At 41.4% G+C, this 288,358-nt stretch overlaps 1 protein-coding gene across 1 annotated transcript; it reads right to left on the reverse strand.

The window, feature by feature from the left end:
• Positions 1 to 62,732: 62,732 nt before the first annotated feature.
• On the reverse strand, positions 62,733 to 219,270 carry epha8 (eph receptor A8). The gene is made up of 20 exons (XM_083939932.1): positions 219,114 to 219,270; positions 193,871 to 193,935; positions 160,426 to 160,479; positions 157,131 to 157,274; positions 154,889 to 155,038; positions 151,416 to 151,731; positions 100,346 to 100,501; positions 99,743 to 100,162; positions 95,772 to 95,896; positions 92,023 to 92,185; positions 84,168 to 84,264; positions 81,588 to 81,655; positions 81,190 to 81,315; positions 76,073 to 76,258; positions 74,890 to 74,951; positions 74,184 to 74,393; positions 67,084 to 67,233; positions 66,807 to 66,997; positions 65,779 to 65,937; positions 62,733 to 63,280 (listed from the first exon to the last, which is right to left on the reverse strand). The coding sequence occupies exons 1-20, from the start codon at positions 219,199 to 219,201 to the stop codon at positions 63,166 to 63,168; spliced, it is 3,045 nt and encodes a 1,014-aa protein (XP_083796058.1). The 5' UTR covers positions 219,202 to 219,270; the 3' UTR covers positions 62,733 to 63,165.
• Positions 219,271 to 288,358: the final 69,088 nt, after the last annotated feature.

Genomic DNA, 288,358 nt, shown 5'->3' on the forward strand with positions numbered 1-288,358 from the left:
TAGCAGCTACAACACAGCTACAAATTTTATAGTTTATTAAACTAGTGATAGTATATATGAGTAACAGTGACAATAGCAGCAGGAAGCGTCATGTAGGACCACGGCAGCAAGCACCACCACGATCAGCAGAGACCTGCGAGACGACAAAGCACAAACAGCTCCGGGGAAGAAGCTGAATCAGTAACATGCATTGATGGGACATGAATGATTCAGACAGAGAGGAGAGAAGCTCAGAGTATCAGGAAAAGTATTATCCCCCGGCAGACTAGGCCTATAGCAGCATCATTAAGCAGAATAAAGTCTTATCGTAAGCCCTAGCTGTAAGCTTTATCAAAAAGGAAAGTTTTAAGTTTACTTTTAAATAAGGGGACAGTGTCTGCCTCCCGAATAACACTTGGGAGTTTGTTCCACAGGAGAGGAGCTTGGTAGCTGAAGGCTCTGCCTCCCATTCTACTTTTGGAGACTCTAGGAACGACGAGTAGCCCTGCATTCTCAGAGCGCAGAGATCTAGTTGGGTGATACGGTACTATGAGCTCTTTAAGATACGACGGAGCCTGACCAATAAGAGCTTTGTACGTAAGGAGAAGGATTTTAAATTGTATTCTAGATTTTACAGGTAGCCAGTGCAAAGAAGCTAATACAGGAGAAATATGTTCTCTTCTATTTGTTTTAGTTAGTACACGAGCTGCAGCATTTTGGACCAACTGGAGACTCTTAACAGACTTATTGGAGCAGCCTGATAATAAGGAATTGCAATAGTCCAGCCTAGAAGTAACAAATGCATGAACAAGTTTCTCTGCATCTTTCTGAGACACAATGTTCCTAATTTTTGCAATATTACGCAGGTGAAAATATGCAGTCCTTGTTGTTAGTTTTATGTGAGAATCGAAGGACATATCCTGATCAAAAATAACACCCAGATTCCTTACTGTGGTGCTGGAGGACAACACTACATCATCCAGAGTAACAATATCTTTAGCTATTGAATTTCGGAGGCCTTTGGGGCCAAGTACAATAATTTCAGTTTTGTCTGAGTTTAACATCAGGAAATTGCAGGTCATCCAGCTTTTTATTTCCTTAATGCACATTTGAAGTTTATCTAACTGATGGGTTTCTTCTGGTTTGATCGACAAATATAATTGTGTATCATCAGCATAACAATGAAAATTTATGGAGTGCTTCCTTATAATAATTCCTAAGGGAAGCATATATAAGGTGAATAGAATCGGTCCAAGGAAAGAACCCTGTGGGACTCCGTGACTAACTTTAGTGTGCATGGAGGATTTGTCATTAACATGTACAAACTGAGATCTATCTGATAAATATGACTTAAACCAGCTCAGTGCGGTTCCTTTAATGCCGATCAGATGCTCTAGTCTGTGTAGCAGGATGTGATGGTCAATAGTGTCGAAGGCAGCACTAAGATCTAGTAAGACAAGTACAGAGACAAGTCCTTTGTCTGAAGCTATTAGAAGGTCGTTAGTAATTTTCACCAGTGCTGTCTCAGTGCTATGATTTGCTCTAAATCCTGACTGGAAATCCTCAAATAACTCATTATTATGTAAAAAGTCACACAACTGATTGGCAACTAATTTCTCGAGGATCTTAGAGAGAAAAGGAAGGTTAGATATAGGTCTATAGTTGGCTAGTACCTCAGGATCAAGACTGGGCTTTTTAAGAAGAGGTTTAATTACAGCTACTTTAAAAGACTGTGGTACATAACCTGCTGACAAAGACATGTTAATCATATCTAATACAGGAGTGCTAATTAAAGGTAACACTTCTTTAAGTAACCTAGTTGGAATAGAGTCTAGAAGACAAGTAGAAGGTTTTGATGCTGAAATAGTAGAGGTTAATTTGTTAAGGTCGACTGTAGAAAAGCAGTCCAAGAATATTTCAGGTCGTACAGTTTGTAAGGTTCCTGGGTTTGATGAACAAATAGTGCCAAGCGAGTTGATTTTGTCTCTAATAGTTATAATTTTGTCATTAAAGAAGGTCATGAAGTCGTTACTACTGAGGGTTATAGGAATACATGGCTCAATAGAGCTGTGGCTCTCTGTCAGCCTGGCAAAAGTGCTAAAAAGAAATCTAGGATTGTTCTTATTCTCCTCTATTAAAGATGAGTAATAGGCTGCTCTGGCATTACGGAGGTCCTTCCTATAGGTTTTAAGACTTTCTTGCCAAACTAAGTGAGATTCCTCCAGTTTAGTGGAGCGCCATTTACTTTCCAACTTTCGCGATATTTGTTTTAATTCACGGGTTTGTGAGTTATACCACGGAGCTAACTTCCTCTGTTTTATTATCTTCTTTTTTAAAGGAGCAACAGAGTCAAGTGTTGTTCTTAGAGAGCCTGCAACACTTTCAACAAGGTGATCAATTTCAGAGAAACTAACGTTAGTGCAGGAGTCTTGAATATTAGGATAAGGCATTAAATTAAATGCAGATGGAATCGCTTCCTTAAATTTAGTTATAGCACTATCAGATAAACATCTGGTGTAGACACTTTTACCCAGTGGTGAGTAGTCCTGTAATATGAATTCAAAAGTTATTAAATAATGGTCTGATAAAATAGGATTCTATGGAAAGACTATTAAGTCATCAATTTCCACACCATAAACCAAAACAAGGTCGAGGGTGTGATTAAAACAGTGAGTAGGTCTATGTATACTCTGACTAAAACCAATTGAATCTAATAGAGAGATAAACGCGATACTGAGACTATTATTATCGCTGTCCACATGAATATTAAAATCACCTACAATGATTACTTTGTCGGATTTAAGGACTAAATTTGACAGAAACTCTGAGAATTCGGACAGAAATTCAGAGTAGGGACCGGGAGCACGGTACACTATAACAAATATAATTGACTGCACAGTATTCCAGGTTGAATGTGAAAGACTAAGAACAAGACTTTCAAATGAATTATAATTTAGTTTAGGTTTAGGGTTTATTAATAGGCCTGAATTATAAATAGCTGCAACGCCTCCTCCTCGACCACTGCTTCGAGGAATATGAGTATTAATATGACTGGGAGGAGTGGATTCATTTAGGCTAACATATTCTTCTGGACGCAGCCATGTTTCGGTCAGACAGAGTAAATCAATATGGTTATCTGATATCAGATCGTTTACTAATACAGCTTTAGATGACAGAGATCTAATGTTTAAAAGTCCACATTTTATTTTCTGATATTGTTGCATTGTCGCAGATTTTGCGTTGATTTGTATCAAGTTTTTCTTTATAGCTCCTCTTCTGTTCATTTTTGATCTGTTTAATTTAAATGATCGTGGGGCAGACAGTGTTTGTATACTAAACTGAGCTGGAAAATGCTCCACAGGGAGCGCAGAGAGGTGTGTAAGACTGCCACTCTGCTTCCTGGGCACCTGCGATAAGGGCAGCGCAGAGAGGTGTATTAAACTGCGACTCTGCTTCCTGATCCCAACACTGGGTTGTCATGGTTTTAGACCGCTAACAACTGCGTCCAGGTTCTTAGATATGAGAGCAGCACCCTCCAAAGTAGGACGAATACCATCTCTCCTAATAAGACCAGGTTTTCCCCAGAAAGACTGCCAATTATCTACGAAGCCCACATTATTTACCGGGCACCATCCAGACAGCCAGCGACGGAATGATGACATGCGGCTATACATGTCATCGCAAGTCAAGTTGGGCAGGGGACCAGAGAAAATTACGGAGTCCGACATAGTTTTTGCATAAGAACACACCGACTGCACATTAATTTTAGTGACCTCCGATTGACGTAATCGGGTGTCATTACCGCCGACGTGAATAACAATCCTACCATATTTACGTTTATCCCTAGCCAGAAGTTTCAAATAGGATTCAATGTCGCCCGCTCTGGCCCCTGGGATGCATTTTACTATTGTCCCTGGTGTCACTAAGTTCACGTTTCTCAAAATGGAGCTGCCAATAACCAGTGTTGTTTCCTCAGCAGGCGTGTCACTGAGTGGAGAAAACTTGTTTGAAACGTGAACGTGCGGATGGTTAACCATGGGCTTCGATTTAGAACTATGCTTTCCTCTCACAGTCACCCAGGAGGACCCTGGCTGCTCAGGGATTGCCGGGGGAGGGCTAGCAGGAGCTAACGCTACACTATGTGGCTTCGCACCGGCTAAAGTTGTAGGTGGCTGGCTAGCTACTGTAGCGTAAGACTGAGCTTCCATGGTGCGGAGCCGTGCCTCTAACTCACTGAGCCTTGCCTCCAGCGCTACAAATACACTACACCTATTACACTTACCATTATCACTAAAGGAGGCAGAGGAGTAGCTAAACATACGACACTCCGAGCAAGAGAGAGCAGGAGAGAGAGCGGGGGAAGCCATCACCAGCCGTGAAGCTAACTGCTAAGCTAAAGTGGCTAACAGCGTGTAACGATTAATTAGCCAGAAAGCGGCTGAAAGAAGGAGAGCTGTGAGTGCTTGAGTAGAACTAGTGGATGTTTAAATGTTAAGCGGTAGTTAGCCGCTGTGGTGAATATTATAGCAAAAACAGTCACTGCAAGGCTGCAGACACAACACCCTGAGGCATTCATGATCTCATCTCATCTCTGGGGACATTAATCATGCAACTTTGGAGTCTACTTTGGCTGTTTTTCACTAGGTTGTAGACTGTCCCACCAGAAACAACAGGACAATTGATCTCCTGTATGCTAATGTAAGGGGTATATACAGAGCGACTCCCCTCCCCCCACTGGGAAAGTCTGATCACAACCTGGTTCAACTACAGCCACTGTATACCACCCTGGTCCAAAAACAGCCAGTGACAACTCGCACCATGAGGAGGTGGTCCCCTGAGATGGAAAGTGCCCTGAGAGATGTTACAACACCACAGTCTGGGGTGTGCTGATCGACCGGTGAGGACATCAAGGGGATGACACATTGTCTGACGGAGTACCTAAACATCTGGGCAGACGTGGTCTCCCCTGTCAAGACTGTCAACCTAATAACAAGTCATGGGTAACACAGGAAGTTAAGGCTGTCCTTAACAAGAAGGCTGCCTTCAGGAGCAGGGACAGGGAGGCCATGAAGGCAGCACAGCAGGAGGTGAAACACTGTGTGAGGGAAGCTAAGGAAAGCTATAGGAGAAAGGTGGAGGAGAAGCCGAGGGAAAACAACATGAGGGAGGTCTGGGAAGGTGTGAGGACAATCACAGGTCACAACACAAAGATCAGAGCTACAGGGGGGACAATGAAGAGGGCGAACAAGATAAATTACTGCTTCAAAAGCCAGCTAATACTATAGTTCACACTATAATTACTTTTTCTCTTTCCCCCTTAAATCACCCAAATCTATACAACTTAATTGATATACTGTGTCTTCTAAGTGGCCATGCTCTGTGTTTTTTGGATACATTGCTCCACTTGGCATGTTCCCTCTCTTTGCTCTTTTCTCAGATAACAGCAAGGGTCCTGTCACACGCTGTGAACACAAACCATTGGCAAGATCTGTTGTTAAACTGGGACATTCCAGACACTGCCACGCTAGACAAACACGCAAACACACACACACACACGCACATCACAGAGACATGCTGATACACATTCAGACAACCATACGCCTACAAACTTACATGCAAGCTCGCACACATGACATGTCAAATGCTGATGCGACACATCCTTTACTCGCCACTTATGTTAAAGGTTTTTTTATGCTGTTTACCTGCCTCTATAAAGTAAATAAAACACACTTTATCTTTATACATCTTCATATTTTATGTGTATAAGTCTGTGTTCTGTTTTATACGCGTGTGCATACTGCTTTGTGTTTTCTGGTTTTAGCGCTCGCCCACATGAAAAAAACTTTAATTTTTAGTGGCAACATATACTGCTTTTATTTACGCCTTTTATTTTATTATTATCCTATTGTAGATACAGTACATCATATTAGCCACCGCACAAATTATTCCCCCATGTAATTTCACGTCTTTCAAAGCAATCATCTTCCAAGTCTTATTATAGGTAGAAGTATGGAAGTTAAAAAGCCATTATAATTGGAACCTCATTTTTCAATTTTTACTGAATACTTAATGCTGAAATTTAAATACCACATAATGTATATCAATAAAGTATTTTACTTTCAGAACCATTTAACCATTAATAAACCATTGATCTACAGTGTAATATCAAGGTTGGATTCCCATCTTTGATTTTTTTCAAGAATATATATATATACGATAGATTCACATATCTCAAGTTGTTTCTTTTTTAAATTATCGTATATGTATAGTCTCATAAATAAATATATACAGAGGAGGGGTGAATGGAGTTCTAGATACACACATGCACTTGCCAGGCACAAACACAAGATGCACAACATAGCAGCATATTACTTCAAAATAAAGCAGGATTGTTTTTATTACGAGGACTAATTTTAAATCTTCATATTACTCATTTATTCTTCAGCAGTCCAAACAATGACAAAAAAGTTGGGAACTGTTGACATAATAATATTAAAGTCTGATCAGTTTTGTTGAGAGTTGATTTGTTTTTGTTGGTCACCCAGGAGTTTAGATTAATCATCTTGAATACTGGTGTCTGAATTTCACCAATCCAAAATGTTTTTTTAAATCCAAAATGACCAATTGAAGTTGAGCAATTTAAGAATTTATCTGTGAAGCCTAAAAACAACAAACAAGAAAACTAACAACATTCAAGTTTTTTATTGTGCAACTTAAAATGACCCTCCCTGAAAAAAAAAATGTAATTCAAACCACATACATTAGACAAGTAAAGTATATCAATATCATAAATGAATCATAAAAGTATTCAGTAGTGTATAAATTGTTTCATTTGTTCTGGAAGATACATCTTACCCCTATCTCATAAAGCAGCAGCTTGAGATTGTGCCAACCAATCACAACCATATATCTCGTATTGGGCTTTTTTAAGATAATGACTGATAGCGTCACCATCCAGTCTGCAGGTCAGTGCTGCACAGTTTACTGGGCTCCCAAAACTCGGATTAACCTGTGAAACTTATCAGGGCTGATCAAATATGACTTTATATTCTTTAACTGTATCGACCATTTCTCCCATAAAATGTTTTCAGAAGGATATTTTAGTGTACTGTTTAGCTTTAGGCAAGGCAAGGCAAGGCAACTTTATTTTTATAGCACTTTTCATACACAAGGCAGACTCAAAGTGCTTCACAGCTCTCGGTGCTATGAAAAGGTCGAAATCCTGACTGGAGGTTGTTGTGGCAGCCAGTAGAAGCCAAGAAGTGATTTAGTTGTTGGAGTACAACTTTCTCAATTATTTTACTTATGAATGGTAGATTTGAAATTGGTCTGTAGTTGTTGATAATAGAGGCATCTAAGCTCCGCTTTTTTAGAAGAGGTTTAATGACTGCAGTTTTGAAGGCCTTTGGGAATTTGCCCGATTGAATAGAGTTATTAACTATTTGCAATACGTCTGTTGATAGGCAGTCAAAAACATTCTTAAAGAAGCTGCTAGGTAAAGCATCAAGACAGCAGGTGGATGGCTGTAGATCTTTCACTGTTTCCACTAGAGTTTTAGAGTCTATGGCATTAAAGCTGACATTATTTTGTCCTAAACGGGGTCATGATCCAACTTTTTTGTTTCAGATATTGATGGCACGTCTGATGCCTTCAATTTTATCAGTATAAAAGAATGCAAACTCATTGCATTTCTGTGTGGAATGGAGTCTGGCTGGTATTTGTGTTGGGGGGTTGGTCAGTCTGTCGACAGTTGCAAATAGGGTTTTGGCCTTATTAGTGTTGCTGTTTATGATATTGGAGAAGAATGTTTCTCTAGCACTTTTTAAGACTAAATTGTAGGCCTGGAGGCTCTCTTTATAGATGTCATGGTGAATATGAAGTTTTGTATTTCGCCAGATTCATTCAGCCTTCTGGCACTCTCTTCTCTGGGCTGTTACAACAGCAGCTTTTCTCCAGGGTGCCTTTTGCTTACCAGAAATCGTTTTAACTGTAACAGGTGCAATGACATCTATGATATTCACAATTTTGGAATTAAAGTGGTTTACAAGATCATCAGCTTGGCATGGGTTTAGAGGTGGTAGCGAGGAGATGGCATTTTTAAAGAGTACATGGGCATGTTTATTGATGTAGCGCTTTTTTGACATTCTTTGATTCTGTTTGTGTCTCCAGATTTAAAGAAATATTAAAGAAAACACAGAAGTGATCAGACAATGAAAGATCAGTCACAAGAACATCAGAAACATTGAGACCTTTTGTGATAATCAGGTCCAGAGTGTGTCCCTTACAATGAGTAGCCTCTTTCACATGTTGAGACAGTTCAAATGTATCTAAAATAGTAAAAAAGTTCCTTTGCATCCTTGTCATTCAAATCGTCAATATGAAAATTAAAGTCACCAGTTATAACTAGGCAGTCAAAGTCAGTGGAGATGCTAGACAATAATTCAGTAAAATCATCGAAAAAATTTGCTGAGTATTTAGGTGGCCTGTAAATAATTAACAGGATAATTTTGGGAGAGCATTTCAATACAGCACACAGGTATTCGAATGATGTAAAATCACCAAGTGACATCTGTTTCCGCTGAAATATGTTTTTAAATATAGCAGCAACCCCTCCCCCCCTTTTCCCATATCTACATACATCAATAAAGTTATAGTTAGGGGGTGCTGTCTCGATCAGAATGCTTGCACTGTTATTTTGCTCCAGCCATGTTTCAGTTAAAAACATAAAATCAAGTTTGGAAGTGGTAATAAAATCGTTGACTAAAAATGATTTGTTATTCAGAGACCTAACATTGAGCAGACCCATCCTGATGGTGTTATTGACAGGCTTCGATGTTGACTTTGATTTGGAGAGAATAGGAATGAGATTGTTTAGGTTAGCAGGGTGTCTACGTTTCCCAATGTTCACTCTCTTGGTAGTTACAACAGGAATGTAGAAGGTGCCATGTTTTGACGAAGGTAACCTTGGGCCCAGCTGATAATGTGGTCTACTGCTGAACCCTTTTCTGTGTCAGAGAGCTGGAATGAACTACTGAAGGTGGATGCTGAGGGTGTGGAGGGGGTTGACGTGAGAGGGGCGAAGAAGGGCTGAGGGTTTGTGAAGCACGCCTTCGTGGAGGGGGGGGGGTGAAAAAGGGGTGCCACTGAGATGACGCTGAGGGGGGGGATTGCTGAGGTCGGTCAAGGGGGGTAAAAATAGGAGTAGGGAGGGGGGTGGGTGGTGGTAGACCTGGATGGAGGCTTGGGTGGTGTGGGGGAGGGATTTTCACGCGTGTCAGCGCTCTCCTTTTGCAATGGCAGTCCTCCTTCAACGGTCATGATAAGCTGTGTTGTGTCATCCTTCTTCGTTGGTTCCTCTTGTCTCTTGTCCTTGGCAGTGATGATAGATGGATGACGCAGGAAGTAAGACATGTTGGTCATGAAAAGCTTTGCTCCCATCTTATCTAGACAAAGTCCGTCTGCCTTAAAAAGATGCCTGCGGTCCCAGAAAAAGCTAAAATTGTCAATAAAATGCATTGAACAAGCAAGAAAAGCGCTGGGAACCACTCATTCAGCGAATAAAGTCGACTGAATCTCTCAGCTCCTGTCCCGATCGGGGGTAGAGGACCACTGATAAACACCTCAGCATTCACAGCGCTGACTGTTTCAAAGAGTTTATTGAAGTGCTCGCTCAGCTCCCTTGATTGTTGTTTTTTAATGTCATTAAAACCAATGTGCAGAATTATTTATTATTTTTCACATTTGGGTGTGGAGCCAAAATTTCCAGGATTCTTTTTTCCAAGTCAGACACCCTATCCTTCGGAAAGCAGAGTACTTTGGTGTTATTATTGCTTTTCATATCTTTTACAGAAAAGTAACCCACAATCAGATTTTCAGGCCCTCTTGTTAGCTTTCTCTGTGGTTTTAAGTTAGCAGGTCCTACCCTGCTGCGTGGTGATGGTGGGTTATTTAGGCAATCAGAAGAGATCCATTGTCCAGCAACAGTGGAGCAAACCTGTTCTTTAGTTGAACACTTGCTTGCTGGGGAGGTTTCTTGGTACAACCCATCAGATCAGAGATATCGGGGTGCTGGGTCCTGGCAGTTATCCGTTCTCCCTTGTCGCAGGGAGGTGGTCTTCTCTTTGGCTTTGCACCAAGTGTGTCCCAGGGAGGATTATCGCTGGGAGATTTATTACCCTGTACAGGCACCTCCCGTTTCCTCGTAGCTTCATCATTGCTAGTTTGCTGGGTTCTGGCATGCCCCTGTCCACTGTTTTCAGTTAGTGCTAGAGTGGTGTTGTTTTCACAATATCCATTCACTTCTATATATACTTCTAACCGATTAATTTTTGTTTCCAGCAGCAAAATCTTCTGTAGTAGTTTGTGGTAATCTTCCGTAGAGAAGGGAGGCATCTTCTGCTGATTACCTTTAGCACTGTAGCACAGGCACAGGCTTATCTTGAATAGTAGGCCTCCCTGCCTAGCATTGAGGAAGTCGTAAAAATATTGAAAAATGCCTCTGTTTTCTAAAAGAAAATATAATCCCACTGGTTTTGTAAAATTTTCAGGAGCTGTTGCTCTTTGTTTCTTATTGAGGAGAAGCAAATAGTAGCAGATAGTAGCAAAAAATGCAAGCAAAGGCGCGAGCAAGCAGAAAAGCGTCCGCACTGTAGCAACCCTTTAATTTGAGAAAGTTTGTGACCTGGCTACCATTGTTTTCGACGGACCAAACACTACCATTTATTCGCTCTGACTACTTGCAGGTCTAAACAATTGAGAGGCATCTTGCTCTGCACCTTTGATAACACCACTTGGTAATCCAAAATGAATTGAGAGGTTTCAGACTAATTTACATTTGTGCTGAGTCTGGTGATGCCAGGTTACCTACCCAAACCCAACATGCATAAATTATTTATCCAAATAGTACAGTCAGACCTGATTCTAACAGACCTGGTCAATGTACAAACAGCCCCAACAAAAAACAGAACACTTAACAGTTAACCAGCAACTATGGTGGAAAAGAGCAGCAATACATGTTCTTTTCTCCTGCACAGTTCTCAAAAAAAAAAAAAAAAAATGCTGTGGAGATTATGATTCTACATGTGTTCAGAGCTGATAGAGAGAGCTCTCGGTTCCATTCAGGTATTAGACCTATAAAGAGCAATAGGATCTTACCTAGTGCCAGTGTTGTAGTGCTATTTTTTTTTACTGGCGGAGCGCACCCATGTTGTTACACCTTGTGTAACCTACTGTGACAGGTCTACATAGACCTAATATGAATCAAAAGCCTTTACACAGCTATTAAGCTATTTTTCCTGATCAAGGTTGATTTTACAGGGCTTCTGAGAAAGACATTAAACAAACAGGTTGTTTTTTTCACTAAACAACAACACAGAGGTCTGCTGCTGGACCTCATTCATCTATGGATCAGATGGAAAACAATTTTACCTTCAACCACAACTAAGGCAGCGCAGCTTCACTTCTTCTGTTCTTAATCATAAATATATCACACAGTACCTCAGTTTTAGCTTTTCGTGCTTCAGCTTCCTGACTCTGTTCAGAAATCACAGGAGACACTTTTATTTTGTCTCCTGGCCGAAGTCTCCAGTGCTAACCTCTGTCTCACTGAGCAGCAGAAACAAGACACAGCACAACACCTGATCTGCTGTAAATATATTAAAACCTTTTATGTTGCACACGCTGCCGGTGTGAATAGTGCCACTGTCTTAAAGTCTTTTCCTGCTCTATGACAGCCACTGTAAATTTTAAGCTGGAGTGTTTTTTGTCGTGTTAGTTCATGAGTTGAGGTTGTGAATTAATCAAGCCACCTTAAATGTCGAAATGACAACAACTATTCTGTTTTTCTCAAAAACAAAAAATAGTGCACCCCTGCCGAGTCCTGAATCCGAGGCAAATTCTCATGCACCTTTAACATATGCCTACATGCATACATTTAGGAGGTTGTGTTGAAAGAGCTTTGAGGCACCTCCCTGTGACAAAATGTGTTTATTACATCTTTGAAGTTTATATATATATTATATTGTTGAAATCGTATGCTCTCTTTTAAGACAGCTTTTGTTTTTCATTTTTACACACACACATCCAAGTCTTTGGTTGATCTGCAGCTCTCGTACACTACATTACAAATCAGCTTGTTTTTCTGTACTCTCAGTGCTAAAAATGAAACATGCCATACATTTCAATTGTGACCTAGAAATCCTCACAAACTCATCTTCGTATTCATTAGCCGTGCACATTCTTGCTGATATCTTGTTTTTTTGCATTTGCATTCACTTCTCCTTCCCTGAACTCTTGCTCTAGCCCCACCCCCAAACTGGAAAGAGTTGGTTTAGTCAGGGTGACATGCCTTTGGCACTGCTTGAAAATCAGGTTTCCCATTAAGCCTTGGAAAGTTGAATCTCGGGGCAGGATGTGTGTGTGTATGTGTGGCGGTGGACTTTTTTGGGAGTTTCTTGGCAGAGAGAACCAGTTTAGCGCCAGTAGGCTTTGAGCAGCTGTTTAACATATTTGCTCCTAGTCAAACATGAAGTACTCATGTCAAGTTGACTTAAATGTATAATATAGGAACAAAAACATCTTTACTGTTTTTAATGTCTTTGTATGGCTATATTTGTCACAAAGTGCTGTGAAGAAGTGTATCATCAAGAACATAAAAACACATCTCTTGAATAGATTGCATGCTCCACACATTGGGCCTTATTTTTCAATCTTGCGTGAAAACGGGCGCAGATCCGAGCGCAGAATTGGTTGTACGACAGGACACACTTGTGATTTATGAAACATTCGTATCTGTCCAATCTCAGCGTACGAATAAGCAGGCCTTGATAAATGCGGCGGCTGAATTCGATCGCCATTAACATGTTACGACCTCAAATATTCCTGGTTCGGAGGCCTCGCCCACTGAGGTCAAACATGTAGAGGAGAAACGCTGGTACAAAAAGAAACTTTTCCGACACAGAGATCGGCATCCTGACATCCGACATGGAGCAAAATAAAGATGTGCTTTTTGGCAGTCTTAAGAGTGGAATAAAAGGGGCCCATAAAAACGCTGTATGGAAAAGAATAACGGAGGCAGTCAACCCAAAGCAGCGCTCCACTGTGACCCGCATGCGTGTGTGCGCTCCTGCTCTGTAGCGGGGTTTGCCAGTGGGGTTATTAGGTATTCTATTGTCACCTAGAAGAACCATACAAAAATGTTAATCATCTGATACCTTGTTTGATTTAATGCAATTTATCGAGGGTAGCCACTAACCGAGGAGATGAAATTGGCTCTGCAGTGCGCTTTCCTTTTCATTCATTCATCTTCAACCGCTTGTCCCTGTCGGGGTCGCGGGGAGCTGGAGCCGAGCTGTTTTGAAATATAAAAGAATCGTGTGTCCCACCTGGCCACCACGTTAAAAAGCGATAGCTTGGCATCACAAATCACCTGTACATTTATCGAGTGGCAGTTTTTGTGATTGAGGAATGCGTAATCATTCATGGATGATGCGTTCAGACGCACATGAGTATAATCAATTGCTCCAACCACAATATATTTTTTTTTAATTTGTTTTAAGAATCCGTTTTGATCTGTTCTTAATATGTGACTGCTTATGCTTAATGACAGCTGAGGTTTGTTAATTATTTTCAGCCAGATTTTGCTGTGCTGCACCGCAAATCCACAGGCTGAAATTTGCGTACACGATCTCAGACCAGACGTGAGATTTGATCGTAGCTCCCGCTCACGTCCAAATTGATAAATGGCGGAGTTTGCCAGGAAATGGTCGTACGCATGTTTTTCTGCCGTACGTTCGTTTGATAAATGAGGGCCAATGTTCCTAATTTTCGCAATATTACGCAGGTGAAAATATGCATTCCTTGTTGTTAGTTTTATGTGAGAATCGAAGGACATATCCTGATCAAAAATAACACCCAGATTCCTTACTGTGGGTCTGGAGGACAACACAACATCATCCAGAGTAACAATGTCTTTAGCTATTGAGTTTCGGAGGCCTTCAGAGCCAAGTACAATGACTTCAGTTTTATCTGAGTTTAACATCAGAAAATTGCAGGTCATCCAGCTTTTTATTTCCTTAATGCACATTTGAAGTTTATCTAACTGATCGGTTTCGTCTGGTTTGATCGACAAATATAATTGTGTATCATCAGCATAACAATGAAAGTTTATGGAGTGCTTGATTGGAGGGAAGCATATATGAGGTGAAGAGAATCGGTCCAAGGACAGAACCCTCCGTGACTAACTTTAGTGTGAATGGAGGATTTGTCATTAACATGTACAAACTGAGATCTATCTGATAAATATGACTTAAACCAGCTCAGTGCGGTTCCTTTAATGCCAATTAGATGCTCCAGTCTCTGTTGCAGGATGTGATGGTCAATAGTGTCGAATGCAGCACTAAGATCTAGTAAAACAAGATTGAGACGAGACAAGATTGGCAACTCATTTCTCGAGGATCTTAGGGCGTACTCACACTGGGCCTCATTTATCAAACTTGCGTGGAAACGGGTGCAGATCTGAGCGCATAATTGGTTGTACAACAGGACACACGTGTGATTTATGAAACATTCGTATCTGACCAATCTTGGCGTACGAATGAGCGGGCCTTGATAAATGCGGCGGCTGAATTTGATCGTCATTAACATGTTACACCCTTAAATATTCCTGGATCGGAGGCCTCGCCCACTGAGTTCAAACATGGAGACAAGGAAGACTGGGAAGAAGAAAAACTTTTCCGACACAGAGATCGGCATCCTGACATCCGAGGTGGCTCAAAATAAGGACGTGCTTTTTGGCAGTCTAAAGAGCGGAATAAAAGGGGCCCATAAAAACGCTGTATGGAAAAAAATAACGAAGGCAGTCAACAGCGTTGCCGTAGAGGAACGGACTCCGGCTGGGGTTTGAATACAATTCTCAATAACTTAACCTATGTCTAATGACTTAAATGAATGTTTTCAGCCTAAAAGCCTAAAAGCTTATGCCTGCTAATTGATCAAGAAAATTCTTTACATTTAGGTCAAGAAAAAATGGTCTGATTTAAAGCTGGCCACCAAAAAACGTGTTGCTGCGCTGAAGCGCAGCACCAAGCAGACTGGAGGCGGCCAACCAGACCCCTGCTTGACCCTGATGGGGACAGAAGAGAAAATTGCCTCATTAATTGGGTCCGAGTCGATCTCTGGCATAAGTGGTGGAGGTGACACAGACGCACTCGCGTCAACCCCCTTTTGCGCGCATTGGAAAAATCAAACTCCGACTGTACACCATTTCTTACAAATAATTCGGCTTACACATGTTACATGGGTGACATTTTTATTGTCCTTTTAAATGTTTCAGAGCCAGGCACCAGCATGATGTCTGCCAGGTCTCATCCCCAGATTGGTCCCACTGCTGCTGAGAGTGAGCGCGTGCCCTCTGCCCCCCGCGCTGCGCCAAGACCAAACATCATCACGGCAGAGGTCCTGGAAAGACAAGTAGAGATGTGCAGATTATTGACCTCAGTTGTCGGCGCACTTGAGGCAATAAATGATACACTTGAAGAAATAAATGAAACTCTAAAAAAGCCGTAATAAAATGTTATCCTGGACTGGTTTTTTGTCTAGGAAGACGTTTCACCTCTCATCCAAGAGGCTTCATCAGTTCATGTACGCATCTGACCAGGCTGGGACTGGTCCAACTAACTGGTGTGGAGATCCAGGTATTTAACCTCTCACAAGGCCGATGATGTCACTGACACCCTTTGTGCTCCAAGTGCCCACGCCCGTCGTTAGAGTGACAGTCGTTGGTGGGCAGTTGGTTTCGACTTCGTTAGTGCTCTATTGAGTCTGAACGCCAGTCGTTGGGGTCACCCGGGCCATGTGTGAACAGTTGTCCTTTGAGGTTAGATTGTTGAATCTCCTGGGAAGGGATGAAAGGGCGGCATTGTAAATTGGTGATAAGTGGTGTCTCAGACCCCCTCCTCTGTTTAGCGATGGTTTCTCCACTTTTTACATAGATGGCTTCTTTTACTCCTCTTTCAAACCATCTGTCCTCTCTGTCCAAGATTTGGACATTGCTGTCATCAAAGGAGTGGGCTTGCTCCTTGAGGTGTAAGTGGACAGCCGAGTCCAGGCCTGAGGAGTTAGCTCTCCTGTGTTGGGCCATGCGTTTATGCAGTGGTTGTTTTGTTTCTCCAATGTAAAGATCTTTGCATTCCTCGTTGCATTGGACAGCATAAACCAGATTGCTTTTGTGGTGGTGTGGTGTTCTGTCCTTCGGATGTACTAGTCTCTGTCTGAGTGTGTTACCGGGTTTGAAATACACAGGGATGCAGTGTTTGTTGAAAATCCTCCTGAGTTTCTCCGATACCCCAGCCACATATGGGATGACTGTTGTTTCTCCTGTTATCTTTTTCTTTCTCAACCACTTTGGTTTTCTTTCTGGAGGCAGCTGCCGTTTTAACAAAGGTCCAGCTGGGGTAGCCACAAGTTGTGAGGGCGCCTCTCAGGTGCTTGCGTTCTTCCCCTTGAGCCTGTGAGCTAGTGGGTACGTTATCAGCTCTGTGCTGCAGTGTTCTGATAACGCCAAGCTTGTGTTCCAAAGGGTGGTGAGAGTCGAAAAGTAGATATTGATCCGTGTGAGTGGGTTTTCTGTATACCCCTATGTGGAGGCTCCTGTCATTCTCCATATGGACGTCACAGTCCAAGAAGGGCAAGCTGTTGCCCTTAACTTCCTCTCTGGTGAACTTGATGTTTCTGTCCACTGAGTTGATATGTTCAGTAAAAGTTTGCACCTCTTTGGATTTGATCTTAACCCATGTGTCGTCCACATATCTGAACCAATGGCTTGGGGTTACTCCTTTAAAGGAGTTCAACGCCTTGCCCTCTACCTCCTCCATGTACAGATTTGCCACAATAGGGGATACTGGTGAACCCATGGCACAGCCGTGTTTCTGTCTGTAAAAAATGCCATTAAACTGGAAATATGTGGTATTCAGGCACAAATCCAGAAGTTGGCAAATGTGGTCTGGTTTGAGATTTGTTCGGTTTTGTAAGGAAACGCCTGTGTGAGCCGCTCTCTTACCGTGGCCAAGGCCTCCATGGTTGGAATACAGGTGAACAAGGAAGTCACATCGTAGGACACCATGGTTTCATCTGGATCCATTTTTAGGTCTCGGACTTTGTTCACAAAGTCCATGGAGTTTTGGATGTGGCGTGGGGTGTTTCCCACCAGTGGTGCCAGAATATTGGCAACATGCTTGGCAATGTTATAAGTGACCGAGTTTATGCTGCTGACAATGGGCCTGAGCGGGGCCCCTTCTTTATGGATTTTTGGGAGTCCATATAAGCAGGGGGTTGAGTCCTGGGGGTAAAGCCTGTAATACTGTGGTTTGCTAATGACTCCTTCTTTTTGTAGTTGCTGTAGACATTCTATCACCTTCTTCTTGTAACCGCTGGTAGGGTCTCGTTTCAGAGTTTCATAAGTGTTAGAGTCACTGAGTAATGCAGAGATCTTTGCCTGATAATCAGTTGTATTGAGAACAACTGTGCATCTACCTCTTGGATGAGAGGTGAAACGTCTTCCTAGACAAATAACCAGTCCAGTTGTTTTTGACTGAAATTGCTTTGAAGATAACGATGACCTGGACGAATGAGAACATTCACAGGCTTATTGCACAAGAATTTGGGTCGGAAACCCTGAAAACGGTGCGGGAACATGAAAGGTTGGCTCGGAAAATTGCAGATTACAGAAACCACCTACGGTTCAGTCTGAGATGCAAACAACAAAGGCTTACACCAACTAGCCTATGTTTGAATTCCACTATGAGAGGGCATAGAGTGGAGAAAATCATAGAAAAGGCTCAAAACCAACTCCTCGGTGAGCGAATAAGGCCGGTCAATTTCACCATTGAAGGGCTTAAAGAGAAAGCGGACCTCTCACTCCAGAAACTCACATCAGTCCTACCTGTCTCTATCATGGAAAGAGTTGTGGATTTCACCCAGAAAGCCCAACTATCTCAGAACAACAAGAGCAAAGAGAGACAAACCAAGAAATTTCACAATTTGCAATCCCGGGACACTGGCAAAAACACAGAAATACTCACTTGGAGGCACAAAAATGACTTTCCAGCAAAGGAAGAAACACAAAACAGATGGGTTAAGAATTTGTCGGACAGAGATCTTTCCCACCAAGAGAAGGAGGTCTTAGCCAAGGGCTTGAACTTTGCCATGACACCAAAAGAGGTACCCGTTGTGGAGTTGATTACGGCTACGGAATCAGCTATAAAGAAAAACAACCTTAATGGAACTGAGGCTGAACAGCTAAGGTTGAAAGTGTCAGCAGCGTTTTCCCAGGCTAAGGTCCCCCCATCCAACCTCACCATTGAGGAGAGAAAAGCAGTAACGGCACTGAGCAAAGACCACAGCATCACTATCCTTCCAGCAGACAAGGGTAGATGCACAGTTGTTCTCAATACAACTGATTATCAGGCAAAGATCTCTGCATTACTCAGTGACTCTAACACTTATGAAACTCTGAAACGAGACCCTACCAGCGGTTACAAGAAGAAGGTGATAGAATGTCTACAGCAACTACAAAAAGAAGGAGTCATTAGCAAACCACAGTATTACAGGCTTTACCCCCAGGACTCAACCCCCTGCTTATATGGACTCCCAAAAATCCATAAAGAAGGGGCCCCGCTCAGGCCCATTGTCAGCAGCATAAACTCGGTCACTTATAACATTGCCAAGCATGTTGCCAATATTCTGGCACCACTGGTGGGAAACACCCCACGCCACATCCAAAACTCCATGGACTTTGTGAACAAAGTCCGAGACCTAAAAATGGATCCAGATGAAACCATGGTGTCCTACGATGTGACTTCCTTGTTCACCTGTATTCCAACCATGGAGGCCTTGGCCACGGTAAGAGAGCGGCTCACACAGGCGTTTCCTTACAAAACCGAACAAATCTCAAACCAGACCACATTTGCCAACTTCTGGATTTGTGCCTGAATACCACATATTTCCAGTTTAATGGCATTTTTTACAGACAGAAACACGGCTGTGCAATGGGTTCACCAGTATCCCCTATTGTGGCAAATCTGTACATGGAGGAGGTAGAGGGCAAGGCGTTGAACTCCTTTAAAGGAGTAACCCCAAGCCATTGGTTCAGATATGTGGACGACACATGGGTTAAGATCAAATCCAAAGAGGTGCAAACTTTTACTGAACATATCAACTCAGTGGACAGAAACATCAAGTTCACCAGAGAGGAAGTTAAGGGCAACAGCTTGCCCTTCTTGGACTGTGACGTCCATATGGAGAATGACAGGAGCCTCCACATAGGGGTATACAGAAAACCCACTCACACGGATCAATATCTACTTTTCGACTCTCACCACCCTTTGGAACACAAGCTTGGCGTTATCAGAACACTGCAGCACAGAGCTGATAACGTACCCACTAGCTCACAGGCTCAAGGGGAAGAACGCAAGCACCTGAGAGGCGCCCTCACAACTTGTGGCTACCCCAGCTGGACCTTTGTTAAAACGGCAGCTGCCTCCAGAAAGAAAACCAAAGTGGTTGAGAAAGAAAAAGATAACAGGAGAAACAACAGTCATCCCATATGTGGCTGGGGTATCGGAGAAACTCAGGAGGATTTTCAACAAACACTGCATCCCTGTGTATTTCAAACCCGGTAACACACTCAGACAGAGACTAGTACATCCGAAGGACAGAACACCACACCACCACAAAAGCAATCTGGTTTATGCTGTCCAATGCAACGAGGAATGCAAAGATCTTTACATTGGAGAAACAAAACAACCACTGCATAAACGCATGGCCCAACACAGGAGAGCTAACTCCTCAGGCCTGGACTCGGCTGTCCACTTACACCTCAAGGAGCAAGCCCACTCCTTTGATGACAGCAATGTCCAAATCTTGGACAGAGAGGACAGATGGTTTGAAAGAGGAGTAAAAGAAGCCATCTATGTAAAAAGTGGAGAAACCATCGCTAAACAGAGGAGGGGGTCTGAGACACCACTTATCACCAATTTACAATGCCGCCCTTTCATCCCTTCCCAGGAGATTCAACAATCTAACCTCAAAGGACAACTGTTCACACATGGCCCGGGTGACCCCAACGACTGTCGTTCAGACTCAATAGAGCACTAACGAAGTCGAAACCAACTGCCCACCAACGACTGTCACTCTAACGACGGGCGTGGGCACTTGGAGCACAAAGGGTGTCAGTGACATCATCGGCCTTGTGAGAGGTTAAATACCTGGATCTCCACACCAGTTAGTTGGACCAGTCCCAGCCTGGTCAGATGCGTACATGAACTGATGAAGCCTCTTGGATGAGAGGTGAAACGTCTTCCTAGACAAAAAACCAGTCCAGTTGTTTTTGACTGAAATTGCTTTGAGGATAACGATGACCTGGACGAATGAGAACATTCACAGGCGTAATAAAATGTTGAAATGACTAAATGTTCAGTGTCTGTGTTTAGTATGCCTTTAGCGAATTTCACCAGCAATACTTCACATTACTGATTAAATACTGCAGAGCACTTGCAAGAGTTCAATGTAGGCCATACTTAACGTTTTAAAAGCGGTAAATGAGTCCTGTCTCCTCCGTATTGCCCCAAGTGGAGGCTGTGCTGGCCACGGCTCCACAGGCATGTGCTCATCTGGCTGCGCCGACACATCAAAAGGCACTCCATTGACCAGTGCAATGTTGTGCAAAACTGAACAGGCCAAAATTATATTGCAGACTTTCTCCGGCGTGTACAGCAGCGTTCCCCCTGCTGGTCCGAGACAGAGCCACCTGCCCTTAAGCAACCCGAAGCAGCGCTCCACTGTGACCCGCGTGAGTTTGTGTGCACTGTTGAACCTGCGCTCCTGCTCTGTAGCGGGGTTTGCCAGCGGGGTTATAAGGTATTCCGTTAGAGGATAACCCTTGTCACCTAGAAGAACCTTACCGAAATGTTAATCATCTGATACCTTGTTTGATTTAATGAAATTTATCGAGGAAGGAGATGACTTTGGCTCTGCAGTGCGCCTTCCTGCAGCCGCGCGCCAACACAGCTGTTCTGGAATATAAAAGAATCGTGTGTCCCCTGGCCACCTGGTTTAAAAGCGACAGCTTGGCATCACAAATCACCTGCACATTTATGGAGTGGTAGTTTTTGCGATTGATAAATGCGTAATCATTTGTGGATGGTGCCTTCAGACGCACATGAGTACAATCAATTGCCCCAACCACATTTGGAAACCCAGCAATCTCATAAAATTGCCTTTTAATCACAGATTGCTGGGCATTATTGTATGGGAATTGAATGTACTTTCGGGAGAGGGATTTTATCGCAGCCAACACTGCTGGCATCGTCCTGCTGATGGTTGGCTGGGAGACCCCAGCCATATCCCCTATCTCCCGCTGAAAGGTCCCGATGGCCAAAAACCCCAGCGTGGCGAGTACCTGAACTGGAACAGGTAAGGCATTTGACCGCCTGGTTTCCCTCCTCAAACTAGCATCTAAATTGTTGCATAAATCAATGAGCACATGCCTTGGGAGCCGAAAGCGACTTATCAGCCAAGCATCACTCTCCATGAAGAGATCCCTGCGGTCTCTGAAAAAACGCTCACGTCTGACGTGCGCGTATTGTTCCTCCAAAACAAGCAGGTCTGCCATCGTTAAGATTTGATAACTGTCAAAGCATCTGTTTAAATAGGGGAATGAGTAAACATCTGGCCAACCACAGTGGAACGATGGTTATCTCAACAGGTGCTTTCAATTTTTGTTTCAGCTGTGTCACACCCATCGAGAAAAAAACAATTACACAATTTTGCCATGTGTTAATTTGCAAGCAAACATTTCTGCTTGTATTCATGATCATTTTAAATTTTAACGTGTAATAATTAGTTGTCATCTTAGGCTATTTAGCCCATCATAATGTTAAACTTCTTAAAAAGTGGTATCAGTAAAAATGTGGGCTTTTTTAAAAATGTTTATATTTTTAATTTGTTTTAAGAATCCGTTTTTAACTGTTCCTAATATGTGACTGCTTATGCTTAATGACTGAGGTTTGTTCATTATTTTCAGCCAGATTTTGCTGTGCTGCACCGCAAATACACAGGCTGAAATGTGCGTACACGACCTCAGACCAGACGTGAGATTTGATCGTAGCTCCGGCTCACGTTCAAATTGATAAATGCCAACGTTTGCCAGGAAATGGTCGTACGCTCATTTAATAAATGAGGCCCACTGTCCTTCTGTACCGCGACCCGGGCTTTAGGGTACTTGTACCCTAAACGTTTTTAAGAAGAGGTTTAATTACAGCTACTTAAAAAGACTGTGGTACATAACCTGCTGATAAAGACATGTTAATCATATCTAATACAGGAGGGCTAACTAAAGGTAACACTTATTTAAGTAACCTAGTTGGAATAGAGTCTAGGAGACAAGTAGAGGGCTTTGATGCCGAAATAGTAGAGGTTAATTTGTTAAGTATATATAATCGTCATAATCGTAGGTTTTGTGTTGATTTGTATCAAGTTTTTCTGTATAGCTCCTCTTCTGTTCATTTTTGATCTGGTTAATTTAAATAATCGTGGGGCACACAGCGTTTGTATGCTATACTGAGCTGGAAAGGCTCCACAGGGAGCTCATAGAGGTGTGTTAGACTGCCACTCTGCTTCCTGGGCACCTGCGATAAGGGCAGTGCAGAGTGGTGTATTAAACTGTGACTCTGCTTCCTGATCCCAACACTGGGTTGGCATGGTTTTAGACCGCTAACGAATGCATCCAGGTTCTTAGATATGAGAGCAGCACCCTCCAAAGTAGGATGAATACCATCTCTCCTAATAAGACGAGTTCCCAAGAAAGACTGCCAATTATCTAAGAAGCCCACATTATTTACCGGGCACCATCTAGACAGCCAGTGACGGAATGATGACATGCGGCTATACATGTCATCGCAAGTCAACTTGGGCAGGGGACCAGAGAAAATTACGGAGTCCGACATAGTTTTTGCATATGCAAACATCGACTCCACATTACTTTTAGTGACCTCCGATTGAAGTAATCGGGTGTCATTACCGCCGACGTGAATAACAATCTTGTCATATTTACGTTCATCCTTATCCAGCAGTTTCAAATAGGATTCAAAGTCGCCCACTCTGGCCCCTGAGAGGCATTTTACTATGGTCCCTGGTGTCGCTAAGTTCACGTTTCTCAGAATGGAGCTGCCAATAACCAGTGTTGTTTCCTCAGCAGGGGTCCGTTTCACAAAGCAGGTTTAGTGAAAACTCTGAGTCTGTTAACCCTGAAATGAGGGAAACTCTGAGTTTTCCGTTTCACAAAGGGAGGTAACTCAAACCAGAGAAAGAGGGGTAACTCTAGCCTGTTTCACAGAGAGAGGTAACTTAAGCTCTCGGTCAGTTACCATGGTAACATGCTCTCTGAACCTAACTTGGTCGGGACCAGGTTTTTCTCAGCAAACCTTGAGTATCTCTCTTTCTCCGCCCTCTTTCAGCCACACACGGTGTTTGATTTCCTCATTCATTCAGTTAGCAGGCGAGTTTTGGCGTAGTATAGTTCTGTCGTCTGTTTTTTCAGAAAATCATTGCAAAAATCAGTCATTATAAGTTATATTAGGTGGTGACTATTTCCACTACCATTGCATGTCCTTTTGATAATGATCCCATGGATGAAGGTGCAGGACTACTGCGCAGAGAATTAAATATTCGTCGGGAGATGATTATCAAACTATTGATTATAGATGTTCTTGCATTACTATATATATATATATATAGTAACGGTACTGAGTCTAACTGATGGAAATCCATTGTGGCAACTGAGAAGTTTAATCCCTGGAATTTCATGTAAATCTGATACATTTTGTCATATAAGTCTGATTTACTGTTGCCAGCAGGGGGCGCTGTGTCTGTTAGATGATATTGGCATGTAGTCCAAACATCTCTGGGAAATGTGATGCAGTTTGGACGATTAATGCTAATGTTAGAGCAACTTCTTGTTTATGGCGAAGGATGGTCACCACGACAACAGAATTTGATGAAAAGCCAAAAGCTACATGATCAAGCATCACGAAGGTCTTAAGTATGTGCTGACAGGATTTGAGGTGGATGTGTTCAACCGGCTAGGAATAGACATCAAAATAACAATTTTTATTGACTTACTGTTGTAATGACATCACAATTCTCAGTTATAAAATAAATAGCATTCAAATATTCATATGTAACTGAAATAACAACAGTATCAAAATATTCTGTGCTACCCAAATATTCTGTGCTCTTTATATAGTAATAAGCACACAAACAACATCAGCCACTAAGAAAGAAAAATATCTAATGTACACAGTTGGTAAATTGTGGCTAAATGTGCTTAAAGTTCACAGATAAAGTTCTAAACACACACATGCAGCTCAGTGTGCACAAAAAACAAGACAATAGAAAATGAACGTCTTTAAAATGTCAGATCAATGCTTCAGCATTATCTGTTGAGTCTGCCCTGATGCTAATGAGCACCAGGAGCTAGCACTCCGACGTTTCACTAGCATAAGCGATTTAGAATTTCAAACCGGTTGCTCACCGATGCGTTTTTCCTCCTAAGTGGCTCCTCCAACTGCGCTTACACAGGTCCAGGTTGTCCGGGGGATTTCTCCAACAGTTTTCTCTGAGATTTATCCACGTTTTATTTTATTGTTTCGCGGTCCAAAGTGTGTGTATCGTGACTCGTGTTCAATGTGGCTTCTCTCTCTCTCTCTCTCCCTTTCTCTCCTAGCAGCTTCAGAGGAAGTGAACCTGGTCCGATTTCCCTTTGCTAGTCGATGGCGCTGTGTCTGTTAGTCGATATTGGCATGTAGTTGTCCTCAGGCCTTGACTCTTACAATCTCTGGGAAATTTAGTGCAGTTTGGGCAATTCATGCTAAAGTTAGAGCGACTTCCTGTTTATGGCGGGCGGTACAAGATGCCTGCCATGCCATTACCCAATATGCATTATGTTACCCTACACCAAGTGTAGAACCCACAATATAACTTTCAACCACTTCTTGTTTCACAGCGAAGGATCGTCGCCACAACAACAGAATTTGATGAAAAGCCAAAAGCTACATGATCAAGCATCATGAAGGTCTTATGTATGTGCTGACAGGATTTGAGGTGGATGTGATCAACCAGCTAGGAAAAGAACATCAAAATATATAAAAATCTAACTTCCTGTCGCTAGTAGGGGGCACTTTGACAATCATTCAAAATTGTCCTACTTACGTGTTTAGGGCGGGTCTCTTATCAAACACTGGAAGTTTTTAAAAGATCTGAACACCTGGTATGCAACTGGTGTTTCAGTGATGTCTCTTGTCATGGCATTTCATCAAAATTCGCCGTGCCACCACAGCTCTGATGTCAAACGACATCATCCCATGTTCTTCACCTCATCATTTATTTGAGGAGGATGTGATGAACCAGTTAGGACGAGGACATCAAAGTATAAAACATGTCACCAGTAGGCGGCGCAATGGCATCAGTAAATTTTCATCCATCTGTCTTTAGCCGCATGTCCCTATCGGGGTAGCGCGTGGGGCTGGAGCCGATCCCAGCTGACATTGGGCGTGAGGCGTGGTGCACCCTGGACAGGATGCCAGTCTATCACAGGGCACATAGAGACAAATAGAGACAGACAACCATTCACATTCACACCTACGGGCATATATATATATATATATATATATATACATGGTATATTACAAGAATATTGCATCATTTGGATTACATACATCCATTTGTAAATACTCACACTACATCAAACCCCAACACAAACATAAGCTTACAAACATAAAAGTCATAGTCACAACATTATTTGCATCGCACAACCAACACAAGTTTAAAATATGTGTAATACATATCACAGCTCAACATCATCCTCTGTATCTATAAATTGAAAAGCCAGAAAATAAAGCATAAATAGCATAAAGTCCCTTTCGAAACTTTAAGATTATTATAAACTTACAAAACTTACGTTCAATAAATAAATATAGCTGAAACATTTTCCATTTTAAAAATTTTCATGATCATTAAAAAACGTATGCAATCTTATGCACTACAAATAAACAAAACTTAACTGCTATTGCAGTTAAATATAGCTTGGTCCGATTATTTTGCTTGCTTGGGCGGTTTGGATATTTGTTGTTTCCCCAATGCGTTCTCCTTATGGAATCACACAGGTGCCATAAGAGGTAGGGCCTATACTATTAATTCCTATCCTGTTCCTATGCCATCTGGAATTCATCCTAATCCTGATCCCCCAGTTACATGTAGCACGCCATCAGATTGGCTGGTCTGCATATCATACATTTAAACGCTCGCAGTCTGTTTTCTAACCTGAAAATGGATTTGCTGAAAATTTAGGTTGCGTCGACCGGTGCAGATGTAATTGTCATTTCTGAGACCTGGCTCTCTAAATCTGTTTTGGACAAGGATGTAGCAATTCAGGGTTTTAATATTTTCCGTTCTGATCGTCCTAATAAGGCCGGTGGGGTGGCAATATATGTCAGATCCAGTCTTGCTGCACAAATCTTGCTTGCCAAATCTATTTGTAAACAGTTTGAAATCTTAGCTTTAAGTATTGCTTTGTCTGGTGGTCAACACCTAACTATTGTTGGTTGCTACAGGCCCCCCTCTGCCACTGCAGAGGCATTATCCTCTTTAATGCAGCTGTTATCTGATCTGAAATTCAAAGAAATTGTTCTGGTAGGTGATTTTAATTGGGACTGGTGTTCACCAGTGTCTGATCCTTTTAAGGCCCAGTGTTTAGCTTTTAACCTTACTCAATCATTAAAAGTCCCACGCGTCTTAACCCCAAATGCCCAACCAAATCTTCTCTTATTAATCTTTTAGTTACCAACATGCCACATAAATATTCTGCTACAGAAGTTTTTGCCAATTATATGAGTGACCATTGTCTGATCGGTGCTGTTAGGGACATTAAAATCCCGCGCACTAAGCCTCTTATTGTTTTTAAAAGAAGTCTGAAGAACTTTGTTGAACAAGCTTTTCTTCATGATCTTTATCATTTTAACTGGGATCGTATTTTACTAATTGATGATTTAAATCTTGCATGGGAATATTTTTATGGCAGTTTTAGTTCTTTTATGGACAAACATGCTCCTCTTCGTCGGTTCAGGGTGAAGGGATGAGAGAGCCCCTGGTTCACTGCTGTACTTACAGGTCTCTTACACAAGAGAAATCAGCTCTGGGCCAATGCAAGGAAGTCAGGGCTTGAGGCGGACTGGCTACTTTTTCGGCAAGCACGTAACAGCTGCACCAGCGCTATTAGGGTAGCCAAACGAGAGTACTATTTATCACAGACCACAGACAACTTAAACGACCCCAGGAAATTTTGGCATACCATAAAATCTCTTTCAGCCAATACCTGCTCTTCAGATCTGCCTTCCACTATTGTTGTTGATTCCATCCCTATATCTGACAAATCGGAGATGCTAAACTGTTTTAACAAACATTTCATAGCCTCCAGCTCCTTGTTTGATTCCTCTCGTGATGTTAACTCACCTACTCAGTCCCTCGCCAGCCCTGCTTCAGGTAGCCAGGATTTCTCTTTCCCCCCCTTCTCTGTTAAAGAGGTCCTTATGGCCTTAAAGGACCTAGACCCTCAAAAATCAGCAGGTCCAGATAACCTTCCCCCTTACTTCTTACGTTCGTCTGTGCACATTATAGCTCTCACATTTTTAATCTTTCTATCCAGAGCAACATTATTCCTGAAGTGTGGAAAACCTCCCATGTGCTTCCTCTCCTGAAAGGGGGTGACCGCACTTTATTGGATGATTACAGACCCAGCTCTAAGCTCTCTATTTTAGCAAAAGTGCTTGAAAGGCTGGTAAATGACCAGGTCAAGGATTACCTGATCAATATTTTATCCTTTTCAATCTGGCTTTAGTGAGCAGCATAGTACTGCAACTGCTGCCATTAAGGTGACTAATGATATGTTGGTAGCCTTGGATGCCAAGAAAATTGTGCAGCTCTTTTTATCGATCTTTCAAAGGCATTTGATACAGTCCATCACAGGATTTTGAGTCATCGACTGACCACCATTGGATTTTCCGAGCATGCAGTTGGCTGGTTTTCTAACTACCTTTCCAACCGTAAACAGTGTGTGCAGTCCGATGGTCTTTGCTCCTAGTTCCTAAACACTGTAAACTGCCACTTTCTTGCCACTACTGGATTATGGGGATGTTGTATATATAAATGCCTCTGCTCACTCCCTGCAACTGCTGGATGCGACATATCACGGGGCCTTGGGACTCATAACTGGCTGTAAACCCCTCACACATCACTGTACATTGTACTCTCTCACAAACTGGTCTTCACTTTCCATGCCCAGAACCCCTCATTGGTATCTATTTATCTATAAATCCATTATCGGACTGCTCCCCTCTTATTTGTCAATGTATCTGGCACGGAAACAGTCCAATCGCAGCCTCCGGTCCCTGGACTTCATCTCGTTTGCCATTCCGTCAGTCCGTACTGAACTTTGCGAGAAAGCATTTTCCTACGCTGCGCCTTCAACCTGGAACAAGCTCCAGCAGAGGCCTAAGCTGTCCAGCTTTATTTCTTTAGGGGACTTCAAACTACTTGTAGGAAGGCTGTTGAGACAGTCTGTGGGGGTCGACACTTGTACATAACTTAACTTGTTCTTTGCCCTTTGCAGTTTGTACTGTATTATTTTACTGTTTTACTGTTTGTGTTCTGTGTTGTGTCTCCTGTATGTTCAGTTAGTCTGTAACTTTGTGTTTTGCTGCTGCCTACCTGAACAGGGGCCTGTTTCACAAAGCAGGTTCAAAAAACTCTGAGTTTAACCCTGAACTCTGAGTTGATCTACTCTGAGATAGGAAACTCAGAGTTTTCAGTTCCAGAACAGCAGATTTGCGTTAGGTTGATCAACTCAGAGTAGTTTGACCTGGAGTTAAGCGCGTGCACCACAAGTAAAGAAAGACAGCATCAATGGAGCCCTGATTCGACGAGTCACCATGGCAACGGGGAAGCGAAGGGCCACGCTACCACTGCAACTGTAAATATGAATGCGCTCATACAGTGAGTTTGAGCAGGTTTACACCGCTGCAGCGGCAAAAGAGAGGGAGACGGTGCAGGAGAACATTGCTGCTCGGGTCAGTGCGTAAGTTTAAATGTAGTCCTGTTGCAATCACAGTAATATCACAGGGGAAACTGCTTGAGTGGGAGCCTATTAGTTTATTTCATTTAAGTGCAACCCCGCGGGGGAGAAGCGCAGCTTAAGATGAAACATAAAAACATTGTTCAAACAGGTAAAACCTCAGCACAATCTCATGGTGACGCCTCATTTTGAGCATGTTTTACATCGTAAAGTAAATATTACCCTAAGTGGCTGTTTTTTATACATCATATAAATGTTGTAGAAAAAACTCCCATATGCAAAAAAAACGCAGCGCAACACACAATATCTGCTGTGATATGAGAGCATTACTGGTTGTTAATGTTGGAAATGTAAGGAGGGATGAGATGGACTGTGACATGAAACGGTGTTGTGCCGTATTCAGCCCCCTCGCATTATAGGTGATATTCTGGATCAGAAGGCTATATAGGAGTATTTTATATACCGGTAACCCAACTAGAAGCACACACTTTTGAACCTATGAATTGCAAGAAAAGCTGGAATTATATTTAGGAAACGCTAAGTCAAATACATTCAACTTGCTCAAAAGATCCATTTAATTCATTTTGTAATTATGGCTGCAGTATATTAAGGACGTCTATGCGCGGTCTGATAATCATCTCCCGACGAATATTTAATTCTCTTTGCGGCAATGCGTCACCTTTATCCACGGGGTCGTTATCAAAAGGACATGCCATGGTAGTGTAAATATTCACCACTTAATATAACTTCTAATGTAGGCCTACTGAATGATTTTTATACGTTGTATACAAAAACTCCCGTTTGCAAAAAAACGCAGCGCAACACAGAATATCTGCTGTGATATGAAACGGTACCGCTCAAAAAGAGAATTGCCTGGAAATGCAAGAACATCTATAATCAATAGTCTGATAATCATCTCCCGACGAATATTTAATTATCTGCGCAGTAATGCTGCAGCTTCATCCACAGGATCATTATCAAAAGGACATGCCATGGTAGTGGAAATAGTCACCACTTAATATAACTTCTAATGTCTGATTTTTGCAGGGATTTTCTGAAAAAACTGACAGAACTATACTACGCCAAAACTCGCCCGCTGACTGAATGAATGAGGAAATCAAACACCGTGTGTGGCTGAAAGAGGGCGGAGACAGAGAGAAACTCGAGGTTTTCTGAGAAAAACCTGGTCCCGACCAGGTTAGTTTCAGAGAGCATGTTACCATGGTAACTGACCGAGGGGTTAAGTTACCTCTCTTTGTGAAACAGGCTAGAGTTACCCCTCTGTCTCTGGTTTGAGTTACCTCCCTTTGTGAAACGGAAAACTCAGAGTTTCCCTCATTTCAGGGTTAACAGACTCAGAGTTTTCACTAAACCTGCTTTGTGAAACAGGCCCCAGGTCTGTCTTGCAAATGAGACCCTGGATCTCAATGAGATTTTACTTGTAAAAATAAAGGTTAATAAAAAAATATCAAGTTCATTATAAAATAATCTCTATTAGTGTTCTAAACCATTTATTATTTACATAATTACAGTTGTTGAACTTTTACAAATCATATCTTCAGGTCACTATAAATAAATGTAATCTTATATCGCTTTATACTATTTCATATGTTTAAAAAAGTAATTATGTTAGCTTTTATGAAAACATATTTTCTCACTTTCTGATCAATCAAAAACTTAGTAATGGATTCCATGCCACCATAAGTCGACAATGTACTGACCTCTGTATTAAACTAGTTCCAACACGAGGCAACACAAGTCTTCGCTGACTGTCAGGTGGAGCACTAGTGTTTATTCAAAACAATAAATGAACAGTTTTTCTGTAAAGTATTCTTAGAGTTTTTTGTTATAAAACAATGCTCGATCTCATTAAACAATGTTTCTACCATAATTGACTTCTACTGTAGCATGCCTTTCACACTAACCAAAATGTTAATTACTGTACTGTATTATTATTATTTCATGTGATAACAGGAGATAAGGCGGGGAGACGATAGTCTGAGCAAGCTCACAGCACAGCTCGTGACTAACGCTTCCTGCTGACCTGCTCCCCTCTGCTTCTCTCTTTGGCCAACAAAGAACATTCAGTTACAGATTAGTAAAAACATAGATAGCAGCAGCAGCTCAGCTGGAGAAGTATGGAGACACTGAAACATGAGGATGTTAAAGTGAAATACTGAGAAGAATAGTAAAAAAAAAAAAGATAACTAATATTCATAAATGGCAATGTCTTGACCTGATTTTAAGGTGACTGATCTTCCTGGACGAAACACTCTGGCCTCAATCCTAAAACAGGGCGAGAAGGAGGGTTTTAAAGCCATGGGAGATTTTGAGGGCTGTTTAGGCACCGACTTCAGTGTGACCCCACTAGCCTGCCACTTATTATGGATTTGCAGACTGGTATCAGGTAATATAGAAAATTAAATAATTAAATGAGAATGGTCGAATCATCTTAAAATTTATGATATTGAGTTTCTAAATATTCTAGATAGAGTAATGTACAGAGGGTAATTTATGATATAATATATATAAATATATAATTGGCTGGGAACCGGAGGGTCGCTGGTTCAAGTCCCTGTGTGGACCATGAATGGAGCGTGGACTGGTGGCTTGACAGGTGCCAGTTCATCTCCTGGCGAGGTGCTGTTGAGCAAGGCACCAAAACCCCAACTGCTCGGGGCGCTGGTCACTGGCAGCCCCCTCGCTCTAACATCTCTCCATTAGTTGCATGTATATAGGTCCTGTCTGTGCATGTGTGTGTATTTCGGGCCTGTGTGTATGTAAAATGAAAAAAATAGTGTGAAAAATTTAATTTAATTTAATTTATATCAAATCAGATATTATTATTATTATTATTATTATTATTACTTCAATATTATAAAAAAAATAACTAATTAATAATAATTTCTTATTAGGTCAAATGAAGTTGTATCATCTACAGGAATGACAGATTTGAGCAAACCAATAACGCTGCATATGTCATTAAGATAAATTTACTAGCACAAGAAGTTTCAATTTGAGACAGTTAACTCAAACTGAAAAAAACTCTTTAATTTAGGTGAGGGAAAAAAACATAGGCAGGGACAGAAAGGACATCTTATCCATGCCTGTGAGTGCCTCCAAAACTTGCAGCTTTCGAATTTGCCCTGACAATGAAACGTTTTACTCCGATCGAAGAGAATAGAGTTTTGCAGCAGAATATCAACTTGAAGAAAAACAATACCACTCTTCATGCAACGGAAAGATGAAGAAAGTGTTCAAGAGATAACAAGTCACCTCACCCGAGAAACAACTTTGCAATGAACTGGAAGCAGACATTTCCTGCGCGGCAAATGATACCTGCATCATGCAACCTAATTGTCAACAGACCCACAAGACAACAAAGAACTGCTCGAAGAATGACACTTTGTTTCAAGGCCACCTGCTTTTTCACTGCAATGATAATAGACAATGGGCTAGAAAAACACCCTGAAAAAAGGACAGGAGGATATCCGAAAAAGTGTACACCAAGGCAGCAACACATGAGGGGAAACAAATTATGCATTGATTTGGAAACACCACAGCGTGATGGGTTTACACTTCGTATGGTAAATGCACAAAACACCAATTCTATTCAAAAACAACTACTGATCATTTAGATAAACAAGCCTTATCATTGAATAGGCACATAAAGTAAACACAATCAGCCTTATCATCTAAAGACATATCTGATCAAACGATATTTGGGACTTTTTCTTTGCTCCGCATCGACGTAGCTTGCCGTCAAAGTTAGGCCTTTTGCCAAAGTTAAGAAACAGTAAGTAGCTGTAATTTCAGCATACATTGTCCAATCTGCACCAAATTTCTCATGCATGACAAAAGTCATGTCCTGAACACACCTACATCTCAATATTAACTCACACTACTAGCGCCCCCTATGGCAGGATGAAAAATTACACAGATTTACATGAAATTTCCATTGTGGATTCTGCACATGTTTTGTGCATGTTGGGTAATGGCATGGTGGCCATTTTGGGCTTTTTGCCATGAAACAGGAAGTCGCTCTAACTTAAATATACATTTTCCAAACTGCATCAAATTTCCTATAACTGATCCGAGTCCAGACCTCAAGACAAACACATGCCAATATTTACCAACAGCAACAGCGCCACCTACTGGCAAGAGGAAGTCAGACTGATAGGAAAAAAATTTGATGAATAGCAACACAAAGCGTGTTTGGTATGCACTCACAGGGGGGATCCAGGAAGCGCTGCAAGAATGTCGATTGATATCCCACGTAAAGCCATGACCGCCCCTGTCAGGGTCTGGCAGGCTCCCCCGACATGCAGCGGGTGCGAGGGCCCGTTCTTCGCCGCTTGCGGCTTTAATTATTATTATTATTATATTACCAAATCCCCAAAATTTGCGAACTTGTTAAGTCTGGTGTAAATTTAGTTATTTTATGACTCTCATGCATGGGCATGGCAAAATGCCTTAGTAGCGCCCCCTAGAAAGTTGCTAAAACACAGCGCATATTTGGCCTTTTGATGGTGCTGTACTTTAACCAACTTGTCCTAGATATTTAACCCGATCATCTTAAAAATTGGCCTGTACCACCTCACGACCTTTGTGATCAAAGTTACCTCATCTTGTAACCTAATTTTGCTGACTAATTTTGCTGAGTTAGCCTAATATGACATCTTCCTCCAATTTACATCAAATTTTCAATGTGTGTTCTTTGTTTGATATAAAACAAGGCAAAGCATGTTTGGAAAGTGCTCTCTAGTGCCACACGGTGGACGCAGAAAGTGGGGTTTCCATAGATTGCCTGCAGACCCACGCCCTTCATGCCTTGTTTGATGTTAGCTGAGACACGCAACAGCCTTGGCCGGAGACCAGCCAATTTCCCCAACATGCACCATGTGCGAGGGCCCGTTCATCGCTGCTTGCAACTTTAATAATGTATTGTGTTTCTCTCCAGGTTGCTAATTGTATTTATTATTCATTCATTCATCTTCAACCGCTTATCCCGGGGTCGGGGTCGCGGGGGGTTACAGGTTATTTAGAGATACAAAGCCTGAGTTATGTTTATTGTATATCTGTGCTGACAAGACGCAAGGACAGAAATCTTTTTTTTTTGTCTTAGAAGAGAGAGGATATGTTATGACTTAATAATATACTAGTGAGGAAACGTCCTTTTTTTGGAATGTGGATCTTTCGGATACATTTGAAAACGGTTTTACAAATAGTAGATGTGCAATACAACTTGGCCTGGAAAAAAAATTTAGTCAGAAGACTTTTTTTTTCTTTAATCCCTGCATTCAGTTATCCTTCCACTTCCTGTCCTTGCTCCTGAACTTTTTCTGTCCTCTCTCTTTCTCTGTGAATGTGCTTCAACCACATTCGCCACTTCCCCCCTCTCTGATGCAGCACTGCCCCTTTGGCTGTGTCGCAGGAAGACGGGTTTATCACAATCATTATCACCATGCTAATTCCAGAGCCTTATCTTCCTAAATAAAGTGTGTGCTTTTATCTCTTTGTGCTGACATCCTTAGGCTGCATTTGAATGTAGCTTATTACTATCTTGCTCCACTTAGCATTGAAATGAACCGTTTTTTGGGGACTAGCACTAGCGTAGCTTGCATCAGCTTCATGCAAGCTAATAGGGGTATCAGCATTTGCCTGCATCTGAGAACATCAAAGTGAGTAATTCCCTCTGAACACAGAATCTGAGTGCACACAGCGGGCATGCATGCACAAAAAACATTCTCGGGCATGCGCATACACACACACACACACACACATAAACACACACGCACACACACACAGACTTGTGCACAGACGAGTGCAAACAGCGGGCATCAGGGAAGGGGTGGGTTCTTGTTTTCACACAGTATTTCCATATATGTTAATAGCATTCTTGTTATTCTGGGGAAACAGCCGGTGGTGTGATGACGTGATGAGCTATTCTGGCTGCAGGGAAAGGACAGGATAAGAAAACACTACAGTCCTTTTTTTTCTATTTTTCAGGTGTTGATTTTGCTCCAAAACACGTGCACACACACGCACACGCACACACACACACACACACACACACACACACAGAATAACATACACGCACAAACACACACACACACACAAACACACACACACAGAATAACATACACACACAAACACACACACACACACACACACACACACACACACTGTACATATACACACAGAATAACATACACACAATTGATTTCCAGCCATTTTCCGTGTTAGTGCTGATATGAGTGATGTCTTTGATGTGGAGTATGTTGAGGCGAATCATTGATGTTTCTGCTAACACCACATGATTACACTGTGAAAAGCTTCATTTGATACCACTTCTGAAAACCTGCATGGGAACTGGGTCATGAAAGCACAGCTTTTGACCGAGCAACTGATGTATTATCATGTGTGACTGGAGCAATCACTGCTACTTTGTCTGTACACCGCCGCAACAAACAACACATTAAGGCAAATCAAAGTACTTTAATCATATTTGCTGAAGGAACTTTTTTTTTTGCCCATTTGTTGTATAATTTGATTTGCTTGGTGAGTAGCCATGGAGTGCTGCTCATTATCATCTGAATAATTCATAATGATTTATGTTTGTAATTTCTGCTTGCTTATCAAATATCATTGATGTCATGAAACAAATGTATTGAACAGAGAGGTTAATATCTTTTAAACATATATTTATTTTTCTGTGAGAAGTTATATAGGCTCATCATTATTTTATCATAAAGAATTTAAATCAGGGTTGTCCAAATTTTAAAATTGATATAAAATAACTACAAATACCTCCTGCACATAAAAGGACAAATATGCTTTTCCTAACCCTAACCAAGTGGTCTTGTCACCTAAACCTAACCTAGTTTTGTGTGTATTCACAAGGTTACCCACACGGTCCTGTGTTTATAACAGCGACTGTAGTAGAGCATGACAGTTTGCTGCCAGGACCACCCAATGCGTTAACAAGTGACGCCAAGCGGTCCTCACAAAATGGCTGTGATGAGTTGCAATGAGGATGGGTTGACTATGGCCAGTTGCTGAAACTTTGATTCAATGTGGATTTTGTCCTGGTCCAACAATTGTGGCTTCTCCTTGGGCTGTAGTCAAGACCAATACCAGGTCCAGTCAATTCAGAGTCAAGACCAAGTCCGAAGGCAGCTGAGACCAAGTCAAGACAGAGTCCAGTCTTCTCAGGACCATAATAGGCAATATTGTCTTTCCAATGCTAATATAGAGGTTAAGGAGTTAGGATGGATCTGTAAACAAGAATAATCTATTGTCCAACATCACACTAACGTCACACGTCACACATGGAATTAAGGCACCGTTTTTACAACTGATTCTGAATCAGCAGCCAGGAACAATCTGACCAGTTTTCAATATCCGAGTCAAACAAGGTATGAGTCCAAGACAAGTGCAAGTATTGCAGCCCTGTTACTGAAGGGGTTAATTGAAGTTGACCATCCAGTCTACATTGTTTTTTTGGAATTGTGGGCTTGATTATCAATTAGATTTTAGCATGATGACTGATTGGACCAAGTTGGCCCAAGTTTGTTCCAGTCTGGGCCATTTGGTCCTGACAGTTGTTAGAGAAAATGTGGTGTAAAAGAATTCTAATGTTTTGTCTTCCGATCCAGTCTCTGCATGTTGTACATACAAGTTTTTGAACGTGTTTGGTATTGTGTTGTTGTAATCATGTGTGTGAGTGGAAATATAGTGATAAATACAAACCGCTCATCCAAACAACTTCACCCTCAACTTTGCACTTTCTTGGATCCTAAGCGATACATTGGCCATAACATAATTGGGTCCCCTAGCAATGCTAGAGTGTAACAGGTAACTGTTGAGGTTTCCTTCCAAATGTAACATCAACAGGCAAATGTAAAGTTGATTATTGGACATGGTTCCAACTAGTATATGACTGCTTGGTATACGTGTGGTTAAATCATAAGAACACCACTGCTAGTTAAGCGCAACACACCGAGGCTAACACTTTAATTTAGTGGGTACTGTAATGCAGGAAATGCTGAGATATTTTATCAGTGTAAAACCAATGGACAGATGTCGACCCCAAACATTTGAAATTCAGGCCAAAATATCTGCGTTACACACCTAACATGAATCTGGCAATAATGATGAGGATGCTAGAAGCTCTAGCTAAGCTAGTCTTGGCCAGCACACTAGCAGGCTTTGATCTATCTTGGCTGACAGAGAGTAAATAATAATAATATATTGTAATATTGTTTCCCTAGGTTTACAGCTTGTGGGGGAATGGGTTGACAACATATTTTTTGATGAACGCTCTCTGCCAGCTGGTGTGAGTATGCTCACCTGTTTTTTGCGAATGTGTGTGTGTGTGTGTGTGTGTGTGTGTGTGTTTGTGTGTGTGTGTGTGTGTGTGTGTGTGTGTGTGTGTGTGTGTGTGTGTGTGTGTGTGTGTGTGTGTGTGTGTGTGTGTGTGTGTGTACGCCGGGATCATCCCTATGTTCCCCGGTTCCTATATTTTTCCCAGGTCCTATGATCCCCCGTTGCAATTTCATACTGGGGAACATAGGATGCAAATATAATGGTGGGGAAACACTGTTGTCACTAACTTTCATCAGTTCCCTGCTTCTCCAAGTGAGAGACTATTGAGTTTTGCTCACATAGGACTGAGAGGTAGATTTATGCAGTGACTGAAGTCAATGTATTGTGATGATCTTCCAAATACTTTGAGATTATGAATTGTTTTTAATTTGTTTGTTTGTTTTTCAATATATTTTCAGGGGGAAAAAGTTATTGTGTAACTGTTGCTCTTTCTGAGTTGGTTTGGGCATCAGATCAAAATTTCACTAAGATGTCCAGGCTAGCAGGATTAGGCATATTATCTGACATGGGAACACATCAGGATCCCCCACGAAGAGTTGGAGGCTGTGACTGGGGATGTGTCTGGATTACACTGATTAGTCTGCTGTGACTGTGACCTGAATACATGCATTGATGGATGGATGGATGAGTGGGTAGAAGGTGGCTGGATAAGTTAGTAAGTAGCTCTTTAGCTACACTATGTTCACCTGCTAGTTGCTAACTTTGTCAGTCTGCTGTTAGGTGCTTGGCAGGTAGGCAAGGCAAGGCAAGGCAAGGCAACTTTTCAACAGTCTTACATCTTTAGGAAGTTTATTCCAGCTGTTTGTTGCGTAATGACTGAAAGATGCTTTCCCTTGATTTGAGTTTACTCTGCGAACCACTAACAGATTGGCCTCAGAGGATCTTAGTGATCTAGAAGGCTTATGTAGTGGGAGCATATCAGTGATATACTTCGGCCCTAGACCATGTAGTGATTTATATGTGAGCAGGATGATTTTGAAATCAATTCTCTGATGTACAGGAAGCCAGTGTAATGATTTAAAAATTGGTGTAATGTGTTCACATTTTTTGGTCGAAATGTAAATCAGAATCCATAATAACCCCAAGATTTCTGGCTTTATTTGAGGTTCTCAGGGACAGTGATTGAAGGTGTTGGATGACTTTAAACCTTTCTTTCTTAGCACCAAAAACAATTATCTCAGTTTTATCCTCATTTAGTTATAGGAAATTTTGGCACATCCAGTATTTGACTTGCTCAATGCACTGTCAAAGAAGATCTATGGGGCGATAGTCATTTGGTGATAGCACTACATAGATTTGGGTGTCATCGGCATAGCAATGGTGGTCAATGTTAATATTTTTGCATGATTTGTCCTAGTGGGCATCTTAAATAAAGTCGGCCCCAAGATTGAACCTTGGGGCACTACACATAGTTTGGTTTGTTCTGATACAAAGTCTGATACAAAGTCTCCAATGGATACAAAATAGTTCCTATCTTGTATATATGACTTGAACCAGTTTAGGACTGTGCCTGAGAGCCCCACCCAGTTTTCCAACCTGTCCAAAAGTATTGAGTGGTCGACATTGTCAAATGCAGCACTGAGGTCCAATAGCATTAATACTGACGTTTTGCCAGAGTCTGTGTTAAGACGGATGTCATTTATAACTTTAATACGGGCCGTCTCGGTGCTATGAAAAGGTCGAAATCCTGACTGGAGGTTGTTGTGGCAGCCAGTAGAAGCCAAGAAGTGATTTAGTTGTTGGAGTACAACTTTCCCAATTATTTTACTTATGAATGGTAGATTTGAAATTGGTCTGTAGTTGTTGATAATAGAGGCATCTAAGCTCCGCTTTTTTAGAAGAGGATTAATGACTGCAGTTTTGAAGGCCTTTGGGAAATTGCCCGATTGAATAGAGTTATTAAGTATTTGCAATACGTCTGTTGATAGGCAGTCAAAAACATTCTTAAAGAAGTTGGCAGGTAAAGCATCAAGACAGCAGGTGGTTGGATTTAGATCTGTCACTGTTTCCACTAGAGTTTTAGAATCTATGGCATTAAAGCTTGCCATCATTGCTGTGTTATTTTGGCCTAAACAGGGTCATGATCCAACTTTTTTGTTTCAGATATTGATGGCACGTCTGATGCCTTCAATTTTATCAGTATAAAAGAATGCAAACTCATTGCATTTCTGTGTGGAATGGAGTTCGGCTGGTATTTGTGTCGGGGGGTTGGTCAGTCTGTTGACAGTTGCAAATAGGGTTTTGGCCTTATTAGTGTTGCTGTTTATGATATTGGAGAAGAATGTTTCTCTAGCACTTTTTAAGACTAAATTGTAGGCCTGGAGGCTCTCTTTATAGATGTCATGGTGAATATGAAGTTTTGTATTTCGGCAGATTCGTTCAGCCTTCCTGCACTTTCTTCTCTGGGCTGTTACAACAGCAGCTTTTCTCCAGGGTGCCTTTTGCTTACCAGAAATCGTTTTAACTGTAACAGGTGCAATGACATCTATGATATTCACAATTTTGGAATTAAAGTTGTTTACAAGAACATCATCATGGCATGGGTTTAGAGGTGGTAGCGAGGAGATGGCATTTTTAAAGAGTACATTAGCATGTTCATTGATGTAGCGCTTTTTGACATTCTTTGATTCTGTTTGTGTCTCCGTAATTAAAGAAATATTAAAGAAAACACAGAAGTGATAGCATCCACACTTTTTTGTTTTCGTTTAAAAAACGCATATATGTTGCTACATTTAAGCCTTACGTCCACACCACTATGATGCAGACACCTACGTTAGTCAGTCTTATCAGTTAGGTAGGCCAACAGATCTTTTGTGATTTCATCCTTCTTGCGTGGTTGTTCCTGTCCCTTTGTCATGGCTTCCTCTGATGATCGGTAATGCTCCTGGTAACGCTCTATGTATTTCCTTTGTAACTACACACAAATTGTCTTTTCCACCGCAGTTACCGCCCTATACTTGTCTTACTTTTAGTAACCACCTCATCATCGGTCCAAGATAATAAATCTCTGGTTTTACTTTTCACCATCGTTGTTCTTTCTCCAAAGTATTTTGCATATTTTCCATCTATACTTTGATTATTTTCAACCACTGAGTAACGTTAGACAATCTGCTTCATGGTTAAACTGGCACGCACATGCCCAGATCATGTGATCTGTGCTTACAGACTTGTTAATATGGACAGGGATGTTACGGAGGTAGGATGATCGTGCTGAAGATTGTTTTTGTTTTGAGCCCCATTTTAGAATGAAAACGTAATCATGTGGATTAACAGTAAAGTTACAAGCTGTAAAACCAAAACAATGAAGCTGATGACTGTAAGTTCGGGTGATAATTCTCTGTGAGTTCATCAACACAAGCGACCCCCCTTTCATGACACAGCCATATGATCCATTGATAATATACAGTTTTCTATGAATGCAGCTTTGTTTTTTGCATTAAATAAGCTTATGTTTGTGGATATATCACTGAAACTACCCCAATCAAGTTTGCTAAAGCTAAAGAGTACGGATCATCACATCATTACTGCTACAAGACATGAGTGCAACCCAAACAACTCAGCAGGCTTCTCTCTCGCTTTTTTTTTTTTTTTCTGATTTAGAAATTGGGCTAGTATCTCTGGGACTGTCAAGAGTTTATATCTAAGTTAAGTATTCTGTTTTCTTGTTTTATTTATTATCTACATTGACTGGTGTGTATCAAAGCTCAATTCAATGCTCATAAAAAGCAACATTAATACTGTATTAATACTGCTTGATGATAATGTAATGGATGGACAGATATTTTCAGAGAAAATTGTTTGAAGTGAAGAAATTTTCAAACATTAAGTTACGCCTCGTCTGACGTGTGATGACAATTTTGACGTCAACTTAATGACTTAATGATTCACTCACTAAAAGGCACCATAGTAACTGAATTATGTTTCAGACTGAGACTGCCAGGCCAACATGCAGTGTTTATTTAGTGAGAGAAAAACTGTGCAGCAGATGTATGATTAAAATCTTTATTTCAATATAATGACTTAATGTGATTCATTGTGTGTAAACACATGAATAATCGGACTTGTTGCAATATGGCAGACATGTACACAGTGATTGTGATTCATTTGTCTGCAAACATTTATATGCTTGTGTAGACACTCAGAGCTGTACAAAGCTGGTCTTCAGTGTGAGGAACAGCTGCTGTGGCTTTGAACAATGTTTACATCCTTTTGTCTCTCTGTGTGGAATTAACCCCAGGACCTGACACCATCTACATACAACAATAAGTACTGTCCAGTCTTAACTTTTTCTCTGAATCTTTTCAATTCACACATTTACATTTGTTTTATCAGTGCTTGTGTACCTTATGAATTATATATGACCTATTTAAATGAAAGTAACCATTAAGTCATGACTATATAGATAATATAATAATGTTTGTGCATTGAAAACAGAGAGTTGGATTTACTGTGACAATCACCCAGCTGCTAGTGTCACTTGGTGGAAGTTAAAAAATAAATAAAAAACTGCTCGCTTTACTGTGTGTGGACCAAGATGTCCGAGGTTGTTACGGGAATCTGCTGTAACCACTCCTCCAGCTTGGGGGTCACTGCCCGTAGTGCTCCGATCACCACAGGCACTACTGTCACCTTTACCTTCCAGGCTCTCTCCAGCTCCTCTCTGAGCCCTTGGTATCTTTCAAGTTTCTTGTCTTCCTTTTTGCGGATGTTCCCATCGCTTTATATTGCCACTTCCACCACCATGGCTTTCCTTTGTCCTTTATCCACCACCACGGTATCTGGTTGGTTTGCCATTACCATCCTGTCAGTCAGTATCTGGAAGTCCCACGGGATCTTCGCTCGCTAATTCTCCACCACCTTTGGAGGAGTTTCCCGTTTGGATCTTGGGGTTTCCAGTCCATACTCTGCACAGATGTTTCTGAACACTATGTCAGCCTCTTGGTTATGCCGTTCCATGTATGCTTTCCCTGCCAGCATCTTGCACCCTGCAGTTATGTGTTGGATCGTTTCAGGTGCCTCTTTGCACAACCTACGCCTTGGGTCTTGTCTGGTGTAGTATATCTGGGCCTCTATCGCTCTGGTGCACAGGGCCTGCTCGTGTGCAGCCATTTTGAGTGCTGTCCTGTAGGCCAGCCCTCTCTAGCCATTGGTAGGACTTCTTGAGATCAGCCATTTCAGTGATGTTCTGGTGGTACATGCCATGTAGGGGCTTGTCCTCCCATGTTGGCTCCTCCTCCAGCACCTCCTCATTTGCTTGCCATTTTCTGAGACATTCACCGAGTACGTCAGCGATGGGGGCCTTATCCTTGATGTATTCATGGAGCTTGGATGTTTCATCCTGGATAGTGGCTCTCACGCTCACTAGTCCATGGTCTCCTTCCTTATAGCTTGCGTACTGTCTCAGTCTCATGCAATGCATGGTGAGGAGCTTCCGGGTGTTAACATCTGTGGTCTGTATCTCGTCCTTTGGCCACCTGATTATTCCCGCAGGGTATCTGATCACTGGCAGGGCATAGCTGTTTATTGCCCGAGACTTGTTCTTGCCATTGAGCTGGCTTCTTAGGACTTGTCTTCCTCACTGGAGGTATTTGGGAGTTGCTGCTTTCGTCGTTGCCTGTTCGATATATATATAATAGTATTGGAATTCTTTTGATAACTTTAAGTCAGGACTCTGAGAGCTTGTCTCTCAAACCTAACGCCATGGAAGCCGTGGAAACCTACACCCGTGATGTTGTTCTTCGGTGTTCGCAGTTGTTTTCAGTTTAACCGGTTGAACTAAAGACACTCCAAACAGTCTGCTGTTCAGTTTATCCGGTAAGTAACGTTACATATTATGTTAAGCCTTATCTCTGGCTATCTAAACTTAGCATGTCAGCTAATATCACAGTTAACATGGATGCACGTTGTTCACCAAACAAACGCTAATGTTAACCTGATATTAGCTTTGTCATTTATGTGCTAATAGCTGCTTGTTGTCGGTAACTCTTGCATAGTCTTGCTATTTCTCTTTGAGTATGCACTGTTGTTAGTGTTTTGCAAATTAAAATGAGCCTGTATAGCTGAATCTGTCACATTGACTATATGATGTGTTCAAGTGCTTAAATAAGTTCAATTTAATAGCAGATGCATTTTGCAGATGTAGTGAGTTGTTAGGTTATACAGTTTATTTACACATCATTTTGTGATATGCAGCTGTCATAAACAATCCTGATATTCATTGCAGATGCATATCACAGATGTGGTCACATGTTAGTGGTAAAACCTAATTTGAATATATACGTTATACTATAATGTAGAGTCTGAAAGCACAACAGTAAACAGTGTTAAAATACATCTACTGATGCCTCTGGTCACATCCTCAGTGATGTTCCTGGAGTCATTGGAGGTTTCGGGTCTTTCAACATCATACCCCTCATCCAGGTGACCCAGCCGGGGTTGATCAGTCCCCGGCTTGGGACCAGATGGCAAACTAGCTACCATGCCTCTATTGTTCTCCTCTCTTGAGCCATAGCCATCTTGAGGCTCTCTCTGCCGCTTCAGTGGCTCTGCGGATGGCTCTCTTCCTTCTCTCTCCTTCGATGCCTAGAATGCTGAAGGCTCTGGTAAGAGAACGGGCCGCAAAACCTCTGCACCCCACCTCTATTGGGAGGCACCTAGTCTTCCATCCTGCCTGCTGGCAGTCACTGACCAGTCCTGTATATTTAGAAAGCTTCCGCTCAAAGGCATCTTCCAGGCGGTCTTCCCACGGGACTGTCAGCTCCAGCAGCACGACCTGCTTTGTGGACTCGGACATCAGAACCATGTCTGTTCGTAGTGTGGTGGCAGTGATGTGGCTGGGAAACTTCAGCTGCTGCTCAAGATCCACGAGCAGTTGCCAGTCCCTTGCGGAAGTCAGGATGCCTGCGGGAGATCTTCCAGCTTTGGTCACTCGCTCCCCACCTCTGACAAAGGCAATCATTTCCCTGGAGGGACGGAACTGCTTAGCCCACTCTAGTCCATTGCTGATGGCTTCAGCGATGGCCTTAAGGACCTGGTCATGCCTAGCATCCTTGTCCAAGTGCAACAGTGCAGCAGCTGAGGATGTGTTCAAGGGTTCCTCGCTTCAAACACATTGGGCAAGCTGGTGAGTCTGTTAGGCCCCATGTGTGCAAGTTAGATGGGCTTGGGAGCACATCATAGACTGCTTGGATAAGTAATTTAATGCGCAGAGGCTTAGCTCTCCAGATCTCAGCCCAGGTCACCTTCCTCTCAGCGGCATTCTCCCACCTTCTCAGAGCCCCCTGTTGTTTCATCCCAACAGCCTTAATGGTTCTTGTCTCCTCCACTGCAGCTCTCACCTCCTCTTGAACCTGCTGTCTTCTCGTTCTCCCACTGGTGTTCAGCTGTGGGGATGGAAAAGATCCCAGCCCTGCACGTCCTCGAGTGACCATTCCCACAAGGTTCCTGTGTTGCACCCTTGCCTCTGCCTCTTGGACAGCATCCACCGCCCTCCACTTTATGCCAGTCCTAGCTTGGATCCCTGCTTGGGCCACCAAGTGGGTCACTTGAGTCCCTATACTGCACCACCTCTCTAGCTCTTGATACCTTGAACTCCTCCTCCAAGGATTTAAAGGGCAGCTGCAGTTTGTTCCTGCGCCCATAGAGGGCAATGCTACTAAGGCTCTTTGGTAGTCCTAGCCATCTCCGAAGGTGGCTGCTGACCTTCCTCTCCGAGCACTCAACTGTAGAGATTGGGACGGCATAAACCAGGAGGGGCCACAGGATCCTGGGAAGAATGCCGTGTTGGTATATCCAGGCTCTGAATTGAATGTCCACAGCTTTCAGCCAGCCATCCAACTCTGTGCATGTTTCCTGGATCAAAGTTGTTTATCTCAGAGAGCTGTCGAAAACCTTGCCCAAGCTCTTGACTGGCTTCTCTGAGATTGATGGAATAGCTGTGCCTGCGATGTAAAACCGGAATTTGTCCTCCACCTTTCTTTTCCTCAGCACCATGGATCTTGATTTGGCAGGTTTAAATCGCATCCGGGCCCACTCAACCAGCTTTTCAAGGCCTTTCAGAATCCACCGGCAGCCTGGTACTGATTTGGTGGTGACCGTGAGGTCATCCATAAATGCCCTGATAGGTGGCTGGCGTTGCTCGGAATTCATACGAGGTCCTCTACACTCTGGAGTGTGTCAGAGATGGTGCAGCCTGTGATGATGCCAATCTCCACCTTGTGCCAGCATGATGATGCTGCTCCTGATGAGACCATCATCCTGAAGTTGCTGTAATAGTCAGCGATGATGGAGCCAAATGCGTTGACCAGGTCAAGCCAGAGCACTGCCAGGTTGCCATTGTTCAACTGTGTCACCACAGCTGTATGTTCCAAACAGCCCGGCATTCCAGAAATGTCCCCCCTTATGAAATGCACGTTTTTTTCAAACAGATTTTCATCACGTGATGATGGCAGGCTGATGCAGTGGTTGGTGAACATGAGGAGACAACTGGACCCATCAGACAAGTCAGGTCTGTGCAGTACACACACTGAGGAGGATCAGTTTTTCTGTCAAGAAGGTAGGCCGATGCATTATGTTGTCTTTTTACTGAATCTGTAAAGGGTCTCCACACAGAGAAAAGTGAGTGATTGGTGCCAACAGAAGAAAGAGCTCATCTGTGGAGGGGCATATTTGGTGTCAGTAATTCAGTTGTGGAGAAGGGCGACTGCATGGACAACATTTTTAGTTCTCAGATGTGTGGTGATGATGAATAGATGGTAATTTATACAGATTTATATGTGATTCTATGACACAGGGTTGCACAATGAAGTGCAAGTTGTATTCACCTTATGCTTCACAAGACCAAAAAAATATTTTTATTGTGAAGGAGGATCATCAACAAATCACTTAAGCTCACCAGGTTCTGTTAATGTTGTGAGCTCTTTAAATCACCCACTGCAGTTCTTGCAATTTATTTATTATTCTCTCCTTAATGTGCATAATACTTTTATTCATATCCAGTTATTGTAATTGAAAAATGTAATAAATGATGATCCTAGTTTTCTGTTTTCCTGCTGTGATTTTACAGTACTGAGTGTATTAACAACTACAGAATGCTCTTGCTTAGTTATTCACAAGACACATTTCTATAATGTTGATAACCGCTGATATACTGTATAAAGAGCATTGTAACTGATTACAAGTTGTGGCAAAAACTTTTGTCAATGTGTTCTTGTCTGATTACAATACCGTACATGTTGCTAATGTTAAAATTCATACCAGATCTGCAGCATAAAAAACAACAACAAACTTTTGGCAAGAGCTTAATAAGAACTTTTATTGCACATTAAAATCTGAATTAATTTCAATAACTATAGTATCCATTTAACCCCGTAAAGATACTTACATGTGTACAGATGTAATAGATAAGAATTAATTCAGTGCCAAATTTCCATTCAAATGTATCGATGTAAAAATGCACACAGTAAATACAAAATGCAGTATGTCAGCTCTGTCAGCCTATCACTGGACATAGTCTCCAATAATCCACACACTGGCTGGATGGACAGAAAACATTATAATTGTGAGAAATGGATCACATTGTAGGCTGTAGAGGAAAAGCCTTAGTGATAAAAATAAAATGTCTACTGTACTGTTTTACATTAAATAACAATAGAAAAGTAACTTATTACTCACATAGAGCGGATTTACATGCCACTGTGACTGTCACACTTTTTATTCCTGAAACAAAAGATTAATATCAATGGCTTCATAGTTAAATATTTTGCAGTTGAAAGGACCTGTAATAAAAAGTCTAGAAATGTTAATTCTTAACCCACATAATACTGAGCTGTACTCAGACAGTATTCTGTGGTGTAAACTATATAAATTAGCTACTTTCATCTGCTGATATCCTGAGTCTTGAACGAACAGCATGTCATTATCAAACCAAAGGTAATTATTATAATAATGTAATATAACCGCTATGGCTCCATTATTCACGTCATCTAGCGTCAAGTAATGACAGTGACAGCTTACACAGTGTAACTTCAGCTACGATAACAACACAAGGTTAACGGTTATTTTTCGAACGTAGTACTACTACAGTAATGTAGGTTGAGTTATCTGTACAGCTTACCTCCGATTATCCGCGCTAACGTTGTTAGCAGCAGCAGTGGCTCAGAAACGTCAAGTTGATAGAGGCTCATAGAAGTGGGCAGGTACATGGACCCCTCATGAGGTACCACCCAGGATCCAATCGATGCACCCTCGTCCCCCCCAAGCTCCTCCCTTTCCTGTCCATGGTTGCAAAACTTAAAGATGGCAGTGCCCCGTGGACAAAAAACAAGATGGCAGCATAGGGGGCAGTTTCTTTTCAGAGGTTGGCAAATCTATGAGTGACGTCACCGTAGCTCTGTCCATTCATTATACAGTCTATGGTCTGTCATCATGGCCAAAATGTGGCCCTGGAGACTCCTACTGTGGCAGGAACTACAACAGAGGAGGCTGTGAATTTTTTTTCCAGGTGTCTATGTGTTTCTGTCTACAGGCAGATTTTGTCACAGCAACAGCATCGGAACTGTGCAAGACGGTGCTGGAAATAAGGTAGAGAAGGGATCATTTCCCTGGCATTTTATTTTGATTGAAATAATATAGTAATTTGAACACAAGTTGTGTTCTTTGATGGAAATGTGTGCTTTTGTTGCCTGTGTTAAGTGTTATGTAAGTGTTTTGCAAACAAAATGTGTAATTTTGTCCAGAAAACTTTAGTTTAGCTCTGTTTGACCTGTAATTAAAATGCAACTGAGTGGACAAATGTGTTCAAGTAATCAGAATTTGTTGTGTAATTTGCACACATTTTTCCAAAACATTGAGAGATCATTTGGGTTTTGTTTTGGGAAAAGTCCCCACGGAGCATAATGAGAAAATAAAGAACAAAAGTAAAAGTACCAATAGTGGCAGGCAGAGTGAAGTGAGGCAGTCCCCAGTGACTGCTTCTCTCTCAGCTCTCACCGATTGTTTACTTGATGAAATATTCTGGTGGGATTGCAACCCTTCAAGCTCCACACATGCATTGTTCCAAGGTCGTTCTCAAAGACTTTATTATGACTGTGCAGAGATTTACACAGATTTGAAAGCTTGTTAATGAATTTGTATTGTTGCAACAGAAGCAAACTTAACAATTACTGCTTGAGCGTTTAAATCCATCTGCATTGTGCACCACTCCCTCACGATGTGGACCTGCTGTGAGGCGATAAGAAACGCCAAAGCCACTCTTGTCGTGATCAGCTTTGTGATCCGTTTGCAGTCAACCGCAGAACATCCGGGGGACGCCAGGACACGGACGCAGCCGTGGCTCAGAGTGTGCCTTGTTGCAGATACAAAGTGCTATCACCGCCGCTTTCAGGGAAGTCAATCAGGGGACACTGTAGATGGCTGTTAACAATGGGCGGGACTAGCCGTCGTCATGGGGGCGAGGCTGCGGCTGATAATTGGCCGTGGGACTCGGTGGCAACAAAGCAACACGGCCATAGTAATGAGATTAATTATGTTGTGTTAGGTCTTGTTTCACCAAGGAGAGGATTATCTCCTAACAGCCCTCTTAAGGTGAAGGAAAGGACAATTACACAGACACAGATTTATCAGGCCAATCTCCATTCAGCCTGAGCTCCAAATGATGTTTCAGAGCTGGATCAGGGCTCATTCCTACAGGAAAAAAGCAATTTACTCCAAAACTCGGCAATGACCATTATGAAAGTCAAAGGCAATTGTTTTCAACCTAAGTGTTGCAGAGTGAGAGTTACAGGGCTGCAAAGTTCAGATGAGCTCCTGATCAAACACCTCAGGCTGAATATAAATATGCTTATTGTATGTGACCAAGCAGACTGATCATACTGGTTGTTGGTCCGAGTCCTAGATGAATTTTCCTGAGCTCTGCCCTCTGTGAACATAGGAAAAGGCTGTGTTCAGGATCACACGCTGATGTCTTTCATGTTTGTCAAGATGGATCCATAAAAAGCATGGAGGAAGAGTTTACCGGAGGTGAATGCAGTTTATTTAAGGCACTTAACTAGCTTTATAAATAAACAGACATTTTTTATTCACAGATGACTACTGGATATAGTTGCAGTCTTAGCTCTGAACAAAACAGTCTTTGGAAAAGAAACAATATTGCAGTTTTGTATCAATATTCTGAAACTTTTTTCAAATAATCTAACCCCTTTGAAAAATATTCAAAAGGGGTTACACTATGAACCACCCCCTGAACAGCGAAAACATTTTTTTGGTAAAAAAAAAAAAAAAAAGCCTAAATATGTACAATACAGTGTCAGTCAAATCAGGAAGTAGTGTATTACTCTGAACTAGTTTCTCTGATTAGCACACAACTTGGAGGTTATTTCCCGTGCCGCACTGAGGGTCTGTGCAAAATCTGACATCAATCGGCCAAAACTTGGTATTCTAGTTTCCTATCTCTTACTAAGGCCTTCTACAACCGACCACTAGGTGGCGGTGTTATGAATTCATCATATCTTGGCAATTATAAATCAGATTTACAAGAAACTGAGAACATTAGTTTCTGATGCTTGTCTGATCAATCATCCAGGAGGTGGCGCTGTTTTAAGAATCACTCATACTGGAGCATTAACTTGTACAAGTTATGGAAACAAAACTTTCAGGGCAAAAGCTTTTTAGCCTATAACTTTCAAATCGTATATTGTAAATATAAATTTCTTACATCCGCGTGTTTTCGGAAAGGTGCTGAATCTTGGGATTTATACCTGTCCACCTAGTATTTTTACACAAAATTGCAAAAAATGAAAAACCTAATTTTTTTAACTCCTCTTAGGCTAATTGCTGATCACCACAAACCTTTTCAGAAATGATCCTTTAATCATCTTAATGAAAAGTTATCAAAAAAATTGAAATAGTCCAAAACATGTGTATTTTATGAAGAAACAACCTACTTTATTTTGAACTAATAACAAGAAGTATTGTATATCTTCACAAAAAAAAGTCTGAATAACATCAGACCCGGACTGATAGTTCTCGATAGAAATTTCAGACGCTGTGCAAAATTTGTTGTCAATTGGACATTATCTGGCGCTGTTAACCAAAATTGAAAAATACAGAGACCATGAGAAAAATATTCAAGTTTTGAATATTTTCTCATGGTCTGTATTTTTCACTTTTGAAAACTCGTCTGAGGCCAAGAATCTAATCAGCACGAAATTTTGCACACATAATCTTTCTAACGCGGCAATTAAAAGTTATCAAAAGAATTTTCATAATACAAACAATCTGAAAGTAATAGAGGAAAGACTTGGTACACGGGGCTGGGGCTACGTGATGCAAGCAGCAGCGTGGCTCCCAGTACCAGTGGTGCTGGGAACCCTATTGTTTTCACAGAGATTTTTAGTTTATTAGGGCCCAATCGTCGAGGACCCTATTGTAATTGGAATAATAATAATAATTATTATTATTATTAGGGCCCGAGCACCGACGAAGTCCGTCGAGGACCCTATTGTAATTGGAATGATTATTATTATTATTATTATTATTATTATTGTTATTATTATTATTATTATTATTTTCCTCCTCTTAAATTGCAATTATGAGGGCCTAAACATGTATAACTTTTTGTGAAACTTTGCACACTGATCAGGAGTTGTGAAAAACTTGATATTTTATGGGTCTCATTATTGAGCATAGCAAATTACCTCGATAGCGCCCCCTTGAATATTGCCAAAGCCCAGCCCCTCAATACGCTTTCACCTACATGTATGAAAATTGGTAGGCATGTAAGGAATGCAGAGACACACAAAATATCCTCTTGGAGGTATTCCCTTAACACAACAGGAAGTCCGCCATTTTGAAGATGTGTTCAATTAAAACACATCTTCAGTGTTTTAATTAAAGCACTGAAGATGTTTTAATTAAAAACACTGAAATTTCACAGTAAAAAAATCAACTCATGAAATATAATGTTTTGCTTATGATTGAAAAACAGATGTTCGCTTAAAAAACTGCAATAAAATAAGCTATTTAGAGTTTTAATTTGAAAGAGCTGTGTTGGAGATTTTTCTTCATCCAATCGAAGAGAAGCTCCCGCCCATTGACCTTATCGGACCAGGTTCACTTCCTCTGAAGCTGCTAGGAGACAAAGGGAGAGAGAGAGCGAGAGAGAGTAGTCGCATTGAACACGAGTTATGATACACACACTTTGGGACTGGGAAACAATAAAATAAATTGTGGATAAAACTCAGAGAAAACTTTTGGAGAAATCCCCCGGACGACCTGGACCTGTGTGAGCACAGTTGGAGGAGCCGCTTGGGAGGAAAAACGCATCGGTGAGCAACCGGTTTGAAATGCTAAATCGCTTATGCTAATAGTGAAACGTCGGAGCACTAGCTCCTGGTGCTAACTACCATTAGGGCAGACTCAACAGATAATGCTGAAGCATTAATCTGACATTTTAAAGACGTTCATTTTCTATTGTGTTGTTTTTTTGTGCACACTGAGCTGCATGTGTGTGTTTAGAACTTTATCTGTGAACTTTAAGCACATTTAGCCACAATTTACCAACTGTGTACATTAGATATTTTTCTTTCTTAGTGGCTGATGTTGTTTTTGTGCTTATTACTATATAAAGAGCACAAAATATTTTGAAAGCACATAATATTTTGATACTGTTGATTTTCAGAAGTTATTTCAATAACATATGATTATTTGAATGCTGTTTATTACTGAGAATCGTGATGTACAACAGTAATTTAGTAAACCTAGTTATTCTCTATTGAAATAGTTTGTTTAGATTTAACATGATTTATGATTTACTGAGAGCTGAATAATTAAAATGAATGGCTTATCGTAGGTCAGGTTATCGTCGTTGGACCGTATTGAGATTTTGACCACCTGGATGTTGGAGCCAGTCAAAGTTTGATCCCGAGCCGAACCCCGGAGGATACTTAGAGATACGACGCAGTGGAACCTGAATCCTTTTACAAAGTTACACATACACACCAGCCACACACAAATGAGGTAGGACTGATTTTCCACCTATATGGTGCTGAATGAACTGAAATTTAGAATAAAAGCAGCTGCAAACTTTATTTTATTTTATTTTTTATATATACTTACCTGGGAAAGAGTTGCAATTGTGTTGTCTTCCCCATACTGTAATAAATGTAAGCATAGTTGTTCTTAAAGAATACACTGTGTTTGTGTCTTTCTTGTGCTATCATTTGATCAACCCTGGGCTCCGTAGTCGATCTTAAAGCTTCTGATATCCCTGGCCAATGAACCTAGTTACTATTCTTCTTTCTTCAAAGGGTAATGTGCTACATAATGATTCAGATTTAAATTAAATTCTCAATATCTAAAGCACACCACTCCCCTGACATGCACCGGGTGCGAGGGCCCGTTGTTTGCAGCTTTAATTATTATTATTATTATTATTATTATTTTTCCTCCTCTTAAATAGCATTTCAGAGGACCTAAACATGTATAACATTTTGTTAAACTTTGCACACTGATCAGAAGTGGTGAACAATTTGATATTTCAGTCTTGGGCGTGGCAAATTAGCTTGATGGCACCCCTTGAATATTGCCAAAGTCGAGCCCCTCAATGCGCTTTCACCTACATGTATGAAAATTGGTAGGCATGTGAAAAGAAACACAAAATATCCTCTTGGAGGTATGCCCTAAACACAACAGGAAGTCCGACATTTTGATTTAAACGTGTCATTTTTGGAAGTTTTTTTCAAAAACCTTGCTCTGTCCTTAACAAACTCGTCCTAGAGATTTCAATGCAATTAGTTCAAAGTTGGTCTGTACACCTTCAAGACATGGTCGACACTAAATATAGGATACGCATACTTGTCTTCAACAATCAGCCTGGCCGTGGCGGGGCCTCAAATTTCGCCCCCACGCTATTAACCAGGAAGTGGTCTTTAACATGACCATACATTGTCCAATCTGTCACAAACTTCTCAGGCATGATTGGACTCTCGGCCTGAACACATCTATGTGACAATATTTACGTATAGTCATAGCTCCCCTTGCTGGTGACAGGAACGTACATGTTTTATACTTTGATGTCCTCGGCCTGACTGGTTCATCACATCTTCCTCAAAAGTGGTCATGAGAGCCTTAAGACGTGAAGGATGCTTAACTTTGAACATGGGACGATGTGCAATGGCACAGCCGTGGCGGCATAGCCAATTTCGATGGAACGCCATGACAAAAGACACTGCTGAAACTGCAGGTGTTCAGATCTTTTCCAAACTTCACATGTTTGATGAGACACCTACCCTAAACACGTATTTAGGACAATTTTTAATTATTGTCATGGTGCCCCACTGTTCACTTTTTGGATAGATATGGGACACATTTACCAAAATCAGCTGACATTGTGTGGCCAGATTATTAAAGTCCGTTTTGTTGTCACTAACTTACTATTTTTTTTTTAATATTAGTTTTGAATTAGTTTTTCTGGCCTTTATTGGATAGGACAGACAGGAAATGGGGTGAGAGAGGGGGGAGCAGCAAAGGGCAGCAGGTCGGAGTCGAACCCGCAGCCGCTGCCTCGAGGACAATCTAAAGCTATCAAAATAGTTTTCATAATTATAACAATGCAGAAGTTATAGAGGAAAGACTTCCTGCACATTTTAGTCAAAACAGGAAATGGTGCGTTACTATTTAATCATTTCTTCAATGAACACAAAACTTGGAAAAGTCATTTCCCGTGCGCCACTGAGGGTCCGTGCAAATGTGATGTCAATCGGTTTTAAGCTGAGGCTGTTATGCAAAACTGAGTAATGCATGCATTATGTGAACAACTGCAAAACGTGCTTTTTCTTATACCAGCAATTTCTTTTTCAAACTACTATTCATGCTGTGCTCAAGCTGCGACTTGCGTCGTGCTCATGGACCTGCAGGTCAGAATTGCATCACCTCTGCAGGTCACTGAGCCTAAGCTGCCCAAGGGCTTGGACCCTGTTGATACCTGCTTGCCTTTTTTTTTTTTTTACATCTCTTTTTGCTAGTAATATGTACTGCAGCTTCCCTGTACTGTTGCATCCAGTATGTAGACAATTGAGAGATCCTAATTATTTAAAACATTACTACTTGAACTTTGACCCTCTGTCATGGACTCTACAGGAACTTCCTGCTGCTCTTACTCCTCTGTACTTAATACTGTCTGTTTGCCTTTGTTCTTTGCCAGATCTGAGTTTGGTTAGATGCACAGTTGTTCTCAATACAACTGATTACCAGGCAACGATCTCTGCACTACTCAGTGACTCTAAAACTTCCGAAACTCTGAAACGAGACCCTACCAGTGGTAAACTCGGTCATTTACAACATTGCCAAGCACATAACCAATATCCCGGCACCACTGGTGGGCAACAGCCCACACCACATCCAAAACTCCATAGACTTTGTGAACAAAGTCTGAGATTTAAAAATAGATCCAGATGAAACCATGGTATCCTACGACGTGACCTCCCTTTTCACCTTTATTCCAACCATGGAGGCTCTGGCCACAGTAAGAGAGCAGCTTACACAGGACAACTCCTTACACAACTGAACAAATCTCAAACCAGACCACGTTTGCTAACTTCTGGATTATGCCTGAACACCGCATATTTCCAGTTTAATGGAAAATTTTACAGACAAAGACATGGCTGTGCCATGGGTTCACCAGTAACCGCTATTGTCGCAAATATATAAATGGAAGAGGTAGATGACAAGGCTTTGAACTCCTTCAAAGGAATAACACTGAGCCATTGTTGCAGATATGTGGAAGACACATGGGTTAAAATCAAATCCAAGGAGGTGCAAACTTTTACCGCACATATAAACTCAGTTGAAAGTAACATCAAGTTCACCAGAGAAGAAGTCAAGGAAAAGAGTTTACCTTTCTTAGATTGTGACGTCCATATGGAGAATGAGAGGAGCCTCCACATTTTATAGAAAACCCACTCACACAGAAGTGGATGAACGCAAGCACCTGAGAGGCGCCCTCACAACTTGTGGTTACCCCAGCTGGACCTTTGTGAAGATGGCAGCTGCTTCCAGATAGAAAACCAAAGTGGCTGCGAAAGAAAAACAAAACAAGAAAAACAACATAGTCATCCCATATGAGGCTAACCAATCTGGTTTATGCTGTCCAATGCAATGAGGAATGCAAAGATCTCTATATTGGAGAATCAAAACAACCACTGCATAAACGCATGGCACAACACAGGAGAGCTAACTCCTCAAGCCTGGACTCTGCTGTCCACTTACATCTCAAGGAGAAAGCCCACTCATTTGATGACAACAATGTCCACATCCTGGACAGAGAGGACAGATGGTTTGAGGAGGCGTAAAAGAAGCCATCTATTTAAAAGTAGAGAAACCATCCCTACACAGAGGAGGAGGTCTAAGACACCACTTATCTCCAATTTACAATGTTGCCCTTTCTTCCCTTCCCAGGAGATTCAACAATATAACCTCAAAGAACAACTGTTCCCAAAGGGCCTCTAGTGACTCCAATGACTGTCGCTATAACCCAGTAGAGCTCTAATGAAGTCGAAACCAACTTCCCGCCAAGGACTGTCACTCCAACGACTGTCATTGGTACTTGGAGCACTAAGGGTTCCAGTGACATCATCGGCCTTGTGCACGCACTCACTAGAGATTAAATAACTGTATCTCCACAACAGACATTTGGACCAGTCCCAGTCTGGTCAGATGCGTAAATTAACTGATGAAGCCTCTTGGATGAAAGGGGGAAATGTCTTCCTAGACAAATAACCAAGTCCAGTTGCTTTTGACTTAAATTTATTTGGGGATAACAATGACCTGGACAAATGAGAACATTCACAGGCTGACCATAGACTATATAAAAAATGGACGTAGCCTCTCCCTCGGGATCTGTCCTCTCAACTTGATCCAATCATACTCGCCTCCGGGAGTCGCCATCTTGTCAGACTATTAGTCTGCCTCATTTCCTCTTACCAAAAAGGGGAATTGATTTGACGTTGGGGGGAGGGGATATGTCTGTCTGGATGACGTTTACAGAATTAGCAACGTTAGCTCCACCACCAGGAGCTAATCTAACAAAACAAGCTGCTAGATAAACGTGAGTGGGAGTCAATGTTGTGATTTTTTTCTGGACCAGGAGGGAATGGGAATCATTTTTTAAAATTGTGTAAGAGGAACATGATTTTTTAGAGGGTAGAGACTGACACGGCGCTCTGTGTTTCTAGCAAAGATCATACCTGCTCGGCGAGTCAAGTGCAGGCACTCCTGTGTCAGTCTAGTGGAAAACACACCAGCTCTAGGAGTAAAGTGCAGGCAGCCAGCATTCATGATATATGATTTAAACCGATATTCAACATAGTACCATGCCCATAGACTGTAAAACACGGCCCAAATCCTTCCTGTGCTCCAGATTAGCATCTAGTGAATGTGCCATCAATAGTAGGCTGTATAGCAAGTCATGGTGCAAGTGCTGCTATTTAATTAGCATAACAAAGCTAATGTTAACACGGTGTGTTCCTAAACCATCTGGTAGTACAGTTGATCAAAGAGCAAACCATCTTGTTACTTAAAGTAACACCACTACACAAATGACCGCAGTCCAGCTCGAGATGACGGAATTAGCATGCAAATCTTGACAACTAGCCTCTGAGACAAATTGAGGGCCAGGGGCCCGCTGTCACTCAAGAGGCCATGCCCCTAATTATTCATAAACTTTAACCTCAATAAAATAAAAACTAGCTTGGTACAAAATAATTCACCCCCCTACGTGTGGTCATGGAGATATGAACTAAACGTACAGACTAGAATGGTTTTTCATACCAGGCCTTAAATAGGTTTAATTATGCTGTGAAAAAGGCCTGATTAACATGAGTTAACTGCTCTATTGTGCAAACTACTCCTAGTGCGCTATCGGAAAACTGCAGTTTTTAAGCACTTTCTTATTGGATCAACCAGGAAGTCAATGTGGTGATGGTTTGCATGTGACACACTCATGCCCCCAGGAAGTACGCCTGGCTTTGAAGCCAATTTGACATAATGGCTAAATGGTGGATTTAAAACTTTTGTCTGAAGTCATGTGATGCCATTGGGCCAAAAATACTTTTTCAACAGGCTTACATAGCGAAAGAAATGTCTGTAAATATGATCATCTATGAATTTTTAGCACGGTAGTAACTCTTTTGGCCTCCTGTACCACTTTTATAGGAATGAACAGTGTTGTATCCAGTTTTATTTATACTGTTCATCCATGGACATACAGTCTGGGTATTGTGACTAAATATATGTATGTCAAAAATACCAGGAGGTCCTACTCCATCTGCCATCTTCATCTGGCTATTCTGACCCACAATCCTTTGCAAAGCTTATATGAGCAAGACAGACAAAGTTTAATTCTATGCAGTAGAATGTCTCAGTTGTCTGCACATTGCTTGTAACAGTATGTGCTTTGTAAGGACAGCTGCTGTACATACTAAAAGTAAAAATAAAAACTATGTGATCTGGAACACAGCTAAGAGACAAACAGTAAGCTCACAAAATAACAACTTGTCACATATTGTCACCTTGCAAAGTTGTTAGCAAGCAATTCTTCTCTTGTTTATCCAGGAGATAGAGAGCAACATTAGCATTCATCTGGAGTCATGTTTCTGTCCACCTCCACAGATATTCACTCTTCTTTTGGAAAAATGCCCTGCTTTGTTTGCTTTATGAGCCTTTCTGTCACTTTTTCTGAAATCAGCTGCATGCAGTGATGCTGAAAATGTGTTTTGTGGACCAGACAGTGAGCTAAATGAAACACTAAATGACTCCATCCAGCTGTAAGGAACTTCTGAGTTGGATGATAATTCTCACAATTATTTGTAACAATGAACAAAGCCTTTCACATTAAATGTACTTAATCTAATTGACAACTATTAGTTAGTGCAGCTGTAAACCAACTGAATTCAACAACTACAGCTCCCATGAGGTTTGGAGTGTGCAAACATTAAGACCCATGAGCAAGTGAAATTAAATAAGCGCTCTGTTGTATTAGAAATAGTCGGAAAATCACTGTTGCAGTCACACACAGACAAACGTTCCTTTATTGTGTATTTATGGACAGTTTGCACATTTATGGTTCATCATTAGCAACAAGAATGATTCATCAACTGTAATTAAACCTCTCAGAGTTGTATTATTTGAAAAACAAATGAGCATGAATAAATAATGGCGTGAATAAGTCTGGTTGCTTTCTTTTTTTTTTTCTTCCTTCCAGTGACTGAACTTGCTGTATACATTATAAATCAATACATCTGGCAAAAACATATCTTAACTTTATAAAATATGGGGTTCAGTTAAAGTCCAGTGTCTTCAAAAGCATCCTAAAGAGAAAAAAAATTATTTTAAAACCAGTAGTGAAATGCCACTATAATACATTTTCAAGAAATATCATCAGGTTCTTCTCTAATAAAAACTGACATCAATCCTCTAGAAGAAAGCCTACCAAGTGCACAAGAAAAATACATTCTCTTGATGGCACAGGGGGTATAAATTAGGGCTGATTATGTACTTTTAAAAGCGTTTAGATATAAACATTCTACCTACATGTCCTTCAACTTCTCATCAACATTGAGGCAAATCAGAAGTATCACTTTATTTTACAGTCTGTGTAGCTTATGTGTACTATGTCCCCAGCATTCACGCAATAAATGTGTTCAGATATGTACTCTGGGGTAGAATTATTGCACTGAATAGTAGTAGTGCTGATGTTGATTCCAAAATATCCACTCAATTATTAGAGTTTCTCTACCATTTTGTCCATAAACACGAAGAAAATAAGAGGGCTTTTAGCCCTCCCAGCAAAATATGACTGTTCAAACGACTACTTGGGTATAGTGGACCATCCACCCTAATAAGTCAAATTTACAGTATATTTATATATAATGAATTTTGAAGATGAACATTTAAGGGACGTTTCAAAGAAAAAAAACAGTTCAGATATTTTAAAGTGTGTTTGTATGAAGTACCCACAGTCAGTGTGTTACCTACAGTAGATGATGATTAATCAGCCCCCAGTTTGGAGAAGCAGGCAGGAGTACAGACAGAGAAGCAAAGCAATGTAAATCTGTGGACGGGGGCAACAGCTAAACTTATTTTCGTTATCTAAAAAAGAAGTGTATGCTATATTAAGAATATTTGCACTGCTTTACCTTGCCATCAGACAGCTCTTTCCTTTGGCTCTAGGTTTTCTCAACCATATAACTTCTGTATTGCACTGTATTAAAGCAAGCAGACACGCTGTTGAGGTCAGATTTCAGCTGTTTATGGAAAAAACCAAAGATTCTCTATACAAGAGATACCGTATTTCAGGCAGCGCCAATGGAAGACAATGATATATACTTCTGCCTCCGAAGTGGGCATGGCCTCATTTGAAAGCATATTGAACATCATGTGGATGGAAAACAGTAATTGGTGCATCATTTTAATTTATTTATATTTTCTTTTGCTAACATTAGATATGTACACAGCTAGCAGTCATATTTAGCCTTGCAAAATGTATTTATTGGAGGTGTTAACAAACATTGATTGACGTTAGCTCAGCTGTGTTCCCAGAGTGGTGTACTACGAAGCGCACTGAACATACCTGGGCTTTCTTTGGATAATGCATATCACGTGGGAGACGAACCTTGCACGCAGAATGTCAAGTTCGATATGCCGCCTCCACTCTACCACTGTCTCACAGAGCCGGAAGTTTTCTTTTGACTGAAACACTATAAAATCCTTCCTTGACAGATTAAGTGGGCAAAAAGTGCGGAAACATCACAAACATATTGAGCGCTGCTTCAACCCTGCTGATAGCACACCACACCGTATTTTTGCTCAAATTCTTCCTCATCACCAACTGAATGCATGATAATTTGTACCCATGGCAAAGAATCACAGTGAAACACAGACACTGCACAACAATAAGTGCATGGCTTCTTTGTGTAGGATTACCAACATAAGGTCCAACAAGGACGATCAAATATATACATACAGAAGAAGAACTTATGCAGGACACTTAACGTCATAGGACAATGATGTTCTATGGTTGAGAAGAAATGCCAAAGGAAAACGCTGCCTGACAGTATGGTAAAAGGGTGAAAACGTTCGAAATATAGCTCAGACTCCAACAGATATTGTGTTTTTTAGATGGCATCCACATCCACAGCAGTACACTGCTTAGCTACCATGTTGGAACGCATTTGCTTCTCCAAACTGGCAGCATGCCGACCATTCTCTATTGTACTGTTGGTAACACTGACTATAATTACAAATCTCATTCAACTATGCCTTAAACAACTGTTGAACAACTGATTAAGCCAACATTAGGTGCATAATGGGACACTGGCAGCCAAGTTGTAGGCCTTCAACAATCACTCTTAGCATTGAAACAGAACTCAGAAGACACATCTTTTGTGCTTCCTTCTTCTACCGATAATTAATTCACAAACACGTCTGACTGATTATATATATATATATATATATATATATATATATATTCAATATTATACCAGCAGTTAGATAACAAATCAATATGTGCTAAGCTAGTTAGCACTCTTCCATTTTACTCCTAGCTTACACACTGGATAATGTAGATGCTAGAGTTAGCATCTACTGTAATAGTCAGTTAGAATTAAAACCAGCTGCTTTGCTTTAATGAAGTTTCTGTCCTGCTACTTGGCTAACAAACAAAGAAAGCTCATGTCAAGTGATGTTAATTGTGGCCATCATATATTTATAATACATTGTCAATATATGGTATCTTCCAAATGGATTTCAAAAAAGCCTTTATACTTCGTGAAAATGTATGTCTGTATCTGAAAGGAAAAAAAGCATGAATAAACTTCCCCACTTAAAACTGAAATAGGTTTTCAATACTTGAAGTGCATTTAAAATACATTTGCTAAACCTTATTTAAATGCATTTTAAATAGCAGTGCATTTGGATTCAATTTGAAAAAGAGGTATAACAAGAAATCCCCAAATATACTAAAATGCAACTAAGATGCAGTATTTATCATAGCATCTGAAATGGCCAATATTATTTTGTATGCATATTTCAACAAATATTGCATATGATTTAAATATATCTTCTCTTCAGTTTACTGTCACAGTGAAGAAAGTTTGGAAATAAATCTCCAGAGTGAGCAACTTATTATACTGTTACATGATAGATATATATTTTTCTTCTTGGGTTTTATACTGTATAGTTTGTCATTATTTATGGAATATTTTCAAACAGCTAATTCTTCAACAGACCAACATCGCAATTCCAGTTGTGGCTGAGAGGAGATTTGTGACACAACTGCAAAGCCTCTACAACACAGAGAGATTGTAGAATAAAGTGCACTGTAACTGAATCATACACCCCTTCCAAGTACAGTAGTTGTGTGCCACACAGCTTCAAACTGATGAGAGGGCTCTAGGGCTCTCGTGGGGTCATTCAACAAGGCTAGACTACGGAAAAATGTGCCTGTTGTTGATATTAATAGCCTCGGGTGAAATAGGTCTTCTCCGCTGTGGAGACTAGGGGTGCAACGGATCAAAAAACTCACGGTTCAGATCGTTTCTCGGATCAGTAAAAAAAAAAAGACAATACAAATGGAAGTGGAAGTAGGAAACCACCTTACTGATCCTCCATCCACAACTTTTTTGCTGAAGTGGGTGAACAACGGGATGTCATAACATGGTTTAAGCACTTTCAGCAGGTGTTTAAAGCCCTCGTGATAAGCGGCTGAGCAGCCTTTGTTTTCCCTCGGTCAGTGAAACACCAGGTGATGTTGCTTCAAATGTGTAGCAATGCTTGATGTGTTTCCACTGTCATATGGCTTTATTGTGACTACTCACTGGTATACTTGACAGGGAAGCCAAAAAGCTCCCATACAGGGGATTTAAATGACGCGGGGCGTTCAAGCTCCTCCGTTCCTACGCTCGCCATGACCACGCTGCTCTTAACAAGTGTGTGGACTGAACATGCACACAACTTTTTTTCTTTCAATCCGCGGATCATGTGTGTGCCAAATCGAAGACACTGATCCAAAGGGATCATGGATCAGTGATGATCCGTTGCACCACTAGTGTAGACGATCTAGCAACTCAGGTGAGCACTACTTCACTGTTCTCCACTTTTTATAGCTCGAGGTGCATTCTGAGCCTCAGCCTGTCATCAAAAACATATCTCATCCCCACCCTCTACATCACTCCATGTATTCTTTCTATTGTATGATAAACTGCCAGGTTCACTTAATGACATTTCTCTGATAAATTCATGATCGATAAATTATCTTCTCTTTGTAGACGATGAAATTAAAATAATTTGTGGTAATTAAGGCAGTCTTTCCATTAATAAACAACACATTTAAAATCAGAAAATACAATTGGACAGGAAAAAAAAAAGAAAGGTCAGACGTGTCCCAAAGAAGTCATGTTTACTTGTTCCATAGATAAAACCTTTCACATTTTGTTCTTCTTAATGAAATAGTCTTCCTGCACAACTTCTCCCGTTTATCAGTTCATCTTAAATTCCACAGAGTCCCTCTAGACCTTATAGAACCCTAGGTTTCTAGATTCCAGCAGAGAGAAACCTCAGCGTTGGAGTTATACGTGCACAGATGGCACACTCTTGTTGAGGACCTGCACCCTCATGAGCTGGACGCTGGTCATGATCTTCTTCTGGTGGCCCATCAGTGTCACCCCGAGCCTCTGGATGTCCCTGCACAACACACACACACATACACACACATACACACACACACACACACACACACACACACACACACACACACACACACACACACACACACACACACACACACACACAAACCAAAAACACTCTGAGTTGTAGTGGTCAAACGTGGTGTTAATTTTCAGATAGTCTCCAGGGTTTCGTGTACGGCTGAGAGTACAAGCCCTTTGCTCAGAGCGGGTAAAAATGAATGATAAAATAATGTTGCTGCATAACTTCTGGAAGTTTGCCATCAAGTTGTCAAAAAAACCCTTTTATTACAGATTCAATCAGTTTACAGTGTACATATAGACATGAAGTGACGTGAGAGAGAAAAGGGAAGGACAACTAACAAACAACTGAAATGGGTACCAAGACAGCTATGTTTAGGCAACAAAAGGTGAAGGTTAAGTTTAGGCACTGAAACTACCATTATGCGATTGGCCCATCATCTGCCCTTGTCAATGAGGGTAGACGGCAGACCGTCCATGTGCAGCCCAAAAAACGTGACTGTGTAGACTGTATGCATCGCAAGGGCACCTATTGCACATATCTCCAGTCCAGGTGGCATAGGCAACGTTATGCACTTCTAGCTGGTTTGCCAAGCAGAAGAATAAGGAGGAGACAAAGACGGAAAAGAAGAAAAAGAAGAAAAGAAAAAGTAGTACGAGGACGGTAAAGGCAAAACTTTCTAAAGTTCAAAAGACTTAAAATAGGAATATAAAGACTACGGCACTCACTGCAACCATCTGGAATACTTGGGGAAATGCACATGCGTGGAACATCAGACCAAGTTGACCTCAATTAGGTTTAATAGAACCGTGTGTACGTCACATGAACAGTACAAGTCCACGCCCACCACCCCGACCCTCCTCTGATTTCCTTCTTTGCTCTGGATGTTATTTCTGCAGTGATAAATACGTGGATTATATACAAATTACAGTGCATTACTTTTCCTAGGTATATGTACAAACAGTGAATGAGGACAGCCTAACCATGGATTTTACCATCACATGGTTTGTGTCCTAATCATCAGGCCACTGGACACCTCTGCTGTATTTCACAATAAAAGCTTTCAAGATACAACCCTTATCTGATTGCCATTTTTATGTGAAATACATAACTGCAGGAACTGTTGAACTGCACTGACAGCTTGACATTGATTAAAAAAAATAGAGCGTGACTTTTCCATTAGGTGGGGCAATGACCGTATGGTAGGTGCTGAATTTTTGGGCTTTTTTGTGTTTTTAAACATCAGTATTTGGAAAGTATTTCTCATGTCATAGAAGCCACGGAGAGTGGTTCTTCTGTTTTGGATGTTACTATCACACTGTGGATGATGTGTTTTTTTTCTGCAGTGCAGAATCTGCACAGTTCTCACACTTGTCCACCTGGCTCTCTGAAGCTCTGTTTCTTGGCAAAGGTGGTGGTCTCGCGGTATGGATGTCCCTCTGGACCCCCGCCACACAATAACCTTACATTTAAAGATTCATTAATTGTGTACAAATTGTAGGATCTTACTAAAACCTTTCTGTTCTTATGTCTCAGCCTGTAGCAGTATTTGCTGTTGTTACTGCTGCTCTGACTGTGACCAGAACCTGACCGAGTCTGGTCAAGTAGCCTTCTAGCTACTGCAGTGTTGCCAGATTGGTTCAAAAACTTCATAATTATACAGAAAAGAACATGAATATTGAAATCTTAAGAAAGATATCTGCATTTTGACCAATCTGGACAAAATTTTATTAACTCACCCAAGCTAATATTTTCATTACAGCACAAATCATCCTAAAATTGAGGCAAAAAATCACCCAATTTGACAACATTTCTGGGTGGGGGGTAAATATTTCTGCCCCTGTATCAACCAATCAGGGGCCACCAGGAAAGGAACATTTTGCACACTCGAGCGGTGGAAAGTAGACCCTAGTTGACACAGACTCATTAGTTATTACACCTTTCTGTAATAATGTATGATTTATGTTATTTATATAAAAAAAATGAAAAATCTGTATTTCACAAGCGGAACTGCAGGAAGGGCGGCGTCCCAGCACCCTTAATTGATCACACGCCACTGGCAAGCACAAATGATCATATTATTTGACAGTATTTGATATTTGGATATCACCTTTTTATTTGAGACACACCTCAGGATTTGCTGCAAGAGGATCAAAGTAATGGGCAAAGGACAAACTTGGGTAGGCTGATTTAAATAGACACTGGCTAAGATGCTGACCCTGGGCTCAGATGTAAACACTCTGTAGGAGGGTTTATTGTACTTGGGACTGAGCTCAATGGAAGAAGCTCTTTGGATGGGACTGTGAAAATGAGCGGTGTGAAAACACAACACGCGTCAAACATATTTTCAGAGATTTACTCAGAGGAGTTTATAATGTTCAGCGGCGCCAACTTTAATAATAGTCAAACCGTTTAAGCCGTGTAGTGTAGTGATTACAGCTCACCATCACCTCAGAATCATGGTCAGTACTTACCCCTGGTTCATGTTTATGACGTGTCCCAGAGTTTGGTACCCTCCTGCTGCAAAGTGGTCCTTGTAGCGGCCCATCTTTATGGTGTCCAGCCACTCGTTTACTGAGTTACAGCTACTGAAGTCGGGGATAGCTCTCTCCATCAGCGGAGGATTGTTTAAACTGCGGCCAAAAGAGAGAGAGCAGGATGGCCATAGACAGAGAGAAAGAGGAAAATGAATGAGAAGACAAAAAGATTAATTGGAGTGAGTCTGAAAATGAGGAAAGAGGCAAAAAGTGAGCAAGAGGCAAAGAAACCGGGGGAACTGGGGGCTTTGAAATGTGCTAGTAACCAAGGCAGAAAATCAATAGCAGTTAAAATGATAGGGAAGAGCTGGCAGCTGTGATCGCAGGATGGCTGCTTTGGTTAGATTAATACAGAGAGAATTCCTTAACAGCCCTCCACACACACACACACACACACACACACATAGATGCACAGTGGCATGGGCCACTGACTCTGTAGGACCTGGGATCTGTACTGAGCAATTTACACAGGTCCAGCTTCTGCCCGGGTATCCTCTCAAACCTGCTCCTTGATTCACTGTGGATCAATGTCAATATCACAGCCAGGCTTTTACTTAACACACAGCGTGTCCATCAGAAATGAGCTTATTGGAAAACGGACGCGACCGCGGGCTTCATTTGCCAGAGAACTTTGAGGGAAACTTTAGGCTGCAACTTTATCCCACAGCACTGATGTTTGATAGCTGCGGGATAAGACTGAATTTACTCTGCCTCCCACACCAGGACAGTTACTTAGTAGCCTAACAGCCTGTCACCATATATTGTCCAGGAGATCATTTTCTTAGCCCCTCACAGATGATGTCTTGCTTTGATTTGCAGCTTAATCCGCTAATCACATGAACCAATATTTGATTAAATGTTGCCGAACAGTCTGGCCAAATTAAATCAAAAGACTCCTCGGCATGTGACACAATGCACCCATGTTGCTTCACTGCAAACATGGATCTTTTCAGTGGCCCACCCACCTGCAGAGCGTGTCCATAGACTTCAGGTTCTCCGGGTTGCGGATTAGCTTGTCAAGAACGGTGACTATCTGGCAAAAGCGTGGCCTCTCGCTGCGATCCTTTTGCCAGCAGTCCAGCATGAGAGTGTGTAGAGGACCAGGGCAGCCCATAGGAGCAGGCAGCCTGTAGCCCTCTTCCACAGATTTGATCACCTGCACATATACAGCAGAATAGAGATAAGACTACAGTCTGCTATTAGAATACATTAAAGGTTAGCTGGTAAACAAATAGTGCTCACATCTCTATTGCTGAGGTTCCAGTATGGTCGCTCTCCATAGGACATCACCTCCCACATGACCACTCCATAGCTCCATACATCACTAGAGGAGGAGAACTTCCTGTAGGCGATGGCCTCTGGGGCCGTCCAGCGAATTGGAATTTTCCCACCCTGTCAGGAGTGTAAAAAGGTTCAACCAAGGTGTATCAGACTTATTGAGGTCATAGAATCAAACTAATGATCACAGCTTAAAGGGTTACTCAAGCTATATTCTATATTGTTATTGTTATTGTCAAAAATCCCACAAAACAATAAAAACAAAAAATGTATACAACTTAATCGTAGTCTTTGTATTCAAAGCCTGATATTTTGTATTTCTCTGTGCCATTGAGCATCATTGTTGTCCAGATACTTAAAAAACACATCAGTGAGTCACTGTTGCCTTTGGTAACAAGTTCCTTCATTACACACTGTAGTTTATTTTCACTTATTCCAACATACATGTAAATACTCACAAGATTATTGAGATAAATAGTCCCAGACAGCTATTTTCTCCCATTTGAGTAAAGTCTGCCTTAAAAATTACAGGAAAAAAGGACTGAGCATTTAAAAAAAGAGTGTCAATATACTTTGAACCCTTTGTTGCTCAGAGAGTCATCTAGTGGCCACAGAACATAAAGGAAATGCTTTATATAACTTCATGAAGCTTAATTTGGCTATCATTAGTTTCACATGTAAATGCCACTAAAGATATCCAATACAAGAGGTACAAACATATTATCAGTAGAATGTAGTAAGTAAGCAAAAGTAGTCATGTAGAAAGTCCCCATTCATTCGAAAGTCCTCATTCCTATTGCCTTAATGTGTATTTTCCATTTAAACGTTGTGAAAATGCTCATTTTAACTGCTGTAAATCAACCAAGTTAACAGAATAAACTGTACGTTTCTGACACAGATACTGTTTATTGAAAGTCAATGTTCCTGATCCGCTGCAACCCGTTCTCCTTCCCTACTCCTCATATACTGACACATTTTGACGCATTTGCTGTCGCAGTTTTAGAAAAAGTAATTTAGTTTAACTTTCATATAGGACCCAAGTGGGACACAAGCCACGGTCTCCTGGTGAAAGTCTAGTGTGCATTCGACCTCCTCCCTAAACAGTTTGGGGCTTGTTATACTACATTACATGACTTCTGGACAACTTTTGAGGTGACTGGGCTGCTTATATACTGCTGAGTAGTTGAGTGATCATAATAATGCATCATAATATAAGCTGACGTTATATTTGTGTGTAGAATCGTAAAATAAATTCAGTGGAGTAATACAAGTACAGGTATAGCATTACCCTCTGAAGTGTTTTGACAGAAGTAGAAAGTAGCATAAAAGTGAGATTAATAAAGTAGTGTTACTGTCCTAAAGTTCATATTTAGGTACAGTACTTTTTTACCATGGAGTAAATGAGGAGCTCTTTTCCAAAACGCTATAAATCCATTTTAATAGTTTTCAGGAAAATTAAATTTTTTTACCTAGACCCACACATTTGGTAAATATTCAATGTATCTTGTCAAAATGGTTTATGGCTCAGTCTGAACATGTTGAACGGACGGACGAAACAAAAAACTCTCCCGCTTCAGAGCGCCGCCATGTTGGATCGCCTAGACCGCTCACTGAATTCTGATTGGTCGAGAGGACGTTTCGCATTTAGGCTAAAAATAGGTTTGGCGCTGGTTGTGGTTTGGAAAGGAACTGCAACTTGCGGACCATTTTAAACAAGGAAATATAGCGATTTGGCATGAAACACTGATGAAGCAGTGAAAAGGTTTTGTATGCAGCAAAGTGGCATGACAAACTCATTTTTTTTTAAATTTGGCTTTTATCTCGTTTTGAAAAAGAGCTCTTCAAATGTACATGAACGTATAAAGTTAAATGACAGTGTGTGTGTGTGTGTGTGTGTGTGTGCGCGCGCATGTTCTGCAGGCCGAGACAAGAATAGACTTGCAAATGTCAGCAGGTATTCGGACTACTTCCTCTACTTTTGATTTAAAACTGACACTTAATTAGTTTGAAGAATGGATACATCACTACTGAAACAAAAAAGCCCTACCTGTGGGTTAGTTGAACCATTTGAAGGTTACTCTCAAAACGTAGCCCATTAGAGACCCTCAAAGTTCTGCTGAACCTTAAAACCAGCAGCATGACTGGACTTCTACAACCTTAACTCATGATCTCAATACGTACAGGTTCTTCAAAGTGACTTTGCTGCCAGATTCAACAGAACTGGCAGCTTCATTCACTTTACTCAGGCAGTAACATGCACATTAATCTTCAGCCATAATCAACCATTAGTCGGAGATGTGCTGTAATGATGGTATAGTATCATTTTCCCCTTCAGAATGTCTCTGAGTGATGCTGCACATAATCACCTTGCTTTCTCTAATTTGACTGCAGTGCTTTAACAGATTTTAACAGACAAATGTGTTAATGGCTGATTTCCATCTGTGACCTGATAGCATCAGACTCTGGAAGGAGCTTCTTTTTTTTTTTGTTAAGACTTAATCCGTGCAGGTTTAATATTGGATTGCTCTCTACTGGAGCACTTACAAAGATGATTTTACTTTGCTCTCGTTTTCATGGAATTTAATGTATTTGTATTGCTTTCGTACAGTTGTATTTGTCTCCAACTTTTGTGTTTGTCTCGATGCTACTTTCTTTGCAAGATTTATAAAATGTGAGGATATATTTGATTAATGTAATGTAATGGCTGCAAAGACATTCTGCCCAGATTGGAGTCCTGTTTTTTTTTGGCATTGCACTTTGGCATGATCTTAAAGGATTTGTTGGGTCTGAAGTTCCCAATTTGAAACACTTGCTGCTAAAGGCTGCCAGTATGCCTTGTGCAGCTTTAAAGTTTGAACGGAATTCAAACATAAAGGGCAAAGTACTTATCATCAGGAGCACTACTCAGTTGATTAATGTCTTCTGTGGGTTTTGAAGAAGTTATTTTGTTTGTACATCCTAGATACCACGTCGCCAAGAAAGACAAATGACAGACTACAAATAAACCTTAAGGAGATGAACAAAAAAAATAGCATGGAAATAAAATAACAAAATACACCAAATCTTAAGATGATGTACTAGACATAAGTCTATGATGTATGGTAGACAAACCTTTCTCATTATTTACATGTTCCAGAGATTGTATTAAAATCAAATCTATCAAAACAATTTTTTAAACAGGGATGACACATTTGTGTTTATGGAGTTTTACCAAGCAGGATTAAGAGACTCAAAAATTAAATTAATTAATGTTGCTTTCGAAATAAACAATAACATGTTTAAGGATGCACTCACACTTGGCCCAGATGATCTATGCAGGGCTTTAGTGTGATCTCATATTAAAATTATGTCATATGTTAAACAAAGTCTGTGAGAAAATGAGGACTGAATCATATCATTAATAAGAATGTCATCAACCTTTATTGGTTATTTCATTGAAACGTTGGATAATCAAAGCCGCAGAAGGCATTAAACAAATGTCTTCACAGGCCGAGAATACCAATCATAACTAGTTACTAGGGGTGGAACGGTTTTGAAAAAAAAACTGTCCCGTTCGGTAGCTTGACACGGTTCGGTACACGTGTGTACCATTCGGTTTATGAGGTGCAACGTAGCGTAAGCCTTCATGACCGCTGTCCTTTCATCTCAGCGCTACGTCTCAGCGCGTCTAATCCTGGCGCGCTGGGAGACTTGCTCCATGCAAGCTCCCGCTATGCTCTTCTTCGTGGGTTTCTGAATCCCCTTGGCAACAGCTCGCTAAGCTCTGCTCCGTTGTTGTTCTCAATCGTTTCAGTCTGGTTAAATTCAGTTCACCAGAGAATGGACAGAGAAGTTTTTGTTTCTGTCTCTGAGAAGCCTGAATTTACTCTGCAGCAATATCGGTGTGTAAAGGGTATAAGTTGATCAGGCATTTTCAGAAAAATCATGCTACTCTGCATTTATGTTACGTTCATTTGTGTCAGTCCATTTTTTTATTAATAAACTAATGTTTCATATGTATTTGTCAGCCTGTTAAAGTAACTAGCAACTGAGGTAATCAGATAAATGTAGTGCAGTAAAAAGTAGAATATTTCCACTGATTTGTAGTGGAGCAGAAGAATAAAGGAGCATGTAAATAAAATACTGAAGTAAAGGAGAAGAGCCTCGAACTTTACTTAAGTCCAATAATTGAGTGAAAACCTTTGGTTTACAGGTTTGTTCATTTAACAAGGATTGTTTTTGACAAGCTTGTTGCACTTTGAGGCCTATGACTACTATTTACATTGATAAAATAAAGACAATATATGTACTATATTGGATTATGTACAATATTCATTAATGTGATGCTCATATTTTTACAGCCCCTCATTTTGGATCATTTCCGTCAACCGGCCCAAATTCCAAATGAACTGAATAACCCTGAATTAGCCTATTTCAGTTAGTTCAGTGATTGCTGTTTGTGCGTATTTTAGTGAAAGAAAACCTATTTTCTTCATTTTTTCTAAGATTTGATAATATAAAAGTGTTTATATTCTTACCTAGAAGGCAAACAATTGTTTACCTTTTTGCCAACTAAATATATAAACGCGTAAATGCAGCAATGTGTCTCCTACTGCTTCAAAATCTCACTTCACTTTCATTTAAGATTACAGGTTACATTAATCCCTAAACAAACTGCCTCATTATTCCAGTTTTTGCATGATTGCATGACATGTCCTTAAGAATATCTGATTTAAAAAATTGATCTGATACATGGTATTTTTACAACCACACCAAACTGAAAACCGTGATATGAACCGAACAGTGGATTTTGTGAACCCTTCCAACCCTACTAGTTACTCTAACTGAACTGCATGTATAAAATGGTGAAAAGTGAAAAGAAAGCACAATATCAGGCGGGTATTATGTTTAAGTATCCAAACCAATATGTAAAGAGAAAAGTCAGATCTGTGCATTATTTGTGTTCTATTGGTTGTATTATGAGAAATGTAGGATCCAGGATTTTGGAGCTTTCACACATACAAGGGGCTTGAAGTCAGAATATTAGCATCTGCTGCTTCATTTAAATTTTTTTTAAAAATGAATAATTTCTAAAAAAATCTAAATCACTTGAGCGTGCCTTAAAACTCTGTAAAAGGTTTCCTCGCTGTATGGAGCTCATTGTGATTTCTTATTGTTATGTGGAGTAGTTTAAATTGTGTAGTGCATATTTCTCTCCAAGTACATGTGATAGCCGCTCCCTGACACTAACCATTCTCTCATAAATGGGTTCATATGATATCTTACGAAAATCTATGAACAACAATTCGTTTAATATCTTACGAAATATGACATTCCATTTTAGGCTATAAAGTAACCAGTACATGAACCTCAAAGTTAAGTTTAGGCACAAAAACGACTTGGTTAAGATTAGAAACTAGAATTACCACATTGTGGTTTTTTGCCTCCTCCAACCAGTCATGGTCTAGTTTACATCCAAATGTCCAGACATTCATAATATATTAAGTGAGGACTTTGAAGGCATTTAAAACAAGTTTATTTTTGGTGAAATATGGATGCTTCAAAGAAGCATTGTATCTATTCAATCAAAGCCACAAATTCAGTATCTGACCAAATGTCTCTACTTCTGTTCCTAATGTAAGGTGTTGAATAATGGACAGAAACATTATGATGCCCCAGTGAAGTTGACATTTGACCTTTTGAATATGAAATGTCATCACTTTATAATTTTACTCTAGACATTTGTGTGACATAATTAGTGTTGGAATTCTTGAGTTTTGGACAAAAATGGGTTTGTGAGGTCACAGTATCCTTGACCTTTGACCTCTAAAATCTAATCAGTTGATGCTTGTGTCAAAGATGACATTTGTGCCAAAATTGAGGAAAATAGACTGAAACGTACAGATGAAGAACCCGAAAACGTAAACCCTCCGACCACAGCTGTCACCAGCACTGAGGCATAAAAAGGTGGTGATTTGGTTTAGTTCTTCCAAGACATGAACAGCAGGGAAAGTCCTGTGTTTTGTGACGCATCCACCACTCTGTGGATTTTGGCACTCTTACCCTGCATTCACACCAAAAGCAATGGAGGTGATTAAATAGTATCACAGTAGGAGTATCGCGTCGCTTGCTCACATTTTTGATCATCACTTCATTGCTTCCATCGCAGGTAGCAGCCGAGGCAGCCAACTAACTGAAGCTAACCCATGGCTCAGCCTACACTGCTGTTGTGCTAAATGGAAAGTTAGGCTAGTGCTAAAAGGGATCTGAATGCTTTTAAAAGAACAGAAATGAGCTCTCAGATGAAGAGTGTGGCTCTTAAAAGAGCCGTTATGTTGCAGTGACATCAGGCCGTCAGTGATTTAACCTCCGAAGCTGTACAGGCTGCAGCCCACTCTCCGGTAGATCAGACCTTCATTCTGCACTCACGGCTTTCTTCTTCTTCTCCTTCTTCTGCATATCCAGCAGACTAGATGCCTAAAGGCACGCCATCCATAGTTCATAGTTACATCCATTATATTATATCCATAGGAATAGTCTGGTTTCCCCCAAGGACTGCAACAATAGTGGCTTTGATGATCCCCTGGATGTTTCACGGAGAACTTTGATGACGCTACCACAACCTCAACGCTTATTGGCTGCGTCTCGTGATGTCGCTTGAAAGTTAAAACTTTTTAACTTCAAGCGGCACACGCGATGGGGCAATGGAAGCGAAGGAAGATTCATTCGCACTACACTAAGCGCTCCATTCGCGCCACTGCTGCCTAAATCGCGTATCATCGCGGCATTTACATTGATTGTCAATGAAGGGTTGCCGCTCAATTTGTGTCTGGCGTGTTTGGTGTTAACGCCCCTACTTTATACCGCACTACGTTTCATACTCTATACTACTTCCCATGATTTCCTTCTTTGCTCCGGAAGTCATTTCTATAGTCATAAATACATGGCTTACATAGGAATTACAGTGCATTGCTTTTATATGTCATGTAAAACAAATCAGTATGTACAAACAGTGAATTAGGATTCATTCAAGAAATGTGTGTGTCTGAATGTGTATTAATGCTTGCCTCAATGTGAAAACTCACACTGGTTGTGTATGCTGCATCAGGGTCATCCTCCAGTACTCGGGACAGGCCAAAGTCGGACACCTTACACACCAGGTTGCTGTTGACCAAGATGTTGCGGGCGGCCAGGTCTCTGTGGATGTAGCCCAGGTCAGACAGGTAGGTCATACCGGCCGCAATGCCGCGCAGCAACCCCACCAGCTGGATGATGGTGAACTGGCCATCGTGTCTCTACAGGAAGGGGAAAAGAAAAGAGAAAGATCGGTAAGAAGAGTTTTAATGGCAGATCAAAAACCTTGATGGCATAGCAGCAGAAAAGATAGTGATAATAGAAAAGATTTTAATCAAGATAGAGAAGAGAGCAAAGACAAGAGAAAATGACATGACAGGGATTTGCTTTTAAGTCATAATCCACAGTATTTTCATATAAGCAAACACTAGAGGTGTTTGACATTGTTGATGTAACATAGCTTATGTCTTGTGAAAGGAAACTTTCACTCCAACACACTGGTGCCTTTCTCCTGACACAATTCTCTGAGAAATAGGAAGTGATGTGAAGTAAAGGGATGAAGTTAACATTTTGGTGATATTTTGTTTTCACTGGACAATGAGCCATAGCTGAAAGAAAAGATCACCATGTACTCATTGACAGAGATTAGACAAAATTAAAAGTAAACAGGAACATTGCTGCCTCAATACTGTGCAACCTAAAGCTTTTAATACCAACCCTGAGGAAAGAGTCCAGAGAGCCATTCTCCATGTACTCTGTGATGATCATCGCCGGTTTACCTGAAGGAACAAACAGGAACCTTCAGGACTCTTTCTAAGCTGAACTGCATATCTATATGATATACACTGTGTACTTACTGGATTTACATGCATGTTCAACACTTCAAGTTGCATTGATTGATTGATTGATTGATTGATTTCACTTTAATAATCCCCAGGGGAAAATGTATTTGCCACCACCCCACACAACAACATACATCAACAGGGCTGGCAAGACAAGGCACAGAACAAGACATGGTACAAAACACACTACAACAACAAATAAATAAATAAATAGGTAAGCACCAGAATTAGGCTCTGAAAGGACACAATGATCAAAGCAATATCACCAGCATAAGTCACAAGAAACCAACATCACAAATCACAACAAGAGCATAAGTAACAAAATATCAACAGCTATTGTTAAAAAAGTCTGATCGATGTGGGAACAAAGGACCATCTAAATCTCTCAGTGGAGCATCTGGGTAGGAGAAGCCTTTTGCTCCTTCTGCTCTTATTGAAGATGTTGAGCAGGGGGTGGACCTCCCCCATGACAACACACTCCTCATCTTCCTCATCACCCTCTTTTTTAAAGTTTTGCATTTTTGCGTTCACTCTGCGAATCGTTTCAGCTGCTGGGCATCACCAGGGAGGCAAAAAGGAAGGCCATCAAATCTGCGGCTGAAGGTGGCTTTGGATCAAGAGGGCAGATCCGTGGGTGAATGCTACGGGGAGGCACGCTGGGATCTGATCAACCCTGGCCTGGTCGCTTGGGCGAGGGCATCTGATGTTGAAAGACCCTTAACACCGGATGACCCCAAGTTCCATAACTAATGATGCATCCCAGCACATCTTCAGGATGTATTTTTCATCTGGGCTTACTTCAACAAAATGTGAATGGATATCCAAAGTTTAGGACAAACTAAAAGTACCAAGTTTTAACTAAGGAGGAAAAGAAGCCTACATGACATCACACATACAATAGATGAGGCTTGTGAAGCTTATGTATCTAACGTATCAATATATTTTTACTATTAAATATCACAGTCAGACACAGACATTACTCTCATAACTATAACTATTAGTCAGTGAATAATCCTGAAAACATCTTTACACTTATATAGAGTTTAACAGTAGCATACTCTGGGTTACCACTCCCTCCAGGCGGATGACGTTGGGGTGGTCGAACTGGGCCATGATAGACGCCTCAGCAAGGAAGTCCCTCTTCTGCTTCTCTGTGTAACCTGCCTTCAGGGTCTTCAGGGCCACTGGGATGTCTCTTTTCCCCGGGAGTCTCATACGTCCATAACACACCTCCCCAAACTCCCCTAAACACACACACAATAATGATCCCAGATGAGCACAACATATATATATATATATATATATATATATATATATATATATACTGTATATATCCAATCAAAAACAATTTGGATAAGCTGGATGTTTCAGCTTCAATGTGCAAAATGATGAATGTGTAGTTTGACACGAGACGTCTGTTGTCATATTTATCTGCTGAAAGTAGAAGTTTCTCTGTGCTAATTGAAAATCATATTTTAAGGGGTGGGCCTACCAGCATGACATCACAACTAGTTTGAAAGTCAGTCCTGGTCCAATATGACTTACAAGTATGATGTGGAAACTTGATAACTCTCGCCAGATGCATTTCATTCTGCCTTGCTTCTGTATAGTTCCACTCATCCATCTGGGATCGCTCCGTAGGAGGGGTGTTTCAGAAGGCTGGGCCTTAAATCCTTGCATACGATTGGATAAACCACTTATCCGTCATCTTTATTGAAGTCATATTGAAACCAACCCGTGATGCTACCACTACAAGTGGAGCCATTTGGTAGATCAAGCTTTTGCCAAACCCTGTTGGGAGAAGGGTGGAAACTAGTTGTATATACCCTTGTTAAATGATTCACTCTTCTTACTGATATCCACAACTACTTAATTCTCTCAGCAAAGTTACCGTATAAAGAATACCATGAAAACTGTAGCAAAATAAAACATTTTAAAAACATTATTTTCATAGATTAGTTTCTTATACATGGGTTCACAAGTTTCAATATTCAGAATAATTATCGTGTACACCTGCTTAGCCAGTAGTAGACATTCCTCTCTTGTCTCTTTTCCTCTCTCCCTCTTTTCGTCTTGTCTCTCTTTTCCTCAATGACGGCTAACGTCTAACATAACTTGGACAGGAAGTGACCTCTCAAAGAATTTTAATTGAAACATTTCAATGAATTTTGAAAGCGGAACTATAAATTAAACTACATTTAGGTTTCATCATGAATGTATGCAAAGATAATAAAATAACAATTAGAAATTAAATATGATAACTTCACTCTAACCTTAAGTGTTGCCACAGTAACACATTGTAGTATTTTGGCAGTAGCTACACTAGTGATGTCCAAATGAAGCTTCATGAACCATTTTAATTATTTTAGTCCACTAGATGGAGACCTATGTTAAATAAAGGGTTGAAATTACACTGAATTACCATTCATTGACCCCTTTTCTTTAAACCAAGAGCCCCCTCAATACAACCCATTAGTTGTATTTTAATCAACAAATGCAACTAATGGGTCATGAGACTTCATTTGGACATCACTAGCGAAAACATTGTTTCCACCGACAAAAGCCATCAGAGTCGTTCTCTGATGTTCTTTGGAAGAAAACAGATAGTTGCTAGGTTGAACAACCCGAATGAAATAGAAGCATCAATGTTAACGCCTGCTTCCTGGTTGCGAGCCACCAATGTTGTCTGAATCGAAACAGTTGCTTCTCCGCTACATCACATATATAAAAATCACGCCTGGTGGTCCTGATGGGCTAAACCATTTTTCAGTGGTCCCGAAATGCCTCAGATCCAAGATGGATGAGTGGAGCTAGTCAAGGCGTAATGAAATTCATCTGGTGAGAGTCAGGCTCAAAACTTGAAGCTACAAGTGCACACGTCCAGCGGGAAAACTTTACTTTTTATATTCATAAATTCTGGAATTTTTAATAAGGTAGAAGAAGTAGCCTTTTGTAAGGATTTTAATGTGGAAATTATACTTTTTTGTGGAAAAAAAACATGTCAAGCACATATTAAATTTTAATTAGGATAGGGTAGCAAACTACTTTCAAGGGTAGGGTACTAATTGAATTATATAGTACTTTTTCACTGTCAGTGTCAAATGTGGGTACGTGAGAATGCGTAAGGGAATGTTTTTTTGTCTTCTCTTTATGTTTGACAGAAGGCGGGGCTCAGCTCCGACACAAGAGCACCAGCAGTGGAGACAAAGCCGCAGCGGACTCAAGTGTAGTTTTCTTTTCAAAACTTCATGTAGACAACACTCACTCTAATATACTATAATATAATATAATATAATGGTGATGTTGAGGTGTTGGTACTCTTTCTCTGAGACACGCACAACAGTGTTTTGTATGCCTTGGTGACAGACTGACAGGCGGCTGTAGGGACAGGTTTGGGACAAGGAGACAGAGGTAGGGAGGGGTTTAATTTTGGGCGCTGTGAAAAATATTCTAAATTGAAAGACTATGGAACAACGAGGAAGAGGAAGAGGAAGAGAGACCCTGCCAAGATGGAGGGCTCGCCCAGACGGAGGGCTCTGGTGGCCGGGTTTGCCATGGAGCCCGGCCGGGTACAGCCCAAAAAAGTGACATGGCACCTCCCCCCTCTTCAACCTTTGGGCCCACCACTCGCAGGAGGAACCACTGAGGTCGGGTGCACTGCTGCACGGGTGGCAGTGAAGGTGAGGGGCCTCAACGGACCAGACACGGGCAGCAGAGGCTGACTCTGGGGACGTGGAATGTCACCTCTCTGTGGGGGAAGGAGCCAGAGCTTGTGCGGGACGTGGAGCGCTACCAGTTAGATCTGGTGGGGCTTACCTCCATGCACAGTCTTGGTCCTGGAACCTTACTCCTGGATAGGGGTTGGACCCTATTCTTCTCTAGAGTTGCCCAGGGTGTGAGGCACCGGGCGGGTGTGCCGATACTCACAAACCTCCGGCTGAGCACTCGGTGTGGAGTTTACCCCAGTGGATGAGAGGTTCGCCTCCTTACACCTGCAGGTGGTAGAAGTCCTGCATTGGGCTCGAGTAGGGGACTCCATAGTTCTCCTGGGACTTCAATGACCAAGTGGGCAATGATGGAGACACCTGGAGAGCCGTGATTGGGACGAACAGCCTCCCTGATCTAAATCCGAGCAGTCGTCTGTTATTAGACTTCTATGCTAGTCACGGATTGCCTATAACAAACACCATGTTGAAACATAAGGATGCTCATAAGTGTGCGTGGTACCAGAGCACCCTAGGCCAAAGGTCGATGATCAATTTTGATCATATCCACTGATGGGGCTGTATGTTTTGGACACTCGAGTGAAGAGAGGGGCAGAGATGTCAACTGATCACCATCTGGTGATGAGTTGGGTCAGAGGATAGGGGAAGATTCTGGACATACCAGGTAAGCCCAAACAAGTAGTGCGGGTGAACTGGGAACGTCTGGAGGAGGCCCCTGTCCGAGAGATCTTCAACTTACACCTTCGGCGGAGCTTTTCTTGCATCCCTGTGGAGGTTGGGGGCATTGAATCGCAGTGGGCAATGTTCAAAGCTTCCATTGCTGAAGCTGCAGCGGTGAGCTATGGCCTCAAGGTCTTAGGTGCTTCAAGGGGCGGTAACCCTCGAACACTGTGGTGGACACCGGTGGTCAGGGAAGCTGTCAGACTGAAGGAGGAGACCTTCCGGGATCTGTTATCCCAGGAGACTCCGGAGGCAGTTGCAAGGTACTGACGGGCCAGAGGGCCTGCAGCCTCTGCTGTGTCAGAGGCAAAGCAGCGAGTGTGGGAGAAGTTCGGAGAAGTCATGAAAATGGACTTTTGGGTGGCACCAAGGTGCTTCTGGAAAACCATTTGAAACCTCAGGAGGGGAAAACGGGGAACCGTCCAAGCTGTTTACAGGAAAACGGGACTCTGGTGACCTCAGCTGATGAGGTAATCGGACGGTGGAAGGAGCACTTTGAGGAACTCCTAAATCCAACTAACACGCCCTCTTTTGTAGAGGCAGAGTTGGAGGCTGATTGGAAATCATTGTCAATATCTCTGGCGGAAGTCACTGAGGTAGTCAAATAACTTCAAGAGGCAGTCGACCAGGCTGAGTCCCGCCTGCGGCACAATGAGCTGGTAGGAACAGTGGCATCCGGACGGGCAGGACTCGGGAGCAACCCAAGACCTTCCTACAAAAAGGCCCAGGGGAAAGAAAGGCGTCAGCTGATCCAGGATGAGGTCCGGGCAGGGGTGGAGGAAGCCCGCTGCAGTAGGACAGTAGGGATGCGGCAGCAGGGGGCGTGGACCAGATGGGAGGAGGCAGCTGACCAGAAGATTTCATGGACAGAGCTATGGCGATCTCATCCAGTCGGTCTACGATGTCCTCCCAAGCCCGTCCAACCTCCACCGCTGGGGCTTGGCTGAGAACCCACTGTGCCCTCTCTACCAGAGGGCTGGATCGCTAGAGCATATCCTTAGCTGCTGCCCGAGAGCACTAGGAGAGGGGCGTTACCTCTGGCGCCATGACCAAGTGCTACTGGTCATTGCGGAGGCAATCAGCACAGGGATTTCCACTAGCAAACACCAACAACCAGCAAGGCAGTCCATCGCCTTTGTTAGGGCTGGGGAGAAGCCACAGCAGCTCAGGAGTCATGCAGGGGGTCTGCTGGCAAAAGCCCGAGACTGGAAGCTGAAGGTCGACCTAGGGAGACAGCTCAAGTTCCCGGAGAACATTGCAGTGACCAACAAGGCAAGTGGTCCTGCTGGAGTTGACTGTTCAATGGGAAGACCGGATGGAGGAGGCCTTTGAGAGGAAGAGAGCCAAGAAGACACAAGCCGGGACTTCATCACCCCGGCTGGGTCCCCTGGGCGAGTGTGTCTGTTGTGAGACCCGAAACACCCGATGAACCCAGCTGTTATTTGTCTTCCTTAATTCTATACTTGATATTTCTCTTCATGTCTGCAGGAGTCATATCTAGCACAGTGTATTGTGGAGCTGACACAGTTAGTATTCCCTGCCCGTCTGAGTAGCTTTGATTGACAGACCAACGCAACGCTCTGATTCCACTCTGCCATCCTCCTCTCTGCTGCACACCACAGCCTTTACACTGGCCAATGATTTTAAGTTAGCACAGCCAATGATTCTCGCTGTGTGTGTGTGTGTGTGTGTGTGTGTGTGTGTGTACGCGCACAAGTTCTTGGTTTTACCTGAGCCAATGATTTTCTCTATTTTGATCCTGGAAGCTTCAATTTCTCGGGCAAACTCATGGACTGCCTGGCAGGGGTCCTCATATGTGTGTGGGTCGATATAGAACCTTGCGTCAGGGAATGACACTAAGATAAACAACAGCATTTTGTCACATATTGGAGAATGAGAGCAACATCACATCTGAGCCCCATTCACTGGTGTGTGGAGGGAAAACTTAATGAAAGAAAAGAAATGATTCACACAAAGCAAAAGAGAGGGGGGGGGGGTAAGGCATGTGTGCTCCTGTAATCACTCAGTGTTTTATAAAATTAGTTTGTTTTAAGGATGAACTTAATTACATGGAGGTGAAATCCAATTGATACATATTGGTTATAATTGAGGAATGGGCCACACATACCGTGACCGTTCTGGTAATGCATCTTCTCCTCATCAGAGTCCTGGAAGGCTTTGCTGTAGCCACAGTGTCTATAACAAACACACACACACACACACACACACACACACACACACACAAACACGCGCGCACACACACAGGAAAACACATCAACATACAGTGTGATGAATACAGGACAACAGAAACATGTGTATTATCAAACTCTAACCAAAGCTCATAATTAATTAATCAATGATTGTTCATAATGAATCATTCACTTCAACAGAGCTATTTAGTTATTTATAAGGAATCAACCTATTCTCCCTGTTAATTAGGTTTTCACAGGCAACGAGGAGGAACCAATCCGTCAATATATTTGATCATAAAGTACCCTTTTAAATTAAAAAAACTGTTTCTATGCTTCTGTGTTTTCAAGTTCACATGATTAACATCAATATTAAGAAGGCAAATAAACACATGTCAGGAAGACATTGAAGAGAGGCCAGGCAGAACATCTCGTTCATGTGTGGGCAGTGTTGGGGAAACTGTAGCTAGTAAAGCCAAAAGCTCTTCTTCTTCTCTTCAGTGGAAACAGTCAGAAATACATGTGTGCTACATTTGTTTCAAAGTAGCAAACTACACTACAAGATAGTGAAAAAGTAGCTTCACACACTCAAGCTTTTTCAAATATGTTGCTACATGTAGCGTCCCTGCTCCCCAACACTATATAACCCTATAGGTTTAGATTGTGTAGACTAAGGAAAGGTGTAAAAACACTAATGGCCAAAGGCTTTCCCATGTCTGTGCTGTGGGGCACTTTTTGGTGGTTGGTGACAACACACATATTAAGGTAAAATTTAGGTTCTGTATCCTGTCTCTCGGTAACTTAACTCTGTGTGTCAGTTACCATTTACCATTGCTATTGTCTTTCATGTCCTTACTGATATTTGAATATGTTTAAAATTCAGGTCTAAACGGCACATTTTCTTTCTGTCTATATAGTAAGTCTTATAGTAAAGCCTTACAATGCTGGTGACTGACAGTCCTCTACTCAAATAATTGAATTGTTTCAGCTACTAGAGATGGGAGTGGAAGCTAACAATAAAGAAAGAACCGAGCACTTCTGATGACATAAGTGCTTCTAAAAAAAGTTTTGGCAAATTGAGCCGTTTTCAGATCCCTTTCACACATGTAGCACACAACAGTATACTGTCCGTGTCTGATGATTTCCGACTTAAGGCTCCATTATACTACCAATGGATGTGCACACAGAAATCTGCGGACACCCCGGACGCAGCGTACTTCTGTTTATGCTATCCACTAGGAGGATACACATGTGCAGTAAATCATTATGATACCACTTACAGTATAGCACAACAAATTGGTAGTGCACAGACATCTGCAGAGAGCCTACACAAACACCCTCTGATAAGGACATTTATGTCATGCAGACCCCAGAACGACCTCATGCACATTTCAGTTTTACTGATTTAGGTGAGCGGTGGTGCCTTTGTAGAGCTTGTGTCCAATCCAAGTGATCGGACATCAGACAGAGGTCAGGTTTCAGGTTTGCAGCGTATGTGTGAAAGGAGGTTATAAAGGGATGAGAAAGAGACATAAAAGTCCATCCATAAGTCTGTGACCTCTTGATGATAAATGGGCACTAGCATTAGCCACAGGGCTGCATTTTATTCATAAAGATTCCAAAGTATTTTAATCATTAAGGCAAAATAATTTAAGGTGATCACCCATTAATTCATACAGTGCTATGCGGTATTTTTCATTATGATTAAGGTTTACTTCCTGTGTAAACAGTAAAACTGTCAGAAGAATGATAAATTGGCCAGTTGCCCCATGAATTTTATTCATTAAAAAGTAACATTTGAAATGCTAAACTCCACCATCAGTGAAGACTTTCTTTTTTTTTATCTTCCATCTTAGTAGCATTGAATATATACAGGATACTGGACTTTGCAGTCATAACAACATGATTTAGCCTGCATAACATCTTTAAATCCTCCAACATCCCCCCACCCCACCCCCAAACAAAATGGAAATGAAAACGTTAACATGCATTAAAATATGAATTCATTAAGTGAAGTTAATTATTTCATGCAGTACTGCAGAGATGTATGTTGGAGACATCAAAAGGGAGGGAGTGGGGGATGATGGGATGAGTGGAGACGTTTGGCTTGCAAGCTACTAGACATGAATCAACATAATTAAATCCACAATGAGGTGGAAATTACAAGTTAGGAAATTAGCTAACCAAGACAGTGAGAAGACAGAAAGGGTTGGGTAGATGAGGGAAGTAGAGTATTTGTGAGCTCTGACTTTTTTAAGTTTCAACACGCCAAGGGAAGCTTAAACACAGACTTAAATGAGATATGTCCCTATTTTTGGACAGTAACCCTTTACTCAGATTAAAACCTTGCTTTCATTTCACTCGCAGCCAATACAACATGTGGAAAAAGCTGGGAGAAATACAGTGCACACAGGGCTTTGATCTCAAGCAACATTACACAAAGAGAAACACGGTAGAGTAGTGTAAGAAAGTGTTCCACACACAGCAGCGATGGGTAGTGTGGTAAAGTGTAGCCTTGCCGTTTCCTGCAGATGATGATGGCCAGAAAGGTGACCAGTGCGGACACCATGGCCAAGCAGATCCAGATGATGGTCATGGTGTTGTAGCGCAGAGGAGCTGTAAACACACACCAACAGTGTTAGTGTTAGTGTCAGTGTTAGCTGCTGAGGAAAAGGTGCCACCAACAGTGGACAGTTTGCACACACGCACACACGCACGCACACACACACACACACACACACACACACACACACACACACACACATTGGCAAACACAGGCGGCAGGTTGAGTGTTCTTGGTTAAACAAGATAAACAAGAATTTGGAGCTTGATTAAAGAGCTCTGCATTTTCTAATTACCTCCTGTTTGCATTATAGGCAGGGAATATTCAGTTAGCCTTGTAAGCTATTAAGCCTCTACCTTAAATATACTGTTATACTTGGATATGTAAGATGTACTGTGTGATCAAAACAGTAGGAGTGAGTGATGGGGACGACCAGACTTCTGAAATGAAAACTGGGGACATTTCCAGTATGGATGTCAATATATTATTAAAATATTCAATATTATAGTCTATGAAATAAAAAAAAGGGGGAGAAAAGAGACAAAATGCCACGCCACCGTAACACTGATCAGCTGATCAGTCAATCGAAATCCCATTGATATGTCACCTCTGGAATATCATAAATCTCTATGGGGCCTTTTTTCAGTAATGGGGAAATCGGTGAGTGAACAGCCATTTGAGAGGGCGTGGCCTGAAACTTTCAGAGCGGACACATTTTACGTTAATGGAAACACACCTTATTCCAGTTTCATGTATTTTGACCATGGAAACAAGAACAACAGGATTGATTTGGTGCTTGGATGTAGATGCATTTCACTGGAAAGTGGCCTACTGGTGGCTGTAGAGCAAAGGTCAGAGGATCACAAAAAACAGTAGGTTTCATCCTCTGGGGACTATGAAGACTTGTACAAAATGTCATTGCAATCCATTAAAGAGATATTTCAGTTTGGACCAAAGTCGTGGACCGAGGGAAAGACAGTCCAGGTTAGCATGACAGCAGGTTACTGTTGTTACCCAGTTTGGACCAAAGATTCGCAACGCAACGAGTTTGCAACATTCTGAAACCTGCCCTTTCAGACCAATGCAACAAGACGAGACAGCTCTCTGTACTTCTGTTCTAACCTTCGTCTTTTCAGGCTTTTTTTCGTAGCTGGATATAATTTGTAGCATTATAAAATATAAATGAGAACAGAGGTAGTGAGATACTTGCTACAACTGCATTTATATAGAGATGAAACAGAGAAAATACCGTTTTATTTCTCTGATTCACTGCTTTGTTCTGGATTACTGCGCTCGCTCTCCTTATTCATTGTGTTGCTCGCTCGACCCTCTCTCTCTCTCTTTCTCTCTTTTTCTCTATCTCTCTCTCTCACACACGCTCATTGAGCCTCCGTTCATAACGGCCATTTCAACCAGCTGACAGTCTCTAAGTGACTTGACCAGCGGACTTTGCTAAGACTTGATTGGCTGTTGAAACAGGTCACATGTGCTACGTTCTAAACCAGCTGCCTGCGATTTGACGAAGTTGAATCGCTGGCGAGGACATCAGCCAGCTAGATTCGCAACGAGACTTGCCAGTTCACACTGCTGCAACATTCACCTGTGACGTTCGAAAACAGTTGTGTTGCGTTGCAAATCTTTAGTCTGAACTGGGCTTTACATCTACACAAGTTTTGGTACTACTCAACTACACGGAACAACGAAAAAGGGTTTCTGATCAGTCTGGTTTACATCAACTTTAGGAAGTATTGATTTCTCCATGTAGTGTAGTGGGATGTGGGACAACTCTGACTCACCGCCACCTACTGTATTTGTCTGTATTGGTATTGGTCTGTATCGCTCTGTATTGTATCACATTGTATTGCATTGCATTGTACTGTTTACGTCATCTATGCATACGCATGCGCAGCGTCGCTTGATTTCACCGGGTTTCCCGCCACTTCGGCTCCGGAAAATATAAAATATTGTTTTTAACTTAGTTTATCGATTCCATATTTGGAATCACTCGTGCCCAGCTTTTATTGTATTTATTTCTTCAAACGATCACCGAAGCATTTAACGATTGGGCCTGTGGTTGCCTCTGATCACTACAAAGAAGTAAAACACGGAAGTCGTGACACTGAATCGCACTAGCGAGGCGCCAATTTAAAACATTTCTTCAACTCAGCGGGATCTAAAAACAACTGCTGCAGTGGGCTGCCTGCCCAGGAGTGAAGAAGGATCTCCCGGGACATTCCGCTCCAGGGCCGGAATTTAATTTAATTTAACTCACCTCCCTGTGACGGTTCTATGTCCGGGGGTGACGGATCCCCAGCACAGGCTGCGATATGATGGCTGTGTGCTAGTCCTGTCTCACCAGGCTCTCAAAGCTGAGGGAGAACGTCTCTGGCCTGAAGGTTGACCTCAAGGAGAAAAACAAAATCCTCCTGGAATTTTCCACCGTTGCCTCAACTCAGGTGAAGTTCCTCGCACATCTTAAGGCTTCCGGTGCTGGTGACCGTACCATGACGGCCGCCGACAACACCACCCTGCCATGGACTGGCTCCATCACCACCGGATCTCCGGCACCAGGACTCACCGAGTCCCGCTGGCACCACCAGGGAGCCAAGCCCAAGTCATCGGCACCCTCCCATCCTGCCTTCTCGCCGCAGAGTGGCAGTGTTCCACCAGGGAGAACGGAGCGGTGGCTCCGGTTCTGGTGAGCTCAACTCCACTCAAGCCGAGTGAACCCTGGTCAGTGGTGAACAGGGACACTGTGGCTCGCCGATCTCTCCCTCCTCCGCCTCCGGATCTACCACTGGATAACAGGTTTGACGTTCTAAGCCTGCAGGATTTCCCCCCGATCGGTGGGCACTCCAGCTCATCCCGGGATCCGCCCATACAGCCGGTCGTGGCTCTCGCCGACCCAGGAGCCGGGGTCCACTCGCCCAAACCAACCCCCCCGGGGTTAGGAGCAGCTGTGAGGCGGCGCATTCCCTCCGTGCTGGTTGTCAGAACCTCGATGGTCAGGCACGTGAGGGTGCGCTGCGCCCAGACATTCTGCCACCCTGGAGCCCGCGTCAGGGATGTTGAGTGCTCCGCCCTCTAGCTGTGTTCACAACACAGGTCGCCCTCCACGCTGCCCCTGCAAGCTGGCACCAACGACTTAAAGAAACACCAGTCCGAGGTCCTCAAGCAGGACTTCAGGTCCATGGTGGACCGCCTGCTAAACACAGGGAAGCGTCTGATTATCTCCGGCCCGCTTACCCCGCCGCGTTTTGGTGATGTCATGTACAGCCGCCTCCACCAGCTGCACCTGTGGCTTAGGGATACTGCCTGGGGAAGAGTATTCCATTTGTGGACAACTTCACAGCCTTTTTTTACAGACCCAGGCTTTTCAGACACGACGGCCTGCACCCTAACCAGGAGGGGTCAAGACTTTTATCTGCAAACATTGACCTGACTATCGAGTCCTGCACCACCACCACCTCCTGACAAAAACGAAGTGTTGGGATCAGGATTCAGAGTCACAGTTTAACACACCTCTCTGGGCTGCCCTTACCACAGACGCAGAGCAAGCATAGCTGCATTCTTACATACGTCTCCGCACTCCCTGCGGATACCTTTACAGCTCGGTATCCTATACAAACGCTGTGTGCCTCACGATCATCTACATTAATTAAATAAAAAATGAACAGAAGATGAGCTACAGAGAAAAACTTGATACAAATCAACACCAAATCTGTGATAATGCAACAGAATCAGAAAATAAAATGTGGACTTTTAAACATCAGATCTCTGTCATCTAAAGCTGTATTAATACATGATTTGATATCAGATAACCATATTGGTTTACTCTGTCTGACTGAAACCTGGTTGTGTCATGAAGAATATGTTAGCCTAAATTAATCCACTCCTCCCAGTCATATTAATACTCATATTCCTCGAGGCAGTGGCTGGGGAGGAGGTGTTGCAGCTATTTATGACTGAGGCCTATAAATAAACCTTAAACCTAAACTAAATTATAATTCATTTGAAAGTCTTGTTCTTTATCTTTCACATTCAACCTTGAAAACTGTGCTGCCAATTATACTTGTTATAGTGTACCGGGCTCCTGGTCCGTATTCTGAATTTCTATCTGAATTCTCAGAGTTTCTGTCAAATTTAGTCCTTAAATCTGATAAAGTTATCATTTTAGGAGATTTTAATATTCACACAGACGTTGATAATAATAGTTTTAGTATTGCATTTATCTCTCTATAAGATTTGATTGGTTTTAGTTAGGGTGTACATAAACCTACTCACTGTTTTAATCACACCCTCGACCTTGTTTTCCTTATGGTGTGGAAATCAATGACTTAATAGTCTTTCCACACAATCCTATTTTATCAGACCATTATTTAATAACTTTTGAATTTATATTACAGGACTACTCACTTCTGGGGAAAAGTTTCTACACTAGATGTTCATCTGATAGTGCTGTAGCTAAATTTAAGGAATCGATTCCATCTGCATTTAATTGAATGCCTTATCCTAATATTCCAGATTCCTGCAACGTTTGTCTCTCCGAAATTGATCACCTTGTTGACAATGTTGCAGGCTCAATACAAACGACACTTGACTCGGTTGCTCCGTTAAAAAAGGAGATAATGAAACAGAGGAAGTTAGCTCCGTGGTATAACTCACAAACCCGTGAACTAAAACAAATATCGCGGAAATTGGAAAGTAAGTGGCGCTCTACTAAATTGGAGTAATCTCGCTTAGTTTGGCATGAAAGTCTAAAAACATACAGAAATGCCCTCCGTAATGCCAGAGCAGCATATTAATCATCTTTAATAGAGGAGAATAAGAACAATCCTAGATTTCTTTTCAGCACTGTAGCCAGGCTGACAGAGAGCCACAGCTCTATTGAGCCTATTACCCTCAGTAGTAACGACTTCATGACCATCTTTAATGACAAAATTATAACTATTAGAGACAAAATCAACTCGCTTGGCACCAATTTTTCTTCAAACCCAGGAACCTTAGAAACAACTGTAAGACCTGATATATTCTTGGACTGCTTTTCTACAATTGACCTTAACAAATTAACCTCTACTATTTACGCATCAAAGCCCCCTACTTGTCTCCTATTCCAACTAGGTAACTTAAAGAAGTGTTACCTTTAGTTAGCAGTCCTGTATTAGATATGATTAACATGTCTTTATCAGCAGGTTATGTACCACAGTCTTTTAAAATAGCTGTTATTAAACCTCTTCTTAAAAAGCCCAGTCTTGATCCAGAGGTACTAGCTAACTATGGACCTATATCTAACCTTCCTTTTCTCTCTAAGATCCTCCAGAAATTAGTCGCCAATCAGCTGTGTGACTTTTTTACATAATAATGAGTTATTTGAGGACTTCCAGTCAGGATTTAGAGTGAATCATAGCACTGAGACAGCAATGGTAAAAATTACTAACGACCTTCTAATAGCTTCAGACAAAGGACTTGTCTCTGTACTTGTTCTACTAGATCTATCTAGAGACTGGAGCATCTAATTGGCATTAAAGGAACCGCATTAAGCTGGTTTAAGTCTTATTTATCAGATAGATTTCAGTTTGTACATGTTAACGACAAATCCTCCATGCACACTAAAGTCACTCACGGAGTCCCACAGGGTTCTGTCCTTGGACCGATTCTATTCACCTTATATATGCTTCCCTTAGGAAATATTATAAGGAAGCACTCCATACATTTTCATTGTTATGCTGATGATACACAATTATATTTATCGATCAAACCAGAAGAAACCGATCAGTTAGATAAACTTCAAAGGTGCATTAAGGAAATTAAAAGCTGGATGACCTGCAATTTTCTGATGTTAAACTCAGAAGTTATTGTAAACTCAATAGCTAAAGACATTGTTACTCTGGATGATGTTGTGTTGTCCTCCAGCACCACAGTAAGGAATCTGGGTGTTATTTTTGACCAGGATATGTCCTTCAATTCTCACATAAAATTAACAACAAGGAATGCATATTTTCACCTCCGTAATATTGCGAAAATTAGGAACATTGTGTCTCAGAAAAATGCAGAAAAGCTAGTCCATGCATTTGTTACTTCTAGGCTGGACTATTGCAACTCCTTATTATCAGGCTGCTCCAATAAGTCTGTTAAGAATCCCCAGTTGGTCCAAAATGCTGCAGCTCATGTAACTAAAACAAATCGAAGAGAACATGTTTCTCCCGTATTAGCTTCTTTGCAATGGCTACCTGTAAAATCTAGAATAGAAATCCTTCTTCTTACCTATAAAGCTCTTATTGGCTCTGTTGTATCTTAAAGAGCTCATAGTACCGTATTACCCAACTAGATCGCTACGCTCTGAGAATGCAGGGCTACTTGTCGTTCCTAGAGTCTTCAAAAATAGAATGGGAGGCAGAGCCTTCAGCTACCAAGCTTCTGTGGAACCAACTCCCAAGTGTTATTCGGGAGGCAGACGGGAGCCTGCATGACGCTTCCTGCTACTTCTATAACTATTAGTCATATATACTGTCACTAGTCTTATAAATTATAAAATTTGTAGCCATAAAACCACCATCAGTGGTATGTCTAGCTGTATCGTAGCTGCTATTGCCGCTACTCATCATTGATCATGTTTGTCATAATTATTATCATTTTCATATTCTATCACCTTAGATGTGCTTGTTCCTACTATTCTGCTGTATTAACTGCCATAACATATAAGTCATATTCACATTACTATAGATATTGTTATAGGGTTAGGGTTACTCTTTGGTTGCTTGCATCTCTGGAAGTGTGTCTGTCTCTCTGTCTTTTGTCTGTCTTTGTCTTTCTATCTTTCTCTCTCCTTTTCTTCCTCCCCAACCGGTCAAGACAGATGGCTGTCCTCCACAGAGCTGGGTCTGTCCGACGTTCCTGCCTGTTATAGGCAAGGTTTTCGTTGCCACCACCTCTACGGGGGAATTGTTTGGTCTATGTAAATCCTAAATAAGTCATAGAGTGTGGTCTATGCCTACTCTGTAAAGTGTCCTAAGATAACTTTTGTTATGATTTGGCACTATAAATAAAAGTTAATTGAAATTGAATTGAATTGAATTGATGTGAACAGTTTTTTTTCCACTCTGAAAATTAATCAGTATGAAGAGGAGAGTCTTGTGAGTCTAGTGAGAAGCAGAAAGAAGGAAGATTATTAGTCAATGAAACAGCACTGGGACTCCAACCAGGCAGGAGTTTCAGCTTTGCAGACCTAGACTCTGCTCTGCCCGTTATCTGCCAAATGTCCCTATTAGGAAAGAAAAATGTTCCAATGAAGGAATTTTTCAGATATTCCTAACTTTCATTGTTGTACTAGCCTCAGGTGGACATAATCATGAAGACTTGTAGCCCACCCATCACTGTGTACAGCTGCTTGTAGCTAGGATAGGCTGCAGTTTTGCTGACAGGGGCGACCCTCTAAAGAAGTGCAGATCAATATAACAGAGGGATGTACAGAGGCAGTTATGAGCCTCGCTGACACTTTAGCCATGGACCATGCTGTGTAGTCTGGCCTGGCCTCTGTGCCAAGTTTTTCAACATAACAAATTGTTTCCTTACTGGACCTTTTTTCCACTGTTGAACCACATACAACTGCCAAAGGGTCCCTGTGGCTCAGGGCAGTCAGCAGGTTTCAGGGTTACAGTATTTTTTTCTGTTTCTGTGTTTTATACAAACCATCAAACACACACACACACACACACACACACACACACACACACACACACACACACACACACACACACACACACACACACACACACACACACACACACACACACACACACACACACACACACCTGCTTTCCCTGTCTGGATCTCAACATTCTGGCTGAAGCGTCCACAGCCTGCTGATGTTCTGGCTCGGACCTGGAAGATGTACTTGGTGCCCGCCTTCAGCCCTGACACTCGGGCACTGGTATTTCTAGACTTCAGAGTGGAGTAACTGTGTGCTTCATTATCCTGGAAGAAAAACAGACATATGTTGTTCAGCTTATGAGCTTCCCCATGAAAACATAGGGGATGTTGCTCCATCTTAAAGTTGTACTCCATAAGATTTGAGATACCTCGTTTTTAGCAGCCTGATCTTTCAGAGCCTCCATCTTGTCACGTTCATGGTCACTATGTGTGGTGACTTTTTGATTTTTTTTCTCTTTTGTCAACATTATTTAAACCCATTCACATTCTGGTCCATCCCCTATATGTTCCCCTCTTACACGCACACACACATGTTCCTATTACACTTCTGCCCTTACTACAAGCCTGACTCAGAACTTGAAAGTTCCCCATTTCTTATTACAAGTGAATGCAGCAAAACTGTTAGTGAAGATCTGGGCCATCAGAACAACCGCCGTCAGCAGCGTCACTAACATGGCGGCTTATTTACATCTAGCCCAAGGATGTCGCCACAGACACAGATATTGAAATACTCAGCACTAAGGCACTGGGTCATATGATCAATCACAATTGTTTTAACTTACTCTTTGATGGATAGGAACTTAAAAGACAGTTATATAGATGAAAATCGCTACAGATTATGATAAAATATGTAATGGGCTACGGTGACCACTTCACAACTCAAGCTGAGACCTCAATACATCTGAGATGTAAGTGTGTTGTTGGTTACCTTTAAACCTGCTGCCATGACAGATTTTTGGTGGAGTAATTGTCTTTGTAATGTCAGGGGAGAATACGGAGAGTTTTCAGTATATCTGCAAATACGTGTGTATTATTGTCAATATTACACAATATTAATTCAATTCCATTTTCTCACTTCCCATGATATCTGGCCAGGTACATATTTATGATTCAATTTATCCATTCTCCAAATCCATATCCACCCTTCAGACAAGGACTTTGTCAGGCATTTGATTCTCCAGAAAGAGACAGATATCCCCATCTTATTGTTCTATCCATAACAGGGCTGAAACCAAAACACTTATGTTCATTTTAACTTAATCTGATTATGTTCTAGATTGATTGTTTGGTTTATAAGCATGTCAGAAAATATTCAAAAAAAGTCCAAGGTGATGTCTTTAGATATCTTGCTTTGTCTTGCCCCCCCCACCAAAAAAAACCCCACATTAAACCCACAGTTTAACATGATTTAACAGGAAAAACAGGAAAAAAATATGAGGGTGCAGCAAGTCATTATTTTCTTATTATTGAGGAAACAGCAGTGGCTTCCTCAAAGTCATTTAAACAACAGTTTTATTGTGGAGCAAATGATCAACTGGGGAACATGAATGTAAATTAGTATTTACTTTTTATGATCTTAACTAGATTTCCATTCTTGTCATTCATAAATACAACTTTGTCTGCCAGTCAAATTAAATTGACAGGAACATTTCTTTAGATTACATCTTTTGATCTGCTGCTATCAGCCCCAACAAAATGGCTGGTACTTTGAGGAGTGTTTGCTTTATTTTCATGTTTCCGTTCAGATAATGGTTTAATTTTCAAATTTGAATTATCAAGCTTTTTGCGCCTCTCTTCCATGCAAGGTTTGATTTTTGTATGTACACTTCCATTAAAAGGGGGATGCCTTTATTGTTTTTGAAGGAATATATTCTAGTCTTTGGAAGTTCATCATCATCATCAGTGCTATCCTCACCTTCTTTTCATCTGCCTGCTGCAGCATCTTTGCGAACTTAATTAAGTGATACTTTATAAGTGTGGAGGTAAAATGAGTTCAGCAATAAGAAGAGGTGCAAAGTGCATCAAAACAGCTGAAAAAGTGAATCATAATTAAGAGCCTAATTATGAAGAAGTGCTTGGTGTACAAATAAGAGCATTTTTTTTCTTTATCGTCCCCAGCTAGTGTGCTGCTGCAGCACCACCCTCACTGTGACTCATTGTTGTTGAGTTGTATAGAAACCTAAAGGAAGCACATTGCTGACTTCTTCATTTGAAAACCCCCTAAGTGAGGCCAGATTAAGACACCAGCGCGACAGACAAGCTTATCCTTCATCACTCCACGCACCATCCTGCGGCTATGAGACTGCCTGTTTCCAGGCTGCTCCCTCTGCAATTAGCTGATTCCTATCGTCACACACACATACTGTACATCTACTCACTTAAAAACACATTGCATGTACACATTCACACACTCGCAGCAATTAGCTCTAAGCGGGGCTTATGCGCCCGCCAGCCGCTTGCTGTCACTGTCACTTTCGCTAAGTTGGAATCCACACCGTCTCATCCTCCTTCTTGCTCTCCTGCTCTCGACCCCCATTTCCTTTCAATTAGGTGAGCTGCCAGCAGGATCTTTTTCTGGGATTACGTTATCCATATTCTATCCAACCACTCCACTGCATTCTCCTTGGCTCTGTTTAGTTGCAGCACTTTGAAGACAATGAGCTCATGTTCTCCAGGTATAATAGAGACTGTTGTCCCTCTCATAAATTGCCTGAATGGTTCCATGTTAGCTGTTTTTGGAAAATAAGCAGAATATGTTGACACAACCCTTAAACAAATGACTGCAGTATTTGTGATTCTCTGTTGTATAAAAAAACAAAGCTAAGCACAAATTTATGAAGAGTTGGAGCTGGTGTACCAACAACAAGTCTCCAGGCTCCTGAATCCTGAGAACAATTCCATTGTTTTCACTCAAATAGAAAGTTTGATTATTATTTTTGCGAAAATAATTAAGCACATTTTGTCCCCCTGGAAAACACTAGCCTTCAGAACACTACACACTGATTACCTCTTGGCAAAACACCTCAGCTGAATTCTGCTGTGTTGGGGATAATGGAGTATCATGGAGAACTTCAGTCAGCTAAAAAACCTACTATATTATAGTGACAAATTCATGTTTACTTTACCTGTTTGTGCACTGATCTCATCATTACACCCCCAGAAAGACAGTCTAAACATGTTCTTTACTGTAGTATTTTTACTTCTCAGTGCAGTTACTGTGAGTTTTGCCAAAATAGGTAACAACTTAGTATTCTTAGAACTCTAACGTTGTTGCATCAACTATACATTTACAGTCTGGCTCTGAGAAGCAGGTAGTACGTTTCGCCCAATTAGAGCTCACTGGATAGACAAATTTATTTAAATTTATAACCATTGTGTCAATACAATAGTTACAGTATATGATTTATCTACAGTATTGTATTATATAAGTCTTTATACTGTACAGCTTTGAGCTTTGTACCACTAAATTATCACCTGGGACCGCCCCAAAAAACAACTTGTAAAACTGTAAAAAAAAAAAAAAAAAAAGGAGAAGAAGGAAACTATTTCTACACATTTGAAAATGTATCATGGCCTCACATAGTCTGTAGGCCTATACACATTATTTTCATGGTAGTTTATTAAAATTATCTCACCAGTGCCCTGTAAGAGACATCCATATGATAGCTTTGTGTAGGGTTTTGCTATTTTCCTATAAGTACAGTGATTAATTTTGCAAGAGATGGTAGTTAACGCTTTTAAGTTTTGTGTGTAGAGTTTTGAGAAATTAAGCTTTAGTTTCAGGAAACATGTTGGGAAAAATAGTAAGTGCAGTTCTTGAGTGGCACAAATGCAGCAGTCAGTTGAGTACCTTCTCATAGTATTTGATGTCGTATTCCAGGATTACTCCGTTGGGCTGGTTGGGTTGATGCCACAGCAGAGTCACGCTGTTCTGGCTGGTGTTCTCCTGGCGGATTGCTAACACTTCAGAGGGGGCTGCACAGGAAACAGCAGGGATTACTGCTTTGTCAGTTCAAAATGTGCTGCATTTCATGAAATACATTCAGGCGGGGTGATGAATCATTAATAGTATAGTAATGTGGCCTTGACAGCTACATGAGTTGTTGCAGACATTATAAAGTATTTGCCAAGTCCAAATCATTCAGACAGATATGACTGCCATGTGGCCTGCAGTCCAAACTGGTGGTCGACTGGTGGTAGACAAGACCAAGCAATGTCATCATTTAAATGTGCTCCATGACAGTTTAACATAGTCATTTAAGGAATTTAAACAAATGGTCAGTATGTCGTTTTTCTAAAGACAGTTTCTTTAGTGTTGTTCCATGTGACCTGTTCCATGTTCCATTCACTCTGGAACTCTAGTTTGAACATTAAATACACTACAGCATCGTGAAAACAGGAAAACAGGTAATCGGGCGGTGGAAGGAGCACGTTGAGGAACTCCTTAAGGTGCTGCGGGAGTATGGGGTGAGGGGGTCACTTTTGTGGGCCATCCAATCTCTGTACGCCCAAAGCAAGAGCTGTGTCTGGATCCTCGGCAGTAAGTCGGATTCGTTCCCGGTGAGGGTTGGCCTCCGCCAAGGGTGCGCTTTGTCACCAATCCTGTTTGTGATTTTCATGGACAAGATATCGAGGCGTAGTCATGGTGGGGAGGGGTTGCAGTTCAGTGAGCTGAGGATCTCGTCTTTGCTTTTCGCAGATGATGTGGTCCTGATGGCATCGTCGGTCAGTGACCTTCAACACTCACTGGATCGATTCGCAGCCGAGTGTGAAACGGCTGGGATGAGGATCAGCACCTCTAAATCTGAGGCCATGGCTCTCAGCAGGAAACTGCTGGATTACTTTCTCCAGGTAGGGAATGAGTCCTTACCCCAAGTGAAAGAGTTCAAGTACCTCGGGATCATGTTCACGAGTGAGGGGACGATGGAGCATGAGTTTGGCCGGAGAATCGGAGCAGCGGGGGCGGTGTTGCAGTCGCTCTTCCGCACCGTTGTGATGAAAAGAGAGCTTAGCCGGAAGACCTATGGTCATGAAAGCTGGGTCATGACCAAAAGAGCGAGGTCGCGGGTACAAGCGGCCTAAATGGGTTTTCTCAGGAGGGTGGCTGGAGTCTCCCTTAGAGAAAGGGTGAGAAGTTCAGCCATCTGTGAGGAACTCGGAGTAGAGCCGCTGCTCCTTTGGGTTGAAAGGAACCAGTTGAGGTGGTTCGGGCATCTAGTAAGGATTCCCCCTGGGCGCCTCCCTAGGGAGGTGTTCCAGGCACGTCCAGCTGGGAGGAGGCCTCGGGGAAGACCCAGGACTAGGTGGAGAGATTACATCTCCACACTGACCTGGGAACGCCTCGGGATCCCCCAGTTAGAGCTGGTTAATGTGGCCCGGGAAAGGGAAGTTTGGGGTCCCCTGCTAAAGCTGCTGACCCCGCGACCCGACCCCGGATAAGCGGATGAAGATGAGATGAGAGATCGTGAAAACACAATGAAAATACAGAAAAGCACAAAAGAAAAGGGTTCAGCACTTTGCATAGTATAGTCACATGGTTCCCTACACAACACTTTTTTTAACACCAAATGTATTTTCATGATCCTGAAGCCATCTTTAAAGCAAAACTAATTTTGCAATCCAATACCTCCAGAGACTGTGGCAGCTCAATATTCAAACAGTTCAAAGTGGTGAATAAAATTCTACCTGACACCCATGTTAACTCAAACAGGTTTAAAGACAAATTAATTAAGAAAATGAATTAGAGATAGATATTATCAGGAAGAGCGAGTCGCTCTCTTCCTGTTTGCCGTAACAACAAGCAACGTACAAAACGCCACTGACACATTTCCTCAAACAAAACTATAAAGACTAGGTAGGTAACATTATGTTAAACATTCATGAAAAACTAAACCTAGAGACATTCACGAGGACAGCTAACGTTACACATTCTCCTACTGTTTATCTGTCACTACGGCAACCGCCCTCCTTAAACCTGAACAGCATAACTCGGTGAAGCGGTGTTAACAACGGGCTGCTTTCAGCTCAGACGCTGAATCATTGATGTGCTGTTGTGGTAGAACAGTTCTATTTAACAGTGGACACATTGCACCATTTTGGCTTCTTTTTTAAGTGTGAAATGATCCTCCGCCTTTTCCTGATGTAGTGGGGTGCATCTGCAAAACGACCCGTGTGGAACAATGATCCCTGTGCTGAACAGGCCGCATAACGCGCAAGAAAGGAATGACACATATCATCAAGGCAGAGATTTTGCCTCTATGCATTTTTGTAATCGTTTAACTTGAGTAACTCAATTAATTGTTTCAACTGTTTTCACACTGTGCCAGTGTATTCTACCTGCTGGGAACCTGGCTTCAGGAAGGGCAGATACAAGCTCCTCATGACCTTTATCAACTTTTAAAAGTTGTTAAAAAATAGTAATTACTGCAACCTCAATCTCAGTGTTAATAAAGTAAGTGTTAATTGTTGCGTTTATAGAGTCAGTATGGAGCACAGAAGTGTCAGAGTTGGCTTGCTGACAGTGGCAGCTAATCCAACGAGTCCTTATGGAAACAAAGTGCATGTGCCACAATCTGTTTTTCATTATCAGCACAAAATGTCATTGAGAAAGCACATTTCTTCCAAAGATTGTTACTTTTGCACTTTTGCTAAATTTGACAGCAAGAGGAGAAGAGAAAGATGTGTTATGAAGGGCCAAGGCTGGATTCAAACTCAAAATGATGGGGCTGCAACTGAGCCACCAACATGCCCATGGGCAAACTTTTATTTTTGTCATTTTTTGTGCCATTTCTCTTCTGTTGGAGCATTAACAGTGAGTGATTCAAGGTCAGATTTAAACCCAGGTCATCACAGTTACATGAAATTAACTTGGCCCCGCAGAATCACATAATTTACCGTACAACTTGTATCCTGTCTAAAGTCTTTAGACACCTTCACATGCTTTGGTTCTACCTCTTGTACAATCCACATGTTGCCATTCTTTTGGAGTCATGTTTCTGGCCACCTGGTGAATGTAAGTCAAATATTCACCCTCTTTTAGCTCTGTTTTTGGTCTCCACCCACTCCAGAGCTGCTAAATACTCCATTATGTTCAGAAGCTAGTCCCTCACTGTGTTTGTCTGCATTTTGTTGTTGAGCAAGTAGTGTACAGTGGGTTTTTAGAGCCAGGAAAGTGGAAACACATTAACCCCTTAGAGGGGTGAGGGGGGAGAGAGCAGGTCAACAGTAGATGCAACAAAGAAATGGGGTACATCATCTGAAAGTAGGGGACCTGAAGATTATGTAAAATGAAGCTCAGCACTGTGTGTCAAGGTTTCCCACTACTGTATTCATGTGTGATGATGTTAGTTCTCATAGTAGCCATTTCACTGTAGTGAGAGCTGTTGGGACCTCTAGGATAATCACAGCCTCATGAAACTTTACACCCACAAACTAAAGACCTAGAGCATTCAAAGGATGGATGGCTTTCCGACGTATGCTGACAATAAGGAGGTTTCTGAGCAGTTTCTATAACTGAAGTGCTAGCCTTCCAAACGCCTAAATATGCAATTATTGCAGAATTTGAGACATAATCAGAATAAGAATCGGAATCAGAAAACCTTTAATGTCCCGCAGACGGGGAAATTCTTTTGTCACAGCAGCAACAGAATATGACAAAATAAGATAAAAATAGCAAAAATAAGCAATAAAGTTAAATTTAAAAAAGGAAGAAATGGAAATAGACATATATACATATTCACATGATATAGAGCATAAGCTATTATGTCTCATACGTGGTTCACCTTCATAAAGAAAACTGTATGCCATTGTTCTGAACCCTACCTGCCTGGTTCGTTGTGATGTTGACCAAGGCATAAGGAGATGGCTCGTTGCTCAGGTGCGTCACTGCATTCATGGCCAGGAGACGAAAGGAGTAGTTGGTGTGAGCCACCAGGTTGAGCACCGTCACCCAGGGCTCTGTCAACCCAGTCTGGCGGGGAACAAATCGAACTGCTGCATTGCCTAAACGCTCCACCATTCCTCCAACCCCGATACTCGCCCCTCCGCTTGCCTTCCCTCCATTAGTGCCTCCTGGGGAGGATGCACAATCCTCACAGGGCCCTCCTTCCCCTGAGCATTTCCGACACATCACGCTGTACTTCAAGTCGCTGCGACCTCCATTATCCAGGGGGCGATCCCACTCTAAATTCACGGATGTCCCATTGACTGAGGAGATGACGTTTACCGGAGCAGAGGGAGGGCCTGGAGAGCAGAAAGATGTTTCAGTTAATTCACAGGTTGCGCTCTCTAAAAAAAAATCCACTGGATTTTTGAGGCATAGATACGTTATTTCATATTTTGTCTGTGTTGTGGGTGTGTGCATATGTATTTACAATACTTGCTTGTGGGATTAGGTAATCTTTTGTACCGTGTGTTTGTGCTTACGGGAGCATGGAGCTGCTGGTCGGTCATCTGTTGCTCGATAGTAGTTGGAGTCGCAAGGGCAGGAGAGGGCGGCTCTGGTCTCTGAGTGGCTGTGTTGGGGACATTTTCCACACAGACCATCGCCCGCCACTGGCTTATAGAAACCCACCTCACAGGCTGCAGAGAGCAAGAGAGACACAGTGATCTAGTCAGAAGACTAAAAAGAACAAATAAAGTAAATATACAGGGAAGACCTTGTATGCCGATAATCACTCAGACCATGATATAACTGAGAGAGTGCAACCAGAAAGGTGTGACTCACACAAGCTGTGCATATCAAGGCTGCTTAAACTTTTTCAAAACTGTGTCATCCCCTCCTAAGCATTCATTTTAGGACATATCCCCCCACCCCACCCCCCTCCAAATCTATGTATAATTACAAGCCTGGTGACCGTAGAGACCATGGAACAGGGGAGATGAAAGTCAGACTTGTTTCTGCTCAGATTTGGGCTAAAAAGGCTCTGCACTGTTGATACTCCCAGTGAGACCTTCAGAATCCAGACCGTGTTTCAACCTTATTCAGCTCCTCTGATACATATTCACTTTTAACTCTGCACTGATTAATAATAAAGGGGGCTCTGATAAATATATTCTCTTTCCAGGCGGTTAATAGGCTTCTACTATGGTAAATGGGACAGGGGTAAAACCTTGCATACACTCAGAAAGTAGCAGCAGACACCAGCATATTCGTAATTTATAGTTGGTAGTTTCCCCACAATGCTGACTGTTAGTTTACAGCTGCAGTGTTAAATTATAACAAATGAAATAGGTCAAATGCATTCTGGATTAGTGATATTTTTAGATACATTTGAAAAAGAAATGAAACCTTCTCATGCTTATACCTGAAAAATACACATGCAAACACAGACACAGACCTTGGATGTGCAATTCAACCATGTGATTAGATTTTTAATGATCCTGCATGATGGTGTTTAATTTGATGAGATGAGTTTTTCCCAGCCATTTTATTTTCACCTAATTGTTCATTGGAACACACTTTTGTTATTACCCTAAGAAAGGGTGTTTTTTATTCAAAATGTGACTGTAAAGTGTCTGGAGGTTCACATTATTTGTGAAAGATCTAATTTCCCTGAACGGAGAGGCTGCTACTCCATCCACCTGGACATGCTCCCTCACTAGCCTCCCACCTGCAAACACCAGCAGTTGTGTTTACTGGAGTGTGCAGCCAAGGGTACCACTGCCAGCAGTCAGACTCTGGTGTTTGTTGCAGTGGGAAGCCCTCCCACAATATGCATGGTTTCGACTTGACAGACATACAAAATTGAAATAGAAATGAAAATGGAAAAAAACATTCTTTACCTCCAAAATAAAATAAATAAAGCAAAAATGAATTTATTTCCAAGTTTCAGTAGGAAACTTTTTGATACGATGCTGTGGGGAAAAGCAAAATGATCATTTTCTAGTCTTCAGTGCAAATGAGGCGAACCAAATAGAAAATATCCGTAGTACAAAAAGGCGACACTGAAATTTTATCATTCTAAATTGATTACTTATGATTTGATATGATACAAATGCTCTGACTTTGACATTTTCTTTTGCATGCAGTCAGGTTTACAGTTTTTACATAAACTGGGACAACAGAAAAGCTCTCTAGACCTCTATGAGCGTGATCCTTAATGAATAAAGACTTTAAAAAATATCTCAAATGTTTTGGCACCTTTTGTCTTACACTTCTCCTGACTTCCTGTGGTCAAACTATGGCTATCAACGAAAATTCAGAATTTTAATATATATTTCAATTGTAAAAAACAAAACAACAACAGAAATTCAAATGTGAAAATATATCCAATTGTGACATTTAAAAAAAAATCAGCACTACCGCTGCTGTCTGCCTCAAGCATTGCTCCTGAAACAACTCTAAACATTTAGCATCACTCTCTGTGATGTCTGACGTGTAGGTGTTTTGAAGATGTTTCATAATGTATCATCATTACGGTATATAGGACATTAGTGTATTTTGTAATGTATGTTGATCTTTTAAAATAAATGTTTATGTTGAAATAAATATACATAAAGATGCATAGTTATATCTCCCATCGGTTTACCCTCTTTTGGACATAATACCCCAAAATAAATATTCTATTGTGTTTTTTTGTTTTTTTTAAGGAATATTCAAATGTAATTTTGGCAGTCAGTCGAAATTCCCTGTCACAGCTTTTCTTTGGGATATGACACATCGAGAAACCACCACGTGCTTACAAATGCAAAAGCACACCAGCAGGTTGAGATGCGCTACGATACCATCAATCATTTGTTTTAAATGACATGGCATATCTGAAAGGAAAATAATGTTCCTCATTTGAGAGATCAGCGGGTCGATCCCCGGCTCCTCCAGGTCGCATGTCAAAGTGTCCTTGGGCAAGACACTAATTGTAATGTAGGTTTCCACTTCCATCAGTGTGAATGTCTGTTTGAATGGGTGAATGCAACAAGTAGTGTGAAAGTGCCTTGAGTAGTCAGAATACTAGAAAGGCTATTTAACATTTAATGTCTATTTCACATTTACAACCCTTCAGTTGTTCAGGTTCCATTTCACTGCATCTTCTTACACTGTTAAAGTTGATTTCCATTTAGAAATGTATTTTTCTTATGAAAAACCCAGTGAAGTGACTTGATAATATAGGTAGTTTGGATAGTTTTCACATTCCTCTAGACCAATGGTGTCGAACATATGCCAGAACCAGCCTGCCAAAGGGTCCAATCAGACCCACTTGATGACTTTACAAAGTGTGAAAATTGCAGAGAATGAATTAATTCCAGTCAAATCACTTCTGTCCCCTGGTGGTAGAGCTTTCTCAATAAGAGAAGCAGGCCCTGCTGTCACAGATCCCACGTGATGCGTTATGCACAGTCTAAGCAACACAACACTGTCAAGTGTACAGTAGGATGCTGCAGGAGAAAAGGAGAAAAAAGGAGAAAAGTGGACACAGAAAAAACTGACCAGTTCCTATTCACAGAGGTATATATTAAGCCAGTATGCTGGGTATGTTTACTGCACCTTTCAGTGCCACTGTTATAGTCATGGAGAAATATACAAGAATTTGGATAGACAACTGAAAACAAAAAAGAGAAATACATTGCTTGGAGAAAGGACACACACACACACACACACACACACACACACACACACACACACACACACACACACACATCATCATATCAATATTTATTTTATATAGATAGATAGAGAAAAGTATAAAAGAAGGTTTACTAATTGTGCATCTTTGTATTAATTCACTTACACATCTATTCTTTGTTTTAATACTCAAAAAGGAGTTTCCTATATCAAGCTCTGGTTCAGAGTAATCAGTATTTTAATATGGAATGGGAAAAAAACAATAAGACAGCTACAGGAGGAAGCTGGAGCACAAACTCCAGCAGAACAATTTAAAGGACGTGTGCGGCATGAGGAGCATCACTGGCTACAAACCATCTGGTAGCCAGACAGTAGGAGGTGGTACTGAATGTGCCAATGAGCTGAATCTGTTCTTCAACAGATTTGACGAAAGGGCTCTGGAGCAACCCCCCACGGCTCCTCCACAACCATCAACCTCCAAACCTCCAGCCCTGCTGATACCCCCCCCCTCCCCCTCAATTCCTTCCTGATTTTGCCCTACCCGTCCCCTCCCCCCGCCATCACCTCTCTCCACCCCCACCAACACACACAGCAGACAGACCTTCACTGCAGAGCAGGTGAGGAAGGAGCTGTGCAGACTCCGCCCAGGCAAGGCAGCAGGTCCCGACGGTGTCAACCCGAGGGTCTTCAAAGCATGTGCGACCCAGCTGTGTGGAGTCCTGCAGTACATCTTCAACCTCAGCCTGAGTCTTGAGAAGGTCCAGTACCAAAGAAGGTGCGTCCCAGCACCTCCGAAGACTACAGACTGGTGGCGCTGACGTCGCACCTGATGGTCCTGTCACTTCTTCGGCCCCTGGTCAGCTCATCACTGGACCCTCTACAGTTTGCCTACCAGCCGAGACTAGGTGTGGAGGACGCTATCATCCTCCTGCTCAACCGTGCCTGCGCCCACCTGGACAGACCGGGAACCACAGTGAGAATCTTGTTCATGGACTTCTCCAGTGCGTTCAATACAATCTGGCCTGCTCTGCTGGGACGAAAGCTGACGGCTATGCAGGTGGACCCTCCCCCGGTTTCCTGGATTACGGACTACTTGACGGGTCGACCACAGTATGTCAGACTGCAGGACGGAGTGTCTGACACTGTGGTCAGCAGCACTGGAGCTCCACAGGGTACTGTTCTTTCCCCATTTCTGTTCACCCTGTACACCTCAGACTTCCAGCTCCTCTCTGAGTTCTGCCACCTGCAGAAGTTTGCTGACGATTCTGCAATTGATGGCTGTGTCAGTGAGGGAAAGGAGGAGGAATACAGGGGCGTTGTGGACTCCTTCGTCGACTGGTGTGCAGCTAATCACCTGATTCTAAACGCCACCAAGACTAAGGAGCTAGTGGTGGATTTCCGCAGGAGTAAATCTGCCCCCACACCCATCTCCATCAACGGCGTGACTGTGGATGTTGTCCAGCATTACAAATACCTTGGAGTATACCTGGACAACAAACTGGACTGGTCCAAGAACACTGAGGCTGTTTACAAGAAGGGCCAGAGTCGTCTCTATTTCCTGAGGAGGCTCCGGTCATTCATGTTGTGTGCTGGGGCAGCAGACTGAGGGCACCAGACACAAAGAGAATCAGTAAGATCATCAGGAAGGCTGGCTCCGTCCTGGGGGTCAAACTGGAATCTTTGGTGGCAGTGTCTGAGAGGCGGATGCTGTCTAAACTGCCCAGCATCCTGGACAACAACTCTCACCCTCTCCACCATCTGCTGACCTCCAGCAGAAGTACCTTCAGCCACAGACTCATTCTCCCCTGGTGTAACACTGAACGCCGGAGGAAGTCTTTTCTTCCGGTGGCCATCAAACTTTATAATTCATCTACAGATCAGGTAAGGAACAGTGGAGACACTGTATCCTGAGAAAATGTCACTTTGTCACTTTATATCATCACTGCACCACTTTATTCAGTTGTACTGTCACTTACTTCAGTAAGAAATGCTGCTATACTTTATACTGTCACTTTATATCACCACTAAATCACTTTATTAAGTGGTACTGTAACTTACTGCTGCTACACTTCACTGTGCTTTACTGTAACTTAGTTCTGTAGGAAATGCTGCTACATTTTTAACACTGTTATCACTTATCGCTCCTTCTCACTTATTTAGTTTGTACTTATTTTATTTCAATCTGCTGCTAAACTGCACGGTGCATATTGTTGTATATTGTATATAGCTACGCTTAACCACAATGTCTGTTGCACTCTGTCACACTTAGTTATTGTTTGATTTATTTTACATTAGCTTTATTTTGATTTGATTGTGTCACTCTGATCCTTTCCAACCTTTGTATTGAAAACTGTTGCACGATAATTTCCCTCGAGATAAATAAAGCTTCTTGATCCTTGAATCTTGAATCTTGAAAGCTCTGGTACAGAGTAATCAGTATTTTGATATGGCATGGGAAAAAAAAACAAAAAAAAATGGTTATTACCCAGGAAGTTGGTTTTTAAAAAAAATCTCAAATAAGGTGCAAGAGGGGTCTCTGAAATTATTGCACAGATGTTATCCTGTTAATTCTCTTATTGTAAGATACGGTGTGTGTGTTAAATGTTGATCCTCTCTGCTCCTTTTGTCACATCACAGATGAAACAACACATCTTTTTTGGGAATGCTCTGTTAGTCAAACTCTGTGGCATGAAATTACCCTTTGGTATTTTTTAAAATATATTTCCTGTCAAAAAGTTGTATGTTATTCATCTTTTCTTATTATTAGCTAAATTCTATATACACACGGCCAAATTTGCAAACCAGAAACCTCATTTTATTGTTTTAATTTCTTACTTTAACTCCTACCTGAACACGTATTGCAACTGCAAAACTGTGAAAACCAAATCCATTTGTAAAGAATTTGATCTGTATGATTTATGTACATCAATGTTTTGTTTTATTCATAACATATACACTACCTCAAGGGATATTCTTAATGTTACTATTGTTTTATTGTTTGGAGAAGGAACAGTAATCACTGTTTTAAGTCTATTTGTGTAAATAAAGTTTAAAAAAAATGGTCAGACAAAAAAGAAAGAGAAAAGTCAAATAGTGTTTATGCAGGTAGAAGAACAATACTTGGGGGTCGGGGTCGCGGGGGTGCTGGAGCCGATCCCAGCTGACATTGGGCGTGAGGCAGGGTACACCTTGGACAGGACGCCAGTCTATCGCAGGGCACAGAGAGACGAACATAGACAGACAACCATTCACACCTACGGGCAATTTTTAGAGTCATCAATGAACCTAACACCTGCACGTCTTTGGACTGTGGGAGGAAACCGGAGGACCCGGAGAAAACCCACGCAGACACGGGGAGAACATGCAAACTCCACACAGAAATGCCCAGGCCGGGACGCGAACCTGGAACCTTCTTGCTGTGAAGCGACAGTTCTAACCACTACACCATTTTAATGCTTTATTCAAGGAAACATATATCATAACATATAGAATTTAGAGATCCAGCGTTTCCATTTTTTTCTTCCATTTTAAACATATCACACTAAAAAAGACAGAAATAAACCGTAAAAAACCCCACTCAGGAGAAAAAAACCCCAAAAAGATAACATATAAGTCATATTCACATCACTATAGATATTATCATAGTTACTGTTACTTTTGTGGTTGCTTGCATCTCTTGGACTGTCTCTATGTCTCTCTTTGTCTCTCTCTGTCCATCTGTCTGTCTTTTCTCTCTTTCTCTCTCCTTTTCCTCCTCTTCAACCGGTGAAGACAGATGGATTCGTTGCCACTGTGTACTCAAGGGGGAATTGTTGAGTCTATGTAAATCCCAAATAAGTCATAGAGTGTGGTCTGTACCTACTCCTAATGTAAAGTGTCCTGAGATAACTTTTGTTGTGAATTGGCACTGTACATATGATATAATATAATAATATAAGAAACGACGGTCTGTTTTAGATTAGCGATGCAGCTGTCAAGCTAGCTACCTTATTGCTAACAAAATAGCATCAGCACCAAAACCAAACTCTGCTAGTGGGCTTGTGAAGACATGCCGAAGGCTGAAGAGCTCATGTGCACAGACAAGTCGAGAGAGCTTTGCCAACATCAGCCTAATGACAAACTCTGCAGCAGATACTTGAGTGGTTTTACTGGTCACTTGAGATCAAATTGGGTTGCCTGTGGCCAAGGAACTAAATTGTGTGTGACACCACTGACAGGGGAGAACGTTTACAGTAATTAACTGACATTGGAGTTAATAGCCAGTCAGTTCGAACATGGTCAAGTATTACTTGTTATCTTTAATGATGAGTAAGACTTTCATGTAGTAGTGCACAACATGGCCTCCCCTCATTGGCTCTATTTCAGAATTCAATATCCATCACTTGACATTGATTTGTGCTTTCATTAAGAGTGACAGAGTAACATGCAGATGTGGACAAAGAAAGAGAGATAGAGAGACACTGCTCCTTGTTATGTTTGTCATATGAATGATTTCAATCCGTTGCTTTTACTCAGTTTTGTTGCAGACAGGGTTAGGTTTAGGAAACAAAACTACTTAGTTAGGTTTGGGATGATTCTTTAACCACAACTGACACAGTTTGTGCTCAAAATCATAGAAATTCTTGCATTAGCAAATATTATTTAATCAGTTTATTATTTCAGAAACCATCTAAACCAGGATAATGAAATTCTGGTAATCCAGTTTGTACAAAGGTGATTTCTGAACATGCAGACATGAAACACACAGTTTGTACAAATTATACAGATTTTCTCTTGGCTGTGTTAAGTGATCAGGATTTACAGTAACTGAAGACTCAGTAGTGGGATGGGGATCCCATTTATCTCCTATTTGCATTTCCATATATAGGTTTTGTAATTCTCAAACACCCGCTAAGGGACAAGGAGTTTTCAGATTTTTGATTCAAACCTATTGTGGAAAAATATTTGATGCATATTATTTCTATTTGTCTGGTAGGCAAATGTCCCTTTTTATTATGCTAGATTAGATTAAGTATTTTATCCTGTAATCTGCAGTGCCACATGCTGAAGATGTATCTGCTCTTACCAACACACCGTGAAATAGTGTAAATGGCTTATTCTTTGAGTGACATTAAGTACGGGGATATTGAGTCTTTAATTGATTTGCATTCCAATACTGTAGCATTTAAATTATAACTGATAATTAATTACACCTTTCTAAATGTGTAACACACACGCACACACACACACACACACACACACACACACACACACACACACACACACACACACACACACACACACACACACACACACACACACACACACACTACAGTACTGTATGTGTATCAAAAAAGACTGGGGGAGATGGGGCTCTTCTCTTGTACTGTCAGGACCCCCACAGCAGCAAGAAACTATTTGCAATATTTATCCCAGACGGTTTCTCTTCTTCCTTTTTATACCGTTAATCTCTCCCTCCCTTGATGTTTTTTGTGAAGCCCCTGAGTTGAAAAGTAGGTCACGATAAACATCGAAACAGCTCGTTCATCAAGGAGAGAGGCACGAGTGCTTTTAAGTCTCTGACAGATTCTCACTCACACATATACAGTATAAACACAAACTTGCAATGGTTAGGATAATGAAAAACACACACAAACATACACAGGGTGTGTCTGATGTCACAGGTGAATATGCATAAGACAGCAGAGAGAAGGTAGTCAGTGTCAAGACCTGCTGTGATAACCTTTCACTTCACTTCTGATGTCATTTGGTACTCTGGAGGAAGAATCAAATTTAAAGGTAAAATCATCGTCATCATCATCATCATCATCATCACCATCACCATCACCATCACCTTTTCCTTTTCACCATCAGAAGAAGAAGAAAAGGAAGAAGATGAGTAAAGAAACCAACAACTGCAAGAAGCAAAGTGATCAATGGATGACAAAGAAACTAATTCTGGCCTAAAAAGCTATAATAATCTTTCATCATAGTGTAATTCAAGTGTTGCTGCAAGAGAACTTGACTTCTGCCCTCCTCTTGACTCTGTTTTTAGGCTTTAGAAAATCTAGCCTGTGACAGGAGACTGGGACCAATCACAGGTCATTTCATACAGAGAGAGCGCTCCTATTAGCTGTTCTACAATCCCAGATGCACATGCACATCCTTCAGATGGTTATAGTTCTGCTAACCGTAGCCAAAGGCTCATGGCTGTAGTGAATTCAAGGTTACACTATTAGAGAAGAGACTTTATTGTCATCCCTCTATACACAGTGGGGTACAGCACATAGAAGGATGAAACTGTGTAAAAATGTAGTCCGGTGAAACAGTCCGGAGAACTGGTCTGCTGGGATTAGGCTTTTAGCCTAGCAGTCTATATTGTTTTCCATGTACATGTTCTAGCATTAGCCGGCTATGAGGACCAGAAGCTGAAGCCACGGCACCACCTACTGCTGCCATCCAAATGAGGAGTTTTGGAAGCCGTTTGATAGAAAACATTACCATAGCAGATGAACCAGTCAGCATTCATGGTAGGCTAAAGGCTAACCCCAGCTGCAAAGATTTTCCTTGAGAGCTGCCTCAAGAATGTTTGAAAGCTGGTTCCTAAATTCCAGTAATGTCTGACAGCTGTAGCTGTATTAAAATCAACATTTAACATGTGTTTATCAGACCAGAGTGGCCACTGCTTCCATGAGGACCACTTGTAAACTTGTAGGCTAGACTATTAGCAACATTTTCTCTCCATCTCTGAAATGCTTTTGCTGGTATTAACAGTAATTAACACATTTATTGTCCGAATTAAAAAGAGAGACAAACACATTGAAACAAGTGACAATATCGGCAAAGCATCTCAGAGATGAAAAAATGTTTCTAATAGTTTCACCTTCTGCTAGCACTTATGCACTTAAGACCGCAGCTCACGGCTGCAACTAATTCAAGTTCATGCTTCTGTAGAGCTTTGAATCACAGTCTAAATCATATGAAAGTTCATCCATCAAGTTTGCAAAGAAAACATCATGGAAATGCTAATGAATGAGTAGTCCTCGTACAGGCTACTGTGGTGGGAGGGGTTCAGTAAAGAGAGGGGAGAGGGAAAACTACAAGACTGTCTCTACTTCAAATTCTGACTTTTTTTTGGGGGGGGGGGGTGGGGGGCTTTTTACCTACCATAGCATTAAATGTTTACAATACAATGTTTATTGCATTTAATATTAATATATTTTATCATCATTGGGGACCTTTGGTTTTCTTACTTTCTATTTCATTCCTTCTCTGAATGTACAATGTCGAATAATGCTGCTGCACGAGCAAATCAATAGGTACTAGTTTTAACTGATGCTCTCCACATCGACATCAGTTTAGTTAGAAATGCATAAAGTGGCTTTGTATGTATTTTTATTTTACTGAAATAGTTAAAGGTTGGATATGGAGTATGAGCAGAACACCTCCATCTAGTGTCTCGAGATCGTAGTCGCAACAACAAAAAAATAATTCCAGCAGTCAGGGTTGCCAGGTTTGTTTCCGAGTGTGTCAAGCAATCAGCCTGCACCATGTCAACTCAAAATGATTCCTTGTTTCTGTAGCCTAAAAATGTAAAAATGGTACAATGTAAACAGAACGTGGCAGAAAGTCATTGTCAAACCCGTCCAAATTTTAATTTTTTTTTAAGTCAGATGAAACATGTAATTTTTATGGAAAAGCAATACTTTTATTATGTACCCCTCAAAATGCCCCGTGGGTGTATTATTCAAAAATATATATAGCTTTTAATAAAAATTATACATATTCAAACCTTTAAGTGCCGAAATCTTTTCAGACAAGATATAGAAATAGATGTGGAGTGAAGAGACATGCCTCTCTGCTCAGTTGCACTCCTTTTCAGTAAAGTGTTAACAGAATCTGTAAGTTGGTATGTGATGTGTGTGTGTGTGTGTGTGTGTGTGTGTGTGTGTGTGTGTGTGTCTTTGTGTGTGTTCATGTGTGTCAGTTTGCATGTTACCCGGTGTGTCAGTACCTGTCAATGTAGTGCGCTTGCTACAGGAGAATTTGCATTACAATGAATCTTAATAGCCGTTTGCGGCATTGTGTGCTGACCTTGATTTATTCCCTGTATAAGTGGGTAAATAAATACATTGGAAAAAAGGGGGAGTCTGAGAAAGCACATCATCATTTCAACACAGGAGGAGACTTGGTAGGAGTGGTGTGGAGCGGAGGGGAGCATGGTCTTAAGTGGTGGGTTGGCTGGTGAAAGCTCACATGTAGTGCACAGTGCTGGCTCTGAGCCCGCTCTGCTTCAGGGATACATTTTAGTAAATCTAGAGTTACAATAGAAATGAAAACAATAAATGCATTTCTTCATTTAGAAAAAAAAAAATCTGTGGTTGTCCCCTATAATGGTAAAATACATTAAATAGAATTACTCTTGCCAAAATGAAGGCTTATAGTTGAAATTCATTAGCCTCTCCTGATGGTCGTATGCCCATCAATTTACTGTACTCTGCTGTTTTGACTCCATTTATTGTTTTTTAACGGCTTTCCAGTGGAGGTTGTGTATTTTGGTCCATTTACTTTTGCTCAACTCAAGGCTGACTAAAAACAAGTCAGTTACCTCTCAGTGTAGTTTTAATGCTCTTCAGTTGTAAACAAAGGACCTAATTGGAAAGTTTCTTGCTCTTCTGTTGAATTTTTGGGATTGAATTTTTGTTGAGGCGTTTCGACAATGCTGGTCACAGAAGTCATTTGTAGCCGGAACTGTAGTAAAGACTAGACCACAAGTTCAAGCCCAAGCAATTCAAATCAATTCAGTTCAATTCTATTTTATTTATATTGCCAAATCATAACAAAAGTTAGCTCAGGACACTTTACAGAGTAGTTAAGACCACACTCTATGACTTATTTATGATTTACATAGACCCAACAATTCCTCCATAGAGTACGGTGGCAACGAAAACCTTCCCTATAACAGGCAGGAACATCGGACAGACCCAGCTCTATGGAGGACGGACATCTGTCTTCACCGGTTGGGGAGAAAGAAAAGAAGAGAGAAAGAAAGAAAAGAGACAGATGGACAGAGAGACAAAGACAGACAGAAAGACAGACAGCTGTCATGATTCTGTTCATAGCAGCCCTCCATTCTCCTTTTTGTTGTGTTGTTTATCATTGCCTGTCTGTTTATTCCTTGTGTGTCTCTCCCCATTCTGTCTGTGTGAGTGTGGTGGGGGCGGGTTTCTTGTTCCCAGGCGGCACCAGGTTCAGCTCGTTGGTCATCAGGATCTCTACTACAAAGACTTCTCTCTGCCTCACCTCGCCGCCAGATCGTTTCACCAGCTCGTGTGTATCAACTATTGGCTCCTCTGTGATTTCTGTCCGTGTTGTTTTAGCTTGTGTAGCCAACCCGTTTTCTGGTCTGGTTTGCTCCAGATCACCCTTCATGTTTTTCTCCTCACCAGTGCATTTTTTGGACACCACACTGGGATCACAAACACTGCCACTTGAATCCTCACAATGCCCCCCTTCTTCTGTAACTCTGGCTCATGAAAGGATCCTCTTGTCTTCACAGTGAACGGCATTTGGCTGCTGCTGTTATAAACACTCATTTTTAGCATTCACTTTAACTGAGATAGATTCTTTTTCCGGGGTTTAAGATAACTAAAGTATGTTTTGATGAGGTAACACAACTATGGAGAAGCTGTGACACAACTATAATTACTCATGTATGTCATGTACTATGTATTTTGAATAAATGTTTAAAATGTGTGTTGACAGTGATGATGATGCAATGATATTTGTAGATCTTGTGTTGATTGCAAAAATGAAATACATATAGAAATGCTTTGTATTTCACTTTGTATGGTTTGTTTTTTATTCAGACATTTTAAATCTGCCATACTAAAACTATTGCTTAAGGTTAAGAAAAGATCATGGTCACAGTGGTCACAATAAAGCAGTGTACAGAAATTGCATTTTTATGTTGGGACACAAAAAACGTCTGGTATGCTGCTCGCCCACCCACTACTCCAAAATCCCCTCTTCCAGGCTACGGGAACAGGACAGGCTCACTATGTCCTGCATTGGCACTGAAAGCTGACATTTAATCCTAAATCTTGAGGTGCTGAATCGTTCAAGATGCACATATACAGACATAAATTCTATGGATACTGGCCTGAAATGATTGTGCAGAACAGGCCATGTAATATTAAAGATTGTTTGCCTCTCTGTGCGGAACTGACAGTAAAGCAGCCTCTCCAGTTTGTTATGAAAGCAGCCAGCAATATTGGGCAGGAAAGGCAACAATAAACAAAGATAAGTGAGACCAGTGGTCAAGTATGAGGTAATTGAATGTCTTGAGAAAGCCCTGCTGGTTAAACACAATATAGTCATGATGTTTAAATATTCTTTGTCTGTTCATGGTGGTTTTTGCAGCTTATGCTATGTAATCAGTTAATTCACATCCTATGTGACACAGTTTCTTCATCCAAAAACCTACTAAACAGTGGGTTTTAGAACAGCAAATGGCACAAATCTTTACTTTACAATGCTTTAAAAAACATTTTAGATATGCTCTTCAACCAGTGCAGATCTAAAACTTCTTCACCAACATATCAAGTCCTGATGTCCTAGACCTAGTGCACCATTGACTTTGTAAGCAATCAAGCACACTCCAAAATTCTGTGACAAACTTAGCCATGGGCTCTTCAGCTGTTTCCCTGGGGAGTACATGAAGCCACTAACGAGCCACTGAAGCTGTCTGGGTAATGGATGGACGTGTCGGTGAGATTGTCTGTGGAAATGGGACACTTACCATCCACATTGTCCCTCCTCTTGCGTAGCAAGTCCAGATACTAACAGCTGGATTGCCGCTCTGCCTCAACAGCTGTACACTTTCAACAACAGAGTGGCCTTCCAATTTGAGGTGAGTCAGATTTACTCAGTCTATCTAGGTGTGTAGTTTGTCTCAGTGCATGGTGAGTGATGACCTTTGGGATAGAATGGATGGGGCTGTTGTAGGATCCTTTAAGGAGGATAGATGGTTTCCACTTGTTTGTGTTGGAGTTAGAGGACAACACACAGTCACTGCAACCATCATTAGGGAAAAATAACTTTTTTGCATGTCCTTTCCATATAAAAGTGTCTTGTGGTATTCTGGAAACATCCAGACAAAGGCACAGTGATATTAACATCCACACCACTAAAGTTGAACTGTATTTTCACTGTTGTGTTTAAATACAATTGAAACACACTTTTTTGCAATTCCCATGAAATAAAAAGAGATTCCTATTCAGCGCTCCCCTATTCATTATTAAAATGTACCCAAGATTCAACTGTATTATAATTAATGTATTATATTGTACAGTATATATATATATATATATATAGAGAGAGAGAGAAAGAGAGATGATAAAGAGAATGAATTGATGCAGTGGTTGTAACATGAGACAAGACTATGAGACTATACTCGATAGAAATGTGACAATGGATATAGGATTATTTTTTGTAATTACAAAACACTGGGAACATGTCACCAGAGAACACACACAGTCATTTATTGGACTGTAAAGTGGGGACCTGACCAAACACTGCAATAAAACATAAAGCCACAGTTGACCACCATCGACGAAGTCCAAATCAAAATTGAAAAAAAAAAACTCCCCTGGAGAAAAATGATACATTTGAAACTGTCCAAGTGAAACGGCTTTTGTTTGTCCTACTGGGTACCTGGGTTTCCTCTGGTGATATGATCACAGCACATATTTAAAGTCATCTGTCGTATAATTAGCTAGAAAATATGAGAAAATATGTGTGAACAGAGAGAAAAATAGACTGTTGACTATAGACCTGAAGTCGAGCTGAAATCAGCAATGTTATATGTTGTTATAGTCAAATGTTATTGTGTAAATGTTAATTAACATTTTGAATTAAGGGTCAATCAATGTCTGTCATTTAGTGTCACTTATAGGCCAAGGGCATCATTTGTTACAGTAATGATTTTTTTTCTGGGTCACAGAAAACAATCTAATGTGACCCTCTTCTGTTTATTTACTCTGTGTTAAATGTTTTTAGATAATTTAATATTCTGGTGTCACTTTTATAAAGACCACATCTATAGTGCATTATGAAGGCATTTGTAATTAATTATATACTCACCTACACACACTTCAACAGTTAGTTGTAAGGACTCACAGTATGTTATAGTAGTCAATGCAGTATCAAGAGTTATTATTGTATGTGTTAATGAAGTGAGGTGCATACTGATGCATACAATAATGCATGTTTTAGCATAACATTGCATTGTTGGTGGTTAGTAACGTGAAATGCATTTGGAGATTTGAGGGAGAGTCTCACTTTGTCCCACAGCAACATTAAAATAGTGTTTGTGTATACTGTTTTTGTTAATAATTTATTGTATTAGGTGTCCATTTCATTATAATATTCTTTATCATAAATAATTCAACATGTACATGTATTTTAAGTTCCATTAAAGAGGGGTGCAGGTGGGGTCCAAATTCTCTGACACAATTGAGCATTTAAAAATGTACTTGAGAGTAAAGCAATTGTTACTTTCCATAGTAACTAGTTACTTTTATAATGTATGACTCAGTAACTAATTCAGCTACTTTTTTGAAGAAGTAACTGGTACATTTAACTAATTACTTTTTTAAAGTAACATGCCCAACCCTGTTCTTAAATAGCTTTTATCATTATTTGTGACATGATGAGAGAAACAGGGCAAACTAACAATTTAGTGTTACATTAACCCGCTGCTCCAGGAATATCCAGTGGAAGTAGCTGAAGATGGTTTGGGCAATGGGTCGGAACTCCTCATGACTGACAAGGATGACAATGTTGACTCTTCACTGGTACTGTTGGTCTGGGTTGCAACACAACACAACAACCCTCAATGGCTGGTCTGGTGGGTGATGGAGACTCGTCTTCTGCCACATTGGACTTGAACTTGCAGTGTGTACAACTGCATGCTAAGCTCAAGGTAAACTGGCCTATAGTTCTAGCTGAGGTGATGATTATTGTTATGATGGGAAAAAGTTGCCCATAGTGAAGAAAACAAGAAAACAATTTTCCCAAAATGAATGAGGGACATTGCTGTCTTGAGGCACAACAAACCACAATGGTACATTGGTTCCAGTCAACGCCGGCTGGCAGGACTGTATGTAATTGTAATAGGAGCTTCTGCTGAGGTCAAGTTCTAGGAATCCAATGTGAGACACTCTCAAGGTTTTACTGCCTGGAATCTAACAATTTTTTGGACTCTCACCACTCTCAACAGCACCAGGCAGCTGTTTTCAGCAAAAAGTTTGAATTGCCCACTGCACTCTACCATGTCATACAACGTTAGTGGTTAGCTTGTGAACATGGTGGAGCATTTAGCAGCTAAAGAGCTCAATATTTCCCTCAAGAGTTGTTGGACAGAAAAAAGAGTAAATATTGGATTGCAGTCATCAGGTGGACTGACACACAACTTCAAATGAAAGCTTATTGTTCTCTGTCTGCTAGATGTATGAATAAGCAAATGTTTAAGAACGTGTTAGCCATGATATCTGTAGAAAGTGATAATGTATCAGTGGTGTGTTCGATAGTATGCACTTCAACCATGTGGCCAAAAAAATAAATAATGCAGAGTTCATGCAAATAAATTTAAAATAAATAACTTATTTTAAATTTCTCTGTGTACGACAAAAGAGAAACCAAATAAATAAGAAAAATATATAAAGATTAAAATTCTCCCTTCTGGTTATTTATACTGTGAGAATTAATCAGTTCAGGTGAGTATGCTATAGAAGAACAAAAACTTTTCTATCTACACATGCACATGTGAATAGTATTCTTTTGTTTGTATGTTATAGCTACAGAAATGGTTAATATGTTGTAGGATCATTCATGGCGCAGATTCTACCAATTGATTTATTTTGTCTGTTGATCTGATTGGTGGATTTGGCCCGCATGTTGGTGATAGACAGATGGTTTTTCCAATCAGCAACCAGTATTTTCACCCCTTCCAAAAACATCTTTAAACAAGAGTTCCCAGATGGATATGCTGAGCAAATGAGAATCAATCCATCAAACCAACATTAAACACCATTTTAAGTTTATTTAAACTAAATCATGCATGCCACTTGCACCGGGAGTCTTTTTTTAATCTCATCTCATCTCATCTTCATCCGCTTATCCGGGGTCGGGTCGCAGGGGCAGCAGCTTTAGCAGGGGACCCCAAACTTCCCTTTCCCGGGCCACATTAACCAGCTCTAACTGGGGGATCCCGAGGCGTTCCCAGGCCAATGTGGAGATATTATCTCTCCACCTAGTCCTGGGTCTTCCCCGAGGCCTCCTCCCAGCTGGACGTGCCTGGAACACCTCCCTAGGGAGGCGCCCAGGGGGCATCCTTACTAGATGCCCGAACCACCTCAACTGGCTCCTTTCAACGCTAAGGAGCAGCGGCTCTACTCCGAGTTCCTCACGGATGGCTGAACTTCTCACCCTATCTCTAAGGGAGACTCCAGCCACCCTCCTGAGAAAACCCATTTCGGCCGCTTGTACCTGCGACCTCGTTCTTTTGGTCATGACCCAGCTTTCATGACCATAGGTGAGGGTAGAAACGTAGATTGACCGGTAGATCGAGAGCTTTGCCTTCCGGCTCAGCTCTCTTTTCGGTGCGGTAAAGCGACTGCAACACCGCCCCCGCTGCTCCGATTCTCCGGCCAAACTCACGCTCAATCGTCCCCTCACTCGTGAACATGATCCCGAGGTACTTGAACTCCTTCACTTGGGGTAAGGACTCATTCCCTACCTGGAGTAAGCAATCCATGGCCTCAGATTTAGAGATGCTGATCCTCATCCCAGCCGTTTCACACTCGGCTGCAAACCGATCCAGTGAGTGCTGAAGGTCACTGACCGACGATGCCATCAGGACCACATCATCTGCGAAAAGCAGAGACGAGATCCTCAGCCCACCGAACTGCAACCCCTCCCCACCACGACTACACCTTGATATCCTGTCCATGAAAATCACGAACAGGATTGGTGACAAAGCACACCCCTGGCGGAGGCCAACCCCCACCGGAAACGAATCCGACTTACTCCCGAGGATCTGGACACAGCTCTCGCTTTGGGTGTACAGAGATTGGATGGCCCGCAGAAGTGACCCCCTCACCCCATACTCCTGCAGCACCTCCCACAGTATCTCCTGAGGAACCCAGTCATATGCCTTCTCCAGATCCACAAAACACATGTAGACTGGATGAGCATACTCCCAGGCCCCCTCCAGGATCCTTGCGAGAATGAAGAGCTGGTCCGTTGTTCCACGTCCAGGACGGAATCCACATTGTTCGACTATAGGACGAACCCTCCTTTCCAGCACCTTGGAGTAGACTTTACCAGGGAGGCTGAGTAGTGTGATACCCCTGTATTTGGCACACACCCTCTGGTCCCCCTTTTTAAAAAGAGGAACCACCACCCCGGTCTGCCACTCCCTTGGCACTGTCCCAGACTTCCACGCAATGTTGAAGAGGCGTGTCAACCAAGACAGCCCCTCCCAACCCAAAGCTTTCAGCATTTCTGGACGAATCTCATCAACCCCTGGGGCTTTGCCACCGTGGAGTTGTTTGACTACCTCAGTGACTTCCGCCAGGGATATTGACAATGATTCCCCATCAGCCTCCAGCTCTGCCTCTACAAAAGAGGGCGTGTAAGTCGGATTAAGGAGTTCCTCAAAGTGCTCCTTCCACCGCCCGATTACCTCATCGGCTGAGGTCACCAGCGTCCCGTCTTTACTGTAAACAGCTTGGACGGTTCCCCGTTTCCCCCTCCTGAGATGTCAAATGGTTTTCCAGAAGCACCTTGGTGCCGCCCGAAAGTCCTTCTCCATGGCTTCTCCGAACTCCTCCCACACCCGCTGCTTTGCCTCTGACACAGCAGAGGCTGCAGCCCTTCTGGCCTGTCGGTACCTTGCAACTGCCTCCGGAGACTTCTGGGATAGCATATCCCGGAAGGCCTCCTTCTTCAGTCGGACAGCTTCCCTGACCACCGGTGTCCACCACGGTGTTCGAGGGTTACCGCCCCTTGAGGCACCTAAGACCTTGAGGCCATAGCTCACCGCTGCAGCTTCAGCAATGGAAGCTTTGAACATTGCCCACTGCGATTCAATGCCCCCAACCTCCACAGGGATGCCAGAAAAGCTCCGCCGGAGGTGTGAGTTGAAGATCTCTCGGACAGGGGCCTCCTCCAGACGTTCCCAGTTCACCCGCACTACTCGTTTGGGTTTACCTGGTCCGTCCAGAATCTTCCCCCATCCTCTGATCCAACTCGTCACCAGATGGTGATCAGTTGACACATCTGCCCCTCTCTTCACCCGAGTGTCCAAAACATACGGCCTCAGATCAGATGATACGATCACAAAATTGATCATCGACCTTTGGCCTAGGGTGCTCTGGTACCACGTACACTTATGAGCATCCTTATGTTCGAACATGGTGTTAGTTATAGATAATCCGTGACTAGCACAGAAGTCTAATAACTGACGACCACTCGGATTTAGATCAGGGAGGTCGTTCCTCCCAATCACGCCTCTCCAGGTGTCTCCATCATTGCCCACGTGGGCGTTGAAGTCTCCCAGCAGAACTATGGAGTCCCCTACCGGAGCCCCATGCAGGACTCCATTCAGGGTCTCCAAGAAGGCAGAATACTCTGAACTGCTGTTTGGTGCATATGCACAAACCACAATCAGAGTTTTCCCACCTACCACCCGCAGGAGTAAGGAGGCGACCCTCTCGTCCACCGGGGTGAACTCCAATACCGCGGCGCTCAGCCGGGGGTTTGTGAGTATCCCCACACCCGCCCGGCGCCTCACACCCTGGGCAACTCCAGAGAAGAATAGGGTCCAACCCCTATCCAGGAGTACGGTTCCAGAACCGAGACTGTGTGTGGAGGTAAGCCCCACCAGATCTAACTGGTAGCGCTTCAGCTCCCGCACAAGCTCCGGCTCCTTCCCCGACAGAGAGGTGACATTCCACGTCCCAAGAGCCAGCGCACCCGACCCAAGTGGTTCCTCCTGCGAGTGGTGGGCCCACAGGATGGAGAGGAGGGAGGTGCCACGTCACTTCTTTTTTTAATTACTTTTTTTTTAAACTCCCAACAGGAGTATGTTATGAGAGACTGAGACAAATAACTATGGCTTCAATATCTTAAATCCATATGTATTCCTGCCTCTCCTTGCCTCCCTGCTGGGTTCAAATCAATTCCACCAATGAAGCCATCACATAGGAAACATTACTGCTGTGTTTTCCTGTGAAAAATGCCTGGTAATTACAAACCAAACGAGACAAATACATCCCAGTTAATGAGCGTGAAACGGATGTTAATTATCCGATTGAATGGCTGTCACCATTAAACTGTGTCTGATGGGGGGAGTGGGAGGAAGAGGAGAAAGAGAGGAGGGTTGAGGGGAAGGGTAGCGGAAAAAAGATGAGCATTCTGAAAGGCATATTAGCAACAGATTGAGAAGATCCGACAGTGTGAAGCATGTGTGTCGGAAAGGGAAAGGCGTGGGTAGAGTCAGCAGGTGAGGGATGCTAAAGTTTTCTCTCTGGCATTAGCAATTGCTGCGATGTATCAGAGGGGAAATTAATCGCCCCTTTATGATTATTATTATTATTATTATTTATCTGAAAAGAACAAAGTGTGCGAGGAGAGTGCCGCACAGAGGCAGACATCACACTGCGCTAATACGGACAAGGCTGGTCCTCCAGGCAGGCTCCATACATTATACATCTGCTAAAATACACTGTTCACACACTTACCATTCAAAACAAGGTACAAGTCCTCTCTGATTCATTAAGCAGCTCACATAACATAACAAGGAGGGAGTCTGTATTTGGATTAGGCTGGACGGACAGAACACTTTTGGAAACTCGTGTTTTGGGATGAATATCTATGTATAATTGAGCAGAGGTTTGGTCAAATAATAATTCCTCTCAGGACTGAAAGATGCAGATCAACTAGACAACGTGAACAGATGAAATGAACACACTTACACTGAACACAGTCTAGACCAAAAGGAGCTCAATCTAAACTGTTCAACAACATAAGATAAACTGCACTCTACTGTTACCATTTTTTAATAATGTTTTTTTTCCTTTACATTCTCACCCCCTGTATAAGTTCAGAGACAGACAGTTTATGTCCTGAAATATCATATTGTTACTTAAATTTGAATAATACATTTATAAGCTGGTCCTAGATTCTGTTTAAAATTGCCATTTAAAGATTACAGGAGAAAGTATTTAGAAAAGGATTTCATTGATTAATAAAAGAAAAATAGTAACATACTGCACACCATTCATAAAATCCTATCAAACTAGGAATTCCTTAAAATGCTAAAAAAAAAAAAAAAAGAAGAAATGAATCATATCAGAGGCGATATAATTTCATCTAAGCTGACAAATGTTTCTACATTGTCCTTGTAACATTAAAATTGATTACCAAATGTCCCCACAGCCCCAGACCCTGATTAGTTTCTGGCCAAAATGATATATTTGTTTACAAAATGCTCTAACACTCACAAAACATTGAACACATCCAACAAAAGCACAAATGTATATCAAACAACACAACACAATCAATATGGACAACGAAATACAAACTACAGCACTCAATACGATTCTGTTCAACCTTAATTTGAGCATGATGCATGTGTTTGTTAATACCTTACATTGTTATACTTTGTGAGCCTGTGAATGTTCTCATTTGTCCAGGTCATCGTTATCCCGAAAAAGCAATTTCAGTCAAAAGCAACTGGACTTGGTTATTTGTCTAGGAAGACGTTTCACCTCTCATCCAAGAGTCTTCATCAGTTCATGTACGCAAGTGACCAGGCTTGCATAGTTTGTGCTGCAAGATGGCAAGTAAACAGATCACAGCATGTATTCTGATGATTCTGATGATTGCAGAGAAAACCAACCCTGCTGCACTCTGCACATGCACTTTTTTTTAACAATACCATGTTGAAAGCCTGTTAAATAAAATAAAATAAAAATAAGTAGGTCTTTCTGTGCACATAAACTGCTGTCTCGATGTCAGACCTACAGTACATAGATTAGACACATTCATTCATAAAAGTACAACTTTTGTACTGAATCCTTTCTTCACCAAACAACCAAAGAATTTTCAACTTAATCCAAAGAAGAAAAAAAGAGGATACTCAGAAACTTTGCACTGCTTTAGATTGTTCATTCTTGTTGTCTTGACCACAACAGAGCGGAGCAGACACCCGGAGCGACGCCCATGTCATGTCCGTCTGTATATTTAGAGTTTCATTCAATATATTCAAGGTTCATTCAATATATTCAGAGTTTCATTCAATATATTCAGAGTTTCATTAAATATATTCAGAGTTTCATTCAATATATTCAAGGTTCATTCAATATATTCAAGGTTCATTCAATATATTTAAGGTTCATTCCATATATTTAAGGTTCATTCAATATATTCAAGGTTCATTCAATATATTTAAGGTTCATTCCATATATTAAAGGTTAATTCAATATATTCAAGGTTCATTCAATATATTAAAGGTTAATTCAATATATTCAAGGTTCATTCAATATATTCAAGGTTCATTCCATATATTCAAGGTTCATTCCATATATTCAAGGTTCATTCCATATATTCAAGGTTCATTCCATATATTCAAGGTTCATTCCATATATCCAAGGTTCATTCCATATATTCAATGTTCATTCCATATATCCAAGGTTCATTCCATATATTAAAGGTTAATTCAATATATTCAAGGTTCATTCAATATATTCAAGGTTCATTCCATATATTCAAGGTTCATTCCATATATTCAAGGTTCATTCCATATATCCAAGGTTCATTCCATATATTCAATGTTCATTCCATATATCCAAGGTTCATTCCATATATTCAAGGTTCATTCCATATATCCAAGGTTCATTCCATATATTCAATGTTCATTCCATATATCCAAGGTTCATTCCATACATCCAAGGTTCATTCCATATATTCAATGTTCATTCCATATATTCAATGTTCATTCCATATATACAAAGTTTCATTCCATATATTCAATGTTCATTCCATATATTCAAGGTTCATTCCATATATTCAAGGTTCATTCCATATATTCAATGTTCATTCCATATATCCAAGGTTCATTCCATATATTAAAGGTTCATTCCATATATTCAATGTTCATTCCATATATACAAAGTTTCATTCCATATATTCAATGTTCATTCCATATATTCAAGGTTCATTCCATATATTCAAGGTTCATTCCATATATTCAAGGTTCATTCCATATATTCAAAGTTTAATTCATATATTCAAGGTTCATTCCATATATATATATATATATATATATATATATATATATATATATATATATAAACCCGTACAAATTCTGTTCCCTTCGGTGGAGGCCTTGAAGAGGGAGAAGTACATGACAGCGCCCTGTGTGCACATCAATTTAACTAAACAAGAAGTCAGGGCAGAAAATCATTTGAAGAAGTCCCGCAGTCACTTCAGACGGAGGCTGCCAGCTTCTCAGTGATCTGCTATCATGTTGCTTGTCTCTTTACTGTCAGCACTAATAGCTCTTAGACACTGGACTGGGACATGGGTGGTTACTGCAGGCCAAGGGTGGCACACACTCAATCAATAATTTATCTAGCAGCTCTCAGCCTTTTGTGTGTGTGTGTTTACATTGCTGAATTAAGCATTCTTATGGGCTGCACATAAGAGGATTTGTTCGTGAGATGGTCTTTGTGTAGCAGGTAACATGGGTATGCCGGCGTGTACACGTGTGCATGTGCGTGTGTGTGTGTAGGTGTTTGTGTGTGCGCGTGTGTTTGTGTGTGTGTGTGTGTGTGTAGGTGTTTGTGTGTGTGTGTGTGTGTGTGTGTGTGTGTGTGTGTGTGTGTGTGTGTGTGTGAGAATGTGTGTTTGTGTGTGTGTGAGAATGTGTCAGTGAAGTTGCTTCGTGTACTGATGTATAGCCCTTTGCACCTGTTGTGGAGATAGGGCTTCGGCCAATCACAACAAAGATTGGAGGGAAGTTTGAGTGACACAACAGTGCTGTGTCTGGCTAAGATATGATTCATTCTTATTATCGCTCGTTCTCCCTCCACACACTAACACACACATACACACACACACACACACACACACACACACACACACACACACACACACACACACACACACACACACACACACACACACACACACACACACACACACACATGATGGCTTAACAGCATTAAAATGTTTAATAATACCATCTCTATCATCTGTTTCTTTCCCTTTATCCCTTCCTCCTCTCCTATTTTCCTTTCCTTTTCTCTTCACCTCTCTGTAATCCCTCCCTCTTCTCTTGTGTATTTATCTTTACTTCCCTCCCTTTTCTCCTTTCCTCAGCTTTTTTATTACATCCTTTCTACCTTTGCGCTCGTGTCCTCTTTCCTCTTTTTCTTTCCTCTCCTCTCTTCTTCCTCTCCACACTGACCAATCAAAATTATTGGTCATCCACCAACGACGACGAGGCAGACACACCAAAAGACTATTTAGTCTTGGCACAGCAACACAAACTCCCTCAGCATTGATACTCACACACTCAAACAAACAGATATACACTGTTTACACATTTGGACACACACACTTGCGCAATAACACTATTTCCAACGCCTCCATTCTCAACACACAGCTTGAGGCCGCAGCAGCTGTGATAGCTGTTGTTTTATGCTTTTGTAGTTTTTGTTTAGCCATATCAGTACAGTTGACATCGTTCTGTGGTGATAACTGCATTGTGTTTGTTTGTCTCTGCACATTATGAACATGATAACCTTACAGTGAAGTTGAATATCCTAATTTACAGTAGCTTAATGAGATGTTTCAATTAGCCGCTTGTAATGCTATGAGGCTGCATTCCCACCAAAGCAGGGTTGTGTGTCAGGAGCGTGAGGACCAGATTACTTCTTAATTCTTAATTATTCTTTTTTTTTTTTGCTAAAACAGCCACCAAGCTAATTTGGTTTAGTTTAGTTTATTTATTTTCACAAAGGGACATGGTATATGATGAACATTTAAAAAGATAAAAATACAAATGTAAGGACTATAGCCAAAGGCTCATTTCCATCCTTAATCCCTGACAGGAGGATGGTCCCTAAAAGTGAATTTTTAAAAAAGTACAATACAATAAAACAAATAAAACATTATAATAGACATAATAGATAATAACACACTACAATAGATCAACAGCAGTTGACAAATGATCAAAACTAGTGACAACAGGTTTGATTTTCCAGAAGCCATATTTTAAGAAGTTTGGAAATCTAAGAGTCGATAGGTTGCGTATTGCACTAGGTGTAGAGTTCCAGGTATTGGTTGCTCTGTAGGAAAAAAAATTGCTTGGCCAAAAGCACTTCTCCTAAAAGGGAACCTTTATTTTTAGTATGGTAGTTTTGACCAAGAGTAATAGTGCTGGGCTGCCCCATGATTGAATTTGACACATACCATTAGTTACGGTGGATGGGCAGATTATTCCTCTCATTGTAAATTAGCAAGTAAGCTAGCTAATGCACCCAACCACACCTATGCATCTCCCTGTTAATGTTAGTTAGTTAGCTAGCTAGCTAGCTAATTGGCCCTTGCTTTACACTGGTTACAGAAAATGCGCCGAACAGAGTTATCACTTATCAGGAGATCAATGTGCTTTCTTATGCAGTGACAAGAGTTTGTGGATGAAATAGGCGGTTACATTTAACTCATTTATCAAACTGCCAGCGCAGGGTTTTTTTTGCTGTGCTGAATCTAACTTACTAACTTACTATTACTTACTTAACTTACTACTAACTTAATGTTCCTATGTCCCCCGGGTCATCTACCAACACAAACAGAATCTAATTCAGAGGGAAACACTGCGGCTATTTCATTATAAGAAAATGAGTGAATAAATACTATGCAACTAAACGTAACATGGAGGAAACTCATACAATATCTTGTTTCTGAACATTGATAACTTGTCAAGACATAATTCAAAACTTATCTTATCTCTTAATTAAATTAGTTTTTTGCCAGTATTGGATTGCTCTCATTTAAAGTGAGTACTCAAATATGGAAATTACTTGAAATACCAATCCCTAGCAGCAGTGTGTCGGTTACAATAAATAGCCCAAAACTGTGTCTCCAATGTGTTCCCCCCTTCACTGTGTTTTGTCAGACAACAAGATTGGATTTGTGACATTTCTACTTAAACTATTCACCACTGCATTTTCTTTTGCATTTCCCGCACTCCCAAATGCCACACCCTAAATGCAGTTCTCACATTCAAATTAATGGGAGGACTGATGTGGTGTGAATGCAGCCTTATACTCACTGTGCTATTTTTTTGTCTGATGTATGAAAAGGACATTCCATTTTATTAAAACTTGAGTTGTATTTTCATAGTTCTTGCCATTACTTCTATCACATATGACAACATAGTATTAAACAAAATAATTGCTGACAATCTGGGAACACGCCAACATTACTTTAATACAGCCAGACAGGGTGAACTTCCATTATTGTTACGTGGTCGAGAGCGCTCTAATCAAGATGAGAACATTTGTTTTCGCAGTCCACAAATTGTTTGTCCAACAGAAGGAAAAACAAGTTTGAGCTCATCACATTTTCTCACTCATCACTTTTCCATTACACTCACTGTATCATATACGGTTAAATTTTTCCTATGTATAGATATTTATTACTTCGTATTATACATTTACTACATACTTGGTTATATTCTGTTTACACATCTACAAATACATAAATGTACATATAATTTAAATGTATTTATTTATATTATATTATGTTTATATTTAGCCCTACATTTAAACTGGACTTTTATGTCTAAGATTCTTATTTGCTTTTACTTGTGTGATTTTCTTTTTTTAATACATATTTAATTAGCCTTGTTGGAGGTAACCTGAGATGCAGGATTTCAACAACTGCTTTTAAAAATAGGTTGCTATAAGGTAATTAGCTTGGTAACTAGTGAGGTGACATCACCTTTAGAAACAGAACTCACCTTCCTCAGAGTTCAAATTATGTTCATAGAAATATCTGGTGAAATGGTGTTAGAGGATATAAATGTGAGTGTATATGAGTTTGTGTCAGTCAGTGTAAAGTCATATGTGTGTGTGTGTGTGTGTGTGTGTTATTGCAGTCTCTGTGTCATTAGCCTGCAAACAGTAACAATGTTGTTGATCAGCAGTTGTTTACAAACCGCCAGGAGGATGGAACTAATTTGATCACTTCATATTCCCCGGTCCCTCCCTCTCGGGAGACTGCTTCAGCTCCTTATATGTTCTCGATAGCAGGCTGCCACAAGTTGATTCTGACAGCAATTATGAATATCGTGTTCCACTCAAGTGGTCGTGGGCCGGGGAATAATGAAGTTCTCACCATCATCTGTTCCCCAAACCACTTAAGTACATCTTCATTAAGAACTTTGCAACCAGGAGGAAATCATAGTGGGATTCGGCTCTTAGGCTGCATTCGCCCCAAATCAGGCATAGTGGAGATTGGCACAGTGTGGGAATGTCATTTAAATGACCCATTTGTGTCTCCATTGTTCCCTATGTTGCTAGCATTAACCCTCTGAGGTTGACGCCCCCGCCGGCTTGTCCTAGTGATGTTTTTCACAATCTTAGCGATTATACAGCGTACAAACGTGATCTATATATTGTCAGAGACGGCAGAGTCTCATCTTCCGCATTCTTTTCACAGCAAGCTCATAGGTCACTCACACGGCCAATTAGAAGACAGGAAAGACAGGAAATAGCACTTGTGAATGGCATAATTTGCTTCACAGTGGTTGGTGGACAGTGGTGTCCGTCATAGTTTTCTGTGAAATTAACCAATAGACAGAAAATCACTAAAAACCCACTCACTACCATCAGAAAGTTAATCTGATCCTTTTACTGCATCCAGACGCATGACATACACAAGTGCCGTTCTGGAACTGATTTGGCCGTGATGAGGATTACGGTGCTTCTGTGCCAATGGGTGGATTCCTCCAACAGAGTGAAACAATAGAGGTCCATTTGAAGACGAGTAAGTGTTTTTACTTCACAAAAAACGATGCGTAATTGTGACCAGATTGGCCAAAGTGTGCTACTGTGCTTCTGTGAGCAATGAGTATTAACAGTAATGAACTGTGTTTGACTGTCCATTAGTAACGTATTAGCCATCACAACCTCACCAGCACACAGCACAGCTGAATATATGAAGCATAAAAACATGCACATTATGTAAATATTGTAAATTGTGTATTTTTGTATATAATAAATATTTGGTTTGGAAGAGAAACAGTTGTAATACTATTTTTCTTCATTTGCACACATCCCATGAAGCTAGATATGTAGTATGAAGCCCCATTTCATCCCATACTGAAAATAGAGTAAATAAAATAAAAATAAATAAAATAATTTAAAAAAAATTAAATTGAGTGAGAGACAACACTTTTTCTCTAAAAGCGATATTGACAAAATTCCATTTCAGACATTCATTTTACATGTATCTACTATTTTATTCATATATAACACTACTTTTTATGAACCTAAGACTTTGGTAAACTAATTTCAAGCACACAAACAGTTCGTCCACATGAGTATGAAGTATATTTTCATTTTATCAGAGATATAAATCATTTTTCAAATTTTCATTTTCACCATTTGGGCCAAATAATCTCTTTACACATTGCTCTAGGACAAATATGGGCCTCACTAAACATTAAGCTGAGTTTGTTCTGAACAATCCCATATAACACACTTGGGTATTATTTTATATGCAAGTACTTTTAAAAGGGGAATTTACAAAAGTGTGCAAAGTCGAGAAAATAGCCTTAGACCTCAGAGGGTTAAGCAATACTGATAGTATGCCAGGGTCTACGAATGATTGTCTGTCAGCATTGTCAGATTAAAAAAACACATTTACTTTCATAACCAACAAGGATGCGAGGCCTATCATCATAACAGTGAGTTTTAAACTGGTGTAAAAGGGCTAAATTGAGTGAGTACACATGAAATGTAACGTACACCAGTCGTAAGCTACTAGGGGTGGAACGGTTTATTAAAAAAATCGGTCCTGTTCGGTATGCTCGTCACTGTTCGGTACACGTGTGTACTGTTCGGTTTATGAGGTGCAACGTAGGGGAAGCCTTCATGACCGCTGTCCACAACACTACGCACGCTCCTGCTATGCTCCCGCTCCGCTCCAGCTCCGCTCTTCTTCGTGGTTTTTTTTAATCCTCTTGGCAACAGCTCGCTAAGCTCCGCTCTGTTTGTTCGTTTCTGTCTGGTTAAATCCGTGGTTAAATCACCACATCAACGTCTCTTTCTACTCTGAAAAAAAGAAATGTTGACACAGAAAACCGTCAGTTCACCAGAGAATGAACAGAGAAGTTTTTGTTTCTGTCTCTGTGAAGCCTGTGTTTACTCTGCAGCAATATCTGCGTGTAAAGAGGAGAAGTTGATAAAAATCATGCTACTCTGCATTTATGTTACGTTCATTTGTGTCAGTCCAGTTTTTTATTAATAAACTAATGTTTCATATGTATTTGTCAGCCTGTTAAAGTAACTAGTAACTGAAGTAATCAGATAAATGTAGTGCAGTAAAAAGTAGAATATTTCCACTGATTTGTAGTGGAGCAGAAGAATAAAGGAGCATGTAAATAAAATACTGAAGTAAAGGAGAAGAGCCTCAAACTTGGACTTGTTCGTGCGTATTTTAGTGAAAGAAAACCTATTTTCTTCATTTTTTCTAAGATTTGATAATATAAAAGTGTTTATATTCTTACCTAGAAGGCAAACAATTGTTTACCTTTTTGCCAACTAAATATATAAACGCGTAAATGCAGCAATGTGTCTCCTACTGCTTCAAAATCTTTCACTTTCATTTAAGATTGTAACAGTAATCCCTAAGCAAGCTGCCTTATTATTTCAGTTTTTGCATGATTGTATGACGTGTCCTTAAGAATATCTGATTCATTTTTTTTAAATTATTAGGCTACAGATCTGATACATGGTATTTTCAGAATCTAAAAGAAATGGAAAAAACAACCGAACCGAACCGAAAAACCGTGTGTGTGTGTGTGAGATAAAATTGATATATAATAGAGGAATATTAAATCCTTCACGTCACCTGCTGTCCTCCTGATATTTCTCTACGGTGCCACGTTGACAGATAATGCCTTTTCTCTTCTGGTGCCTCACCTCTCTCATTTGACTTTGTTTCATAATCTCTGTCTATGTTTTTATTCTTTCATTTACTTCTCTTTTCTCTTCACCTCTCCCTTTATTCATTCTGCTTCTCTTTCTCTCTCACAGCCCTTTCTTTCACTATTTAAGCCTCCCTCCACCTCTCTGTGACTGATGGGGAAGAGAGTTTGCTTTCAGGAGAGTCAAAAAGGCTCTGAGCAATCACACAATCCCTCAGTGACTGGAAAAGCCAATCATATTGTCTGCTTAAGAGGGAGAAGTGATGAATTACAAGACCTGCCAGGATGACACACTCATGCCCATAGAGTTTAAAAACATACATCGTTACAAGAAATATTATCCTATCAAATAGTATCATCCCAAAACATTGTAAGGATCATCTATGGACTTGGCTTAAGTTATTAAGAAAATGTTGATGCATTAATCTGTTTTGATTTTTCAAGCCAATCCATTGTTACCAAAGTAGGTAATTTTCAGAAATTTGCCATAACTCATGAATGCGATATCAACCTGAATATGAGATACATGTTCAGATTTGTTCAGTAGGCTTAAGTTTTAAAGCACAATGCACTTCACCTCTGGGGGGAAGGCCCACATGTGCATAGGTGCTGACTTGGGTTAACAGTGTAGATACATATATATATATGGTTAGATGAAATCATATTGCGAAGAGACTGCATGTTCTAACCTTGTTGGGCTGCTCTCTCTAGGTCCACATGGCTACTTAATATTTACGTGAAGTGATGGTGTCATGAATATTAATTGTGGACCCAGCTGAAGAAATGACAAGAAATGTCATGTTGTCCGTGTGTGACAACTAAAGGAAACATTGCCCCATATGCTGTAATCAAAAGAATAGGGACACATTTTGCGATGATGCCCCTAGATGCCAGTCTGATCAGAAATCCCTGATACCTAATCAGACATCTCATCTCTCTCTCTGCTTGGCCTGCCTTTGCCCTATCTCTGTTCCTTTGCCCAGCTACAAACTGCTTCTCCACTCTCAGGACCTTTTGACCTTTTGGAGGAATCCCAAACTCATTGGCGAGTGAACGAAATGACGTCAAGGTCATAAAATGAAGAACCATGTAAGACTAATTTATGTGAGACAAACAGGCACAGTCAAAATGTGAAATTTATCTGTTAACTGATGGGGAAAGACTTCAGTCCCATCCCCCCACCCCTTAATTCAAGAAACCTGTGACACTTTTAATGACTCTGAGCAAGCCACAGAACTCATTATCTGATCTAATAAGAAGACAGACTCACCCTTTAATATATTCCTAAAGAAAACTATTATAGGAGGTATAAACTGTTACAATGTGTATTTTATTCATCCGTAAAGAAATTAGTGTTGTTTTGAACGACTCTGCTCGTTCTAAGATCAAGATAAACAAAGTTACAGAAATGTGGTGATATTAAACCTGAGCATGTAAGTATTGACATTAAGGATCCACCAAGGATTATATTTTAAGTTTGTCCCAGTCTGTATGCATGTGTCATTCAATCATACCGTATATTATCATTGAGGATTTTATTTTAACACATTATCAAAATACATTTAGACTACACAACGCAACTGTTTCTGAACATTGACTGTTTCTGAACGTCACAGGTAAAAGTTGCAGCAGTGTGAACTGACCAGTGTCGTTGCGAATCTAGCCGGCTGATGTCATCGCCAGTGATTTAACTTGTCAAATTGCAGGCAGCTGGTTTAGAATGTATCACATGTCACCTGTTTCAACAGCCAATCAAGTCTGCTGGTCAAGTCACTGTCAGCTGGTTGAAAAGGCCATTATGAACGGAGGCTCAACGGGTGTGTGTGAGAGAGAGATAGAGAAAAAGAGATAAAGAGAGAAAGAGAGGGTCGAGCGAGCAAGACAATGAATAAGTAGAGCAAGCACAGTAATCCAGAACAAAGCAGTGAATCAGGGAAATAAAATAGTATTTTCTCTGTTTCATCTCTATAGAAATGCAGCTGTAGCAAGTATCTCACTGTCTCTGTCCTCATTTATATTTCATAATGCTACAATCTACACTTTATTAGGTGCACCTGTCCAACTGCTCGTTAACGCAAATTTCGAATCAGCCAATCACATGGCAGCAACTCAATGCATTTAGGCATGTAGACATGGTCGAGACGATCTGCTGCAGTTCAAACCGAGCATCCGAATGGGGAAGAAGGGTGATTGAAGTGACTTTGAAAGTGGCGTGGTTGTTGATGCCAGACGGGCTGCTCTGAGTATTTCAGAAACTGCTGATCTACTGGGATTTTCACGCACAACCATCTCTAGGGTTTACAGAGAATGGTCCCAAAAAGAGAAAAGATCCAGTGAGCGGCAGTTCTGTGGGTGCAAATGCCTTGTTGATGCCAGAGGTCGGTGGACAATGGCCAGACTGGTTGGAGCTGATAGAAAGGCAACAGTAACTCAAATATCCACTGGTTCCAACAGAGGAATGCAGGAGAGCATCTGTGAAAACACAACACCACCTACTTTCTAGCAGATAGGGAACAGCAGCAGAAGACCCCACTGACACTTTATTAAGCACCAGGTACGCCTAATATAGTTGCTGGTGAATGTATATCCCGCTACGAAAAAAAAGCCTGTTAAAAAGTCAGAGGTTAGAACGGAAGTACAGAGAGGCGTTGCTATAGAGATGATACACCGTCTTGTCTCATCGCATTGGTCTGAACGGGCAGGTTTCAGAACGTTGCAAACCTGCCAATGCAAGTAGTTGCAAATTTCAACTCGTGTTGCGAATCTTTCTTCTGAACTCAGCTTTAGTCTTGTCTATTGTACAGTCTTTTATTTTGTAACATCTATCTAGTTTATTTTTGTCTTTATTTTTACAAGTAACTTCAACAAAGTTCAGTGTTTTATTTGATTAATAACATTTTATGAATCAGTGAAACCTTGTTTTAAGTCAGTGCTCATGTTTTTGAGAACAAGATAAAATAAGCTTGTGAGAAATTAGGCTTTAGTCAACAGCGTGAAGTTACCCTTTAAAGTTTATTTCAGAGTCCAGTGTTCACCAGGAGCTTGAAAGTGGCCAACTGACTCTCTCATCCCCCTAACTCTGAGCTGCCGAAGCTGAAGGATCCACAAAGACTCTTTTTGGCTTAAAGCTGAAGATTTAGGGCTCACAACGAAAGTGACCCTTGACGCTGAACATTTGTTGCCACGGTGACGCGTCCCCTATCGAGAGGCTGTTACATGCCGCCCTATTGGACAGCCCGTCCACTCCATGGCCTCTGACGAATCCTCTGACGACCCGTTTCTGCCAGCCTTGCACCTCGGGAGAGACTTGGTGTTCTGCACATCTGGAACACTGCTCTGGAGCTGTGAATACACCTTCTACAAAGCTGAGTTTGGTGAGATGACGTCGTTGGTACTTTAATGAGCAGATCTGGTGACCACTGGCTATTTGATATTAAACTTTACTTTCCATAAAGGTATGATTAGAAATTGCATTTCCATATCATAGCTTTAACCATGCCCATTCGTTTTCTTTGTTTTTCTCACGTGTGTCATTTCATGTTATAATCTATCATGTATACTATGTATAGAAATATATTCATATTTCTGTAGTAAAACTCCCAAACCCCAGCTGTTGTCTGTGAGCCTTCATTTTGTTTTGCAAAGTTTCGAGGTCACTGTTTTACGAGAACAAACATTTTCAGATTGACATGGATATAAATTAATGGATACAATTAATTGATAAGAGAAACTGATAGAAAAGCATCATTTTATTATTTCTTGCAGGTGACTAGGTTTCCTTAGGGCTTAGTCCACATTACCTGTCTATACGTTGGTGTGGCCCTTTTTAATGAGGAATAATTAATTAGTCTAATTAATACTTAATATGGTAATTAATTTATTTATTTTAAACAGTGTTGTGAATCCGCTCTCAGCTGAGCCAACCAGTGCTGCACAAAATAAAACCATGCAACACCTCAAGCTTTTCATCAGCTATTTAGATGATGAGAGACTGCCAAATTCTTTGATTTTTGACATGAGCAGATGTTGACTGTGTGGACAAAATAAGAATACCGCTCACTGATCACACATCATGAACGCCAATGTCTGTGCCACACAAATGCACACACACACCACGGTGAAGTGAACATGACAACTAACGTTATAGCCTATAAGTGCAATTAAACCTAAATGACATGATAAGGTATAGGCTTGTTACTAACATTATACTGGCGTTCCTCCTAGTCACTATGTGCTGCAATGCTGGTGAACTTTAATCGATGCGTACCATGTGGCATCAGCTGTGTAACACGTAGACGCACTAGCTGTAATGTATATACAATGTCCAGGTATGTACATTTATTTTACAAATGGCATTTATGGCGGTACATAATATAAATGTTTGCGCTACTTGCAGATCATGGTCACACCATTGGACCTGAATGTGAATATTAATTAGCCATGTAGACTGCTGGCATAGCAGCCTGGTCTCACCAAAAGGCGTGTGAATGACACGCTATTTCTCTCAAGCCATCTCGCGTATAATTACAACGCATGTCATGATTTTTGCGTGTCATTTCAAGCCATGTAGTCTCAATTGACTTGTATAGTGCAGAGATGGCGTTGTCATTTCACGCACAAATGTCATTGAGGGAAAACCCAAGTGGTGGAGCTTTCTGTCAGAGGGTTGTTTTTAAATCAATGTTTCATGTGAAGGATGGCTGAAATAACGGGCGTGAAATGCCCTAACCCTAACCCTAACCCTGGGGAACTACGGGCGTTAAATGACATGCGAAAATCTTAATATGCGTAGACATGCACGCGAAAAGTCATGAAAGTCATGAAAAGTGGCATGCTATTTATACGCCCTCCCATGAGACCACGTAGGGCATAGAGAAAAGTCCAATGAGGTTGGAACATGCAGTCTCTTTGCAATATGATTCCATCCGACCTTATATCTTAACTGTTTAACCCAAGTCAGCACCTATGCACAGTCCCAATATGTTTCTACAGACATTTGTAGTTAATAAGGTAAAAAACATGCATTTGGCTGAACGTTGTAAGCATTTTTCACATTTGATCTCATTGTCTCAATTTGTGAAAAGGTGTGTGGAAAACATGTCTCCCGAGTGGTGCAGTCACTAACTTGCCTCTTCTAGGGATACAGGTTGATGAAAGGTTGAATCTCAATGTGGCCAAGTCCTTTTTGCCAACAATGTGACAACTCCTTCATGTGGTATATTTTCATGTACTGAGTTCAAGCTGCTTGGACCCTGATTATTGCCTCTTACAACTATACATTTTTTTTAATCTTATCTTTTATCTTAAATTAACGTTTCCCAGGAAATTATAATTAAGGTTTCAAAATAAAATGGTATAGCAATATGGATCATATCAGAACACTGCATTGCACATCAGTGTGATCATTATATATGAGTTTGCCTTTCCTTGCCATTTCATGAAAAAGCTATATTGGAAAAATATTCCTACTAATGTTGTAGTAGTTTTCAGCCCTGATGCAGTGCCATCCAAAAATGCCAGCACCCTGCATTTTGAAAAATATGCTCCTACAGTCAAAAGCGTAACATAATCCTGCCAGATTCAAATGTTATCAGACAGTAAAAAAGAAAATTGGCTCCAACTGACATTCCGGTTTCTAACATCTCATGATTTTATCATTACAAAGGATTCAAACAAATCTGAAAGCTATAATAATCCATGATGTGGAACATGTGGAACTGTCAAATTATTATTAGTCATGCTTTTGTAGGCATAATAAAATGGGAAAAAAACAACCTGTGTAGTACATTGAATTAAACTATTCAATCAAATCAGCCTTGCAAAATGACTTATTAGAAACAAAATGAAGAAAACTAGCAATAAGCATATTAGCTCTACATTGAAATAGTATGAATATTAGTTTTGTGTGATACCTTTTTGGTTTATCAAAATTCTTTAGTTGGGATATTGATCATAATAAAAACATAAACCTTTATAGTTAGGTTTATATTGTTGATACGACTAATGATGTGTTAGTTTCACATTTTACATTTAAAATAAGGAAATCAATTTAAAAATACAAAATTTGCTCATCCGTCTGTATTCCCGCTAGTCATTACAAACTCATGCTGTGCAGCCAATAGGGCTGGGACTTTTGCCCAAGAATCATATTCTAAGCTAGTTTTTTAACATTAATACTCAAATATATATGAATATTTCTTAATATTGTGATCATTAAATTTCTTCAGTAAGACCTTTGTATCAAAATAAGTTGTATATGTGCTTCTGTCCACCAGAGGGCAGTGTATCAATGTCAATGGCAATTATGTTTTTTATAGTCTATGAGAAAAACACAGTCACGACTGTTTTTAATTAAAAATACAGGCCTCTCAAGTGTCACACGTGAGCGTGACACTCACTCTTTTTTGTCTTTGGTCATCCACTCCCGCCACACATTGTATTTCTCAAGCCGAAAAACAATGTACAATATGCTACAGCTCCCAAAAAGCCCCAAGCCGCAGTGCAGCAACGCCGCTATCTTTGCTCTCACTATGGAACCGACAGGATTCAAGAGCTACCACTTACCAGTGGCCTGCCAATCAAAAAAATTAAAAAGAATAGGGTTACACAAGAGCTATTAACAAAGGTAGCACAATTGTATCTGGGTAAGATTTAACACAACAACCAATGAAAAAAGACATAGTTAGCCTGATGTTATTCACGTGATCTTGGAGCTCTGAGCATCACTTTGAGCAGAGTAAGTCATCTCCTGTTTATTAATGTGACATTACAACAAATTCACAACTTGACTGCTGTTAGCATTGAAAAACTGATGCTATTTATCTGGGCAACATTCTCTGAGTTAAACACTCCCATTCCTGACTGACGCTAATGTCAGGAGCCCAGATGGACAATAATAGCCTTGCTCAATCTGAATTGAAAAAAAAACGTTTACAAGCAAACACATTTACAAAAAATAATGTCCACAAGAGATTCCAATATTAAGGGCTGCCTAATATTCGTTTGAATATAATTATTTTTTTAATATTCAAATTTGAATATCGAAGTTTGGAGTCAAAGCCTGTGCAGCCAAGCATTGTTTCAATACATTTTAACTTCATTTTTTCTGTAAACTTCTTATTCTGAGTGAAAGTGTCTTACATGGACACAAAATGTTCTATCAAAGTTACAACACTTTGAGTTATTTTCTGTATTAAGTGTTTTACCTGAGCTTCTCCAACCCATTATCATTCCCTGGGTTTAAAATATGGCTGTTTTGTCACAGCCCTCCCCATTTGATACTGACGCACAAGGCATTGTTCTGTAAGCCCATCCATGGTATAATTAGACACTCAGAGCAAGTGCTCCGGAATTAAGTGTGTGTAAGGAGGAGATCGGGTGGTGGATAGGTCAAACAAACACAGGAATAATAAATAAAATATTTCCTAAATAATTGCAACTGCAGCATTAACTTGGGTTATGGCATTTGTCCGTTCTGAATTCCCAGGTAGGGGTTGTTGAAATAATGTCAGGAGCTGGGTTTGCACAGCTTTGGTTTTTTTCACAGCAACAGTGATAGTAACACCTGGACGGTGCCTTTTCAAATGATAGTGCATGTTCATTATTAACCTGTGTGTCCCAGAATTGGGATTTGAATGACAATGGGACTTTTGCAAGCTCCGGTTTAATGTTGTTGTTCGGCACGCAGTTTGCTCTCTGTTCGCTAGACATCCATCCACACAGATGGGCTGCACGGGGGTGCAGGGTGCGGGGCATCCTGTGCAAGGGCCTGCCAGCTGCTGCCTGCTGCCTGCTACTGACTCTCACCGGCTCTCACTCGCTGGCTGCTACTCCTACCTACCTATGGGAACTGTGACTTCAAGTTTTAAGTTCTGCACCGCAAAACAAGACTGTACGTTCGCCATAATAATGCTATGTACGCCACATTTACGGACCTCAGTCCACCTCTGTACCCGTCAAGAAGTACCTGTACTGTGAAGGTTTGGTAGGAGTACATGTATGTGTCGTTACACCACTACCACCCACTCACCCATCCCACGTGTTCCCTGTGTTGAAAACAGCGACTGTGAAGTGTGGTTATACAGGGCTAACAAGTGCATTGACAAGTCCTGACACAGCGGCAGGCCACAGTCAAGCAAGTCTGTTAATTTCTCTGTGATTCATTCACAGAAGTCAGGTTTTTTTTGTTGTTTTTTTAAGTTACAATCAGTGTAATGCTCATAAAGCTTCACTGAAGACGTTATACAGAAGAAGGGATCCTATCAGACTTCAGGGGGAGACTGTGTTAAGGGTTAACTGTTGTTGTTTTGAAGTAATAGTTCCAGTAAGTGTGTGGATTTCTATTCCAGTAGCTGGATTATGTTATTTCCTATAAAGATCACAAGCATAAATCACATGAAAGTATTAGAGGCAGAGTGCAGTTCACAGACTAGGAGGACAGGATGCGGTCCATTGACTGAGCAGAGGAGTGAACTAACCCACATGCGTGAGTATACACACTAACTCCTCTCTCCTCTGTGTGTGTAGGTGTGAGTGTGTCAGGCTTGGGTGGGCCGGCTGAGCTGAGTAATTGTGACCAGCCTAAGTGTGTGTGTCTCATATCAGTGTGTCCTCGATCGCTCTCACTGTATGGGGCACTTTAGTCCATTCTTCACTGGCACCGGGAGGCATGCCTACACACACACACACACACACACACACACACACACACACACACACACACACACACACATACACACATACATACATACATACATACATACACACACACACACACACACAGACTCAGTGTTTTGATGTAAACTCAAGTGGACGAGGGGTCCAGTCAACCACTCCACCAGTCTTTCTCCCTCTACCCTTCTCTTTTTTCCTTCATCTTTCATTGCTTCCCTCCCTGTGACACTTTTAACGGCATGTCACGCAACCCTGTGCTGTACGCACACGCACACACACACACACACACACACAGACACACACACACACACACACACCATGTCGTGCTCTCAGCCAAAGCTCTGCACCTTTGTCAGGGGAAAACCACTTAAGCATGCTCATATACACACATATTCATGCACTATCATGTCTCATTTTTTCCCTCTCTCTCTGCACACACACATACAAGCCTCCACCACTTAAGCCGTCTACCTTTCACCATCTCGTGCCCTTCCCTCCTGTGTGTCTTGTCTGGTCTCGTGTGTGCGTGACTGTGGCTTGCTTTGGCGAGGGTGAATTAGCACAACGACCCAGTTTGGTGCCAGAAGAGACAAGACACCCCCCCCCCCCCACACACACACACACACACACACACACACACACACACATCTCCTTTACACTACAAATCCACTGTCTGCTCCAGCTGAAGTGATGTAATGATAAATGAAATACTTAGACTGGGTAAAAATGTACTCACCTACTGAGGATTATTATAATGCAAATTATTTCTATTTTAAGACAGTTTAATGTGCTCTTCCCCAAAAAGATCGTTTATATGTTTATTAACTCAGATAACATCAGTATGTTCTCACCAACGGGTTTGTATGATATCTTACAAAATATGACATTCAATTTAACGCTGTGAAATGCTGACTGGTAGTTGACTGTCACAGTTAAGTTTCAGCAATAAAACTACTTGATTAAGATTAGAAAAAAAGGTTGTGGTTTGGTTAAGTCCCCTGGTGGAAGGTCCTGTGTTGTAGGACCCAACCTACACCCGACCCTACTTCCTACACAAATTCTAGTGTTCTTATTCTACGTCACCTTATTTCCTTCTTTGCTCCTTTCGATTTCTATTTTAATGCATACATGAATTGCATACAAATTGCAGTGCATTACTTTTCATATGTACAAACAGTGAATGAGGACAGCCTGGCTTTATCAGTGTGTTACATTAAAATCAGCCTTAAAAAGTAGATAAAATCAGTTACATGAAAGAAATGGGACTCAAGGGGATTTTCACTTCCCACCTTTGCTCTGCTTTTGGGCTCCGATTGGTAAAACATAGCAGAAATTTGTGAGAGATGGTGTTAGCCTGTGTGCATGTGAGTGTGTTGGGGTTTGGAGGAGGAGGAGGAGAGGGAGGAGGTGGGATTTATGCGAACCGTTGTTGCATGTCTTGTTCAGCTCGTTTAGCTGACAAACTGCTTTTAGCGTTTAATTATCCATTGCACTGTGATTAATAGGTTTTAATTACTTTAACCAATGGCAACCTGGAATATACACAGGTCTCCACATGAAGTCAAGCTATCAAAACCGCATGAAAAATCAAAAAAGACAAAAACAAACAGAGTGCGGCTTCAAAAAGAAAAACGAGAGCATCAAGATCTCAAACGTCTCCCTTGTCATTCACCGTCAGCTCACACAGACACAGACACTATTTACCTACTGTGAGAAAAGTGTTCGACCTCAGAAAAGCTTGTGACCAGACTTTGAACTTTTTACAGCAACCAAAGCCAAAACTTCAAACAGACTTTTTGATTCACTAGAAAAGTGAAAAACCTTTCCAAATCCATGTGTTGCTTGGGAGGCTTTTTACATTCTAGAGACAGTTCTGCTGCTCTGAGCTCAGAAGAAACTTCCCCATCATTCAATAAATGTGAAGCTTTGATGCTAACTGATGCTGATTTTGTTGAGAAAACAATTTTTCTGAGTAAAATAGCAGGTGGAAGAGTTAATAAAAATTAAAAATTGAGCCAAAAGGAAGCAGTTTTTACGGCATCCTCAGCATAATGTCTTGGAATTCGGTTCCCTTGGTCTCGCCAGAAAAACGATTCTTCTGTACTGGTGAGTGTTCACACCTGCTTTTACTTAATAACCGAGAGGTGTAAATATGAAGTCATATGGTGACAGGTCACTCACTCACTGGGCAGTTTTGCTGCAGTCCAGCTCTCTCAGGCCGTACAGTATTTTCATTGAAGGTTTTAATGGTGCATAGGGAATGCATAGCTCTAAACAGATGCAGTGATTTCCAGCCTTTTAGTTAACAGTGACAAAAGCTTTTATATAGACCCAGTTTAGAATTATTCTCCTTTCCTTCAGAGGTGGGGTTTGCAAACAAATCATATTTCATAATTTGATAATTTTGAAAAATCCTTCAATCCAACAAGCATCATTCATGCGGAAAACGCAACAGACAAAGCATTTTTTGACAATTTCTGGTAAAAACCTTGTCATATTCTGGCATAATCCCTATACAATACAAAAACAGCTATTTTTATGGCATGAACAGATAAATATAGTAGACCTCAATATATAAAACAATATTTTAGCAATGCCAATCAGCAGTTTTTGATCTTTGGTCTTTGATGACAGCATGTCATATAGCCTAATGCATTAATTTGTTCTTTCTGATAGGTGATAGCTGAAGTGTTACCAAGATGGGGCGACACATTACAGCTATGAGCTGATAATGAATATGATTTGGGCATTAAAACTCAGACAAAGTAGGACCAGGTCTTTTCAAGTCTGGTTCAGTTGGTGCTGAAGGGGATTATGTTGGGATTATTATAGCTTTATTGGAGAGTGGACAGCAGATAGATGGGGGAATGTTCTTGTTGATGGTCAGCTTGGGCGTGAGGCGGGGTACTGTGAGAAATAACCAAAGATGACCTACCTTATTCATCTATGATTGTAAATCCTTGATTAGCATAACAGTCAAGCTGAGAATGACTGCTGGGGGGATTGTGGATAGGAGTCACATGAGATTGCAAATGGTGACAAAAGGGGGGTCGTAAATACTGATAACTTCCACAGGGGCCATAAACATGGGGTAGTGTGTTTGTGTTAATTCTAATGTCATTGTGTTTGTAAGAGGCTTTGATCTGACTTGTATATCTGCTGAAGAAATTTGGAGACAGGCAGAGATGGTAGGACACCCGGGGTTGGTAGGACCACTCTCCTGTCTGCAGCAGTATTTAGTAAAGATATGATTTGAAGAAACACTGAGGACTCCAGAGAATTTCTTTCACATTTGGCGACGAGGATGGGATGGACGTTCTGCTGATCAGGCCTGAGTCCTGACTGAAGGTTAAACCGGTAAGGAAAAATTCCGCTCCACCAAAGGAGGACAGGATTCCGCCTGATGTCAGGAACGGGTGCTGGACAGCAGACGCTCCATCCATTTTAAACGTGAGTACAGTGTTTTTTAGATCATATCTCGTGTGTAATTTTGAAGACAAGCTTCATTTACTTGTGGGTTTTTTGAAGCTCAGAAGAAGGTGTGTGTAAACCTAGGCGACAGTTCGAGAACCTGTGTGTGGTCTGCTGTCAAGATATTCTGTAATTCCTGTGAGTTTGAATATAAGGTCTGACGAGTCTATTTGTAGAGGTCGGATCGTCTTCATGTCCTTTGTGATTTTGAAGACTAGTTTCATTTTCTGTGTGATTTTGAGGCTCTGAGAAGGCGAGGTATCCTAGGTGACAGTTCGAGACAATGTGGTCTGCTGTCTGATATTCTATAAATCCTGTAGGGTTGAATATCGAGGTCCAATGAGTCCCGTTTGGAGATTGGACCGTCTTCATATTTTCTGTGTAATTTTATTTTGTAGACTAGTTTAAAAAAAAATATATATGCACTTAAAGCTATAAAAGTGATGTCTTGAATAGACATAAATGAATATAATGTGTTGTGAGAGGTTGGTGCAACCTAACAAATGAGAGAAAATACATAAGCATTTAGGGAGAAAAATGAATGATTTATGAATCAATTATTTAAAGGAGTAGAAATTTTTGAAATGCAAATATAATTTGCATGAGTGTAGGGATTCCCAACTACAATAAAATGGGCGTATGAATGTGGTAAGAAAAATAAACTTTGGGGTAACTAATTTCAGTGTCTAAATATCCGGTTTGGATATTAAAAGGGTGCGTTGCTCTGAACGAATGTGTTTTATAAACCACCTGGCTGAAAGATTATCCAAAGTTAGTGTATGTGTGATAAGATCTAACCATGTTCGGATGGAAAGATCAGCATGTGTGAAATGGTCTGAGTGAACAATAAGCCCATTGAAAGTAAAAGCACATCCCAGTGGGTTAACAGAAAAATGGGAAACAAAATGGGAAATTTTTACAGATCCTGCTAAATTTATAGCAGATAAATGGGTTAATGTGGTTGAGAGCTTCCATTTTGGCATTACTAGACTAAGAGTTTTTTTTTTGTTTGTTTGTTTTTTTCGTCTTTTATTAGGCACATATTTAGGTACATATATAGTGAAGAGGGTAAAGTGATGAGAGAGAAAGGGACAGGAGGAAAGCAAACTCAGTTATAGAAAGACAAGAAAGTTATTAGGGATAAAAGACAGGGCCTCCTCATGCTGTCTCCAGGCCATGCAGCCCTCCATCAAGCCCATATGCATATTCCCAGAAGGACTCTGACAATGAGGGGGAGGGGAGACTGAACCTGCATCTGATGTGTCAGTTGTCACAAAACCAGTGACTGAGGAAAACAGACTGAAACAAAGAAAAAGATAACTTTGCTTCTCCAGAAAGTTCTCTCTCCAAACAGCAACTTCTTTTGACTACTGGCCTGGAGAAAAGGAAACGGATGTCCACGGCACCAGATGTTCAGTTGAATTGAACACTGAAGAGCTTGTGTTCAGGACGTGGCAGCCAGAGGAACTAAAAGATTGCAAGGAGGGGGAGCGAGAGAGGTGTGAACTCCAATGGGGCAACATTCGACCAGCCATTTGGTTCACTATACAAGCAGAATGAGGCACAGAATCCTGGACAAAGATTGCCTCATCAAGACAATAGCAGAAGAAGAGAAAGAAGGAGACTGGGACAATGGCTCAATGCTGAAGATCCAGAGAAGTCCTGGTTGCGTGTTTTTTCATCGTTCCCCAATGAACAGGCCATACAGACAGCGGAGGAAGGTCAGAGCATTTGAAAATCACAAATTAGAAATTAAAGATAAAACATCCACACTAGATGACACGTTAGTTGAACTTAGAATGAACAGGATGTTAATGTTCAACACATACATACACTTGCATATACATATAGGAACATTTATTAAGAATAAGTATTGGTGTCAATAGGGAAGGTTAGGGTTTTGCAGTGAGAGTTGATCATTAGACAAACAGAAAGTTAAGGTTTTGATTGCTATGCTCAGACAAAATCTTTTTTAGCTCACATAAGAAAAAAAAAAATCAAGTTATTGAAAGCAACACTGATTATTCCTTATAAAACAAACATGCCATTGTGGAATATCTCAAATATAACTCCCATTTTACCTGAAGAGGCATCATAGATGTCACAGGTTTGAGTTTCTGGGGATTGATTTTAGAAAATGCAATATTGATGCATCACTGTAAATCCTGACTCATTATTCTGGGTTTTTTTGCTTTCACTCTCAATGGTATTTTAATTTTTGGAATTTAATGGTACAGTTTTCTGGGAAAACCTGGTTTAAAAAACTGCCATAGTGATGGTGAAGTTTTCAGAAACATACGTCTTGTTTTTGCAAATTTGAAGCATTAGATATAACAATAATAATAAGGATAATATTATTAATAATGATAATAAGTGGGTCCTGACTGCATCCATAGGAACTGGATGGGTTGTTAAAAAATAAATAAATAAATAGATTAAATTCTATTGCCACTTATGGATAATTTTATGTATTTGTGGAGATCTCCCAAACCCTGTTTAAAGAAACTTGGCCAATGACTGACTTTTTAGACTGTGACTGCTGAGGCAAACAGCCTGTACCGACTTAAAATGACCTAACTGATCGAGCTCTGATTGTTTCTTTTTAATTTTCGCATGATAATTGTATGTCAGTGTTTGTTAATCGACATAAAACTACTAACATCTGACCCTATTGTATTTTCAAAGTGTGCACGTTCTGCATGATACTCATTGTCACACTAATGTTTAATGTCAGCCTGAAGCGCTGTACTGTCTTAATTTTTGAGCTTTTGATCCAACAGCTAAAGATGAAGAACCATTCTTGAATGGAAATGTTTAACAGTGGATCAAAACCATGGAAACCATTGTTTGATACATAGTGTCTCACGATAATTCTGTTTTTCTTCATAGATGGTTCTGCGAGGAGTCCATCTAACTGCTCTTTCTGTGTTTGTTGCTTTAGCAGACGAGTTATTTGGCAGTTTAGTTCAAAGGCAGAGTTATTTGTATTAATCTGTACTTTTCTTTCTAGGGGCAACAGATGATACAGTGTCAGAGTCACAATATGCTTTAATATTGTCCCTAACTTTCACACTCTGGAAAAAACTGTGGCATTCTCACTCCTACAGGAAAACCTTTTGTTCTTAACCTTTTGTCTCTAACACTTTTACCTGTTCACAGTTAAAAGAGTTCACGCTGACTATAACAACTCAGTTTTCACAGGGCAACGCCATTGCAGATGATGGTGCTAAAGAAGAACATGGGACAGTGGTAAAGACTGTTTCCGACGGTGTGTTAAGTGCTGGTAACCTCTGACACCAGGACATGGAAGAGAGAAGAAAATGGCATCCATGGCCTCGAATGAGGCAAAATAAAGCAAAGAAACCTATATAGTGGTTCAGATGAAGAAACGGTGTGAATAGAATTGTGTTTGTTATAATGTTTTTCGTTGTTTTTATTTTTCCTTGTCATATTCGGAGAGTTAAGAGTGAATCTCTACTAATGTTTGTAGTGTGTAGTCAAAGAAAGAGTTAGTTGATGATATTGTGTTATTTCCAAAAAATTATTTGACACTTTGTGTCAAAAGGGGGGAATGTGAGAAATAACCAAAGATGACCTACCTTATTTATCTATGATGTAAATCCTTGATTAGCATAACAGTCAAGCTGAGAATGACTGCTGGGGGGATTGTGGATAGGAGTCACATGAGATTGCAAATGGTGACAAAAGGGGGGTCGTAAATACTGATAACTTCCACAGGGGCCATAAACATGGGGTAGTGTGTTTGTGTTAATTCTAATGTCATTGTGTTTGTAAGAGGCTTTGATCTGACTTGTATATCTGCTGAAGAAATTTGGAGACAGGCAGAGATGGTAGGACACCCGGGGTTGGTAGGACCACTCTCCTGTCTGCAGAAGTATTTAGTAAAGATATGATTTGAAGAAACACTGAGGACTCCAGAGAATTTCTTTCACAGTACACATAGAGACGAACATAGACAGACAATCATTCACACCTATGGGCAATTTTAGAGTCATCAATTAACCTAACACGTGCATGTCTTTGGATTGTGGGAGGAAACCGGGGTACCCGGAGAAAACCCACGCAGACACAGGGAGAACATGCAAACTCCACACAGAAAGGGCCAGGCCGGGATGCGAACCTGGAACCTTCTTGCTGTGAGGCGACAGTGCTAACCACTACACCACCGTGTAGCCTTATTCCGGGCAAATAGAGAATATTATATGCCCCCATTTTATAGACATATCCTTTGGTACTGATATTTATTGGGTGGTTTGAAACTTCAAGAACATTCTTTAGTATTTTTTGGACAATTTTAAGCAAAGACTTTTTATTTTTTCTTATATGAGGTCTAATATGTGAGTGGATGTATATTGTGTTCTTCTGTATTTTGTTGTGTCTCTTGTATCTATCTTGATAATATAGCATTGTTAAATGTTTTATGAGATGAGTTTATCCTAGTGTAACTCTCGTTTATCCATCCATCATCTCATCCTTATTCAGCGTTTTTCTTTTGTTTTTTGCTATTTTGCTTTAGAGATTATGGCTACACACACGCACACATACACACACACATACACACACACACACACACACACACACACACACACACACACACACACACACACACACACACACACACACACACACACACACACACACACGCGGTAATGATGCAAGGTTTGTTACAAATGCCACACATGTATTTATGATACCAGTTACTTGGTTAAATTAAAATGTGGGTTTCATACCAAAATAATTTAGCTTGTGTAGACAGTAATAGTAAGCGACTTTAAGCCTTAATATAATTTAAATGAATGAGTTAAGCGGCATATACACTGTACGATTGGAGCCTGACCCGATTTTTAAGCCGCACGACTCATTCTGTCGTTGGACCGAATTTTACCATTTGCCGTGCACTGTACAGGGAGGGGCAAGGCATTGTAGGTGCAACCAGCACCCCAAAGATGATTGTTCATTTCTGGATTAACGTGAACTTTCAGTTTGATTATGAGAAGGCCTCGGCCTGCACAGGCAAAAGGAATGACTAGGCCCAAAGCCTGGCAGCCTTTGTCTCTGAGGGCATGGTCACAAACAAAGGCCTGCCATGCACTCTCCCCCACAGGTCACACCCAGGTATGAATCCTCCAAGGGACCCCCAAACTGTTAGTTCAGTGGCTGACCTGACCTCTGGTCATGACATCATTAGTGTCTATAAAAGTGTAGGACACCCCTCCCTCTTCCTTCGAATCTCCATACTCAACCCAACAACCCTGCCGGATCCAGGGACCAGCTTCCCGCTGTCCCTCTGCCCTGAAAAAGGCCTGTATGGTGTAGGATCACTAGCAAAGGTTAACCAACCGGTTATCCACTCAACTGAGCAGAACAAAGAGCAATCTGAGTCCTCTTTTGTCTAAGAGCAACAAACAAGACAAGAACCTTTCTTCAACCAGCTTCAAGGACCAGCCACTGGCATCAAGCAACGCAAAACATCTCCTATCTCATTGACTGGTAATTAATCACCAACTGAGCATTACTACGTGTTATAGGACTGTATGAACGGCTAGATAGAACTGTAACTTTGTTATAACCTGATTATAACTTCTGAGGTCTTCAGCCTGCTGGCTTTTGTGTAACTTAAATGTTCACACCATCCCTGCAGGGGTCCAAGCTCCCCACATCTCCTCTTTGTTTCACACACACACACACACACACACACACACACACGCACACACAAACACATTTGCTTTTAGCTTTAGTTAGTTATTGTGTTTTGTTTGTTGCATTTATTAATTTGTTAAAAATGTTTGTGTTTACCATATGTCTGTTTATTTAATATTACACAAAGATGAATGAGCCAGCTTCTACTAAGAAAATAACTTTTAAATCATTTAACTGAGTAAACTATTACATTTATCGGTGTTCAACCCTTAATTAGTAGTTTAATATATTTAATGAGACTTTTATATTATTTACTTGATTAACGATAAGTTTATTGAAAATATTCAATCTCATAATCTGAATGTGAGTCAAGGCCCTACATCTAATTGGTTCTCCGTGTGAAGTTTTTAATAAATTAAAGTGATTATTTTTAAGTAATTTTTTTAATTAATTTTCTTTTTCAAATATTTCATTTGATAGTCATACATTTGATCCAATTAACCTAAATTACCTACAGCATGATCTTGGCCCGACCAACTGCTCCCTACCGGTTATTGGATTTTCGGATGAATATCTGACATGTCAGAAATTTTGGTTGCCCGTTGTCAGGCTCACACACAATTAAAGCAGAGCTACAAGTCGATTCCCCAAAGTCAGTGCCTTTCCTCACTGCACCTGTACAAAGTGGCTAACAGCGTCTGAAAGTGCCAGGGTTAAATGTTACAGATCTTCATATATATGTACGTAAAGCCTACTGTATAGACCTCCTCCACTGCCACAGGCAAACTGCTACCTACCACAGAGCATTCAAACAAATCTTTACTAATAATTGTCAACTGTAAAAACAGTCCACAGGGGCTGACAGGTCAATTTATTTCTCACTAGTGATCGGACAATACAGTATGAGCAAATAAATCCAGAGCTTTGCCTTTACATCACAGATGAACTACTAGTACAGTATCAGGTGGAATTAAACAACAAGTTACCAAAATGAAGGCTGTTTATTAAAAATGAATTCATACAGGTTGGGGACCCCTACTACAGTGGTCTGGGTTAAGCCCTAATATACAGGTATATACTGTATATGCAGTGTTGGGAGGGTTACTTTTAAAATGTATTCCCCTACAGATTACTGATGTGTCCTTAAAATTCAATCTGTTATGTATTCCCTTGGATTAATCAAGTAAAGTAATGTATTCTAAAAACTTTTGGATTGATTTTAACTTACTTCAAAATCAGCTATCTGTCTGTTTTTCTCTTTCTGATATTTGGCATCCTGCAGTCAAACACATTACAGGTGACGGACCAGCAGCTACTACTCATTACAATTATCAATAACATTTCAATATCTTCAAATCTATCTATTTATCTATATCTATCTAGCCTTCCCTCCATCCATCCATTCATCATCTATCTATCTATCCATCCAAGCCTTCAGGGTTGACGGGGTGTAACAACCGTCCCTGGGCCATCAGCCATGTTTTGACCTCATGTGGCCTAGCTTAACTGCTACTTTGGCAGATGTTAGACATTTATTATTTCTATCTTACAAAACAGTGATTCTAAAAATATATGCTTCGATTTTTATTTTTTTATTTATAAATATTTTTTTTTTTATTTCCTATTTTGAAAGGGCGTTACGTCACGTCTTAACAGCCGAATAGGAGGTGTTCCGTTTTTATTAGCAGTAGCTTTAAACATCCTGAGCCATCAGAAAAGACTCATGTCTTGTCCCACCTTACTTGCGCCTTGTTCAATACTTCTTTTTGAAAAACACTTTTATATCCATGATAGCAAGCCCTGTCTGCACTCTCTCCTTCTGTCTCTCACGCTCATACAAATGGTTTTGAGGGTCGCGCGCTAGGTAGAGATGAGGACCAAACCGTTACTTCTAAATACAGGAGGGTGTACAGAGGTTAGAAATAGTTACTTTTTGTCAGAAAACAGTGAAATAAACTGTTAATTTCATTTATTTTACTCTAAATAAAATGATTTATTAATCGAAATTTTCTGATTAAGGATGAAAGGTTCACTTAACACAATTTACACATGTTTTAATATTTAAGGGCCCCTGTCAGTCACGGGCCTTAGAATTGTCCTAACCTTTCCACCCATTACGGCGCCCCTGCACACCACCACCGTAGCGGCTCGCTTCCACAGTCCCACCAGTGTGTTGCAGTAAAGTAATCTGCAATGTCATCTTTTCTAAGAAAGTAACTATGTTATGAATACACCAATTTAAACAGTTACTATTACAGAACTCGTTACTCGTATTTTAAATACATAACGCGGTTACGCGTAATCCGTTACTCCCTAACCCTGTGTATATGATATGTATACATGTTTCGCTCTGCTGCTGTGGAATCACATCCCACGATGCTGCAATAAAGGCGGGCTGCATTACCACTGACCTTCTAAATAGTTCCGTCAATGACTTTGCCTTTGTTATTTCCAGATCAATGAAAGTTCAGCTGGGCTGCAGACCAGGAAATGAAATACAGCATATGACTTTGCTTGATACTATTATGCTACATATAGGGAGGATATGCTCATACTTGCCTTTTCAATGAAAGCAAATGCCTGCCTACAGATTTATGTTTGTAGGGTGATAGGACCGTCTTGTCACTACGTTTCTTTTACTTTTTTATGACTGACTAACTGCACGGAGTAAGACACAAGCACAACACACATCGGTTTAACTCCTTTTCACTTACAATAAATCAGGAGAAATCCCCTTGACCGTGGTTGTTAAATCATCTTGCAAGATGACCTACTGTATATGTTTTATATAGTTTACCACTTAGAATATCCTTCCTTGACAGTTTCCACAATCAGCACAAGGTTTATAGCTTTTAACTTACCCACACAGGAGTCTCTGTGTTCTTCGAATCCGGCGGAGCACACGCATCTCCCGATGGGCACTAGCCACTCTCCCTCAGCGCTGCAGTACATCTTGGGCGTGTCCCTCTCCTCTGCGTGATCCACACACTGACCCCTGACCTCCACCAGAGAGGATGAGTCAGCACCCGTCACCACATCGGTGAACACGGCCAGGTTACGGCTCACACCCACGCAGCGTTTGTAGTACACACGCACCGAGGTGAGGGCAATGCAGGCGCCGATGTCCTGGAAGGCAAGGTAGAAGCCACGTCTAGTCAGAGGGCCCACGCCTCGCACCTGGGAGAAGAGGAGGGGTTTTTATGCTTCTATCACACACACTTTAGGTAAGCATGAGAGTGTAATGTGGTTTTGACAATGACAACGATTGCAAAATAGGATATATCATGAACAAGAGTGTGTGTGTTTTTTTGTCTGTGTGCTTGTCTCTCCTTGTTTTGGGTTACACACTTTTTACTGAAGCTGGATGTGGTAGCAAGGTGGCCAAAGAGCACAAAACAGTCTTTTTAACAACAATAATTAAATAAACCACTAAAGGCCCTACTAGCATACTAGTAATATCTTGGCTGTATCAGATTCTATTTGCAGTTTGACCTATGCAGAGTAATTCTGTAACTACAAATTGCATGTACGCTCAGCTGAAGGAAAACGGTTCCCAAAAGCCTATTCCTAATATACTATAACACTGTCAGGCTCACATCACAATGGACACTATTTGAGTATCCTCATCCATGCTGCAGAACCAGAGATATCGTCTTTTTATTCAAGACGACTTCTTCCTTGTCAAAATCTGGTGCCTATATTACCAACAATGCACTTCTACCACCTACAGCTAAGGCTATGTTCAGAATCGGATACTAACATTCAGCCTACTACACACTCAGCTTAGTATGTACGCTAAAAATAAGTATGCCATTACCAACAGACTTTTCACAGTGAAGTATACCCAAGGAGGACAGTCATGTTAATGCAACACCTGTCACACATGCACATAGTAAGAAGATGATTGAAAATAAGTTTTCAGGGACTGATTAATTGATGTGTTTGTTGTGAAATGCTTGATAGATTTACCTTTTGTAACATCTAAAAATGATTTAATGTGTTTTATGGTGAAACAGCATACAATCTATGACAAGAAAACGCTTCGTTTTGAGGTGTTGTAATGCACATAAGTAACTACTGCCCTGGGCACACTCACACGGTCCGCCCATACCGTGTCCCGGGCTTTAGGGTACTTGTCCCCCCCTCCCTCTCCCCCGCTGGCAAGCCCGTTTGTACACACACTGCCTGGGCCTCCATGCGTCATCACGCCGTAACACGTCACACGCATTGATTGACGTCATCGTGATGCGTCGCTTTGTTTACAAATCTTTCCATAGACCTCAGAGTTTTTGTGCGTCTTGTCCGACTGTTTTTAAATATTTTCATCCGACCAAATCTGCAGTAAACACTCCACCTCCGCATCACACCAACGTGAACCTTTTGCCGCCATTGTTGTTGTTGTAAAAATGTCCGCGCATGGTCCGTCTTTTTTTTTATCATTTCCGAACAGGCAAACATAAAATGACGTCAGAGCCGCCATAGGCCTCGTGCTCGTGCTGGTACACGTGCGCACGCTGGTGCTCGTACATGTGTAAACGCGCGTACAAAAAGCTCACCTCTCCCAAACGGTCCGTGGCCGGCAAGCTGGCTGCAGCTAGGCGCAGTGCGGTTGTACTCACACTGGTCAAGCGCACCAGGCTTTACCCGTGGAACCTGTTTGGGCACGGTGCGGATGGACAGTGTGAGTGTGCCCTTAGATCCGCCAGCTGCTAGTGTGGCTGTAAAGCATTTCCAGCTGTCTGTCCAGCCGAGATGGGGACTCGAGATTTGTTGTGCACATGGAAGTGCACAATCTTTCTATTACTGTACTCTTTTGGAGCATTAACATCAGGAGCAGAAAGTCATTCCATCCCACAGAGATGAGTGAGCGGCCACACTCCGCAGATGACACCATAAGAAGCCAGCTCTGACTCAACTCCTGTGCCAGATAATTCAGTCTCATTGGTAGAGCGTGTCGCCAGCGTTCTCTGCGTCCTGGTAACACTTTAATATTTGAAGAGAATTTTGCCCTGACCCATTTTTTGTCCTCATCAGCTCGGTGCCTCGCCGCCCTGCCTTCCACGCGCTCGCCTCAAGCCTCCGGCCGTCAGCCAACGCGGACACCTTGTGTTAATCTCTTTGGACACCTTCTGTTAATCTTTTTGAACTTTTGTTAATAAACACCTGTGTTCATTCGCTCAGTCTTCCACTTTTGGGTCCTCCTCCTTGACACTCCGTAACAAAATGTTTTCCATCATTGACATGATTTTTTTTTAACAATGATGTAAAAGTCTCAAGGCCGTCTGTCATTTTAACAGATTGGAACACTGAGGGTGATCTACTGTAACTTTAATTCACATCCTGTCAAGTTAAGCTGAGTGTGTGCTCCGTACAGCAGCAGAGCAGCAGGAGTCAGGAGAGTTCACGATTGCTGAGGATTTGGTAGCAAAACAAAAAGCAAAAACACCTATTTGGCAATACTTCAGACTTAAACGCAATCCTAACAGGCCAACTGATAATGTTAATGAGACAATCTGTAAACTGTAAACTCTGTCGGCCAGATCGCAGCCAGAACGTGGTTCAGCTGCTCCTGTTGAATTGATGTTTTCTGTGTCAACCCTTTGTTTTGTCAAGGTAAAAGACATTGTGGTGGTGATTTAACCATGGATTTAACCAGACTGAAACGATTGCAAGAAAAATAGGCACAGGAATTTGACGCGCTGAGACTGTTGCAAGAGAGGGCAGTCAACATCAGCCACTACGGCCATGAATTACTTTTTCACATAGGCTTCTACTCAAAGGGACAGTAAATATTCCCTTGGGGACTGGATCCGCAGGCATTGTGTGGTTACATCAATGCTGCTCAGCCGCTTACACGGTAGAGTCAAAATCCATACCCTAGCATGGTCAGAATGAAAACAAAACAGACAACAGTTCATGTGTCTGAAAGCTAACTAAGCATTCATGTGTAGTCAATGGAAAGAAAGTGTACAATGAATTATACCATGTTTTTAAGATTGTCATCTTTGTAAAAATGTCACTTTACACTTCACTATCCAGTATCAAATTTGAAGCTGTTATCAATATCAAAGTATATCCCATGATACTGAGCTGTTTGTTTTATTCTACAGATTTGCAGAACCGAGCACAAAACTGCTTGAGTAACAAGACTGGAAGAGGCTCCCTGGGGCTGTGGATGTTTCCAACTTGTCTTGAACTCATGCGGAGGTATACGTGCTGAGACTTAGAATGAACTTACAACCTAAGGTGAGACATTGCTTCAAAGAGCCTGAACTGTCATTTACCTGTTGTATCAATCAGTATTTCTTCTGTTATTGAGTGATGTTGCTCATACCTCAGTGTTGAGTTTAAGTCTGCGGACTCCCAGGTCCACCCCTGTAAAGCTCTCGTCAGCAGCAATGGTGTCAATCTTAATGAACTGGTTCTCCCGTACAGCAGAGCCTACTGCTCTGTCAGACTCGTAGTAGTACAGGTTGAAGGTCTCCTGTTGAATAAACAGGGTATTATGAATAATGTACATGTTAAGTGTGTTACAACATCACTAATAATTGACTCTTTATACAAGTAATATAAAACCAAATGTAAATGCAACCAAGAAACTTAGATGGAACAAAACCACCTCTGGAGAGGGTGTAAACGAAAATGTTTTTTTTTCTTATTTTCCCAAAAATGTATGCCAGGTTCTCATTTTAAGGGCTGAAGTGCTTGCACGCCCCAGAGCTACAGTACAGGGATGTAGTACTTGAGTCCGGACTCAGTCTTGCCTTGTTGGACTTGGAGAATTGTCTTGGACTCGCATTTAGATTTGTTCAGGTTGTTCCTGGTTGCTGATTCAGGATCAGTTGTACAGAATGTAGCATTAATTGTATGCATTGATCAGATTGTTGTTAAAAGATAGACCAATCTTGTTTCTAGATCCATCCTGACTCCTTAATCACTGGAAACACATGATTGCCTATTATCGTCTTGAACAGGCTCTGGACTTGGTCTTGACTTGGATTCAGCTGGACCTGGTCTAGTACTCCACTTAGAAATGATGAAACTGGTCTTGAATACAGCCCTGCTACAAGGGTGACCAGATGAGAATGGGTGAAATCTGGGACAGGGGACTTGGCCAAAGTGAGCTTGGCCTCCAGTACATTACATTCAGTGTCAACAAACAGTAACAGTACACTGCAATTACCTAGTTGTGGTTGTCTGCCTCTGCCAACCAGTCAAGATCCAGTTCACATCCAAACTGTCCAGACTTAATTAATGTATGAAGTGAGGACTTTGAAGGAATTTCAATAAAGATATTAGGTGTATTTGGTGGTGAAACGTGGATGCTTCACACACATCTTCAGATCTCTACAATCAGCACAGTTTCAACATTACTGTCACCAATTCAGTATCTGACCAAATGTTGCCCCTTCTATTCCTGAGGTAAGGCGTTTAATAATGAACAGAAACATTATGATGTCCCATTAAAGTTGACCTTTGACCATTTGGACATTAAATGTCTTCACTTCATCATTTCATTCTGGTTGAAATTTGTGTGAAATGTTTTTGAAAGGTGCTATATAAAAAAAAGTTATTGTAATTAGTGTAGGGATTCTTGAGTTATGGCCAAAACTGCATTTTGTGATGTCACAGTAACTTTGACCTTCAACCTCCAAAATCCAACCTTGAGTCCAAGACGACATATGTGCCAAAGTTGAAGAAAATCCCACCAGGGGATCCTAAGAAATCATGTTCAAAATGATGGGATGGACAGACGCCCCAAAAAATTATGCCTAGGGCGAAGGCATAAACATGTGAAGGTCACATCTCAACACTGAAATGTATACATTTTGGTCATGGACATGGCATCAATTGTCATTTTTAAAAAGAAACACTGTTTTATGTGTAACAGTGTCGTCTGCCTCCCCTCCATTTGCCAAATTCTTTCCTGTAGACAGTGCAGTGCTGATCCATGGGTAATTCCCTCCCCACTTCTCCCAATCCCTGAAGGAAAGTCTTTGCTTTTTGGATGGATGTTCACCAGATTCCAGCACAGCGTGATCCATGTCAACGATGGATGGTTTCCCTACATAATATTTTAATTCAACATCAAAGCTGCTATGTGTAGTTATGCATAGTTGTTTATCAATGTTCAGCACTGTACACGGCTAATAAACTGCAACTGCCATAATTCATGTAGGCTATGTTTTTTTTTATCAAGCTATAACTAATCAAAACTCAGGTTTAGTCTAATTTTGGGGATTGAGGACAGCTGCTTGTAATCTGGGATTGTCCTGAATTTCCACCCTATATTATCTACAAGACAATGATTATTTGGTACCATTGCTCTTTTCAAATATCGGGTACAGCCAGGATGTCAAAACTCTCTGAAAGGTCTTGAAAGTAATAATAATAGTTTCCTAACTATGTTTAAAGACCACTGTGAGTCTTTTAATCATACCCAAATATAATATGAGTTACATTATATTCACGTAAGACCTATATTACAGCTTTGTCTCCATCTCTCACAAATGTCCATCCTTCTCTCCTTCCCGTAGCTTTCCCACCCTCCTCTTCCCTCCCTGTCTGAGTATTACCTTGCAGGTGCCCAGTACTCCAGGCATGCTGTTGCAGTCTCTCAGGGTGAACTTGACCTCGATGTAGATCCTCCTCGCTCCGTCTCGAGGGAGCCAACTCGTCCTCAGCCAGTTGTTCTGGCTGGGGCTCATCACATTACACACCTGATTCAGAGTAAGTGTTATTAACAGTGACTCTTGCAGCAACATACATTATGAGTAAACGCAAACATTATAGTCTTTAAAGGAGCTATCTGTGATGGCATTTTCCCACACTCCTGTGTGGTGCTCTATCCTTTTTGAGGAGCAGAACAGCTGTTAGTAGCTCTTCACAACAGCTAATATGTATTCAGGTGAGGAAGCCTGAGCTGACATGAAGACGAACCTGCACTCAGATGGTAGGAGAAATGTGATAATCACAAATTAGTGTGTTTCCTGCTTTGTGCCGTAAAAATAATTGCATACATTTTTTGACCAAACTCAACCCAGTCATACATAATGTAAAATGCAGTGTAGGTGGTAGACACTGACACTTATTTGAGTGACTACTTGGTTTATTGAAATCATGGTTATATCATTGTACTGCCCTCACAGTGTGTGTGCTTATGCAAAGCTAGACAGTCAGATAATGAATAGAAGTTCCTCAAAAAACCACAAGGCTTGACTTTTCTGAAACTGAAATTATTACAGAGAAAGAAACACAATTTAATCAACCACTGTACAAGTGGCATTGTATGAGGACATTTCAATTAGCATCCATGAATCCACAAAATTAAAAGAGTTAGCATCTACTGAAAGCTAGCAGAGTATATTCACCGTAAACATAACTAATTAGGTCTTCATCACAAAAATATGCAATCATGTAACACTGTCCACATATAATACTTACAGATAAATATTCTCCAAGGAAAAAAGCGTAGGAAAACTCCAACAATATGATTTCTTGACTGACACCAGGGGCTCTGGTGTCAGTCAAGAAAAAAAAAAAGCCATGAACTGAGGGCACGGATTGCTAAACCGTGCGCACAGTTGACTAAACTGAGGGCACGGATTATTAAACTCGGCAACCTGCGCCTACGGATATGATGTCAGCTACTTCAATGTTAATGAAAGATGCGTTTGACGTGACAATAAATGCAACGTTACAAAAGCAGTCAATGTACAGTGCTAAACACAATATAGCATCAACTGTAAGGCTACTCGTAAATGTTGATACATTGACTTACCTGTGAGGTGCGGTGTGTTTTTTTTCTTCTTTATTTGCATATTTTCACAAATATCATAATACAAACATTTGTATAAATTATTTTTGTGTCCATCCAATGTATTAATTATAAGAAATATTTTAAATACCGCTGATTACAATTATTCATCCTTTATCTATCGTTTTTTTCTCTGCATTTTTAGTTTTTATGTACTATCTCTACATCATTATAATTTAAGATTGTAACGTTCATTGAAATGAGAAATTACTTCCTTATGTTTATTTATTTTTCTCTTTTGAATATGATAAAGAAAAAATAAAGGATAAGAAAATCACACCGCACCTCACAGGTAAATCAATGTGTCAACATTTACGAGTAGCATTTATTGTGGTTGTCACGTCAAACGCACCTTTCATTAACGTTCAAGCAGCTGACATCACATCCATAGGCGCTGGCCAAGTTTAATTATAATCTCTGCCCTCAATTTAGTACATGGCTTTTTTTTTCTTGACTGACACCAGGGGGGCTCCGTAGATTTCAACAGACTGTTAAACTCACTTTTCTCACCTGAGCATGAGTACTGAGAATGCAACGGAAAAACACAGCATAGCTGGACTTGATGAGCCGAGCGCTCACTCCGAGGCAGTTTCTCTGAACCAAAGAACATATACTTTTTAGACCTGCTTCATTATTAACTTATGAACTTTAACTTAACATTTTAACTTTTTAACTCTTAAAGGCAGTACATTCATCCTATGTGGAAGTTACTTGCTAATGGTAGATTGTTCCATATCCATCTCTGACAGTGGTTTGGCATTTTAGAAATATACAAGTAACACGCCTGTGGATGGCTGCATGTTGAGAATATTGACTACACTTTAGTCATGTCATCAGTCTATTGTTTCTGGTGGATTTTATGATTTGGGTTTTTTTGTGACTAAAAGCCTTTAAAGGCTCAGTAGGTAGGAAAAACGGTAATTGTTGAGTCTACACGCGTCTCATTGCCACACCTCTGACCATCGACTGTATAAAAAATGGACGTAGGCTTTGGGGCCCGTTTTCTCAACTTGATCCAATCATATTCGCCTCTGGGAGCCGCCATGTTGTCAGATTTTGACTCCGCCTCATTTCCTTTTACCAAAAAAGGGCATTGATGTGACATTGGGTTAATGGGAATATTTCCCCATTCTTCCTGCAAAACTGTTCAGTCAACTGAGTTTAGTCATATTCTGTGGTGAGCGGTGATGGACACTCTTCAAGTCCATCCACAGATGTTTTGTAGGATTGAGGTCAGGGCTCTGACTCGGCCACTCTAGGACATTCCCCTTCCTGTCCTTAAGCCACTGTGTTGTTTTTATGGAGGTGTGTTTTGGGTCGTTGTCATGCTTGAAGGTGAACCACCTGCCCATTTTCAAGTGTCTAACAGAGGGCTGCAGGTTTTCCTCAAAAGTTTGGGTGGGCATGGCAGCATCCATTTTCCCTTCAGTCCTGACCAACTGCCCAGTCCCTGCTGAAGAGAAACAAGCCTACAACATAATGCTGCCACCACCATGCTTCACTGTAGGGATGGTGTGTTTTGGGTGGTGTGCTGTGTTTGGTTTCCATCAAACATAGCACTTGGAGTTCAGCCCAAAAAGTTACATTTTGGTCTCATCTGACCATTAAACCTTTGGCCATATGGCATCAGAATCTCCAATATGTTGTTTTTTTGTCAAAGGTATTACATTTACTACTCTAAGAAAACAAAATATGAACTTTTTGGTTTGCTAAAACTACGGAATTCGTGGTAGTTCTGCGATATATACAGTATATTTATTTTTCCATATTTAATCAAAATTGTTGCTGCTTATTTTTTACGTCTACAGACTTTTCTTAATCAACTTATCATTTTAGCTCTAATTTAACATTGAACACCAGATAAACACTCATCAGAGACTTTATTTTGTGTGCCCGGTCAGTGACTGGTGATTAATTATCACAGTTTGTGTTTTAAAATAAAGCTTAATTTACGTTGAGAAAAAAAAAACAGTTTCCCTGACATCAAAGTGATATATTTCACTTGAAGTTCTTGGAATAATTAAGTCTAATAAAAGACTGAGAACATAACACACCTGGTACGTGTGGATAGGGCTGAAGTATTCGTCCATCTCATTAATGGCGTCCCACTGTGCAGAGAGAAAGGAAGAGAGAGGGAAACATTGAGTCAGTCACGTTTTTCAGATTCATATGAAGCAAATCATTCAGCTGCTGTCTATATTTCCCACAAGAGCGTCTGTGCCTATGTGTCTCACTAACCGCATCTGAAGATTATTGGCTTTGACTTCAATCATGTGATGACTCCTGTCACCTTTGAATGAGGTTAAAATCCATCTTCTCTTTCACTCTTTTTAAAAAAATCTTAATTTGAAAATCTTAATAAACACTGCTTAACCGGAATTATTGCTGGTTTTAAATATGCTGATTTATTGAGTCGGAAATAGGTCCAAATCAGTATGAAGACAAATTGGACACATCCATACTACATCTTGTTCGCAACTCTCTAAATGCTCTTGATTTAAAATGAAAGATGAAAAGTGAAGCTAAACCAACCAACATAAGTTTTTAGCCATGCTAGCTGTTTGGCCTTGGGGATAGCAATGTCAGTCTGTTTCAAGGTGGAAACACCTCAACAGCTATTGGATGGACTACCATGAAATGTTGAACATGCCCAGACTCTTAATGACTGTGGTGATCCCCTGACTTTTCTTCAAACACCACTATGAGGTCATCTACTTTGGATTAATTGCCATGACATGTTATACGCATGTTCATGTTCCCCCTCAGGATGGATTGTATCTTTGGAGTGTAAAGAGCGGGATAGGCAATGGCCCCTTCCTTACTTTCTACCCCCTTATTTTTATCTAGACTTAACACCTGTGACGTTTCTTGACTGTATCTTTTACTGTTACAACACCATCATGCTGCTAAAATCTAGCCACAGACAGACAGACAGAATTAAAAACAGCTGGCAAATACTCAAATCGGTCTCAGCGGTGGTTCCTGCTAGAGTAGGTGTCTGCAGGACCACATTTTGCCATGATCAAACACACAAACTTACAAGCTGTCGCGGCTGGTATTAACTTTGTAATGTCCTGTTTAACACATGTTGCAATCCAACCTGGTGAAGTTGCTTGCTTTACTTCTGAACATTTCACTGACGCACAGAAACACTTTAAACCTTCTACTTTCATTGTATGTGTAAATCAAGTTGATCAGTTATGGTACATTTCATTTTCAGGGGAAAAATATAATCCTTTTGTGCTCCTGTATTAGAAGTAACCCACTACAGCTTAGTCATAGAGGAAATAGAGATGTTCTGTTCTGTTTATCCATGGTAACATGTCAGTTGCAGGGTGCCAGAAGTTCATGCAAACAGCTTAACCCAAACTCAAGGGGAAAGGGACCGTGAGAGCAGCTCTCTTCCTTCTCTACACCTGTTTGAGTGGCATAGGTTAATGCATAGAAAGAAAAATTGTGCTGATAAGCTTAGCAAAATAGCCAATAAGTCTAAGTTCACTTTAATGTTAGCAAACACTGCAGTTTTTACTTTTTATCATATAGCATAAAGGTAATTTTATCTTCACCTCATTCGTAGATTAGGGTTTTTTCTTTTGTTTGAGAGAAAGAAAGTTTTCAAGATGGTGAGCCAAGCCCACAAGATAAAGAACCTGTTGCCTGCAACAAGACAGCTGTGAAGCTGTGAATTATAGAGCACCTACGTCAAGTGCAGTAGGATCGAACTGTACCCCACATATACAGCTCTGGAGGCAGACAACAAAACTTTCTTAATATCGGCCCCACCCTGGAGTGACTGAGTGACTCTTATGAAGACATGGAAAAAATACCTGCTCATTTTTACCACATACAAACTAATGCAATTGAACTAACTATGATGCTGGTCGTTTCAAATCACATTTGAATGGATAACAGTCAGTGCGTTTACATGCCAATCAATAACCCAAAAATGGCCTTACCCAGGTTAAGGAAATGATCAGATTATTGAAGTTCCCCTAGTATTCATGAGCAGGGGTTGGACATAGGGGTTGAATGGTAAAATGACGGACTAACTCGACTTCCAGTACAGTAGTCGGCACTCTGCGAACATCTGGACTGAACATAGCTTTTTTCCAGTTCCCCTTTGTCAAAATCACAAACGGCCTGACTTTTGGACAGAATTACGACCGAAACGGGTCTTCTTGCTAGTGATGTTACTTGACATTGTGAAGTCCTCCCTTGGTTTAAAGGAAACGCTCTATTATTATTGTTTTTTTCGGCACCGTTGCTTCCTAGATTATTGTATTTCCAAGTCAAAAGCCACTGTCGCGGAGTGGGGAGTATGCACTGACAGAAACCCAATAATAATCCAAGAACGCTGTTTACGTTACCCGGGGTATGGTGTTTACCTGGGGAAACCCGGTATGCCCTTAACCCGAATATAACCAGGTTTTTAAACAGCATGTAAACACACTGCAGGATGAGCAATATGATTTCCACACAACAGTAGTCAAGAATGATTATTAAATAACTTCTACATTAACTTAATTACTTTACTGATTACGTCCACCATAAAGTAATTCTACTCTGGTAATGTGCCCATAGCTTTCATTTCAGTCTTGTTTTCTCTCTCCAGTGTGTAGGGATGGGTAGATAACATTAGGCTTGTATTGATATTTTGATTGATTGATTGATTGATTAATCCTTATCTGCTTTGGTTCTGCATCAAGAATACATGTTCTGCATCAAGAATACACAGCATTTTACCTAGGGCCCCAAAAACACTAACCGTGCATTCACACCAAAAGCGATGGAGGCGATGAAAGCGTCAAACTGCCATTCAAAATCAATGTAAATGATGCAATGACACGCGATAAGCGATAAGAGCAATACCATGAAGCGATGATGCATCCATCGCCTCAAGCGACATCGCGTGAAGCTGTGCCACAACAGCCAATCAGCCTTGAGAACGCGGTAAGCATCATGGAAGTTCTCTGTGAAACATCCAGGGGCTCACCAAAGCCACAATTGTTGCAGTCCTTGGGGGACTTGGCTGCTACATGCGATAGATGTGATAAAGCGATGATCAAAATTGTGACAAATATGAGTAAGCGACGCGATACTCACGTTAAGGGCGATTTATTCGCCTCCATCGCTTTTGGTGTGAATGCACGGTATGACCAGCCCTGTGTATTTATGTAAAGCAATGCTGGTTCAGGAAAAGAGGACAGCACTTATTTCTGATTTAAAAAAAAACAATAATGAAAAAGAAATGTCTCAGTGGGTGAAAGCAGAACCAGTGACTCACTCAGTGCCAAACTATATGACTACATCCTCCTCTACCTAGAGAAACCCAATTCTCCCAATCTCCCTCCTTCAGATGAGCTAAAGCAAGGATTACAGGCGAAGGTGTTCTGGGTATTGAAACTTGGTTATCATCCAGAACCGCCTCTCTTTTTAATCATAGACACAATAAATATGAACCTTCGACAATATGCTGAATTGATTATTTTGTTTAAGTGTAAACATGGCAAATTTGTATGAGTGTAAAGATGAAGACACGCTTGTGTGTTTAACCCTGGTGTTACCAATTATCCTCCTGGGCTGCAGATCCTTGTGCGAGTGGCAGCGTAATTGAAAGGGAAAGTGTCAACCCTGGGAAGCTCTGGGCCAGGCCCAGCTGAACTTGGCTTTGGATAAGATGACTGGGCTTTGCATAGAAGCCAACACACACACACACACTCACACACTTCCTCCACACACACACATATTCCCAAGGCGCCGCCAGCCAAAAACCACATAATTAAGATGTAGGAAGTCTCACCCATCCCACCCTTCCCTCCCTTCCTCATCCTCTCATGTTTATCAGCTAAATTGAAATCGTCCTTGAACTTGTTAAGACCTTGGCTAATTAGCGAGGTGTATAACCTCTCTATCGCACTCATTATTCCCATCCTGCCATCACTGCACTATCATCCTCTTCTTTTTTTTGGGGGGGGGGGGGGGGGGGTCTTGTAATTTTCCTGAAAAATCATAGCAGCCGAAGGTAGATTGTCAGGATGTTGGGAGCTGTACGGCAAGCAGGGAAGGGATGAGTTTCGTTGTTGTTTAGTCTTGTAAATATTTCCTGCTCATCCTCAGCAGTCAGCCAGGGAGCAGAGGAAGAAGAGAAGTCGGAGAGATTCAGCAGGGCATGTTTATCTTGTGAGAGTGCGATAAGAGAGTTCTCTATAGTGGCGACAACAGAAACTCCCACTGCGGCCCACTCACAATGCAGTGTGGGTGCGTGTGGAAACATATGTCAGAGAAAGAGAAATGGATTGGGTGTAAATTGCACATCTTTTTCCTGCCAGTCAGCTCAGCGGATCTCTCATCAGGAGAAATCCAATATGGCAGACAGACGTCAGACGTTCTCCAACATACCACACTTTATTCCCCAAACATTACCAAGAGGCGGAACACATCGGCCAAAATGCAATTGGGGATCCCAATCGGATATTTTCTGATGCTGATTTAGCTTTCATTAGCTTTTTGTTATTATCCGCCTGTATTTATATGCAATTGCCTGTTTATAGAGACATCAGATCATCCAATCACCTGCTAGGTATGTTTTCAAAGTGTCTGCCCTTTTCTAACCAGTTTCCAATGAGGCCCTCTCAAATGGTTCTGTGAAACAAACCAGCTGATGAGTCTGGTTACAAAGGCCAAACATTAGGACCTTATTGCTGGGTTCGACATTAACACCTGCCAACCTGCCAAATGCAGGTTAAAATTCATTATGACGGGTGTTATTAATAACTTACCAGCCAGTAAATGTACTGTACAATATGAGGCATCACATGCATGATACAAGCCTCTGTTCTCAGTCATTCATCCCCCTGACAATACTTCTTACATTTCCCATGAACACTGTGCCTTAATGCTACCTGATGACGTTTCATAAGCCTGTTGTCTGTGCGCAGGTGGCAGTAAAACAAGTGCGAGAAACCATGGAAATGAAATGAGAGTCCAACAGAAAACACAAGGGAGAGGACGAACGAACAGAGCGGAAGCAGGAAAAAAAGACTGCAGGAGGAGCGAGTTAGCTAGCATTAGTAAAGTAAAGTCAAAAATTCAGATTTAACTAAATGACTAAAGAGGAGGGAGTTAGCTAACTTTAGTAAAGTAAAGTCAAAAATTCAGATTTAACTAAATGACTAAAGAGGAGGGAGTTAGCTAACTTTAGTAAAGTAAAGTCAAAAGTTCAGATTAAACTAAATGACTAAAGAGGAGGGGGTTAGCTAACGTTAGTAAAGTCAAAAATTCAGATTAAACTAAATGACTAAAGAGGAGGGAGTTAGCTAACTTTAGTAAAGTAAAGTCAAAAGTTCAGATTAAACTAAATGACTAAAGAGGAGGGAGTTAGCTAATGTTAGTAAAGTCAAAAATTCAGATTAAGCTAAATAACTAAAGAGGAGGGAGTTAACTAACGTTATTGAAGTCAAAAGTTCAGATTAAACTAAATGACTAAAGAGGAGGGAGTTAGCTAACGTTACTAAAGTCAAAAGTTCAGATTAAACCATATGACTAAATAGGAGGGAGTTAGTTTAACGTTAGTAAAGTAAAGGCAAAAGTTCAGATTAAACTAAATGACTATAGTGGAGGGAGTTAGCTAACGTTAGTAAAGTAAAGTCAAAAGTTCAGATTAAACTAAATGCGGCTGTGGTTGGACAGACTTCTTGGGGCAAGAAGAGGAAAGAGACAGGTGATTAGGATATCAACAGAGAAACGAAGAAAAGAAAATTGAATGCCAAATGGCTGATGGGTTGTGGATCGCTTTTGTTTGATCACGAATATGTCGTCATGTTTTGCCAGGATTGCTGCATGTGTTTTCACTTCACTGGCTTATTAAACCTCTGCTCAGGCGGAAATGTAACATCACCAAACTACATGTACCAATAAGAATGATAAAGGTGTCTCATGCTCAAAGTTGTTGTTAAGCAGAATAAAAGTGTTTCTTATGCAGTCGCCTCTAAATCTTGGGGTCTGATCTTGTACGAGACCGAGGCCCGTGGCATAAAATCTATTTCAGTATCTACACAACATGATATCAAAGACAGTGGATGCCAAGACAGATAAAAGGAAGAAATAAAATGGGGTGGCAGTAGCTCAGTCCATAGGTGAGTTGGCTGGGAACCGTAGGGTTGCTGGTTCAAGTCCCTGTGTGGACCATGTATGGAGTGTGGACTGGTAAATAACTGATAAATAAAGAAATTCTTCTAAATTCTTCTTCTTCTCAAAGACTGATTAACAAATAAAGAGAGAAAATTCTGTTTCTGAGGCAGCTGAAGGTATAAACACATTCAGGAGTCTGGCGTGCTGATGGGAAATATTTCCTGCTCAACTTCCCAACCCATACACATTACATCTCTGACAAGATTCGCCCTAAGGCATTTCAGACCACGTAAACAAACACATTATTGTTGCATTTACAGACTTTTTAATAAAAAATATAAGAAATGGACAAAAATTACCTTCAAGTTACACTGTGCTTGTTATTATAAAGAACCTTCACTCTCCTTATTTGTCCTCTAGCCTTAGTCTGACATCAATCATTTACAAAGAATTTTAATAATGTTTAGTTACAAAACTCATTCAATGTTGATAAATCTGACCTTTACCTTTAAGATTGCCTGTGCATACTCACACTGTATGAACATCTAAATTAAAAGAGTAATATTCAATCATGTATGATTGGCAGGGCCAGGGTGAAGATTGTATGCTATGTGGCAGCTGTGTCCTAACGAAAACAAAGAGGTTTGAGCACATCACTCCTATTTTATCATCTCTTTATTGGCCCCAGGTTAAACAAAGAATTGATTTTAAAATACTTCTTATTGTTTTTAAATGTTGTAATTGCTTTGCTCCTTCTTACGTTGTTGACATGCTCACTAAATACACACCAGTGAGATCCCTTAGATCATCAGCTAAAGAGCTCCTCACTATACCCAGAATCAACTCCAAATCAGCTCATGGCACTTTCAGCCACTAAAGTCCTACTCTCTGGAATCCTCTTCCACATGAACTACGGTCTGCTACAACAGTGTCTTATTTTAAAAGTAAACTAAAAACGTTTCGTTTTTTTTGCAAGCTTTTAGTTGTGTTTTATTTCTGTCCTGTTTGTTTGCTTTAAGAATTTTTATTATCATTATTATTACGATCTTGTTTTAAAATGATGATAATGATACATTCTTGTATGATTGTATATTGTCCTAAATGTTTTGTTTTAATGTTTATGTTTATTTATTTTTATCCTATATGCTATTTTATGTTATGTGTGAAGCACATTGAGTTCACGCTTGCCGTATGACATGTGCTATATAAATACATTTGACATGACTTATTAATTTAAACGCATAAAAGGTCATTTTTAAAACATAAAAGATTGTTACAGTTACAGGTGTTACAGTGCAGTTTACAGAAAAGCAGCGGCAGATAGAAAAGTCTTCAGTCTTGATTTAAAAGAACTAAGAGTTGCAGGAGGCCTGCAGTTTTCTGGAAGATTGTTCCACATATGTCGTGCATGAAAACTGAACGCTGCCTCTCCATGTTTAGTCCTGACTCTGGGGACACAAAGCAGACCTGTCCCATGTTTAGTTCTGACTCTGGGGACACAGAGCAGACCTTTCCCATGTTTAATCCTGACTTTGGGGACACAGAGAAGACCTGTCCCATGTTTAGTCCTGACTCTGGGGACACAGAGCAGACCTTTCCCATGTTTAGTCCTGACTCTGGGGACACAGAGCAGACCTGTCCCATGTTTAGTCCTGACTCAGGAGACACAGAGCAGACCTGTCACATGTTTAGTCCTGACTCTGGGGACACAGAGCAGACCTGTCCCATAAGTAGTCCTAACTCTGGGGACACTGAGTAGACCTGTCCCATGTTTAGTCCTGACTCTGAGGACATAGAGCAGACCTTTCCCATGTTTAGTCCTGACTCTGGGGACACAGAGCAGACCTGTCCCATGTTTAGTCCTGACTCTGGGGACACAGAGCAGACCTGTCCCATGTTTAGTTCTGACTTTGGGGACACAGAGCAGACCTGTCCCATGTTTAGTTCTAACTCTGGGGACACGGAGAAGACCTGTCCCATGTTTAGTCCTGACTCTGGGGACACAGAGCAGACCTGTCCCATGTTTAGTCCTGACTCTGGGGACACAGAGCAGACCTGTCCCATGTTTAGTCCTGACTCTGGGGACACAGAGCAGACCTGTCCCATGTTTAGTTCTGACTCTGGGGAGACGGAGCAGACCTGTCCCATGTTTAGTCCTGACTTTGGGGACACAGAGGAGACCTGTCCCATGTTTAGTCCTGACTCTGGGGACACAGAGCAGACCTGTCCCATGTTTAGTCCTGACTCTGGGGACACAGAGCAGACCTGTCCCATGTTTAGTTCTGACTCTGGGGACACAGAGCAGACCTGTCCCATGTTTAGTCCTGACTCTGGGGACACAGAGCAGACCTGTCCCATGTTTAGTCCTGACTTTGGGGACACAGAGGAGACCTGTCCCATGTTTAGTCCTGACTCTGGGGACACAGAGCAGACCTGTCCCTTGTTTAGTCCTGACTCTGGGGACACAGAGCAGACCTGTCCCATGTTTAGTTCTGACTCTGGGGACACGGAGCAGACCTGTCCCAGAGGATCTGAGAGGTCTGGATGGTTCTTAGCTGAGCAGAAGATCTGAAATGTATTTGGGTCCTAAACCATTCAGTGCTTTGTAAACCAACAGAAGCACTTTGAAATCAGTTCTTCAACGGACAGGAAGCCAGTGTGATCAACTTTTCTGGTCTTAGTGAGGACTCGAGCAGCAGCGTTCTGAATTAACTGCAGCTGTCTGATGGACTTGTTAGGGAGACCTGTAAAGACACTATAACCCAATTGTTAGACTAGTAGTCTTAAACTATACAACACATCCCTTGGAGAGTCTCTCACCCCCTCTCTGTTATACGGACTTAGTAATAAACAATCTGATCTTTGCACATTTTTACGGTACTTTGCACATTATTACAGTACTTTTGTACATAATACTATTGTAAATTTGATATTTAATATATATATATATATATATATATATATATATATATATATATATATATATATATATATATAGTTATAAGTAATATATATATATATTGTTATATATTTCTGTTTTTCCAAATATATAGTATATTGTATGTATATATTTTGTTTTTGTTAATATGTTGTTTGTATAGCTGGAGTTTGCAATGATAATAATTCAATAATAATTTATTCTGATTCTGAACCCTCTAAGCTGGTGCGTTATTAAAAATATGAATGTTTACAAAAGGAATTAACCCCAAAGCAGTTATATTAATGTACTTTTTATTTACATAAACACACTACAGCTGTTAACACAATAAATTGCAACTGTATAGTCAGGGAGTACTGGCTCGAGGGACCCCTATAAAAGGGCCATGTAGCCTAACTTCAGAGCGTTATTTTCCTAAAAGCTAATATGACAAGGACGGTATCAATGGATTGCTTTGGCCTTCTAGTTTCCTTTTTCTTTTTATGAATCCATATAATTCAAATAATGTTTGAAACCCAGTCTTAGTTTCAACCAGTAGAGGGGCAGTTGCTATGCATATTTATGAATGCGCTAAAGACATACTGTCAATAATAGTGTCCCCATTATGTTGAATAGAAACTGAATCATGTGGGGTATGAAACATGCGCAGTGGAACTGGAGCTGCGCTGTTCTTTTTCTATGATAGTACAGACCAGATTGTACTATGCATGTGTCAGACCCCCAAAGCCACAGCCATCTTTGATTGGTGCCTTAGCCTCTTCCTACTAGTCTTCAAGATTCAATTTTCAAGATTGAAGAAGCTTTATTTATCCTGAGGGAAATTATTGTGCAACAGTTTTAATACAAAGGTGGGAAAGGATCAGAGTAACAATAAGCTAACATAATCAAATCAAAATAAAGCTAACATCAAATAAATCAAACAATAACTAAGTGTGGCAGAGTGCAACAGAAATTGTGGTTAAACATAGGTATATACAATATACAACAATACGCACTGTGCAGTTTAGCAGCAGATAGATAAAATAAGTACAAACTAAATAAGTGGTAAGGAGCGATTAGTGATAACAGTGTTAAAAATGTAGCAGCATTTCCCACAGAACTAAGTTACAGTAAAGTACAGTGAAGTGTAGCAGCATTTCTTACTGAAGTAAGTTTACAATACAACTAAATAAAGTGATGCAGTGGTGTTATAAAGTGACGAAGGGATAAAGTGACATTTTCTCAGGATACAGTGTCTCCACTGTTCCTTACCTGACCGGGAGAAGATGAATTATACAGTTAGATGGCCACCGGAAGAAAACACTTCCTCCGGCGTTCAGTGTTACACCGTGGGAGAATGAGTCTGTGGCTGAAGGTTCTTTTGCTGGAGGTCAGCAGATGGTGGAGAGGGTGAGAGAATAGCAAGTCCCCCACCTTTCCTCTTGCCACTCTTGCGGTAACTCCTGTCCGCCCGAACAGTCTGAAAGCCGTCCACAGTTACATTAGAGTCTGGGATGTCCTCGTGGAGCCACGTCTCTGTGAAACACAGCACACTGCTCACACGATACATCCACTGAGTCCTCACCAGGCCCGCCAGCTTGTCCATCTTATTAGCCAGCGACCTCACGTTCCCCATGGTGATGGAAGGGAGAGATGGCTTATATCTCCTCTTCTTTTCCCGACGTTTACGTCCAGCCTTACATCCCCTGTACTTTCTCCTCAGTTCTGTGGGGATTTCAGGCCTCTCCCGCATTAGCGCTGTTGGTGTTAGCGACAACAGCTGTTCACAAGTGTAAACAATGGAGCTGCCGCATTGTTGCGTCCAGACGGAGACGCGGTTGGCAAAAATAGTCCCAAGAATGAGACAAACGCACAAAAAACATGTAAGAAAGTTCACAAACATAGTTGGCTATGGTTAGCACGACGACTTAGGAAAAAAGCACAAAAAAAGACTACCGTATTTTTCGGACTATAAGTCGCAGTTTTTTTCATAGTTTGGCCGGGGGTGCGACTTATACTCTGGAGCGACTTATGTGTGAAATTATTAACACATTACCGTAAAATATCAAATAATATTCGGGCTATTATTTATCTCAGTCACGTAAGAGACTAGGCGTATATCAGCAATCGTCACACACACACGTCAACCAGTCAAAATTCGGCGGGGGCGGGTCATGGCAGAAGTGCATTGTGAAATAAAGACGCTACCCGTGGTGTATCTGATCGAGCACTCGGTGCTCGACTGTTCATGACTGTGTCACTCGGTGTGTCCGGTGATTGATTGTTCCTGTCTGTGTTATGAAGTTGTGCGGCTACTAAAAGAGCACATGTTACAGCCTCGCCTCCGTGTGTGATATTTATCATAGACACTCACAATGCGCACTACAATAGTCACGCAATAACATAAAACCACAACACTACCTGCTAATGCTTGAGCAAAGCGGCGCATTGTCTACCTTTGGAGTTGGCGGAGTTGTTCAGAAGTGACACCGAGGAAGAAGAGTTCAGTGGAGTTAGTGATTAGCAGTGACAGAGTGTTTGGTAAACGTAGAGCATGTTCTATATGTTTTAGTTATTTGAATAACTCTTACCGTAATATGTTACGTTGACATACCAGGCACGTTCTCAGTTCGTTGTTTATGCGTCTTATAATGTACACTTATTCAGCCTGTTGTGCTCTATTCTATTTGTATTTTAAATTGCCTTTCAAGATGAAATGTCTATTCTTGGTGTTGGATTTTATCAAATAAATTTCCCCAAAAAATGCGACTTATACTCGAGTGCGACTTATATATGTTTTTTTCCTTCTTTATTCTGCATTTTCGGCTGGTGCGACTTAAACTCCGGAGCGACTTATAATCCGAAAAATACGGTAAATAAGATAAAATAGCTAAAAAGTGCGGAAAAGAGAGAGAGCAACTGTTGCTGGCTGCCGCTCGACACAGCGCCGGAACCGGGATCTTGAAGCACACACAGGGCTCCAGACTGACCAGATGTCTCGCCATATTAGAAGAAGATAGTGCCGTCAGCACCGTAACACAAACACATAACACGTGAGGCATGTAAAGAAAATACTGACATTTTAAAATAGTGTTATATTCTTTAGAACTCAGAGAATGAGAGAGACGGAGGGATAGAAAGAGGATGATGAAGATAGAGTTGGTGGGCTGTGATGGCTGTGTAAAACTAGCATTTCCAGGCTTAATGCTGTGCTTTATATGAAGTAACAGGTATGCATATTAACTCAGTGGAAATATCAGGCTCTGCCCAACACCTTTTTGCCTCTCATACTATAAACCACACAACCAGAGCAGACTTAATAACTCTGCTTCTATGTGTGTGTGTGTGTGTGTGTGTGTGTGTGTATGTGAATGTGGGCTCTTTGACAGCGATAACCTTTCTGGAATCTGAGTGTTAATTGCACTGGTCTGGGATCAGTGGGGAGATGGTGTAATTGCTATCTATTTTGAGATGCAATTTTTACAGGACAGTGTGTGTGTGTGTGTGTGTGTGTGTGTGTTATGCTGTGCAAAGAGATGCCAAATATCCACTGTTGCAGCATTTACAACAGCAACATCATGGTCTGTTCATGGCCTCCCTTCACCTCTCCTGGCAGCACTGTCGGCTGGGAAGGTTTGGGGAATGTCAATTTAATTTAAGGCTCAAATAATTGGATTTTTTTTCACAATAGTCATCCAGACTCTCACTGATCTGACTGATAAATCAACATAAGTAAGCTTGCCATTTTCAAACTATACTTTAGCAGCTAATGTTACAAAGCAAATAGCCTAATGCCAGATATACAGTATATAGCATAGCTGCAGCTAGCTGGCTGCTGGCTAACTGGTCAACCATATGGCTATTTCATTAGAATGGCATGATATGAAAAAAAAATGAAAAATGTAATGTGAATACATCATCCTTGAACATTTTTTTTTTTTTTAGATTTTCATTGCAATGTTGGTTGAAAACAAAGTCTACACAGCAAAGCTACATATTGTAACTTTAAGCGTTTAAACCAACTTTCAATATCATCAGCCATAAGAGCAATTACCCTGGCTTTCAACAACTGTGAGCTGGGACAGGCTCCAGCCAACCACAACCTTGCAATTCTATGGTGCATAGCTTTTCTTTTTAATATAGCTGAACCGCCAATCTACATTCAAACTAGAAGAGAACATACCTAAGTAACCAAAAGTCGAATCTCATATTGTTAATGAAAGTTAAACAAAATTTGCTACCTCATGATTTGGATTTGCTCCAAAATGTAATGGGTTCTTCCTTGGCCCATGCAACACTCTTTCCCCCAGATTCATGAAAATTGGGCCAGTAGTCTTTCCATATTCCTGCTGACAAGCAAACAGTACAAAAAACATCACCTCCTTAGAAAAGATAACAAAACTACATGTGAACCTACACATACTGTGGCTAGACACAGGACTCTACAAGCCTTTAAAGCCTCATTCCCGTCAAGCAGACTGGTTAGGTTCAGTTTGTTACTCATTAGAACAGTTAGTTTTGTGTTTCCATTGTCAAAAGTTGTGGATGGTACCAATAGAACGGCTCCATTCCAAGTACCTATAGCACACTGATTTGATTTTTTAAGGGGGAGCTATAGACACTCCATAAGCATACAGTCTGTTGATTTGTGAAGGAAGATTGATCTGTTGAAAAGGAAATACAGTGAGGGCTGGATGGAGCAGTGAGCAACGAAAATATTTGCACACCTGAGCAGTGCAGGAGGAAATGAAATAACTAAAAACAAGGCGCTACTTTCGTGATTGACGTTGCTCTTAGCATTCGGAACAGCCGCGTCTACATTTAAGAGCACTGTCTGTGGTCGAAACACAAAAAAGATCTAGTGTTTCAGTACGTGTCCATACTGGTTACAGTAAGTATGGTTCTAAAGGTACTATTCCCAAAAAGTTTCATGGAAACGTAGCTCAAGAGGCTACAAAGGAGGAATATGACTCCACACTTGAGGCCCATTTCAGATAATTTCATTCGAAGCAGATCATCCCTGCTGTGCTTGGTAAAGCCGCCAGCAGAAGAGAGCTGTCTGTCAAACCCCAATGGGGCTGATATTGACTGTCTGCCTTAAAATCTCTCATTCAAAAACCTGGGCAGTTTTTCCTCTGACGACTGAAGTGGTCATCAGAAAATTCAAACCTAGATCGTGTGTGCTTCAGCTTCCTTTCATGATAGCCCATCTACCAACCTACTTGCATACGCACACACTCTGCTGGTCTTAAGGACAACAAGACCCTCCAGTGATCCAGCACCTGCAGCACATCTTTGTCTTCACTAGGGGTGGGTTTTAAGTGAGAGTTCCACAGAGCAGCTGCACAGGTGCATTAGCTCCACCATCAGCCAGCAGCAGCTGTGCTCTGTTGGCCAACGCCACTGTCTCATAGGAGCTTGTACAGCCAATTACACCACAGCGGACGGTCAACAGGAGAGCAACAGCAGTTCAGAGACAAGCTGAAGGTGTGTTAAGGAAGTGTTTGATCCGGCTTGGAAGATAGTTCTGCTGACAGCAGAAATGCACCGGAAAAAGTTATTTCAACATAATGTCATCACTCGGGAATTAAAAATAGTAAATATGAGGTTTTTAGGTTTTTAGTAGTAGAGTGAATACTCCGACCCAGAGAAAACATCTGAAGCAACTCATTTATCATGTAAGCTGACAGATAATTACTACAATAAAAATAAAAAAAATAAAAAATCTAACATAGGGTATGATAGTGAGATTTCGCCCCAGTATCATCTTGGGCGCACTCACACTGTCCATTCGAACCCTGCCCAGTGCTTTAGAGTAATTATCCCCCCTCCCTCTTCCCCCACGGCCCAGGCCCGTTTGTACTCACATTACTTGAAATGATTATGGCCGCAGCTCCAATGTGTCTTGCACATACGTCATCACCTCTCGGAGATGTAGTTTTTTCTGACTGTTTTTGAATGTTTCATCTGTCCAAATCTGTAGCAAACACTTCACCTCCGCATCAAACGACCACAAACCGTTGGGTGGCATCTTTTTAAATGTCCGTAGCATATAAACAGACATCAGGACCGCCGTCAATGCTCGCGCTAGTACATGTATGCATGCTCGTGCCCGTAAATGTGCATCCCTGCTTTACTAAAGTCCACCTCTCTCAACCGGGCTGCGGCCTGGGCATGGTACAGTTGTACTCACATTGGTCAAACGAAATAGACTTTTGCCATGAAGCGGGCTTGGGCACGGTACGAATGGACAGTGTAGCTGTGTTCAAAATCGTTCCCTCATTCACTCACTCTATTCCCTATATAGTGTTTATTAAATAGTGCACTATATAGGGAATGATAAAACGAGATTTCGGACACTACACTGGGATTTTCTAACAAATTGTTGCATCTGTCCATGCGCCAGATATATGTGTGACGGAAGCAGGTGTGTCCAGCATCATGTAAACAAACAGAGTTGTAAACTAATTTTCAGTCTGTTTATGATACAAACCTTTACCCGGGAGGACGGTAAAATCTTGTATTTATGTTAACGTGTGGTTTTGTTAACAACGGTTGTGTGGCCTGGTTGCCAGCTGTAATAGCCCACTGTTAATTTATTTCACGAGCGAGTAACAGCAGTAAGCTTGTGAGAAACTAGTCAGCTCATGAGTAACGTTTTTTCTTAACAGTTCCTAACTGCAGTTAGCTCTCTGGCTACCATTCTGCTTCTTCTTCTCCTCCGGTAAAACACGACCGCATTGCATTGTGGTATGCAGGAGTACAATGTAGTGTAAATCATATATACACTTAAATTAGCATTGTGGGTATTTTATAGTGGACTATATAGTGAATGAAATTAACCATGGAGGATTCGTACACCACTACAAAATGGCGTACACACTATATAGTGCACTACTTATATGATAGGGAACAATTTGGAACACAGCTTGTGAGTCTGCCCTTATATTGCCAAAAGGTGAGCAAGAACTAGTTCATGTCATGTGACATAATTTAGGGAATAACTTGCTGTAAATGTAACAGTGATAATTAAATAATCCAGCTCTAGCTCACCTGCATGATGCCTGCAGGTCCTGCTTTTCGCCATTAGATAAAACTTATCTTAAAGAACCAGCAATGGTAGACACTGTGAGGGGCTACAGCTACACATATGATGTAATGAAAAGGTGTGTGTGTGTGTGTGTGTGTGTGTGTGTGTGTGTGTGTGTGTGTGTGTGTGTGTGTGTGTGTGTGTGTGTGTGTGTGTGTGTGTGTGTGTGTGTGTGTGTGTGTGTGTGTGTGTGTGTGTGTGTGTGTGTGTGTGTGTGTGTGTGTGTGTGTGTGTGTGTGTGTGTGTTTACTTGCGCGCCTACGTAACACAGTGGACCTACGGCAAATAGTGGACATTTTTTAAGTCCCCTGTTGGTCATGCTTTAAATCGAGCTAAGATCATGTCTAATAACCTCTGGTGAATTTTTTCCAACTTTTGCCAAGTGGCGACTTCCATGTGTGTGAGTGTGTAAATCCATAATCTGTACTACCTCTACTGCTGGAGCAGGGATTTTAACAGTTCAGTCATACACGTCATTTTTCACACACCTCTATTGTGTGAATGGCTGCTGCCCCAGGGAGTCTTCCAGACTGTAGAGGGGCTATGAAACAGGCTACTCACTGTAGAAACCTGTCTGTTGAGACATGATTTGTCATTATATTTTTGTATCAAAATGTAAAGGCTTTAGTAGATGTCTTATGTTTCAGACTCACACTTTCCAGAAAGCAGGAGAGCAATAAGTATTTTGGACTAGAATAAAGGAAGAAAATAGAGAAACAATGAGGATAAAATTAGAAATGAAATAGTCAGTTGCAAGATCCTTACTTTTCAGTGTTAATTAATTGCTAACAACATTTGATTTGATTTGTTAAAAGTCTTATATCAGACATTTACAGTTTTAGTGGATGGCTTAACCATTTTCAAGCTACAATTAGCTAAAAAATGACTGAAATCAAGGGCTTCCCAGACGGCAGTACTTTATAAAAGCAAAAATTAGAAGGGATACAATTAGCACAAAATGTAAGTAATGTAAGATCCTTTGCAATAATTTGTCATAAGTGTCGTGAGATAACTTTTGTTATGATTTGGCACTATGAATAAAAAATTGAAATTGAAAATTGAATTGAATTTTAGACCTACAGACAATGCAACGATGATCAAAAAACAAAATACACAAAATGAATAATTTATGACAAAATAATTGATGTTTTGACTGAATCTGATGGAGAGCTGAGCCTAGACTTACTTCCCTTGGGAATCTCCTACAGTAACAGCGGCAGGTATAGTTCAGTGGATCCTGCAGGGAAATACTTTAATAGTTTAAAGTAACAGATTGTTTCTTTAAAAATGTGACTAAATACTTGATTACTTGAATTGTAAACCTAATGCTTTACATTACTCTTTACAACTAAAAAGTAATCTGAGCACTGTAATATGTTTGAATCATCCCGTGATCATTACACAAGAAACTTCAGTTACTAAAAGAAACGATAGGGGTCCACTGTTTGCTGGTAATTTTTGATACAAATGCCCTGCTAGATATCTTGGGGCAATATACACACTCTGCTGTCTGCAGTGTGTAGGATGGTTGCCTGGTGCTAATGATCATCGTTAGGTCATTACACACTGTGTTTCTTATTTAATTGAAAAAATTGAAATAGCCATTATGAGATGAATAAAAAGGTTGAGGGCATGTGAAAGATCTTTGCAACATTTTGGCCATGATACGTGTATGGAGGGATATTCAACTCTAGCATGGAATAATTTATATTTGTAGAAATGCATTTTATTTGTGGATTCGCATTCCAGAAAAAATGTCCACTATGAAATAAATTACCTAAGTCACTGATGGCTGCTAATTCATGATACAAGTTCCCTGTTAGATACATTCATTCATTCATCTTCAACCGCTTATCCCGGGGTCGGGGTCGCAGGGGTGCTGGAGCCGATCCCAGCTGACATCGGGCGTAAGGCGGGGTACACCCTGGACAGGACGCCAGTCTATCACAGGGCACATAGAGACGTACAGAGACAGACAACCATTCACACCTACGGGCAATTTTAGACTCATCAATTAACCTAACACATGCATGTCTTTGGACTGTGGGAGGAAACCGGAGTACCCGGAGAAAACCCACGCACACACGGGGAGAACATGCAAACTCCACACAGAAAGGCCAAGGTCGGGATGCGAACCTGTGACCTTCTTGCTGTGAGGCGACAGTGCTAACCACTACACCACCGTGTAGCTCCCTGTTAGATAGCATTCATAAAATAAAATAAACATATATTCCAAACCTGATCTAATCTGTAGTGTTTAGTGTAGTGTTGTTACCCTTTTGGGTTTATGTAGTCCTTGTCTGCAGTGTGGGGAGGATATCCTGGTGCTAACAATAGTCATTAGGCCATTACATATTGGCCTTCAGAGTTGCTAATTTATCTTAGCCAATATGTTATGTCAAACATATTGAATTTGAACTTTCAAATTCAATGTTGAGAAACTGTCCATTTCCCTAACCTAGGCTAATTATTGACTTGTATATGGTAAATGGACTTGTACTTATATAGAAACTTTCTAGTCTTCTGACTACTCAAGGCACTTTTACACTACTTGTCACAGGCACCTATTCACATATTCACACTAATTACAGAGGCTACCTGCCCATCATCGAGTGTTCTTTCAAATGGAGAATGACCCGATCTAACGCTGAGACACAGCTGCATGTGAACCACATGTGCACCAGCAATGTTGTCATTCGAGCATTTTGAAATCTGTGATAGAGATCATGTTCTCTGTCTTTGCAGAGAAAAATAAATTGCCAACTTTACTTTAGTTTTATTGAATTGATTACTTATATGCAGGAATCTTGAGGTAAAGTCCTGTCCATTTTTCCAAACTCAATGTAGAAAGGCATGCAGTGTGGTAGCACTACAACCATTTTCTCCGCTTAAACAGAAAAGATGTCGCCGCTTGCAGCACCACAGCAGCACCACAGCAGCAATGCTGTCTGTGTGGACACATATGTGTGTGAGCCGCAGCACTTTCAACAAGGTTGCTTTCACACAGTGCTCATGTAGGATGTGTCCCAAGCCTTACAGGTATTCATATCCTAATACTGACACGTGAAATGAGAACAATCTCACTGCTAAGTGTAGAATGCAAGATCTTCTTTTCTGTACTGGCTAAGAGGATGTCCTCATACATGACAGAGAATGGATATATCAACACCTCTATCCAGAAAGGTGTGATCCCAGGCTTCTCTCGATGTCTGGAACACACTGGAGTTCTCAGTCAGATGGTCCGGGAGGCCAAAGCCAGCAATGGCAACCTGACCATTGTTTGGCTGGACTTGGATAATGCCTACGGATCAATCCCTCACGCCCTCATCCATGCAGCACTAGACCATTACCTCATCCCTCAGCACATCAAGGGAATGATCATCAGTTACTTTGGCGGAATCCAGCTACGATTCAAGTCAGCCCACTTTACCATCCAGTGGCAAAACCTGGAAAAAGGGATCGTAACTGGCTGCACAATCTCCCCCATCCTCTTCATCATGGGAATGAACCTCATTATAACAGCTGCTGGGAAGGAAGCCAGAGGCCCAAAAAATGCAATTGGGCATCCGACAACCCCCAATAAGAGGTTACATGGACAAGCTTACTGTGACGGCCACAACCCACGTGGAGGCGAGGTGGGTGCTTACTGTTCTAGACCGCATGGCAACGTGGGCCAGAATGAAGTCCAAGCCAAAGAAATTCAGGTGCATGGTGATCAGGAAAGGTAAACCGACGAACATTGTCACGCTGCATGTGCAAGGGGAAGTGATTCCATCGATAAAGGAAAATCCAATCAAGTGCCTCAGGTAGTGGTTTGACGACTCAGTTATCGACAGGAACAACATCAGCAGTACAGAGAAACAGACAGAGGAATGGCTGAGGGGGATCGAAAAATCAGGGCTCCCGGGGAAGTTTAAAACATGGCTTTACCAACATGGGTTGCTGCCAAGACTCATGTGGCTTTTAACGGTGTATGAAGTTCCGATGACAAGCATTGAAGGAGTGGAGAGGAAGATCAACAAGCACCTCCGAAGATGGCTGGGAATCCCTCCAAGCTTCACTTCATTAGGCCTCTACATAGGATCAGGGCAGCTCCAACTTCCTCTGTCATCTGTGGTGGAGGAATTTAAGGTAGCAAAGTGCAGAGCGATATAAACATACAGAAACTCCAAGGATGAACAAGTCAGGCATGCAGGCATCCTCACAAGATCAGGACGCAAGTGGGCAGCTGACTCATCTGTTGCACAAGCTGAAAGCATGTTGAAGCTATGTGACATCATTGGAACGCCATGCACAGGAAGACAGGGTCTTGGAACTTCCCATGTCCAGCAATGGTGGAAGGCAGGATCCAAGGACAAAAGGGCCATGATCCAGGAGGAGGTACGGAACCTGGAGGAGGAAGGGCGAAGGGCAAGGGCAGTGGAGCTAGCGTCCCAGGGAGCATGGACCAAGTGGGACCTACCCAAGAGGAAGATCACATGGGGAGATCTGTGGAGATTGGAGCCTTTCCGCATCTCATTCATGCTAAGGTTGGTGTATGACACACTCCCGACTCCGACAAACTTGCACAAATGGGGCTTGAGGGAGGACCCATTGTGCAAGCTTTGCGGGGAGAGGGGTACCATGGCACACATCCTGTCAGGGTGTAAAACAGCACTTTCCCAAGGAAGATACAGGTGGCGCCATGACAAGGTGCTCATGACACTTGCTAACAGCCTGGAGAAAGAGAGACGCAAGAAACGGCAACCACATGGGAGAGCAACACTATCAATTAAGTTTGTAAGAGCAGGTCAAAAGCCACCAACCACAGTAACAACAAGAACAAATCTGTTGCAAAAAGCCCAATCATGGGAAATGAAGGTAGACCTGGGGAGAAGACTGCAATTCCCCCCGTTTGTCCGGACAACCCTGAGGCCAAACGCAGTACTGTGGTCTGAAGAGGCAAAGAAGATCATCCTCATCGAACTTATTGTCCCATGGGAAGAGGGTTGTGAGCAACCGTTTGAGAGAAAAAGTGCCAAATACCAGGATCTCTTGCATGACTGCAGGGGGAAAGGTTGGCAGGCATGGCTCTCCCCAGTCTAGGTCGACTGTAGAGGATTCCCCGCCCAGTCAGTGTGGAGGATGCTCACAGCCATTGGGGTGACGGGGAGGAAGAGAAAGGCTGCATACCGCCTGATGACATCAACTCTTCCTGGCCAAGGCTACATTCCCCAAAAAGTGAATTAAGGAGAAGAATCTCTGGATGTAATTGTAATCAAGTTAGATAAAAATCATGTTAAAGATACCTGAACAGTTACAACAAAGTATAGTTGAAACATTATTCAAAATCTGACTAAGAATGAGAATTTTTTTTCCCTGACTCTCAATTAAGATATTAAGAGCAAATGCGTGTCCTTAAGCACATACATAAGAATATGAATTCCCCTCAGAGAAAATAAAAACAAGTGTAATTAGTCTTTAAAATGTAACTTAAAAATATATTTTATATCATTCAAGCCTAGATAAAGCTCCTTTGATAATAGTGCATGAAGCCAAGTTACATCTGACTTACTCTCAATTAAAGAGGCAAATATTTTTGTGGTAATATTTGTATGACAGAGAAATGTTTAAATATGGATGACATTAATGTTAAAGTACCTTTTTTTGAAAGAAACACAGACAGTCTTTCAAGTAAACAGACACCCTCTTGTCCCCTCTTGGCAATTTCTTTACAAACAATTAAAAGGCACATGTGCAGTGATGGTTAAGGAGCTTAAAAGTAATAGTCTATTCTTTTTTTGTTATTTTAATATTACCAGAAACAGAAGTCCACACTTGGTCGATGTAGCCCCTTTTAGCAATGTTGGCGTGTATGCGTGTGTGTGTGTGTGAGTGTGTGTGTGTGTGTGTGTGCGTGTGTGTGTGTGTGTGTGTGTGGGGGGGGGGGGGGATATGTTAGGGAGAAAGGTGCTCCTGGGACAGCCCACAAGCTTCCTAACTATTACCTGAATAAATTGGATGGAAAGGAGCCCCTTGAGTAGAAGACGTGATCTGTCATGATATCATCCAAACGAGACTTGCATAGACACACACACACGCACACACACACACACAAACTACTGACTGAACAGTAAGTGCAAGGTGACAATCATCAGATATTTTTCTAGAAAATATTGTTATCCTATTGTACAGATAAAAAATAATAATAGAAATAAATCTGATTCTCTCTCTCCATCCATTTCTGTCCATTCCTCCATCTTTCTAGGAATACAAGCTCACAACTTCGTGATGTCTGTTGGCTAAAATCATCACTGTTTCTGACATCTCTAACCTGCCCGTGGCTCTCAACCCCGTGAATCTTTAATTTCCTTTTTCTTTTTACAGCAGACACTATTCAAACATGAGGAAATACTTCTTTAGGATTTTTTTTAATCCATTGTTGATACACATGTGACATTCCATTGAATATTTAAAGCAGCAGGACACGTTTTATATAGAACAACCTTGTCAAGATGTTATTGCTAACATGTTAGCAGCATTTACACATCCAGCATTAACAAAGCATAATTTCACATTCATCAAGTGTGACATCCCTTGCTTCAGTTCTGCCATCTGTGCATTACTTTTCTTGTAATCCCTTTGCTAAGAGAAACAACAACAGCAATCTCCAAGCTAACTACATTTAGCAAGTCTATGTATTGTAAGTTTCAGGACGAAATCAACTTGTGAACACACCTGGGAAAGGCCAACATCTCTCAGGACTCTCATGCCTGATGTTGATCCATTTTCTGGCTCAAACATCGTCAGTCTGAGTTGTTTTGCCACTGCATTTAACTCTGGTAGCTGCATGTTCACGTTACATTGACCTGACCAGTGTACCATTCCATTGCACTTCACACCAGCTTCTGTAATAAGGGTTTAATATGGTCTATGGTTTTATCAAATCCAGTATATAGTAAAGTATGTATGTATGTATGTTTAGTCCAAGTATAGGCAGGCCTCACCTCTGGGTCACCAACCTCCAAATTTTGGTTGTCTTTTTTTTCAGTAAAAGTCTCACCACAGACTACCCTCCTGAGATTATTTTGCAGAGGCACAGTTGCTGCATCAGAAGCTTATCTTAGCTCCGCCCAAGACAATTTTGATTGGTTTAAAGAAATCCAAACGAAAGTTTGAGGACAGAGGAGGTCGGGAGGGTTGGATGAGTCAAACAAACAAAGGCATTTCACCCAGAAGATCATTGTTCATGCCCCATGTGAAACCAACTTATATACATGACAAATCTACCCAGCCACAATCTTTTCCTACCAAGCTAACCAAGTAGTTTTGTTGCCTAAACCTATCCTGCACATTGAAAAATGAAGCCAAAGGGGTACCCAGAGAAGTATAAAGGGGTCAACCAAGGGTTTCTGAGCAAGCTGCTGTATCTGAGCTGTTGAGAATGAGAATGTGTTGTTATGGTCCATAAAATCAAAACGAGCTGAAAGATGACAAAACACATATAGAGTGATGCATAGTGTGATGCTAATTGTATCTGGCTGAATCGCTATAGGTGACCCCTTCCATATTACACAGCTTCAAAGACCCTATAGATGCCTAATGCATAAGGAATTCATCTCACAAGAAGTACAATAAAACCATAAACATTTGTGTGAGCTGTAAGAGGAAATGTCTGAAAATGACTTCAAATTTATGAAACTACACGCTGACAATTTTAATCCATCTTCCTCCCGCTTGGACTCGACACTTATTCCTCTTGTATTCCCTGTACGCAACCTCTCTATCTATTTCTCCTGCTCTCTCACCTTATGCCTTACTCGCTCACTCACAGTGACACGTGTGTCCTTTCCTGAACAACGTTCCAATGAAAAAATAACACTACTTAACCTGCAAGATAACAGCAGAGCAGATTTCAAATGATATTGCAGAATCCAAATTTCTCACCAGCTTTATGGATCAAACGTAGCGTGACTGTACATACAGTACACAAGACTCTCAGCACCAAACGATAAAGGCTTTTCGTGACATAATCATCAGGCGACAGAAATCTTTCCCTTCCACTGCAGCTGCATTTTCTGAACCTAAGACCATCAAAGAGCTGCTGCTGCCCAGAGAAGAGGGCAGCTGAAACACTAATGCTGCTAGCATGGCACATTCATAACACTGTAAACTGTCAGGGTGGAAAAAAATGACCTTATATGTGTACTTTATGTGTGTGTGTGTGTGTGTGTGTGTGTGTGTGTGTGTATGTGTGTGTGTGTTTAAGTTTGTAAGAGCGTGAGACCGTCAAAACATCCATTTATCACAGAGCCCATGAGGTTTCAGCAATCTCTCTCTCCCTCTCTCTCTCTCTCACACACACACACACACAAACACACACACATACAAACAATCACACACACAATTTACTCTCTTTTTATATGCTACAAGACATATCATGAGTGAACTGAGCATTTCTGCATTGAAACTGCAGTGTACCAATCTTACTAGTATACAGAGCAAGTATACAGTAAAGCATTGTCTTCAGCAGTGCAAACAAGAGGGTTCATACCATTGGACATCAGTACTGGTTTCCAAGCTTGAAGGGCTGCTGCAGGTCTGAGTTTTGCTGAGGAATAATTTTTGAATGCATCATTATCAAGCTCAAAACATACCCAGTCTACAGTGGCACTTTCTGCTCCGAGTAAATCAAACCACCCTCATGGCGGACAGCAGTAATTTCAGCGTAGTGACTTACTCACACTATACAAGCTTGGCTCTCTCTCACAAACACCATGCACCTAAATAAAGAACTGTCAGAATACACACTATTGCTATCACAATGTCAGCAATCTTTATTCTGTGTATTAGCAGTAATGCATTGTTGTGAGGTGCTGTAATCTGTATTTATGGCAGATGAACTGAATGCTGGCAATGCTGCTGATCTCAGGCAGCTCAAAGACTCTCGTCAGAAGTATTTAGCCATTTTTTTTGCAATTTCTCTCAAGCCCATATTTCACATATTCTTTCATACAACTGTTCTTTAATGTCTTACATAAAAAAATGTATTGTACCTTGCAACTAATTTTATCATAAATAATAAAAATAAAAATAAATCATTAGCCTCCAAAACACCACTGAGAGAATATTCAAAGTGTTTCTTTGACTGTTTACTAATATTAATATAACTTATAATATTAATTTGCATGACTTTCAAAGTTATCATTTAAGAATTTAATGTCAATTTATTTTAAGAGTTGCCATAGGATATAATGTATCGTGCTTTAGAGAACATAACATGGATAATGAGATTACATTTTCACGATTAGCACTGGAAGAAGCAAGGTTGTGTTATGCCTCTTTTCATCCTCCTATTCCTGTGACCTAAGCTTCTATTATTCTAGTATGTGACGTTGACTTTGTTTAATACTGTAGGTACTTCTTAACAAGACAGCTGGAATGAGCATACAATATACATATATTTAGCCCTATTGGCAGCTAAAACAACATATTACCATTACCGAAAAATCTTCGGAAACTGTCAACCAAGCTGCAACCTCCTGGTCTAAGAAATGAAACCAACATGGCAGTGCCAAAATTTGAAGTTCTTTGCATGACCACTTGAGGCTGTCTCCAAAACAGAGCAAAGCCCCAAAGAGCCCCATGTAAAAAAAAAACCTGACTTTACAGCAGTGCAAACTACAGCGGGGTCAGACTCTGGATCTTGGACAGCCCTAAGTAGGTTAGACCCAGCACTGCTGCAGGCCTCCAGCCCGCTGTGACCCCTGGTGCTGTGGTTTGCGCTGTCTGAACTTGAGTTGACAGCTATTTTTGACCCTAGAATGTTGCACAACAACAAAGGAATCATTAGCTAAACACACTATCTTGCCTTCTTTTCCAGGCTCTTGAAAAAAGGTGAGCAACTTTAAACACAAAGTTAAACAGTTGTTGTTTATGAGAACACCAGAATATTTCAGGATTTTGTTGAGCTATTTCATGGAACAGTATCTCTCTTAAATCATCATATTTTGTACAGTGCAAAATAATTGTACTTAATTCCTTTGCTATACAGTATATGACCAGGACTTACCAAAAACAATGCATATACGGTAAGTTCCAGTTGACATTATACTCTTACTTTGATACACAGAGGGGATCTTGTGACATCAAATCTAAGTATTCAACTGTATTTGACTCGGGGTTACCAAGTGTAGGTACTACTTAATTGGATCAAAAGTTTGACTATCAAATGGAATATTAGATCAGAAAAATGTATAAAATTGATAACTTTAATTATTAAAAACTTCACACAGAGAATCAATTAAATGTAGGTCCTTGACTCACGGTCAGATTATGAGATTAAGTATTTTCCATAAACTTATCCTTAATCAAGTAAATATTAGCTATCACCAATAATTATCAAAGATAATAATAAAAATTTGTGATTCTCATGGACAGGATATCGAGGCGTAGTCATGGTGGGGAGGGGTTGCAGTTCGGTGGGCTTAGGATCTCGTCTCTGCTTTTCGCAGATGATGTGGTCCTGATGGCATCGTCGGTCAGTGACCTTCAGCACTCACTGGATCGGTTCGCAGCCGAGTGTGAAACGGCTGGGATGAGGATCAGCACCTCTAAATCTGAGGCCATGGCTCTCAGCAGGAAACCGGTGGATTGCTTACTCCAGGCAGTCCTTACCCCAAGTGAAGGAGTTTAAGTACCTCGGGATCGTGTTCACGAGTGAGGGGACGATGGAGTGTGAGTTTGGCCGGAGAATCAGAGCAGCGGGGGCGGTGTTGCAGTCGCTCTACCGCACCGTTGTGACGAAAATAGAGCTGAGCCGGAAGGCAAAGCTCTCGATCTACCGGTCAATCTTCGTTCCTACCCTCACCTATGGTCATGAAGGCTGGGTCATGACCGAAAGAACGAGGTCGCGGGTACAAGAGCCCGAAATGGGTTTTCTCAGGAGGGTGGCTGGAGTCTCCCTTAGAGATAGGGTGAGAAGTTCAGCCATCCGTGAGGAACTCGGAGTAGAGCCGCTGCTCCTTAGCGTTGAAAGGAGCCAGTTGAGGTGGTTCGGGCATCTAGTAAGGATGCCCCCTGGGCGCCTCCCTAGGGAGGTGATCCAGGCACGTCCAGCTGAGAGGAGGCCTCGGACAAGACCCAGGACTAGGTGGAGAGATTATATCTCCACACTAGCCTGGGAAGGCCTCGGGATCCCCCAGTTAGAGCTGGTTAATGTGGCCCGGGAAAGGGAAGTTTGGGGTCCCCTGCTAAAGCTGCTGCCCCCGTAACCCGACCCCGGATAAGCGGATGAAGATGAGATGAGATGAGAATAATAAAAATGACTCTAGTTAAACCAGAGTTCCTCAGGGGCACCAAGTTATGAAGAGTGATAACTAATATAAAAGTCTCATGAAAAAAAAAAAGATTAATGAAATAGTTTAGTCAGTTGAAGGATTTTAAAGTGTGTAATATTAAATAAACAGACATATTGTAAACACAAACATTTATTAACAAATTAATAAATGCACAAACAAAACACAATAAACTAACTAAAGCTAAGCCAACAAATTGGTCTGTGTGTGTTTGTGTGTGTGTGTGTGTGTGTGTGTGTGTGTGTGTGTGTGTGTGTGTGTGTGTGTGTGTGTGTGAGAATAAGGAACAAAATGTGAACATTTAAGTCACACAAAAGCCAGCAGGCTGAAGATTTAAGAAGTTCTAAATGTAGGTTATGTGTGTGTAGTCTGTTCAAATACAGTTATAGTTAACAGAGTGTTAGTGCATGCAATAACTGTGTGGAGCATTGCTAAGAAAACATCCTCAACTTAACTGAATCAACCCAGTCACACATAATCATCATTAAACATGAGTCATAAAACACAGTCACAGTTTTATGCTTAGCTGTTCATAAAGTCTCATAACATGTAATAATGCCCAATCGTTGTTTAGTTACCAGTCCATGAAATGGGAACAATAAGTTGCGTTGCTTTGATGCCAGTGTTAGGTCCTTGTGAGGAAGCCGGTTGAAGGAAAGGTTCTTGTCCTCGTTGTTTGCTCCTTAAACAAAAGAGGAATATGATCGCTCTTTGTTCTGCTTAGTTGGGTTGGTAACTGGTTGGTTAACCTGGATGATGATCCTGTCCAGGGCCTAGAGACAGCTGGATCCAGCAGAAGAGAGTCGAGTCGAGTGAAGAAGAGTGGGGTAAGAAAAGAGGAAATGGCTGTCCTCCAGTTTTGTAGACATCATGCTGTCATTAGCCAGAGGTCAGGTCAGCCAATGGACTAACAGTTTGGTGTCTGTTGGAAGGGTTTACCACACCTGGGACACCAGCATCATACTACCAGCCAACAAAGGAATCACAACAGTAGTCATGGATGCAGATACATACCACAAAAAGATGGAAACCATGCTACAAGACAACAAAACATACTAAATACTGAAGAAGGACCCCGCGGAAAAAAAGAAAAAAACATTAAAGACATTACTCCAACCGCTACTAGAATCCAACAAGATAACACAGGACAACTACAACCGTCTAATACCTACAGCCAACGTCATCCCACGGATATATGGAACTCCAAAAATACATAAAAAAGGAAACGCCACATATAATAATATATACAAAACAAAAACAAACAGTAGAGATGGATACAGTGGAGTACAGTGATGGATTGTGGCAGGAAAGATTTCCTGAATCTGTTGCTACGACAGCGAAGCTGAAGCAGCCTTTTGGAGAAGGTGCTCTGCTGTCTGACCAGTGTGGTTTGGAGAGGGTGGAGAGGATTATCCATGATGGATAACAGTTTTTTCAGTGTCCTCTCCACCACAGCCTCCAGAGTGAGTCTGTTGGAGTCGCTGGCGCCAATGCTGCTTCCCCAACAAACAACATCAAAGAAAATTAAGCTGGCCACCACAGACTGATAAAAGATCTCCATTCTTGCTGCACACGTTGAAGGATCTCAGCTAACTCAGGAAGTAAAGTCTGCTCATCCCCTTTTGTAAACAGCTTCAGTGTTAGATCTCCAGTCCAGTCTGTGGTTGATGGTAACACCCAGGTACTTGTAATCCTCCACCGCCTCCACATCCTTTCCCAGAATGCACAGAGGTTGGAAAGCCGTCATCCTCTTCTTCCTGAAATCTATCACCATCTCTCTGGTCTTGCTGATGTTCAGCCGCAGGTGATTCTGTCCAGTCCACTTCACAAAGTTGTCTACCAGTGCCCTGTACTCCTCCTCCTGTCCCTCACTTATACACCCAACAACAGCCGAGTCGTCAGAAAACTTTTGCAGGTGACACGACTCAGTGTTGTACTGAAAGTCAGTGGTGTATAAGGTGAACAGGAAAGGAGACAGTACAGTCCCCTGTGGAGCTCCTGTATCACTAACCACCACATCAGACAGAACACTGCCCATACGGACAAACTGTGGCCTGCCTGTCAGGTAGTCAGTAATCCAGGAGATTATTGTGTCATCTACTCCCATCACCTGCAGCTTCTCCCCCAGTAGCAGTGGCTGAATGGTGTTAAAAGCACTAGAGAAATCAAAGAATGTGATTCTCACAGTACCTCCTCCACCATCCAGGTGCAAATGGGCTCGTTGCAGCAGGTAGATGACAGCGCCATCAACTCCCACGTGGGGCTGGTAAGCAAATTGCAGAGGGTCTAGCAGTGCTCTCACCTGCAGCCTCAGGTTGACCAAAACCAGTCTCTCCAGCACCTTCATGACGTAAGATGTGAGGGCCACTGGACGATAGTCATTGAGGTCTGATGGTGACGACTTCTTTGAAACAGGAATCAGGCAGGAAGTCTTCAAAAGCACTTGTATTCTCTCCTGACCAAGGCTCAGGTTGTAGAGGTGTTGTAGGACAGGAGACAGCTGGCTGGCACATGTCTTCAGCATCCTGGGGCTGATACCGTCAGGGCCTGCAGCCTTCTGCTGGTGGAGTCTCTCCAGCTGTCTCCTAACCTGGCCTGCAGTCACAGTCATGCGAGGGAGGCTGCTGGTGGCTTCAGTGGAGGACGAGGAGGTGAAGGAGGAGGTGAAGGTGGAGGAGGAGGAGGCAGAGGAGGAGGAGGTTGAGGTGGAAGAGGTGGAGGAGGAGGGGAGGTGCTGCACAGGAGAGCTCACAGCAGGGGATTGAGGGGGGAGGGGAGGAAGCATTTGGGGCAGTGAGGGTGTGTGGGGGTCTGGAGGTGTCATGGAGATGACAGAAGGCTGTGAGCTGAACCTATTGAAGAATCTGTTCAGCTCGTTTGCCCTCTCCAGGCTGCCTGATGACTGTCTGCCGCTCACCTTACACCCAGTGATCTGCTTCATACCAGTCCACACATCCCTCACATTATTCTGCTGGAGTTTGGCCTCCAGGATCACCCACATACAATCTATCAAAAGCGCTAGTCGAAATCATCGGACCTATGCTTGGAAAAACAAAACACCACTGCAAGAACTCACAACAACTGGCACAAGAAATAAAGAAAACATAACTGTGGAGAAGGAGGAAATCTTTATATCACATGACATAATATCATTATTCACCAAAACACCCAAAGACGTCACTTTACACATAGTTACAGAAAGACTAAAACAGGACAAAACACTCAAGACACGTACAATCCTGACAGTCACAGACATCACCGCCCTACTACAGTTTGTCGCCAAAATCTACTACTTTCCAATTCAATACATTTATTTACAGACAGAAGGAAGGCTTTGCCCGTTATCCGCTATCATAAGCAGATTTTTTATGGAGATCCTAGAAACAAAAGCCATCCAGATTGCACCCCTACAAATCAAACCCACACTCTGGAAACGGCACGTAGACAACATATTAGAAATAATTAAGAATGGCCACTCACAAGAACTCACAGCCCACTTAAATACAATAGACAGCACCGACAATATACAGCTCTCACACGAAGAAGAAACCAACCGGACCATACCATTCCATGACATTAACATATACATCACAAAGAAGACGGCAGCATCAAAATCACAACCTACAGGAAACCCATTTATACAGACGAGTACCTCCTGGACTTAAGAACACCCCGCTGCACACAAACTGTCAGACGTCCGAACACTATACAACCGGACCAGCATCATAACGGACAATAAAGACAGACAGAAGGAGGAAAAACACATAAGACAAGCCCTCACATGTTGCCAATACCCCAGCTGGGCCATAAACAGAGGAAAGAGGAAAGCCAAACAACATGAGCAGAAGAAAAAAGAAAACGAAACAAAAAACAAGAAAAGGAAAATAAAAATCAGGACATAATAACACTACCGTACGTCAGAGGAACAACAGAATCCATACAAGAAAAAATATCAGATAAACACAGCCGTAAAACCATACAAAAAACTCTGATAACAACTTGTACACCCCGAAGACAAAATAACATTGGACAAGAAATGTGACATGTCATTTATGAGATTCCATGCAAATCGTGCAATAAAACATACATCGAAGAAACCGGATGAGCTTTCAGTACAAGAAAAAAAGAACATCAAAGAACAAAGAAACATACAGCAGAACAAGAAAACAAAAATCTGCCATAACAGACCATTGCAGAAGAAACAACCACATCATGGCCTGGGACAGGGGAAAAATCATCAAAAACAAACAGATACAGAAGATGGAGAAAGGAGGCCGTAGAAATAAGGAGGCGTGACAGCAACACCATGAACAGGGACAGGGGGGGGGGGCATACTTGCTCCCACACACCTGGGACACCATTCTCTGCCAGCGGCACCAGGGCGAGGAACGGACACAACTGGGAAATTTATTTTGAAGTTTCCCGGCCCGGTCAGCTGTTTTCATAAAACGCGCCATACCCGGAAGAAAACAGCAGCTCTGAGGAAGGCTGGAGTACAGTCGAAACTCAACTAAGAAAAGGTAGGACGACATCCTTACCATATAACTAATTTGTCTGACTAGAAGAAACTCTAAATTTCAAAATGGGTGTGACCTGTTGGGGGCCGGGTCACATGGCAGTTCTTTGTCTGTGACCATGCGCTCAGAAAGAAAGGCTAACAGGCTTTCAGGCCTGGTATTTTTCCTTTGATTGATCAGCCTGAGGCCTTCTCATAATCAAATGCAAGTGCAAATTAATCCAGAAATGAACAATCATCTGTGGAATGGTAATTGCACCTACATAACTACTAAGTAGTTATATAAATCTCCACCCTCAAATTGTAGTGATGTCACCTCAGCATCACTTGAAAATCCGCACAAAAACAAGAAAACAAAGCAAAAGAAGAGAATAAAACATCATACAGCTTGTTTCAACTTCTTCAGATCCTTGCCATTCAGCATAAGATGCATACTGTATGTAACCTGACTACAATGCCACAGAGCTGAGCTGCAGCTCTAAATCCATACAATAAAACAGTTCACGCGCCGGAGCTCAGAGTGAAAACATGTCTCTCCTCCAGTTAGGAGTGAATATTGGACCAATTAAATGAGACACCATGGGCTGGAATATGTAATCTGGATGTTATAACACAGGCCTGTCAGGACAGAGGAGCTCCAATTCTCATGCTGATTTTACACAGAAGGAGTCATTTCACTCAAAACTCTAATCCAATTCTCCCAGCTCTTTTCTCAGGACTTGAAAGACAATCCATCTGTTCCTCCTGGCCGCTGTTCAATCACAACGCCTTCTGTTGTGTGGGCCGGAGGTGAGTTAAATGTTTCTACGACTTCACTGACACCCGGGGAGTCGGGGACATGGTGGCATCTTGCTGCTATAAATATCACGGCTGGAGTCTTAATTCATCACCCCAGGCATCTTCATATGGCATTACAATATGCTAATGTAACGATGCCGTGCCCTCGCTGTCACCTCGTTCTCTGTCTTTCATCTTTCTCTCTCTTCACTTTACCTCCCTCTCTTCTTCTTCCCCTTAGGGAGTAGGCTCCCCTCCTGTGATTTGCACCTTGCTGCCAATATGTGGAGGATGCTGAAAGTAATGTTGGACTTGATGTTGGAATAAGGTGAGCGTTGTGTGTTGTTGTCTGGCTGCAACAGACGGACATGTAATTAGCCTGTAGTGTTAGTGTTACAGTAGGATCCCATTGAATAGGCACAGGTGGAAAATCCCCGCCTCACATGGCATTAGAGGGATAAAAATAGAAATTTCTCTGCAGCAGGTGTCGCTTTATGGTGAAAATTTTTATTGCAGTTGGGTTTCACTAAGATACAGTTCAATGAGGATTACCCAGCAAGCATACTGATGCTGTCTAGACGTTGATTCGAGGTAAATTCTACATTTGTATTCTTTTTTAGAATCAGGAGATCAATTTGTTGAGTTCAAGAGTTTTGAAAAGCTGTTTAAATATGTATTATTTCTGTACAAATGTTGTTGCAGATAAATCCCTTAATGGATATATTGTTCTTACCCCATGTGACGGATACGTTAGCCAGCCCCAGTCTCCTGTGGTCGTCGTCGTGTCCAGTAGGTTCACTGCAAAGAAAGAACAAAATAACAACAAGTAGGTAAGTGATGAACTTTAAATCAATGTTTGCGCCATCCTCCCCCATCCATCCTGTCCTTCATGACCATCCTCTGTTTGCACTGGCACCCGACAGAATCACATACACACATACACCTGTATGGCAGGTGTGACTGATGAGGCAGGACGGTTGTCACAGCAACTCTGAGCTGGGTGTCACAGTGTGTGTGTGTGTGTGTCACCTTGACCTTGTTTACTCTCCAAGCCCTTGGAGCTGGGACCTCGGTTGTCCAGGCTCAGAATAGAACATAAAACAAAACATAAATGTGAAAACAGTACAGTGTCTAACACTGACTGACTGGAAGTCACCAAAAAATATCCAATAAACTCCTGATGAAAAGCAGGCTCCAACTCAGGCAGTGCTTTGTTGAACTCTGAATACCCCTTGAATTGACACCAGCTCAATATGTAGCAGTTCAATCAATTTCAAGGTAGGAACAAAAGAACATATAGTGCAGAAAAACAACAATATCTATAAATCCAGACCAACAACAAGGAATAAAAAAAAAAACAACTTTAAAACAAGCACAGAGGGTAAAGCCTAATTAATTATTGAAAAGAGCTATCACCAAAATAATAAATACTGAGACATTGCCTAAACCATTTTAAATGTTAGCTCTTATTTTATTTTATACATTTTAGAGATTTAATTTAGACTAATGGAGGGCCGTACACTTGTGGCCATTAGGAGCACACCACAGTTTTGAAGACAGGCAAGAGTGACATTCTTCCCTCGGAGGGTGGGGTGTGGGGGGTGGCTGGAGGGGTTCTATATATATATAGCAGTAAATTTGCAAACCAGAAACCTAATTTTATTGTTTTAATTTCTTACTTTAACTCTTCCCTAAAGCACCAACTCCAAGCTGTGAAAACCAAAGCCATTTGTAATGAATTTGATCTGTAATGATTTATCTACTTTAATGTTTTGTTTTATTTATGATATATTCACTACCTCCAGCGATATTGTTATTGTCACAATTTTTTTATTGTTCGAAGATTGAGCAGCAATCACTGTTGTAAGTCTATTTGTGTAAATAAAGTTACGAAAGAATCACGTGAATAAAACTATGCTTTTTTTCATTGGTTGTGTTAAATCTTACCCAGATTCAATAGTGCTATTTTCTGATTGGCCATTGTGTAGACCTCATCTTGTTTTTGATTGGCTAGTGAGTGGCCGCTCGACGGAGCTCCAGAGGAGAAGCGCTTGATTCCTGCCGGTTCCATAGTGAAAGCAGCTTATTATTAAATGCTTTTGTGCATGAGAAATACAATGTGTGGTGGGAGTGCCTGATAAAAGACTGAAATGCGAGCCTCATTCTCCATATTAGCAGTCAGCAAAAGGTAATATATTTAACAGCTTGTGATAGTACGGTAATCATTTAATACAGAATATAGTTATTGTATGTTAATTTGTTGAGGTTTGTCAGGCAACAAACATAGAGTATTTTTTCCCACTAATATTCACTGTATTATTTAATATATCACCTACAGTAGTTTATTTTTCTGAAAAAGATCAATTAAGTCCAGAATGGCTAACTGTTATCTTTACTAGCTTACAATTAAAGAGACATTGTGAAGAAAGATGTCTGTAAACACAAAATGAGTCTTACCTCATGTTACCTGCCTGCATTTTAACAGTTTGAAATGTGTGTGCAGTCCATATTCAGTCATCCCAACAACAATGATGCATGAACTGTAGCTAGCTAGCACCTTACGCACTTACCATGCCAGCTGACCACCAACCATACTTTGCTAGTGAGCCTGTTTGTGTGACAGCTCAACCTCTGACTGGTCTCAGAACTGATTCTCGTCCACTCTGTCTATACTTTAAAAAAAATTTCATTTAAGATGAAACATGTTCACCTCATGTCAACACCACTTCATCTCTGTTTGAACCGCATTGAGCAAATTTAAATCTGTTTGTGCACCCCTTTAGGCCTGAGTGGCAAGATATTAGAATAAGGAGGGATGGACAGATGAGGGGAAAGTGAATGGAGAACTTAATGTACCATTAATTCTACCCACGGGCAATGTCCATATCTTCTTCTGCCATAGTACACATAGGTGTGTGTGTATGTGTGTGTGTGTGTGTGTGTGTGTGTGTGTGTGTGTGTGTGTGTGTGTGTGTGTGTGTGTGTGTGTGTGTGTGTGTGTGTGTGTGTGTGTGTGTGTGTGTGTGTGTGTGTGTGTGTGTGTGTGTGTGTGTGTGTGTGCGTGTGTTTCTGTATGTGTCCTTTAAAACTTGCAGCTAATATGATCCCTGCCCCAGGGCTGCTTGTGTAGCAGAAAAGTGATGTTCCTCAGATTAAAATGAGTTTAACAAAACACTGCACACTTTCATCTGTATGTCTGACACTTGCTCTCTTCCTGTCTCTCCTGCATGTTGAAGCTGCAATATGCAACATTTTGCCTTGAAGCAAGAAATGTACTACAGAGCATCTCCCCCTCAGCTGGCCAAGTTCATATTTGTTTACTTTTTTACCAGTACTGACTATTACTACTACAAGCCCCTCTCACAAAAGCTGATTGTTGATGGACTCTATACAGTAAAAGCTTTGTCAAAACAAGAACTACCCGCACAGTTTGACAAGTGACTTTTGGCACCTGCAGAAAACATCACAGCGATGAGTAGTCCTACTTAAAGTGTCTGTACAGCCATGGTACACAGGTGTTTTCACTACTACCTGATGAGACCGAGTGTCTTAACTGATCTGACTTTCAGGTTCACTTTTATTGCATCTGTAAGAGTGGGACAACATAGGCGTCAAATAAAATTAAAATGCCACATGAAGCAGATGACAACAAATAAAAACACTGCGGCCATTGTGTAGTCACAATAATTGGACTTTTTAAAGAACTTTGACACCCAGCTGCAGTGATATCAGCAGGCTGTGTCTATTTCTGGCCTCCCACAGCATATAAAAGTGAATTTATGGCGCATGGCATGCCAACACAACAACATCAACACCTCTATCCTCTTAGAACCTATTGTCATACCAGAAAGAAAAAGGATTGACAACGAAGGGGCCATCCACACGAACGCAGGTATTTTATATTGAAACCATGCGTTTCTATGCACGGTTTGGCCTTTCATGTGCACATAACTGCAGTTGTGGGCTCCTGAAACTGGAGTTTTTTGTAACCAGAGTCCAAGGTGAACTTTTTCCCAAGTCCAGTTTCAGCTGTCGTGTAGACAGGAAAACTAATAAAAAACTCAATTTCTTGTCGACACTGTCTGACGTGACAATGTGCTACGGTAAACTTGTGGAGCACTCTAGACATGACCAGCTGACGGAGGCGGATTTTGCGGTTTTATGTGGACGGAGATATTTTTTTATCACACCGATGGTGTGGCCACAAATTCTTTTTTAGCTGGGGGCTATATAAGTTCGGTTTCAAAAATACCCGTGTTTGTGTGGTCTAGGCCTGAACCCAACAGAGAGATACTCAACTACACAGTGCAGGACAAGAGGAAAATATTGTTTCTAAATGTGCAGTCTTCGTTTGACAAGTCAGCAGACATGAACAACGGACTTCACATGATAATATTCAGAACTTGGATTGTTTTTTTAGTGTAAAAACACTTTGATTAATTTAATTAGTGTGTTCTAACAGACTAAAGAAATATAACAAAATAAATGTACATATATTTGGAATTTTAATATCTCACAGTAGTCACTACGTTTCATCTTCACCATTATGGTACGACACCAGTAAATGTGAATGAATTATACTTTGACTGAATTGTGGAGACTCTGACCAGTCTAACGATGTGTAGCGTGTCCATTTTGACCAACGAATGAACCCTATATATTTGTATGCATAATCTAACCAGCACAGAGCAAGCTAGTAGTAGCTAGGCATGCTTTAAGAGGTTTAATACATCCAAACACATTGAGACCTGTGTTTATTTGTCAAAATATGAAGCCGCACCAGGTGAGCAAAAAAGACTGCGTTTAATTGAAGTTTTCTTTGGCTTTTCGCTTTGACACAAAAATCTTCTGCCATTGTCATGTCAATAAACTCTCCTGTACAGTAGGTTGAATGTCTTGCGGTTTATAAATGACCAATGCCAGGTCCAAGCTGAGTTACAGCTTGGCTGGCTAACAATAGCTTGCTTGCTAATGGTATCTCACTGAAACCTAAGCTGGCTGTGGCTCGGCTGCGAGGTATTAATCTGCCTTAGGTTACTTTTTGGCATTGGCTGAGGGAGTGATTTACAAACAGCAAATTTGTAAATCATTTTACAGCATTATACCAACATGATGCCAGTCAATTATGTTCAGTCTCATTGTTTTGCCTGAGACTCGCTCGCTGCTATGGAGTATGTGAAAATGCTGGCACAAATAACAGGAGGCTGACTGTAGTTCACCAGTATGGCTAATAACAAGAGTTTTCTAAAAGTAACAGGAGAACATCTCAGAGTACAGCTTCTTTAGCGGCTCATGCAGTTTGGCTCCAGATAGCAGGAGTCAGCTATTCTGAAAATAATGTATTTCCATAGCAAGAAGACTTGTAACATTAAACAGTGCTTGGTTACGACTGTTGGAGAGAGTTTTGTGTTTTGGTCTGAAGTGTCAATTTGTCACTTCTTCTACACCCACAATTCACAATAATAGAGTGTATGGGGTAAAAGGGGATAGAGCACTCTTGTCTGCTACAGCTCCACTTTATGATTTAGGATAATAAGACTGGAGTATTTTTCCATAAAAATCTGGAAGCTTAAAAGTGGAGCTGTGTGATTTCTCTGTGTAAAGACTGTTGCTTCCACTCAAATACACATACACACTCACATGTTGCAATTAGCTGGTGTTTCACTCCTCCTAATTTGGGCACTGGGCTGCTGAGGAGGGCAGTGGGTCAGAACACATAGACAGATGGCAGTGCCACCATCCTTCATCCCTCCCCCCATCCCTTCCCCATCTACCAGCCTTCTCTCTCCTCTCACTCCCTCAGGCGCCAATGTCCCGTCGTCTCGTACTGATGATGCATTGGCCCCTTGCACTCTAGCCAAGGTCACAAATGGATGCCGCCAATTACACTCCTCTGAGTGCTCTTCATTGGCCCACCAAAGTGACATAATGAAAGCAGCGTGCTGGCACAAGTGGATTTAATAATTCTTCCACGCACGAAGGGAATTTTGCTCTGCTATACTGTTATTATTAAAGGCCAAAAGAAAGGACAAGTTTATGGTGTATTATAACCATATCAGGCTGTGTGAGGATTCATGTTCTATTCCCAGTGGTATTAATTTAATTTTCTCTCAAATTAGAAATCCCTCTGTCTTTGAAGGTGGTGGGAGTCATTTATCTAATTTGCTTTAGCTGTCTAAATTATGACTTGCATACAAGCAATAGGGTTTAGGAGAATGTTTGGTGCTTTGCTTAATGTGACAGGAACTGTGTGAATGAAACAAAGGACAGGCAATAATTAGCACGTTTTTTTCTCCTTTCTTCTAACATGTAGGAAAACAGGAGGGAAGCCTGATTCTCTCACTGACTGCATCAAACCTCCACCTTTGGGGACAGGTTTTGGTTAAACCTAATTTTCAGATTTTGTCACAGCAAGGTACAGGTGAAGCCAAAACACAAATGGATTGAAGCAAGACTTGATTTGATACTGATTGACCTTCACCTGATTGACCTTCACCTTGATGAGAACTAGCTTTGAAGACAGAGGGTCCTGTAGCTCCAACAAAATGTTTTGCAGCAGTGAAGAGATTAAAGCCTTTGTTTGGCAGGGTGGGTGAAGGGACGAAGTGCTTCTCCTCAAGGACTCTAGGCTTGAAATTTAGTTTTTTACTGTTTCACTGCGTTCTGTTCATAACAGCAACACAAACCACCAATACCAGCTCTCCACGCGTCCCCATACTACCACCTCCACCGATTTCTCTCTTGCCCTCTCTACCCCTAAACACGTCCACATCTCGGAGAGTGCCAAATGAAAAAGCTATCTGCCAACTTGAGATCTTGTTTTTGCTCGCTCAGAGACACACCACATATTTCCCTGGGCGGTGGTCAACTTTTCCTCCCCTATTACTTTTTCCACCTTTCCCCAGGACTCAATCTGACCTGTAGGTTCCCGGCTATGTGGACGCCTGCGGCCTGGCATTCATGTTGTGAACATGTATCAAATCAGCTATGACCGCCATTGCTTTTGATATGCACTGACGGTCGCACAGACAAACACAATCTATCTATCCCTAGCAGTGGTCATGGTGGGGTGAAAGAGGGGGTGCATGAGTCTGAAGTCAACATAGAAGAATTATGGGCTGTCTTGGAGAAAATGGAGTTTGCCTGCAGCACCTGCGTTGAATCCATACAGCCGACAACAATGTCACCTTTAAAAAGAAAAACTGTATAACTATAGAAGGAGTAAATGGCAGAATAGAGCAGATTCACAAAACCTCATCTCCACCCCAAATGACACAGTCCTAAATTTCAAGGGAAAAAGTGCTGCCATTATTCTACACCAAGTGTCTAAACACACACAATAAGTATACATTTTTTTATTGTACTATGGACCTTCCCTTGTTTCCTGAATAATATATAATAATTTTATTATATATATATATATATATATATATATATATATATATATATATATATATATATATATATATATATAATAATAATAATAATTTATCTACATACACTCACTCAAACACTTACTCAAATTAAAACATGTGATTTGACAAACAAGCAGTTATTAGTGACCCGTATCGGCCAGTGTTCATTTTGACAGACCTTTTAAATTTAGCCATATTCTTAGTCTATTAGATGATTAGATTAGCCACGTTGTATGTTGTTTTCCAGAGGGACACCTCAACCTCAGGTTAGCTGTGCTTCGGCAAGGGAATACATCTAGGCTCAGTTGAGCTAGCAACTAGTCCCGTCCCGTTCTTCCATGAGCTACCCAGCTACCCCCCAATGCTACAATATTAAGACACAATATAGGCAAAAATGCCTGTATTTAAATGCATTGCTTGTTTTCTTAAATCAAACCATGTTATAGAGTGTCTTCATGAATATATCAATAAAGTCCCTTTAGGTTAACATCAGATCACTGTATGTCATTTTACAGAGCAACATATTGCATTGTACCAGTGTACCAACTGTCTCGATGGCTTATTTGAGGTATATAAGTGCTAAAAAAAGACCATGGGATAATTTTACGCCGGAATTACACTTTTCTTCCCCAATATATGCTTTGTTTGAACTCAATCAAATCTTTCTTGACAGTGTCTAAATGCAGTGAGTTAGAGCGCACTCACACATACGGGTAAAGCCTAGCTCGTTTGACCAGTGTGAGTGCAACCACTCCGCGCCTAGCTGCGGCCAGCTGGCCGTCCACTGCCCGTTTGAGAGGGGTGGGCTTTTGTAAAGCGTGCTTGCACATGTACGAGCACGAGCGTGCGCACGTGTATGAGCACGAGCACGACGCCTACGGCGGCTCTCACGTCATTTTATGTGCTCCTGTTCAGACATAGAAAAAAAAAAAAAAGACGGACCATGCGCGGACATTTAACAACAACAACAATGGTGGTCGAAAGGTTCACGTTGGTGTGATGCGGAGGTGGAGTGTTTACTGCAGATTTGGTCGGATTAAAATGTTCAAAAACAGTCGAACAAGACGCACAGAAACTCTGAGGTCTATGGAAAGATTTGTAAACAAAGCGACACATCGCGATGACGTCAATCAATGTGTGTGACATGTTATGGCTTGATGACGTATGGACAGGCAAGAAGCATTTGCGCGAGGCCCAGGCAGTGTGAGTACAAACGGGCTGGCCAGCGGGGGGAGAGGGAGGGGGGGACAGGTACCCTAAAGCACGGGGCGTGGTACGGACGGACAGTGTGAGTCCGCCCTTAAATGATAAATGGACTTGTACTTATACAGTGCCTTTCTAGTCTTTTGACTACTCAAGGCGCTTTCACACTTGTCACATTCACCCATTCACACAGATATTCACACTGATGGCAGTGGACATCTACATACCATCTTATCTAACCATTCACACAACATTTACACAACAATGCGCAGCACGGGGAGCAATTTGGGGTTCAGTGTCTTGTCCAAGGACACGTCGACATGCGTACCGAAGGAGCCACAGCCGCCCCGTGATTACTGCCATGTGATTGGTTGATTGGATATTTTTGTAAACAAGGAGTTGAACAGGTGTACCTAATGAAGTGGCCAGTGACTACAAACACACGCACACACACACACACACAAGCACACGCACACACACACTCTCACACACACACACGCACACACACATTGATGGCACTGTCCAGACAGGGACTATGACAGCTGAGTAATTATCTCATCAACACCTCCCTTCTCTAACAAGCGTTTCCTTCTCTTCTCGCCGCCTGTAAAGCTCCTCATCACCAGAGATGATAAAGCCTTCAGAGAGATGAGAGGAGCTCTGCCAAAACACAACCCTCTCTCCCTTATTTTCAGACACATATGCTCACACACACACACACACACACAGCCATCTTATGTTCTTTCTAGTTTTGTTTTGCATTTGCTCCGCAGTGCTAACGCCAATTCCCCACTCTTCCATTAAGAGAACAAGTCCACATAAATTACAACCTCTCACAAAAGCACTATCAGCTCTTGTTCATTCAAGGCAGAACCAACTAAATACAAAATTAATTGGAATAATAACCAGTGCTGCCTATTATTTTTCAGTTTTAAAAACAGTAATGCTGATGATAGCTAGTGATAGGTTTAAGGAAGTGTGCTGAACTAAATTAGACACGCGAAATGATAGGTGGAATATAATAAGGGTGTTCAATGACTCATTTGATTTGCAAATTGTTAATTTGGTGCCTGTGAGCAAACAGAGGAGAAAGAAGCACAGAAGTAGGGGATCATGTTATTGCTACACACAAGGACACTCAAGTACACAAGCACGGCGGGTGCAAAAATAAAGTATTTTCAAGCATTTTCAGATCAAAACCATAAAACAAAAGTTTCAAGACCACAATTCCTTAGGTGTGACTGTGCTGCATGACATACTTTTAAAAGGGATGTTTTTATTTTGGCAAATAAGGATGTCACATAATGAGATACCATTTGAATCAAATGCCCATATTGCCATGACAGACCTGGGTTGAAATGGGTAAAGTATTTTCAATAGAAGATGGCATTTTTAAGAAAATACGCTCAATATCATTTTACAAAGATCATATCAAGAGAAGAGAGACAGTACATTTTAATGAATCTCTGTAAAGTCTGTTAAATATCCCTTGAGCTGTTAGTGTGGTTACGCAAAATTTTCCTTTAAGAGTCTGGTTTGTGTTTGACAAGATATACTGTAACAGTACATCGGAGTAGGAAGTCAGGAACAAGATTGTGTAGCTTTCTGGATGACAAATGGGCTGTAAATAAACCACAACACATGGGGCAAAACGCCAAGCTGCAATCACACCCAATACATAACATATTTGTGTTGCTGCAACTGCTTTCTCCCAACCTCACATCCGTCACTACACATTATGCCACCCCTGTATCCAATCGATGCACCCCTCATCCCACCCCCCCTCCTATACTTCAAAACACAGTATTTTTCCATGTTAAGTTGAGCCAAAGGTATACAGTATGAAATATTATTTTCTAGTTCCATGTACTGTTTTTTTTAAGTTATTTTGGGATCACTTTACTAGTACTGCTTAATTTGTTGTTGAAAATAGTGATAAGTAGCCGACTAATGTAAGCACCATTGGTTGGTACTCCTGTCCCCCCTAATTTCTTGAGTCACAAGCCATCACTGAACTATATTCTAGACTTATGAATAAGTTAAATTAATAAAGATTTATATGCTGCTTTTAAATTCTTAATAAAGGTGTTTTAAGCGAATAGTTTAATGGAGAACTAGTTAAATAAATTAAGTAAAAATATATGACTTCAGATTGCTTGTTACACTTGGTTGGGCAGCAGTAGCTCAGTGCATAGGTGACTCGACTGGGAACCGGAGGGTCGCTGGTTCGACCGGGGTTCGAGTCCCTGTGAGGACCGAACCCCCAACTGCTCGGAGCGCCGGTCCACTGGCAGCCCCCTCATTCTAGCATCTCTCCATTAATTGCATGTCCTGTTTGTGCATTAAGTCCAAGTAATTGGTTCCTATAAAGATGCAAATCTTTAACAACAAGCAAATACTGTACAAAGTTTCTTTTTTTTAAAGGCTCAGTAAATTCCTAAAACATCTGGTCACCATAGTACAGGAGGAAATAGCGTATTTGTTGGGGACTTCTTTCAGTCTGGAGACTGGCATTTTGGCTGTCACCATCTTAGTTTTGCTGCTGGGGAGGAGTGCTAAACAACTTCAGGGTGCCCATATATGTCGTTTTTATAGTCGTTGAAAAGTTACCAGCTAATGCTAGCCTTATCTGGCCTACGTTAGCTTGATCATTTTCAGATGACCACAATATTACAATTAACTTAAATGAAGTGAAAACAAACTGTGAGGGGGTCAAAGAATTTCACTCTGACAACACCCAAGAGCCACTTCACAGCTAAATAGGACATAATTTACTAAATGAACATCATGCTTTATTGAATAAGACTTGAAACTAGTGATTGAGACCATAAGCTCATTAGGAAAATGTTTACTAAGGTAATAAATCAAGTCAGAAGTAGGCTCATTTTCTATTGACGTCTATACAATCTGACTTTTTATGTGGAGTCACCCCCTGCTGATTTAATTCAGATTTAAGGCACTTCCGCATTAGCTTCCCTTTTCAGACCCCGAAGCTGCATCCATCGGCTGTAAATCATACAGTCTCATTTCCATACATCTCATTTAAAATGTGGAGCTAAAATTGCGGTTTGGTCATTAGTCTTGCATTGTTTCATCTTTGCTGTTCATCTTTTGCTTTACTTGTTGCAGCAGTGGTCTTTTTCCCCACTGGGATAATTAAAACTTCATCATGTTACCTCTACACCTACACTAACCTTCTTCCCTCCTCCTCTTCCTCCTTGTCTCATCTTTCTCCAAACTCTCCCTGAAGTTTTTCTCCCCAGAGGCCCTTCTTTTCTCCTTGTGTCTCTATTGTGGTGTAAGCATTTTGTTCTTGGCACAGTGAAAGCAGTACAGACATGTGTTGCATGGTACAGTGTCCAGTTTCTTTATTATTCCAGAAACAAAAAATCCAAACACTTAATAAATGAGGTTTTTAACACCTAATATCCACTAAAACATAACCCTTGAGGACTTTACAGGCTAAAAACACAACAAAGCAGGATGCTTTCTTTACCCCAGCAGACAGCTAACGAAGATTGAAGACCTGATTTGTTAGGTGCAACCTGTTTTCATCCCAACTCGTCACATACTGTACGGCTGCTTTGTCAGAATGAAAACATGGCTGGTAAATGTGTTTCTAGCCTTATTCCACAGTAATAGGTCACATGCTTGATACTTGCTTGATGAAATCCTTACCTGGCTCATACATTTTTGATTTGTTGATTTTGCCAGATCAGTGCTTCAGGAGTGCAGCACAGAATTCTAATATGTTTGAGTTTACTGCTTAATCAATATCAAGCAAACATGGGAAGAATTATATGACCACATTGTGCTTGTTTATAACTAACTATTAGAAAAACATTTAAGACATTTAAAACATTTAAGTTTCAATTACAGTACTGAACAGGGACTGAAACTCATCTCACTGCATCACCAAAGCTGTACATGGATAAAGAAAATACACACATATCCAAAAACAGTACTTACATTGCAACATCCATTCATGGATATGCTGTTTCTTTAACCTATGTATTATTTTTACACTGGAGACACAACAGCACATATCATCATCACTGCCAAGGCATCCAAAATTGTTATGAAAATGTGACATGGAAGGATGCACCACACAACTTTTTCCATAATATCAGCAAAAAATGCACTAGAGACTGCACTTCACAATAAATAAATAAACTACAGCAAAAAAACAACAGCAACAGTATAATACACTGTCAACATGCCCCAGTTCACCCCGTTCCAAAATGACAATATTAGGTCAGAAAGAGTGGGCAGTGGAGGGTCTGCTCCTCTGCTGGAGTGGTGTCGAAATGACTGGATTTACACTGGCCAGAGTTCTCCAGCACAATCCCACATATCTTATTTTAGCAGGTGCTCCCAGGCTGGAGCATGGTACCCTGCTTTGTATTTCCCTGCAAGGCATAGTGTTTGCTGCATGATGGAGGGTGGAGGATGCTCAGGGCCAGCGAGGCTCATCCTTTCCCAGGGGAGAGGAGTGAATACTTGGCAATACTGCTGCCCAGGCCTGCTTGGTTCCCTTGGGACAACATCCAGAGAGGTATAGACGTAGCGGAAAAGAAGCATACAGCTATTTATAGAGCGAGTAAAGAGTAGAGGTGAGGAAAGAAAGTGAGGGGGAGTGAGAAAGATGAAAACAAGAAGATAAATAGAAAAGTCTGTCGGCACATGACAGTGTGATTTCTGCAGCAGATAGCGTACACAGAGATCTGGGTTGACGATATCTGCAACACCTGCTGAACAGAGCAGAGCCCTTGACTTTTTGCATGTCCTGCTGTTGCATAAGCTAACAGAGTAGGCCTCAACTTATTGATTCATGATAGAGAGAGTTCATGCAGAGGTTATGCTCTACTGAAAGGGAGTAAGAAGGAGCAGAGAGAATAGTTGAGTCAAGACAACAGTGATATTTTATCAATACAGACTTGGCTCTCAGTCCAGAGATCTTTGTGATGTTTCTGTACAAGCCCAGTTTTCCCTCTGCCTTCCTCCTTAATAAATAAAATGACTTTTATTCTTTATTTATTTTCTTGCTCTCTGCCTGCTCCTCCTGCGGCTCCCGTGCTGTCAGCTCGCTTCAGCCTGCATGCTGCATGTATGTCTCTATTTCACACTTATGCCCTTTAATCATTTTCATCGTTTCAGAGAGATGACATTTTACATAAAGAGCTCTTATCATCACTGGCTTATGCTTAATGATGAATGGTGATAATTACTGTCAGTCAGTGTGTCTCATAAGCCATGGTCATATCACTATTTCTGCTCTGAAGTGTGCATGCTTAAAGAGAAAGTGTGGAATATCCATAGATAGATAAGATGAAGTAGGCCTAAATTATACCATACCTGGTCATGACTCCACTTAAGTTACACATAAAATATGTCAATTAAAGCAGTGGTTCCCAACCCCCGGGACTGATTTAACACAGTTATATGACTTAATAGAGGCTAGTCTATTGTGCAGTAATAACTTGCCGCTGTCTTTCCAGTCAAACCAAGAGGTGATGGGAATTACGGCTGTTTTATGGGAGCTGTGGCTCTGTTTCTTTAATAATAGGATATTGGTTCTAGATTAAAACTTAAAGATCATAATAATTTATTTTTGTGTGTACTGACTAGGTATAGCAGCACTAAATTACTTATATTGCCAGAACAGATAATTCTGATTTTGACCTATGATTGGTACATATGTGTGCACATGTTAGGGATAATGTAGAGCGTGGAGGTCATTATTGTGAATTAAACACTGACAGGGTGAATACCCTGAAGGGGTTTAATTCACAATACATTACACCTACTTTATCCCACCTATTACATGGTTACTTACTAAGAAATCAATAATTTGATGGAAAGTATTAATTTAAAAATATCTTTATGATTAAAAAAAATGTTCATCCAGAGTCTATTATCAGAACTGCAACAGTTATTCAAAATAACAGACTGTAGAATGCCGTAACTGAACAATCAGAATCGAGTGTTCAACAAAACCGTGTAATAAATAGCAATTTAATTATTTAGTGCAATTATGCTTAACCTTACAGTACATTTTCCAAAATACCATAATTTTACATTGTTTGGTATAAAACCCTCAATGTAAAAACATCAAACATTATTACGTGTCACTGCCCAAGTTATTTATTTGTTGTAAGAAATAAAAAAGTGTTAAAGCATCTTCCTATTATTCTGTCTTGTATAAATTAACAAAGAAAGAAAAAAAAGAAATTGTCAACACAGCCGACACATTACTTGAGCCTACTACAAAATAATACTGATTTTGATGGAACAGTACTGTGCATTTTTAGCAATTGAAAAATGTTAGAAGCTATTGATATATAACTTTTTTTAAAAATAAATAATTTAATGTAATATAATTTACTGTTAATAAAATAGACCATAGTAGAACCATTTCTCTGATTGCAAGTTAGGTTAGCAGAATATCTGATATCTAATGTGAAAGAAATAATCAATTGTTTAGATAATTAATGCAGATTGTAGTCTAATTTTTAATATTTTCATATTATCTACGCTACGTACTTATAAATAAAGCATGCTAATTTAGCTAAATTCTCATAAGCTAAAACAAAACGTTAGCATGAAGCACCAATCCAGTAGAGCTTTCTTTCTCTGCGCGACCTAAATCACTGGGTCCAGGCCAAGTGTAATTTGTCAAAATTCCTGCAGACTGGAATCGAATTGGACCTTTTTCATTTTAATTGAAGACCTTAAAGGCTGTGTAATGTCATGAATAATGTATGGCCTGTGAACCCGTTTGTGACTGCCATCTTCGGGTTATCTGTTCAATTAAACGACCTAAAACGAGTTTGGACAGAAACTATGTGGGCTCATAGGGTCGGGCCTGATCGTGGCTCTACAATCCAGTAATCCCCTGTGGATAATAGGTCATGATTGTGATTAATGAGCGTTCTCTTCTTACCAAAGGTCTTGATGTACCCTTAAGTGTTCACGTGCATTAATGTGACTTTTTTTCTTAAATGTGCATATATGTGTGTGTGTGTGTGCGTGTGTGTGTGTGTGTGTGTGTGTGTGTGTGTGTGTGTGTGTGTGTGTGTGTGTGTGTGTGTGTGTGTGTGTGTGTGTGTGTGTGTGTGTGTGTGTGTGTGTGTGTGTGTGTGTGTGTGTGTGTGTGTTTGTGTGTGTGTGTGTGTGTGTGTGTGTGTTTGTGTGTGTGTGCGCAGCCTAGTCATGGTAAAGTCCTCATGCTGTCCGCCTGAATGAGTGCTGTCACGCAGCGACTCCACAACACGAAGAAGCAACTCTCATTGTTATGAGCAACCATTAAAATGAAGCAGTCAGGGGATAAAACATCAGCAACAAGGTGCATGACACAGTATCCCTTCATAACACACACTCCATGTGATTAAATGTTGCTGTATCAATGTGTGTGTTTTCCCCAAAGGCTGACGTGTCAGAGTGTGGAAAGTCACTGTGCGGAGCTAACTCAAACTCTTCCTCCTCATCACAACCAAGCAAAGTCCTTATGCAGCCCTGCAGGGAAACACAAGTTTTGTTGTTAATCTAATTTGAGTGTGAGTAGATGAATGCATTTAGCAGTGTGAACTCAGTATGAATAGAACACAGAAGACAACAGAGGAGAATATAGAAGTGTTTGGACTCTCTGCTTTTAGCGCTATTTGTGTGTTAGCCACACTGGAGGGGTTGTCTGTCACATCTTCATTTCTTCTCTAAGATTTAGTCCTTCCTATTTTTCAGGCTGTAACTACAGCAGTTTGGAAGCATATATCTATTTTTTTTATCCAGTTTTAGGTTTTTTTCTGGCAGCTTTCCAGAATCAATGTCGTTCAGCTTTAAATTTACTCTTTGTATTTCTACAGGATCTCACATGTACAACTGTCCTGAATAGTCATGTTAGAGGTAAAATGCAACAGATAAAGAGGAGAAATAAAACAAAAAGTAATAATAAATCAAATGAATTATGGTTAGGCAGTGTAACTACAAAATTGCAGCTTCTCCTTCTTCAGCAGCCAATGTGTACTGATGGTTGTGAATTGTTTTGACTAAAGGACATTATATTACTAAAGAATACTCTTAATGTATTGGAGGTCTGAACGTGTGAATGTTCTTTTTAGGCTTCATTTAGTGCACAAACAGTCCTGTCTTCTAAACAAGGAGAGTGTTTTTAACACTTAATGCTGTGGTTACTTCAGCAGGAGGTAACTCACAGACGAGGCACTGATGCAAGACATTGAAATAGACTTTTACAAACCTTTTGCCAAAATACCCTTCATTTGATTTAGTCATTTTCTCCTCTTCTCCTCCCTTTCCTCTCGGTGTCTATAAGTTAGACAGTAAAAACACTTTCATTCCCTTTATTTAGACTAATGCTCCACATATACCAGACATTCATATCATCCCCACACATATATTTCTGTTAGGTGGAGTGTATGTGTGTGTGAGCGACCCTGTGAATACTGTACATACATGCTCTGGATGGTTGGTGTGCATGTGTGTCAGGACTTTAATTAGATGAGAAAAGAGTTATCTACCCCACCTCACCCCCTCCCTCGCCACATATTAATTACATCAGTCGTGTGATATATGGACAGATTACAGGGTGTAAAACAACTTATTTCCTTATGGAAACAGGCCCTAGGAGAGATCCATCACCTTGTATCATGGTCAGTTTGGGGCTCACTACATCATACTTGAGCATGCAGCTTACCTGCCACAAAGAGATGAATCTATCCTCCTGTGTATGATATGAGGTGTCTAGGCTGACACCAGTGTTTACTTTGCTAGCATGAACATGACTCATACTCCGTTTTTTTGTTTCCAGCACTATAGGCTGAATACTGTTTCATTCTTTATCTCTTTTATTTACTCACTCAAGAAACAGCGCCGTAATGAAGGAACGCAGCAACACCTGTTTTAACGTCAGTCACACAGGACCAAGCAATGGCGGTGAAATGTCACCAAAGTGTGTGATTTCACAGCAGCCGGCGTTACGGAATTAAAAGAGTTGATGGTGTCTAGTGTGTGTGAGTCTATCTGCACCGTTCATCATCCAGTCGAACCTGCCCTGAACCACAAATACTTTAAACTTTATACTTTATACAGTATAGTAGCACATCTGTCAGAAATGAGCACCAAGCTCACAAGCACTACACCATAAGAACTTATATATAAGGGGCTTTTATTTTGTATAATCATCAAAAAATGAAACGACTTTCCTAAAAGTCTATTTAGTCAGTTGTTTTAAAGACATGATCAAAAGGTAACCTGGCTGAGAGCGAGTGGAATGGGAAACAACACGTCTGCACAGTCTGTTTACTGACAGTTGAGCTGTTGTGATAAAACTATTGACCTGATTGATTTATCTTAGTGAGGGAGTGTTTCCTTCCAAAGACCAGTGGATTTGGACATATATGAACACAGCAATCACACTCGGATGCACATCAAGAAAGGGTCTCATTTGTGGTTTGTTTGCAGCAACACAAACAACTGACTTACAACTGTGGTACACACTCCAACATGGTAGGTGGCCACCTGGCCCTAGAGACTGCCTGTCAACCGTCATTACAAGGAAAGAAAAAGACTTGAGCTTATGACATGCTTTCACATGTTTACACAGACTGTGGCTTACTGAAGCCTAATGTTGGGTTATGTGTTGACACTGGAGCAGTGATAAAGAATTTGCCTTTAGTTTTTGTTCTTCCAGTGAAAAAAGAAGAGGGAAATCTGGCCAGAGGTGAATTCTTTGGTGAGATGTCTGACAAAAATAGAACTGTTTGTTTTACAACTTTGGAAGGCTGTCAGAGGGGTTTTGCTGCCACTGTCTTATTTGGTCTGGTATGACTAGTAGCATATGGTGGTTAATGTTAGCTAACTGTTTATGACTCCCTTGGCGTGTTCACATGGCAGCAAAACCCCTTTAGACTGTTCACTGTTTCACTGTTGACATCTAGTCTCCTATCACCCGTAAATGTTTCTTTTAACCAGGACCAACATTTTATAGAACCTAAGCCAAGTACTTTAAATTGCCTAAACTTGACCAAACCTCAACAATAGAGATGGCTGATCAGAAAACATGCATATAAGAAGATACAGACAATATTATCCTGCCAGAAGGATGATCAGATCAGACGAAGCTTATGAATAGTTTGGGACAGCAATGACAATCATCCTGTTTAGTTTAGAGGACTTGTTGATGGATTCACATGCTACGCTCTCAGCTTGTTGCAGTTGGAGCCACTGTCACCCAAAGAAAGCACTCTTCACAAAAGTGAGATGAGCACAAACTCTGAGTCTGACCTTATTAGTTGGATGGTTATTTTGCTATTGGAGCAGGTTGGCAGGTTTGCCAGCATTTTATCAGAGTGTATTAGACCTTCCCTGGGCTTCGGTTAAATTTAATGAACATTTAAATCCTTTAATGGATTGAAAGGAATTGAGAACAGCAAATTATCAGCTAGACGCTCTCCGCTGGTGTTGATAAAGACACCCTCTCTTCATCCCATTTTGTTCTCTACCCGTCACCGCCTTACACTCTCCTTTCGTTTCTGTCCTTTGCTCCTTCTCTCTCTGTGTGTCTGTGTATCACTCTATCACACAGCCTCTCTAGTGTCTAACACACGCTGTGTTCCTCTGTCTGTCTATAACAGAGGAGAGAAGGCTATTGCTGCAAACCCAAATCTCCGTCATTCATCAGTCCACATGAAAGGAACATCATAGAGATCTCTCTCCAGGAGGGATGTGCGAACACAACCACAACACCAGCCCATTACAGAGCTGCCTAGAACCTTCTCTCACTGACTCTCACTCTTGCCATCCCAGTGAAGGATCTTGTAACCCACATGCTAGCAGAGCAGAGAAACATAAATTACCAACAACAATACAGCTGTAATCACACAGCATAGCAGAGTTGGCCCAGGGGCTGCTGAACTCTGGCCAGCCCAGCATCAGGTCCTGCTAATGGATGGAAAGGGCTCAAGAGAGGCCCCTGCTTTCTGAGGCCTTGTCTGCTTCTGGCTGCAGTGCAGGAAGACTGGCAGGCCCGGCTCTATTGATCTGGTAACTCCTATATTCCTGTGGACAGCTGGCTAACAAGGCTGATGTCTCAATAAAGACCGGTGCCTTGGGGAGAAAAGAGGGAGCAGCCAGCCGGCCGAAAGCAACCTGTGTCAAGACAGCAGACAGAGTGAGGCAGCAGCTCACACCGTCCCTGGTTCTTTGATGTGCTCCCACAACACTGCACATACAGGCTTTCCCTATTCATGATGACACTGGAAAAGTGTTACTATTGAGCTGATACTGAAAATCAGGCACGAGTTAAGGGAAAATACAATGTCCACAATCACTGCCATGACTGGTGAAGCGTGAATTTTCTTTTATTCCTTTTAAAGTGATGCAAATAAATACACAGCAGTCATTTAGTGGCAAAGAGCAATTAATAAAACCCATATTTAAACAATAATTCATAGTTCATAGTTTCAGGGTGAAACCTTGAGTAATTAATATAGTACTGTGTTAGCACAGAACAACCCCCTTACAGGGTTCTCCGAATGTTCTTCTATCTATTATAGACTAGGACTTGACAGGTCTAAGTGATTGAGCTAAACAAACAAAAAAAGCAAGTATGCGTGTGAAAGAAACACACTGAGAGACTGACTAATGAGGCTTGCAATCTATTTTGGATGCGTCAAACTTCAGGATATAGTTGGGCTGCTGTGTGTGGTGAGAAGGTTGGGAGAGGTAGTTCCAAAGGCTCAAATACGCATGAAGTAAAACATATTTTCTTGTCAGTGAGCCTGCTAAAGTGTCCTTGAGCAAGACGCTAAGGACTGCACACTGCAAATTCAGCACTCATTACAAGAGATTAAATGTTTTTTTCTCTGTAATCTGTTTCAGAAAGATCTTCCCTCCAAGCTATTAAGTATGACAAGTTCCTACATTTTCCTCTCATGTGATGTTCTTAAACATGCAGCAGATACTCTACTGACTGAGGAGAGATCAATACAAACAGCAAAGTCTGCTGTAGCACTGATCAAAATCAAAAGCCTCACTGTCTGTCTTTTTTCACAACCAAAATTGTTGCTTTTTATTGCACAAAGAGGGTAACCCCAGCTCCCAGCAGTCTGGCTCCTTTCAATTTTCCCTCTCTGTTTCCAGTTTTTTTCCTGCGATTTTGTTGCTTCTAAATCACACATTTAAATCTAAGAACAATGAAAACAAGTTAATTTTTTCATCGTTCCCCGCCAATGTGTTTCTTTCTTCCATGGTCCTCCTGCAGCACAGGTATGTGGGAATAATCATCCACCTACAGTTTGCTCATTAGTAGTGAGTCCTGTGCGCTGCTTGGGTCTTTTCATGTTCCTCAGCACTAACAACAACCTAAAGAAACGCTCTCCAACCCCGCTGGGAAAGCGACGGTGTGAAACAGTATGCAGGAGTTGAATCAGGGACAGTGCCCGCAGACTGGAGGGGATGCTCAGGGTAACACCATCTCCATACATGCAAATGATTCAGTACACACAACAAGTGTGGTTGGCCTACACTGACTTATCTGAAGGCTGATGTAATACTATTAACCAGTACATTAATGTGGCCATTTCCCTCACACACAGTAACCAGTGTTTCCCCTTGTTTTGTTTTGTAGCAGTAAGAACCACAATAGCGTAAGTAACATTTCACCAACTTTTCAAACAATTAACATACTTTGTCCTGACTCTATTACATTCAGGCTGTAATATTAAAACGTGATAAACATGCGTGTGACAATAAACGTAATAAAACATAATTTGACATTCATTCAAAAATATAGTTTTCTATCATTTTAAGTGCACATATGCAATTTGGCACAAATAGTTCAGCGTCGGGTGTTTTGTTTTTTGGTTGATAACTCCAAAGCACCCTATAGGCAGAAGAGATTTATCAATCATTTTTGCCCAATTTGTCATTTACGCTCCTCTGGTTCTTACCCTGGTATCTGCACCAGATAGCTCCAGCTGTTTTGAAGGACTTTTAATTCAGCGAGTTGCTACCTTGCTCAGACGAACTCTGAAATTACTTTTAGTTCTAGGGCATATGTATCATGTTTATGGTTTTCTTTGGCAGTGAGGAAAAAGTTTCAGAAATACATTTTTGAAAGTGGGATTCTCAATGTTGTTATTGTATCACAGGAAAATACTACAACTATGAAGACATAAAGTGTTCAAAATACAATTTAAAAATGTTTTTCAATACGTGTGTTGGAATGTGCCCAATACACTTATATAATCATGAAGTTGTCTCAGCTCATTACTATAAATGTATTTTCATCCCATCATTTATTTGATTGGCTGATGCTCAGAATTAGCAAAGAGCCAATCACATAACCGGTTCTTTGTGCAGATTGTCAGACTTTTTAATGAAAAGCAGCATTATGAAATAAAATTGACATTGGGAAAAGAAATAGCTCATAAAGAAAGAGACTTTGGAAAACAGGACACTTTTAAATAAAAACTGGAATTAAAAATAAAATAAGGAGATAAAAAATATTAATAAATAACATTTTATCATAAAACAACCAGAGATTTCAAAATGTATTGGATTATATTATTACATATATATATATATATATATATATATATATATATATATACTGTATATATTCTCTGTAGTTATTCATCTGAATATTTATTTCATAAGTCTTATTAATGTACTCCATAATTCGCACATCCATCCATATTTTACAATAAAGAGTAAAAAGGCAAAATGGGCAAAGAGAGAGGGATGTTTGTCAAATGTGTCCCGTGAGATGGACATTGTTCTGTTTTTACAATACTATCCCTGTCCAATGAAAACCATGTATCTCCATTTTATTTATTTTTAAATTAGAGAACAACTGATGAATTAAGGGTTCCTTAATGGATTGAGAAAATGATCTGAGTAATAATTAAATAATTTGAAAACTTGAAATATCTGAAAAAAAAAACACAGCTAAAAACAGACCTGTTTTATGAGATCATGAAAAGTTTTGGAGATACATTGTTTGCACAGTAACAGCATCTTAAAGCGCTTTTCCCAACATCTATTTCTTTTAACTTTACAAAAGAATAGGGTTTGCAATGAATTAGTCTTTATACCGCTCACTTCTCATACTACAAATACATTTATCTGAAAAGAAAGCTAAGCTTCACATCAGCTTATAAAGTGCTCAGCTCCGTCCCTGCAGATGAAATATGTGGGTAAACTGAGCGAAGGAGGCTTTAACTTCCACCACTACATCCCTGCTGGTCTCACTGATCCCAGCCGCTTCTCTTTTTTTTCTTTTTCTGGATAAAAAAAAAAAGCTGCAATCTTAATCTGTAATAATGACTATGTCTCTCGGGGAATGCAATGAATGTATACGCCTGTTGAAGAAAAACACAAACACATTTTGAAATGTAAAAATAATAAAGCCTTTTCCTTTATCACATTCCTCTCCCTTACCACGCACACACACACACACACACACACACACACACACTAAACAAATAAATGATAGGGTCTGAAGGACATTTTAGTTACGATGAAGACGGGATTGAAAACTCCCACATACACAATTAGTTGACCTTATTGTGTCAGTGAGCAGTGGTAGAGGAGTGTATAGTCAGAAACCTTCTGGTCATTTGTTTGTTTCTTCACAAGATGAATATGACCACAAACGTGAACCATAAACAAAAACAAAATGTCTAGCCATATATATGTACAAAAACACAGCGTTTGTCTGTCAGTGTTTTGTGTATGTAGCAGTGTGTGTGTGTGTGAAGTGATGCTCTGTCTGCATAGTTGTGTAAGCAGCTGCATGTTCTTCCACCAATTTAATTTCCAGCTCTTCGTTCATTCCAAAGGTTATCTCTTCCATGTACGTGTAATATTTGTAATAGCCCTTGAGTCGAGTCACAGCCAAACCAAAGCAAAGAGGGAAAATTACATTTTCGTCACTTCCATTTTAAAAATGCATTCAGTTGTCATTTTAACTATTTGTTTGGGCTTGATAAAAATTTAGCTCTTAATCACTTCCAAAATAGAATGAAAGCAGAGATTACTCTTTTGCAGGATCTTGAAGAATGGATTTGTGTGTCATGTGTTTATTGAACAAAGCAAATTGTAATTTTAAGGAACGGTATATTCACAACTCTCTGGTGGCTTTTTTCCATGGAGCGAGAGCAGGATGAACTGGTGTGAATAGAAATCACATTCACATTGAATTAAATGTTAACTATATAGGATCAACTTTTGTTAAATTTTAATTATTCGATATGCACACATTTTCCTCTTGTGGCAGAACAAATATGAGTTTGGGTGGGAGTTTGGTGGCCCAAAATACCATCCAAACCCTTCACTCGCAACTTTACAACACTGTTTTTACAGTCTGTGGTCGAATATATCAAGCCGTCAACCTGAAAGGACTCCAATCAGACGATTCAAAGGGGTGCACAAAATAACTGGCATATATGTTTTATAAAGGTTCATAGTAAATAACTATATTTTTTATTTATAGGATAAAAATAATGTATTAAATGGAATTCAGGTTTAGCATCTCATGACATAATTGCTGTTTTAAGGGGATTTCTGACCCTGAATCATTTAATTAAACATTTTATGACATAAACGCAACATCCCTGGTCTGATTAAATGTCATATCCCTCCCCTGTCTATCTCTAACATCAGTTTGATTTTTTTTTTTTTTTTTTGTAATTTAACCAGCTTCGGTTTATTTTTACATTACAAGGTAAATGATTTAGGTTTCAAAATGTGCTCATAATCTGGATTTTATGCAAGTATTACAGTACAAAACCAATAGCAATTCTAAGAAATAATAAGATACTAATGAGTGATAAAGAGTTTGCATAGAAGAAAATCTTTTGTTGGAGTAATTTAGTTTTTACCATTTTGTGTTTTGTGTGCGAACAATTGTTCGATAGTGCAGTAATCCCTTCTGCGGTTTAACTCTGTGGAAAACTACTTAGACCTGCAGACCGAGGCTGGACAGGAAAACAAACTCAACTCCTGAGGAACTCTTTTTTCACACCTGGACACAGATGGTCAGGTCAATGTGCTCTGTATTTAATGTGGACCGAGAGAAAATACCTCAAACTAAATGCTTAAACTCAGTAAGTGTGGTGGTGACAGTACACATTATTTATCTAAACGCAGTGAATGGTTAATCAGCAGAGGGCAACAATCATCAAAGTAGACGTTGGATGGATTTCCAAAGACACAAGAGGGGTAAAGATGAAGACACTCGACATTGAAGTCATTGAGTGAAATTACGGTTCAAACACAGGCAGCGGGAAGGAGAAGGAAATAAAATCTGACTTGCAAATAACACAGTATGTTAAAGGCGGGTATACAAGTGGTGGAAGCTGAGGCAACACATATAAGACCATCTGACTGGACTGAATCTCCGTCTGTCTGCACGGCGCTCCTCGCTTCCCGCTCTGTTTGACCTGAGGCGGCCCAACTATCCCATCCCGACTTCACACAGCTTAATACAGGATAAGTGCTGCCCTCACCTCTGTGCTGCTGAGGTGATCCCACCTCAACCAAAGCACTGATCTCTCTCTCTTTTCCCCACTATCTCTTCCTCTTCTGCTGCTGCTTTTTTCCCTGCAGTGGTAAGCTGAATGTTGCTATCAGGGCGAAGAAGGCCTTAACAGTGGAATCGCTGCTGTCACTCAATCTCCTGAGACAAGACCTATGTCAAGCACCCTGTCACACACACACACACACACACACACACACAGGCACACACACAAGCACACTCACATAAAGAAGGGCGCTGGGGGGCTTTGTGGTGTGTGTGTGTGGAATAAGTTGAACAAGTGACAACAACAGTTTTCTGTCTCGTGGTGGAAGGATGAAGGACAGGAGGATGGAAGTAAACAAACCCAGGCTGGGCTTAAGGGAGCAAAGTGTGCAGAAAGTGTGCAGTGTGTGACAAGAGAACTAACACACACACATAAAAACACACACACTTAAGAAGCTCTAAAGAAAATACACAAGTGAGATTACATACAGGATGGAAAAGGAGAAGACACGCACACCCACGCACACTTTTCACGTCACAGCCTAACCTCGCAGCAGACACTGTTACTGCAGCTGACACGCAACCTAGGCAAATGTGAGCAATGTCAAAAGTTCACACACACAGACATTGCCCAAATTTCCTGGATTGTTGTACAAAGCAAACTTTGATGTCATGCTCCGGATTATGACACCTAAACACGCCAGTGTTGTGCCACGTTGGCAGTGTTTTCCAGGAGCTCCACATATATTAAGTTAATACCCGCTGTCAGAGAATATGCATTTTTTAACTCTGTTTTTTTTAAATGTATTAATACTTACCTTCATTACTGTTAGTTCCTGCGGTGCCCAGAGCCTGTAGTGATATAGTCCATAGCAGCATCGCAGCCAGCCCCGGATCTGAAGCCATGGTGTTCTCCCTCACACCCAGCCAGTCTCCCTCTGCCTCTCTCTCCCTCTCTCTCTGCCACTCGCTGCCTCTCTCCTCTCCTCCTTCTTCTGTGTCCCAGGGTTGAAGCGAGAGCCGGTGTTGAGGAGAGAGTGTGTGAGTGTGAGGGCTGCGAGCTCATTGGATTGGAGTTAGAGCCTGCCTCTGTGGCTCGCTTCAGTCTGCCGGCTCCCTCACACACGCACACACATACATACATAGACTTTCGACAGACAGTCGGAGGAGGGGGAGGGACAAGTGCGTCTGTCAAAGTCTCACCAGCCAATTAGAGCTCAGGATTGGCTGCCATGGCACACTAAATGCTCTCTCCATTGCCACACCCTCCCGTCCTACCTGCCTGGCCAACTCTCACTTTCTGTTTATCTCTCTGGGTCTTGAGCTGGCACACTGCACCCCCCCCCCCCCCCCTCTCTCTTGTCATTGGCTCACTTCTCCCACACACACTCTCACCTACCCAGTGGCAAATATCTGACTGATGAGATGAACTGAAAACAGCAGCATGTCTGCGAATGATCGGTTATCGATCCACTGTATTGTATTCATAAAGCTATTATTTGTATGTCCAGGTGCAGGATAGTGTCCTCACAGTGCTGATGTGTGTTTTTGTGTGTGTTATTTAAGGACTATGTCATAATAGGGAACTCTACAAATGTGCCAGATCAAAGCACCTGTCCTCATCAATGGGCTTTTCAATATGAGACACACACAAACACACACACACACACACACACACACTGCTGCAGAGTGACCTGAGCTGTGCTGGAATGAACTTATTACTCATAGTTTAGAAAGCTGATGGAAGATATTTAGTCAGTCTTAACCTTAAACTGATACACAGTTGATGAAACAATCTTACTTCAAGGCCACTTCAATGTAGTAGCTGACCTGGGTTTGTTCTCCTGATGGAAGGTATGACTGTTTTGTCAGTTGCTGTTTCTAATGCAAGGTTGGACACTAAGCATGGCCCGATGGGCTGGGATCACAAAAGCTTACTCTCTGGCCACCAAATACCCCCAGTAGGCGGAGCCTGTTGTGGCCAAGTTTTATCAGGTCTTTTTAAGAATGAGACAGAGGATGAAGCATCTCTTTAGCTCAATAGTGCTTGGGAATGCCGTTGTTGTTACCATGTTTCTGTGGAAGTTATGATGTTGTAGTCCATAATCCACTTAATATCTGCAGTCAAAGTTGATCTTTTTTGTGCGACTGTACATTGGCAAGGAAAATGCTGGGTAAAGATAAGCTAGCTTTAGCCTAGCCCTTAGCCCCCCGCAAGAACATCCGGCGGGTGGAGACCGGCTGGAAACCCCTCAGTGTTGTAGTATTGCCTCATCTCAGAATCAACCGTATTTTTACTCTGTCTTGTGTCAGACAAAGAGGATTTTGGATTTTGTTTCAACACAACAACATCGAGGATATAATTAAACTGTCTGTGAATTGTATGATTTATTTGTATATTTACATCAACGTTTTGTCAACTCACAGAAATTCTACACGTGTTACCACTCCCTCACCCAGGTTAGAGAGGTACACAGTTGCAGATCAAATATATAATTTCTTTGTTATTTTGTGTTTTTTGAGTGTCTCGCTCGCTCGCTCGCTCGCTCAATCACTCATTCTTTCCCACACTGGGTATTAAGATACTTTAAAGAAAAATGCACGTCTAGGTTTAATCACCCTCCAAATTTTATATATATACAAATGACAGAGGAAAGTGGAGGGAGGAAGGTAGTGAAGGAGAGCGCTTATGAGACAGAAGCATGGAGGGGAGACCGGATATGAAACTGTGCACTGAGAGACTGAGATTGTATGTACCATGTTTACAACTTGAGTTTTCAATAAATAATTATATGTTTTCCATAGACTGTTTAAAAAAAATTGACGTAGCTTCTACGTTGATGTCCGTCAAGGTCCGTTCTCTCAACTTGATCCAAATGTACGTATACCGCTGAGGAGAAGTTAGGGCCAGCAGATAGCTGTTCCTGTCTTATCTGTCACTCTGTTGCTATTTAGCCACTTACATACTGATATGGCGAGACATCTGGGGTCCGTTTCACAAAGCATGTTCAGTGAAAACTCTGAGTCTGTTTCACAAAGGGAGGTAACTCAAACCAGAGAGAGAGGGGTAACTCTAGCCTGTTTCACAAAGAGAGGTAACTTAACCTCTAGGTCAGTTACCATGGTAACATCCTCTATGAACCTAACCTGGTCGGGACCAGGTTTTTCTCAGCAAACCTTGAGTTTCTCTCTGTCTCTGCCCTCTTTCAGCCACACATGGTATTTGATTTCCTCATTCATTCAGTCAGCGGGCGAGTTTTGACGTAGTATTTTTCTGCTATAGTTCCTTCTGTTTTTTGAGAAAATCATTGCAAAAATCATTCAGTAGGCCTACATTAGAAGTTATATTAAATGGCCACTATTTTCACTAGCATGGCATGTCCCTTTGATAATGATCCTGTAGAGGAAGGTGCAGCAATACTGCGCAGAGAATTAAATATTTGTCGGGAGATGATTATCAGACTATTGATTATAGATGTTCTTGCATTTCCAGACAATTCTCTTTTTGAGCGGTACCGTTTCACATCACAGTCCATCATTTACATACACAACCTCATCCGTCCTTACATTTCCAACATTAACAACCAAAGTCATGCTCTCACATCCCAGCAGTTATTGTGTGTTGCGCTGCGTTTTTTTGCAAATGGGAGTTTTTTTATACAACGTATAAAACAGCCACTTACGGTAATATTTACTTTACAATGTAAAAATGCTCAAAATGAGTTATCACCATGAGATTATGCTGAGGTTTTACTTGTTTGAACAATGTTTTTATGTTTCATCTTGCTGCTGCCAAGTGCGCTTCTGCCACGCGGGGTTGCACCTAAATGAAATAAACTCATAGACTACCACTCAAGGAGTTTCCCCTGTGATATTATTGTGATTGCAAAGGACTATATTTAAACTTACGCATTGACCCGAGCAACAATGTTCTCCCAAGCCGTCTCCCTCTCTTTTGCTGCTGCAGCGGTGTAAACCTGCTCAAACTCACTGTATGAGCGCATTAATATTTCCAATTCCAGTGGTAGCGTAGCCCTCCTCTTCCCAGTTGCCATGGTGACTCGTTGAATCAGGGCTCCATTGATGCTGTCTTTTTATACTTGTGGTGTACGCGCTTAACTCCAGGTCAAACTACTCAGAGTTGATAAAACTAACTCAAATCAGCTGTTCTGGAACCGAATGTGCCCTGTGATAGACTGGCGTCCTGTCCAGGGTGTACCCCGCCTCACGCCCGATGTCAGCTGGGATCGGCTCTAGCCCCCCCGCGACCCCGACCCCGGGATAAGAGGTTGAAGATGAAGATGAATGGAACCGAAAACTCAGAGTTTTCTTTCTCAGAGTAGATCAACTCAGAGTTCAGGGTTAGACTCAGAGTTTGTTGAACCTGTTTTGTGAAACGGACCCCTGGTCACAGTCTGGAGCCCTGTGTGTGCTACAAGATTCTGAAGACTAGTAGGAAGAGGCTAAGTCACCAATCAAAGATGGCTGTGGCCTTGGGGGTCTGACACATACATAGTACAATCTAGTCTGTACTATCACAGAAACAGAACAGCGCAGCTCCAGTTCCACTGCACATGTTTCACACCATCTTTGATTGTTGTCCTTGCCTCTTTCCATAACCTTGGCCTCTACCCTCCAACCCCCATTTTTATTAGCGGTTTGGTTTATAGCAATACTCCGCAGCTGAGGGGCAAATCTCAAATGTTTCTTCAAAAGACAGTCTTTTGAATTCAGGCTGAATCCACACTGTTCATGGTGACCACAGCTACTATCTTCATTTAAAGTAATACTAAAAGGCAATCTGCCCCACTTGGCATTACATTTGTGCCATCCGCTTGCATTACCAAAGTCCTACAGTGGTTTTCCCACACTAGGGACACTTGACATTGCAAGCATGGGGCTTTCCTCACATAGCAGCCTCTTAAGCCAAGCACAATCAAAACACCATCTAAAAATGATCAGTTCCAGCCACTGATCTTAAATTGTCATATAGAGAGAATAAACATTAATAACAGCAGCAACCGTGGATGTTTAACGCCATGCATTGATCCAAATTGTTAGTTAAAACCACACTTTCTGTACATAACAGTGTGTCATTTTTACTTTATACTTCCACTACAGCCACTGCTAGTACTACAGTGCTGCTACTAATATGACTCAATAATATTCATGTTTAATAATATGTTTACTTAGTTTATACTACTTCTCCAACTACTACTTATGATATCAGTTATTATTTATACAAAGTTTGCATTGCTACAACTTCTACAGCTACTCTTACCTGCTACTACTAATACTATTGTTACTATAACTAATAATAAATCATTATGCTACTATTTTACTGACGCTAATTATACCATTATAATACTATACTAATAGGTAATAATGTAATAATTTACTGTAAATATTTGAAATTTGTATTACTACCATAAATACTATTATTACGAATGCCACTACAATGAAAAAAATACTACTACTACTAATAATAATAATAATAATGATAATAATAATTATTACTATTATTGGTAATAATACTACTCAGACTTTACTAATATTAAGAGTCATTTGCATTTTGTTTGAGTCACTATTACTACTATGAATGTATTATTACTAGTAAAATAATTATAATAATAATCAAGATATTTTATCAGTTTTCATAAGAATATGAATACTATTAATACTTTAATAATTTACTGTATAATAATAGTTTTTAACTTTTGTTACTTTTAAAGCATAGTTTAAATTTGCTAAAAATATTAAAGGCTTTGTAAATAGAATGTGTTACTCTATATTATTTTCCTTGTGAGGGTTTATAGTGTATTAACCAAGTCACTCCTGTGAACCACGGTTAGCCTCTTTCTCAAGTTGTAACTGTGATCTAATGTGTACAAGAAGAGTGTGGCACAGTCCCGATCAAAGTGCTGCCAGTGCTGCTGCCATGTTGAGTTTCCAAACTGAACTGTACGCCCTGTAAGCCTCGGGACATGGCAGCACAACAGTTTCACCACTCAGCTGCCATCACTGCAAGCTGCTGCCACTGCTAAAGCATCACTAATGCGACCACTTGATTTTCCTCGCACACACACACACACACACACACAAGAAGGAAGGGAGTTCTACTCATCTTACAAAATATTTAAGACTATAAGTGAGGAATGTCCCTAAATATTAAGTGTGAGCATACATGCAGCTGGGCTGCTAAGTGAGGGAGATGGAGGGTTAGTGCAGGCCAAACTGAGGCAGCGCTGCGCCTGCCAAACCCCATCGTCCACCCCACCCCCAGGCCTGAAGACACAGGGGGTTTTGTGAGTTTAAAAAGCTTCCTCCACACCATGTATAGGGGAGCCTTGTGCCTACGTGCAATGTCTCCATGGAGGGCGGAACAAGCAAGACGCATAAACAGACAAAAGCACAGGGTTACGCATCATATTAGGGCAGACTATTTTATTCTCTGTAGCTGTTTTGTCCCTGATCTTTAATGTGCGTCCATGTGTGAGGCTCCCTTACTTTACCACTAGGCTGCACTGTCAGTCTGCCAGTCTAATAAGGTGCACGCCTGTAAGGGCCACACTGTAATCTTCACCCTGACGCTCCGATCTTTCAAGTGCAGAGGAGAGAACCCTCTCTCAACCCTTAAACACAACAGAAATAATCGCTGATTTATGTCTGTGATGTAAACACATGACCAGAGGGATGTGTAGAAGAAAAGGACGCTTTGAAAAGAGCAGGCTGACAAACAGAGCTTGAACAGAGACAAATTAAATCTATATTCTTCTCATTACTAGCATAGCATGAAGAATATTAGAAAAACAACCTTTTCAGTAGGAATGACTTTCCATTAAGATACAGCCTGGAGCTACCCACCATAAAATCTAGATACAAAATGTTTCTACTGTGTTTTTGCACCCTTTATTGTATTGTATTGAGCAAGAAAAAAAAATCTCCAGTAAAATCCCATTGGCTGCTGTTTCAGTCACCCTTCGCATCTCTGGTAATTGATTTTCTATGCAGACACATCAGTGTGACATCTCAGCTTAGGCAGCAGTGTAAAGTCTTCTCTCATTTCTGTCTACGGGAGGTGAAGATTTCCACATCCACAATAAAACACAGTGTGAATAATAGTACACTGAGGCATAGATATTATAAGAATAGTGTGACTCAGAGTATGAACATGCATATAAATGTGAACACAAAGAGGAGTAATACTAATATTGCAGGGTCATTTTGTCCTTTTTCCATAATTGAAGTGGTAAGAGGGAGAGACATGTGTGATAGATGTGTTATTATAAACACAGACAGAACCCACACACACACACACACACACAAACACACATGCAGGCTCATTAAAATGGCTCCCCATAGCTTTCTGCTCTCACAGTGAGTCTTTTGAGAAGCCTTGTTGTTGTATACTCATACAGTATACAGTATATGCCTCTACCATACTGAGAACATTTACTAATGACTCTTTTGCTGCAGCAACAATGTTTGTGTGTGTGTGTGTGTGTGTGTGTGGGGGGGGGGGGGGTCCCCTGTGCATGTGTGTGTGTAAGGCCACCTCATTCCTGGAATCTTGAGGTCCACTTGGAGATACCTGGGGGGGTCTGTGGACAGCAGTTGGCATAAAACCTTATGGTGTGTCTGCATATGTGTGTATGTGTATGATTGTGAGCGAGCAGATGGTGGAGATCAGTGCATGCCTAAGGTTGTGAGGCTCGTATAAATATAGTGTAGTAGTGACGGTGCTACTCTGTCGCTGGTCTTACTTTAATTCTTCTATAAGTTCAGCTCCATTCATTTCACCTCAGTGTAATCAAGTCACTTCAAAGAAAGTCAATTAATTTCAACTAAATTAAATTCTACTGTAAACCAAGTAGCTGCAGAATGACACTAAAATATTTTATTTCATCTGAGATCATCACCAATTTTTTTTTTTAATTAAAAAGCATTTCTCTCCTCACTTCTTACTTTGACTTATTTTATAATGGTACGATAAAACTGACCAATACCAAACATGCTTAAACACTGGCATGACCCTTTATTTACCTCAACTGCAGAGAGTACCAAGCCTTTATTTGAAAAGACAGTTCTTTGTTTCAAATTTTGAATTAAATCCGTGAATTAAAGTGTCTCACTTATTAATTCAAGTTTTGTTTTTGTTTTTTCGACTTTCGGTTGAATATATAAAAAATATTATTATTAAAGCTGCAAGCAACGTTGACTGGGACCTTGCACCCCACGCACGTCGGATGGGCTGGCAGGACGCTGGCAGCCCAAACTATACATTCTCGCAACCATCGAACACTGCTGCATGACTTAAGATATTATTTTCTGCATGGGCTACTCGGTACTGCTAAATTATAAAATTTTTGTATCTCTTCCGATGTCCACGATGTGGCACCAGAGAACACACACTAACAATACACAATGTTTCTGTATATCAGATGTAGGCCACACCATATGGATGTCATGTAAATCAGATTATGTCTGTCACATAAGCTTTATTTACTGTTGTTATGACTCTGACTCAATATGGGTGTGTAGATGTCTTCAGGTCTGGACTCATACAGAATGTGAAATCTGGGGCAGAATGGACAATGTAAAGTCATGCTAGAACAGTTTACTGTGTCATGAAAAAACATATAATTCATACACCTCTCCACTGCAACCCCGTTCCACACAAATGCTTTACAATTTGGCATTGTGGAGGTCTTGTGATTCTAATGACCACATTTGAGATAGATCTGTAGAATCTTCTATGAGGAGTTATGAAAAAAAACACCATACCTGTAAAGTGCCTAAAATGGCGGGTTGTTATATTACTTATGACATCATTGTTTGAGGTATTGACTATTCCTCCACAATTTAGAGTCACATTAGTGGGAGGAATAAATACCAACAAAATATGAAATGAATCCAAAAATGAATCCAAAAATGAGGAGGAGGAGGAGGAGGAGGTGTTCGAAAAAGTTTGCATAAAATACACTAAAACCGCACAAAATACAAAATCGCAGACTTTCTGTCGTGCGGAGCTAATAAAAACTGAAATTGAAATACGTCTGAAATGATTAAAGCTATTTGGGTACCACATTTTCGTGAATATCAGAGCAACTTTGTTTCAACTAGGGCCTTCCATAAGTTAGGGGGCTCCATGGAGCCAGCTAAACACATATGGACCAAATCGCTGTAGGTTTTTGCAGTGTTTTCATGTGTCTGCCAGGTTTTGTGTACTTTCAAGTATAACAAGGGTGCTAAAAATTAATTTAAGTGCTCAAAGTAATTAGGGGGCGCTATAGAATGTACATGCCACACCCAAGTGAAATTATAGCATCAAATCGACATCATAACTAGTTTGAACATGCATCCACAGTTTTGTGCATTGTCTTGCATCCTGAGGCATTAAACATGTGTTCGTAAAATGAAAATGAATGTACAAAATCCAAAATGGCCGACTTTCAGTTAAAAAAATAAAATAAATGTCAATATGTTCTACAGGATAAGAGCAATGATCTCACCATTTTAGGCTATCCCATGTTCTCTGGTATTTGTTCTTGCGGACCATGCCCCGGGATAAAAGGCATCTTTTATTTATAATTTATTTAATCTATTTCCTACAGGGCTAAATTAATACTCCAAAAGAGTGGGTAAGCCAAGTTGAGATGGATTCTCTCTCTACTACATCCCCACATGAAGGTAACTACGTACTCTGTGTTTGCAATCACAAAGTCAACCAGCCACATCAGCCAAGACTCATCTCATCTAATCTTGCTCTCATCTGGATTGGTTGTTTGATCAGACACAGCACAAGTAAGACTCTACTACCCCGCTGTCCACTCCAATGTCCTGACACATTTGGCTTCTTTAAGATAATAATGTTCACCCTCCTCTCCCCTCTCTGGCTACAAAGAATACAGAGAATATGAAACTATAAAAATCTCCTGCAAAAACCATTTTACATCTCCTCATGTGGTTTGCTTTTCATCCCCCAAATTCTGTGCTTTCCACTTCCAACATGGAGGTCAGTGAACTCTAATCAGGGTGCTGCGTCTTACATGGCTCAGCGTCAGAGGTGCTACACAAGCTTTGTGACTGTGGCTGAGCCATAACAGGCTGTGGAAAAGAGGGTCAAATATATAGCCACTGATAGCACTTTATATGCAAAAAAATAAACAAATTTATACGGATACAGTATTTCATATTGCAGATAAAGTCAACAGTTGAAGTTGTACAAAATTGTGCCTTAAAACAATCTGCATCTTTCACCAGTCTGGTAATGTAAGCGTTTTAAGGGTGGCGTTTTAAGTAGCACCAGTAGACTTTATTTTTCATTTGGGCTATTGTTTCCCGTTATGATCTGGACATTTCCGACATTTCACAGAAAAAGAGAAAAAAGTAATTTATGCAGTGCCTTGCAAAAGTATTCACTCCCCTCGGCATTTTTCACGTTTTGTTGCCTTATAACCTGGAATTAACATGGATTGTTTGAGGATTTGCATAATTTAATTTATTGAACATGCAGAAAACTTTGAATATTTTTTTTTATTTTTTAGTGTGAAGCAAACAACAAATAGGACAAAATAACAGAAAAAAAGTAAATGTGCATAACTAGTCACCCCCTTAAAGTCAATACTTTGTAGAGCCCCTTTTTGCGGCAATCACAGCTCCAAGTCGCTTTGGATAAGTCTCTATGAATTTTCAACATCTTACCACTGGGATTTTTGCCCATTCTTCCTTACAAAACTGCTCCAGCTCCTTCAAGTTGCACAGTTTTACTGCCACCACCATGTTTCACTGTGGGAATGGTGTTCTTTGGGTGATGTGATTTGTTAGGTTTGCGCCAAAGCGTTTTCTTTGATGGCCGAAAAGATCAATTTTAGTCTCATCAGACCAGAGCACCTTCCTTTGTACATTTTGGGAGTCTCCTACATGCCTTTTCGCAAACTCAAAACGTGCCACTTTGTTTTTTGCTGAAAGTAATGGCTTTCTTCTGGCCACAAGCATACGGCTTTTGTCACCCTATATACAGATACTCCAGTCTCTGCTGTGGAACTCTGCAGCTCCTCCAGGGTTACCTTGGGTCTCTGTGCTGCCTCTCCTTGCCCGGTCCATGAGTTTTGGTGGGTGGCCGTCTCTTGGCAGGTTTGCTGTTGTGCCATGTTCTTTCCATTTGGTTATTATAGATTTGATGGTGCTCCTGGAGATCATCAAGGATTTGGATATTTTCTTAAAACCTAGCCCTGACCTGACACAAGGTGTCTGCCAAGCAACACCAGAGCCAAAACAATTGCATTGTTGTACTAGACAACACGTTTTAATCTCACCTTCTATTTTAACACAATGGAGAACCCGCGTGTAGAGAATTTCATTTTTTCCCTAGCATAGAGCCTTGAGCCTGGCTACCCAGTTCATTAACACATTGAACTTAAAGTGAGTGCAGTAAAGAAATAGGCTCACTTCTCAGTGACACATCTAAAGGGTCAGTGTTGAGATGTTTGCTCCTGAACTTCCACCGGCAAACTAACATTGTCTGTCAGAGCAAAACAGTGTTAGAAAAGGAGATAGAATCCCTTAAAGCTCACAATGCTGAACTCTTTAGTGAAGTTCAGATAGCAAATCATAAAGTCCTGCGTTATTTAGAAGATTTGCACTAAGCAGAGTCAGAGCTCTTCTCACACAAAAATAAATTTTTAGGGCTCAGATCAGAAACTCTTGCCCAATCAAAGTCATTGAGCCATGTTGATTCTGGCTTTTCAGATTCAAATTCCTCCCTCAATGAGAGCTTAACGCCCTCTCCAGAGCCGACCAGGGAAGTTCAGTCCTGCTCAACCTCCTCACTGCATCACTTTGAGAGTGATGGCACAGCTAGCATAGTCTTGCCTTCACAAACGGTGACCTCACAATGCCCCCGCCTTGAAGAGCTTGAGCTTCTAGCTAAAGATATGGACGTGTTTGATCCAGACAACTGCGATCAGAACATTGAGGACCATTGTCCCTGTACTTGCAGAATCTTCACCCTTGTATACGTACGCACATTATTCTTGAGACCAGAAAAGATAACCTCTCTCTAAACGAGGCTCAGAATACGACAGTGACAGCGCCTCTAAGTGTCTTTCTGTACACGGCTACAGGAAGCATTACAGACATGAGCCACGAGTTAAGAAGAACTTCAAACAACAGAGCTCCAGAGTCCGCCTCTCTCGGTTCTATATTCAATAGTTTGTCTGTACTGATAGTAAGATTAATGCAATAAATGCAAGCTCAGCAGCCTTACTTTTCTTACAGTTAAATTGGTAAACTTTGATTTGTTAGCAGCCGCAGCAAACTCAATAAAACCCAAATTTTAATTGGACTTAACACCTTGTACAAACTTTGCAAATACACTTGGATCAGCTACTTGTATTTTGTAATAAGCTCACTAGTAAACACTAGTTTAGGACACACCTCATGATTGATACACCAGCCATACACCTTTCATCATGCAACTGACAGCTGCATCTCATCTGTATCTCACCCTAATACATTTACATAACTAACACTTCTGTTCTCACTAACCTGAAGAGTAGCTGAGAAACAACGTTTATTATGTATTTCGTATAGTGCCATTGTCATGTTTAGATTTTGTTTTGTAACTTTTGTTTTTGCATAGCCAAGATATTAGTAGTGTTTAGCCAATTCCCAGTTGGTGAAATAACTGCCAAAAATTTTGCAGACACTAAATGAACTGACAAATGAACTCTGTTCATCTATGGACTGTGACAGCTGCCCTTTAAACCGCACATCGGGTGCAGTCTCAAGGACATCGGGGGATATGTAGGTGCAACCGGCATCTCAAAGATGATTGCTCATTTCTGGATCAATGTGAACTTTCATTTTTTTAATGAGAATGCCTCAGCCTGATCAAACAAAGAGAAAGACAAAGGCCTGGTAGCCTTTATCCTTAGCGCATGGTCACAGACAAAGGCCTGCCATGCAACTCTCCCCAAACAGATCACACCCAGGTGTGAACTCTCCAAGGAACTCTGTTAGTCCATTGGCTGACAAGACCTCTGGTGATGACATCACCATCAGTGTCTATAAAACTGTAGGACACGCTCCTCCTCACATTCTTTTTTCGAATCTCTTCGAATTGAGTCTCTTCTGCTGGATCCAGGGACCAGCTGCCAGCTGTCCCTAGGCCCTGAACATGGCCTAGCAAACAACAAGGACAAGAACCTTTCTTCAACCAGCTTCCTTCACAAGGACCAGCCACTGGCATCGAAGCAAAGCAACTTATCTTTCCCATCTCATGGACTGGTAACCAACCAACAACTGGGCATTGCTACATGTTATAAGACTCCATGAACGGCTAAGCACAGAACTGTGACTTTGTTACGACTCGTGTTTAATGATGATTATGTGTGACTGTGTTGATTCAGTTAAGTTGAGGATGTTTTGTTAGCAATGCTCCACACAGTTATTGCACGCACTAACACTCTGCTAACTATAACTGTATTTGAACACATAACCTGAATTATAACTTCTGAGATCAGCCTGCTGGCTTTTGTGTGACTTAAATGTTCACACAATCTCTGCAGGGGTCCAAGCCCCACACCTCTCCTCTTTGTTTTACACACACACACACACACACACACACACACACACACACACACACACACACACACACACACACACACACACACACACACACACACACACACACACACACACACAAACACATACGTTTGCTGTTAGCATTAGTTAGTTTATTGTGTGTTTTGTTGGTGCATTCATTAATTTGTTGATAAATGTTTGTGTTTACCATATGTCTGTTTATTTAATATTACACAAAGATGAATGAGCCAGCTTCTACTAAGAAAATAACTTTTAAATCCTTCAACTGATTAAACTATTACATTTATCGGTGTTTAACCCTTAATTAGTAGTTTAATATATTTAATGAGACTTTAATATTAGTTGTCACTCCGTCTATGACGGTGGTGCCCCGAGGAACTCTGGTTTAACTAGAGTAATTCTTTATTATTATCTTTGATGATTATTGGTGATAACTAATATTTACTTGATTAACAATAAGTTTATTGAGAATACTCAATCTTATAATCTGAACGTGAGTCAAGGCCCTACATTAATTGGTTCTCCGTGTGAGGATAGTGACATTTTTGATCCATTTAACCTAGAGTACCTACATATGTGTATGACCAAAAGGATGCTTGTGTGCCCTTTTCCTTCCATAGTGTCAAATAATAAATTCCCTGATTGTTAATTGTTAAAAACGTGAAACTTTCTCTCACCATACTGATAAAAAAAATCTCATATCGTGACATCCCTACTCGCAAGCAAACATGGATGTAAACAATGCAGAATTTTAAATATTTTTTTTATCAACTTTTGATCATTTACAGTATAGTTGGTTAGGGGCCCTTATGCCATCTTAAGATCATTTAGACAATATTTCATACCATCAATACACAGTAATTAGGTGTCAGTAAACGAGATTCAGCTGAAGATGGTCCATGAAATAAAAAATATGGTATAAGTAGTTTTCAGTCTGTGTTTTTATCTTTTCTTTATTGTTTCCAGACGAGCCAAGAGCAGCAGAGACCGTGAGAGGGTCTCTACCAGGAACAACATCAATAATGAGATCACACTTTGTGTATGCGTGTGTTTTACAAGTGTATACTTGATCAACCGTATGTTTGTGTATGTGTCTGTGTGTGTCTGAGAAAAACAGGAAGTGTGTGTGGAAGAGAGAGGGCTTTGAGGGGTCAGTGTTGTTGTTGTTGTGCCAATATAATTTAGTCCTAATTAGCAGGCCTCCTCTAAGACTCAAGTGTCCTCTCACAACACACGCAATTTTCTTACAATCAATTTTTTATGAAAACAAGAATTAACCCTGTAACTGCAACATGATGACCCAAAGTCTTTGTTGTTTTGCTTTTTTGGTGGCTTTTATCCTGTTTTATGTTCATGAACATGACATTGTAGTACAAGACTAACATCCCAAAAGACGAATAGCCAGAAGTGATGAGTTGTCTTGTATCTTGTCTCAAGAAAAGCTTGTGACTTGTTTGGAAACACAGAGAGTTGACAGACTGACAGGGACTGCTCCACTGAGACCCTGTCAGTTGCTGTGTGTGTGTGTGTGTGTGTGTGTGTGTGTGTGTGTGTGTGTGTGTGTGTGTGTGTGTGTGTGTGTGTGTGCCAGTGTGACATGTTTTATCTTCAATCAGAAAAAAAGGAAAATAATGGGGGACAGAGATAGATTGACTATCGGGCCGAAGTCAAAAATGTTGAAATCTGTCTCCAGTCAAAGTTATTCTTCAAACCTGTTATGGACACTATGTTTTGTAAATATGTTTGAATGTAAACATTGTTTTCAATGTAGATGCCAAGTTGTTTTTTTTACGCCTGGTGAAGTCCTGAATCGCAAGCTCATTAGCAAGGCTATTATGGTCCATCTGGGCTTCTGTAGTTGACGTTAGCGTCAGTCATTAACGGTCAGGACTGGGGGTGTTTACACTCAATCATTCATTCTTTTTTCTATGTCCATGGTTTAACTCAGCATTGAAAAACTGATGCTAATTATTTAGGCAACATTCTCTAACAGCCTGTCACATTTATAAACAGGAGATGACTTACTCTGTGCTCAAAGTGATGCTCAGAGCACTGAGATCACGTGAATAATATCATGTTTTATTTTCATTGGTTGTTGAGTTAAATCTTACCAAGATACAATAGTGCTATTTTATGATTGGCAGTTTTGTAACCCTGTTCTTTTTTCTTTTTTTTTTGATTGGCTGGCCGCTGGTCAGTGGCTGCTCTTGATTCCTGCCGATTGCATAGTGAGATTGTAGCATGGTACAGAATGAAGATGCCCTCCACTACAAATTTAATTTGAAAGTCTTTTATTTTGTTCTACAAAGAGCAAAAATATGTAATTTATCATCACAGTTCTCCACACACGCTGTAACTTTACATTCAAATGTGTGTTCTCGTTCTCTGAACGTATTCATGCGAGACTTCCCTTGTCCCCGAACACACAGTGTAGCATATACGCCCTCTGCTGGTCAGAGTTAGACACTGCATACTACTCGATAACTACATTTTGCAAACAATAAACCAACCTTTCCTTATCATAAAACAAACAGACAATTTTCACCGCACCCTGAGCATGAGCTGTAATAAATGCAAATCACGTTAAGGTTTATCAAGGTATATCATAGGAATATCAAACCACTGATGGATCTCTATGCCAAAAGAGCAAAGAGAGTGGGGCTGCTACATCGCAGCCAGAGACTTTTTGGGAGCTGTAGCATATTGTTCATTGTTTTTCCGCGTGAGAAATACAATGTGTGGCGGGAGTGGGTGACCAAAGACCGAAAAGAGGCATGGACTTTTAATAAAAAGTCATGATAGTGTGTTTTTCTTCTGAAAATCTAATCTAATGCCCCTAATTGGCATGTAGTTGTCTCCAGGCCTAGACTCTTATCATCTCTGGGAAATGTGGTGCAGTTCGGACAATGCTAAAGTTAGAGCAACTTCCTGTTTATGGTGGGTGTCACAAAATGACTGCCATGCCTATACCCAACATACACAAAACATCCATTGTGTTTCCCTACATCAAGTGTAGAACCCACAATGTAAGTATCATTTAAATCGGTTATTATTTGCCATCTTACCTCACAGATCGACACTTCTTTGTAAGTATGGATACATGTTCCTCAGAAACCCACAAAATAAAGTGCGGTGTTCCCCAAGGGTCAATTTTAGGTCCAACTCTTTTTAATCTTTACATGCTTCCCCTTGGGGACGTCATCAGGAGGCACGGCATCAGCTTTCATAGTTATGCTGACGATACGCAATTGTATATCGCCGTGTCTCCCGATGACACAGGACCTATTGATGTCCTTTTTAACTGCATTTTAGATATCAAGACATGGATGGCAGGAAATTTCCTACAGCTCAACCAGGACAAAACAGAGATTTTACTCATTGGTCCTGAGGGCCAGAAAGAGAAACTTTTACCAAAGTTACAGAAATTTAAACTATCACAATCTGTAAAAAATCTGGGTGTGATTTTTGACTCTGAGCTCAGTTTTATTCCACACATCAAAAATATAACAAAAATAGGTTTTTACCATCTTAAGAACATAGCCAGAGTCCGCCCGTTTCTCTCTCAGACCAGCACGGAGGTTCTGATGCATGCTTTTATCTCTTGTTGTATAGACTACTGTAATGCCCTGCTCTCTGGCCTTCCCAAAAAGAGCATTTCGAATCTACAATTATTACAAAACTCAGCTGCACAAGTGCTGACTAGGACCAGAGGGCGGGAGCACATAACACCTGTTTTAAAGTCGCTGCATTGGCTCCCTGTGCATTTCAGGATTTATTTTAAAGTTCTTCTACTAGTTTTTAAGTGTCTTAACGGTCTTGGGCCCTCTTACATATCTGATTTGCTTTTACCTTATCGGCCGACGCAGACCCTGAGGTCCTCCGGCACCGGCCTTTTAACCATACCACAGGTAAGTTCATAAAAGCACAGGGAGGCGGCTTTCAGTTATTATGGGCCCCGACTGTGGAACAGCCTGCCGGAGAGCCTCAGGGTCACGGAGACTGCTGAGGTTTTTAAAAAGAGGCTTAAGACCCATCTTTTTAACCAGGCTTTTAGGCAAGGCAAGGCAGCTTTATTTGTATAGCACTTTTCATACACAAGGCAGACTCAAAGTGCTTCTCAGCACAACATGTCATGAATTCAAATGCATTACAGAGACAAAGAGAATAAAACCATAGACAATAATCAAAACAGTGCGGACGTTAAAAGTGCGAAGATTTAGCAGAAAGCTATGGTGAACATAAAAGTTTTCAGTCTAGTTTTAAAAGTGGTCAGAGTGGGTGAAAGTCTCAAATCTTCAGGAAGTTTATTCCAGCTGTTTGTTGCATAATGACTGAAAGATGCTTTCCCTTGATTTGAGTTTACTCTGCGAACCACTAACAGATTGGTCTCAGAGGATCTTAGTGATCTAGAAGGCTTATGTAGTGGAAGCATATCAGTGATATACCTCGGCCCTAGACCATGTAGTGATTTATATTTGAGCAGGAGGATTTTGAAATCAATACTCTGACGTACAGGAAGCCAGTGTAATGATTTAAGAATTGGTGTAATGTGCTCACATTTTTTGGTCTTTGTTAGAACTCTAGCAGCAGCGTTCTGAACAAGCTGTAGCTGCCTGACAGTTTTTTTGGGAAGACCTGCAAGGAGACCATTACAGTAGTCTAGCCTACTGGTTATAAAGGCATGGACAAGTTTTTCTAAGTCTTGAGCTGACATGAGCCCTCTAAGTCTTGTTACATTTTTAAGGTGATAGTAGGCCGATTTTGTTACTGATTTGATGTGACTGTCGAAATGTAAATCAGAATCCATAATAACCCCAAGGTTTCTGGCTTTATTTGAGGTTTTCAGGGACAGTGATTGAAGGTGTTGGATGACTTTAAACCTTTCTTTCTTAGCACCAAAAACAATTATCTCAGTTTTATCCTCATTTAGTTGAAGGAAATTTTGGCACATCCAGTGTTTGACTTGCTCAATGCACTGGCACAGTAGATCTATGGGGCGATAGTCATTTGGTGATAGCGCTACATAGATTTGGGTGTCATCGGCATAGCAATGGTGGTCAATGTTATTGTTTTGCATGATTTGTCCTAGTGGGAGCCAGTGACGTGCAGTGAGGGTTGGGGTTGGGGAGGCACTGACTCACAAGTCAGATTTATAAACATACAGTAGAATGCCAATAGGATAGGATGAGAGAATAGGAGCGAATAGGATGCTGAAAACCATTTTAAAACACCAGTGCCACTGTATATTGCAGTTTATCTCACCTTTACGTGTAAATGACTATATATTGCAGTATATCTTACCTTTACTGTAAATGACTGTATATTGCAGTATATCTTACCTTTACTGTAAATGACTGTATATTGCAGTATATCTTACCTTTACTGACTGAAAGTCCAGCTTTGAAAAATTTCTTAGTTTAGAAATCAAATCCTCCATTTTCAGGGGGAGAAATGACAGCTTGTCGCTAAGCTCTACAGCGTCGCACAGCACACTTCTGTGTTTACTTTTTGCACACAGGTTAGAGTTCACCGTGATCTGGCTGCTATCCGGCTGCTCACTATCGCCGCCTTTCTTGAGGCAGAGGTACTGCCTGCCTCAAGCCAAGTCTTATCAATAGGATGTAGATATTACTCAGATACGTAAAATACATTACTGAACACCATGGAAAAGAAGACGTATGCTTTTATTACATAAAAGTGTCCTCAACCATCGTATTGGAAACATACACAGAAATGGGAACAAGCACGCGCCGTTTGGACGCGCTCAATCCAGTTTGTTAGTGATTGCGCAATCTGGAGGGAGGCTCGGCTGTCCGTGCCTCACCCCTCGCCTCCGAAGAAACTCCGCTTATTTAAGCAGGAAATACAGAATTTTCTGCCATTTTTACTATAAAAACGGTCAAAATACATTATGAACTACACCAAAATCATAGTCCAGAGGATAAATATTAATACTTGTGTTGTTTTATTATTTCGTTTCTTTTCCCTCTCATGATGACAGGGGAGGCACAGCCTCACCTGCCTCCCCTGACTGCACGTCACTGTTGGGAGCATATAGATGTTAAATAAAGTCGGCCCCAAGATTGAACCTTGGGGGACTCCACACGTTACGTTGGTTTGTTCTGATACAAAGTCGCCAATGGAAACAAAATAGTTCCTATCTTGTAGATATGACTTGAACCAGTTTAGGACTGTGCCTGAGAGCCCAACCCAGTTTTCCAACCTGTCAAAAAGTATTGAGTGGTCGACAGTGTCAAATGCAGCACTGAGGTCCAATAGCATTAATACTGAATTTTTGCCAGAGTCTGTGTTAAGACGGATGTCATTTAAAACTTTAATAAGGGCCGTCTCGGTGCTATGAAAGTGTCTATGGCATTAAAGCTTGCCATCATTGCTGTGTTATTTTGGCCTAAACAGGGTGGTGATCCTACTTTTTTGTTTGAGATATTGATGGCACGTCTGATGCCTTCAATTTTATCAGTATAAAAGAATGCAAACTCATTGCATTTCTGTGTGGAATGGAGTCCGGCTGGTATTTGTGTTGGGGGGTTGGTCAGTCTGTCGACAGTTGCAAATAGGGTTTTGGCCTTATTAGTGTTGCTGTTTATGATATTGGAGAAGAATGTTTCTCTAGCACTTTTAAGGACTAAATTGTAGGCCTGGAGCCTCTCTTTATAGATGTCATGGTGAATATGAAGTCTTGTATTTCGCCAGATTCGTTCAGCCTTCCTGCACTCTCTTCTCTGGGCTGTTACAACAGCAGCTTTTCTCCAGGGTGCCTTTTGCTTACCAGAAATCGTTTTAACTGTAACCGGTGCAATGACATCTATGATATTCACAATTTTGGAATTAAAGTTGTTTACAAGAACATCATCATGGCATGGGTTTAGAGGTGGTAGCGAGGAGATGGTATTTTTAAAGAGTACATTAGCATGTTCATTGATGTAGCGCTTTTTAACATTCTTTGATTCTGTTTGTGTCTCCGGAATTAAAGAAATATTAAAGAAAACACAGAAGTGATCAGACAATGAAAGATCAGTCACAAGAACATCAGAAACATTGAGACCTTTTGTGATAATCAGGTCTAGGGTGTGTCCTTTACAATGAGTAGCCTCTTTCACATGTTGAGACAGTTCAAATGTATCTAAAATAGTAAAAAGTTCCTTTGCACCCTTGCCATTCGAATCGTCAATATGAAAATTAAAGTCACCAGTTATAACTAGGCAGTCAAAGTCAGTGGAGATACTAGACAATAATTTGGTAAAATCATCAAAAAAATTTGCTGAGTATTTAGGTGGCCTGTAAATAATTAACAGAAGAATTTTGGGAGAGCATTTCAACATAGCACACAGGTATTCGAATGATGTAAAATCACCAAGTGACATCTGTTTCCCCTGAAATATGTTTTTAAATATAGCAGCAACCCCTCCCCCCCTTTTCCCAGATCTACATACATCAATAAAGTTATAGTTTGGGGGTGCTGTCTCGATCAGAATGCTTGCACTGTTATATTGCTCCAGCCATGTTTCAGTTAAAAACATAAAATCAATTTTGGAAGTGGTAATAAAATCGTTGACTAAAAATGATTTGTTATTCAGAGACCTAACATTGAGCAGACCCATCCTGATGGTGTTATTGACAGGCTTCTATGTTGACTTTGATTTGGATAAGATAGGAATGAGATTGTTTAGGTTAGCAGGGTGTCTACGTTTCCCAATGTTCACTCTCTTGGTAGTCACAACAGGAATGTAGAAGGTGCCAAGCTTTGACGTAGGCAGCCTCGGGCCCAGCTGATAATGTGGTCTACTGCTGAACCCTTTTCTGTATCAGTAATATTCAGGACTGCTGTCAGGGCGGGGCGGGGGTGACCACGAGGGGGAGGAGGAGTGAGCAGCGTCAGAGCTGGAATTAACTACTGAACGTGGACGTATAGGGCGTAGAGGGGGTTTACGTAAGAGGGGCGGAGTAGGGCTGAGGGTTTGTGAAGCACGCCTTCGTGGAGGGGGGGGAGGAGGTGGGAGGGGGGTGCCACTGAGATGACGCTGAGGGGGGGATCGCTTAGGTCGGTCAAGGGGGGTAAAAATAGGAGTAGGGCGGGGAGTGGGTGGGGGTAGCTCCCGGAACTCCAAGGGGAGATGGGGGGAGAAAGGCTTACTTGAGGAAGGGAGAAGGATGGAGACCTGGATTGAGGCTTGGGGGGTGTGGGGGAGGGATCTTCACGCCCATTCGAAATGAAAGGGGAGGTAGATGGGGATGGACACGTCTCCTCTTTGCTCCGGTGTCTCTCATGGTCAGCGCTCTCCTTTTGCAATGGCGGTCCTCCTTCGACGTTCATGATAAGCTGTGTTGTGTCTGTCTTTTCCGTTGGTTCCTCCTGTCTCTTGTCCTTGGCAGTGATGATAGATGGATGACGCAGGAAGTAAGACATGTTGGTCATGAAAAGCTTTACTCCCAGCTTATTTAGACAAAGTCCGTCTGCCTTAAAAAAAGATGCCTGCGGTCCCAGAAAAAGCTAAAATTGTCAATAAAATGCATTGAAAATGCATTGAACGAGCAAGAAAAGCGCTGGAGAGCCACTCATTCAGCGAGTAAAGTCGACTGAATCTCTCAGCCCCTCTCCTGATCGGGGGTAGAGGACCACTGATAAACACCTCAGCATTCACAGCGCTGACTGTTTCGAAGAGTTTATTGAAGTGCTCTCTCAGCTCCCTTGATTGTTGTTTTTCAATGTCATTAAAACCAATGTGCAGAATGATATTTTTCACATTTGGGTGTGCAGCCACAATATCCAGGATTCTTTTTTCCAAGTCAGACACCGTATCCTTCGGAAAGCAGAGTACTTTGGTGCTATTATTGCTTTTCATATCTTTTACAGAAAAGTCACCCACAATTAGATTTTCAGGCCCACTTGTTAGCTTTCTCTGTGGTTTTAAGTTAGCAGGTCTTACCCTTCTGCGTGGTGATGGTGGGTTATTCAGGCAATCAGAGGGGGATCCATTGTCGGGCAACAGTGGAGCAAACCTGTTCTTTAGTTGAACACTTGTTTGCTGGGGAAGTTTCTTGGTACTTTTCCTCTTCTCAGCTGTCCGCTGCTGTGTCCTACGTGGCAGGGGAGTTGATGAAGCGCTATGCCTGGATAGAGATGGTAGCGCAGGCCAACCGGTCAGATCAGAGATATCGGGGCGCTGGGTCCTCCCGGTTATCTGTTCTCCCTTGTCGCAGGGAGGTGGTCTTCTCTTTGGCTTTGCCCCAAGTGTGTTCCAGGGAGGATTATCGCTGGTAGATTTATTACCCTGTACAGGGATTCCCGTTTCCTCGTAGCTTCATCATTGCTAGTTAGCTGGGCTGTGGCCTGCCCCTGTCCACTGTTTTCAGTCAGTGCTAGAGTGGTATTGTTGTCACAATATCCATTCACTTCTATAACTACTTCTAACCGATTAATTTTTGTTTCCAGCAGCAAAATCTTCTGTAGTAGTTTGTGGTAATCTTCCGTAGAGAAGGGAGGCATCTTCTGGTGATTACCTTTAGCACTGTAGCACAGGCTCAGGCTTATCTTGAATGGTAGGCCTCCCTGCCTAGCGTTGAGGAAGTCGTAAAAATATTGAAAAATGCCTCTGTTATCTAAAAGAAATATAATCCCACTGGTTTTGTAAGTATCCAGGAGCTGTTGCTCTTTGTTTCTTATTGAGGAGAAGCAAATAGTAGCAGATAGTAGCAAAAAATGCCAGCAAAGGCGAGAGCAAGCAGAAAAGCGTCCGTACTGTAGCAAAGCAGGAGTGAACCCCTGCTTTAGTTAATTGATTTCTTTTAGGCAGTGCTAATCAGAGCACTTTTTATCCTTTTTTACTGTTTTAATCTCTGTGTTTTAGCCTTCATGCTTTTATTTATTTTTATGGCCTCATGTCTTATGCTTTTATTTTCTATTTCATGTTTTAGCCTCTATGCTTTTATGTTTTAGTCCCTCATTTTTAGCCTCCATATTTTAACCCTTTACTGTTTTAGGCAACAGTTTTTAATCTCCAGTGTTTCCTCAGGGGGCCTGTCAGTTTGGGAGTTATGTCTAATCTGGCCGCGGGGGGTGCTGTCCCGTGGACAGTTCAGGCCCGGGCGGCTTGAGGGCTCTGCACTTTGGTGCGGAGGCTCCTGTCTGACTGGGTCGGGGTGGTCTCTGTGGCGGTGCTCCCTCTGACCTTGGACTTGGACCTCTCCCAGTCTGGTTGGCCCCCCAAAAGGTAGCTTCCTCTAGACTCCTCTGTACCTCAGGTCTCGCTGCCCGGCCATGTCTCTGTAGTGAGTCTGTGTGTCTGTGTGTCTTCATGGCTGTGTGCGTTTATGTGAATGTGTGAATGAACGTATATACATTTGTGTATGTCTCTGTGCATGACTGTGGGAGGGTTGGGTTCTTTTAACTTTCTTCTCCTGATTTTATTTGATGTTTCTCTTTTTCTGTACATCTCTGTGAGGCACTTTGCGATACTTTTCTGTATGAAAAGCGCCATATAAATAAAGGTTGATTTGATTTGATTTGATTTTTCTTGTTGCCAGTAGGGGGTGCTGTTTCTGTTAGTCCATATTGGCATGTAGTTGTGCTCAGGCCTTGACTCTAATCATCTCTGGGAAATGTGGTGCAGTTTGGACAATTTATGCTAAAGTTAGAGCCACTTCCTGTTTATGGAAAGCGGCACAAAATGGCTTCCATGCCATTATCCATTAGACACAAACCATCTTTCCCAAATCAAGTGTAGAACCCATAATGTACGTTTCATGTAAATCGGTTGATATTTGTCATTTTTCTTGTTGCCAGTAGGGGACACTATGCTTAAGACTAAATATTAAGATGCAGCATGTTCAGACCTGGACTGAATGTTGATGTTACAACAACTTCCTGTTTCATGGCGAAGGATGGTCGCCATGACAACAGAGTTTGCTGAAAAGCCAAAAGCTACATGATCTAGCATTGTGAAGGTCTCAAGTATGTGCTGACAGGATTTGAGGAGGATGTATTCAACCGACTAGGAACAGGACATCAACAAATATAAAATGTAACTTCCTGTCGCCAGTAGGGGGCGCTATAACCGTGATTCCAAATTGTCCTACTAACGTATTCAGGGCCGGTCTCTTATCAAACATGAGAAGTTTGGAAAAAATCTGAACACCTGAAGTGCAGTTTCAGTCGTGTCTTTTGTCATGGCATTTTATCGAAATTCGCTGTGCCGCCACAGCTGTGCCGTTACACGACATTGTCCCATGTTCACAATGAAGCATCATTCACGTCTTACGGCTCTCATCACCACTTTTGAGGAGGATGTGATGAACCAGTTAGGACGAGGACATCAATGTAATTTCCTGTTACCAGCAGGGAGCACTTTGACTATAAGTAAATATTGTCACATAGATGTGTTCAGGCTGAGAGTCTGATCATGCCTGAGAAGTTTGGGACGGATTGGACAATGTATGGTCATGTGAAAGACCACTTCCTGGTTTATGGCATGGGGGCGAAGTTCGACGCCCCCGCCACGGCTGTTTCAAGAACAAGATGCCATGAAGATAGAATCCTGCACTCTTGAACAAAACCAATCACAAATACCAACAGTCAGGTCCTTAACGATGTGTTGTCACAAGTTAAAATATCAACAATATACTTTTATATTATATTATCTTATATATTTATTTTTTCTAGAAGATTTGCCAGTTTTTAAACTTGGAATTCTGCTGCTTTATTTTCTCATAAATTTGCCACATTCATCTCATAAATCTGTGACATTTTTCTTGAAATATTACCCCCCTCCCCCGGGTCGTATTTATTAATTTTTTCCCTTGGCCCTAATATGCCGTCTTAAAAATGTGATTTAAGAGGAGGGAAAATATAAATAATAATCATTCCAATTACAATAGGGTCCTCGCCGACTTCGTCGGTGCTCAGGCCCTAATTATGGTAATAAATATGATCAGTAATGAGAAGTGGTAATAACAGCTGTGATACAATGACATATATTACTGATGATGTTTTTAGGGCTACAAATTTTAGAATTTATAAAACTAATGATAGTATTTATGAGTAATCGTAATAAAAGCAGCAGGAAGCGTCATGCAAAACCACGGCAGCAGGCTCCACCACGATCAGCAGAGACCTGCAAGATGACGAAACACAAACAACTCCAGGGAAAAAGTTGAATTAGTAACATGCATTGATGAGATGTGAATAACACAGACAGAGGGGAGAGAAGCTCAGAGTATCAGGAACAGTACAGTGTTATCCCCCAGCAGACTAGGTCGCATCATTAAGCAGAACAAAATTAGCTTAGGCCCTGTACATGCAGACTCTAAGATAAATTGAATGTCAATAACAACATAGCTAAGGGCTCGTAAGCCCTAGCTATATGCGTTATCAAAAAGGAAAGTTTTAAGTTTACTTTAGGGACAGTGTCTGCCTCCTGAATAACACTTGGGAGTTGGTTCCACAGGAGAGGAGCTTGGTAGCTGAAGGGTCTGCCTCCCCTTCTATTTTTGGAGACGACAAGTAGCCCTGCATTCTCAGAACGCAGCGATCAAGTCTGGTAATACGGAACTATGAGCTCTTTAAGATATGACTGAGCCTGACCAATAAGAGCTTTGTAGGTAAGGAGAAGGGTTTAAATGCTATTCTAGATCATACAGGTAGCCAGTGCAAAGAGGATAATAGAGGAGAAATATGTTCTCTTCGATTTTATTTAGTCAGTACTCCAGCTGCAGCCTTTTGGACTAATTGGAGACTTTACAGACTTATTGGAGCAGCCTGTTAATAAGGAATTGCAGTAGTCCAGCCTAGAAGTAACAAATGCGTGGACTAGTTTTTCTGCATCTGTCTGAGACACAATGTTCCTAATATTCGCAATATTACGCAGGTGAAAATATGCAGTCCTTGTTGTTAATTTTATGTGAGAATCTAAGGACATATCCTGGTCAAGAATAACACCCAGATTCCTTACTGTGGTGCTGGTGGACAAGACAACATCATCCAGAGTAACAATATCCTTAGCTATTGAGTTTCGGAGGCCTTTGGGGCCAAGTACAATGAATTTAACCTCAGAGAATTACAGGTCATCCAGCTTTTTATTTCCTTAATGCATATTTGAAGTTTAGCTAACTGATCGCTTTTGCTGGTTTGATCAACAAATATAATTGTGTATCATCAGCATAACAATGAAGGTCATTAGTAATTTTTACCAGTGCTGACTCAGTGCTATGATTCAATCTAAATCCTCAAATAACTAATTAGTATGTAAAAAGTCACACAGCTGATTGGCGACTGATTTCTCAAGGATCTAAGAGAGAAAAGGAAGGTTAGATATAGGTCTATAGTTGGCTAGTACCTCCGGATCAAGACTGGGCTTTTAAAGAAGAGGTTTGATTACAGCTACTTTAAAAGACTGTGGTACATAACCTGCTGATAAAGACATATTGGTTATATCTAGTACAGGAGGGCTAACTTAAGGTTACACTTCTTTAAGTAACCTAGTTGGAATAGAGTCTAGTCAAGTAGATGGCTTTGATGCTGAAATAGTAGAGGCTAATTTGTTAAGGTTAATCGTAGAAAAGCAGTCCAAGCACAGTATAAATTAGGCCGTACAGTTGTTTCTAAGGTTCCTGGGTTTGAAGAGAAATTGGTGCCAAGCGAGTTGATTTTGTCTCTAATAGTTATACTTTTGTCATTAAAGAAGGTCATGAAGTCGTTACTTCTGAGGGTTATAGGAATACATGGCTCAATAGAGCTGTGGCTCTCTGTCAGCCTGGCTACAGTGCTGAAAAGAAATCTAGGATTGTTCTTATTCTCCTCTATTAAAGATGTGTAATAGGCTGCTCTGGCATTACGGAGGGCCTTCCTATATGTTTTGAGACTTTCATGCCAAACTAAGTGAGATTCCTCCAATTTAGTGAAAAACCATTTACTTTCCAATTTCCGCGATACTTGTTTTAATTCACGGGTTTGTTAGTTAAACTACGGAAAGCTTACTTTGTTTCATTATCTTCTTTTTTAAAGGAGCCACAGAGTTGAGTGTTGTTCCTAGTGAGCCTGCTATACTGTCAACAAGGTGATCAATTTCTTGAATATTAGGATAAGGCATTAAATTTAATGCTGATGGAATTGCTTCCTTAAATTTAGTTACAGCGCTATCAGATAAACATCTAGTGTAGAAACATTTGCCTAGAGGTGAGTAGTCTTGTAATATGAATTCAAAAGTTATTAAATAATGGTCTGATAAAATAGTATTCTGGAAAGACTATTAAGTAATTGATTTCCACACCATAAGCCAAAACAAGGTCGAGGGTGTGATTAAAACAGTGAGTAGGTTTATGTACACTCTGACTAAAACCAATTGAATCTACTAGAGCATGGGTGTCAAAGTCAAGGCCCGCGGGCCAGATTCGGCCCACCAATGAATAATCTTGGCCCCCGGGATGATATTTGATTAGTATTAGAACCGGCCCGCACGCCACAGCCGCCTGCTGGTGTTTTTCACGCAAAAAAACGACATTACCCACAATGCAACGGTAGCCCGCGAACTCACTGTAGCGCCGCAAGTGGGCCGCCCCGTCTTCAATATTCTTAAGCATTCAGGGCAGATGTCAACGTTCAGCACCCCCCCCCCCCCAATAATGGCTAAACGGAAGGTGGACGATTAGAACAGGGTGTTTGAAGCTCAGTGGGAGGCAGAGCACATGTTCACAACGCTGTGCGTCTTTATCTTGATATTAAGGAACACTTTTTATTTTTGAAGGACATTTTCTTTTTTGCTGTTTGCCTGTTGAAAATGTTTTCCTTGAAATAACTAAGGTCATAAGAAAATATTGCTTTATTCATTTAATGTACAGGACAACTGTTTTCTCTTTGAAGGAAGTTTGTTTTTGTCTGTGAGTCTGTTGGAAAATGTTTTCACCTGAAATTACTGCTGGAGCCATACAAAAATATTGCATTATTTATTTAATTATTATATATAATACGGTACACTGTGTTAGATCTTGGTTCCATAGGTTATATGCAATCATTTTAATATGTTTTAATAAACATTGAACCAGTCCGGCCCTCGGCTTGTAGCAAATTTCTTTTTTTGGCCCTCTGATGTATTTGACTTTGACATCCCTGTACTAGAGAGATGAACGCAGTACTAAGGCTATTATTATCAATGTCCACGTGAATATTAAAATCTCCTACAATGATTACTTTATCTAAATTTATACTAATACAAATACTAATATATAATAAATTTGACAGAAACTCAGAGAATTCAGATAGAAATTCAGAGTACGGACCAGGAGCATGGTACACTATAATAAGTATAATTGGCTACACAGTTTTCCAGGTTGTGTAATGTGAAAGACAAAGAGCAAGACTTTCAAATTAATTATAATTTAGTTTAGGTTTAGGGTTGATTAATAGGCCTGAGTCATAAATAGCTGCAATGCCTCCTCTTGGGCCACTGCCTTGAGGAATATGTGTATTAATATGACTGGGAGGAGTGGATTAATTTTGGCTAGCATATTTTTCATGACACTGCCAGGTTTCAGTCAGACAGAGTAAATCAATATGGTTATCTGATATCAGATCATTTACTAATACAGCTTTAGATGACAGAGATCTGATGTTTAAAAGTCCACACTTTACTTTACAATTTTGTTGCATTATTGCAGATTTGGTGTCAATTTTTTATCACGTTTTTCTGTACAGCTCCTCTTTTGTTAATTTTTTATTTAATTAATTTAAATGATCGTGGGGCAGACAGCGTTTGTATAGGATACTGAGCTGGAAAAGGCTCCACTGGGAGCTCTATCTGAATTCTCTGAGCTTACGCTCATTGGCCTCTTCCATTCGGTCCTCCCAGGGGACTGTCAGTTCCAATAAGAGGACTTGCTTTGAAGAGACAGATGTCAGAACCAGGTCTGGTCTCAATGATTTCCTGTTACACATTCTGGGAACTTGAGCTGCCTGCCCAAGTCAACTCGCAGCTCCCATTCTGATGCAGAGGAGAGAAAGCCGGACGATGGTGTTGGCTTTGAGCGTGGCTTTTCTCCAGCTTTCACAAATGGAATTGACTTCCGGCTGCTGGCCTGTTTGTTGTTAGCCACTGCACTGGAGATGGTCTCGGCCCCAGCCTTCAGCACCTGGTCGTGTCTCCAGCGGTAACGACCTTCTCCAAGAGCTACAGGGCAGCTGCTCATGATGTGCTCCAGCGTGCCTCTTCCCGGACAGTGAGGGCAGGTTGGAGATTCGCTCTGCTACCAAACATGCAGGTTGGCTGGGCTTGGTAGCAGGTCATAGACAGCTTGGACCATGAACTTAATGCGCTGGGGCTCTGCTTTCCAGGTCAGCTTCCTCTCTAGCGCTCCTTCCCACCTTGTTGATGCCCCCTGCTGCCGCATGTTCACCATCCTACTGGTCCTCACATCCTCAACACCTGCCCGCACCTCCTTCAAGACGAGGTCCCACCTTTCCTTGACCCGGGCCCTGTCGTACCGTGGCTGCGGGATGGCGCCCAGCCCTGCTCGCCCGATTGCCACCATGCCAACCAAGGCCTTGTGTCTCAGTCGAGACTCTGCCCGCTCCAGCCCCTCTTGAGCTTTGAACTTCCTGCCTGTCCGAACCACAATGCCTGCTGATGCCACTCTGGTATCGCTGGAGTCTCGGTAGACTAGTGCCTCTCTCGTACGAGAGACACCAGGCTGCTGAAAGGAAGCTGGAGTTTGTTACTTCTGCCGTACAGTGCTGCACTTGTGAGACTGCGTGGCAGACCCAGCCATCTTCTGAGGTAGGAACTGATCTTTCTCTCCAGGGTCTCTACCGTGGACATAGTCACCTCGTGAACCAACAAAGGCCAAAGTATACGGGGAAGAATGCCATGCTGGTACAGCCATGCCTTGAACCTGCCGGGTAGGCCAGACTTGTCTACAGTGGACAACCAAGCTTCCAGCTTCGTGATGGTTGCTTGGATGGAAGCTGTGTCTCTGAGGCTACAATCAAAAGTCTTTCCCAAGCTTGTGACTGGTTTCTCAGTGATCGATGGTATGGTCGTTCCATCAACAAGGAAGCGAAACTTGTCCACCACTTTTCCCTGCTTCAGGACCATGGACCTGGATTTTGTTGGTTTAAAGCTCATCCTAGCCCAGCAGATTAACTTCTCCAGGCCCTGTAGGATCCACCTGCACCCTGGCACTGATGTGGTGGTTACCGTCAGGTCGTCCATAAAGGCACGAATGGGGATTGCCGAACCCCAGACTTAGACAAGGGGCCTCTACACTCAGTTTCAGCTGCTTTCACCAACATATTCATGGCAAGGGCGAAAAGGATAACTGAGATCGTACAGCCAGTTATGATCCCTTTCTCGAGCCGATGCCAGTCAGATGTTACATTCCCTGATGTAACTCTCAGCCTGATGTTCCCACAGTAGTTCAGGATGAGGTCCTTGATTTTGCAGGGAATGTGGTGACGGTCCAGGGTGGTTTCCACAAGCTTATGGGGGATGGACCCATACGCATTGGCCAGGTCGAGCCAAAGCACCGCCAGGTCTCCATTCCCCTCTCGTGCCTCCCTGATCAGCTGGGTGACCACTCCGGTATGTTCCAGACAACCGGGCACTCCGGGAATGCCCCCTTCTGTACTGAGGTGTCCACATACTTGTTCTTCAGTAGGAAGTCCGTCATCCTTCTGGTGAGGAGACTAAAGAAGATCTTTCCCTCCACACTGAGAAGTGAGATGGATCGGAACTGCTCCAGCTTGGTGGAATTCTCCTCTTTTGGAATCCAGATTCCCTCTGCCTGTCTCCACTGATCCGGGATGGTTCCTCTGCGCCAAATCACCCGCAGTAGGTTCCACAGGATTCTGAGGAGGTTTGGCCAGCGCTTGTATACCTTGTAAGGCACTTGGCTGGGACCTGGAGCAGAGCTTGCTCTTGCAGATGTTACCACCTCCTGGACTTCCTTCCAGGTGGGTTCTGAGGTGTTAAACTCCACTGGAGGGGCTGGTACATCCAGGAGGGCTTTCTGTGGTCCTAGCTCTCGCTCTCTGTCTGGATCGCGGAGGGTGTTGGAGAGGTAGTCGTCTACCTCCTCCTTGGAACAGTGAAGACGTCCACTGCGCTTCTGCCCCAATATCCTCTTTGTGAAGCCAAAGGGGTTGGCTAAGGGGGAGCTTCGCTTCCTGGCTCTCTCAGTCCTCTGTCTCCTGTGCCATTCTGCCCTGCGCAGGGTCGTGAGCTTTCTCCGGATGGTGTGTTGAAGCTCTGCGAGAGGTGGTTTTTCCGCTTCACTTGCTGTCTTGCAACCGCAGCTCTTTCCACAGCTGGTGAATCTTGTCTGCTCTACTGTTGTTGGTGTAGGTGGGCTTGCTGGACTTGGGCTCCTCAACCCCGAATCTCTCACCCCCGAAGCTTGTGATGATGGTGTTCAGGCTCTTGAGTCGTCCCTCTGCATCTCCTTTTGCTGTTGCGTTGATGATCCCAGATGTGTCCTCATTAAACTGTTGCCACAGCTTGTGCTGCTTTGCTTGAGGCCATTTGATCCGATGATACTGGACAACTCTGCTCGGGTTCGGAGTGTCGAGCACTTGGAGCTTCAGGGCACTGAAGGCCTCCGAAACTCAATAGCTAAAGACATTGTCACTCATGATGTTTTGTTGTCCTCCAGCACCACAGTAAGGAATCTGGGTGTTATTTTTGTCCAGGATATGTCCTTTGATTCTCGCATAAAATTAACAAGGACTGCATATTTTCACCCCCGTAACATTGCGAAAATTAGGAACATTGTCCCTCATTTATCAAACAAACGTACGGCAGAAAAACGCGCGTACAACCATTTCCTGGCAAACGTCCGCATTTATCAATTTGGGCGTGAGCGGGAGCTACGATCAAATCTCACGTCTGGTCTGAGGTCGTGTACGCAAATTTGAGTCTGTGTATTTGCGGTGCAGCACAGCAAAACTGAAAATAATTAACTAACCTCAGCTGTCATTAAGCATAAGCAGTCACATATTAAGAACAGATCAAAACGGATTCTTAAAACGAATAAAAAAATTAAAATTGTGGTTGGAGTGATTGATTGTACTCATGTGCGTCTGAAGGCACCATCCATGAATGATTACGCGTTCATCAATCGCAAAAACTACCACTCGATAGATGTACAGGTGATTTGTGATGCCAAGCTATCGCTTTTTGACGTGGTGGCCAGATGGCCCGGGGGACACACACGATTCTTTTATATTTTAAAAAAACCTCGGCTCCAGCCCCCCGCGACCCTGACAGGGACAAGGTTGAAGATGAATGAATGAAAAGGAAAGCGCACTGCAGAGCCAAAGTCATCTCCTCGGTAAGTGGCTACCCTCGATAAATTGCATTAAATCAAACAAGGTATCAGGTGATTAACATCTTGGTATGGTTCTTCTAGACGACAAAGGTTATCCTCTAACGAAATACCTAATAACCCCACTGGCAAACCCCGCTACAGAGCAGGAGCACAGGTTCAGCAGTGCGCACACATGCACAGGCGCACACGGATCACAGTGGAGCGCTGCTTCGGGTTGACTTCCTCCATTATTCCTTTCCATACAGCGTTTTTATGGGCCCCTTTTATTCCACTCTTAAGACTGACAAAAAGCACATCTTTGCTCCATCTCGGATGTCAGGATGCCGATCTGTGTGTCGGTAAAGTGTCTTTTCTTCCCAGCGTTTCTCCTCTGCATGTTTGACCTCAGTGGGCGAGGCCTCGAACCAGGAATGTTTAAGGGCGTAACATGTTAATGACGATCAAATTCAGCCGCCGCATTTATCAAGGCCCGCTCATTCGTACGCTGAGATTGGTCCCATAAGAATGTTTCATAAATCACACGTGGGTCCTGTCATACCACCAATTCTGCACTCAGATCTGCGCCCGTTTTATGCAAGATTGATAAATGAGGCCCAATGTGTCTCAGAAAGATGCAGAAAAAGTAGTCCATGCATTTGTTACTTCTAGGCTGGACTACTGCAACTCCTTATTATCAGGCTGCTCCAATAATTCTGTTAAGAGTCTCCAGTTGGTACAAAATGCTGCAGCTTGTGTACTAACTAAAACAAATCGAAGAGAACATATTTCTCCTCTATTATCCTCTTTGCACTGGCTACCTGTAGCACCTAGAATAGAATTTAAAATCCTTCTTTTTACCTACAAAGCTCTTATTGGTCAGGCTCTGTCGTATCTTAAATAGCTCATAGTACCATATTACCCAACTAGATCGCTGCGCTCTGAAAATGCAGGGCAACTTGTTGTTCTTAGAGTCTCCAACAATAGAACGGGAGGCAGAGCCTTTAGCTTCCAAGCTCCTCTCTTGTGGAACCAACTCCCAAGTGTTATTCAGGAGGCAAACACTGTCCCTATATTTAAGAGTAAACTTAGAACTTTCCTTTTTGATAAAGCTTACAGCTAGGGCTTATGAGCCCTCAGCTATGTTGTTATTGACATTCAATTTCTCTTAGAGCCTGCATGTGTGCCTAAGATAATTTTGTTCTGCTTAATTATGCTGCTATAGGCCTAGTCTGCCGGGGGATAATACTTTTCCTAATACTCTGACCTTCTCTCCTCTCTGTCTGTGTCATTCATGTCTCATCAATGCATGTTACTGATTCAATTTCTTCCCCGGAGTTGTTTGTGCTTTGTCATCTCGCAGGTCTCTGCTGATCGTGGTGGTGCCTGCTGCCGTTGTCCTGCATGACGCTTCCTGCTACTTCTATAACTATCAGTCATATATACTGTCACTAGTCTTATAAATTATAAAATTTGTAGCCATAAAAACACCATCAGTGGTATGTCTCTCTGTATCATAGCTGCTATTGCCGCTACTCATCATTGATCATGTTTGCCATAATTATTATCATTTTCATATTCTATCAACTTTGATGTGCTTGTTCCTACTATTCTGCTGTATTAACTGCCATAACATATGAGTCATATTCACATTACTATAGATATTGTTATAGTTACTGTCACTCTTTGGTTACTTGCATCTCTGGAAGTGTGTCTGTCTCTCTGTCTTTTGTCCGTCTTTGTTTTTCTAACTTTCCCTCTCCTTTTCTTGATGGCCAGATGGCCATCCTCTATAGAACTGGGTCTTTCCGACGTTCCTGCCTGTTATAGGGAAGGTTTTCATTGCCACCGTAGTCTACGGGGGAATTGTTGGGTCTATGTTAATCTTAAATAAGTTGCAGAGTGTGGTCTATACATACTCTATAAACTTTTGTTATGATTTGGCACTATAAATAAAATTTAAATTAAGAATTATTGATGGAGATGGAGAAATGTCAATAGCAAGATGTGTAGGTACTTTGGGTTTAATTGGATCAATAGTGTGACTTTTAAATGAAATATTTGATAAGGAAAATTAATAAAGAAAAATTACTAAAAATTAATAACTTCAATTTATTAAAAACTTCACACGGAGAACCAATCAAATGTAGGGCCTTGACTCACGTTCAGATTATGAGATTGAGTATTCTCAATAAACTTATCGTTAATCAAGGAAATATTAGTTATCACCAATAATTATCAAAGATAATAAAAATGACTCTAGTCAAACCAGAGTTCCTCGGGGCACCACCGTCATAGACGGAGTGATAACTAATATTAAAGTCTCATTAAATATATTAAACTACTAATTAAGGGTTAAACACCGATAAATGTAATAGTTTAATTAGTTGAAGGATTTAAAAGTTCCTTTTCTTAGTAGAAGCTGGCTCATTCACCTTTGTGTAATATTAAATAAACAGACATATGGTAAACACAAACATTTATTAACAGATTAATAAATGCAACAAACAAAACACAATAAACTAACTAAAGCTAACAGCAAACGTATGTTTGTGTGTATGTGTGTGTGTGCGTGCGTGTGTGTGTGTGTGTGTGTGTGTGTGAGAGAGAGACAAAGAGAAGAGGTGGGGGCTCGGACCCCTGCAGAGAAGGTGTGAACACTTAAGTTACATGAAGCACCAAAAGCCTGATCTCTCAGTTGTTATGACAAAGTTACAATGGTATCTAGCCGTTCATAAAGTCCTATAACATGTAGTAATGCCCAGTTGGTGATTAATTACCAGTCCATGAGATGGAAGATGTTTTGCGTTGCTTGATGCCAGTGGCTGGGTGAAGAAAGGAAGCTCCGTGGTAGTTCTTGTCCGAGTGTGGCTCTTAGGCAAAAGAGGAAACAGATCGCTCTGTGCTGTGCTCAGTTGAGGATAACCTGTTGGTTAACCTTGCTGGTGATCCCACGCCATAGGCCAGGTCCAGGTCCGAGGGGACAGCGGGCAGCTTGTCTCCTGGATCCGCAGGATCGCGTAGAGTTGGAGAAGAGCAGGAGGGAGATCCGGTAGAAAGAGAAAGAAGCGGTTGTGTGCTTCACTTTATATAGGCCCAGGTGATGTCATAGTCAGTGGTCAATTCAGCCAATGAACAGTTTGGGTGCCTTGGAGAGTTCACACCTGGGTGTGACCTGTTGTGGGGGAGAAGGCATGGCAGCCAAACTTTTGGGCCTAGTCTTTGAGGTTGCACCTACATATCCCCCCGATGTCCTTCAGACTGCACCCGATGTGCGGTTTTAAGGGCATCTTTCACAGTCCATAGATGTACAGAGTTCATTTGTCAGTTCATTTAGCGTTTGCAACGTTTTGGGCAGTTATTTCACCAACTGGGAATTGGCTAAACACTACTAATATCTCGACTAGGCAAGAACAAAAGTTACCAAACAAAATCTAAACATGACAATGACACTATACGAAATACATAATAAACATTGTTTCTCAGCTACTCTTCAGGTTAGTGAGAACAGAAGTGTTAGTTATGTAAATGTCTTAGCGTTAGATACAGATGAGATGCAGCTGTCAGTTGCATGAGGACAGTTGTATGATTGGTGTGTCAATCATGAGATGTGTCCTAAACTAGTGTTTACCAGTGAGCTTATTACAAAATACAAGGAGCTGATCCAAAAGTATTTACAAAGTTTGTACAAGGTGTTAAGTCCAATTACAATTTGGGTCTTATTGAGTTTGCTGCGACTGCTAACAAATCAAAGTTTACCAATTCAACTGTAAGAAAGGTAAGGCTGCTGAGCGTGCATTAATCTTACTATCAGTACAGACGGACTGTTACCTACAGAACCGAGAGGAGCGGACTCTGGAGCTCTGTTGTCTGAAGTTCTTTTTCACTCGTGGCTCAGGGCTGTAACGCTGCCTGTAGCCGTGTACAGAAAGACAGTCAGAGGCACTATCACTGTCGGATTCTGAGCTGCGGTCAGAGATGCTGTGGTCATCATCTGAGCAGTGGTTTGGCAGGTCATTATGCTGGTCCAGGATCTCAGAATATGGCCTTCTACAGCTCCTGCTCTGGGCATGACTATCCCATGGCAGCTGGCGGACATGGCGTTTACGCTCTGCGTCCCTATGCTGTGTTTTGTCCCCCCCTTTCGATCTGTTCTGAGGGTGGGATTCTGAGACAGAAGGTCTGTGTGACCTCACGGTGTTTGAGCTGCTGGAAGCAGATGTTGTTTCCCTTGCTTTGCAATTGACAACAGTTTCCCAAGCCACCTGTGCTATTTTCCTAACTTGGTTAAGAGAGAGGTTATCTTTTCTTGTCTCAAGAATAACGTGCGTATGTATACAAGGATGAAGATTCTGCAAGTACAGGGACTTAACGGTTGGGTTCTCTTCTAAGCCTGGTGCATTCTTTCCTTGAAAGTATGGGTGTCTCAAACGTCTATAGTAGTCCCTGGGACTCTCTTGACGGGAATGTTTAATTTGACTAGCTGCAACCAAAGAAGCGATTTCGTCTGCAGTAGAAGCAAATTCTTCTGTCAGTGCATGACGGAGCTCATTGTAGTCATTTCTGACTCTGGCAGGTTGAGACTGTATAACTTTGTGGACAGCTTTTGAGCTGGTTTTCCACACAAGTTTAACTTTCTCTCTCTGTGTTGCATTGGGCAGGTCAATTATATTTTCATCTAATTCCCTAAAATGGTCCTCAATGTTCTGATCGCAGTTGTCTGGATCAAACACGTCCATATCTTTAGCTAGAAGCTCAAGCTCTTCAAGGCGGGGGCATTGTGAGGTCACCGTTTGTGAAGGCAAGACTATGCTAGCTCTGTCATCACTCTCAAAGTGATGCAGTGAGGAGGTAGAGCAGGACTGAACTTCCCTGGTCGGCTCTGGAGAGGGCGTTAAGCTCTCATTGAGGGAGAAATTTGAATCTGAAAAGCCAGAATCAACATGGCTCAATGACTTTGATTGGGCAAGAGTTTCTGATCTGAGCCCTAAAAATGTATTTTTGTGTGAGAAGAGCTCTGACTCTGCTTAGTGCAAATCTTCTAAATAACGCAGGACTATATGATTTGCTATCTGAACTTCACTAATGAGATTAGCATTGTGAGCTTTAAGGGATTCTATCTCCTTTTCTAACACTGTTTTGCTCTGACAGACAATGTTAGTTTGCCGGTGGAAGTTCAGGAGCAAACATCTCAACACTGACCCTTTGGATGTGTCGCTGAGACGGGATTCTATTTCTTTACTGCACTCACTTAAGTTCAATGTTTTAATGAACTCAGGGTAGCCAGGTTTAAGGCTCTGTGCTAGGGAAGAAATGAAATTCTCTACATATGGGTTCTCCATTGTGTTAAAATGGAAGGTGAGATTAAAACTTGTTGTCTTAGTACAACAATGCAATTGTTTTGGCTCTGGTGTTGCTTGGCAGACACGTTGTGACGTGACTTGGGCAGTACACTAGCCTTAAACAACAGTTCCTCTGGTCTACTATGTGGGTAGCTTGCTCCCTGCACCGGGAGGGGCAACTACAGTACTATGTGGTTCTGGGACCAGAATTTACACTAACTGAGATGCAGGGCAGTCAGTCAGGGAATAATATCTATAAAGTACTACTCAAGCTGAGACACGTGGAAGAAACAGCTGGGCATGTAACTTTATTTCACAGGGCTGGTAGCACACTGTGGCTCTATCTATCTCCACTCAGGTTGAAATGCAAGGCAGTTCCAACAGTTCAAGCTCTCGGGTTCATAGGGCCGGGGGCACGCTATGAGTTAAGGGGAAGGAGCACTTAATTTAGCAACAATTTCTGACAAGACTCATTGGATTGCATTGTATATGTGATATTCCAATGCTAAACCAAACTTCAATAGCTAGCAGCAACAGCAAAATCTTAAGGGTAACTATCAGGCTTACAGAGGTTATCAATCAAATCGCCTTAGCTAAATTTGGAGAATTAATCAAATAACGCCACTTTGTACTTGTTTGTAAGTACAGCTGGATGTCTACTCCTGTAGAAGACAAGTGGAGTTCAAGGGAACTACTTTTGGAAAATTTTGGATGAAAAATCAAACAATTGTAAAATGGCCAAAAATATGACGAATATTAATATCACACAATTATGAATTATTGCCAGCCAGCATAAATAAGCCTCACACGGGGCACCAATGTAGGTACTTTGGGTTTAATTGGATCAATAGTGTGACTTTTAAATGAAATATTTGATAAGGAAAATTAATAAAGAAAAATTACTAAAAATTAATAACTTCAATTTATTAAAAACTTCACACGGAGAACCAATCAAATGTAGGGCCTTGACTCACGTTCAGATTATGAGATTGAGTATTCTCAATAAACTTATCGTTAATCAAGGAAATATTAGTTATCACCAATAATTATCAAAGATAATAAAAATGACTCTAGTCAAACCAGAGTTCCTCGGGGCACCACCGTCATAGACGGAGTGATAACTAATATTAAAGTCTCATTAAATATATTAAACTACTAATTAAGGGTTAAACACCGATAAATGTAATAGTTTAATTAGTTGAAGGATTTAAAAGTTCTTTTCTTAGTAGAAGCTGGCTCATTCACCTTTGTGTAATATTAAATAAACAGACATATGGTAAACACAAACATTTATTAACAGATTAATAAATGCAACAAACAAAACACAATAAACTAACTAAAGCTAACAGCAAACGTATGTTTGTGTGTATGTGTGTGTGTGCGTGTGTGTGTGTGTGTGTGTGAGAGAGAGACAAAGAGAAGAGGTGGGGGCTCGGACCCCTGCAGAGAAGGTGTGAACACTTAAGTTACATGAAGCACCAAAAGCCTGATCTCTCAGTTGTTATGACAAAGTTACAATGGTATCTAGCCGTTCATAAAGTCCTATAACATGTAGTAATGCCCAGTTGGTGATTAATTACCAGTCAATGAGATGGAAGATGTTTTGCGTTGCTTGATGCCAGTGGCTGGGTGAAGAAAGGAAGCTCCGTGGTAGTTCTTGTCTGATTGTGGCTCTTAGGCAAAAGAGGAAACAGATCGCTCTGTGCTGTGCTCAGTTGAGGATAACCTGTTGGTTAACCTTGCTGGTGATCCCACGCCATAGGCCAGGTCCAGGTCCGAGGGGACAGCGGGCAGCTTGTCTCCTGGATCCGCAGGATCGCGTAGAGTTGGAGAAGAGCAGGAGGGAGATCCGGTAGAAAGAGAAAGAAGCGGTTGTGTGCTTCACTTTATATAGGCCCAGGTGATGTCATAGTCAGTGGTCAATTCAGCCAATGAACAGTTTGGGTGCCTTGGAGAATTCACACCTGGGTGTGACCTGTTGTGGGGGAGAAGGCATGGCAGCCAAACTTTTGGGCCTAGTCTTTGAGGTCTTGAGGTCTGTTCCAGCAGGCTTTGGGCCTACTTTTAATCAAACTGCCAGTTCGAGTTAATCCAGAAAATGAACAATCATCTTTCGGTGCCGGTTGCACCTACAGATGGCTGCAGGTAGAGCAGGTGTAGTCACAGGTCTCTTGATATACGGATTGCTTGTTAACTTTTTAAGCTCTTTTAACACTAACTTTTACCCAAACCTTTGTTGAAAAACATATGCAAACAATGCTGATCTGCTAAGTCAACAAACAAACCAGGCCGTGGGAAACTTTGGATATGGGAAACATGCTCTAGCTTTGACATTCATTTATCCACCAGCTGTACTTCGACACAGTGATGCGCTGATCGTTACGATCTGTCTGCTATTGTCTGGAGATATTCATACGTGCCCCGACCCGCTCCATGCTGGCACGGAGATTGAGGCCAGCGTCCAAGCGGACGCTACACGCAATACAGCTGTCTCACAGGTACGCACTGGAGAAAAGTTACTGTTTGATTATGTTCAGCAAACTAACCTTCCTCATCGCCACCGCTTGTTTCGCGCTGTTGGGAGTGTGCTGCCTGCCCGGATTGGGGGAGCTGGTGTGGCGGTCACGGTGGCCGGGCTGGTGAAGGTTTCTAGGACCGGGACTGACGGGACGCGACATGCCGTTGGGGGCCTGTTGGCGCTGGGGGAGAGTTTGGTTGCCGGTGGCGAGGTCGGGAGCGGCGAGGCCGGCCAGTTATTTTGCACAAAGTAAACAGGAAATTGATTAATCCGGCGCACTCAAAGAACAGGAAGGGGGATGTCTTTCGGACTGTCAATCACTCAAAAATTGTTTGGGATCATAAAGCTAAGCCTAAGCTAAGCTAAGCCATTTGAACAGAAGAAGTATTAAATCTAAAAGTGATCAAGTGCATCATCTTTTGCTGGATCCTAATTTGGACTTCCTTTGTTTATCTGAGACTTGGCTGCACAAAAACACTCCATCAGCAGCATTAAAAGTCCCTGGTTTTAACTTTTATAGGACAGATAGAGTGGGCTCAAAGGGAGGAGGAGTTATGATTTATGTTATGTGAAAGACAGAATCCAGTGAAATGAAATCCATTGGTCAAACTGTGAGGAATTGGAATGTATTGGTTTAAATATAATTTTGTCACCACATATGTCCTTTACTCATATTGTAATTTACCGGCCTCCCTCTTCCAATATTAGTTTCTATGAGAAATTAGAGAAATTATTAAAAGAATGTAATTTCAACAAAGAAGTAATTATTATGGGAGATTTTAACATCAACTGGGGAGAAAAATCCTCTAGAAAGAAATTCAAATATGCAACTGATTAATGGGCCCACAAGAATAACTAATTCAACCAGTACTCAGATTGATTAAATATTTTGTAACAGACCTGATTTTAAAATCCTATAATATGGTAACTGACCACAATTTGACACTGGTAGCCAGAAAACTAAGCAATAAGCGGTTTAGCACTAGTGCCAAGGAATATGAATCTTTTGGAATCCCCAAAACCAAACAGGAGGATTTTAAAAGTGCTGTTGAACAGATTGAGTGAGATGATTTACTGTTGGTCATAGACAATGAAGAAAGATAGTCAAATATTCTCAAAGAAACTACAAAGCATTGTTAAACTTTTTAACTGCAAATTTAGGCGCAAAAATAATAAAAACATTGTCCCTTGGATAAATGCAGACATCCTTAAACTTATGAAAGAACGGGATCTTGTTTTAAAAACTGCAATAAAAACTAAGTTGAGTCATGACAGACAACACTTTGCTAGTTTAAGGAACAAAGTGGTAAAGAAACTAAGAAAAGCAAAGGCAGATTTTTTCTTAACCATAATAGAAAAGGCAAGAGGCAACTCTAAAATGATCTGGAACCAGCTAAAAAAATTAACAGGACATCAAAATTCAATTCAATTCAATTTTATTTATAGTGTCAAATCATAACAAAAGTTATCTCAGGACACTTTACAGAGTAGGTAAAGACCACACTCAATGACTTATTTATGATTTACATAGACCCAACAATTCCTCTGTAGAGTACAGTGGCAACGAAAACCTTCCCTATAACAGGCAGGAACGTCAGACAGACCCAGCTCTGTGGAGGACGGCCATCTGTCTTGACCGGTTGGGGAGGAAGAAAAGGAGAGAGAAAGAGAGAAAAGACACACAGATGGACAGAGAGAGACAGACAGACACACTTCCAGAGATGCAAGCAAAGCCTAACAGTAACTATAATATTTATAGTAATGTGAATATAACGTATATGTTAAGGCAGTTAATACAACAGAATAGTAGAAACAAGCACAGCTAAGGTGACAGAATATGAAAATGATAATAATTATGGTGGCAAACATGATCAATGATGAGTAGTGGCAATAGCAGCTGCGATACAGCTACAAATTTTATAGTTTATTAAACTAGTGATAGTATATATGAGTAACAGTGACAATAGCAGCAGGAAGCGTCATGTAGGACCATGGCAGCAAGCACCACCACGATCAGCAGAGACCTGCGAGACGACAAAGCACAAACAGCTCCGGGGAAGAAGCTGAATCAGTAACATGCATTGATGGGACATGAATGATTCAGACAGAGAGGAGAGAAGCTCAGAGTATCAGGAAAAGTATTATCCCCCGGCAGACTAGGCCTATAGCAGCATAATTAAGCAGAATAAAGTCTCATCGTAAGCCCTAGCTGTAAGCTTTATCAAAAAGGAAAGTTTTAAGTTTACTCTTAAATATGGGGACAGTGTCTGCCTCCCGAATAACATTTGGGAGTTTGTTCCACAGGAGAGGAGCTTGGTAGCTGAAGGCTCTGCCTCCCATTCTACTTTTGGAGACTCTAGGAACGACGAGTAGCCCTGCATTCTCAGAGCGCAGAGATCTAGTTGGGTGATACGGTACTATGAGCTCTTTAAGATACGACGGAGCCTGACCAATAAGAGCTTTGTACGTAAGGAGAAGGATTTTAAATTCTATTCTAGATTTTACAGGTAGCCAGTGCAGAGAAGCTAATACAGGAGAAATATGTTCTCTTCTATTTGTTTTAGTTAGTACACGAGCTGCAGCATTTTGGACCAACTGGAGACTCTTAACAGACTTATTGGAGCAGCCTGATAATAAGGAATTGCAATAGTCCAGCCTAGAAGTAACAAATGCATGAACAAGTTTCTCTGCATCATTCTGAGACACAATGTTCCTAATTTTTGCAATATTACGCAGGTGAAAATATGCAGTCCTTGTTGTTAGTTTTATGTGAGAATCGAAGGACATATCCTGATCAAAAATAACACCCAGATTCCTTACTGTGGTGCTGGAGGACAACACAACATCATCCAGAGTAACAATGTCTTTAGCTATTGAATTTCGGAGGCCTTTGGGGCCAAGTACAATAATTTCAGTTTTGTCTGAGTTTAACATCAGGAAATTGCAGGTCATCCAGCTTTTTATTTCCTTAATGCACATTTGAAGTTTATCTAACTGATGGGTTTCTTCTGGTTTGATCGACAAATATAATTGTGTATCATCAGCATAACAATGAAAGTTAATGGAGTGCTTCCTTATAATATTTCCTAAGGGAAGCATATATAAGGTGAAAAGAATCGGTCCAAGGAAAGAACCCTGTGGGACTCCGTGACTAACTTTAGTGTGCATGGAGGATTTGTCATTAACATGTACAAACTGAGATCTATCTGATAAATATGACTTAAACCAGCTCAGTGCGGTTCCTTTAATGCCGATCAGATGCTCTAGTCTGTGTAGCAGGATGTGATGGTCAATAGTGTCGAAGGCAGCACTAAGATCTAGTAAGACAAGTACAGAGACAAGTCCTTTGTCTGAAGCTATTAGAAGGTTGTTAGTAATTTTCACCAGTGCTGTCTCAGTGCTATGATTTGCTCTAAATCCTGACTGGAAATCCTCAAATAACTCATTATTATGTAAAAAGTCACACAACTGATTGGCAACTAATTTCTCGAGGATCTTAGAGAGAAAAGGAAGGTTAGATATAGGTCTATAGTTGGCTAGTACCTCAGGATCAAGACTGGGCTTTTTAAGAAGAGGTTTAATTACAGCTACTTTAAAAGACATTGGTACATAACCTGCTGATAAAGACATGTTAATCATATCTAATACAGGAGTGCTAATTAAAGGTAACACTTCTTTAAGTAACCTAGTTGGAATAGAGTCCAGAAGACAAGTAGAAGGTTTTGATGCTGAAATAGTAGAGTTTAATTTGTTAAGGTCGACTGTAGAAAAGCAGTCCAAGAATATATCAGGTCGTACAGTTTGTAAGGTTCCTGGGTTTGATGAAAAAATAGTGCCAAGCGAGTTGATTTTGTCTCTAATAGTTATAATTTTGTCATTAAAGAAGGTCATGAAGTCGTTACTGCTGAGGGTTATAGGAATACATGGCTCAATAGAGCTTGGCTCTCTGTCAGCCTGGCTACAGTGCTGAAAAGAAATCTAGGATTGTTCTTATTCTCCTCTATTAAAGATGAGTAATATGCTGCTCTGGCATTACGGAGGTCCTTCCTATAGGTTTTAAGACTTTCTTGCCAAACTAAGTGGGATTCCTCCAGTTTAGTGGAGCGCCATTTACTTTCCAACTTTCACGATATTTGTTTTAATTCACGGGTTTGTGAGTTATACCACGGAGCTAACTTCCTCTGTTTTATTATCTTCTTTTTTAAAGGAGCAACAGAGTCAAGTGTTGTTCTTAGAGAGCCTGCAACACTTTCAACAAGGTGATCAATTTCAGAGAAACTAACGTTAGTGCAAGAGTCTTGAATATTAGGATGAGGCATTAAAGTAAATGCAGATGGAATCGCTTCCTTAAATTTAGTTATAGCACTATCAGATAAACATCTGGTGTAGACACTTTTACCCAGTGGTGAGTAGTCCTGTAATATGAATTCAAAAGTTATTAAATAATGGTCTGATAAAATAGGATTCTGTGGAAAGACTATTAAGTCATCAATTTCCACACCATAAACCAAAACAAGGTCGAGGGTGTGATTAAAACAGTGAGTAGGTTTATGTACACTCTGACTAAAACCAATCGAATCTAATAGAGAGATAAACGCGATACTGACACTATTATTATCGCTGTCCACATGAATATTAAAATCACCTACAATGATTACTTTGTCGGATTTAAGGACTAAATTTGACAGAAACTCTGAGAATTCGGACAGAAATTCAGAGTACGGACCAGGAGCACGGTACACTATAACAAATATAATTGGCTGCACAGTTTTCCAGGTTGAATGTGAAAGACTAAGAACAAGACTTTCAAATGAATTATAATTTAGTTTAGGTTTAGGGTTTATTAATAGGCCTGAATTATAAATAGCTGCAACGCCTCCTCCTCGACCACTGCCTCGAGAAATATGAGTATTAATATGACTGGGAGGAGTGGATTCATTTAGGCTAACATATTCTTCGGGACGCAGCCAGGTTTCGGTCAGACAGAGTAAATCAATATGGTTGTCTGATATCAGATCGTTTACTAATACAGCTTTAGATGAGAGAGATCTAATGTTTAAAAGTCCACATTTTATTTTCTGATATTGTTGCATTGTCGCAGATTTTGCGTTGATTTGTATCAAGTTTTTCTTTGTAGCTCCTCTTCTGTTCATTTTTGATCTGTTTAATTTAAATGATCGTGGGGCAGACAGTGTTTGTATACTAAACTGAGCTGGAAAATGCTCCACAGGGAGCGCAGAGAGGTGTGTAAGACTGCCACTCTGCTTCCTGGGCACCTGCGATAAGGGCAGCGCAGAGAGGTGTATTAAACTGCGACTCTGCTTCCTGATCCCAACACTGGGTTGTCATGGTTTTAGACCGCTAACAACTGCGTCCAGGTTCTTAGATATGAGAGCGGCACCCTCCAAAGTAGGATGAATACCATCTCTCCTAATAAGACCAGGTTTCCCCCAGAAAGACTGCCAATTATCTATGAAGCCCACATTATTTACCGGGCACCATTCAGACAGCCAGCGACGGAATGATGACATGCGGCTATACATGTCATCGCAAGTCAAGTTGGGCAGGGGACCAGAGAAAATTACGGAGTCCGACATAGTTTTTGCATAAGAACACACCGACTCCACATTAATTTTAGTGACCTCCGATTGACGTAATCGGGTGTCATTACCGCCGACGTGAATAACAATCCTACCATATTTACGTCTATCCCTAGCCAGAAGTTTCAAATAGGATTCAATGTCGCCCGCTCTGGCCCCTGGGATGCATTTTACTATTGTCCCTGGTGTCACTAAGTTCACGTTTCTCAAAATGGAGCTGCCAATAACCAGTGTTGTTTTCTCAGCAGGCGTGTCACTGAGTGGAGAAAACTTGTTTGACACGTGAACGGGTGGATGGTTAACCATGGGCTTCGATTTAGAACTATGCTTTCCTCTCACAGTTACCCAGGAGGACCCTGGCTGCTCAGGGATTGCCGGGGGAGGGCTAGCAGGAGCTAACGCTACACTATGTGGCTTCGCACCGGCTAAAGTTGTAGGTGGCTGGCTAGCTACTGTAGCGTAAGACTGAGCTTCCATGGTGCGGAGCCGTGCCTCTAACTCACTGAGCCTCGCCTCCAGCGCTACAAATACACTACACCTATTACACTTACCATTATCACTAAAGGAGGCAGAGGAGTAGCTAAACATACGACACTCCGAGCAAGAGAGAGCGGGGGAAGCCATCACCAGCCGTGAAGCTAACTGCTAAGCTAAAGTGGCTAACAGCGTGTAACGATTAATTAGCCAGAAAGCGGCTGAAAGAAGGAGAGCTGTGAGTGCTTGAGTAGAACTAGTGGATGTTTAAATGTTAAGCGGTAGTTAGCCGCTGTGGTGAATATTATAGCAAAAACAGTTGAATTTAGCGAGAGCAGCTAACAGTGAAACAACAACGAGTGACCAACACACAAGCACCGGAAATAACGTAATACGTCACCGTAACACATCAGCACGTACCAGAGCAGGAGGCGGGTTCCCTCCTGTGTCAAAAATAAAGAGAGGAAACTGCTTGAACTTAAAATAAATGGAACGCTTACAAACGATCCTGCGGAAGTCGCAGAAGCTCTTAACCACTACTTTATCGTTTCTGTGGCTACTATTGCACAGTGTTTTTCACCTGAGTACACTAATGTTTGTCCAGTTAATACAATGGAACCTGCTTTCAGGATAAGGACTGTATCTGAATCAGAGATTGCCAGAATGATTCGATCTCTGAAACAATCCAGAGCAAAGGATATATTTGGTAAGGATGCAGTTATGCTCAAAGAGCTCAGTACAACACTAACTAATCCTATTACCAAAATCATTAACCTCTCAATTTCTGAGGGATTGTTTCCGAGTGTTTGGAAGTCGGCTGTTGTCATCCCAATATTTATATGTGGAGATCCTGTGTCAACCTGCAGATACAGACCTATCAGTATCCTACCTACAGTGTCAAAGGTTGCAGAGAAAGTAGTAGCTGAACAAATCACCTGCCATTTAAACAATAGCTCTTTTACTCTGCACCCAATGCAATTCGGCTTCAGAGCCAATTATTCAACTGAAACAGCCAACTGTTTTTTAACAGAAAAAAATCAAATATCTACTTGATAAAAGTGGTGTTGTTGGAGCTGTGTTCCTTGACCTCAAGAAGGCATTTGATACTGTTAATCATAGAATTCTCATGTCAAAGTTAGCTAGTTTTTTGTCAAATCGATCTCAGTCGGTTCAGATACAGAATCATCAATCAGCTGCTCTTCATCTATCCACAGGAGTCCCACAAGGATCCATACTGGGCCCTTTGCTATTTACATTATATATCAATGACTTACCATATGTATATCCATATGCCAACAGCCAAATGTATGCTGACGACACAGTCATTTATGTACATGGTAGCAGCATGACACAGGTTGCTGATAAACTTAAAAACTCCATGACTCATGTAACAGCATGGTTAAAGCAATGCTGTTTGCAGCTGAATGTGTCTAAAACAGTATGTATGTTTTTCACCAAGAAGAGCAGTCCTAGTGTTGAGCCGGATATCTTTGTATCAGGGGAGAGGCTACGGGTTGTATCTGAATACAAGTACCTTGGTGTTTTGGTTGACTCTAAACTTTCTTTCAAGGCTCAGGTGAAAAAGGTCTGTAACCGGGTCAAATTCAATCTCTCAAACTTCAGGTTCATTTGAGATTATATGTCAACAGAGGTGGCTAAGATGTATATGCATTCTATGTTTTTTTCCCACATCATCTACTGTTTAACTATATGGTCACAGGCTAGTAACACTTCTCTAAAACCAATAGTAATAATCTCTGTATAAACGAACAGTTAAAATCCTTGACAAGAAACCAGTAGATTTTCATCATTGCTCAATTTTAAGAAAATATAACCTGCTGAGTTGGGACAATTTGATTAAATATGTAAATACTTGTCATATGTACAAGATTATACATGGTTCCACCTCTCCTCCGTTTAGACAGTTTGTCAACATAAGAACAACTACATATGGGTTCACAAGAGGTTGCAGCAAGAGGGGACTGTATTATTACACTTAGGAAAAGTTCTTTTAGTCAGTCTGCATTCTCTGTTAGAGCTGCACTACAATGGAATTCCATCCCAGCAACTGTTAGAGACCTGAATAGCTATAGTTTATTCAGAGCTCATTTGAAGAGATGGTTAATTGGTGCTCAGCTCTGTCAGCACTAACACTTGATTACACCTTACTGTCCTCGGTCCCTCTGTGCTGAACCTGTAGCCATCTTCTCTTTTTACTGCGTGCTGTCTTATTGTGGTCTTGTTTTTATTGTGTAGCATACATTCTGTATTTGTGCTTCTGCTTTGCATGCTGTGGTGTGATGTGTCTTGCGTCTTGAATGATGTTTTCTAAATTGATATTATATATGCTACTTTGTCATGTTTGTTAATTGCTGTGCATATTTTGTAGTTTGCCCTGGCTAGTAACTTTGTAATGTTAATCTAATTGTTTCTATATTCTATATTCTGTTCTGTTTTTAGGGTGACTTTAACATCTGTCTAGGGACTACAGATGAAAAATAGCCTCTTGGCTAATTCTGGCACATAAACAGTAATGTTATTAATGTGCACTGTCCCTGTTTTCAAATAAAATAAACTTAATGGGGCTAAGAGCCTGGAAATAGTGTGGCATATAACCCCCCATTATTTGCCAAATTTACACTTCATATTTATCAGATTGATATGAGTGAGTGAGTGGTATCTTCTCATCTGACTGACTCTTTGCTACAGAGAAAATAGTACTTTTCCAACAAAACGTTGAACTTTTGCTTTAACTGACAGTTATGTTTTGACAACATCTGCACCATATCCCTCTCCCCCATCTCCCCATTTCCCACATCGCCATGTGTCTGTGTTGTTGTTTTACAGATGCAGTCATGCCTCACCTGTCCGGCAGACGCTTTGGTGTGTCACACCTGTTCTCTATCACCTCATCAGCCTTGTGACCTACTGCCTGCCTCCACAGCTGCACTACGTTTGCTAATTAGTCTCTCCGTACAGAGGGGACGGACATGATGTAACCACGTTCACTGCCTGTCAGCACAATACTTTGATCAGGTAAGAAGAGTGATCACTGGGAGTAAGTTGAACAATCTTTGATTGGATTTTTTGGCTTTTCTTTGTACCTAGGAAGATTTAATTTGCACTTGTCGTTATATTGTAGTCTTTTGTCAAGTTTCCATTCAATTGTTCAGAGTTTAAAGTTTAACAGAATTTACAGAAAATGTGCACATGAGACGGATCATTTTTGAAATATCGTTTTCCTCTGCTTCCACCTGGCGTGCCTAATGACATCTGCAAGAATGCACCACGCCCAAAGGAAAACAACCAATCAGAGCCGAGGAGTTTCTGAGCAGTGTCAATGATGACTCTCAAATATGAATCAAGATTCTGTCACTCTATTGCCTATAAATTTGGCTTCCATGGGTACCCACAAGTCTCCCCTTTACAGACATATCAACTTTAGGATAATTCCAGACCATTTGTGGCAAAACCCATGCCATTTTTTCATGCATTTTACAGATGTTATTTTGGTCTATTAGTATTTGAGTATTTTTATTTGAGGCTTTCTGGGTGCTTTCTTGACACCAAATCTCAGCATAGATTTTTCTACGGTTCTGGTAAAAAAAAGTGGTAAAAAAATGGTTTAATCTAGCAAAAGTTTTATATTTCTGGGGTGCCCGGTAGCTCAGTGGTCAGAGTTGATGCCCCATATACAGAAGCTAAAAGTTCTTGACACTGTAGCCCCAGGTTCAACTCTCACCTCTTTCTCTTGGCTAAACCTTACCATGTAGCCTTGTTGCCTAAATCTTACCAAACCACAAAAATAATAAATCAACAAAATTTTAAAACAGTCTCGATTCGAGCCATGGTCACCTGGATGATTTTTTTAATACTTTCTTGGAAAGTCTACCAGAAGTTTGTGTTTTTAAAATAAACATCAACATCAATCAAACATCACACACAACACTCCCTGTCCGTGCTTTTAAGGAAAATGTGTGTCGGACAACCTATGCATGATATGGAATAACCCCATTTCTACACTTTGTCGTTCTTTGAAGATATAGATGAGGAGTCAGGTGTAAATAGTCAGATCCCACAGCAAATGCTATTTTCACCCGGGTGGAAATAGACACCCCGGAGAAATTAAATTAAAAAGGGCAAAAAAGACTTTAAAAAGGGCAACAAATGACCTAAAACACTTATATACTTCTATCATAAAGTTCTCAGCCCACATACACGTTAAACTCATAAAACTTAAACACTTTAATAGATGGCTAACCAAAACACAGTGTTTATTGCAGATTTATGACTGGAATAACTTGACACACATTGGTGACCTGCATCTCAAATGAATCTCCAGGTTCACTTCTATATGGCATCTTCTGTGGACCTGTTATCTACCAATGAACATCCTCTCTTCCCCCTTTAAAGTGACAAACGTTGGTCTATGGAAAAGAGGGTAGGAGGAGAAGAGGTTAAACCTGTGTCTTCATTTCTGTAATGACAGAGTTAATCACTGAATCCATGTTCTCTGTAAATATCATTATCACAAACATGTTAGTTTAAAGACCTCTAGAAATAAATTTGACCTACAGAGTACAAAGATATAGGGTCATAAAGTAAAGAGGGAAGAACTGGAAAGGAACACATTTTGACAGATTATGCTACTGTATGAACAAATTTCTACTTAAACGCAAAATGGGGGTGAAAATAATAATCATAATGTACACAAGTAGATTGCATCGCATTTATTTTGTATGTAACTATTACAACACTTACTGTTCCACCGAAGGTTAGCACTGTAAAGAACTGTAAAATAGCTTAACAGCAATATTTTCTCAATATTGTTTAACATTTGGTAATTCATATGTTTACTTTTGAATGTGCAACTGTTGGCATTTAGTATAAAAATTGACTGGCAAGAGAACAGCAAAGAAAATATGGGCAACAAATGAAAGCAAAACCTGAATAAAGGAGAGGGGGAAAGAAATATACTTGTTGGGTTTTAACTTGAATTTGTCACCAAGCTGTAGTCGTGTGGGATCCAGTCCTAGCAACCACTCAAACGTAGTTCTTCTGTTTATTCCATTGGAGATGGAAAGCCCATCATTTCCTGTGTGCCAAGTGTTTCCTGGAAATAAAGTATATGATGTATTTGCAATCAGCAAGAAAGAGGAGCGAAACAAACACTGTTTATATGAACATATCTCACTATAATTAAAGATCCACATGCTAATTAATTAATTATTTGTACTTGTCAGGATTCCTGTTTCTGCCAGTCTTTTCCTTTCCTTTTGTGCTTGTGTTTGTCTCCCTCTGTCTGTTGTTCCCCTGGTGTGTATCTGCCTGGAGCTGGTAGGCGTGGTTCCACCCAGCTGTATCCAGTTCCTGGACGTGGGACACATTCGATGCCAGACCGTTTTCCTCATTTGTGTGGTAACTTCCCGTGGGTTGGCTCCCTTACTTTGTTTGTTTGAACCATCGCTCTTCGTTGTTTGTTTGTTAACCACTGTTTCTTTGTCCCCTTTTGTTATAGTTTCCCGCGATCCTGTTCCTGTCTACCCTTGACCGTCTCGTCACGTTTTGTTTGTTTGTTTACCCTGTTTTTGGATTCCCTTGTTTCTGTATTATTAAATATTCATTTAAACCGTTCTTTGTGTCCTTGTCTGCATTTTGGTCCGATTCATCGTGTTATTTCCCGCACCATTCATGACAGAACGGTCTGGTCATAACATGGACCCCACAGACATGGAAGTCGACCCTCCAGGCTTTTCCGTTCGTCAAGCGTATCCTCTCAGGGTATTCTGCTCGGTCAGCATTCGCAGACGCTGCAAGGAATCCTTGGGAGTCTTAACCAGCTGTCCACCTGTGTTTCTCGCATAGAGAGACAGGTTGGTCCTCTCCTTGCTTCCTCTACAAATGCTGAGTCACCCGCTATCACTGTGTGTACCCTTCTGCCCCATGAGCCTTATGTCCCTGCATCTGAGCGTTATAATGGGAAGTTGGGGGAGAGTAAGATTTTCTTATTTCAATGCTAGCTCGTGTTCGGTCAGCAGCCCTTAACCTATGCTAGCGATAGCTCCAAGATAGCATATGTGCTAGATTTGCTCACCGGTAGGGCCCGAGTCTGGGGAGTAGCTTTTTGGAACAACCCTCTCACACAACATGCTCCTTTTCAGCTATTCTCTAACAAGATCATCTCCGTGTTTGACCACCTGGTCTCAAATTGTGATACTAGTAACCGGTTACTTGACCTGTGTCAGGGCTCCGCTTGTGTGGCTGATTATTCTGTTCAATTCTGAACCTTAGCAGGTGAGTTAAGGTGGGATGAGAGCATATTTTTCAAGGGATTGAACAAGGAGGTAAAGGACTGCTTAGTGGGGAGATCTGAGACCAGTAACCTACAGGAACTCATCGGCCGTGCTGTCAAAATTGACAACCATCTTCGTGAAAGGCGCCGTGTTAGGCGGTCATCAACCTTGGTAACGCCAGGTCCCCTCACTGTTCCTATCTACCCTGTCATTCCTGCTTACAACCGGGCAAACCAGTCTTCCAGACTAGGATGAACCCATGCAGTCATCTGACTCCCACCGAATGACAAGTGGAGCTCCTAACCACCAGCTGGCTACCTGCCCGCGTTGGTTAAACTCCCAGGCTCACCAGTCGCAGACGGGGTTCTGGTGAGTCGATCCGTTGTTCCTGCTATTCCCCGTAAGCGCATAATTTGGACATTGTTTTGAGCTCCCCCCTGGGAGTTTTTTTTTTCTTTGTGGCTAAGAAAGACAAGTCAGGACGACCCTGTATTGATTACAGCTGTCTTAACAACATTACTGTGAAGAATAAGCACCCTCTGCCATTGATTAATTCTGCGTTTGAACTGCTAAATGGTGTAACTGTCTTCTTCAAACTAGATCCCCACAATGCTTATCATCTAGTCAGAATTAAGGAGGGGGACGAGTGGAAGACCGCTTTCAATACCCCTCTTGGCCACTTCGAGTATCTGGTAATGCCCTTTGGCTTAATTAATGCCCCAGCTGTCTTTCAGGCATTAGTGAATGACGTTCTCCGTGATTTGCTGAACCGCTCAGTGTTCGTCTACCTAGATGACATTTTGATTTTTTCTAAGGACTTGTCAGAGCACGTAGATCATGTCCGCCAGGTTCTCCAGTGCCTACAGGAGAATCAGTTGTTCGGCAAGGCAGAGAAATACAAATTCCACGTTTCATCAGTGACTTTTCTGGGGTACATTGTGGGCAGGTGAATTCGGATCCAGCTAAGGTTAAAGCTGTGACGGAGTGGCCGACGGCATCTTCAAGGAAGCAACTACAGCGTTTTCTGGGTTTTTATAACTTCTACCGTCGGTTCATCCGTAACTACAGTCAAATAGTGTCTCCTATGACTAAGCCAACCTCTCCCACTACTCCCATTGTGTGGTCCACTTCTGCTGAAAGTGCTCTTCAGGCCCTGAAGAAGCGCTTCTCATCCACCCCTGTGTTGGTTCAGCCCGATCCTTTTTGTCAGCTCATTGTGGAGGTAGACGCCTCGGATCTGGGAGTGGGTGCGGTTCTGTCACAACCTTATGTCTACATATAACAACGTTCATCCGTGCGCATTCTTTTCCAAGAAGCTGTCCCCAGCGGAGAGGACCTATGACGTTGGGAACCATGAGTTACTGGCTGTCAAATTAGCCTTGGAGGAGTAGCGAAACTGGTCGGAGGAGGCAGAGACTCCGTTTGTGGTTTGGACTGACCACAAGAAGCCGTCGTACATCCAGACGGCTAAGAGACTGAATTCCCGACAAGCCCGGTGGGCATTGTTTTTTGGACGTTTCAATTTTTTGTTGACTTGCATTCCAGGAAGCATGAATATGAAACTGGATTAGGCATGTGGAAACATGCCTAATAAGCCCATCTAATCTGACTGCAGACACCTGCTCCTGTCATCTCCAAATACATCTCCTTGCTCATTTACACTTTTAAAGAAAGCCCACCTGCCTTAAGGAGGTAATTCTTGTGTGTGTATATTTAGGCATATATGCTGATGTGAGGACAACTACAGGAAGCTATATCTTTGCACCCTTGAGGTTTGTTTTACAAGCTGGAAACAGGTATGTAAATTCATTGCGCAGCGGTTTATGATTCTCCCAGCACCCATTTTTATTCAAGGCATAGTATCGACAAATTTTACAGCTGATAAACTATGACGGCCCCGCTTTGTGTATGTGTGTGTGTGTGTGTGTGTGTGTGTGTGTGTGTGTGTGTGTGTGTGTGTGTGTGTGTGTGTGTGTGTGTGTGTGTGAGTGTGTGAGTGAGTGAGTGAGACCTTTCAGCACAGAGGCAGCAGGGAGACACACATACATGCCCTCTCCTGTGTTTGATAAAGTAGGACAGAAATAGATAGAAGTGTTGTGCAACTCGCTGCAGACAACAGGGTTGTCCTCTCGCAATCGGAATGATGAGCCACGAATAGAGAGAGGAGGAGGAGTAAAGGCAGGTAAACAAGGACCGTCACGAAACAGCTCGAGAGCTCTTTGTCACCTTGAGAAAAAAAGCAAACAGCTCTGGCAGAGAGGGAAGTGTTTGTCAACATCTCTGCAGTATGAGTGTGTGGGTATCAGCGACACTAAATGTATCTTTGTGCTGTGATTGAAAAGGATGGTAGGAATTGCGGGAAGCCGTGGGAGGTTACCAGGAGTGTTGCTTCATGGGAGGTGGGGTCAACTAGAGTTCAACATTGAGCGAGTTGACCCAGAAGCATTGTCAGGATAACACACACATGCACAGGGTAATCAAAATGTTTGTATCTTGGGGGCATAATGCCTGTTGTGCCTTAAAGCACTGTCTCAAGCCTTTAAAAATACACAAACACACACGTACATAACATTTACAGCTGATGAGAATATCTTGTCTCAGTGTAGGCTATTAATTTGTTTGCCAAGAGTGGAGATAAAGCAGAGGGACACTGTAAATCCATTTATACTTGAGAGGAAGGAAGAGTACTGGGTATGGTGTGCCATCACTGAACAGCTTCTCTGTATCGTCAGCACTCAACGTCCTTCAGGCGCTGCAACAGCCTGCCACACCGTCACATATAATTTCACTGTGTTTACAAGCACAATGCCTTTGCTTGATTAAGTTACTAGAAAGTATGGGAAATCAACACAATATTACAGAGCATAGAGAAAGACTGGCAATTTACAGTGTTTATATTATTTATAATGTGCATTGATTTATTTACTGCTGCACGTCTCCCATCCAAATGGACCAATTTGTTTTACAATGTTCAACACAACTAAACTAATATACAGTATAACTCATAGCCTATATACAGTATCAAGCCGCCCAACTCAAAAGCAACATACTTTCATATTATTATCTCAGTCTCCAGACAAGAGGCGTTCAGAAATGCTGAGACTCTTCAGGTTTGTAGTTCTTTTGAGAGAGAATGAGCTTTTGGCTTCTGTCTTGATGCTCTTGTGTTAATGCAGATGTTGGAGGGAAACTGAATGATTTCTCTTTTTCTTATCTGTGTAATAAAAGTCAAGTATTAAGTAAGTAGTTTTCATAACTGACTTCCTATTCCACTGTTTGCTAGTTTGCATCTTAGGTGATCTTTGCAGATTGCCAACGTTAGCTCCATGGACAGGCAGCTTGGGCTCCATGTGCACCTGAGTCGGCGATCCACCCAAGGGGCTCTGCTGCCCCCCGCCTCCTGTCTGAAGCCTGCTCAACCATGTAGGCCAATGGCTGATTCTCTCCTATTTGTTCAGTCATGGGGAGCCATTGCATGCTTCTCTTTAAACCTCGGACATGCTCTTCACCCTCCTGTAGAAGTAAGAAGTATGCACAGGAGTATGAGACTTAGACTTAGACTTAGACTTTGCTTTATTGATCCTTTGGGATCCCTCAAGGAAATTGAGATTCCAGCAGCTTACAAAAAACAAGGGAGGTATATAAAAAAAAGTATAGGATAACCAATAAACTCTTAGCTAAATAAATACTGAAGGTATAAAAAAAAAACAATAAACAGTAAGCAATAAACTATTATTTAAATATATGTGAAGTAGATTTAAGAATGCAGGTCAAATAAAATTCACAGAAAGTTAAATGTAAAGGAAATATATAAGACGAATATGTATGACTGTATATGACCGAAATGAGCAGTAAGATTAAATTACTGCGCTTAAGTTGTGGATAAAGTTGTTGCACAATAAAGAAGAAGCTAAGTGTCCAGGGGCCTGTTTCACAAAGCAGGTCTAGTGAAAACTCTGAGTCTGTTAACCCTGAAATGAGGGAAACTCTGAGTTTTCCGTTTCACAAAGGGAGGTAACTCAAACCAGAGACAGAGGGGTAACTCTAGCCTGTTTCACAAAGAGAGGTAACTTCTCGGTCAGTTACCATGGTAACATGCTCTCTGAAACTAACCTTGTCGGGACCAGGTTTTTCACAGCAAACCTTGAGTTTCTCTCTGTCTCCGCCCTCTTTCAGCCACACACGGTGTTTGATTTCCTCATTCATTCAGTCAGCAGGTGAGTTTTGGCGGAGTATAGTTCCGTCTGTTTTTTCAGAAAATCATTGCAAAAATCAGACATTAGAAGTTATATTACGTGGCAACTATTTCACTTCCATGGCGTGTTCTTTTGATAACGATCCCGTGGATGAAGGTGCAGAATTACTGCGCAGAGAATTAAATATTCGTCGGGAGATGATTATCAAACTATTGATTATAGATGTTCTTGCATTTCCAGGCAATTCTCTTTTTGAGAGGTACTGTTTCATATCACAGCAGATATTCTGTGTTGCGCTGCGTTTTTTTGCAAATGGGAGTTTTTGTATACAACGCATAAAAATCATTCAGTAGGCCTACATTAGAAGTTATATTAGGTGGTGAATATTTACACTACCATGGCATGTCCTTTTGATAACGATCCCGTGGATGAAGGTGACGCATTATCGCAAAGAGAATTAAATATTCGTCGGGGGAGATGATTATCAGACCGCGCATAGACGTCCTTAATATGCTGCAGCCATAATTACAAAATGAATGAAATGGATCTTTTGAGCAAGTTGAATTTATTTGACTCAGCATTTCCTAAATATAATCCCAGCTTTTCTTGCAATTCATAGGTTCAAAAGTGTGTGCTTTTAATTGGGTTACCGGTATATAAACTACTCCTATAGGTGGAAACAACAGCCTTCTGATCCAGAATATCATCTACAATGTGAGGGGGCTGAATACGGCACAACACCGGTTCATGTCACAGTCCATCTCACCCCTCCTTACATTTCCAACATTAACAACCAGTAATGCTCTCATATCACAGCGGATATTGTGTGTTGCGCTGTGTTTTTTTGCAAATGGGCAGCCACTTACGGTAATATTTACTTTACCATGTAAAACATGCTCAAAATGAGGCGTCACCATGAGATTTTGCCGATGTTTTACCTGTTTGAATACCTGTATGTTTTTATGTTTAATCTTAAGCTGCTGCCAAGTGCGCTTCTCCCCCGTAGGAATGCACTTAAATGAAATAAATTAATAGACTACCACTCAAGCAGTTTCCCCTGTGATATTACTGTGATTACAACAGGACTACATTTAAACTTACGCACTGACCCGAGCCGCAATGTTCTCCTGCACCGTCTCCCTCTCTTTTGCTGCTGCAGCGGTGTAAACCTGCTCAAACTCACCGTATGAGCGCATTAATATTTCCAATTCCAGTTGTAGCGTAGCCCTTCGCTTCCCCGTTGCCATGGTGACTCGTCGAATCAGGGCTCCATTGATGCTGCCTCTTTTTACTTGTGGTGTACGCGCTTAACTCCAGGTCAAACTACTCTGAGTTGATCAACCTAACGCAAATCTGCTGTTCTGGAACCGAAAACTCAGAGTTTCCTATCTCAGAGTAGATCCACTCAGAGAAACAGGCCCCAGGTATGAAAGAGTATAGATTATTACAGTTTTTCTCAATTGCTAAAACACTAAACCCTGTTGTCTGAACCAATTTCTCTGTTGCCTGAACCCACTGATTGAATCAATCACTCTTTTGGCAAAACCATGAGCACTTTTCACCTGTTTAGACACAACTTCCCAACACATCTTCATTGTGATGCACCTGTGCTGCAAAATGGTGAGCACAGGTGGCAAAAGTCAAACACAATTAAAGCACGGGTGTCACCACTTGAACACAACAACTCAAAATTGATCACACTTCAGCACTGATTTGTGAGGCACTACAATGGATAGAAATGTGAGAGGAAGAGTTCATGTGAAAGGAGGTCGAGGTGGTCAAGGTGGTATGCCAAGACAAAGAATTCAAGATTCAAGATTCAAGAAGCTTATTTATCCAGAGGGAAATTATTGTGCAACAGTTTCAATACAAAGGTGGGAAAGGATCAGAGTAACAATAAGCTAACATAATCAAATCAAAATAAAGCTAACATAAAATAAATCAAACAATTAACTAAGTGTGACAGAGTGCAACAGACATTGTGGTTAAGCGTAGGTATATACAATATACAACAATACGCAGCGTGCAGATTAGCAGCAGATTGAAATAAAATAAGTACAAACTAAATAAGTGAGAAGGAGCGATAAGTGATAAGTGTTAAAAATGTAGCAGCATTTCCTACAGAACTAAGTGACAGTATGGCACAGTGAAGTGTAGCAGCCTTTCTTACAGCAGTAAGTAAGTTACAGTAAAGTACAGTGTAGCAGCATTTTACTGAGATACGTTACAGTAAACCACAGTGAAATGTAGCAGCATTTCCTACAGAACTAGGTTACAGTAAAGCACAGTAAAGTGTAGCAGCAGTAAGTTACAGTACCACAAATTAAAGTGATGTAGTGGTGATATAAAGTGACAGTGTAAAGTGTAGCAGCATTTCTTACTGAAGTAAGTGACAGTACAACTGAATAAAGTGGTGCAGTGATGATATAAAGTAACAAAGTGACATTTTCTCAGGATACAGTGTCTCCACTGTTCCTTACCTGACTGGGGGGAGATGAATTATACAGTTTGATGGCCACCGGAAGGAAAGACTTCCTCCGGCGTTCAGTATTACACCGGGGGAGAATGAGTCTGTGGCTGAAGGTGCTTCTGCTGGAGGTCAGCAGCTGGTGGAGAGGGTGAGAGTTGTTGTCCAGGATGCTGTGCAGTTTAGACAGCATCAACCTCTCAGACACCGCCACCAAAGAGTCCAGTTTGACCCCCAGGACGGAGCCAGCCTTCCTGATGATCTTACTGATTCTCTTTGCGTCTGCTGCCCTCAGTCTGCTGCCCCAGCACACAACAGCAAAGAAGATGGCACTGGCTACCACTGACTGATAGAACATCCTCAGCATGGTGTTACATACATTGAATGACCGAGCCTCCTCAGGAAATAGAGACGACTCTGGCCCTTCTTGTAGACAGCCTCAGTGTTCTTGGACCAGTCCAGTTTGTTATCCAGGTATACTCCAAGGTATTTGTAATCCTGGACAACATCCACAGTCACGCCGTTGATGGAGATGGGTGTGGGGGCAGATTAACAGAAATAACTGATGAAATCAGAGCTACTGTGATTGATCATGTTCTTGTCCATGGTACGAGCATGAGGGAGGCCGGACAAGGGGTACAACCAAACATCGGTAGATTTACTGCGTCCACCATAATCTGAAGATTTAGAGAAGAGAACAGGTAATTATCTTTTTTGACATTATAGTACAGTATGTACATGTTGAGAGCAAATTACTGTATGACATATTACAGTATATACTGTACCACAGTACATGTACTGTAGTATTTTAGTCTAACTGTCTGTAGGCCTAGAATTCCATGTATATTTTTTGTACCTGCATGTTCTCTTTTTGTAGAATTGAAAAACTGCCACATAGGGGTGGGAGGACAGGTATGTTCTCCCCACACCAAGAGACCCTAATTGTTGATATTGTCCGTGAGGACAATGCCAAACTGTACACAAGTGGCAAATGCATACGTTTGTTTTGTACAAATGCTACGTGTACTGTAAATGCACAAGATTTCTGTTTTTTGTCTTTGTGTACAAGTGCTAAATGCAAAGGTTTTTTGTTTTGCAACATGCATTCAGCTTCATGTCCTGAGCATTTTCTTTTTTTCTATGTAGTGTTTAGTGACTGCTCAGTAGTGTTTTTAATTTTGATTGACTTGGGGCACGATTTGACAACAAAGTTCAGTTTTGGGCACAGATTGAACTGTTTTGAGGTGAAAGTTTGGTTTTGCAAGAAGAGTCTGAGGTTTTATGAATGTAGCTTGGAAATTGGGGTTTGTGTTCACAGTTTAGAGAAAAGGAGAGAAGCTTTTAAGAAATCTGTCTTAGCAATCGAGAAAAACTGTAATTGCACAATGAGTGAAGGGAGTGAAAGGATAGAAGGGAGGGGCTACCAATCCTTCCCTTCTGTCGTCTTTACAACTCCTAACTCGGGGCGAGGAGGAAATAAAGTGTGATGGCCTGAGGGACAAAGGAGTTCTTGAGCCTTTTGGTCCTACACTGGGCAGGAGCAGTTGCTGATGACGATGTGCAGGGGGTGGCTGGCATTGTCCATAATGTCCAGGGGTTTTTCCACTGTCCTCCTCTCTGCCACCATCACCAGCGAGTCCAGTTTCATGCCGACCACAGAGCCTGATTAGAGTCTGATCAGTTTATCCAGTCTGGAGGTGTCCTTCTTGGATAGGCTGCCCCCCCCCCCCCAGCACACCACAGTGTAGAAGAGAACACTGATGACCACAGACTGGTAAAACATACACAGCAGTTTGCTGCAGATGTTGAAGGACCACAGTCTCCTCAGGAGGTACAACCTGCTTTGTGTCTTCCTCTACAGGTGGCTGGTGTGTGTTGTCCAGTCCAGATTATTGTCCAGCCTCCCAAACCTCCCAAAATCAATGACCAGCTCCTTCGTCTTGGAGGTGTTGAGGTGTAGATGGTTAGTGTGGCTCCAGAGAGCAAAGTGGCCCACCAGACTCTCATACTCCTCCTCCCTGTCACCCCTGATACAGGAAGGAGGAATTGGAGGAGGATCAACCGTAGCTGGCCCCACTTGGGCCCTCAACATGTTGTGATGTTTGTTCTTCAGTCTCTCCAAATTGTCTACTGGAGCAATGGTGTAGACCAGCGGTCCTCAATAGGCGGCCCCGGGGCCGCATCCGGCCCGCCGGCCGCCTATTTCTGGCCCCCGAACAATTATTCCTTCACCATGTGTTTTGGTTTGGGTCAGCACGTGTGCACCGGGACTTGTCTCCATGCCAACGATACACAGACAGCTGGGTCAATCACTGCTGCGAGCGCAATTTTTAAGTTTCACTTTCGCTTTGTACATACAGGTTCGCATCCCGGCCTGGGCCTTTCTGTGCGGAGTTTGCATGTTCTCCCCGTGTCTGCGTGGGTTTCCTCCGGTTTCCTCCCATAATCCAAAAGACATGCACGTGTTAGGTTAATTGAAGACTCTAAAATTGCCCGTAGGTGTGAATGGTTGTCTGTCTCTGTACGTCTCTATGTGCCCTGTGATAGACTGGCGTCCTGTCCAGGGTGTACCCCGCCTCACGCCCGATGTCAGCTGAGATCGGCTTCAGCACCTCCGCGACCCCGATCCCGGGACAAGCGGTTGAAGATGAATGACTTTCGCTTTTGGAGAAGCTCGCATGATGATGTTTTGCCGGCTGCAGGAGACTCGATTGGACGAAAATGGCGTGTTCCAAGTTCAGTGCTAAAAGGAAAGTTGACAGTGAAAATCGACAGTTCAAAGAAGAATGGACTGATGTGCTTAATATGCCAGGAGACGATAGCTGTGATGAAGATTTCCAATTTAAAACGTCAGTATGAGACGAAACATAGGCATTTTAAGGAGACATTTCCTCAAAATTCTGAGGTTAGAACAATGAAAAAAAATGCACTTATATCATCATATCAAGCTGCAAGCAGGATCCTTGCCACTTCTATGACCCAGCAACAGAAAGCAACAGAGTGCTCCCTCAGAGTGGCGTGGATTTTGGGTAAGCACAAGATGCCATTTCTCTCATTAAGCAGTGTTTCACAGTGACACACTTTGAATGTAAAATAGTTTTTCATGACACTTTCATTCCTAAGATCTTGATATATTTGTTTACCAAAGGAATCTATGGAGGTGATGATTTTTTTTTTGTTAAACTGAAAGGGACATTTGGTTTGATTTTAGCATGTATGTTAGGACAGAAATACACTCTCCCTTCTTATTTGTGGTTCTTTGATAATATTTAAAAAGAAAAGTGTTCTTAACCCCCTCCTGATACATTTGTTTTGGATTCATGACAGGGGTCATGTTTGTTTTATTTAACCATTTATTTTAATTTATGTCAAAATGGAAATTACATTTTATTATTATTTTTGTATTTTTCGTACTTTTAAAAAAAAAAAAATTACAGTATTATTGCATGTGGCCTGACCGACCTCAATAAATGGACCTTTGAGTCATTCAAAAAATTCTTTGTGGCCCTTTAAGATTTGTATTTGAGTACCCCTGGTGTAGACTGTAACCTCACCACAAGGCACCAGCACCTGATAAACCACAGAACTCCAAATGTCGTGGATTTTATTATGCAGCCTAGCACCGTGGTCTCAAATACAAACAAGCTGCCCCACACTCAAAGGCTCATTTTGGACTCATTGGTCAAATCGCTCCTTATGGCGAACAGCAGTTGCCAACAAATGATCATGTGCCCCCTCAAAAGCTACCCTGTCTGACCTTATGTTCAGCCACCTAATCCTGTACTTTCCCAGGTACAGGGTCATGGACTCAACCTAGCAAGAAGTCTACAGGGAGCCCAGGTTCACGTCTGAACATAAGAAAGAAAGGAGATTCTCCCGTGACACGGTGAGATGTGATGTTATAACAGAAGAGGGCCTGTGGGAGGCAGGAGGCCCAGTCCCATTTTTGTGAGACTGGTAGAGCGTGCAGGAGGTTGTGTAGGGTTTGATTGAACTGCTTACACTGCCTGTTCCCTGCAGGGTGGTATGGGCTGGTGCGGGACCTTTCCACCCTATGCAAACAACAGAGCAGCTTGATCAAAGCACTATCAAAACTGCAATCTGCAAAAGGCCCAGAGTCCTTTGCAACCTGACACCACTCACATTCCCACACCCACTGCTTTATGTCTCAGCCAATCAGACTCAGAACGAGAATGCTTTATTGTCACTGTAACAAGTACAGCAATTACAGGCAGGGAGTAAAAGGACATCAAGAGGATAGTGAAGGAGAAAAAAAAGCAGCGCTCAAGACTGTGCTTCTGTAGGGGGTACCGTGTGGGAACAGGAAAAAAACCTTAGCAGACATGGCCAAGACAGCTACCGAGATAGGGTCCGGAATGGATATTAGATTGTGATTGTTTTGGTTAGGGCAAGCAGTCGCATTTCAGTAGACACAACTTTACTCTCTGTCCATTCTGGTCTCCAATTCGATCAATACACATCTGCAAAGCTATCAACTTCTCCATGATCTTTCCCATTCGGTGCTCCATAACCTCCATATGTGCACAGCACGCTCAAAGGTGGTCCCCAGGTTACGGTGTAGATTCCCCTTCAAAGTTTTCACAGCTTTTTCAAGGTGGTATCCAAATAGCGGTTAATAGCCAAATTTTGAGCGCTAACAGCTCCACTCATTCCAGGGCATCCAGGGCAATGCCTAATCCAATCAGCTGAAAGCCTGTTATCATGGTTCCGAAAATGTAGATGTCTTCGATTTCCTCCACAGAAAGAATCGCCAGGCACACGACCCACTGCTCCCACGAGTTGATCGTGTAACCAGCTGCAGACGTTCCATCAGGGTTCCCCCGAACCTAAGCTTCTCTTCTAGAAGATTCTGTCAATTGCGTTGAGAGACCAGTTGACCAATTTAATTGATTTTAAATTGGAGAACAATGGGGAGAGAGGCTCCCAAAGTATGAGACAAGACAGAACAACCGAGTAGAGACAGAGAAGCAAAGCAGGAAACATAAGGGAGGGACAGGGAGACAGATGTGCCTTTGTTGAGAGCCAGAGAAGAACATCCCTGGCCAGTAACAGCGTTCCCGTACCAGTCAAAACCCTGGTGGCCGTGTGCTTGGTGGAGCTGCCTAAGTGTTTCCTGTTTCAATCGAGCTGGCAAGATTAGCTGGATATTCTCCTCCCCACCATCTGAGCAAAAAAACTGTGGTAAAGAATGTCATCTTTTTTCACAAGTGATCCCACTGCTGCAGCAAAGACATGGCTGGTTTGGACACATTTTCATTTTTCCGCTGCAGACTGAGTCGCTGGTGCCACCAATGGACCCGGATGAGCAGCGGTCTGTTATTAGTGAAAATGACACATTTGTGATCCAACAGGTATTCACAAAACTTTTCTGTCATAGCCCTTGAAGGCAAGAAACTCCAATTTCATAGAAATGCAGTTAGCCATATTCCGCTAGGTTGGGTGGGAAAAGCCTGCACATTCCAGGACTGGGGCCAAGACCAGCTTTTCCATCAAATTACCTCAATCTTTGCAGGGTCGGTTGAAACACCATTCCAGGAGATGACATGTCCAAGATAGCTGACTTCTTTCTGAAAGAAGGCGCACTTCCCCAGTTTGGCCTTTAAGCCTTCATTCTGCAAGCGACTCTAGAAATGTCCCAGGCATTGTAGATTATGGGTGATGTAGGACGAAAACACAACATGTCATCAAAATGTAAAGAAGAGACTGACACTGTTGGTCTCAAAACATTCTTTGCATCAGCCGCTGGAATGTACTTGGGGCATTACACAGCCCAAATGCCATTCAATTCCATTCGAAGAGGCCAAAAGGTGTGCAAAAGGCCATCTTAGGCTTATCCTGCTCTGTAACTGAGACTTGATTATACCTACAGGCCAAATCCAAGATCGCAAACCAATACGCACCTGAGAGGGCATCAAGACTCTCTTCTATACGAGGGAAACGCATATTTCCTCATCTTACTGTTAAGGAGGTGATAGTCCACACACATGCATAGGCTGTGGTCCTTTTTCCTGACTAATACAATTGGAGAAGAGTAGGGGCTACTGTTTCCCTGATCACTTGGGCCTCCAGAAGCTGATTAATGGGGACCTTGGCCTCCTTGTACTTCAATTGAGAAATGTGCCTGTATCTCTGCCGCACAGGAATGTTGTCAAGCACTGGTATGTCATGGTAAATGAGCTTGGTGCAGCCCAGGTCACCATCAGGTGCCAAAAAGACAGAGCTATACTTTTGCAGTAGAGACCGCACCACGGCTTGGTCCTGTTCTGCCAAAGCCGACAAGTCCATCTCTTTTACTCCACTCTGCACAGCTGCACAATAAGACACTTTAGCAGTGATCGACCTCACCTCTGTGACCCCTGTGGGTAGACTCACAACTTGGGCACGGCTGAGAGTACCCAGGCTGGTCCGGGGATAGAGGAAAACTTCCATAGTCACGTTGACTACAGAGATGTAAGCGGTACCAAGGACAACTTGGATAAGACAAGAAGAAGCAAGGAGCCCTGCAGGAAGCCCAGATACCAGGGGCTCAAAAGCACAACTAGACTAGAAGGCTGTTCTGGACAAGTGCTTCTAATGACCTGTACCAAAGATGTCCTTTGACCGCGGTGGATGATGCACCAGGAGGGTCTCCTACCAACAGTATCCCACACCCATGAAATACCTTGTCACACAGTGTAACTTCCAGCTCAAGGTAACCAATGTATGGGATTGCCAAGCCGTTAGCCGCTCGAAGTTGGAGCCAGTGACAAGAAAGAAGGCAGTCATGGCCCCAGGGTGTAAAATGCTTAGTAAAGAGCCATGGGTAGTGCACACCATGGATCCAGTATCCACCAAGCATGGGACTGGTCAAATGGACTGCTCGGCCGAAGTCAGAACTAGAACAAGCATGTGGGTGGGCGTGCTGGCTATGACACGCTCTAGCAAAATGGCCTGGTTGATGACAACAACCGGCATGACTATGGCTGACAAAGAAGAGGTCTGCAGTGAGGCCCTTGTTCTCAGTGAGCTGGTTGAGTTATTCCTGCTGCCGTTTTAAGAGTTCCTTCAGCTCCCCTAGTTTGGGGCTCTGTATAGTAGCAAGGGGTGGATGGGGACAGCTCTGTATCCCATATTCCAGACCCTACATGGCTGGAAGTGAATGGCTATGCTCTCTGATGCCGCCTGGAAGTCCCTCTATTTCCCAGCGGATAGCTTTTACATGTACTTCTATCAGAGTGGCATGGGGTTGACGACAAACTTGTTTCCTTTCAGCTAGATTCGTCCTGTCTTCTGTTTCCCCAGCAACTGTTAAGTCATTGTCTTGTCCTGTCATTGTCATTGGTCCCTGTCTCCATCAATCAAAGTCACCTTCGCAGCACTAGTTTCCATGGGGACAAGTAGATAACGTATTCATTTAATGGAGATTACACCTCTCAAACAACATATTTTAATTAAAAAAGAACATGAGTTCAATGTCCAAAATATGATTATCACCAGAGAAAAGAGATCCAGCTGAACACCATGTCATTTTCATGTTTGTAAAGTCAAATATATGAGAACCATAGCAGGCTAAAAACCTGGCTGTCTGCTGTGAACCAAACAATTTCTTGTCTCAGTTTGTATTGCAGCACAATGGGCAACTGGTTGCCATTCCTGTCGCTTGGAGGTTCATAGGGTCAAATTTGTACACTTGTTTAATCCCATAGTAACATGTCTGCGACCAGCACACATTTCCCTATGTTTTGACTTAAATTGATGTAAGAAGAGTGAAAATTGTGGGTGAGGATATTTTTCAGTTCCTCCACACTCTAGCTGTGATGCCACGCACTCTAGGTCTGAACATTCCACCACATACACAACCATTGTAAAATCTCGAACGGCCTGGAATTTAAAAACAAAAACAAAACTGATTACGTGAAAACCGCGCTTGATATTAAAATACCCATTCAGCCCACATAAGTTGTAGATCTCCTAAACCTTTTAAACTTTTATTTCGAGTTTGTGTGTTAACGTATAGCGAATCTGTGTGGCCCCAAAGAGGGGTGGTTTTGAGCATGTCCACGACGATTTCCCATTGTTGTGTATGTGGAAATTTGGCACAGTTTTTTGAGATTTTGTGAAAACGGCTCGGCAAATCTTTGACAAAAATAATAGCACATCATTCCACACGTTTTGGTGTATGTTTTGCATATGTCTGTCTTTGTCTTTCTCTGTCCATCTGTCCGTCTTTTCTCTCTTTCTCTCTCCTTATCTTCCTCCCCAACCGGTCAAGACAGATGGCCGTCCTCCACCTAGCTGGGTCTGTCTGACGTTCCTGCCTGTAATAGGGAAGGTTTTCGTTGCCACCGTACTCTACGGGGGAATTGTTGGGTCTTTGTTTATCATAGAGTGTGGTCTTTACCTAGTCTGTAAAGTGTCCTGAGATAACTTCCGTTATGATTTGGCACTATAAATAAAATTTAATTGAATATGCATATATCCCTGCGGAAAATGCGTGGGAATGCTTAAATGCTGAAGCTACAGTGAAAAAAAGCTTAATGTTTGCAAAAATAAAGCTGAATATTTCAAGAGAATATTAGAAAGCTGAACAGGTGCAAAAGTATGAAAAAGATGAATATTTGAAAATGATATCTAAAAGCTGAATATGTGCAAAAGTATGACAAAGCTGTATATCTGAAGAGAATATTAAAAAAAGCTGAATAGAAAAAGAAAACAGGACATGACTGTTGGAAAGGTAAGGTTGAGACAGAGATGCACTTTCTCCTACAATCTAAAAAATGTAATGACATAAAAAATGTTTATTTTAACAAGCTCAGCTCCGTTATCCCAAAGTTCAAAGAGCTAAATGATCTCTAAAAATTAGAAATACTCCTTGGAGAATAAGACGAAGTGCATTTAGCTGCCCAGTATATGTATCTAAGCGTGCCAAAACCTGAGAGACAGTGAGTGATCGAAACACACACACACACACACACACACACACACACACGCACACACACACACACGCACACGCACACGCACACGCACACGCACACACACACACACACACACACACACACACACCTGCATGCTAAATAAGCATTTCCAACAATAATAATAAACAAAATGGCCGTACAGGATCACATAGGTTGGAAATGGAGTTGAGCGAATCCCCCTGGCTGAGCGCCGCGGTGTTGGAGTTTGCCCCGGTAGATGAGTTGCCTCCTTACGCCTGCGGGTGGTAGGGGGGAAAACTCTGACTGTTGTTTGTGCAAATGCATCGAACAGCAATTCGGAGTATTCGGCCTTCTTGGAGACCCTAAATGGAGCCCTGCATGGGGCTCCAGTAGGGGACTGCATAGTTCTGCTGGGAGACTTCAACGCCCACATGGGCAATGGTGGAGACACCTGGAGAGGCGTGATTGGGAGGAACGGGCTCCCTGATCTAAATCCGAGCGGTCATCTGTTATTAGACTTCTGGGCTAGTCATGGATTGTCTATAACGAACACCATGTTTAAACATAAGGATGCTCATGAGTGTGTTTTGGACACTAAAGTGAAGAGAGGGGCAGAGCTGTTAACTGATCGCTATCTGGTGATGAGTTGGGTCACAAGATGGGGGAAGATTCTGGACACACCGGGTAAGCCAAAACGGGTAGTGTGGATGAACAGGGAATGTCTGGAGGAGGCCCCTGTCCAAGAGACCTTCAACTCACACCTCCTGTGGAGCTTTTCTGGCATCGCTGTTGAGGTTGGGTGCATTAAACCAGAGTGGGCAATGTTCAAAGCTTTCATTGCTGAAGCTGCAGCAGTGAGCTGTGGCCTCAAGGTCTAAGGTGCCTCAAGGGGCGGTAACGCTCGAACTCCATGGTGGACACTGTCAGGGAAGCTGTCCGACTGAAAAAGGAGTCTTTCCGGGATATGTTATCCCAGAAGACCCCGGAGGCAATTGCAAGGTACTGATCGGCCAGAATGGCAGAAGCCTCTCAGAGGCAAAGCAGCGGGTGTGGGATAAGTTTGGAGAAGTATTGGAGAAGGACCTTCGGGCGGCACCAAGGTGCTTCTGGAAAACCTTTTGGCACCTCAGGAAGGGGAAATGGGGAACCTCCAAGCTGTTTACAGTAAGAACGGATGCTGGTGACCTCTGCTGATGAGGTAATCGGGCGGTGGAGGAGCACTTTGAGAAACTCCTTAATCCGACTTACATGTCCTCTTTTGTAGAGGCAGAGCTGGAGGCTGATGGGGGATCATTGTCAATATATCTGGCGGAAGTCACTG

Source organism: Echiichthys vipera, assembly GCF_963691815.1.
Source record: "Echiichthys vipera genome assembly, chromosome: X".
NCBI lineage: Eukaryota > Metazoa > Chordata > Actinopteri > Perciformes > Trachinidae > Echiichthys > Echiichthys vipera.

Coding starts and splice junctions, on each gene's coding strand:
- epha8 (XM_083939932.1), bottom strand. CDS start 219,201: ATGGCTTCAGATCCGGGGCTGGCTGCGATGCTGCTATGGACTATATCA. Junction 95,897..99,742: donor CATCACAACGAACCAGGCAG/GTAGGGTTCAGA, acceptor TTTCCTGTGCAG/CCCCCTCTGAAGTGTTAGCA. Junction 66,998..67,083: donor GGAACCTCAGCAATAGAGAT/GTGAGCACTATT, acceptor GTATATGTGCAG/GTGATCAAATCTGTGGAAGA.